A 246999-nucleotide genomic window follows, 5' to 3' on the forward strand; every position below is an offset into this window, starting at 1 on the left:
AGAATGCGCTCGCGTGCCAGCTGTCGTCGTCGGTAAGGCTGAGCGAGGGAGGTATGGAGCTTCGGGATACGGATGGGAAGGATTTCGCGAGAGGTGGGAGGGACGGTAGAGACAGTTTTCGGACCGGGTTTACAGAAGTAGCAGGCAGGCGTCGCAATTGAGTTTTCGTCAATGTGGCGGAGCAGCAAGCATCAAAGAGGCTAAGAGCGAAGAATTGGGTCGACGGGCAAGTAATAAGGAGGAAAGAATACGCCTGGCAGGGCTGGGGACTGGGAGGTGCGCGGGGTGGGAAGGGCTGCTTCTACTAAATAGGTAAGCCTGATAGGGTGACGGATGGTGATGCAACAACGTGGGTGACGGGGGATAGACAGAGAGCCTGACCAGATGCAGGTTCAGCTACCAAAACGCGCGTCCCGGTGCCGAGCTATGTGATCATAAGTCTGGGCGGCCGGGTGGGCTTGCAGCTTGGCCTATCGTGCTTGATTGATGGGGACCGATGCCTTCGATCCTGGGGCTGGACTGGGCCTTTACTTAGCACTCGGAGCTTTCTTGCCGTCCGTCTATGCTAGCACTGCTAGGTATCCGTTAGGGAGCCCGGTTTGCTTGGTTCTGCGTTGGGCAAGCCAGCAAAACAGGTGCGGCGCATGGTGTGAGGTAAGAAGGGCGCCTCCGCAATCTGGGGCCAATGACGTCAAACCGCCTAGCTCGGCACTGCAGTCCCCTTGGCTGTCCCGCTAAGATAACCTTATTACGTCGCTGGAAGCTTCCTTATCGGCTCTTATCGGCTTCTTATCGCTCTTCTGCCCCTCCATTCCGCTCGAGTGGCCCGGTCCCTTTCGCGGCGGCATTTTCTTCAATGGTGATCTGACCGTTCATCCCAACCTACCCACTGGACTTTTTTCTTTTTCTTTTGCCTTTTGCGACGGCGCAACCACGCCCCCTAAAGATGGCTCCCATCCCAATCACAATCATCACCGGCTTCCTCGGCTCTGGCAAGACGACGCTGATCCTCAACCTCCTCCCGCAGCTCAAGGCCCAGAACCCGGACTACAAGCTCGCCCTGCTCAAGAACGAATTCGGCGACCTGGCCGTCGACTCCCAGCTCGCGTCCTCCAACGCCATCTCGGGCGTCCAGGAGCTGCTCAACGGCTGCATCTGCTGCAACCTCGTCGGCCAGCTCAGCACCGCCCTCGAGGAGCTGCACGCCACCGTCCGCCCCGACCGCATCGTCGTCGAGACCTCGGGCTCCGCCTTCCCCGCCACCCTCGCCCTCGAGGTCAACCGCCTCGCCCGCGAGACCGGCAACTACGTCCTCGACGGCGTCATCAGCGTCATCGACACCGAGAACTGGAAGGGCTACGAGGACACGAGCTACACCGCGCGCATCCAGGCAAAGTACACCGACCTCATCGTCTTCAACAAGTGGGAGCTCTGCTCCGAGGACCGCTTCGACGAGGTCCTCGACCGCGTCGGCGACCTCGAGATCGAGATACCGTGGGTCAAGAGCCGCAAGGGCTGGGTCGGGGCCGACCTCGTCTTCGGCGTCGACGGCGGGCTGGCGCAGGGGCTGACGGAGGACGGCGCGGTGGCCAAGGACCACGACCACGAGCACAACGGGGAGAAGCACGCGCACGACCACCAGACAGAGGTCGAGGTGCTATCGGTGGAGCTGAAGGGCCCCAAGGGCGCCGCGGTCAACTCCGAGAAGCTGCAGGACCTGCTGCGCGCGGCGCCCAAGGAGGAGGTGTACCGCATCAAGGCTGTGCTGACGGCGTCGTCCACGGTGAGGGGCTCCGACGAGGACGATGCCGCTCCCACGCCGCCGCACCCGCAGGGGCGATACATCCTAAACTGGGCGTTTGGGAGGTGGACGTTTACGCCAATTTCCGAGGGCGGAGCCGAGCACGCTTCGAGCGAGGGCGCATTGCTGCGCATGACGATGATCCTGGGACGCTACGAGAGCGCAAAGTGGAAGAAGAAGCTGGAGAAGGGGTCTTTCTTGGAGGTTGAGGGAGGGGATGGTGAGCTGGCTGTTACAAAGATCTTATAAGGAATGACGTAGATGATAGACGATTACGAGACATGGCGCACAGAGGAGTATAGACATGAACATGGGAAGGGAGAGCAGAGATAGAGTCTCGAATGTAGACATTTGTGCGACAGGATCTGTGGTCAAATAGTAAAGACCGAAGACAAAAGAATTTTTTTACCTCAAATTTTTTGTTCCCAAATAAAACGGGTTCTTGTTCTGGGGGTATGTATAGTAATGCTGGGGAGGTTGATTCCTCAAACTGCAATGCGGGATGCGTACATGGGGCAAGGCACCAACCGAGCGCGAGTCGGCTTAACGCATCAAGTCACCATTCCACACTGACGAGATCTGGGAGTGATGTTTTACTGTATTTCTACGTTTTACAAGCGCCGGGTATCATGTATTTACACCTCTAGACTACAAAGTTCATCGTCTTGCCACCCCTAGCGACAATGACCCTCTTTGGAGACCTGATGTCAAGCGGGCCGCTCGAGAACTTGGCCTTGCCCTCATCAGACTTCAAAACCTCCGCCAACATCCAGTCCTTCAATGCATCACCCTCCAGATCAGACGGAGGGGAGGGAATCTCCGCGACACCACGCAGCTTGCCGTTAATCTGGATAGCTACGGGCTGCTTACGGGGTGTCAGCAGCGACTCGGTGTCGTCCTTCACGGGGAAAGACGACCGGAAGATAGAGCCAGCATCAGGGTAAAGAATGCTCCAGCATTCTTCCGCAAATGCGGGTGTGACAGGGGCTGTCAACCGCAGGAGTGTGGACAGTGCCTCTCTCTGGATCAGTGGGCTTGCAACCGTGTTGTCGAGCAGAGTCTTGGTCAGGCCCATAAGGTCCGAAATGACCCTATTCAAGGAGAATACCGTCTCGTAAGATTGTGTGACAGAGTCAATGGTCCCTTGGACAGCTCTCCAGGTTTGAATGTCCGCATCCCAGGTGGCCAGTTCACTAGCACTCAAAGATCCCAAGTTCTTTGAGCGCTCCTCGAGATACACCTTGACAGAGGTTCCTTCGACCTCAGTAATTGACTTTTGAATTTTCTCAGCATGGTCATGCAGCCTCTGGAGCCATCGTGTGACACCGCTGATCTTGCTCTCGTCCCAGTTCAGGACTTCGTCAACAGGCGCCTGGAAGAGCATGTGGGCTCGCGTGGAATCCGCGCCGTGCTTGGCGACAAACTGCGTCGGGTCAACTCCGTTGTACTTGGACTTGGACATCTTCTCATAGGACACATTCGCCGTCTCGCCTGTGGCGATCACCTTCGGGGTGGAGCGGTCCTTCAAGTCAACCTCGTCCGGCTTCAGGAACTTTCCAGTCTTCGGATCGGTGAAGGTCTCGCCGTGTACCATGCCCTGGGTGATCAGTCGGGAAAAAGGCTCGTGAACTGCGCCCTCCTCCGAAGCTGGGAAGAGAGGAGTTGTAGCCAGGAATTTGTAGAAGAATCTGGCATAGAGCAGATGCAAGATGGCGTGTTCAACGCCGCCAAGGTACAAGTCGACAGGCATCTGCTTTGCGGCCTCAACCGAGAAAGGCTCCTTGTCATTGTGAGGGTCCGTAAAGCGAGCATAGTACCAACTTGAGTCGACGAAAGTGTCCATGGTGTCAGTATCTCGCTTGGCCTCACCGCCACACTTGGGACAGCTGGTGTTAACCCAGTCATCGGCTCTTTCCAATGGGTTTCCGGGCTTTCCGTTCGCCCAGTGTTCATCAACTTGGGGCAGTTTGACCGGAAGCTGGTCGTCAGGAACAGGGACCGGGCCACAGGAGCCACAGTGAATAACCGGAATGGGGGTTCCCCAGTATCGCTGACGGCTGATGAGCCAATCTCTCAACCTCCATTTCTCAACGGGCTTCGCCAGTTCTGATGCCTCGAGGATGCCGACCAACATACGACCAGCCTCCTCGGATGACTTGCCCTTGAAAAGACCGCTATTCGCTGTCATGACTCCATGCTCAACAAACGGATCATTTACCATTGCGGACGTCGACTCATCCTCAGATGCCGCCAAAACGAACCTCACAGGTTCGTCGTAGTGATGCTCCTTCCAGAAAGCATTGTCTCGCAGATCATGGCCAGGCACGCCCATAACGGCTCCTTCACCATAGTCCCCGAGCACGTATGGCGCCACATAGACCGGGATAGATGCCTTCGTGGCATCGGGGGTCTGTTCGTGGTAGGCCAGCGGGTTGATAGCCCTGACGTGAGGAAGGAGGTAGCCAACCTTGGAGTCCTTCGGCAGTCCTGGAAGAGTATCCAGAAAAGCCTGCAACTCGGGGTCACCCTTGGCCAAAGAAGCGACCATCGGGTGAGTAGAAGCCAAGGCGACATATTGAACCCCAAATAGGGTGTCAGGTCTTGTGGTGAAGATCTCGATGCTGGCGTGGATGTCAGAACCCATGGCCAGGATGGGAAACTTGATAGTTGCGCCCGTCGACTTGCCCAGCCAGTTCTTTTGCTGAGCAAGAACTCTCTCAGGCCAAGCCTCGTCCTTGGCAAGGGTTTCCAGATCGTTTAACAAGGATTCTCTGAACTCGGAGATGCGGAAGAACCACTGCTTCAGCTTGCGTTTCTCAACCTTGGCGCCTGATCTCCAGGAACATCCGTTCGCATCCACTTGTTCGTTCGCAAGAACCGTCATGTCGACCGGGTCGTAGTTGACCTCGGCCTCGTCCTGGTAGGCGAGACCGCGGTCCAGCATCATCAGGAAGAGCTTCTGGGTGTGCTTGTAGAATTCGGGATCGCAGGTGGCGATTTCCTGCAAGACGTTAAGTCAGACTTGGAACCGAACGACGAATTTGATTAACAAACCCTTTCCCAGTTCCAAGTGCCGTTCATGATTTCCAGTTGCTCCTTCATCTTTGAAATATTGCTTTTGGTCCAAATGGCGGGGTCAATACCACGTTCAATGGCAGCGTTCTCCGCGGGAAGTCCAAAGGCATCCCAGCCCATGGGTAGCATGACCCTGGAGCCTTTCATTGTATGGTATCGGGAGAGAACATCGGCAATCGTGTAGACTCGGAAATGGCCCATGTGCAAGGTGCCTGAAGGGTACGGAAACATGGGCAGGACGTATTTGCTCGGCTTGCTAGAATCTGCATCGTCTGCGGCAGACTTCGACGTCTGCCACTGCTGGCGCCATTTCTTGTCCAGAGCAGGAAGGTCGACAAGACCTCGTCTCTGGGCGGCGGCAGCCAAGCATGGGCTCGCGAAGGGCTGCGGGTGTCGGTATGCCAAGGATGGTGAAGCTCGCGCAGTTTTTGCGAATGTCGCTACGGCCCGAGCAGGCCACACGCGGCCGATGTGTCTTGCGTGGATCAGTTGCATCGCGACGGTTGTGTCATGGCCAATTGACGACGTCGGTGTTGAAATGAGGTCGGCGAGGTTGTAGTCATCCGCCGCTGTCACGCTATCGTGGGGTTTGTGGAAGGGAAGGTGACCGCGTTTGCACCTGCAAGCCGAGCTCCATCAAAAACGGAGAGCTCTCGGAATGGCGCCCAGAATCCCTGCAGGGTCCTCTGCCACTAAAATTCCGGAGGGTAGGGCGGACCTGCAGGGGAACGTCATCTGTCCCTCGCACCCCTGGGACAAATCGTCTTGGGGTATCACACTGTTGGACCAGCCCATGCAGACGGACGAGATCGTACTTGGTGTTTGCCTGCAGGGCCCTGCCGTCTCTCGACCATGATAAGACCAGCTATGCGACTGGACATGACCACACGAGAAATTAGTTTCCCCCTTTTCTCACCATCTTTTGTTAATAAAGGGGGTTTTCTCCAAGGTGTAACAGCCAGGGACAGCCCAGCAACTAGCACGGAAGAACTAAAAACCGTTGGGGGCCGGCTTAGACACTGTGTACCGGCTTCACCGCCCTGCGGATGTGTCATCTGAAGTTGCGGTCACAGTATGCGCACCGATCTCCTTAAAGCGAACTGCCCCGCCATCGCTCAAATGTCTTTCAATATCTTCGTGGATACGCCTTTTGTGCTAAGGAATGACGACAGCGCAAACAGACCAATAAGGTAGCATTCAAGTCTATCCAGACCAGAGCGGCTTCCACCGTTGAGCTCGTCGCACCCCAGACATCTTTTTTGTCTCTCAGTTGCTGTCTCTACGCACGTCACTTGGTCTATCAGGTGTCTCGGGCAAATTCTCAGACTCACCCGCTGAGCACCCCGCCTTACCCCTCCACCGAGGTCTGATATCAACGGCACACAACCCCAGATTTTCAGCTGAGGGCTCTCTTCTCCGACGTAGGAGTCGCAGAAGGTCAGAAGTTCCAATTGACCACTTATCGCCTCAACAATATCGGAATACGCACAGCTACCACGCTCAATATGGACAAGATAACGGACAAGATCGCCGCCCTGCCGGCAGATGCCAACTACTTTTCCCTCGAGTTCTTCCCGCCCAAGACCGTCATGGGTTTCTCCAACCTCCGCGACCGTCTGGACAGAATGGAAAGGGCCCTGCGCCCTCTCTTCGTCAACGTGACCTGGGGCGCCGGCGGTTCAACCTCACAAAAGTCCCTTGAGCTGGCCGAGATCTGCCAGCGCGAGCTGGGTCTCACGACCTGCCTTCACCTGACGTGCACCAACATGAGCCGCAAGCTCATCGATAAGGCCCTTGAAGACGCAAAGGCACTCGGTATCCGCAACATTCTTGCCCTGCGAGGTGATCCCCCACGCAAGAGTGAGTACCGCACCGCCGAGGACTCCGATGTCGAGGACATGGACGACTTCGTCTGGGCCATCGACCTGGTCAAGTACATCAGGAAGAAGTACGGCGATTACTTCTGCATAGGAGTTGCCGCCTACCCCGAGGGCCACGCCGATGAGAGCCACCCCCTCGGCCAGAGCTTCGAGCACGACCTGCCCTACCTTGTCGACAAGGTCCAGGCCGGCGCCGACTTCATCATGACCCAGCTCTTCTTCGACATCAAGGCTTACGACAATTTTGAGAAGGTGCTTCGCGAGCACCCCAGCGGCGCCTTCAAGACCATTCCCCTCTTGCCCGGTCTCATGCCCATCCAGAGCTACCAGATGATCAAGCGCACCACCAAGCTCAGCCACGCCAAGGTCCCAGACGCCCTCATGGCCCGCCTCGACGCGGCCAAGGGCGACGACGAAAAGGTCAAGCGCGTCGGCGTCGACATTCTCAGCGAGCTCGTCGAGCAAGTCAAGGAGGTCAAGAGCAGGACCCCCGGCCCCAAGGGCTTCCACTTCTACACCCTCAACCTCGAAAAGGCCGTCTCCTTCATCCTCGAGAGGACGGGCCTCATCCCGGAGCACGCAGACGACGACAACGAGTCCGCCATCATCGACGACGCCGTCGTGCCCACCGTCCAGCTCAACGGCCTCAACCCCATGTCCGCCGTCCCCCGCGCCCTCTCCAACTCGAACCGCCGCGCCTCCTCCATCGGCTCCGACCCCCACAACCGCGTCATCGTCTCCTCGGCCTCAAATCCCGCCTATGAGACCACCGCCGCCTCCCTCTCCGCGGAGCCCGTAAACACCCGCGCCAACACCCTCGCCATCTCAGAAGGCGAGGGCGTCCTCGGCCGCGAGGCCACCTGGGACGACTTCCCCAACGGCCGCTGGGGTGACGCCCGCTCCCCGGCCTACGGCGAGATCGACGGCTACGGCGTCAGCCTGCACATGTCCGTGACCCAGGCCGTCGGCCTCTGGGGCACGCCCAAGACCGTCCAGGACATCAACAACCTCTTCATCCGCCACATCAAGGGCCAGCTCAGCGCCATCCCCTGGAGCGAGGAGGAGCTCCTCCCGGAGTCCAACATCATCCAGCAGGAGCTCCTCGAGCTCAACTCTCGCGGCTGGTGGACCGTCGCCTCCCAGCCCGCCGTGAACGGCATCCCCTCGCGCGACCCGACCTTCGGCTGGGGCCCGCAGCACGGCTTCGTCTTCCAAAAGTCCTTTGTCGAGTTCTTCCTCCCCTCGGCCGACTGGGCCGGCCTCGTCGCGCGCCTGAACGAGGTCAAGGACAAGTCCATCTGCTTCTACGCCGCCAACGCCGCCGGCGACTTCGTCTCGTCCGACTCGAGCGGCGGCCTCGTCCTTGAGGGCACCGAGACGAGCACCAACGCCGTTACGTGGGGCGTCTTCCCCGGCAAGGAGATCATCACGCCCACCATCATCGAGGAGGTCAGCTTCCGCGCCTGGGCCGAGGAGGCGTTCAAGATCTGGGGCGAGTGGGCCAAGGTCTACGGCAAGGGCAGCGAGAGCGAGGCCCTGTTGGAGAGAATACGCTCCGAGTACTGGTTGGTCAACATCATCCACCACGATTTTGTCGAGAGGGACGCACTGTGGAAGTTGCTCAGCGGTGAGAAGGAGATTTGAGTGTCTTTTAGGGTCAGAAGCAAATACCAGTAAAAAAGGAGGGGGGTCGGACGGGCGCACTCTGTAGACAGCAGCGAATTAAAGGGAGATACCCGTCATTACATTTTTCATATTGCATAGCAACATCACACGCATGAGGATGGCAGAAGTGTAAATCATGATGGCCTATTGCCATGGTATCTCAGTTTGTTGAATGCTTCCCACGTATCAAGCCTTGTGGGGAGATTGACTATCTGTCAATCGTGTCAATCATCTAATGTACATGTGTTTCCCGTCCTAGGGATACCTTCCCAACGCCAAGCTTCCCGAGATCCTGAGAGAGAAGGGAATTCATAAATCAAATCTAGAAGGCTCGAAAGCAAATCCGAATCCACCCGCCGTCCTTGGTTCTCCCTGTTACCCGCCATCCTAGATCTCACCATCGTTGTTGTCCATGTAATTGCTGCCAAAGAGACCCTGGTCGAAGCTGGCCATCTCGCTGACAACGAAGCTGGGCATGGCGTCCTGGGGCTCGGGGTTGAAGTAGAAGCTGTCGTCCGCCTGCTGGGAGAAGCTGTGCTGGGACGCGAAGACGTCAGTGGCAGGCTGAACGGCAGGCTGGGAGACGACCGGCTGCTTGAATGACTGCGCCATGAAAGCGGGCTTCGAGTTGACAGGAGCCGGGGCCTCGTAAGCCGGGGCGTTGTCAGGGGTGTTGACCTCGCTGTCAGAGGTGGTCAAGTCGACCGCAGCAACGTTGCTTATGTTGGTAGCAGCGGCAATGGTAGCGGCGCGGCTGGGGGTGTTGCTGCGGCGACTGGGAGTGGTCTTGCCGATGCGGCCGTCGAGGACGTGGTCGCGGACCCGCGACTTGGAGGGGGTGTCCTCGAAGGCGTTATAATCGACGTCGTCACCACCCTCGTCATCCTCCTCGTCACTCAACGGCTGGAGCTTGATGGGCTTGGCCTTCTTGACAGTCGAGCGGCCGCCACCGGAGGCAAGGCGCTTCGAAGGAGTGGCCTTGCGCGGGGTCGAAGCAGCGCTGGAGGGGCCGGCGCCAGAGAGGTTCAAGGCCGTGGCTGGGTTCCCGCCGCTGTTGGCGGTCTGCTTGAGAGACTCAGCATCCTTCTTGATGCCCCGGAACTGGAACTGAATGCCGTCGGCAGTCGACTCGCCGAAGAACTTGGCGATGTCTATTCAGGCATTAGCATCAGGACTCACAGGGTGGCGATGAAAGAACATGAACGAAGTCGACAGCAACCAAAAACACGTCTTACCCTTGGCATCTTTGGGAAGATCTGCTGGGATATGAATACAGTCCATTCCCGACGCGACTGCATCCTTGATGATCTTTGAGTGATTCTTGAGGGCGCGGAAACGGTGTTGAGCCGCGTACTCCGTCATGTCGGACCCAAAGTGCTCGGCGATATCTTCCAGACGTCAGAGACGCCAGACCACGAATGAAAAAGACAAGGAAACCAAGATAAAAATACAAGTAAGAAGAAGTCGAGAGGTCGCACTTACCCTTGTAGTTCCACTTCACCTCGGGGTGAGCAGCGACGATGGCGCGCAGCAGGCGAGCCTGAGCGTCGTAGGTCTTGAAGTTCGTCTTGGAAGTGACGGGAGCCATGTTGATGTCTTGTCTGATGCAGGGCAGTTGCTATGTCAGTCGCACTCTCCGCTAAAAATATTGAGGGTGGAGAAGGTTGGTGATGGACCGGCGGGTGGGCTGTGTTGAGAGGTGAGGTGAGGTAGTCGTGGTAGAGGTGGAGGAGAAAGGGAACGAGTAGAAGCTCTTAGGTAAGAGGAAGGGAAGGAGTACAGAGAAGGTGCGGTGGGCAAAAATTGTATGGGGAGAAGTTCTGCGTACTCACTGGTAGGATTAAGGAAAGAGTAGTCTCTTAAGTGAGAAGTTATAGTGCTTTTGGTAAATGACTGGTGCCTTGAGGTTGACTCGGTAAGGCTGCGATGGTTGAATAGGCGCTGGGTGTGCTGAGTGATGGTAAGCCTTTGTGTATTTGATGGATGTAGGTGTTGGAAGTTGGATTGGGGATGGAAGTTGAGGCTAGTAGGAGTCGTGTGAGGGAAGGTGCTCATGTAGAGGGCAGGAACTCGGCGATGAAGCTGGGCAAGGGAAGAGACAACGGTGGGTCGTGGCTCACGCAGGACGAGGACCACGACTGATCCGGACCAATAGACTTACCAAGATGGCGTTGAAACACGGTATTCAAGGAGAATGGTAGGAAAGAAAGACAAGCTTTAATGGATAAGATGTGTTGGGCTAGGTGAGGTTGTGTCAGTTCCAAAATCAGTTGATGATGATGGGTGTGTTTGGTTGTGAAGGAAGCAAAAGAGGAGAGAGTGAAGCCGAACTTATATCCCAAAGATAGGCAAGCAGAAGACTTCAGGGCAGGCGCTTTCGAACGTCTTATTTCGAGAACTGCAGGTACTGTGGTGTTGACGAGGGCGCTTGCTTGGCGATGCTTTATGCCTAGTACACGATCGGATCCTATGCTCGTCCGCGCCTCCCCATAGATCATGAGATGAGTCTCGTGTACAGAGAAGCTTGAGAAGATACACTACCCTCATCTCCGGATTTGTCTCCGAGCAGATGATGTTTGGGGCGGCCATAAAGCTTCCATACAAAGGAGATCATAGCAGCTACAGACTTGGGCAGAGTGTAATAGGATGTACAACAGAAGGAGACATGGCGCATCTTAAAGACATCGACCATAAGAGAAGTGCAAAGCAACTTACCTCTTAGCTCCCGATGGAACCTCAGTCTAATTTAGACCCGTCCCGACCACGTTGTTTAAGATGCCTCACGAGAGGACAAGCCCTCAGTCAAGACTCTTCGCAACTGTGCCTCAAATCGAACTTGAACTTGCGCTCACAACCAACTCTTTCACCAGACAAGGAATACCCACGGGGGTGGGTACGGGGATGAAGGCTGATCGAGTTGAACCGTCCAGTGGAGACCTCGACGTCGTCTGAGATATGACCGTTGGAAATGTCTCGATTTCGTCGCAAAAGGATCGTTAAAGCTCCTACAGGTCGTCGACAATTCGGGAAATTGCGTCGTCGGTCGAGTAAAGAAAGAGAAAGAGAGAGAGGCAGGGTATAGTGACAAATGAGCAGGTTGTGGGGCGTTGGCAGGTCAATGACAAGCGAGTATCATGAAAACGAAGTCCTTTTGCAACGAGCGGACTTTTGAGGTGTAAGCTGAGGACTTACAGCTCCAGGGTCTAGAGACTGCCAGATGGAGGTTGTCGACGATGGAGTGGTACGGCAGTCGGGTGGCCAACTTGGAAAATAGGAGGTTGGGAGGCTTGGGAAACTCATCAGCATTGGCGACCTTTGGTGAGCGGCAGATACCAAGATACCTGGGCAGCGACAGAGAAAAGAGCACAGCAAAGGAAAAAGAAAAGCCAATGCGAATTAGAAAAATCAGTTATGAAATTGGGTATCCAGACAGACCAACGGCAACCAATACGACAGTCGTTACGCCATGCGCGATGCCACACGCTCGCCCAGAAAGTGACGTGAGAGGTAGTCGCTAACGCGAGTTAACGGCCTGCACACATCTCCAGAGCAAACCAAGCTCACCTCTCTCATCAAAACCCCTGCATTCCCATAGCATTACAATTGGCCCCGGGCTCTTGGCCCCTGAAACTCCCTGTCTAATCCCTGTCTAAGCTACTTTCCATATCTTTTGCCATATGTCGCAGATTCTACACCGTATCGCGCGGATCATACATGTCGACGGAAACGAAACCATTTATACAGCCGAACGCAGAATTACGCATTTCAATTATCGGAGCTCCTTACCGTACGGCGACGACGTCCTCCGTGTGGGGGTGACGCGACCGCTAATGTGGTCGGGCAAAGGCGGCTTATAGACACCGGCAGGGTACTGAGGATAATTGCCCAGGGCATGCTCCTTGATCTCGCCCTTCTCGCCGTCACCGTACATGAGGTACTGGACACCGAGGAAAGAGTCGCAGCAGGCCTGGAACATGCCGCACAGCTTGAAGGCCCAGGGGATCTCGGTCGTCGAGGTGAAGAACCAGAACATCTTCATGGCGTCACCAATCAGCCAGCTCGCCAGCACGGAGAAGCGGAAGCCCTTGCAAGACTGCGAGCGCGCGTTCGCAAAGATCTGAGGGAGGGGCAGCGTCGCCTCGACCGAGAGACCAATGTAGCCGATCAAAACCGAGTAACTCTGGTAAATCGCCGGCACGGGAGAGAGCAGCAGTTCGCAGACGGTCAAGGCGATGAAGAAGTACAGCAGGAATTGCCAGTAGCTGCGATGTTGGTTAGTCGGAGCTCCGCGCAGCACTTGCGAGGCTGTGGACTCACGGCTTGGGCGACCTCCACTGCCAAAAGTGGTACGGTCTCGATGCGCCAAAGACGGGACCGTCGTTGACGTTTGCGAAAGGGGTCGCGGCCTCTCCACCCTTGGATGACGGGGGCAGACGGTGTTCCAGCGCAATCTTGAGCAAGATGACTTGCATACCAACCATCAGAATCGCCTGGACGAGGAGGGCGGTATCGAATCGTGACCCGGGCCAGTAGAAGATCCTGCGCAGCACCAGCATGTCAGCTTGGGTTCGGAGAAGACGGACTTGGACCCACGTACTTCAGCAGAGAGGCAACCAGCATGATCAACGGGATGTCCAGAGAGAAACCGGCGCTCGACTTGTTTCGGTGCATCGACAAGGCCTGGTCGCTATAGGAAAGGACCGGCGACATGATGAGGAAGATCGGGGCCAGGTAGCCCGTGAAGGACGTCACAAAGGACGTCAGCCAGTGCATCATCTTGGCGGTTTGTGACACGACAAGGTTGGATTAAAGATTCAGCAAAAGACAAACACCCGACCGATTCTAAAGAAAATGGCAAAAGAGAAAAGAGATGCAATGATGTCGGTCAAGGAAGGGCCGTCGCGTCGAGAAAAAAAGAAGGGGAGGAGCGGAGCGCAGCGCGGCGGGCGGGCGGGCGGTCGCAGAGTTGTCGAACCCGATCTTTTTGAATTGGGGATCCAGAACGGCGACTTTAGGGGAGCCAATCAGATGCGGGCCAAGACAAGTGCAGGTCGAGCTTCCCACCCAGAATTGCTTGTTTCCAGGTGCCAGTTGACGTCGCCTGGTCCCTCTTACGCTGTTTTAGGAGGGCAAGTGACAGGGTTGGTAGAAATAGTACCGCAGAATGGAGCGCACCAAGAGGTTCCTTAGCAGGTAAGGTAAGGTAGGTAAGGGGGCACGGCACGGGACTGTTGGGCACGGAGACGTGGGAGCATCCCGGAGACCCGAAACCTTGGGCGATCGCACAGCGCCAGATGCGCTACGACGCGGCCGGCACTTTCGCTGCTCGCCGTGCACCAGGGCGCTCTGAGCTCCACTGTATCCGTCCATGTCAACGTGACCAGGTGCTGACACCGCCAAAACCGTCGCTGCCCGGGCCAGCAAGTCAGTGAATGGCACGCTGGGCAAAATTGTGACGGGAGCTGCGTTCCAGTGTTGCGCTCGGTTCGGCCCCATCGGATGGAAATTTTGCGATGGCAGGCCCGGGCCCGGTAGTGCTAGTTCTGGTTAATGCAGCAAGGTCCAGCCAGCTAAAGTGCAGAAACAGGTAAAGATGGACAAGGTAGAGACAAGAGAGAGAGATACAGAGGAAAGCTAAGGCTGGCGACACGGGAGGTTTTGTTATCTTATTTTCGATTTTAATTTTGATCCTTCATCCATCACCCAAGCAAGATAACCTTTGGGGACACACTCATCCCTCATAAAAAAAAAGAACCAACCATGTCCCCACCAGCCACACTTGGTTGCCAAATTTGTTCCGACAACGGCGCACCTCAGGGCCACCAGCCACGATTCATGCGTCCAGTCCAGTGCCCCTCCGCCCGGCCCTGGGGATGCCTCACAGCGGGCCCAGCTGTCGCGGGACAAGACCACCAAACCTGGAGAGACTCAGTCAGGCTCCTCCTGCTCCTCGAGGTGAACACTCCTTGATCAGTGAGTCCTGCGAAAAAAAGAACCCCACCATGCACCTCCACCGCCACAAAAATGAAGAAGTGCCCCGCCATCCTCGACGCCGTTTTCACGCTACCTTATCGTCTATCTGGCGCCCCGCCAAAATTTTGATCACCCCGCCATGCCGCCGCCGAGAGAGTCACGCAGAATGCTGCAAAACTTATCTCTGTCGCCAACCCTCAATCCGGGCGAGAATTCCCCATTGATCGCTGGCCGCTCTCCGTGTGCAACCCCGACCTGGGCCAGAATGGAGTTCCTTACCCTCGTCGGCGCTGAGGCGTACACGCCCAAGCAGGCCGAAGAGCTCAAGACTCGCATCAACAAGCACGCCAAAGTCGCTAACAAGGTCGCCCACGTCGCCGGCATCTGGATGTACTACGTCCACCTCAAGAACAGCGACAACAACCTCATTGTTCAGCAGAAGCTGACCAAGTGGCTCGGTCTTCCTGACCAGACCACCGCCCAGATCGCTGCCAACACTGAGTCGTCAAAGACTTACTATGTTACCCCGCGGAACATCTCCCCCTGGTCCTCCAAGGGTACCAGCATCACTCATGTGTGCGGTCTCGCAGACCACATTGATCGCATCGAGCGCGGCAGAGCCATCACAATCACCTTTGAGCAGCCCGTCTCCGAGGACGACATCGCCTTCAAGGATGTCGTCTACGACCGCATGACTGAGACCATTGGCCTGTCTCGTCCCGACCTTTCCGCCATGTTCATCGAGGGCCAGAGATATCCCCTGGAAGTCGTCGATATCTTTGGCGGCGATGCTGACCCCGTCGACACCCTCAAGGCTTATAACAAGCAGTTCGGCCTGGCCATGGACGAGTCCGAGATTGAGTACCTCGTCGAGGTCTTTAAGCGTCTTGGCCGCAATCCCCACGATGTGGAGCTCTTCATGTTTGCCCAGGTCAACTCGGAGCACTGCCGCCACAAGCAGTTCAACGCCAACTGGACCATTGACCAGGTTCAGATGGGAGAGTCCCTCTTTGGCATGATCAGAAACACTCACAAGTCCAACCCCAAGTACACCGTCTCCGCCTACAGCGACAACGCTGCGGTCCTTGAGGGCGAGACCGCCAGCTTCTGGGCCCCTGACTACTCCACCGGAAGCTGGAAGCTCACCAAGGAGGTGGTGCACGTTCTGGTCAAGGTCGAGACTCACAACCATCCTACCGCCATCTCTCCTTTCCCTGGTGCTGCCACTGGTGCCGGAGGTGAGATTCGTGACGAGGGAGCCGTTGGTCGCGGTTCTGCCCCCAAGGCTGGCCTCTGCGGTTTCTGGGTCTCTGACCTGTTGATCCCTGACGAGAACGCCCCTTGGGAGGTTGACCTCGGCAAGCCCGCCCACTTCGCCAGCAGTCTCGACATCATGCTCGAGGCCCCTATCGGCAGCGCCCGCTTCAACAACGAGTTCGGAAGACCCTGCCTGCTTGGTTGCTTCCGCACTCTCCTTACCAACGTCGGCAAGGAGGACTCTCCCGAGTGGCGTGGCTACCACAAGCCCATCATGATCGCCGGAGGTGTCGGAACTGTCCGTCCTCAGCACGCTCTCAAGGAGCTCGGCGACGTTCACGATGGTGCCCACGCCATTGTTCTCGGTGGCCCCGCCATGCTCATTGGTCTCGGTGGAGGTGCCGCCTCATCAAGCGCCTCCAACGAGGATACCGCCGAGCTGGACTTCGCCAGTGTCCAGCGTGGCAACCCCGAGATGGAACGACGTGCCCAGATGGTCATCGACACCTGCGCCGCCCTTGGCGAGCAAAACCCTATTGCCATGATCCACGACGTCGGTGCTGGTGGTCTGTCCAACGCCCTCCCCGAGCTGGTCAAGGACGCCGGCTTCGGCGGCAAGTTCGAGCTTCGCCAGGTTCACAGCGCCGACAGCAGCATGAGCCCTCTTCAAATTTGGTGTAACGAGGCTCAGGAGCGTTACGTCCTTCTCGTCAACAAGGAGAACATTAACCGCTTCGTCAGCATTTGCCGTAGGTTGACACTTATATACATACAAAGCACTTTGAACTAATCGACTACAGGTCGTGAGCGCTGCCCCTTTTCCGACGTTGGAACCGTCGTCGCCAAGGACGCCGAGGGCAACGCGAAGCTTACTCTCAGCGACCGTGACTCCCCTGAGAACCCCATGCCCATCGACCTTCCCTTCAACGCTCTCTTCCCCCCTGGACGTCGCCTCGAGCGTGTTGTCGAGTCTCGCAGACTCGACTTGCCCACCTTCGACGCCGTCTCTGCCCTTACGGCAGCCATCAGCGGCACGGTCAATGACGCCGCCCTCATCACCACCGCCACTGAGCGCGTCTTCCGCATGCCCGCAGTCGGCTCCAAGTCCTTCCTCATCACCATCGGTGACAGGACAGTCGGCGGTCTCTCCGTCCGTGACCAGATGGTCGGCCCCTGGCAGACACCGGTCGCTGACTGCGCCGTCACCGCCACCTCCTTCCAGCTGGGTTCCAACACCCGCACTGGTGAGGTCATGGCCATGGGAGAGAAGCCCCAGCTGGCTCTCATCTCCCCTGCCGCGTCTGCTCGCATGGCTGTCGCGGAGAGCTTGCTCAACCTCGGCGCCGCCGACATCCTCGGCACCCTGGACCGCGTGAAGCTCTCTGCCAACTGGATGGCCGCCGTCAACCACCCCGGCGAGGGTGCCGGTCTCTACGAGGCCGTCAAGGCCATCGGCATGGAGCTCTGCCCCCAGCTCAAGATCTCCATCCCCGTCGGCAAGGACTCCACCTCCATGAAGGCGTCCTGGAAGGACCGCGAGTCCGGCGAGGCCAAGAGCGTGACTGCTCCCATGTCCGTTATCATCACAGCCGTCACTGTCGTCGAGGACGTCCGCAACACCTGGACGCCCCAGCTCCGTCGCGTTGAGGACGTCGGCGAGACGATCCTCCTGTACGTCGATCTCGCCGAGGGCAAGAAGGCGATGGGCGGCTCCGCCCTGGCGCAGTCACTTGGACAGCTTGGAAACGAGTCACCGGACGTTCGCAACGTGGATCTTATTACAGACTACTTTGACGCTCTCCAGCAGCTCCACAAGAGCGGCGTCGTCCTGGCCTACCACGACGTCTCCGATGGTGGTCTCATGACCACCATCGCCGAGATGATGTTCGCCGGCCGCTGTGGCGTCGACGTCATGCTCGACGGCATCTCCAAGTCCGGCTCCGCCTCCGACATCCTCGCCTCTCTCTTCCACGAGGAGCTCGGCGCCGTCTTCCAGGTCCGCAAGGAGGACGAGATCAACTTCAAGCGCTGCTTCGCCACCTGCGGTCCTCCCCCCGGCCTTATCCGCAAGTTCGGTGTCGTCAAGCGCAAGTCGGACCAGTCGCTCACGATTCGTTACGGAGGAGTCGCGCCTATCGTCAGCTTGGACCGCGCCCAGATGCAGCAGTGGTGGTCGAGGACGTCGTATGCCATGCAGAGGGAGAGAGACAACCCAGCGTGCGCAGACAGCGAGTACGCCACCGTCTCCGACTCGGCCGACCCGGGCCTGTCGTACAACCTCACCTTCGACCCCAAGGAGAACATCATGCCCCTGACGGCCACCCTCGGCAGCCTCGTCCGCAAGGCGCCCCGCGTCGCCATCCTCCGCGAGGTCGGCGTCAACAGCCACAAGGAGATGGCCTTCGCCTTCAAGGCGGCGGGCTTTGACCCCATCGACGTGCACATGTCGGACGTCCTCGCGGGCCGCTCGCTGGCGGACTTCGTCGGTGTCGCGGCAGGCGGCGGCTTCTCGTACGGCGACGTCTTCGGCGCCGGCGTGGGCTGGGCGCAGTCTATCCTCGAGCACAAGCACGCCCGCCAGGAGTTTGAGAACTTCTTCAGGCGCCCCGACACCTTCGCCCTCGGCGTCTGCAACGGCTGCCAGATGATCACCCGCCTCAAGGAGCTCATCCCAGGCACCGAGAACTGGCCCACGTTCGTCGAGAACGCCAGCAGGCAGTTCGAGGCGCGCTTCGCCATGGTCAAGGTCGACGAGTCCCGCGCCGCGAACCCCTCCGTCTTCCTCCACGGCATGGACGGCTCCTCCTTCCCCATCGCCGTCTCCCACGGCGAGGGCCGCGCCTCTTTCTCCTCTCCCAACGCCCTCGAGGACCTGGGCGCCGACGGCCTCGCGCCCCTCAGGTACGTCGACAACCGCCTCAACGTCGCGGGCGCGGAAAGCTACCCGTACAACCCGAACGGCAGCCCTGGCGGCGTGGCTGGCGTCAGGAGCAGGGACGGCAGGGTCTTCGCCCTCATGCCCCATCCCGAGCGGACCATCATGGCGGACGTCGGCAGCTACGTTCCCCCGGAGCAGGTTGAGGCCTGGGGCGAATTCGGTCCGTGGATCAGGATGTTCAAGAGCGCCAGACGCTGGGTGGGCTGATTTGGGACTGCCGCAGCAGCAGCAGCAGCAGCAGCAGCTTTCGGTCAGGGGGTAAAGGTGGTTGGGTGTGTGTGTGTGTCTGTGTGTGTGTGTGTGTATGTGAAGGGGATCAATGCCCTCTCCTTCCCCCTCTCATTCCCTCTCTCAAAAGAAAAATAGGGGGCCGGGAACACGCTCCCGGAATCGGGAAACGGAGAACGAGACACATGTCGCTGGGAACGAGAGCAAAAGGGTTTAGACTTTCGGGGGTGGTTCAAACGGAAAAGCAGAAAACATTTACTACATACTTCACACGAAGATTGGGAGGGAGGGAAGAAAGGGGGTGGGAAACGGGAACATGTCTATAGTTCATCTAGCATAAGTTTTTCTTTTGGGTTTTTGGGACCTTTCGTTGCTACTGCTCCGACTACTTTGTGTACGACGAACTTGTATCTCTCCAGTCAAAGAGTCTTGGGGGCCTGTTGGTTCCTTTGCTGTCCTCTTGCTGGGCCAACCATCTAGGCAGGCTCATGTGAACGAGGGGGAAAGGGAAAGACGTTTCCGGCGATCTCAGTCTCATTCGTCGATTCACAGGAGAAAGACTAATTACCAACTCAGGAGTCTCTTTCGATTGGGGTGAACGAGGGAAAGGGGGCAGGTACGCCCCCTCCCCCTTGCCCTGGGATGGATGAGAGGACGAACAAGAAGATTGTGTTCTGCAGAGAGAGGGCGCGGACTGGGCAGGGCATGGCTTCCTTCAACGAGGTTGAATGGGCTGCCTTCAAACCCCAAGGATGCGTGTCTTCTTCGAGTCGAGTCCTGTCTGTCTGTCCCAACGGGGGTTGGCTGTTGCTATCCATCTCAGCCATCCAAGTCCGCGTTGTCTCGGCCGTCATCCGCGTCTTCGTCGTCCTAGTCACCGCCCTCTCATCCTCGTGATATACGTCTGTGAAATCTCTGTCATATTAGCGACATGTTCCAGATCGAGAAGGTTGTTCTCTCGAACCCAGGTAGACCCAACGGGCGCCGACCAGGCGTTCACTTCAGGGGTGTCGAAAAACCTCTCTCCCCACCGTGGTGGCGATGAGGACTGACGTCCAACAGCATCAGAAGGTCCTTTTCTGTGGGCAGAAAACTTTCCCCGGCAGGCATCCAGACGGACAAGCCCAGCGCGAGGACCAACGACAGCCAGGTGCAATCTCAAAAAGATGGGCATGCTGCTGTTGCTGCTGCGCCCTCGAATTCGGCCCCCAAGTTTACGTACGACTTTGACACTGGCACTGGGTGAATTCCTTCGCGCCGGCAGCGCGCCCCGATCGAACAGCATGCCAGCCATTGTCGTTGGAGGGATTCAATCCACCCGATTCTCTTCTGCGCCGACGCCGCTGCGGGCGGGCCTTTCCTTACTCACTTCCTTCCTCACAGATCATCATCTCCTACCCGAAGGAAGGGATTTTGGCACTGACGCTTGTCAATTCGCTCCCGTCCTGCACGGATGGCAAGATGGCGTTCGCTCGGTGAGGGGGCGGTGGGGAGGAAAAGCCATCCGCCTCTCACCAGAAGCGCGCACTCGCACCCCACGGCTGTGGCGCCTGTCGAACGGGATGGAAACCTTCGCTCTTGGCTATTCACATCCAAGGCTTGCTGGAAGAAAAGGAAGAAAAGAAAAGGGGGGGGGGGAGGGTCTTTTCCCCCAACAGTAGTGGCATGCAGGTGAGCCATGTGTGCAGACGCGCGCCAGGAAAGAGCAAATGTACGCCTGCTGCACTCCCGCGGCGGCGAATAGCTCACCCCTTCCTTGTTTCGCTCCTCGCTCCATCTTCTGCGAGGCAGCCCATCAGGTTCGCAGAGACGCCACGATAACCCGCGAGCCTGCATTAGGGGTCTTTAACGGGTGGAGGATTACGCCGCTTGAGAGAGGAGCGGTTCGGCACAAGGCCAGTGTGTATGTATGTGTGTGCGTGGTATCAGCGGCGCTTCCTTTCAAAACCAGGTATGTCGTAGGGCCGCCACTTCTTCAGAGCCAGCGACAGGTCAGGGAAACGGCCTCCGCATGGCGGCTGTTTGATCGCGATTCGGGCCATGAATGTGTCCGCTTCGCTTGACGAAATTACCCTGTTGGCTGGCAAATCCGCAAAGGTGCGCACGTCTGTTGCAGGAGAGACTGGTGTGCGTCGATTCTACTCTGAGGATGGGGGTTGGTGGTGGCGGCGTCTTGGGCTTGACTTGGAGGGTGAGCCGGCCAAGACCATGAGTGGGTAGAGAGCATTACGGCTTTTCGAATGCGGCAGCGGCTCTCTCTAGGATGACGCCGCACCGGCTGTGACTAACTGTAGTCCCTTTAACCTCGCTTCTCTGTCGTGCAACATCTTGTCCAGGACTCTATGATGGCTTGGCTCATGCTGGAGTTCGCATCGGCAGGTTCATGTCGTTGGAACGTAGTCTTGTCGGGTCAACACTGCGGCTCCATTTCTGATCAAGCCGTCAACCAGTAGGATTGGTCGATGGCCGACACATCCTCGCTGACCAAAACCGCGCCCATGAGAATTGAGAGGAGTACGTTCGTGTTGGCAGGAGTATCATTTGCCATCTCTCACCGGCTCCCAACTTACATGTGGCGATCCGTTGGACGGGGACGCAGCAAGGACACTGCAGCCAGTTAGAGGGACTGAAAGCAGCAAAGTCTGAAGGGGGCTCCCCCATGGCAAATGGAACGGTGATCCGGGACTCCGCAAGCAATATGCGCAGTGCCGAGAGCCAACCTTGGCGATGAATCAAAAGTTTTCTGGCCAGTTCATCCCACAGCGCAACAACGTTGGGGACCCCAATCATCGGCCAGGGGATCCCAGTGACGACTTCGGGGATCGGGGGACGAAGCTTTGGCCAGACACTGCAATTTTCCTTTCCCTGACGCCGCCGCCGCCGCCGCCCTCGCGACCCCGAATACAGCAGCTTGATCCTCCAAGGATAAGCGCACAAATGTCAATAACGACGACTGCCGGGCACAAGGCGCCCAGGCCCAGGTTCAGGCCCAGGTTGCCTTTGCCTGGTGGTGCCATGTTATGAACCCCAACTTCCGGAGGATGAAAGCGAGAGTGGCACCCTCCCCCGCCCCTGGCAAGCGTCGCTCTCAGTGCCGCAGCAAGTTAGCCTTATGGATGGACGCTCGAAAATAAGAGATTGGTAATGGTAAAGCGACTGCCAACCCTAGACTCGAGTATGCCCGTGGAGGAGCACGCGAGGATGCGCAGCTCGTGCGGCGTAAACGGGTCTGTGGGAATGTCATCCATCCGTCTATCCCATCCATCCCACCACTCATCTCGTCCTCGTGGCGACGCGGGCGCCATTCCATGCCTGGGGAACAACGGGCCTGCGGTCTGGCCCCGAGCTGGGCCGCAAACCAGCAGTAAACTAGAGAGATACTAGAAAGGGCGACATCGTTCTCGGCATCTCCAGCGGCGCCGCCATGTCCAGCGGTCAGACGGTTTCCCGGTCTGCTGGGTCCCGGCTAGGACAAGCCACGACTAGTCAGATGCGCGGGGAGACTAATCGACGTCACGAACTGTGTAGTGAAGGTCGGCACCGGAAAGACGCAGTCGGTAACGGGACTCCCGACCTCTCTCGGGCGCCTCGCTGCTGAGGAGGGGGATTATGCGCCACTTCCGGCCTCATCGGGGCGAATCCAGGGTCTTTTTCGGCGGCTTTCTGACGCCGTGCACATGGCAGAAGTGCCCAGGCTAGGTATCTGGCAACCACAACAACAACAACGACACCCACGCTTCTCCAGTCAGTTGAATCGCCCGCTCGCAGTGCCGGGTACTTGGCAACAGGCCGTGACCACCTTGAACGAAAAATCCATGATCCGATACGGTATTAAGAGCCTAGCGTGGTGCGGCATCTCGAGTGGTGCGTGTGGGCTCCGCGGTGTGGTCCAGTGGTTGGATGGGTGGAATGGGCCAATCTTCCACGACTACAACCACATCCTCTCCTTCGGCCTGCATCAGTGTCAGCTTAGGTGCGCGCGGACATTGCTTCCAACCCCATGGTTCTGTCGGGCAAGCTAGCGGTCCGGTGCTGCGCTACCAGATAGCTGTCCTCCTGACGGCCGGTCCATATCCCACTACGGATACCTGCCCTTGGGCGGGGGACATCGGCCATGCCCAAGTTGCGAGCGGAGACAAGGCAAGCAGACTCTGAAAGTGCACTGTATGGAAGCGTTAGAGACTAATATTTGGCCGATCGCATGGTCGTGTCCGTCTATTCGTTTCCTCGGACTCTCGACGAGTTGGCTGGAATGTGGACGATTCCCGGTACAAGAGTGTAATAAGGTGTCCCGCAGGCTAGGACTAGGAGACCGGGCTCGTCTTGACAGGTACCCCCAGCCGAGCCGTTGGTGCTGAGAAGTCGTGGAAGCGCCGGAAACAAAAATCCCTTCAATCAGAGGCACGGAGCTAATTGCTGGGCTGGGTATGGTTCGAGCGTTGGTGGCCCACGTCATCCTCAAAAAGGGTGGACGACGGCTCCGAAGTCCAGGGCCCAGGGTATCATCGCGACCTTTAGCCAACCCGACGGGGGATCTGCTCTCCAGGATTTCGGTTGTCGATATTGGGGTTTGCGTGCAACACCGCGGCTATTCTTAGAGACTGTGCGCCGGGAGCGGGCGTGGCTCGATTTTTCTTCTCTTCCCCTCCCCTCGCTTTCTCACTGTGTCTGCAAGCCTTTGCCCGCACACGATGTGACGCCAACATATTTGACGCAACATCGCATCTCCCGCTCATATCTGAAAGTTGTTTCAAAGATATAGCTCGTTGGTCCATGACTCCTTGCTTTTTCCTTGATCATACCCGCAATCGCCGGCAGCTGACTTTTGCGTTGGGAGTCACCACTGCCAAGAGGCTTTTGGCTGCACACCATCAACACTCTTTCGCGATTAGGCGAGCATCCGAACGGTCCCAATACCATCGCAGAGGTGCTCGCAGACACCCTCCGGACCTGCAGCAAAACAAATTGTGATGCCAGGGACCGGAGACTGTCGACTGCACAGGTGCCGAGCTTGCACACACACGCATCCGCACAAACGCACAAACACACAAACACAAGCCGCGTGGACAGCTACGTCGAGTCGAACCTGCTCCCCACGCTCAATGGCCGCGGCAGGGTTCCTTGTCGTATACTGCGTGCTTATATCAATCTCTTCGATGCTAGTTCAGATGACAGACCTGTGACTTGACGGGTTGCCCGTAGAGCGATTAATCAAGTGGCCGGCTGTAACAGCGGCTTTGACGGAATTCTACGAAAAGTTGTGCAGGTCACAGGAAGGGCCGATGCTGCGTTTGTCTTCGGCGCTCACCGTCCAGTCGCCGGGAGGTCCTGGCAAGCTCGTCAAGCGTGTAAGCCCAGGCAGGCTGGCCAACGGAAGAGGATTCATATCGCACTGCTGCCGCCCAAGGGATGTTACTTGGGGGCCGATGAAAGTGGAAGGTCAATGGCCCAGTTCTTGGCTTCGTGCCCATCCCCTCCCCTCATACGATGTATACCACTAGCGACAATATGGCCTGAGCCGCGCCCGTCCTAGGTGCCAACGAGCTCCGCAAAAGCATGGCAATGTGGAGGACGAAGCAGCCGACCACCCCACAGCGCTAATGGCCTACCTCTGAGCTTGCGTGCGTTCCTCGTAAGTTCTGGTTCATGGACGAGGGCAGTTGACTAGCGTCCGATTCGACTGTGGGAGCCACTGAGAGCTTGATTCGCTTTCTGAAGCCTCTTTGGGCCTGCTGATCCAGTTGCTGAATTCCGCACTCTCACATTTCCTCCCTCAGTTGATTTGGCGAACCGGAATTGCTATACCAGTGGCTGGATAGATCTGTCTTTCATCCATATGCCGATGCTGTCTGAATAACCGTGCAGTGAATAATGACATCGCCCAGCAAGATCTGCTCCAGATGCGGCCCTGTACTTCAAAAGTTTAAAGCCACAGGTTTCCCGGGAAAAGTGGTTATGCACCGACACAACTTGCATGACGTTTGGCGAGGTTGATTGTCGCTTGCAAAGTCTGATGGCCATATTGCAGTTGATGAACCAGCAATCTACTTACCTCAAGCATCTTGCCAGCGCGGAAGCCCTCCATTCACCTTGAAAAGCGCGTTCCTCATTAGGGCATCTTGGTGATGTCAGAAGGGATTCTGGAATGACTCTCCGACTTCCCCCTATGTTGCTGTATCATCGCTCACGTCTGTTGCATCCATCGTCATTGGTTCCATCTTCCGCATTGGCCCTAGACATGACCCCGACAGGCGCTGTCTGAATAGCGACACGACACGATCTGCCCTTGACAAGGGCTACGAGCGTCCAATACCCATGGATGCTCGCGAGGGTATCCTCGGCAGGCTGACCATTCTTCCACCTTTTGAGTCCAGCCACATCCATTTTATAGAGGCTTACGCTATACTATGAAAATTCTGTTTATACTTTAATAGATACTTACTATATATTATAATATTATTTATAATAACTAAGAAAACTTTAATCTAAGTTTACAAAAGTATTATTAATAACTTTAATAGTTTATAAATAACTTATTATATAAAATTATATAAAAAGAAGAATATAGGTTTATTCTTCTTTTACTTATTAATTATTTTTAATAAGATTAATTTATTATATTTAAACTTATATTAACTAAAATACTAATTATAAGAATAACTAATAACTAAATAAGAGTAAAATATTATTCTATTTAGATAGTAAAAAAAAAAAAAAGTTTTAATAGTTTATTAATAATATTTTCCCTAACTTAATATTATAACTAAAAATAATTGTAAAAACTATTATAAATATTTTATTTTATAAATTACTATATATTTCTTATATTTATAGAATAGTAAATTAAATATAAAATATATCTATTTATAACTTTAGTAAATATATTAATAAATAAGAACTTTATAAGAAATTAATAGTAAAGAGCTCAAAGAGGATATTAATAAATTAGAGGAAATTTTATAATATAATGACTATATTAACGATATAAGTATAGTAATAGCTATAGTCCTTTTTAACTACTAAAAGTGGGAAGGGAGAAGTGAAGAGGGAAAGGGAGTAGTTATAAGGGTAGCCTATATACTAGCAGAGTTTCTAAAAAAGTACACTTTAATACACTATATCAATTCACAGTGAAGCAGGCTGACCATTGTTTCATCATCAATTAGTCGAGTAGACCAATGTGGAAAACTGGAATTGTTTATGCACATGCAGTGACACCACGGTTGCTTTCAACAAAAGTGCAAGACTAAGATCTGCCACCTGAAGTGATGATTGGCGTACCCGGTGGTGGTGATGAATCTCGATGGTTAGCAGCCGAAGTATCTTTTTATTCTGCTGCCTAACCGCGAGGTGGAGAAGAAAACGAGACAGGGTGACGGGAAGAATGGAGAAAGCTTCCCAAGAAATCGTTCAGCAAATGTCGAAGAATGCCATTGTAGGGGTCAGTGACCAGGGCCCGTTCGAACAGGGTTGGCCGCTGGACGGAGCGGAATGCCGAGTCTAACTTGATTGAAAGACCTTGTCGCCCATAATGCTCGCGAGGATGCGAATCCTTTGAAGCAGACAAAGTAGAGACCCAAAGATGCGACTGCTCTCCATCTATGAAGTTTCTTTACGAAGTCTTGGTTGTTCCGATATTGTGTGGTGGCTCATCGTCGAGCTAGAAACAGGCTGAATGCGATAATCTTGTCGGCAAAGTGACATCGACACTGCTGGGCGACCGTTGGCAGTAGACCAATTGCCATTCTCAACCAAACTGGATAGGCTGAAGCGCAAAGCCTATTCCCGCGGATGCTTGTAGGAATCGATGTTCGTTGTCAGTACGTATGATAGCACGCATGTCACTTCAAACCCTAGAAATTGGAAATGCCAGGATATTGCTCAGGAACTCGTCTTCTTTTGCCCGTTAGCAGCCAAAGAGAATCTTTGCCCGAGTAGCTGTTGTACTTATCCATGCCAATGAGGCTGCGGCGATGGATAGTGTGCTGTACTCGTAGACCACCAAGGCCCGAATCTCGTCAAGGTAGTTATGTCGCCTAAAAATAGCATGTCGTCCCGCTTGCGAGATCACAGGTGAAGGTGCGTGGTGGTGTTGTCGGTTATCAACAAGACGTCGTCTAAGCCAGTGGTTGCAAGCTCAATAGCTGTGATGGTTTAGCAACGCAGAAATTTCTCAAGAGCGTCGCATTCCGGGCCAGATTTCAACGTAAGTCATGCCTCTCGCGGACTACTCTGCTCATGCGAGACGGCGGGCATGAAACCTACCGAATCTTGACTCGGTCTGGTTAGAGACCCTGAAATGTGCAAGTCGTGCAGCTATGGGCGTCAGCATATGCAAACCTTCGGCATGGCTGTGGTTGGTAGATCAATCGGAGGACGAAGTAAGATAGCAACGCTGCCGAACCACAAAACGATGGGCAATGGAGCCAGTGTGAGAGCATGACAAGGCCAAAGAATAAGACGACCGACCAAACTCCCATTGCTTTCCCGGCCAGCTTCGGCATGGGTTCGGTGAATACCCTAAAGAGAACTGCCATCGTGAGCACCGTTACGTGCGTAACATGCTCAAGCCTCAGACGGCGGTCGAAAGATGGACCGCTCAAGGGGCAGACCGAACGATTGAATCGGGCTTCAGGCTCGAAAAGGAAGTCGGTCGGCCGCCACTCCTATATCAGATCGACCTGAATCCTGCAGCCAACCCTTGCGACGTGTGCGCGCACCGAACCTCTCCAAGTTCTAGAAGGGCGTGAAAGGATTGCCTGGTACTTGCTAGCGCGGCCCTTTTTGCTGTTGGTGCTGGCATAGCCCTTGCAGCGGCTGCTGTCACCCAAAAACTGCCATCCCATCTGTGCTGAGTGCCACAAAACGCCCAGACCAGCCAAGGCCTCTCAGAGTCCGACCCAGGTCGGAATCTATCTGTCAAACTTTTCTTTTCAAATCAGAAACCTCGGCTGGCATATCCGTAGGAACTTTGCAAAGTGTCGGCTGCGTGAAACACCTCGCTACCTGTCAAATCCTCTTGACGCGCCCCAGAACGTTCGGGCACGGGTTCGGATGGCTTATCCGCTGCAGAAAGAATCTTGCCAGCGAGCTGAATCATGGATGCTTGAGCGATTACTCAGGCGCTATCAAGTCTGATGGTGTGAACCAATCTTCCATGTCTGGCAAAATAAGGATCTTGCTAAGCCATCATTCTCGGAACCCAGCAGCAAGTCTCGAGGTGATATCAACGGCCCGCTGCATCGTTTTCTAAGTTGGGATATAGAAAACGGCAAGTTGTAAGAATCGTCACTGACTGTCTGATGTGGTGACCGTTCGAAACCGCCTGCGTTGAGCTTCTTTTCCTGCTCACGACAGGCCCAGCCACGGCCCAAGTCTAATTTGTCGATCTTGTTAAGGAGCCCCCTGTCTATATCTCAAATGGTTGAAGGACTTGTCCACAACACCGAAGACCCCTGAGCCGGTGCATCAATAAGAAATTAGTAGTCGTGAAGAACTGCCGCTCCATGTGGAAGCGCGCGTCGCTGTAGCTGGCAGTGACGCACGGAGTTGCTCCCACACTCCAGATTGTATCCGCAATGTGCCCAAATTGGCGACAGGATGTGACTGGCCTTGGAAGCTTGGACCCTCTGTCAGTTGTCACCGAATGTGATTTGCGCTGTGATTGCCAGTATCATGGACAATAGCGTCATTGCGCGCGTAATTCCTTTCACGGTCTCGTGATGCATACGGACGGTGTTACCAGGGCATTGAGTCGCATCGTTGGCGTGTTGTGGATTTCATTGCAGAATTATTCGCGGTTCCGGATTCTGGAACCTCGGCCTGAGCGAGTGTTGTGTCTTGGCTGCGGTCCAACTTTGCCAGCAACATAGGATCGTAACGCAATTTTCCCCCCTTCCGTTCCCAGCGAGCGGCCGCCAAGACGAGGAGGCGACATATGGAGGATCTGACGTGACCAAGAGATGGGTCAGACGTGCGGCAAAGCCGGTGTGTTTCCCTATCAATGGTATTCGGCCGGTGGGCGGGCGAGAGATATGATTCAGGAACTTCTGCGACTTTGTTGGGCGTGACAGGATGTTTCGCTAGCACGCCAAGGGCTTACAGCGAGCGGGCGGCGGGCGGGGATAGCGACTCGGGCACAAAAGCCTCTATGAGTGAAGATGAGCAGCTTGCATCTGGTGAAACCGCGAGGCATGACTCGTAGGGCCAACAGCTGGCGGGTGGCGTAACGACGGTGAGCGACCGAGGTTGCGAGGCGCCCATCTAAATCCCGAGAATCGGGAGTTTGACGAGATTCAGGGTAATATAAGGTGTGGTCTGGTCCATCTCCGGGACTTGTCACGGCATTTTACGAGGCGCTTGGGCGGCTTTTCGAGTGCCGAAGGGTGGAGCGGTCCATTGGCAGGCGGATGCTAGGCAAAAAGAGCGTCAAGCCGCGGCCGACCGAGTCCACAGCGGATCTCGCACTTGGATCTCGTGCGAGTGAGCCCCGGGCGCGGCTTGAAATCCGGTCTTGTCCGGCTTTAAGATATCGATGCCCTTGTCGATAGCCCAAAGTCCCCATGTTCATGGGTTTCGCGAGGATCACGTCGAGATTGAACCCGTTTAATCTGGAGCACTGATCAGGCGATGGGGCTGATCGCGCTCGCTCGTTTGCCGAGTTACGAAGGCGAAGTGGGTTTGGCAGTGCATAGGCATGCCCCGGGCCCTTTTTTGCAGTGCTCGTTGTAGCCGGCGGCCCCTGGGGCGGACAACGAGTGCGAGCCTGTGAGGGCGTGTTCGTTGGCGTCGTTGTTGGTGTGCGTTGACATTGAGACGGGGTGGAGTGTCCGATCAATGGGATTCCACAAGAGATCCATTCGGATGCGAGCTGAGACCCAGCCAGTCCCGGGTCCTCCTGTTTTCTCTGTCTTCCTGCTTGCTCGATTCGAGCGCATCGAGGTTTGCGCAAGTCCAGCCCGGTCTCTCGGTGACCATCTTGCTCATCCAAATGAACAGCGCGGGTGTGGTGCAAGAAAAATACATCCAAAGCTGTGCTGTCAGACCCATTGGAACGCACTTTGTCTTGGCAATTGGTTGATTGCCCGCAGGCTGAGCATGCGTACGTCTCTACGCCCAGGACATTCGGAGGGAAAGGAAGATGCGGCGGCGGTAATTCTCACCTTGGCTTGTGAGTGAGGGAAAATCACGGAATCGTGGGTCCATAGGCGATTCCAAATGGAGGTTGTGTGTCCTGAGGTGCAGGCAACCATTTCCAGTCCCTTGGGAATTGCAATCCGCTAGGATCACGCCGTTTCCTGCAGTGTCTTTCTCCCCGTTTGGTCCTAGCCCCCTCGCGAGGCGGTTCAACTGGAGGAGCCGGGGCAGTCAAGAACGAGAGGTCGAGGTGAGGGCGAGAGTTGATCCAGTCGAAAGCGAAGCTCGCGAGCAGGGGCCAGAGAATTGAGTTGGAAATTGGCGCAATGACAGGCGTTCATTCCGGGTGTTTTGTTACTCGGGAGCAGGTGCTGCGGTGCGTTGCGTTGCGGCTGATGGCAATTAATGCAACATAAGCGGGCCAGGTCATGCGTGTTAGTGTACCGTCTGATGTGCAGCTGCAATGTATGAAGAGGCACTATCGGTTGGTTCGAGGAGGGTCGCGTGTTGCCGGGTACAACGAGGGTGCTGGGAAGACAGAGGAGAAGGGAGGATAGACGGTAGCATTGTTGTCGAGAAAGATTTGCGCTGTCATGCAGTGCATCCGCCAGACCCTAACCGGACGCCCGTAATTGTTCAAAGATGTGCATCCTTGATCTAGGAAAAGCAGAATTGCCAAGGGGAGGTCTGAATAAGGTGTCTGTGTAGGCAGGTCGACATTGGATGAACATCCAAGCAAGGCAGGAATTGTCCGGGCAGGTCGTGTCTATCCAAAGTTGATTCGTCGAGGCAGGAGGTAGGTATCGACAGGCAGATGGCAGGTGGCAGGTACATTCCGCACGGCGAGGAAACCGCCTGCCCTCGCTACCGAGGCAAGTACCTAGGTACAAAGGTAAGAGTGCCCAGGCTGGCAGGCACAATATCGCAAAGCGCAGGCACGGAATATGGGCGGCATGCACGAAGAGGATGACACGGGAGACAATAGGAAGGAAACAACGATGGGCAGATAAGATTCTCACCTTGCCCACCTCGCTGCCCTTGGTTGATGACATGAAGACTGAAGAAATGACAACATGTACGATGTAGGTAGGTAGGTAGGTAGGTATCCGTACCTCGCCTCGAGGTAGGTAAGGTGAGCCAGGTTCAGCCAGGCAGGGTACATGTTCCTCGAGCGAGACGAGGTGGGATTGAAAAAGGGAAGGGCCGCCTGCTTTCCCGTAGTTCCTGCCCAAAAGGACCATCCTGGACAGAAATCCGGAATTCTGGAATTGGGACGGTGAATAGGAAGCCGTTGCCCACCCGGGTTCACAGACAAGGAGGGAAGGAAGGTGGACAGAAGCGGAGAGCGACTGCCAACCTTGCTACCTCCACTAGTAGTGTACTGTGTAAGGGTATCCGTACCTGCTGATGGGGGGTACCTGCCTCGCCTCGGTTGGTGGAAGGAAGGGGAAGCAGGCAGGAGGACCTGTGTTGTTCCAGGTTAGGTAGTAGATGGACTCAATGTATGGTACGCAGTAAGGTAAGGTAGGTAGCTTAGGTAGGTAGGTAGGAGGTCGGAGAGGGGAAAAGGGGAGGATAGCGGGCGGTCCCTGACGTCTTCTCTGCCACTCTCAACCGAGCCGAAGCCAAAAGTCACTGTGAGAAGTCACAGTCGCATTCATGGGGTGCATTGCGTGCAAGAGGTATCCGTATCAACAGCACCTCGAGTCTCAAGAGCAGCAGCAACAACCGCTGCGGGCTGCGCAACAGTTTCCGCCGGGTACGGACACGGCGGTTGGCGATGTGGAGGCAGAGACGCCCGGTACATTTGATTTACATTGCACCGCAACGGCAGTTAGAGACACTGGGCCTGGAGTCTCCTCTCTCTCTGCGACGCTGTGTTGGTCTCCGTAGTTGACTGAGTTGGTTGGCACTGGCCACGCTATGCACTGAGAGATCCATGACCAAGCCTGGAACCCTTCACAAGTGCCCGCTCATGGCGGATCCCGGTCGACTCATGGAGCACCCGACGCCTACCTGCGACCTTGTCAAGCTAAGGTTGTCCACATCAATTCACCCAGGGATGGATCAGAGGAACCTTTGGTGACCGACGACACCCACCGGTCATCATCACCACCACCACCACCACTACTACCACTACTACCACTACTACCACCACCTTACGCCGCACATATACGGGGGTTTGGTGGCTACGCCGCCTTCCAACAGCTACAGCCGAGGCGAACCACTTTGGCCGGGAAAGCTGGCACCATTCCTATTTCGCTGCTTCGCCTACACTCTGCATCCGCTGGGACTACCTTTGGCAATCTACAGAGGAGATACACGTGAAGGCGAAAGAGCGAGATGAACAACCGTCATCGGGGCCCCGGATGACCGCCCCGATGCTCCCAACCCAGATTCTCAAGCGGCACCGGCACCAGAACAGAACCAAACAGGGCCCTTGTGCTGCTATGGCCTGTCGTGCCAGCCACTTGCAGCGTTGAAGACCTGCTCAGAACGCGCAGGTTGCCCTAGATCCCACATCGGGACAAGTTATACCAAGCGGCAAGCAGCACGCAGCAGGCAAGTCGTGTAAATGCTGCTTCTAGCTCAGCATGTCTCGGGGCTACCAAATACTAGAGGCTGGAGATGGAGAGCACGGAGATAGGCTGAGCAGACATGCTGCGGCGCCGCGTTAACCCAAATGAGGCAATCGTTACGTTGACCGGTCATGAAGGACATCTCACCTCAGGCGCAGCTTAGCTAAGGTAGTTGACCTCACTCAAGCCACCTTGGTTCTTGGCCGGGCGCGCCAGTTCGCTAGGCCTCCTGGCCTGGGGTCTGGATGAGGCGAAGGCGAAGGAGACGAGAGACAGGGTGGTAACAATATGGCAAGGGAAGGGGGAAAAAAGGTGTTGGAGGTTGTGGCCGAAACCCCAGCTGACAATGCCCTTCGCGTAGCATCCACATGTCAATACTAAAGCACCGGGAAAAGCTCCCGGACGAGAGCCCTGTTCCCCGAGCCGCCAGTGGGAACGGAGACAGCAAAAGTGCGCGCGCTGCAGAGAAAGGAAATGGCAGTGTGGAATACCGCGAACTAGGGCCCCTGTCTGGGTTGCGTGGGTTGCGAATTGCGGGTTGGACATAGTCTGCGCTTTGCGCTCCATTGCCAAGCTTTTCGGGCTTTGGTTGAGCAGGGCTCCATCTGAGGTGAGGTGTGCGGACGGGGTTCGGTCTGAAGCCAGAGGAGGGACGACAGGTGGATGGATGCGCTCACACTAAGACTGCGAGGCCAGGCAGGTAGTTGAAGCAGATGCCGCAATGCAGGTAAGACTCAATGACATTGTGTTGGGAGTGAGGCATGCGAGTTGTTAACTAAGACGGAGCCTAAGCCGTCCGCCTGCTGTTACATTCCGTTGCCACATGCCAAATCTTGACAAGCCTTGCATTCCGACAAGACAAGGCAAGGCCAGCACGGGCAGCGTGCTTAAGGTTTGATGTCACCCTACAGGTCCCTTAGCATCAACCCGACTTGTTGAAATTTTTTCTGCCTTTTTTTTTTTTTCCCTCCTTCTCAGTGCCGTGAGCGACACTCTAACAAACTTCGCAAGTGCCTTATTAAGTACTGCCACTAAGGTGCTGACCTAAGGTCAGAAGGACAACACCTCGTCCGCAGGATGCACAGTGCTCAGGGGATGGAAGGCATCACATAGATTCGACCCATAGATCGGAGAGCCGCCTGCTCGCTTAACTTTTCCAAGTAAACTTTTTTTCAGATGCTCAAGGAAGCCCAGCTGTACGCAGTATTTCTACTATGTATGGGCAATTACGGGGTGGTGCCTCGTCTGAGTTGCAATCTACCTGGCGTGCCTTACTTTCCTGTGGCGTGGCTTCCATTGGTGTTATTTCACTCGCAACTGCAGTTGCAACAATCCGAACCTTCCTTGCAAGGTGCGGACAAAGTTGCCGACGTTCCTTCCAAGATCCGATACAGGTGGAAACTCAGGTAGGTAAGGTAAGATAGGCAAGGTAGGTAGGTATGTGATGTATACCCAGACAGACAGGGTACGTATTTGGACAACCTTTGCACGGCAACAGCTTTGGAGACTTCCACGGCTTAGTCTTGCCGCATCGAGCTCGCATCCTTTCCAATCTACAACAAGTCTACTTTCTTTTCCCACCTGACGCCCAGTCTCCATCTTCATGCCACATCTCCACGCCCCATTGCCTCTGTCCCATCTCGGATCCGATCCTCATCAACGGCAAACCATCGGCTGTCTCAGCGCGGAGATGGAGGGGCATTCCTTTCTGTCAAGCAAACGCCGCCGCACTGTTGGTGGACGTTGATGTCCTGGCAGGCGGCGCCATGAGGCAGCATTTTCCCTGCAAACCACTGCAAATTATCCAAAAACTGCACCGTCTTCCGGCTCTTCAATGCAACTCAACCCCGGCAGAACCACGGCGTCGACCGAGCCACTGCGACACTACACTGTGGATGGACTTTGCTCTCCCGAGGCCCAAGACAGTAATCAGAGAGCCCACAAACTTGCAACAATCGCACAATGAACCCGTCGCCTTGGTGCCAGAGCCGTCTGCTTCATATTTCCCGCCACTGGAACGGATGCCTCTCTTCCACGCTCAACCGTCGGCGGCAAAACTGTAAAAAGCCGCCTACGAAACACCGGTCCAAGGTTCTCCAAGAACACGTTTTTCGACATGGCGTGCTTCAGGAAACATAATGGACGGGCGGGCGAATCGGACGCGGGAGCACGGAAAGGGACCGACGGGCCAGCAAGATGGATGAGGAGCACCTCGTCCGTCTCCAGCCACGCGGATCATGGGATGGACCATAACGCTAATCGAGTGAGCGTCGGCGCGGACGCTAGCAGTTGTCGCTACGCACCACACGCAACCCACGACTTACACCACTGGCACTGTCTCTTTCTCTCTCTCCAGGACCACCTATGCCATCTTCCCTGGTTTAGCGTCTGCACCACTGCAGCCGACGGCTGACTGGTGGAGCGTCATTGAGCCCGAACCACACGTCTCGTTCTTTGATTGTTTAGTCTTGTCTTGTCTCGCAAGTCGATCTTCAGCCCAAGACTCTGAGAGGCTGCCAAACCCGCCGCCAAGACGAGCATTCTGCCGGCAGGCATTGGCCCTGGATTGAAGTTGATCCTGGTCATGATGCCACAGTGCTAGCCCGCCAGCCAGCCAGCTTCCTCCCTTTTTCTAGCGCTGCGCCAGAATCTGCGCCTCGGCCGCTCTCGTGAAATTGAACTTGCTCACCAGAGCGAAGAGAGCCATCCGACTCTCAGCCCTGTTCGCTGTATGGCTACAATTACGAGAGTCAAATCACCGTCTCTCTTTCGACCTCAGCACACATACCAAAGCCTAAGACCAATGCGGTCCTTTCCCAGCCCAGACACATCGGCAATCCTCGGTGCGGAACTCCATCTCTTGAGCCCTGTCGTATGCCTTATGCTGCGCTGCATTGCACTGCACTGCAATGTCTGCACCCCGATGCAAGTCGCTGCGTTGCCGGCTGCAGTCCACGACAGGTCCGGTCCAGATCTTCGCAGCCCTCCGTACCGTCACAGTGTACCCAGGGGAATGGGATCGACCTAATGAAGACATGCCGGACGCGTCTTATTAGCCTCTCCTATCGCTGCAGGGGACGGGCAACCTTGTCTCCTCAAGCCCACCAGGACGTTGCAAGAGCTACACTACTTTGGCCGCCTCCCAAGACAGGCAGGTAAGTACTTTTGCGCCACTGGCGCTCACGCCAAACGCCCGAGTACCTCTTCTCTGACATTGCTTCGTTGTTTGTCGACATCACTGACCACTCTCGTTTACAGGAAACGATACGATTCGACGAACGATTCGGAGACCGCAAGTCCCTTGTCGAAGCTCAAACTCTGGCCGCGGGGTCTCCATCTGAAAGTTCTTCGCCGGGATACTCCTACATGCAGCAGCCACACTCAGCGACAACACTGGTACGGGCAGCCATTGTATGGTGGAGGGAGTACCTCCCATGTCACTCTGAGATTGGCGTGACGGGATGTCCAGCGCGCAACCCCGCGCCGAGATCCACAACCTCTCTTGGAATGAACCAACAACCGGCGAACCGTTCTCGTTATTTCCTTTTCTCGCCCGGCACTCCGAGCCTATCTCGTTACGTCCAATTCGCCATCTGGGCTCACTCTCTGTGGATCACAGCAAGGGATTTCTGACCCTCATCATGCATCCTTCGAGCTCCAACAGCAAAAACAACGAGAAATGGCACGAAGCGTACCCTCATCGCTGCCGGGACTCTCTCTTCCTCGTGTTCTCGATGAGCCCTGGGCTTGGCACGTGGGCTCTGGATTGTTCCCAGGCATTGAGATAGGTCAGCAACGTCCAAGTCGAAGAGCTGCAACAGCAAACGCAGCGCCAACCAGCATCATCCTTTTACCTCAAAAACTATCTCATCTCTCATCCGACCTCTTCAGCACAAAGGATCGATGCCGTCATCTCGTTCCCCTTTGCAACGTCAACACCAAATATTGGCCTTTTTCAGAACCTGGACCATGCCTCACACGTTTTCGCCTCTCGCAGCCTCCCCGTCTTATCCTTCCCGTCCCCAAAAGTCCAAGGGTGCCCCAGCTCAATGAACCCCCCTACCAGCTCCATGCCATCCCTGACCAGCCCTCTCAGGGCGTCTACTATGTACCGGGAGCTCCTCCCTTCGCGGCTTCTCTTGTTCGCTCCCCATGCCACCCCTCTGCTGCATCTAATCCCCGTTACTCTGTTGGACCCCTGTCAGCATGCAACCAGGATTCCCTCATCGAGCATAACTAGACCCAGCTGCCCCATTTTACCATCGCTGTGCCTTATTACACTGCGACGCTGGCCAGAGGCCCTATCCGTCAGACTAATGCCTCGAGGGAATGCGAATTGTGCCTCCGAAATACGTAGAGGAGGTACGCGGTAACTCGTCTCTTCCCCCCCTCGCAACCGTCGACAAGGCCACTGGTACACGCCATGCCGTCGGTGCCGATGAGGCGCTAGGTCGGACTAGCTGCCTCCTCACCCCCTCGTCCTAACCAAGCAGGCGAGACGGCGGAGACGCAGTCGAGGGCCATGGAAGATGCACCGCACGTGTGTGCGCCTAGAACGAACGGTACTTCCTACCCGTCGTGTACACTTGCAGCACTCTATCGGTGCCCCTTCCGGCTCCCTTCCCCAATCTAACGAGCCAAGCCAATCCAGTCTGTTGGTCCTCATCCTTAGTGTCTCCTTTTGGCCCCTCGGTGTATCTCTCTCGCAGCTCGCTACCCTGAGTGTGGCCTAACGGGGGTAGCAGGCCAACTACCTTTTGGCCAAGTATACTTATGATGTGGATAGGATATGCGATCCATACTTGGAGGCGCTCTCCGCGCATGCCCTGCCTAGCTACCTTGCTCTTCCCGAGTCTCAAAAGCCACCCGTCTCCATCGTACCCTTCTCTCTCACACCTCTGACTCTCTCTCTCTTTCTTCGTTCCACTCTTCCTGTCTCTGTTTGTTGGCATAGCCAGGAAAGAAGGGAAGGAAACGAGTTACAGAACAGTGCGCCATAACGAAGCAAGCATCAAGTATAACGACAGCCCGTTCTCTCGTTCACACCTCGCTGATCGAACTGGCGGGTTCCGAAGTCGCCCTCTCTCAACTCACCCCCCGGCCGTGGCCTACGAACTTTAATATCAAAGCCGTCTGCAGCCCAGATCTGCTGAACAGCTGAGTCTTTCGACCAACTTCTCAAGCTTTCGTCCACATACTATCCTGCCGGTCAACGGTCCAAACCTTGACGACCTTGGGAACGACGACGATCGTAAGAGGTTCCAAGCCGGAAATGCTCAACGGCTACAACGTCAACTCGCATTTTCAATGGGTATTTTAACTCTGGAACCCCACCCCCGTTTGGCCGCCCCAGATTCTCCTCCCGGGCTGGTTAGCCCATCTTCATCATCTTACTCCTCCAGACCGTCTCCTCCTGCAGAGAAGCTTTGGAACGCCAAATTCGGACCAGTATCTCCTCCAATGTCGAACTATGAACAAAGCCCGGCCGCCGACATGGCAAACAAGAGCATGGCAGAGCTCTCGAGCCGCAGAGATTCATCACAAAGCGGTCCTCGCCTGTCACTACCCCCACTGAGCAGCATCCTCGGGCCTGCGGCCGGGCCGTTGCACTCTCCGTTGTCTGACAGGCCTACCGGGTATCCAGCTACATCTCCTCTGGATCGGCCGCGTCTCCCTCCATCTCATGGCGATCGTCCGTACGGGGGTTCCTACTTCCCACCGCAGTCTTCTCCGGCTATTTCTCAGCCGAGGAGCACTTATGACAACAGATACGATCATGACCGGCAGGCGCTACGAGGCTTGTCTCAATCTATCTCGGGGCCGGGGTCACCTCGTTACCGTGAGACGGAGCACATGCGTCAGGATTCCAGAAGCGACGTTGGGTTGGGAGGCAGGTGGTCGATACACCACGAAACAGGCAGGCACGAGTACTCTTTGGTGTCAAGAGAAGCATCTCAGCCACAGCTTCCGGGTCCCTACGACAGACCGTCGTACCAGTACCCTCCATCCAAGGACTCTGGGTCTTCTTACCGAGACCAACGACCTTCGTCGGGATCCGGCCCGATGCAGTCACAACCCCTTACAAGTGCCACGAACTCAGACGGAATCCCATCGAAGGATGGTCTTGGGCCCAAGATTTGGACCGGAACACACTTCTTGCCGCGCTTTGTGCGGGCTGCCGAAGTTCCAGGTGAAGGCTTATGTTTCTTCTACGACGACGGGAGCCACTGCAAGACCATCATCGACGGCGAGCAAGTCAACGCACACTGGGGCGTAACAAAGGCAGGGAAGCCAAGGAAGAGGCTCGCGATTGCGTGTGTTACGTGCAGAGAGAAGAAGATCAAGTGCGATCCCGACTTCCCTCGGTGCGTCCAGTGCGAGAAGTTTGGCCGGGTTTGCAAGTTCAAGAACGCGTAAGTGGTGAATCGCCGAGTCGCCTCAAGCGGGCGGTCCGTTTCTCTGCGTGCTTTGCTAATTGGAAGTATATCAGACCTCGAGGTGGCCACAACACGTCTCCATCGACAGCTGCGGCCGAGCCAGAAGATGTCCGGCGAATGGGAGGTTCTGCCAGTGAAATGCACCGGCCTGGTAGCAACTCCAGCGCCTCGGTCTCTCCCCGGACGACCTTGCGCCAGCCCAGTCCGGAGCCTCCAATGTCTCACAAGAGGATGAGGTTGGACTTTGATTCATACCCGTCCATGGCAAGCGAGCCGCCGTCGCTGAATCGCACCCCCGAGGCGCCCAGGGCGAGCCTCTCCTGGCAGCATCGCCAGCCTTATGAGCTTCCTCCCATCCAAGACCACCTGCTCAACCGAGCATGGCAATCAGATCCGTATGTGTCCGACCCTGAATCAATTAGCACCTTAATCTCCTCTTTTTTCGTACACACCGACAGCACCATGGCCCTTCGTTTTTTGCCCGAGACAGCGTTCAAATCCTGGGTGACCGGTAATGCTTATATCAAGTCTCCAGGAGACCTGATGCTCATCTATAGCATCCTCGCCGTCGGCGTAGCCTTGTCAGGAGGACCCAAGAACATCGCCAACGAATACGCCCAGATCGCCCACTACGCGCAGCACCGAGCTGCTTGCAGCCTTCAGCTCGCGCAGGCTCGTCTGCTTCTCGCGCTGTACTACCTGTCACTCTCTCGGCTGAACGACGCGAACGAGTTGATCAGTGGAGCCATATCAGCATCGATCGATCTGCAGCTAAACCTCGAACTTGAAAAGTCGAACGAAGCGGACCTGACAGACTTCCCTTATGGTTTGCAAAAAGATGGATATTCAGAGAGCCGAAGACGAACTTACTGGGCATGCTTCGTACTGGAACGACTCAGCGGCGTGTTTCCCAATCGGCTGAGCATTCTGAACGTCAAAGACATCTTTATCCGACTTCCATGCGACAACGAATTGTTCGAACGTCAGGCAAAATCCGACGCTTCCTTTTTCCCAGCAGCGATGGCTATGTCATCCAAAGCCGTCATTCGGCCATTGGGTATCTTGGCCTTCCTGGTACAGCTTGTGGCCATCTGGGGTGAGGCTATGTCTGAACTCTACAGGGCTGCCCAAAGCCAAGAAACAGACTACGACGCCGCGGGCTTCATTGACACCGTGATGGAGAAGTTGATCGGATGGCGCGAGTCCCTGCCCGAGTGCTTCACTTACAGTTCGGGCAATATGGCCCTGGCTACACAAGATGGCACTCTCAGCACATTCCTCACGATCCACCTGGTATATCTCCACGGGCTCATGAAGATCCATCGACACGTCCGGACAGAGCCGATCGCTGCCTCGGTACGGCTACAATACGGAACGCGCATCCATGAGGAAGCAACGCGGGTTCTGGACATCACGGGCATGTTGGAAGTGCTGCTCCAGGGCCGCCGAGCTCCCATCAGTGCGCCGCCTCCTTTCATGAGCTACGTCATCCTCGAGGCTACTGACGTCCTCACGGCGGAGGGGTCCTTGGCGGAAGTCTCGGTCCTTCTGGATCGGCTCGCGGTCGCAGGGGCGATTGTCGATGCTGCGGGAATGGTATGGGAAGAGGCTCGGGCCCATCAATCGGCCATGGAACAGAGGCTCGATGCACTACGTGCTCTGCGGGATCGTCAGCCCAGCGACGCGCCCCTCGCCGGTAGCAGGGTGTTTGATCACGACGAGAGCAAGGATAGCAAGCTGCCTGCGGGGAGGTGCTGGCAGATGGACGATCCAATGGACACAATATTTCCTCGAAGGATGGATCTCGTATACAATCGAAGCTGAAGCAGCTAGCCATGTCGGCACCAGACTCGTTTCTTTCTTTTTCTACATGCATTGCATTTACGGCGTCTGGGGACACGTGGATTTTTTACTTGCTTTTTTTGTACTGACGGCCTTAAACGCTCATATATGGCCTGCACGCTGAGATTATCACGAAGCAGTCATGTGGTGTTGCGCCCAGAATTTTGTTCATATTCAGTTTTGCTTCGCTAGACTCTTGTCTATGTATCATTATACCCTGTACATGAGAAAAGACGGATGAACAGGCCGGCCAATCAAGGGTTGGGGAGAGACAGCAAGAGGCAGAGGAGAGGGTGAGAAACGGGCAATTGTCACCTACTGCATTCGTAGATAGAGACAGCCCCAGGAGGAGCTAAACCAGGCAACACGAGATGAGAGAGAGACGAAGAATCATAGCATAGGGCGCGATGTGATGTAACTCACGCCACCAAAATCCAAATAAAATGAGGGAAAAATAAGCAGATCTTTCCGCCGCATCATCCATCATCCCTTGTGGCCGTGATATTGCAGAATGGAGGGATCGGTCTGCATGTCTCAGGTTGGCCGCATGATTGGCATGCGGGATGCGGCATACGACGGCAGCCTGCCCCCCTCCCCCCTTCGGCTCGGTTTCTCAACGGTGCGTTTAATTGACGCCGGTACGGATAGCCCTGCCAGACTGCGCATCCCGTAGGAACCGGAACATGCTTCTCTTCTTTCTTTCGGCCGGGCATGTTGCCACATCTGCGGCAACGTTTGTTGGTAGGACCAACAGGGGCCATGGAGCCCTGTATTTTCACTTCCATAGTATCAAGGATGAGTGCTGGAGGTTCCTCGTTGGATGAGACGAACCAACTGCAGTCAGATTCTAGCGCGAGTTTACATACATGCCACCACATACGGTGCTCACCTCACCCCTCGGCTCGTCGGACCGCTGTGGCGGACCAGTCACCAGCGCACACCGGTCGTGGAGTTTTTTTCTCGTCGGTGGGGGAGGGGAGGGGGGAGCTTTTTTGCAATCTCGCGGTGCTGCACGAAAACAGATACGGGATGCAATGTTGTCTCGGTAAATTCTCTAGGTGGGCTGGGGGGGGAGGGGGAGAGAAGGGACTTTTTGTTAGTCTGCGTTTGTTGTTTGTGTTTGCCGGTCCAGTCCAGTCTTTTCTCTTCATGTTTTTTTCTTCGTTCTTCTGCCCAATGACGGACACGCCCGTCCAACGCACCCCTCAAGGTTCAGACGGAGAGCCCTTGTCATCGGTAGCGGCGGGAATGACCTTAGGAAGGGGGGTAACTTGCAGTGTGTGGAATGGTGGGTTCCTTCTTTTCTTTTTCCCTCTCACTCTATGCTTTCTTTTTCCTTTGGCCGGTGTGGGTGGGTTGTTAATACCGGCCGTGATATCCCGCCCCTCCTCCGAAAGGGAAGAGGGGGGCCGCAATTGGGAGGGGGTAAAAGAGCCGCAAGATTTGTGTATGTCTTTTTATGAATTTGATATGATGTGCTTGCCTTGCCTGCCCCCATCCCCCCATGCCTCAACCGTCCGTCCTCACCCCTCTCTTTTCGCGCGTATGGCTAGTCATGTAAATCAAAGCCAGCGGCCCCCATACCATTGAGCATTTACTCTTTTCGTGACAGCGCCGTGGGTGCTAAACAGGTTCAGCCTAGTTTTGTGGAAAGCTGGAAAGGGAAGGTAGCGAGTAGTCCAACTAGCGCGCACAAAGGCCCGTTATCCGATCTAATCATGATCTGATGTCTCGCAACGGGTTGTGCTGTGGTGGCATGCTACGGGAATAAAATCACGAAAGTCGAGACACATATCTCGGTCAAGGCTCGAAAGTGCGATCGGCCCAATGGAAGCCAAGACTTTACGACGCTGCGGTGCCGTGGTCCGGGCCGTGGAGAACGGGTCGTCGTTTTTTCATTTTGCTTACTCGCGCGCGCGAATGTCTGACTTACTTCGCTTTTTTGCTCCGTTGATGATTTGCGCCTGCCTTGGGGCCGTAAAGCGTAACCCGCTTTTTGGGTTAGGTATGAGCGACGGGGGGGAGGGGGGCCTGTTTCGGTGACGGGGAATTGCGCGCTGCAACGAGGAATGGAGTTCGTGAGGCTCCTTTGGAATTCAGGGGGTTTGGGACAACAGAGCTGAGGTTGACGGACAGGACGACCACAATGCACCACCACTACCACCACCACTCGGGGCCGGCCGGTCATCCGTCCGATCCCCCCCAGGTTGTTGATTAATCTTTAAATCTGTCTGCGACTGGGATTTGCGGCCCCCCCTTTCCCTTGCTTCCTCTTCCACAGGAGCGGTGTTCATGGTTGGTTTTGGGAAGCAAAGTCCGAAGCCGTCCTCAGTCGGCTCCGAGTCGCCCGGTTGGGATGATAAGGCGCATGGCGGCGCTGCCCCTACCCAGACCCTTGACAAGCCGCTGACGGGTGTGGGAGATGGGACGGAATTCGGACATGGTACGGAGCGCGGGAGGGAGCGAGCGAGAGAAAGAAAGAGAAAAGGGCGTTCACGTGCAAATAGGTATGGACAAGTGCCGATTTGCTCGGGGGAGTGTTGCCGGTCGTGGGTTAATGTTCCCACCTAGCAGTGAACCTGGCCAGGGCGGGTGTTTGGCGCCAGTTAGGTGCGAGGGATTACCTAACATGACCTTGCGCGCGCGACCTGGAACCCACCAGCTCGGCGCCGGGCTCCGCACCGAGCCCCGAACGTCATAGGCTGCTGTGTCTCGTCTTCCGTGCCGGACGGCCCCTGGTGACTTCCGTCCATCGCCGCTGCCGTGTTTGATAGAACCACCTTGACTACCGCAAAGAAAAAATCAATTGCGAGGAGCCGAGTCCCAATATTCCGGCCTCGGTGGATGATGTTACCGGCGAGAGTAGTCTCGCGCCTGGCGCGGTGGCAGCCCACTACACACCTGCCACATTCGTTCCGGCGGGCGTACGCGGCCAAGTCCTCGTCAACCGCGAGACCCCCGCCGCCTCCGCCTCCATTCGAGACGGTCCCGACGTGTCCGTCGCCGATGTGCGGATGCGCCGAGACGCCGGCGATGCCCGAGGGCCTGCCGATCGACTTCAAGAGCCCGCTGAACGGCGTCGTGTCGGCGTACGCGGAGCAGGTGCTCGTCTGCACGGGCAAGGACGACTGGGTTTCGAGGATCGAGGAGGAGAACAGCGGGGATAACCTGGCTGCGGACCTGAAGGAGCTGTTTGGGCGTGGTGGGACGTATAGCGATGTGAGTTTTTGCTTCTTTTCTTCCCCCCAATGAGATGAGACAGCGATATGATTGAAAGTTTCCATAAGTGAGAAAAGACTGACGATAGCACAGCCGTGGCACAACATCTCCGTCCTCAACGCCTCCTTCCCCTCCTCCGTGCCGAAGCGGAGCGAGCTGCAGACGACGAGCGCGTACCTCCTCCCCAGCTTCAAGTACGTCCCCTTCCTGCCGCGCGTGAGCTTCGACAGCGTGCAGGCGCTCGCCAAGGGCTACCTGCTGCCGGAGAAGCTACACAAGATGCACGACGGCCTGTCGCCGATCCACCGCGACCGGCTCACGCGCAAGGAGGCGTACCGGTCGCTGCTGTACGGCGTGCGCGACGTCGAGGACGTGCTGGTGCTGGTGTGCGGGCACGGCGGGCGCGACATGCGGTGCGGCGTGATGGGCCCGGCGCTTAGGGACGAGTTTGAGAGGCAGCTTGAGGGGCTGGGAGTCGGTGTTGCTAGGGGCCCTGTTGAAGTGTATGAGGGTGAGACGGAGAGGATTGCGGCGCCGCCGGAGGGAGTGGATCAGAGGTTATCGGCGAGGGTTGGGCTGATTAGCCACATTGGAGGACACAAGTTTGCGGGGAACATTATTGTTTATATACCGCCGAAGATGAAGATGGAGGGTGGAGAGAAGCACCCCCTCGCCGGGATGGGCATTTGGTATGGGCGTGTTGAGCCGAAGCATGTCGAGGGGATCGTGAGGGAGACGGTTCTCGGAGGAAGGGTTGTTGCCGACATGTTCCGGGGCGGCATCGATCAGAACAGAAAGATTCTGAGGATCTGAAGACGGCGAGGGCACTGTAAGATTCTGTTGTATTATAGAGGAAACCACCACTCTAACGAGCGTGGACTAGACTTAGACCTGAACGGCTGTGTTAAGGAAAAGGGGCATCGGCATTGACATTCAACTACACTCAACAGCTTAGTACTTTGGACCGCCCCTAAAGCACAATGACCGTGCCTTCCAAAGGTAGGCATCAGAAAATGTATCTTACCAATGATTCATTAAGACGCGTAGAGTGAGATACTCGTCGTCGTTGTGGCGCTCACGTGACCCGTCCTTTGCTCTCACTTGATTGGCGGGTCCGCTCAACCTCGACTTTTCAAGTCGTGTATGTCACCATCGCCAACCTCGCCAACAAGCCCAAAACGCTATCATATCCCAGAGAACTATCGGTCTGTCATCTTTAGCTGCGAAATATTCATAGAAGGCGGATGATGGCTTTTGTCGCCAGCGCCGCCGCCCGGTCGGGCTTCACCCGGTCCTGGCACACTCACTCCCTCACTTCAATAACACGCCAAAAACCGACACTCATCTCACCATGCCAAATCCAACGCCTTTCACATCACTTCCACACTCAAAAACCCCGACCAACGCCCGTGACACCTCAACGCAAACTCCCACCCACCCGTCGCCTCAAATCCACAACAACCCGCAAACGCCTCCTTACCCCGCGCACTATCCCCCTCCTCCTCGCCCTCGCCGTCGCCGGCGTCGCATGGGACTCCCAATGGCTCTTCCCCGCCTCCGCGCCCTCCTCCGACTCGTCCGAGGCAACCATCCTCGCCAACGGCCGTAAATTCGTCCCTTTCACCGTCACCTCCAAAGACCCCGTGTCCCCGACATCCTTCATCCTGACCCTCAAACCGCCACACACCGGGCCAGCGCCGCTCTCATCGCTGTGGGACGTCTTCGACCTGTGGTGCGTCGAGGTAAAGCAGCCCCAGATCCAGGTCGCGCGCGAGTACACCCCGCTCCCGGGCGCAGCCGGCGACGACGCGCTGAGGCTGTACGTGCGGGCGCTGCGCGGCGGCGAGGTCTCGACGTACCTGTCCCGGCTGCTCCCCGGCGACTTGGTCGAGATCCGCGGGCCGCACGGGGAGTTTGACCTGCGCAGCCGGCTGGGCGAGGCCGGCGGCCGGGTGGTGTTTCTGGCGGGCGGGACGGGGGTGGCGAGCGCGTTGCAGGCTGCGCATGCTGTCCTGCCGCGCGGGGTGGATGTGACTATTTTCTGGGCCGTGAGGGGTCGTGAAGAGGTGCAGGGCGCGGCGCCGGCCAAGCAGAAGGGATCGAAGGCCTCGTCGTCTTGGGGATGGAATCCCTTTTCTGGGGGGAAGAGGGCGGGAGGGATCCAGGCCGAGGCCCTTTCTGCTGAGGTCGGCGATGCGTCTGCCGTGAGCAGAGAGTTACTCGCGTTGAAGGAGAGGTACGGCGATAAGCTTGATGTGAGGGTCGTGGTTGACCAAGAAGGGACGCGTGTGGGGGAGCTGGACCTCTCTGCAGCTTTGGCTCAAGCAGGGTCCAAGAAGCGCGAGGGGCCTCCACCGGTCTCGACGGAGGGATGCAAGTTCCATTCGCAGACTGCGCATCTGGGCATGGTTGACGGCGCGCCGAATGCCGGGAAGAGGTTCCTGTCCAAGGACGAGGACTGCGCCTGCGTCCCCAAGGAGGGAGCCGCGATCGGCAAGAACGTCTTTGTCATCTCTGGCCCAGAGGGTTTTGTGCAGGCGTACGCGGGGCCGAAGATCTGGCGCGACGGAGGACAGTTGCAAGGTCCTGTGGGCGGACTGCTGGGTGCGATGCAGAAGGGCAACCCAGACTTGTTGAAGGAGTGGATTGTCCTGAAGCTGTGATATCAAGGCGGCATTGTAAGATTCAAGCGAGCACATGTATCATAGTCTAGACCAGAGAAATTCAGGGCCCCTAAAATGGGATATTCAGTAACGCTGTCTAGTTTCTGGGCCGGTGATCCATCCAAACCGAAAGAAAATGCTGTACAAACTGAAGAGTATAAATCTCCCCGGCCTTCAACTCCGTTAAGTGATGCAAACGCAGCCTCCCTTTCTGGCCGCGGCTCGTGTCCCGTTCCAAACGCCGAAAGTGTTCCTATGATACAAAGAAAAAAAAGCCTTCGCCGACGCTCATGCTTTCTACGTGCTCTGCACCTTTCTATATGAGGGCGGCTTCATCGTCCTCCTAATCAGCTTGACCGCGTAGGGAGGGATGAGAGATATCGCCCCAATGGCGAGGACACGCCAGATAAATCCCCTGGGCCCTGTCAGCATGTGGCCAAACACAGACGGCACGGACAACTTACAAGGTGATGATGAATTGGAGGTCAAAGTACCCGCCGAGGAACGGCACGGACCCGACGTAGATCAGGAACGTGCCGACGATGGAGAGGATCATGAGAGGATGCCACGTAGTGATCTCAATGGCAACCATGATGAGTTCGTTGAGCACCAGAACGGTGTACGACACGGCCACCATCCTGGGGCCATCGACGGAGGTGAGAATCTGTGACAGGCCTTGGATGGTGCAACCTTGGTAGATGGACACGAGAACCCAGACGAAGAAAGTGCGGTAAGAGAGGGATCGTCCGGATGTAAGTTCCTTGTACAGTTCGGGGTACAGGTTTGCGAGATCCTCGTCGACGTCCTTATCCAGAACGAGGGACAGAACAGGGAACATGGTGTACAATGTGGCGTATCCCACGAGAAGCCAGTCCTGCAAAATGTCAGAAGATGTCCGATGTTGACTCCCGACAAACTTACCTTGTAAAGACCGTCTGGCTCGAACTTGATGGCGATGCTGTACATCGTTTGGCAGACAGCGATGATCAAACCACGGTGAATAACAAACTGAGCGAGCTTAGCACTCCGCTTGTAGCTGTTTCGTCCGTGCCAAACCAGCAACTTGGTCAGGTGGAAAAACTGGTCAATGGAGAAATCAGCAGCCAAACTGGCCTGACGACCCTCCTTGCCCACAATACCGACACCGACATCTGCCGCTTGAATCATGGAGACATCGTTGCCTCCATCTCCGATACAGCAAACTCGCTTCCTGGTGTACTCCTTGATCAGCTTCGCTACCTCGGCCTTTTGGGTCGGCGAGCAACGGCAAGCGACCACGGTGGGAAGCTGGACGGCGACAGAAACGAACTCGATTCTGAAGTGGGTAAGGAACAGGGCCAAACTCTCGCCGTCGATGAGAAGACATGAATCTGTCCTGCCGCGGAGGAAATCCAGGTGGTCTTGAGCGTTGTCCTTCTTCTTAAGCTTGGCGACCGTATAGATGTACTGCCCGCGAGCGACCAGCTTGGAGCTGACGGCAACGCAACGCGCGGTTTCAACCTTGTCACCTGTCAACATCCAGATCTTGATCCCGGCGTTTCTCAGCAGCTCCAGCGAAGGCTTGACGTCCTTTTGCAGCTTATCCTCGACACCGGTGACGCCGAGAAGCTCCAGGCCGCGCTCCAAATGATGAGAAACAACTCGCTGCATGCCTGCGTCGCGTCCAGTAATAGCCAAGGAAGCTGCCTGAAAGCTTGAGGAGAACTCCTGGTACTGCTCATAAGACAGGCGCTTGCGTCCAACGACAAGCGTGCGAAGACCTTCACGGGCCATGTTGGCGGTTTCCTCGTCAAGCCAATCGTTCTCGGCTACGATAGCGCTCATGACCGTATCGGCACCCTTTTGATAAAACCAGATTTCGCTGTCGGCCAGATTGGGAGGCGCGGCTTGAGCCTGTTCGTAGAACTGAACGATGATGCCCATGCGCTTCCCTTCAGATGTAAAGGGGAAGACGTCCAGAATGCGCACCCGCACAACTTCACGGCCAGTATCTGTCGACTCCAGAACCATACTCTTTCGGTCACGATAAGCCAGACGAAGACCAACAGACTCGGTCCATCGAACAATTGCAATCTCGTCAGGGGAGGACGCCTGATACGAGACGACTGTCTTGCCATCTTCCTCTTCTGTAGTCGGGGTGACGTTGTGACACAGAGCCAGTGCAAGAACAACGTCTCGCACACGGGAACCAATTTCTCTTCTTGTACGAGTAGCACCGACGTTTACCGAGCTGGACACCTGAGAGGAGGGCGTGACGAGAGCTGTGCGTGTCGAAGGATCGGTGGCAGGTTGGATGTGGAAAGCTTGCTTAACATAGGAGTTGACTTCGTCCATGGCTTCGTTGGCGTATGAAACAGTACCGACATGAATCTTCTTCATCTCCATTTCGTTTTGAGTCAAGGTTCCCGTCTTGTCACTGAGCAAGTACTCGATTCTGCCCAAGTCTTCGGGAATCGTACTCGTTCGGACAACAGCCCCAGGAATACCCGGATCTCGTTGGATGAACCAAGAGTACGCACTCTTGCCCATGTCGAGGTTGACACGTAGACTGATTGGTACGATGGTCGAAAAAAGAACCAAAAACCGCATGATCTTGATGTACCAGACGTTGCCCTCGGTATTCGAGAAACCCTCCAGAGCGACCAAAATAACGGATAGGGCCAGGGTCAGAGCACAGAGAATCTTTGTGAGAGAGTTGATCTCGTACTCCAAGAGACCAGTCTTGGATCGTGAGGGAGCTGTAGACAGGGCGGACCTTGTCTGAGGACCAGTGTACATGATGACCGCCAGAGTCGTCCCACTGGAGGCGATTACCGTGTTTGCCCAGGCTGTATTGTCGATCGATAGAGGTGCAGAAGTTCCTTCATCCCCATCGAGCGCTCCTTGTTGATTTTGAGCATCTCTTCTGGAAGACAAGAGCTCGACAGTGCCTATAAATTCGTTGACCTTTTTGTCGGGCTTGCCTCCGGTGACACGGAGGCGAACAAATTCTTCCGTTGATAGCGACTGGGACAGAGGTGATGCCAGCCGCAACTTCCAATCCGTTTCACCGTCGAGCTGATCAGTTCTGATGAATGTCTCGCCAGACGCATTGCCGCCACTCCCATCGTTCTTCTCTGCTTCCTTGCCCTTTGCGTCAGACGAATCCTTCGAATGCTCTTCGTCTGTATCAACCAACAAGGATTCCTCCTCCGCAATGGTCTCCATCACAGGGGCCGCGGTGGTAGATTCCGCACTGATGCATTTCAAAATGACCACATCGGCAGGGACTCGTTGACCTTTACCGAGTTTGAGAACATCGCCGACCTTGAGATCCCGAGACTTTCGGACGACTTCGCGCACAGATGACGACGGCGGAGGGAGGCCCCCATCTGCTTCTGCTCGCTCCTCCTCTTCCTGGATATCCGACAGTCTGTCCCGGCTGTTCACCGAGTTCTTGCCCCTCCTCATCGAATCCGACTTGAGTCTCTTGTGGGATCGGTGCGAAGCCATAACACGACCGGGCTCGTCAAAAGTGAGAATGGTGTATTCCTCCGCGTTCGCCTCGTTATCTCTACGTCGTCTCTCAATGTCGTCGTATGCCTCCTTGCCCATGGTGATCATCAACACAAACGCCAAAGGTGCAATATAAGTCGAAAGGTAGCCGATTCGCAACGCTGGAATTGCTTGCGACAGAGCTACCAGCAGAAAGTACATGTTGAAGAAGAAGGAGAATTCGTTGTAGAGAGTGACGGGCAGGAACGAGAGGGCCGTGTACTTGGCGTTCGATATCAGGTTCGGGGGAAATCTCGTCGACTGGGACGACCCTACGGCGACAAGGCGGGATGTCGATGGGTCGTCCTCGTCCTGGTCTTCGTCGTCGTTGTTGTTTGCCTCCTGCGCCCCTGAATTCGACATGAAGCTGGGCAATCGTAAACCCGACTTCAGACGTTCGAACTTATCCCCAGCAAACGAACGGCGCCTCGCAGGCGATCCGCCCGGCAGGAGAGGCGAGTCGTCATCGTCGGATCCTCTGCCATCCCTATATCGTGATGAGGAGCCCTCGGATTCGCCCAAAAGGGCTTCTCCATCGTCGCTGTCGTCGTCGCGGTTCTTGCCCAGCTCTCCATACCCTCTGGCCTTCTGCCCGGCCCGACGTGAGCCCCCCATACGTAGGTTTCGCAGTGCTATACGTGGCGATCGATGTTCAGTGGTCTGGCGGTCGCTGCGGATGAGTCCAGGGCTGCGGTGGGTAGTCGTAGTCGCAGGATCGAGCTCCTGGATGTCGAGATCGAGGTCTGAATCGGAATCATTCGCTGGGGAGCCTGGCGGGTCCGCGGAACGGTACGAAGTTGGAGAAGGCATCCCGCCCGCATTGGGAGAGTGTGTATGCAGTGGGCAACTCTTTAGGAAAATTCCGCGTAGGCGGAGGTGGTGATAAAGTTCGGTCGAGGGGGCGTGTACTGTTGCTTGGGGATCTGCATCGGATAGCTTCGGACGGGTCGGTATCTGGTAACGCGTGCGCGCAGCAATCTATGTCGTGTCAGGTCTGCAGTGATGGCCAGATCATGCAGTTTGGATCGCAGGGAAGATTTTGCGTAGAATGTGTAGATTGTTGAGTCGTGGTGTTTGGGACAAGTAAACCATTGGCGCCAGCTTTGCTAAGAGGCCGGATGGCTTGGATGATGTCGCCTGGAAAGGCTGAGCCAATCCAATTGGGTGGGAGTGCTATTCAGTGTGTCAATGCCACTGGCTGTAATGCGGCATCCCAGGGGGTGCTGTGGCGGGCCACTTTATGTGATGGAGGCAGCCGCGTGGCCTTGAGTGCCCAGGCTGGACGGGTCGGGTGCTTGTGCGGTAGGTAAGGTAGGTACCTAAGTCAGGTAGGCGCAACGTCAGGCGGGACGTGTTGAGTGTGGCGGTGGAAGAGCTGCACCGGGCCCTACATCAGAGCCAAGGACGATTAGCGGGAGGCTTCTCGCGCGCGGACACCGATAGCTCAGCTCCGAGGAACCCGTGTATGAAGGAAGATTCATATTACTAGGTTACGTGGTTAACCACTTGCTGTTGTGGATTGTTCTGCGATCTGTCCTCGTGGCGTTTCTTTTCTTTTTGAAGGGTGTATTCTACTAGTTCTGACACCGTTGGCTCACTGCTGAGCTGCATATGCATTTTATCTGGAAGGTCTTGGTTGGCTAACATAAATAAGTAGGACGGACACTGCCGCATAAAAGGCAAGCTGTTCTCTACGAGAGGATGCAACTTGCAGCACGTCACACTTGGAGTCAACTGGTACGCAGCTGACTATGTGGCGGGATACTCAAACTTTGGTTTCTATCTGGGCATGCTTATCATCAATTATTGTCCAGCCAAGTGAATACATACCGTAAGTAGGTACTGAACATGGCAACGGCACGGGCATCCCATGTTCCTGGGTACATCAAGGTGAGGTGTCTTACATAAGACGTTAGGTCCAGATTGGGGAAGCACCCGGAATATCTTCGGCCCCGTGTCGCAAGCAGTGCAGCTCATCGACGGAACCCAGCCTGTGCACCACCTCCAAACCTGGTCCGCCCCTATTCGGGCGCGGAATGACGGAATCGGCCAGGAATCCGGGCTTCTGACTGGACGACGCATTCCAGACTACTGACAGACTCCTCTCGAAATTTTTAGGGACCCTGTCGCAGCAACCCGCGGTCGCAGATGCTGTAGGATGACACTGAAGCAGCAAGGTACATGGGGGAAGTACCGCGCAGCACCGCACCTTCATCGTACCTGCCAGCTTGCACTTGCACTTGCACCTTCAGTCCGTCCATTAGACTTTCGTCCGTCCACCAAAACACCTTGACGCCCTAATTCTTCCTCCTACCTACCAAACCGTCAAGTTCAGCATGGAGTTTGTCCTTGTGTATTCTATCTAGACTTCTGTTTCTCTTGTACATGTACGTGGCCTCTCTTTCATGCCTCTATCTCGATTCCTTCCATCCCCTCCCACTTGTCGCGTCGTGCGACGCCAAACCCCCGGTGCCGTGCCGCGCATTTTTCTGGTGTGTCCAGTGCTGACAATCTCGACATAGCTGTTCCTCCAGCCTTTGAACTCGCCGCATCGCAAACTCGCATGACTCGAATCTAATTAGACCTCCATCATGACTGTTGAGACCGCGAACGCCTCGTGGCATCCGGCTTTCATGCCAAATGTTGCCAGTGGCGACGTATCCGCTGATGCCGCACCACCCTCAACCGCAAATCACGACACATCACCTCGGCCCGCTGCTGCCGAAAACCACCTCTCCGATGATACCGACCGTAGCCACGAATCACAGCAAACATTCTCTTTCGAGGACAAGCCTGCGGGAGGAAGCACTTCCTGGCTGGGCGCGGATGCTACTCAGGACGAATCTGACGATTGGCCCAACTTTGGTCAACCGGATACTCTCCCAGTCGAATCGAAGGAGAATAGTGAAGAAGCTCCAGCTACAACGGAGGTCCCAACTGAAGCTTCAGCTTGGCAACCCGGACCGATCCCTGTCACCCAGGAGGCCGCGACGCAACAGGATGTCCCCGCCGATGATGCCAAACCCGCCGGTCCCACGTTAGGTCACACCAGTAACGACTCCTTTACCCGAACGGTTGCCCACGAAGTTAATTGGGACGACGACCACGAGGAATGGACGCTTTCTCGAAGGGACACCGATCCGTTCAAGTTCATGCCGCCCAATGACAGAACAAACTCTTTTCCGCCGGTGCCGCCTGTCGGAGCTTCCACCTCCGCTCCTGGAGAGGAGCACCCTTTACCGTCAAATCAAGCTGAGGATCTGATGCACGAGATCGAGAACACACCGGACCATTATGACGCGGCTGGCGACGAGCAAACAAACAATGCTGCTTCTGCACTCGATTCAGGTTTTGGGAATGACACCGAGGATAATCAGCAGTACGTCGGTCGTGATGAAACCTTTACCGAAGAGGAGGGTCTCGGCTCGCGATACGAAGAGGGCGTTCCTTTGATTTCTCAAGTGGATACCAATGGCGATGCGCCACAGGCCGGGCAATCATTCACAGAGTTTGGCGACGACGAAGCCGCCGATGATGACTTCTTCAGCAAGGTTCAAGACACAAACGATGACGATTTCCCCGACTTTAGCGGCAAGCAACCCCTTGAACGCAAATCCACCATGCAAGTACTGGGTGCCCTGGACGACTCTACGCTTTCAAGAAAAGACACGTTGGACGACATGTTGGAAGAGGACGAGGATGAGGAAGCGTGGCAGGCCACCCAGCCGACGGAGACGTCAACCAGTACTGCACCGGAGCCCACACAAACCGAGACTACACAGCCCGAAGATGCTGAAGCCAAGCCCACGGAAGACTTGGCCGCGAAATGGGAGCAAGCCTTCGCAGGTGATGACGAGGATGACTTCTTACTCGACGATACGCTTGACGCGTCTGGCGAAAGCAAGTCTGTTGACCCCTCGGCGTTTTTCGGCAGCGACGACGAAGGCTTCCTCGAGGATGATGACGAGCAGCAGGCTGCCCCTGCTGCTCCGGCCGCTAACCAGGCGCAAACATCTGGCACCCAGGGACGCTACACACCTCAAACACCTGCCGCTGCTCCTCAAAGGAGTAGCTCTAATCCTTACGCTCCTGCACAGCCGGCATTGTCTGCTTATCAACCTCAGGCGGCTGCCTCGCCATTCATCCCAGCACCTTATGCCGTCCAGCGTACCCAGTCAGCCGCTCCTTATGCGGCGGAACAGCAGCTGAGACCCGAACCTTCCAAAGCCCAAAGCTTTGCTGCCCAGTCCAAGGGCGGCTACACATCGCCGTATGATCTGCCCATGCAGGTGGTTGTTCCTAAGAAACGGGCGAGCACTTCTCAAGCTCCGAGAAGTCCTGCGACGGGACCGGCCCCGGGCCCCCCTCCCAGGAGCTCAAGCATGCACGCGTCCACTCCTCCGCCCCCGAGAGCCGCTTCTTCCAGCGTCTCTCCGCCAGCCTCAAGTCATTCCGGCCAGCCTCCAGCGGGTGGGAAGCCTGCGCCGGTGCTGCGGAACAAGGACAGCTTTTTCGAAGATTTGCCAATGACTTCAAAGCCTAGATCTGCCTCTAGGCAAAGTCAGAGGGTTTCTTCACCAGCACAAACAGCTCCGCCTCCACCCCTTGGACCCCCAGCACAGACTCGGCTTGCACCATCACCGCTGTCGCCGCCGATGCTATCGCCCGATACCACTGACATGTCTTCTCGTTCTGCCTCTGGAGGTATCCCGAACCTCGTCTTGGGAGAGCGCCCGAACCCTTACGCGCCACAGCCAGCGCAACAGGCTCCCAGCATTCCCAACAATGCTCGATACTCTCCTGCACCTCCGGCAGTCCCCGCAGCCAATGGTCGCCCATCGTCTGCCAGCAGGTACTCTCCTGCGCCAACTGGCGCTAGGCCACCAGTGCCTTCTTTCCACTCAGCGTCTCCTACTGTGCTGCCACACTTGCCTAGAACGTCAAGTCCCTTGGCTCATTTTGAGGTTTCGCGTGAAGCTCCGAATACCAATGGAGACCACCTGGCCGATCGCAGGTCGAGTTATAGCCTCGAACCAAGAATCACAAGGGTTCCGTCACTCCCGGTCACCCGTGAGGTTGAAGAAGAGGACGACTCCAGACCTTCCCACTTGAGCCAACCCGGAGGCGGCATTCCTCCTGAGTCTAGGTATAGCCCGGCACCGCCCGCGGCAGCTAGACAGACGCCGCCGCCGCCCGCCTCGCAGGGACCTCCGATGCATTCGGCTCTGTCACCCCCGAAGAGGTCCAACTCCAACTACATGCCCCAGGCCGGATCGCATGAGTCGCCGCCGGACAACAGATTTGTTCCGCCACCACGATCTCACACGCAATCCCCAGGCTCTTCTCATGGGAGACCGAACTCTCAACCCGTTGCGCGTCCATCTTCCGTCCACAGCCCCACGTCTCCAAGGGCAACCAGATCGTTCCCGCAACCGCATGCGCCTGTCACCCGTCCGCGTGGACCTTCACAGAGTTTGAACATGGTCGCGCCGACGGATGGTCGTGAGCTTGATACCTTGCAGAGATGGAAGGGTGCTCCTATCATCTCTTGGGGTGTTGGTGGAACGATGGTTACCTCCTTCCCGAAGAATGTGCCTCGGTATGGTATCGGCCAGACGGCACCAATGATCATCCGCAGCCCCGGAGCGGTCCATGTCAAGCACATCAAGGATATTCAGCCTCTCGAGGAGAGATTTGCCAAGTTCCCGGGCCCTCTCAAAGGCAAATCAAAGAAGAAGGAGACAGTTACTTGGCTGACAGCTGGCATTGAATCGTTGGAGCGAGAGTTGCCGGACATCTCGTTCCAAACACAGCTGTCTCACGAACATAAGCGCGCGGTCGAAAGGGTGTTGCTTTGGAAGATTCTACGGGTGTTCGTCGAATTCGACGGTACTCTGGAAGGTGCTCCGGCGGTCGACAAGGCCGTACGAGATGTGCTTGCCCCCAGCCTCACTGTGGAGGAGGGCGAGCCCACACCCGGCTACGGTGCTGTTGTCAGCGCTGAAGCGCTCCAGGAATCGTCTGTCACTCAGATGAAGGCGGATGCGGTCGACGCGTCCACGATGGATCACATTCGCAAGCACCTTCTGGTCGGCGAGCGCGAGAAGGCCGTGTGGGCCGCAGTTGACAAGCGCCTCTGGGGTCACGCCATGTTAATATCCAACACTGTCTCCCCGGACCTGTATAAGCAGGTTGCGCAGGAATTCGTGCGCAAGGAGGTCAACTATCCCGGCCACAACAACGAGTCTGTTGCGGCGCTTTATAAGGTGCTGTCTGGCAATTTCGACGACTGCGTTGACGAGCTCGTTCCCGTGCATGCCCGGGCTGGGTTCCAATTGATGAATACCACTTCTGCCGCCGGCCCAGCCAAAGACGCAACGGAGGGGCTCGACAAATGGCGAGAGACCCTGGGATTGGTTCTGAGCAACAGGAGTACTGACGACGTCCGTGCATTGAACGCACTTGGCAATCTTCTGTCATCATACGGGCGCGCTGAGGCAGCGCACATTTGCTTCCTCTTCGGTAGGAAGGCAACCATTTTCGGAGGCCTGGATGACGGTACCTCAAACTTCGTCCTTGTTGGCGCCGATCATAAGACTCAGGGTGACCAGTTTGCCAAGGAGACCGAGGCGTTGCTGCTGAGTGAGGTCTACGAGTTTGGTTTATCGCTCTCTGGCACCTCACCTTTGTCGGCTGGCGTGCCACACTTGGCGGCCTACAAATTGCAGCACGCCATGACGCTGGCCGAGTATGGTCTGCGAGACAAGGCACTGCAATACTGCGAGGCCATTGCCGGGTTGATCACTGCTCAGACAAAGAGATCTCCCTACTACCACCCCATCTTGGAGACCGCAGTAGAGAACCTGAGGGCGAGACTCAAGCAGGCTCCTAAGGAAGAGTCTTCATCTTGGATTTCTAAGCCCAGTATGAACAAGGTCTCAGACTCAGTTTGGAGCCGTTTCAACAAGTTTGTCGCGGGTGATGAGAACGAAAACGCCGCAGCCGGTGGCTCCGCCGAGGGTGCTGAATCCGGACCGTTTGCTCGGATTGCGGGTGGCACGCCGACCATCAGCCGATCCCCCTCAGTGTCCAACTTCGAACCGCTGTATCAAGGTGCAACTCCAGGTTTCCAAGTCGGGTCCCCACCTTCAGCAGTCCCTATTCCCGCTACGAGGGCAGCATCTCGATATGCGCCAACTTCCGGAACGCCCGCTCTGTCCAGCTCTTACGAGCCTGGCTCCGGATACAGCCCTGCTCCTGCTTCGGTTGGACGTTCGTCAAATGAGCTGTCCCGTAGCCCCTATGAGCCGAACGCCGGATACATGCCCGCACCGGCATCTGTTGGCCGTTCATCGAACGAATTCTCGCGCAGTCCCTACGAAGCCGGTTCCTACATGCCTGCGCCCGCCTCGGCAGGTCGCCCTTCCAATGAGCTTTCTCGCAGCCCCTACGAGCCCCGAACTTCTATGGACTCGCAGCCCGGCAACGCAAACGGGGGCTACATGCCGCAGAGTCTCTCCGGCCCGTCCCTCGGATACACGCCCCCGACCTCTGCTCCGGCTCAGCCAGGAGCTGCACCGGTCTCCCCTCTGCAGCCGCCCGCTAACTCGCCGTATGAGCCTTATGGTGTTAGCCAGCCGTCCACGATCCCCTCGGTGGAGGTCGAGACGCAAACTGGCACCCAGGAGTCGAATGACTTGTCTGGTTCCGGCTACCAGCCACCTTCTTACGGATACGAGCCCCCATCGCTGGTCCCCAACGACGAGCCTCAGTCGCAAGGTCAAGATAGCACTGGCTCGGATGGTTACCAGCCTCCATCGTTCCAACCGTATGGCTACGAACCGCCCTCATACAACCCTGAGCCTGAGGCGGATGAAGAGTCCGAGGAGCCCAAGCGAAAGCCAAAGAGTTTCATGGATGACGATGATGATGATATCCCTGGTCTCAAGGCACTTAGGTCAACATCCGAGGAGAAGAGCAAGGCGGAGAAGGATAAGGAGAACGAGGAAATGTTCAAGAAGGCAGCTGAAGAAGATGGTAAGTTGGATAGTAATGAGGGTAATGAGTTTCTGCTGACATTATATCCAGCCAAGCGAGCAGCAGCCGCGCAGCAGCAGAAGAAGGGATGGGGCTTCAGCAGCTGGTTCGGCGGCAAGAAGGAAGCAATTCCTGATGCCGCACAGCCCAACAAGCCTATTAAAGCCAAGCTGGGTGAAGCCAACAACTTTGTGTATGATCCCGAGCTGAAGCGCTGGGTGAACAAGGCTGCAGGCGCAGACCAAGCGCAGGCCAAGACGGCGACACCGCCGCCACCGAAGGCCGGCCCTCGGTCTATGACGGGAACACCTCCCCCTCGTATTATGACTCCGCCCATGGGCCGAGCAAGCGCGCCTCCCGGTGGTCCACCAGTTCCAGATCTTGCGAAGACGCCCTCTATTGAGAGTCTTGGTGGTGGCCCGCCGGGACCTCGTCCGCCTGCAATGACGCGCTCGGTGTCGAACACAAGTGCGGCTGGAGGCCCTCTCAGTGGTCCTCCAAGCCGGCCCGCGACGAGCATGAGTAATGCTAGTAGCATTGACGACTTGCTCAGTGCCGCTGGCCCACGTAAACCCGGAGCCAAGAAGGCCAAGAAGGGTGGCCGTTACGTCGATGTTATGGCGAAGTAAGATGTTGTATAGGATTCACGATTTTCAGATTCACGATCGAAGAAAGCGCATGTGCCATGAACGGGTGATGCATGTTGTAACATAGACTTTCCAGTAACGGCATTGTAATAGTTGATTGGGCTTATTGCTCCGCGTATGTAGCGGTCAAATGCCCCTGTTTTTTGCTATGGTATGGGCGTTGGTCGAGAGAGGCCTCCTTTAGACAGACGACACGCAATATAGAGTCCGTCACGAATGCTGGCCTGAGCTTGAGTTGGTGTCCCTGTTCATTACCACAGTAACTTGTAGAATGGCGTTGTGAAGTGTTGAACACGAGTGAGTAGAAAACCGCGCAGCTCAGCCCCCCAATGACAGGCTTGGCAATGGATTGGGGACGCGGGGTAGTCTCGGCGCCAACTTGGACGATCAAGGAAGTTTTCCGGCGGTGAGTACTTGTAGCTGAGACGGAGAACGTTGTCCGTAGAACAACAACAGATCTTGGTATCAATAATACTACGTATGACAAGAGATTCTCGTGGGGGTACGCGTTGCGTCGTGAACGCCCTGGGCAGGGTTGGTAGTCTTTTAAAGTTGTATACCCACACGCATTGCTTGCAAAGCACGATCTTGATCTCAGTCTTCGTCCCCGGAAAGATCAAGAGAGTGTGACTAGAATGGCTTTCCCAACCAACACGGCGGATGCCGATGAGCATGCTATTTCAGCCAAAGCCCGTGTTGACAATATGGCTGAGCCGTACAGGGAAGCGAGTCAGAGCTCTGGACAGATGAGTTCGTTCGGTCTGACGGAGGACGAGCTTGCTCTTGAGAAGAAGCTCCGATGGAAGATCGACCTCATGATCATGCCGCTTATTGTGTGGACGTACCTGATGAACTATATTGACCGGTCAGTGGACCCGATATACTCTAGGGCGTTAGCTGACTTTTGGCAGGAACAACTACGCCGCAGCTCGTCTCCAAGGACTGGAGGCGGATCTGAATCTCACCGACACGCAGTGTAAGGGCTTCCATGAGCTCGTTTTGTTAATGCAGCTTACACGTCGTAACAGACCAGATTGGGCTTTCGGTGCTCTTCATCACCTATGTAAGTGCGGGCCCTTTCCCACGGACTTTATAATGACGGAATTGTGTCTCTAGGTCCTGGCCCAAGTTCCTTCCAACATGATGCTTAACCACATTGGAAAACCGGCGTACTACCTGGGCTTTTTTACCATTGCTTGGGGCCTCGTCTCGGCCCTCACAGCCTTAGTCCAAAACTTCGCCGGCATCATCGCCTGCAGATTGGTCCTGGGTCTCGTTGGTTAGTGCGAACCCTCACGCCTCGCTCACACCGGCTGACATTGAGAAAAGAAGCACCATTCTTCCCAGGGGTTAGTATCATCAGCTCCCCACCTCACGCCACCTACTCACACAGGCACAAGGTCATATTCTACCTCTCAAAGTGGTACACCAAAAAAGAACTTTCCCTCCGCATGGCTCTCTTCTACAACGGCTCCCTTATAGCCGGTGCCTTTGGCAATCTCATCGCCGCGGGGATCCTCAGAGGCCTCGACAAGGCGCACGGCATCTCCGCCTGGCGCTGGCTCTACATCCTCGAGGGCGTCGTCACCGTCGCGACAGGCATCCTCATCTGCCTCGTTCTCCCCGACTTCCCCGAGTCCTGGCGCGCGCTCTCCCCGGAGCTGAGGCGCGTGGCGACCAAGCGGCTGGCGGTCGACGCGGCCGAGTCGGACGTCGACAAGACCCGCGGGCCGCGGGCGCAGCTTGAGGGTTTCAAGATGGCGTTGAGAGACCCCAAGGTGTGGATTCTCACCGTCGCGTACCACGCCTTCGTCGGCGCGGGCGGGTTCCAGAACTTCTTCCCCAGTCTGACCCGGACGCTGGGTTTTGACGATACCGTCTCGCTGCTGCTTGTGGCGCCGCCGTACGTCTTTATGGCGTTTTACTGTGCCTTCCACTCGTGGTTGTCGGATCGGGTGCAGAACCGGTTCTGGTTCTTCATGTGTAAGTTGCGCCAGCTTTTCGTCGAGGTCTTTACACGTTGGGGAAGTTGAGTTACTGATCAAACGGCCGATGGTTTAGATCCTATCCCAATCGTGATTGCGGGCTGCGTCATCTTCATGACGACAACGGCCTTTGGGCCGCGGTACTTCTCGCTGTTCCTGCTCAACTTCGTCTTCACCATGAACGGCACGACGTACGCCTGGATGTCGACGTGCGTGCCCCGCCCGCCGGCGAAGCGCGCTGCGGCGCTGGGGTTCATGAACGCCGTCGGGAACGCGGCGTCCATCTGGACCTCGTACACGTATTTTGATGCGCAGGGGGATAGGTACCCTGTTGCGTTGGGTATTGTCATTGCGCTGCTGGGGGTGTCTGCGGTTGGTGCTGTGTGGCAGCGGTGGATTCTGGTGCGTGAGAATAAGCGGTTGGACAGGCTTGAGAATGAGGATGTGGTGGCGGGGGATAAGGAGATGCAGAGGTTGGGAGAGACGGCACATGTGGAGGGTGTTGATGTTGGTACGGCGACGCAGAGGCAGAAGGGGTTCCGATACTTTATATGAGCTGTGGGAGGGAAGGGCTTGAGGTTCGTTGATGAAAAGCCGATGCTGAATGGACCTCGAGGCAACAGCTCCCCCACAGGATAGCATAGATTCGGTTTCCGGGCAAGTAGAGGAGATGAATTGCCGTACATACCGTAGACTGAATAAGGAATTTGACTGACTCGTCTACCTATCAAAAGCATAGTACCTTCACGAAGTCTGGCATTGGCTGGTTGTAAGTAAGCATTCAGGAATCATCACCTTTGATCAGCACCCCCTAGCAAAGGTACCATACAACCACTGTAAGTTTATAAACGTGGTACTCCGTCAGTATACTGTCTCTATAGTCACAACTTAATTCTGAAGGAAATGCTCTTCTGTTTTAGAAACAACGGAGCGATAGAGATAGCGAGGGTCATAAATAAACAAGGCTTAGTTTGCAAGTTGAATTGACATCCTCAAGATTCAACTCGAGCTAACAGTTGTTGAGTGTACTATGCCGCCCTACATAAGGTGTCGTTACCGGGAAGATCCATTGAAGACAAGGGGTCTTGCTTGCTGCAGCGCACCGACCAGTGCTGTAATTAGTTTGCAGTCTAGCTCGCACCAGAACGACTCGACAAAAGTTTTCTCTCATACAAATTCTTTCGATTTCACCCAACTCACTGCTCTTCTTTTCTGTTCTTCAGAACACCTGTTTCTGGGAGCGGGTTCATCTAACCTGTGTTTATGAACCAGGTGACATATCAGCGAAGAATCTGTCATGTTTCAGCAAAAGGTCAATTCACAACCAAGCAACTACAAAGGTAAGGTATGTTTCCGGAACCACTTTCTGCGGTATGACAACCGCCGAATCCTGCTACCATTTTGAGTTTAGTCATGCAGTAACCCCTCAGCATAAGCCGGGTGTTTCCGTCACCCGTCATTATGGGACCTTTGCGGCTTGTCATCAGCGGGATGCAGGCCTCACTGCTCGGCATAGTCAGCCACGGTGTCAGCATTCATAAACGATGCCTTGGGTGGTTTTGTCACAGCGAGAATGGTGTAGGGGTAACATAGCGGCTTCCCATGCCGCTGCTCCGGGTTCGAGTCCCGGTTCTCGCACACTTTTTTGTACTTTTTTGTAGTTTCAGTAGTTCCAGAGCTCGACTTGCGACATCGATGGCTTTCAAGTGCTCATCAACACATCGTGAGATGTTTGTCTCGGAAGTTTGATCAATTCTACACACAGACCACTTGTTCTCGTCTACAGAACAACCTCAGCACTGCACAGCTGGCAGCGACTGGCTGTGTATATTTTCAATCATAATGAGTGAACTGCACCGGGAGCAAACATGAAGACCACTACATGGGAGGATCATCATTTGCTACGTCTCTTCTCATGGAAAGGATGTCGCATCTCGAAACGACCATGCCGACCCTTGTACTACGGACCTCCGACACGTCCATCACGTCGAGCACGATGAATCTCAACCGACTCCCGCGCGCCTGTTCGTCATCCAGATTTGACTTTGTGATAATGCTATCTTGTTGCTTTGTCTCGCAACTTAGTTTCCGTCCAGGCGAACGAGCTGCAAGGCCTCGCTAGGCCGGCAGACCCGGAAGCTTCCAATCATCCCAACTTTCAGAAGGCTATGTCATGCAACGCAGCCATACTGCCAATGACTTCTCGATGAGTACACTGCCTTATTGAGACACTTGGTGAGCGAGACGCGGAACCTTAGGGCTTAGCTATCGTATTCATCCGTAACACGAGCCAAACCTAGCAACTCGAGCAAATGCTGTCCATCGTGTTGTACTGCGGATGTCGAGATGTACGCAATCTCCATTGGCCTGGTCTTTCTCCACAAACCGAGCTCAGTGTGGTACATGGAAAGACTGAACTAGAGCATGTTCGAGAACATGTAAGCGTACGTGCGTCATCTTGCTGCTACAGGGTCAAAGCTCTTGCTTCGAACCGCGAAGCTCCAAGCTGTTGAGGCTCTGGCGAGATAGCAAATGAGTGACGGCCAAGATACCTTCAGACGAGCCTGGAACGGAAGCCTGTCACAGCGGCATATGCTTCCAGTTTGCTTCCGGGAGCTTGCTTCAGCGCGGCCAATCATCCTTGCTATGAAAATGAGAAAGAAGATAAGTAGGGGCTCTGCGCTGCTGTTCATACCGACAGTTAGTATCAACACCAGTTAAACACACTTCAACGGTAAATCGACACGTCACAACACTATGGCACCAGAAATCAAGAACGTCGCCATTGCCGGCGTAAGTCCTCCCTGTCCAGTACCCTCCTACCAACTAACAAGCCCAGGCTGCCGGTAACGTGGGCCCCCACGTTCTCAAAGCTCTCATGGACACCAACAAATTCAGCATCACCATCCTCACGCGCAAAGCCGGCTCTCACGAGTTCCCCTCCAGCTGCACCGTCAAAGAGGTAGACTACGAGTCCCTCGACTCCCTCACCGCCGCCCTCAAGGGCCAGGACGCGTTCGTCAACTGCACGAGCAACTTCGACCCCAAGGCCGCGACCCGCGTGGTAGACGCCGCCGTCGCCGCCGGCGTGTACCGCTACATCCCGCCCGACTTCGGCATCGACCCCAACAAGGCCCACGTCCCGGAGCTGCCCGTGTTCGGCATCAAGGCGCTGACGCGCAAGTATATGGAGGCCAAGGCGCAGGAGGTGGGCGACAAGTTCACGTGGACCATCATCGCCAATGGACCGTTCCTCGACTGGGGCATCCGGTCGACCTTCATGGGCTTCGACGTCAAGAAGAAGAAGATCACGTACTTCAACGACGGCGACAACGTGGTTCCCTACACGAACCTCCCCGACGTCGGAAAAGCTGTCCTCGGGTCGCTGACGAACCCCGACGACTCGGCCAATCGCATCATCTATGTGCATACGATCAACAAGTCTCAAAAGCAGCTTGCGCAGCTCGCGAAGGAGGCGATTGGCGGGGAGTGGGAGGAGATCAAGACGGATATGGACGCCGTCTATGCGCAGTGCATGGAGCAGATCAAGAAGGGCGTCATGACCCCTGACGTCTTGATCCCGCAGATTCCGTATGCTTGCACAAAGAAGCATTATGCCGCTCCATGGGAGAAGAGCGATAACGCAATGCTGGGTGTGAAGGAGTGGAGTGACGAGGAGGTGAAGACGCTGTTCAAGCAAATTGACAAGGAGTAGAATGGCAAATGCCTTAAAATCAGAATTACTGCTGAGACTGTATCAGAGACGCCACTGCAACTGCTTCGATTGTGTCGAACCATGCCATGCGTCCCCAGTTAGAAGTGAATCAGAGCAATGAGCATCTAATAAGTTGCCTTTTGGAACGCTTCATCGCCTGCGAGGCGTTTCCAGGCAACCGTGATCCCTGGGTGGTTAAAAAACAATCTGACCAAGTATCAGTAGCGGCACCTTCGCATGCTCATAAGGTTACGTACCATGGCACGGCCTCGATGGTATTCTGTTTGACCTGCAGATACTTGCCCCGGCCTAGCTTATGCACACAATTTCTTCTTGACTTCGTGATTGTACAACAGGGCTTGTATCAGCATCTGAATTCTATCTCCTTCATATAAAGTACATGCGAGAGCTTTTCATCAAGAGGGCCCATTCAGGATGCTTTCACTCATGTAGATGCTCTCATCGGAGTGGCATCGGCCACTCCGCGTTGGGTATGCCGTTCCAGACCTCCCCATAACAAATGCATCCAAGCCAGCCCATACCCCACCACGCTGATCATTTCTTTGCTCGTCCTGAGCGTAATATACACAGGTCCTCGGCGGTGGAGAACAGGAATCGAGGGTCACCGAACGAGAGTGAGATGGGTGGACGGAAAGGTGAGCTTCGGGGGGGCATGAGAAGCGTCAAATCGTCTAGTCCGTGCTGTCGAGGCGTGAATTCGTTTACTAAGACAGCAGTATGAAAAAAGAGCTTGCAAAGAGGAGTCGAGTTCGTTGGTGTCGTTTCCTGTCCTCGCCAGAGGACAAACAATTATCGGGTTCGATTAGGAGCGGAGCTTCGGGTTAGGCTCGGCGAACGCCCAGCCTGCCTCGTATCGAGTTTAGAAGGGGATGTTGGGGGTGCCCTGAGCACCAAGAGCCTCCTGCTGCTCCTGGAGCTCCTCGCCACCGGCCTCAATGGAGATACCGACACCAATCTTCGCTTGTTGCTGAGAGAGAGTTAGTACAGGCTCGTGAGTAGAAATACGCATTACATACCGCGAAGTGGTCAACATCGGCGGCCAGAGTCATCATGACAGGGGCAGCAATGCGCTTCTCCAACAAGCAGCTCAGCTTTCCCTTGGAGTCGACCTGGGCACGGAAAGTGGACATTCTGAAGTCGTACTTGGCGCCAATGGTGGTGACACCCTCCTTTTGGAATCCACCCATGACACCTCCAGCACCGGGGACGAGAGACAGAGACAGATCAACACCGGCCTGAACCTTGTCGGAAAGACGTCTCCAGTAAGAGGTGTTCAGAGCACCCTGAGCCTGGAGCTGAGCGGTGGCGATCCAGTCGGCGGACTTGTAGCGAGCGCAGTAGGAAGTAGCGGTTTCGGGTCCCTGGGTCATGGCTTGGCGCTGCCAGACGGTCTCGAGACCGAGGGCAAGCTTGGGGGTAACAGACTGAAGGTAGCTTCCAATAAAGATACCGGTCATGCCGCCCTCGAGGAAGGAGGGGTTGAGCATCTTGAGGGAGGCAGTAAAGTCGTCGCCTGTGTATTCGTTCTCGAACTGAAGCATCTCCTGGCCGGCGCCGGGAGCAGCCTGGAACTGGGCCCTCGACACCAGCTTATCAGACCATCGGTAGTTAAATCGGGTAGAAAGCTGTCCGTCGTTGTCCATGTTTCCTTGCAGGAAGACCTATATCTACGTCAGCGAACAGTTTTCGCGCATAATTGACATGGCGGGGTTTACCAACCTTGCTCGTTCCGTACAGCGCAGCAAAGGTGTACGGGTTCAGACGGTCGCCCATAGCAAACTGGTGAGAAACTTGGAACAGAGGCGACATGCTGAAGGCCTTGGTGAGGTCGGCGCGGAGGCCGGTGAACATATAGTTGCTGAGCAAGACATCGCGCTGGACCTCCTTCGTCAGGTTCTCGGTGGTGCCGGGGTTGGACAGGCCAAGCTTCGCTCTCCTTTCCGAGAAGGAGTTGATGGCATCTGAAAGAGTGTGGGCGACAGGGTTGTTCAGAAGAACATTCTGAATTTGTTGGAAGCTTGCGGCCATGGTTGCGAGAGTCGGCGCGGGCCTGCGTCGAACGAAACCGGGGAATTAAACAGACGGGAAAAGTCTTTAAAGGGAGGGAGAAGTGACCAAAGGGTCTCTGTATCGGGAGGGAAAATACAGATGCGACTGCCCGGGGGACCGATTGAAGCTCGCGCAATGGGCAGGCAGGGTCGATTTGGAGAAGTCGTCGACTCGGAAGCGGGAGTGTTGGATTGGCAGACTGGAGAATAAATTTCTTCCACGCTGGATTACATTACGCACCAGCTGGAGGTCTGGTCGAGCACGAGCCACGGTGCCACGTTGGATTCAACGGGACCACAGAGCTGAGCGCCACAGCCCGGTGGGGGCCTGCCAAAGAGCTCACCTTCAATTGAATCAGCATCACGTGATGCTAGTTACGTCAGGTGCAACAGGGCACTCGATCGGTCCGAAGCTTAACCGGCCCCAGATGTCGGGACTGCCGCCGAGAAGACCCTTGCCTGCATCCGGTACGTTCCCTTGGCCTTTCCCAAGCATTCAGCCCAGAAGGCCTCTTTCTTCGCCAGAGGTGTTAGTAGTCCAAGGACATCCTGCAACTTACCTAACCTTCCTCACCTGCAAAGGTGATTCCCAACCTCCATTGAGTCTTCAGACCAAACCATCGCAACTCTCCTGAGATATCTAGCAAAGCAGACCAACCACCAACGCTGTCTTTTCGAATCCCGGTTGGGCACCCGCCTGCACAGACCACAGAATTTCGGCGAAGGAGGGTCCTCGGCGGTCCAAGGGCTGGCGGCTTAATTCGGAACGGGGGGCAGCTCAGACAGCAGCGTCACTTTCACCGCGACCGCCATCACCGTCCACGAAACACCGACTTCTGCGCGATTTTGTCTTGTGAGATCGGCCCTTGACCTCACCTCGCCCATTTCGTACTCCTGGTCTGGTTCGGTTTCTTGAGGGCCGAAAATCGCCAGTACCAACCACGTCGCGACCCGGCACTGCATCATTGCATCGTCCCCGCTATTCCCCTCCGTAGCGGCCCCTCCATCCGGCGCAAAGGCGGTGCCGTGTATGCCTCTCGACCAACCCGCTCCCACCTCTTGTCCCTCGGCATAATCCTTAATTCGCTTGCCATCCCTCATAGGTGACCAACACATTCTCCGGAAAACTGATCCGTCAACATGGACACTTTGCTGTAAGCTCCTTCATTTTCTTTCGTTTTGCCCTAGGAGAACCCGCCCTCTAGCCTGTCCTCTCCTTGTCCTACTTCACAGCAGCAAGTGCTGTCTCAGCATTGAGATACAAACTTGAGGAGCTTTCCCCGAAGACTTCATCAAGAAGACTTCAAATACAGTCATGCTTTTGCATGGGACAAGTCAAAGGTTTCTCATTATAACCATTACAACAATACCAAATCCTACAGCCCATATGCTCAACCAGTCGCGGTCGAATGTGTTGCCCGGTTCGTCAAGACAAAGGCTCATTGACCGAACCACCCCGCAATATCTATGGCATCCTTCAACGGGTCTTTTGTAAACAAGACATTCTCCTCATACTTCGCGGAAGCTGATGCCAAGAGATTTACTGTTGTGACCAGTCTACATTGCTCCCCTCCTTCTTGGACCTGATTCTGAGTCCAGTAGCATGATACCTGCCTCCTTTACATACAATCATCTCAGCATCTTCATCTCCTGTGTGTTCTATGTACATCTTCCAAGCACTTCATCGTCACAGCGAAGAAAACCACCTCATATCATGGTCTTATCTCTCATAAGCTGACTGATCCCTCGGGGTGCTGCAAACCCTTTTCACGGTCGGTGCCGGAGTCAGCTGAAGAAAAAGTTATTGACATTTCATATTCTGATAGTACCGCCGAGATCGCGGCCAACGCGCCCAGATACCGTCGCAAGAGCTCAACATTCATCGACGGTATCCATGATGTTCCAGAGGACCAGGATATGGCTCCGGCCCAGCTGTACAGCACCATGTCTGGCCGGCTTTTCCACTCGGGCCGTATCGCTATTGTGATGGTGGGCCTTCCAGCTCGTGGAAAGACGTGAGTGCATCCATTGATCGGAAGAAACTTCAGCTAACATAAGCAGCCACATCTGTGTTTCTATGGCGCGTTACCTTGGCTGGTAAGTTTACTTTGGCGGGTCCTTTCGTACTTCTTGCTAAAGGAGCCTGTAGGCTGGGCGTGAAGACGCGCATCTTCCATCTGGGTGACTATCGCCGCGCAACCGTCGGCAAGGGTGGTATTGTTCCCGAGGACTACTTCTTCCCTGACGCATCTCCTCAATCTGTTATTCTCAGACAGAAGATCCTGAAGAAGTGTCGCGAAGATATTTACGCCTGGTTGAACCATGAGAACGGCCAAGTTGCCATCTACGACGCTGTGAACCCCACTGCTGCTGGTCGTCGTGCTTTGGCCAAGGAACTCGCGAAGCACGATGTGCAGGTAAGCTGTACAAGTCTTGCGTCAAGAAGTCCTGCTAATGCAAATAGACGCTCTTCATCGAGTCCTTCGTGGACGACGAGTCCATTCTTCGCGAGAATGCGCGTAACGTCAAAATATCTTCGCCCGATGTGCGTACTGCCCTTGTCTTTCCTCTGCGTCGCTAACCACCTCAGTTTGCTGGTATGGACCCCGATGAGGCAGCGAAACTCTACCTCCGTCGCATCGACATGAAGATACCCGTCTTCGAGACCATGAACGAGAAGGAACTGAACTACATCAAAATGATCAATGCGGGTCGCAAATTCTTCTACAATAACGTCTCTTTTAACTACCTCTCCCACCGCATCGTCTTCTACCTCACAAATCTTCACATAAAGTCTCGCACCACCTACTTCGTTCGGGCCGGTGTCACCAACGAGGAGGACTCCTACAAAGCTGACGCCTCCCTCTCCGAGGAAGGCATCGCCTATGCGGCCCGCATGTCTGAGATCCTCCTCAAGCACCGCGAGCAGGAACACGCCGCCCTCGTTGAGAAGGGTGGACCCTCCGTGCCCCTACGACCTCTCTCTGTCTGGACTTCCACACGCCGTCGCACCGTACAGACGGCCGACTATCTCAAGAACAAGGGTTTCAAAGTCCGCCAGCGCTCGCAAATGAGTCAGATCAACCCTGGCGTGTGCGAGAAGATGTCGGAGCGCGCGATCCGCCACATCTACCCCGAAGAAGTTGAGAAGCACGAGTTGGACCCTTACCACCACAGATACCCCCGCGCAGAGGTAATCTCTCACATGGACATGCATCTGATACTTAGACTAACAATCGCCAGTCGTACCACGACCTCGCCGTCCGCCTCGAGCCCATCATTCTCGAACTTGAGCGCGAGCAGTCCGACCTCCTTATCATCGCCCACGAATCCGTCCTGCGCGTGCTCTACGCCTACCTCATGCATTGCGCCACAATGGACATTCCCACGCTTAAGTTCCCCCGTGATGAAATCATTGAAATCATCCCCGCTGCCTACCAGAACGAAGCCAAGCGCATCCACATCCCCGGCATCGACCCCAAGATCACCCCTGCCTCGCCCGAGGACATCCGCATCCCCGTCCCCGGCAGCCTTCCCGCCAGCGGCAACATGTCGCCCGTACCGGGCCTCTCGTCCCCCCCCACCGAGGTTGTCGAGCGCCCCCCTGAGAAGGTCATCAACACGGCGGCGGAGATGGTTGCTGATCGGCAGAATGACGAGGACTAGATTGCATCATCAGTTGGATGGATTTACATTATGCGCAGGAGAGGTGTTTGATCGAGAGAAGCGGCTTTGTTGCTACTACAGTGGATGGACCGTCTCACGGTCTCGCTCTCGTCTAGCACAGGACACTGAAAGGAAACGGTTAGTATTACAAGTCACATCACCATTAGGTATAGGTCAGGCAGATAAATCTTCATGAATGACGACCCAGTCATCAGAGTATCATTATTTCCAACATCTCAGACCGTGCATGAGGCCTACAGAGTCCCTCATGTTTGTTCGTGGTATCCCAAGTTTTTGACAACGCAACCAACGCCTCCTTCTTCAGCCCACATTGCGCAATGCGCACATGTGTCTCATTCTGTCTTCCCATCTGTAGCCTATGAAACTCCTCGCTATTTTCAGGGCTGAATGCTCTGCATCGATCCTAAGTCCAAAAAAGACATCCAAAGTCATTGACCGCTCATGCGGCCGCCTGTCGCTCGCTCTGTCGTATCGTGCGTCTACATGACCGCGCATTCCCGCTCGGGTTCGCCATCCTTGTTCTTCCTCTTTTCCTTAGACTTGTCTCGCTTATGGTGATGCTTGTGATGGTGTTCGCCCGACTTTCTCTCCTTGTAATCTTTCGAGTCCTTAGATTCCTTGGAGCCTTGCCTGTCGGATTCCGCAATCGGCGTTGGTTCTGCGGCGACATCCTCGATAAACTGCTCTTCTGGAACATGGTCAGGCAAGGGGGCGCTAACAGACGTTGCCAGTGCGTTGCCATTTGCGGGCTCCCGGAGAGGCTCCTTGCTTGTCCGCATGAGCCCTCCAAGTCGAGTCATAGTAAGACTGATGCGCCCCTCGCCTGCTTGGCTTGTTGGTCTGCTCTTGTTGTTCTTCGCCGTGAAACGTGCAGCAGCGCGGGACAAGCGCTGCGCCGTTGTCTCCTCACCGTTTGGTGTGATTGCTGGCGACACGGCCTCAGGGGTAATGGCCGGCGTGCCCAAGGTAGAGTCAGTGAAAGTCACACTTCCGCGGCGAGAATCCTTGAAGCCCAGACCATACGGCTCATCGTCAAGACTCAGACGACTAGGCCTCTCAAGGTCTGATGAAAATCGAATGCTTGGTGCTTTCGGTGGTGAGATGGAGGTGTTCTCGAAATAGTCGCTCTTAGAGGAAGGAAATCCCGAGTTGATGCCCTCTTGCAGGTTTGGCGTTCCAGGCAAGTTGATGCTGACCTTGGACTCATTGTAAGAGGGCGGCTCCGTCTCGGTTTCCTCCGTTGAGGCAACTTCCACCATTGGCACGATCTGGTAAAATAGCAAATAAGGCATCTCGTCCTTCAGTGCTTGTCTAATGTCGTCGACATAGGTGACTCTGCTTTCGATATTCAAGTCGTCAAACTTGACCCATTGCGCTTCTTCATAATCGGGAGGAGGGTCGAGGTCGTGCCGTCTGTTGTCTGTGAGAAGCTTCGGCGCTACTCGTGCGAAGGAAATGTAGTGTCCGCTGTAAAGCGAGTCTCCCCGATGACAGACCACCGACTGGAGGACTAGCTTATACTCCATGCTGAAGCCATTAGGGTCCTCTTCGAGCTGCGTCTCGCCAGCAAGCATGAAGTGAGGCAGTCTCAGACTGTCTGGAATGTCGATGAAGGTATTTTGGCGCTGTGGTATCCCTGAGTTGGTCATCATGTACCGCTTCAGACAAATTCCGACGACAGGCCGTTGGCTGAAGTTCATTGCCACCTCCATGTCGTTCTTGGGCTCCTTGTTTCCAGCGGCATGCCAGGGGATCAGTCTGAAAAACTGCCAGGCAGGGATAGTCACAGCCTTGACCACAGTTGAGCTTGTCCGTCGCGCCTTCTCCAACATGCTTGGCGTGTCGGATTCCGGCTTTTCCTTCTCTTCTAGTACGACTCGCTGGATTACACTAGTTGAGCGGTGTCTTGGGGTGGGACGCGAAGAACCGCTGGGGGATTCTGGCACGCCATTTGGTGCCTGGGAAGCTGTCCAGCGACGTTCGAGAGCTGGCGACAGCTGCAGAGGAGAAGAACTCAAGACGTCTGCTGCCTCAAAGTCGGTGCTACCTTCTGGGGTCACCAGACGAATTGTGTTCTTGTTCGGTGTTGATTGTGCCAGCTCTTTCTTCTCTTCGTGGCTGTCCCTGAGCACATCCACCTGTGTATTGAAGTATTCCTCCAGACAATCTTCCAACCTAATGCCTTTTCCATCGGGATCGGGGGGCACAGCCAGGTTCAGTAAACGTTCGTAGACTAGTTTGTGGTCGTCCTTGTCGTTCTTTCCCTGGTGGAACAAGTCGACTTGTAGCTGTAATAGGGGGAGCTGAAGCGTTTCGGTAATGAAAGCAAAGGCTTCGGAGGTATCTTGTTGTTCGAGGAGCTTGGCGTCGCTCCAGCCGCAGTCGGCGAGAGCATCCTGAATGAGTTTTGTCTTCTACGGTTAGCAACAGTAAAGGGGGTTCAGGCGCAGAACCAGCTTACCATGTCTACGTGGATCATCTCTCCGCTCCTCAGCATGTTCACCCATAATCGCAGTAGTGTGACCAATCTGCGTCTTGGCTCGTCCGTAAAGTCGTTCTTCAGCATGCACTCGAAGGCGTCCAGCTTGGCAAACATTGCAAACAGCAGAGAGTCGAGGTAGCAAGTGACGTTGCCTCTGTTCTCTGCACCGACCATCTCGACCTGGGGGTTGTAGTGTGTGATCTTGCCAGCCATTGCCTTGCACTGCATTTTGATAAATTCGACGGTCTTGTTGACGTCTTGCTTGGCGTATTCGCTGTGCAAAGAATCGCGGATATGTTCTTCGGAGACGTCCGTAACGTTGCTGTCGGCAAGCTTGCTCTTGATATCTTCGACCTGTCGTCGCAATTAGGTCAAGGTGCTGTGGGTAAAATGCGACTTGGCGTACCTTTTGAGACTCCTTCTCCTTCAGCTCCTCGTCGGTTGGTAGTTGGGCGGTGTTGCTCTTGAAAAGGGATCTGAAGGCTTCGGCTGACAGCGGTCGGCTCTAGTGCGAGGGAACAGGTAATTAGCCTCCAGTCCTTCTCGACAGACGAAAACAGCATGTGAAGACACGATCATAGCGCCAGGGGTCGCAAACTCACCTTCTGTCCTGGCTCTGAGGACTTGCTCCTGCGATGGGCGCCATTCCTGTCCCGCAGGCTGAGAAACTTCTTGCCCTTCATGGTCGCGGGTTGTGTTGGTGGTGGTGCAAAGCGAATTAGGGGTGATTGAAGCCGAAGAGGCTACTCAACGAAAGCAGTCACCTCAGCGGTCAGGAACCATGATCAGGTCGAAATCGCACCCCCATCAGCCAGCAGTACGGGAGTGGAGAGCAATGGTTGAGAGTAAAGAATGTATGCCAGGAGGTATGGAGGGGCTCTGGCGCGTCTCGGCGGGGCAGATTTTCGCAGGTCGCAAAAGACGGGGCTGGATGATCAGGCCTGGACTTTTCCATCTGTCAGCGTATTTTGTACGAGCGACGGGACGCTGCTGCATGTGCTGCAAAAAGGGGAATTGCTGACTTGCAACGGTCGTATGTTGGTGTCAAACGTCGCTCCTTAGGTAGAAAGAGTATGCAGAACTAAAAGGCAGGTCGTAAAAATACTGAGAGAAAATGTCGATGTGGTGGTGTTGGTCGATACCGGGGGGACAGCTGAAGCAATTAAGGTAGCGAGCCCTTCACTCAACAGGCGCCGTAGTGTGCCAACCCGTTACAGCCAGCAGGCGATAGGGACAAGGAGGAGGATCCAGGGTCAGATGGTGGTTCGCGGATTTTGGCTCGAAAAATTCGGGGTCCAGGGTGGCCAGGTCTGGTAGGGCCGCAGGTGGCACCTTGCGGTGGAGATCGCCTAAAGGCCCAGGTACCGGCACGACAAAGCTTGGGCGCACCGGTACTTCCAACCACTAGAAACTGTCCTCCTGGGCACCTGGTGCTCCTTGCGGACTTGCCCGTCAGTTGACTCGGGAGCCTGCCCGGGCTGGGAGTGCCTTGGCCGACAGCCCGCGGCGGCAAGGCGGACTTTTCGCTGTTCGACCCGATGAACACAACCTGCTTCTACGTCCGTCAAGGAATGACCGTGACTCCGAACAGCTTACCAACACCAACACGTGTGTACCTGTTCGTTGATCTAGGTTACTAGTTTGCAAGCGACTTGGCGGACGCTGTGGGTGGATGCAATAGGCAGAAGAGAAGCCAGAATCTTCTGCCTGTCTCTCTGTCTCCCCGGGCTGCCGCGTTTCTTACATATGACCTCGCCTAAACCATGAATAAAGGTTGCCTGCCCCAACATCCAACATCCACGCGAGGTGTCATACGTAAGGCCTGTCCATCGTGGGAGCAACATCCGAAAAAGATCACGCCTCCCGAGTCCCTAAGATGAAAGTGGCAATTCATCCATCATATCAACCACAAGTCATTCGATCCCCTGTCCCAACTCTGGATAGCAGTCCGGACCCTTGGCGTGGCGGGGGAAAAGCACACCTTCGGCTGGACCAAAATCTCCTTAGGTCTCGCTCTTGTTTCGTGAGGCGTGTAAATGGCTGCAATGATACCCTCTGGCACACGTCTTGGCGCGTCCTTTACTTGCGCAGATCCGACCTCATGGCTCTGTGGCCCATGCTTCTAGTTTCAACAGCCCCCATGACCCATAACCCCGTCTGTGTTCTTGATTTGCAGAGAACAGACTTAGTCCAGCCTGGTTGAAAGAACAGACGAATTGCCAAAATAGAATAGCTCGCCTGCATCACCTCTCCCCTCACTCAGCCCAGCAGCAAGCCCCAGGAGGCTCAACTGTAATCCGCAACTCTAATCTACTACCCAGTGCCAGGGTATGCCACCACGGCCACGAAGCTCAACGTGTACAACGCGCCAGACTTGTCATTCAACGGGTTGCCCGTGGCCTAAAGTTCCGTGGCGCAATATGTCACTCACAAGCCCCCCGTGGTCGGTCGGTTAGACGTTGGATGTGACACTAAACTCGAACCCGACGAGAGATGCGCTCCGCGTAAACCGCATACGTTCGCATTCGTGTCCATCTAGGGTGTACAATCAGGCAACCTGCATGGTAGCGCGCCGCCTCCCATCATCGAGATGTACAATGCTCACCTTCCCTATCCCTTCGTCCCGTCTTTTCCCTTTTGCTGATCGTGCGTATGCGCGTCTTGAGAGCTTGCTCTGCATCCTCTGCCCACCTTGTCAGCTCGGTACGAGAAAGCCAAACACATCGCTTCCCAACTCTACAGCGCTTGATGACCCATGAGACTGGTGACTGTCAATTCAGCTGAGGGGCCGAATGATCGCTGCTACGTAATCCAGGGACGGCGTGAGCGACAAACATCCGCTCCTGCAGAAAGGATCTTCGGCGCCTCGCTAGAATCCGATGGGCGCTGAAAGGAAAGACGATGGACGACGGGCGGCGGCCTGATTGCAGATGACGACAGTACACCCTCTCCCACGAGGACTGAAGGCCCGAATGTCCGCCGCGCCCGGAAGCCCACTAGAGTCGGGTGCTGCTGGCCCTCCCGTCCGGTGATGTAACAAAGTCTCCTTCGGTGCGTTCGGTGTTAGTGCTGGCGAAGCAGGGATGCCTCACCGTCCAAGTGCGATAAGATAAGACCGGGAAGATCAAGCCACATCTTATCCGGGGTCGTCCCGCACTAAGCACTCCAGCCACACGTGGCACGGACCTGTCTTGAACATTTCGAGATTGAAATTTCCAGCATCGCGACATGCCCTCGTAGACGTGGTGAGGCTTGCGACAGTACACACGACAGACCATGGCCACACTACGGGAAAGCTCCCGCTTAGGTCGGGCCATTTACAGGCAGCGCTCGCCATGGCAATTGACGCCTCTCGTCGCCCAGCGATGCGCCGCCACCAGCGCTTCAAAGGCGGCTCCCGAACTGGCTGACCTTGAGCCCGCTTCGTCCATAGGTGTCCCAGGACCAGACGAGGCCGCCGCGAAGGCATACGATACGGCGAAGCGCATCTCCGAGAGGCCACAGCAGCTTCCCGGAAAGAGGCATGTCCCTGTTTCCGAAAGATCAGTGCACAAGCAGAGTACTGACATGCCATGAACAGATACCAATTCCACCCCCCAAAGTACGACCGCGGCCCGCTGCACCCCGTTCAATCACCACCCTCTACCGACCCCACGGCACGAGACTTCGTTCCCGGTCCCTTCAACCTTCCTCGTCTGCGCCAGACCTACGAGTCCACTGTCGCCTCCGACCTGTTGACAATGACCTACCTCCACAAGCCCCCGGGAACCCCAGACCGTCCGGAGCGCGAGCGACTACGTGAGTGGGACGACTCCTCGCCGTACAACATCAACCGTCCCCGCCGCGGTCCCAGAGGAGGAAGCAAGCTGGACCTTCTCGAGAAGAACGTCACCTGGCACAATATCCCCCAGATCAAGGCCGTCTCGCTGCATGCCTTCATGCCCGGTAGCAAGATGCCCCACGGCACGCTCAACGTCGCGCGGTCCGTTATCCAGTCCATCAGCGGCTCCTGCCCCGAGATCACTGAGGTCACAACCAACGTCGTCCAGTGGAAGATCCGCAAGGGCGACAAGGCCGGTGTCAAGACCACCATTTACGGAAACCAGGCCCTCGAGTTCCTCGACAAGCTCATCAACCTTGTCCTGCCCAAGATCAAGGACTGGCCCGGCGTCGAGGCCACCACTGGTGACGCCAACGGCAATCTCTCCCTCGGTCTGAAGCCTGATGACCTTGCGTGGTTCCCCGAGCTCCAAATCAACTATGACATGTACCCCGCCAGGGTGAGTTAATTCAGCTGCCTATAATGTATAACCTCCTCTTTTGCTGACGACACCTTGAAGCTCATTCCAGGCTGCCATATTCACATCCAAACGACTGCCACGTCAAACCGACAGGCTAGGCTGCTGCTCCAGGCCCTTGGTCTTCCGTTCCATGGAAAGTTCAGGGATTGAGCGGCGGTTGTGCAAGGGTGTGTCCAAATAAAACAAAAATGCACAATACCAAATTACTAGAAATCTTGTAAACGAACTGTACCAACAAAAAAGGTCACTCCCAAACACGTTGACGAAGTGTCATCTGGATGAAATTACTTCCATTTCGCAATCGTGAATCTCATTTACGAAGTAGTGATCATCTAAGCCCATTTTCCCATTTTTTTGGTCGTCCCGTACGTCAGAATCCCCTAAGTCGTACCGCCCCAAACGCCGTCCATGTAAGCCTATACCGAATTCTCTAATGTTATCTCTCTATGCCGTGATCTTGGCTCTAAGCCCGTCCATGACCTTGTCAATCTCATCCATGTTGACGGCTTCAACCTTTCCAGAAGAGTGAAGGCCCTTCTTGGCCAGCTCGTCCGTGAAAAGGTCCATGGCGGGCTGGTAATTCCTCACAGCGGAGCTGAGGGCGTAGAGTGCCTTCCTCCTCACGGCCTCCTTCTCGCCGTCCTTGGTAGCTATCGACACAAGAGTGGGGATACCAGCATCGCCCATGGCGAGCAGGCGCTCCTGACTGGGCTCGTTGTTCTGAACGGCGGTGCCAATGCACCAGGCGGCCATGCGGCGCATGTCGTGCTCGTCGTGGGTGAGGCAGCTGAGAAGAGGGGACCACAGAGCGAGGTTGGCCATGTTGTTGGCGTTGTCGAGGTTCTCGATGAGCTGCTCAAAGTTGTCAAAGGCGACAAGCTTGTTGTCGAGAGTCATCTCTGGGTCGGTCGAAGTGATAGCCTCCATGGAGGCCTTCATGAGGTCAGCGTCGCTGGGGCCGCCGCCGAAGAGGGCCGCGATAGCCTCGGGGTTGAGGTTGCTGGAGGGTGCACGGGCAGCCTGCTCGTTTTGGGCGGTTTCACCGTTTTGGCCGCCGGTCTCTTGGTTCTCAATACTCCATTTGAGGAGCTCGTTCAGGTTTCTGTCCATGATGCAAGTTGTGGTAGGCTGCTTGTGCTTGTGAATGTGTTGGTTTTAACAAATGCGTCAGATGCTTCGTAATAAGTTCTTGTGAGTTGTCGAGTTGAAATGGTTCTCGTAGGGGTATATGAGTTGATGTCGTTGAATCACATAAGATTCAAGAACGTTCATCGACTCTCACTGAGAATCTCATCAACACCTCAAAAAGTTCTCCATAACTCAGGGCCCTGGTCACTGCTCTGACTGGCTGCACTGACTGTTGCCCTTTTCTGGAACCTTCAAGAAGGTTTCTTATCTCAAAAAGGATTAGCGCAGATCGCACGTGAGAGCCCTGATCAGGGCCAGCTCAGTGCACGTTTATGCAGATTGGCGGTTGAAACTTGGGCAGAAAACACACGTTGACCGCAGCGTTCCGACCCATTGCCAACACTTCCTGCCCAAGATCGGATCATTAAGCATGCTGAGTTGGCATTTCCCGCCTGCCAGTCATAATTGAGGGTGTATCGTAACTCTGGAGTCCCCATTTCCGTGCCGTTGAGGGATGAGTGATGAGTTGCTGATGCTCTACGGTGGTTGGTGAAGAACCAAAAAAAGTTCCCTGCCCCACCATTGAGAATGTGGTGCCCCTCATTGCCGCTTTAAGAGATGAGGGAGCTTCCCTGAGCTAGCGGCGTGCGGCTTGCTGACAGCTGAGCAGTGAGCGATGAAGTCACTCGAGTTCGCAGCGAGAAGCAACTCTGTTGGTTACGTTGCATCCAATTGCGTTTCTAACGTCAGACTTGACTCCTTCAGCCTTGCATCTCGGCCAGACTCAATTCTTTGGTTCTCGCTTGCTCTGGTGTGCAATGCTCAAGTTGCGGCAACATACTGTTTATGCGTTCCCCCGTACACAGAACGAAGATGACAGGTTGCGATCTGGACTAAGTGCCCGATCAACGGAGACACCGCCCGGCAGCCCGAAGCTCAGCCACACTGGAAACGTATTGTGTTCCTCGCACCGTTTCTTGTTGGGGATCCCACACGAGGCTCGAAACGCAGCGCTGGATAGCTGCACATTCGCCTCAAAGGCGAGAGCGAGCTGGACATCAATCAGAATGCGATAGGGGGATGCGAGGCTGGTTGCCAGGCCACTGGCTTGCAGCCGGCTACCTTTGACCCCAGCCGTCGTTCCCGCAAAAGTTTCCCATACGCGGGTCTTCAATTTGGACCGTGAGAGCCGCGTTGACACCCCTGAGAGTACGGCCCTTGCAGATGGCAGGGCCGTCGGTGTCGGTGTCGGCGCCTATGTAGGTACCTAGATTGCGATGTGCTTCTTACCGTCTTTGCGCCGGGCATCCATCAATCCACGCAGAGGAAAGGAGAAGCAACTGTTCATGAGACCAAAATAGAAGATGGGAGATGCCTGCTTGGCGCCATCGCCCAAACTCTCTTCTTGCTGACGGGAGAGATGACGTACGACTCGGGCACCGGGAGACGGAAGGATGCTTTTCGTTCACATGTGGTTTGCTGGCCGCTGGCGCACATCCGCCCGCTGCGGCCGTCGTCGAGCATGAACCAAGCCGCGGCGGCGGCGGGCGGGAATCTTCTTGAGTCTCACGTGGGCATCGGGGAACAGGAACAAGAGCGGCCCCCGTTCCACAGTGAAAGAGCGAGCGAGCAAGTAGACGGGACGGTCACGGATCCGCGATGCTGTGCCGCGACCTTTCCACGGCTCCCTGGCAGGCCTCGCGCTGGCGAGATGGCCTTGGCCAAGCTGTTCCCATGCTCCCATGCTCCCATGCTCAGGCCTGGGTGAACCTTGCATTTTTTATCAGGCGGTAGCGTGCGTGAAGGCGGTCGGTGTGGGGAGGCCCTTGAAGATATTAGACACGCCACAGTCGCCGGGAGGCAACGGCACTGTAGATGGGTCGTGGCTTGGGCGGTCTCGATTGGCCCGTGGTGGTGGTTGTGGCCATGGAGGTGAGCGTGCGTGTGTGTCTGTCTCTTGTCCCTCTCTCACCGTCGGTTTCAAGCTGCCTGCCAGGTACGGATGGCGAGGGTGACGAATGCTCGTTGCCGCCAGCGGCGTAAATGCGCTGCCTGGGCGTCTAAGTCGCTACCTGGATAAGACGAAGGGCTATGATGGCTGTTGACAGCAAAGACCATCTCGGATAGGTAGAAGCGTGATCACGGGCAGCCCGAATAAAGAGAACTGTGCGGATAGAAAAGTGAAGGGTTCTGCGCGGTCAAAAAGAGGTGCAATACGACAGCAAATTCCAGGCCAAGTCTCGACCTCGAATATCACCGACTTCGTCTCGCCCTGCAGCAGCTTGCAGCGCGTCTTCTTCCTCCTCCCCCCAGCCACCAGCAATCCCAATCCCTCCAGCGGCCCAGGCCGGACGAAAAGGACACAACAGACCAGATACCTCGGACATTGCGGCTGGTCTCACCAAATTGAAAGGTACCATCGCAACTTAACTGTCCCCATCCAGCGGCGAATTGCTCCTGCCACCTGCCTTCGCTCCCGTACCCCACCACACTACTTGCCCAATCCAAGCACTGAGCAGCGAGAGCAGCAAGCACGGGCCTCATTTAGCCCTTAAAGCGGCAACCCAGTCCCCCGAGGGAACTGCAACTTTCTGCCACTTGTACAGTGTCGCCTTTTGCTCATCATTGCTGAGGTGTGCTGCACCTGCTTCCCGCCTGCCTGCCTCTACCCAGAAATCCACCTTTGCTTGCCCAGCAGCCCCCCATTCGCTCTCCCACAAGTCGGGTTAGTAGGTCTCCTTCTGACATCCACGCCAGCGCACGACCGCCAGCCAACGAGGCCTCAGCAGCACCGCTCCGCGCACCGCTACCGCTTCCACGTCCCAGGCCTTCGCTCTCACCGCACACCACTCACACTGTGCTGGCCATTCCCACTCTTCTCCTTCTTCCCCCCTCCTCCACCCAAAATCGACTACCTCTCATCTTCCCGTAACCTTTCCCACTTTCGACCTCACCACCCATCGACGTGCTCTCCCCAAGTTCTCTGCCATCCGCTCAGGACTTTGTCAGTTCCATCTCGCTCGCACGATTCCGGAATCGAGTGAGCTTTCCTTGTTACTATCTTCTACTCTATTTCCCCCGTCTTAACGACCACATAATTCACAATGGAAGGTACGTGACGCCATCTCCTTTGCCAACTCAATGGCCCTCCGAAACGATCGATGCCTTCGCCGCCGGCTCTCGTCGCGATGCTCGGCATCCCTCATCCTGCGTCTGCTTCCAGGACATAATCGCTGACTTGTTTCCGCATCACAGAGGAGGTTGCTGCCCTCGTTATCGACAATGGGTAAGCTGTCCCCGCCGTCTCACCGACCATTCCGCCTCATGGGTTTCGTTGGGATCTGGCCAACGTCAGCTCTCCTGATAAACCCATTGGCTCTCCATCCATCGATTTCATATCCATACCGATGAATTTGAATCTAACTAGAGCCTAGTTCGGGTATGTGCAAGGCCGGTTTCGCCGGTGACGATGCGCCCAGAGCTGTCTTCCGTAAGCCCCCCCATCCGCAGACCGCAGACCGCAACCCGCCTCTTCAGGGGGTACTCAGATTTGCGGTCATCAATCGGCGTGTGCTGTCGATGCTAACCACCACGTAGCCTCCATCGTCGGGCGCCCTCGCCACCATGGGTATGTCTGCTTCTCGCCCTCGCTGCGGTAATTTCCGCCCTCCGCGCCGCGATCTAACATGTGAATCAGTATCATGATTGGTATGGGCCAGAAGGACTCGTACGTCGGTGATGAGGCACAGTCGAAGCGTGGTATCCTGACGCTCCGCTACCCCATCGAGCACGGTGTCGTCACCAACTGGGACGACATGGAGAAGATTTGGCACCACACCTTCTACAACGAGCTCCGTGTCGCCCCCGAGGAGCACCCCGTCCTCTTGACTGAGGCCCCCATCAACCCCAAGTCCAACAGAGAGAAGATGACCCAGATCGTTTTCGAGACCTTCAACGCCCCCGCGTTCTACGTCTCTATCCAGGCCGTCCTGTCTCTGTACGCCTCCGGTCGTACCACCGGTATCGTCCTCGACTCCGGTGACGGTGTCACCCACGTTGTCCCCATCTACGAGGGTTTCGCTCTTCCCCAGGCCATTGCCCGTGTCGACATGGCTGGTCGTGACTTGACCGACTACCTCATGAAGATTCTCGCTGAGCGCGGTTACTCTTTCTCCACCACTGCCGAGCGTGAAATCGTTCGTGACATCAAGGAGAAGCTCTGCTACGTCGCCCTTGACTTCGAGCAGGAGCTCCAGACCGCTTCCCAGAGCTCCAGCTTGGAGAAGTCCTACGAGCTTCCTGACGGTCAGGTCATCACCATTGGCAACGAGCGTTTCCGTGCTCCTGAGGCTCTGTTCGCTCCTTCCGTCCTTGGTCTCGAGTCTGGTGGTATTCATGTTACCGTCTTCAACTCCATCATGAAGTCCGATGTCGACGTCCGTAAGGACCTGTACGGCAACATTGTCATGGTAGGTGCCACAAAACATCAGTCCCTGAAGTCGCAAGCTCACGAAGTCTCAGTCTGGTGGTACCACCATGTACCCTGGTCTCTCCGACCGCATGCAGAAGGAGATCACTTCTCTTGCTCCTTCTTCCATGAAGGTCAAGATCATCGCTCCCCCCGAGCGCAAGTACTCCGTCTGGATCGGTGGTTCCATTCTGGCTTCCCTTTCTACCTTCCAGCAGATGTGGATCTCCAAGCAGGAGTACGACGAGAGCGGTCCCTCCATTGTCCACCGCAAGTGCTTCTAAGGTACATAACAAACTGTCGAGAATCGCAAGGTACATGCTAATCATCACTAGCGAATTACTTCCCAAATCAATTCCTCACCCTTCCGAAAGCACATCGATCCCAAAGAGGTCACGAGCGGTGCAAGGTCTCCCCGGCGTTGCATGTATCGCAGTACGGTCTCATATTGGCGAAAAGTTGGTGACATGGTCAAGAAGTTTGGGTCGACCCTTCTCCCGAAAGATCTGGTCCTTGTTTTGTTGCAGGGTGCGCGTGGGCGCGTATAGGGGCGGACACGTTTACACCTGAGGTCGATCATACAATACACTTTGCTTACAGTTCCCTTTTGGTTCCCAATGATCGGTGTGCTTTGACCCACGTGATACATATTGCACTGGAGAATAGATGTGCTGGGTTGCAATTTGATATTGGCTCTAACCTACAGATTGCCGGTGGCAACCAGGCTGTTGGGTGGATGTGGGAAGCAATCGAAGGGTAGGGATGACGGAGACAAACACATCCTACGACTAGACGAGTCATTACGGGATTTCAAATAAAGCACTTGTGGTGCCTGTGGCATGTGCCATTGAATTGTCATTTACATTTTCGCATTTGTGAATTCTATGGTTTGACATCCATGCTCGGAGCGTTCGTCCGTTCTTCAATTGGCGGCTCTACCGCTTCAGCCTCCGGTTCGGCATCTCCGCTGTCAGTCTCTTCTGTTTCCGCCTTGTCTTCCTCCAGCTTGCGATACTTCCTCTTGCTCTTCTTCGCCGCACTAGCCGCCTTTTTACGTTTCATCTCACCCACAATTGCTGACCGGCTCTGGTCTCCATTCTGGAGGTCGTCGAGCTTCTGCGCCAGAAGCTCGCGGGCAATTTTGCGGTTCTGGGACCTGGATCGAGTGGCCTGGGACTTGACGACGATGCCGGTGGGTATGTGTTTGAGTTGTACGGCCGAGCTTGTCTTGTTCTGTATGGGGTGCGTTCGTCAGTTATGTGTCGTGCACCCTTGAACCGCCCGAATCATGGGTTCACAAGGAAGTTTTGCTTTTCATTATCAGACGTACAATTTTCTGTCCGCCCGGCCCGCTTCCCTTGAGGTAGGACTCCTCGATATCCGAGTCTGGAGGGGGCTTGGGCCGGGGTGGCATCTCGTGCTTCTTCAGCGCCGCGGCGGGGCATGCGCTGAAGCGTGCGACGAGAGCGGCCCTCGCGGCAGGGAAGCTTCTCCCGCCCCAGCTCCCGCCGCGCATGAAGACGCTCGAGCTGGCATTGCGCGCTGTGGAGAACACGGGGGCGAGGAGACGGGTCAGAGGTAGAGCGGGAGGCATCGTCTGCGCCGGGCCATTGTCTGTGGGTTGGGATGAGGTTTCGAGAAGCGTCGTTGCGCGAGGCGAGCGATACTAGGCTTGGCTCCGATGATGAGAGCTTCGACGTGCCAGCTGCCGGCCGGCTGCTTCCGCGTAATGGTGCACCCGAAGGGCAGTTGGCCAATCAGGGTGGTGTGTTATTCATTTCGAAAGAGTGGCGGATCGGCCTTCTGTAGAGTGGTCCCCGCTTTTGGTTCGCTGGCGGTGTGGGTTCCAGTGTGAGTGAGGCTGTCTTTTTTTTTTCTGATGCGGATCGGTCGGTCGGTGCGCTGAGTGTTTGTCGCGTGGGCCCGGTCCAAGGCCAATTTACTGATAAGATTTGGTGACCTCCCTCCCGCCGCGACCGATGTTCCGCTGAACCTCCTAAACCACCTACCGCACGCAATTCACGACTCAACACCACTTTGCTCGGTCCCACGGCGTCGAGACGGGTTTCTGTTCTTCTAGACTTGGGTGACTTGTTTTCTTCGAGGAACATTCGGCGCACACGCATTTGAGTTCTATACGACGCCACTGTCGAAAACCAACCATCCGAGCGCAAGACACGAAACGAAACCTTTGACGAGATCACCATGTCGGCCCTCCAGTCCTTCAGCAAGTGGCTGCACCTGAAGCAGTACCAGATTGAGGTCACCTTCAGCGTTTACATCTTCACGCCTCTTGAGAAGTTCATTTTCTGTACGTTTCTATAGTCTAACCCGTGCTTCGGCGTTCTACCCCCTTTTTGCCCCCAAGATCCATGGTGTCATTTCATACCGAACTATCCGGGTTGGCTAACCAAAGCTTCGCGCGCGACAAACAGACACCTTCCTCTTCCTCCTCAGCAGTCTGACCATCATCGCGACCATCTTGTACCTCCCCCAGCACATCGCCTTCATCCTGAACCGCGCGTGGTTCTACATGCACGGCGACCCGATCGATGCGGTCGTCGCCGCGGTGGAGGTCACCAAGGCCGCGGTCGAGAGTTTGATGTCCGAGTCGACTACGACGGCGGCGGCTGCGCTCGCCAAGGAGACGGTTGAGATTGTCAAGGAGCTGTAATCAGGCTTTTTGTTCCTTGCCCCCACGAGCAATCATGGCATGATGTCGACTACGGGAATGACGAAGTGATGGATGAGAAAGAGGGGAAGCAGAGTAATATTAGCGGCAGTGCTGAACGTCTGATGAAGAGCTCGAAGGGCGTGTTGGCGTGGGGCTAGCCGTGGCATGCGTGATACGTGTAGGCGTTTTTGGTTTTGGTTATGCGGACCAGTTGGACGACACTAATATAAAACTCGTACATGCGGCGACGCATGTTTAATCATACCCTCATATATAGATCTCAATGGAAAAGCCTACCCTTGCAAGGGAGTTGGATTCATTCGTTTGTTGGGCTTGGTGCGCTAAGGCTGGTGAAGCTGTATATCCTCAGGGAGCTATCTTCGCCCGCGATGGCCAGTTCGTGTCTGGCATCTGGACTTTTTGACGGGCGCCATGAGAGCTGGGCGACTGGTTTGGGAAGGCAAAATCTAAACAGAATTAGGTGGGTGATGTTGGGCATTCATAGGGGAAACTTACTGCGGTGCCAGTTGGAGTGTTGCAGTCGATTGGAAGCTCTCAGGGGCCAAGGTATAGATGGAAATCTTCCCTGACTCTGTGCCAACCGCAAGGATCAGTTCACCTCCGGGGCCTAGTCTGCCGAGGAAGTCGACAGCCGTGACGGGGCCGTCGAATGCGATGCTCGATGCGAGCGTAAACTCCGTCTTGCCACCATCTTGGGTTTTGCTAGCCCAAACATTGGCCTTCTTATCACGTCCTGCCGTGACAAACACTCTAGCATCTGTGGATGGAGCCCAGGCGGCGTCAAGAATCATACGGGTATGGCCTTTCGGATTTGTCTGGAGGAGCTCGTACTTGGAAGATTCTTGCTCGTCCGGTTGGAAGACAGCCCATTGCCTGTCACGTCCGACACTAAGAAGAAAGCGGTCGTCAGGGGAGAAACGAAGCCTAGTGGCTGTCAAAGTATGCGCAGCCAGCGGCGGCTTGACTTCTGTCCAGCGCTCCGTCTCAAAGATGCGGATGACGGCGTGGTTGAGCGAACTCGCTTTGCAGGCACTAGCAATCAGCTCGCCATCGTGGCTGGCCGCGAGACACGAGATTTCGTAGCCGTGGCCGTACAGCTTCTCCGTCTCGGGCCAGAGAGTGTGGCGAGAGAGCGACTCCTCAAAGGGCGGGTGGTCGATGTCGAGCATCGACTTGCGGACGATCGTGGCAGGGTCGATGGCGTCGCGGTCGTAATGGCTGTCAGCCTCAACCTCCACGTCGTCGTCGACCGCATTAATGGCCTTGTTGGAGAGGCCCAAGACAGGCATGTTCGCACCGTCGGGCATCGATTCCGTCACCGTCTGGATACCACCAAGAGTCTGCAGCATCTGTGCCACGGCGCGGGGCTCACTGAAAACACGCATGAGCTTCTCATCCGCGCCGGACACGAATTGGGAGCCGCCGAGAGTGTCGATGCAGTTGAGGTCGTAGCCGTGAATCTGCGGCCGGGACATCTCGTGCCATGAACGCCCGGCAGCGGCATCCCTCTTCCACCGCGCATGGAGGCGGGTCGTCTGGTCGGAGCTCGTGGACATGAGGTAGTCTCCATCCCGCGACCAAGCGATGCCCGTGATGTTCTTTGTATGGCCGGTGATGGCGACTGCGGGCTGCCACTCATCACGCTCTTCGCAGTACACCCAACGTCTCCAGCTGCCCGTGCGGCCGAGGCAGACAACAGACTTACCATCCGGACCCCAAAGACCCGTCCAGAAGCCGCCAATGCTGCCTGTCGCCGTCGTCGCACCCTTCTCTCTGCTGATCTCACCAAGACGAACCATGCTGACCCAGATGCCGGAGGTGGCATCGGCCTCCCACATGGCGAGGGAGTTGTCTGCGGAGACAGAGAGGAGTTGGAGCTTGGAGTCGCGGGTGAACCATCTTGCGCTGTAGATCCAGTCTTCGTGACCAAGAAGAAGAGCTTCGAAAGTAATGGAGAAATCTTTGCCGCCGGATTGTAGGCGGTGGGCTTTGTTGGATGGTGACCTGCCAGGGAGGTAGGCACCACTGGAAGGGTCTGAACCCTCCACTGCGAGGGAGGGAAGTTCTTTGCCCTGATGGAGGCGCCAGAGCCTGACGTACTTGTCCTGGCTTGCTGAGGCTAGCAGAATATCGCTGTTTGGTTCAGAGGTTTCCCATGTGAAATCCAAAGACCGCATCCAGCCCTCGTGGCCGGACAAAGTCGCCTGGAGTTGGAAGTTGATGGTGTCTTCGCCGCCGGTGGCCACGAAAATCTGGATGAAGGTCTTGGTCCCGGCAGCTGCTAGAACAAAGACGTCCTCAGCTTCATCCAAGGCCGTCAGCGCCAGGCATAACGGGAAATATCTCGGCGCGGACTTGATGGTCTGGCGGAGCTGTAGTTGGCCTGAGGTAAACGCCCAGATCTTTATGGTTGCATCAGCAGCCCCTGAAGCCAGGAAAACTTTCTTAGGCGTGCTTCTGGACTTCAAGATTGCTATGCAGTTTACAGGCGCAGTGTGCTCTTGTATCGTTTGAATGCATTCTCCTTGGTTGTTCTTGGGGTCCAGAGCCCAGATCTTCAGTGTTTGGTCATCGGAACCACTGATAATGAGCCTGCGGTCCTCGCCTTGTGCTTGAGGAAGGAACTTGACTGCTTTCACAACCTCTTTATGCCCACTCAGAAGGGTCGTGATACCCTCTGCATTTTCAGACTACTTCTTTATCAGTCAAGAGGCTCTCAGACAGAGGGACGATACAGCGTACAGAAGGCGCCCACAGGGCTATATTGGAGTCAGCACCGAAGGCGAGCAGGCCGCATGGACTCCAGTCAGCGGCAGCAGTCTGTCCATTCGCTCCCGTAGACAGGTACTCGATGGATGGTTGAATAGTAGCCATCTTGTCTGTCCCGCAGCGTTGTTGCGCAGGGCAGGCGAGTGAGTCTTTGGGTTGACCAAATACGACGTTGTGATTGGCTCACGAGCGAGAGTCAAGAGGTGAAGTTGAAATTTTCGTGGTGGGGGCGGGGGGGTTACGGCGGCGCCCTGAGCTTACAGCGCGCTACGCTACAGCGGCCTACCCAGAGCTGTTAGTGTGCCCAAGTGAGTGAGGGGTGGCAGCCGCCCGGTGGGTGGTGGCGCCGCCGCCGCACCGTTGGCTCCACTGACGCCGAGCAGCAGTCGAGGTCTACTGCCGCTGGACTGCCCTGTGCCTGCTCCTGTTCGGCCCCCGTCTGAAAAAACCCCTACCAAACCAACAACTGCACCCAGTTCATCCTTCGTACATCGTCCGTGCCTGAAGGACAAACAAACTCTATTGTGATTACATCTCATTTTCCTCATCTATTCTCCGACGTCGCCTGCGTGCCGGCATTTTTGACCGTCACATATTACCAAAGTCCGAGGAAGAAGAAATGGCGACCAACGCTGCAGATGCGGGGGAGGAGAAGAAGATCAGCCTGGTCGTGGAGTTCTCGTGCGTCCCTCTCTCATGCCCGTCCTTCCATAACGCTGTGCTCTTCCAGAAACCGTCTCTTCCTCGTGAACGTTTTTGCCTGAGACCTTGCCACGAGGATGACTCGGATACGGACCTCATCTGGAATCGCGCGTGCATGTTGCTCAGGTACGAATGCATCACTGACAAGCTCCCTGCAGCGGCGGCCTGGAGATGCTCTTCTCCGACGAGCGGCGTCACTCGCTCTCCATTCCGGCGGTGAACAAGGACGGCAAGCCCGCAAACATTGCCTTTCTGATTGACTATCTATGCGAGAACACCATGAAGGACACCAGGAAGGAGCTTTTCGTCCTCGATGGTCATCTGTACGTCCCAGAGTCTCATCACATCCCCGGGTCTCCATCCTTCAGCATCTCCTGCGTTCTCGCACATCATCTTCAACCTCATCGCTGTCTCTGAACTTCATATTCACACCCCAACGCCAGGGGGGAGCCATGCAAGATGCGCAGACGCATCGCCACTCCTTCCCGAATATCACCAAACCACATATCTCATGCCTCATGCGAATCGGGTGCAACGCTAACGCGGTCATTTTCTAGTCGGCCGGGCATCCTGGCTCTCATCAATGACGCAGATTGGGAGCTCGAGGGAGAGGAGGCGTATGAAGTTCGGAGCGGTGACAATATCCTGTTCGTCTCGACACTTCACGGAGGTTAGAGCAGGAGGGGGCGTGAGCGATGATCGGGCCAATGAAGTCCTTCAGAGCTCGATGTGAGGGGGCCCTGCAATCGCAACGGCCGTACGTCTGGGTCCCTGAGTGCTGCGGACTGGGGTTGACGACTGGGAACTGGGAAGTAGCAAGATGCATCCCCGGCCGCACGGCACGGACGATAGAACGACGTTGAAACCCAGACGCCCTCCCCGGTCTTTCTCCCTTCTTGCAGCCGCATCGCCATTCCATGGGGGGACTGCATACGTTAGTCTGCGGCCGTAACCGCCATCCCGGCGTCCCCAGTCTCCCGGCTGGCCCCGGCTCTCCCCCGGCAACTTGGCAACGGGGAGACGCAAGTCATGCTTCCGCCGTTGGTCTCGCTCCTCCTTTACAAATACACCACATCCCACGCCTTACTATCCCGTCATGTCGTCGCCGCCGCTGTTGCGATGAAACGTCCCCGGGAGTTAATCACCCTGGTCCCCCGCGGGCCTGCAAGTGCGCAACCGCAACCACCTTGCTTGCCGCCATGCCCTGCTGTCTCGTGGTCGCATCGTGGCCGCATCGTGGCGGCAGCTCTTCACCCCTCGTGTTCCCCTTGCTTCCCTCCCCTCGTCGTCCCGGTCGCCCCGGCCTTCCCTGATCGTCATCCCAGACAACAAAGGCCTCTTTCGCTTCGCAGGGCTGCTACCATGCATCGCCGGATTGCGATGCGCGGCGCGGCGCGGGATGGACATCCGGGAAGCCTGTCAAAGTCGCATGCCCGTCGCCCTACCCAAAGCGCTTCCCCTTGCTAGATTGTCCACGCTGGCAAGCCCTTCTGTTGAAAACCAAGTTCTGGGTGCTCTGCAGGGCGGTCGACAGCAGTTCGCAGCCAATGGGTTCACCTTGCGGCCGAGAGAGATGGATGGGAAGTGGGATCTCGGATCAGCGTCCGCCACGTCTTGTACATATGCACCTAAGTAGACGTACGTAAACCGTAACAGGAAATGAAGTGCCCTGCAGCGCCTCTTCTCGCATACTGCAAAGTGCACCCTTTCCGTTTCGTCAACCAAGCCTTTTGGTCTAAGCCCTCTCACCTGGGGATGCGTCTGTTGAGGCGGGCAAAAGGCTGCCACCCCAAATATCCGGGAGTCGAGGCGGTGAAGAAGGAGCCAGATGTGGGAGGACGTAACCCTGACGGGTGATCGATGGCTTGCATACGCGAACCGATTGAACGAGAAAGAGGCTTGCAGGCGCCCATTGGTGAATTGCGCAGATTGGACATGCACCTTTTTTGCGCTGTTGTCCTGCACCGCGCATCTTCCGTCCTTCCGCCGGGGCTGCAGGAAAAAGCAAATACGGCCAAAGGAGGGTCCCATCTGCGGCTTCGCCCAGTCAGCGAGCCGCGATGCCAGTGATTACCACCACCATCACCTGCACCGCCGCCATCCCGCCCGTGGGAGGAACGAACGAACGAAAGAGACGCGGGACGACGTTCTAGAAGACCAGATTTGGGTTGGGATACGCACGTATCTGTGTGACCCCCACATACATGGCAGGACATTTCTCGTAAGGATTGCTCGATATGAGCATTTTGTCGAGGCTGCAGGGCCTCCTTTCTTTGCTTTTTCCTGTTCCCCTCTCTCGCGTGAGTGTGTCTTGCAGGTTTGGTGAAGACAATAGCGAAGCGTTCCTGGGGCCCGGGGGTGGCTAATGTCGTGCGATGGGAGAAAATGTGGGACTGGGAGACAGATGGGGACGGATTTAGAAACCGTGTTTTCGTGCGTTCAACTGAGACTAGCTTGCTTCATGTTCGGTATGTCTTCTCGCAGGGTCGTAATCTTGGATGGTATCGACGGCAGGCTGGGTGCTGGGTTTGGTTGGTTGGTTGGGTTTCGGTCTGGCGTCGGTCTGGTGACCTTTCTGCTGGCCACCGGCGCGCTTCTCGGTGGTTCTTTGGGAGGTCAATGTCTGGGCGGCCGGGGTGCGTAGGCGGTTATGTCGTGTGTAACGTCGGGTCGTTTGTCTGAGACTTGGAATGTGAGCAGTCAGGTATCTTGGGTCAGGTGACTTCGGGAGGTTTGAGGCGAATTTGGATAACGGTGTAATTCAGTTTGTACGAGTCTGGAGGTGAGTCTAAGTCTATTATTTGATAGGCTTGATCCCAAAGACGTCATGTGATGAAACGGTCCTTTGAATCCTCTCGAGAGGCCCACGGCTGCGTTGTGTAATTGATAACTTCTTGAGGCTCACGCAACTGCCAGTCCGCTATCTTTTTTTTTTTCAGGCTCTCGACGTTAAGAATTACTTCGACGATCTTCTTGTCGCCTACGTTTCCAAGTACACCTGAACGTGCGCAAAGGTCTTCGAACCTGTGTGGCGTACATTGCTGATAGTCGTAATCTGAGAGACTCGCGCCCAAAGCTGGCCAATTGCTCTTAGCCCATCAACTTACAAGTTGGCTCACACGTAGAATGCACAGAATCACGCAGATAGAAATAGAACATGTGCTTTTCACTTGCCTCTCGCGTTCCAGAACCCTTAAACTTCAAGTGCCACATCAAACCGTAGTCGTGTCACGTAAGAGTCAATATCAACTCTGCTCTCACACATGACGATTCCACAAGTACAAACATAATATTACAGAGTAAACTTTTCTGTAAAGCCTGTTTCAAATCCCCACATTGCATTTCTAATAATAGCTCTCTGTTGCAAATGTCTTTCGCTGAAGTGCAATCTTTCCATTCCGTTTCAATGAGTGAAATCCTAAAACTGGTTAGTTGTATTTTATATAGTCTCGCGGCTCCTAAACGATTACTGCCTTCACAGTAGCTGCATAGTAATAACTAAAAATACATAAACGTAAGTCGTGGTCTTCTTTTCTTTTGACCTCAGAACGATTCTGCATATTGTTTAGCTACAAAACAGGCTTAGAGAAGAACAACCTTGTATCTGAAATGCTGAGCTGGCTAGCACTATGATGGCGCTCAAGTGAACTCCTTCTCTACTCATTTTGAAAGAAGCAACTACTTTGCAAGCGATATTAAAAAACATCATGGACATCTGTGTGGAGAAAGTGACTATCATTGAATGCTACATTTAAGCGTAACTGCACCAAATAAAATTCTCCATGAGTCCAAGACTATGATATGAATTTTACTCGCCAGAATGGCCAGTAAGCACGTATCAATTGACTGATGGAGATGCTCTGGTGTTGTATTAATACTACAAATTGAGTCTTTGTGACTAGTACCTCGAAATCCTAAGTCTATCTGTGCTGTTCATCCATTTCATAAAATTTCCATCGTAAATCGTCATTAGATATTATTTAGGACCACCCTGCTTAGATGCTGCCATAGCAGCCATCCTGGCCTTTCGTGCTGCTCTCCACCCTGGAGATTTGAGCCGCAGGACTGCAGTTTGTCAGCACCTTATGTAGGATATTTCGTTAATGCAACAAGACTTACCAATTACTGCCGAACCAACAAGCACAAGGTCCAGCAGAGCCAGACCAGTGAAACACCATCCGCTGCCCATCTTTGAAACAAGAGATGGGATCACGAGGGCTGCAATGGCAGCACCGGGATTGCGGAGCATGTTTCCGAGAGCGAAGGCGCCGGCAGCCTGTTGTTGGACACACTCGGTCAAAAAGGCTGTTGTGGCCACAAACACCCAGTTCATGCCGAAGCCAGCTGTAGTCGCACAACATCAGCCCCGAGATCATCGAGCAAACTTTGGGAGCTTTTTAGGGGGTACTTACTCAGGAATGTTGCGACAAGGACAGCGGCAGGATGGATTGACTTGTCGACAAGCCAGCCGTACATCAAACATCCACCGGCGCAGATCAGGACGCCCCAGATCTGATCTGACAATCTGTTTTCGGGGTCGACGTGATTGTCTGGGGATGCCTTCACGGCACGCGCACGTCTCCAGTCTGACACGCGACCACCGATGATAGAGCCAACAATCATGGCGACACCGACAGCCAGGAAACCTGCGCCGACGCCAGCAGTGGACCAGTTGTAACGGTCTGAAAGCTCGGTGGGGAGCTGCACGGCAATGGCGAAATACGTCGAGTACAGCATGGCTGTGTTGAATGTTACAATGCCAATGGGAGGGTAGGAGAATAGCTTCCAGTATCCGAGAAGAGTTGGCTTGGGTGGTGCTGGGCCCCTCTCTGACTCAGGGGCCAGAGGTGAGGACAATCTTGGAGGAAAGAAAACGACACTGGACTCGGTGTACAGCTTTCCGTTCCCCACCCTCGCCCTGAGAGTCTCTGGGAGCGAGAAAATAATGACAAGCCAGAGGACAAAGCCCGAGATTGCTGCGGAAAAACATTGTCAGTTAATGTTTGTCTGCTGTCAAGTTTGGTCGTACTCACCGAGGAAGCCAAAAATCCAGCGCCAAGAGGCGGTAGTGAGGGCACCTCCAAGCACAGGACCCAACACGGGGCCCAGTTGAGGGCCGATCAAAAAGACGGACATAGCTGTCGCACGTTTCTTTGGTTCAGTGACCTACGCAATCGGTTAGAATCATGAGGACAGAACGAAAATGAAAATGAGGTACTAACATCTGCAACTGTTCCAGCACCCATCGACACCACAGCGGCGGATCCAAAAGCCTGGACAATGCGCAAGAACACCAAAGCCCCATAGTTCGCCGGCACTACAGCAAGCAGAATGTTGGCAACAATGTAGATGGCGACGGAGATGATGTACAATGGCCTGCGACCCTTCCAGTCGGCAAAACTTGACCAGAAGAGGGGCTGATCCGGTTAGCCTACTGGGGTATGTCATCAACGGTTGAAGCACTTACACCGACGGCAAAAGTCAGCATGAAGACTGACACGGACACGTTGATGGCTGTTGCGCTGGCATTGAATTCATTCTCCAGCACAGGCAACGCTGGCAGATAGATGTTGCCTGCGAGGGGACCAAAGCAACCTGCGATGGTGACCACGGTCAAGATGAAGCGTTTGCGCCATGGGGAAAAGGCCGTGTATGCCGGAGATGCACCGGCCTTCTTCTCAGGGTCTGCTGCGATTTGGGCTTGAAGTTGAGGTTGTGGTTGAGAAGTTGGTGAAGGAGCAGGAGCAGCAGTAGAGGCAGGAGAAGGCTTGATGGGTGTTGTGGTCCCAGAACTTGTTGGGCTGGGGTCTGCCATGTTGTGTGTTCAGAGGGGAAGGAACAATAACAATCAGAGAATCAATAAGTGGGAAAAGATGATGGCTAAATCAAGAACAAATCCTAAAGTTCCGCCAAGTCTGAAAAGCGATGTGGAAAGAGGGTGAAATGAAGTGATGCTGGATGATCATGTTCCCCAGCGGGGGTAATCAGCGGTGAATTGACTTCATATGAAGGAGATCGCTCTCGCCGGCCCAAGAACTTGTAATTGGCATGGTGCGCGCAGATCGTCAGATGCAACCACAAACCCTGGACGAAATCCTTCCCACTGCCAATCAGCCGCCGAAGGAGTGCGGCAGTGTGCAGGTGCGTGGAGAAGCTCCGCCCAAAGTACCAGTACATTGCAGGCCGTATCTGCAACACCGCACCAACGCCCGTGCCTGTGTCAGTCAGTGCCTGCGCCTGTGCCTGTGCTTTCCATCATCCCAACCACAACCTACCTTAAGCCAAACCTCCTTGGGAAAGTCCATGGAAGCCTCATTCCAGCGAAAAGTGCCCGACGGCGACCGGGCCCTTGCTGTTGCCGCTCAAATTCGCCAAGAGGCCTATCGGTCGCCTGCCTGCTGCCCTGCAGACCGTCGCACAGCCCCTGGGAGACAGACTTATGTGCGTTAGGCCGGGCTTCCAACTTACACGGCGTGTCTGATGTGCAACTGTGCTCGCAAGCACGCCCAAAACACCAGCCAATCATCTGCAGCCTATTTTGACGAGACAGCAAAGCCACTCGTCTGTGTCCATTTCAAATTCTGGGCCTTTGCTCACCCAAACGTCAGCCCTAAGCGTAGGCTGCTGCTGAGTTGTTCTTGGTTGGTAGGGCTGAGAAGAAGAAAAGATAGGCACTCGTTTCGGCGAAGACGGTCTCATCTAAGTCCGTGAGTTTATCATCTCTACTACTTTCTTTTGTTCCCCAGGGTCTCCGCTCGGACCCGACTTATAAACTTATTAGCTTCGCGTTTCCGACTGCTGACTTACGAACTACAGACGTCAAGCCAGTCATCATGCTCTTTTTTCTTGCGGAATTGCTGTTCCTCGGGGCTGTGGTCCTCGGAGGCTTCTACTACTTCTTTCTCCTACCTCCAAAATACCCCCAGAATATTCCCGCCATCCCTTTTTGGGTTGCACTTATCCCATTTTTCAAGGATGTCGACCAGTCCGACATATTTCGGACATACATCGACAAGCCGCTACGGACTCACGGCGCGGTCAAGCTCTTCTTTGGCGCTCAGTGGAACATTCTGGTTCATCGTCCGTCTTATCTGACTGAGATCTTCAAGAACGAAGATTTGTATCAAAAGAGCGGCAACCAGAAGAAAATTCCTCACAGCGTGCTTGCAGACTTTTTGGGTAAGCATTCCCCCAGGCCACGCCGTCGCGCACACGTATGCTCACTACAATCAGGCGACAACATCATTTCTGCCCATGGAGAGACGTGGAAGAATTACCAATCAGTCATCAAGCCCGCTTTGCAACGAAATTTCGAAGTAGGCATCATCGCCAAGAACGCAGTCAGCCTGTGCCATCTCCTTCGCGATTCCCAAAAGCGGGCCGGCCGTGGGGGCTTCGCTGTGCAGGATCTCCTCCAGCGCTACTCGGTCGCGAATTGCTCGGAAGCCATCTTGCAGACCAATCTCGGTGTAGGTTTGATTGGCTCTAGTTCAAAGTCTGATGTTGCAGGGATATCGCTGACCGCAGTCTTCCATGTAGGCCCTTGATTCCCCAGATGCACCCATCAATCTCCTCCAGACGGCGGTGAAGAGAGAAATATTCAAGCCTGTTTTCATGAACTTTCCGATTCTGGATCATCCGAATCTCCAATGGCTGTTTCCCAGTCGCGCCAAGGCCCGTCAGGTTGTTGCCAAGTTCAAGAACGAGCTCAAAGGTTCTCTGGCCCACCAGAAACCGACAGGGGACGGTCTAGGCAGCCGAATGCTACGTGCATGGGAGTCTGGCATGTGGAACGAGAAACAGCTTCTCGATAACTTGACGGTGACGTTCGTGGCTGGTCAAGAGAATCCTCAGCTGTTGATGACTTCAACACTCTACGTGTTGGCCAAACACCCTGTCAGTATTGTCCTAGTGGGCGCCGCATCTCGCCCCCAAAAGCATGCGATCTGACTCAGATTACTGACCGGCATTGCAGGAGGCGCAAGAGGCGTTGCTACGCGAAATCCTTTCCAAGGATGCGACTCCATTATCAGATCTGAGCCAAGAAGACATGCCTCACCTCACCTCAGTCATTTACGAATGCCTTCGCCTTTTTCCACCAATCGGTCAGCTCATCAACCGCAGAGCCGCAGCTTCATGCCTGCTAGGCAGCGAGTTGGTTGTTCCTGAGGGTATGCATCCAAGTTCTCCTCGGCAGCCTGGAGCAGAAAATCTGACCACAAAACAGGAACATATCTTGGCTACCACTGTCGGTCAACGAACTGCGACCCCGTGGCATGGGGGCCGGATTGCGAGAAGTTCAGTCCTGCGCGGTGGGGAACGGCCTCGGAAGAGATCCACCAGAATTACCGTCGGCGACGGGCGAGGGGCGAATTCATCTCGTTCCATGGCGGGAAACGCGCATGTCTTGGCGAAAAGTTTGCCATGCTCGAGATGCGGATGACTCTTGTGCAACTTATCCGCGAGTTCCGCTGGTGTTTGGACCCGATGTGGGTGGAAAGAATGACACCCGTGAGTCCAGTTCCCTGAGCCCTCCTCCTCGATCGCTTGATTGCTCGGTCCCGATCCCCGCCCCCATGCGGTTGGTGATTTGGGTTCCGCTTATCTACGCATGCGGTTGAGCAAGTTTACAAGGGGATCGCTGACGAGTAATTGCAGGCAGGACCATTGTACCCCAGAGCTCTGAAGCTCGTGTTTACGGAGAGAGCGAGAGAAGACGAAAAAAGCGTGGAAAAGGCGTGAATCAGTAAACGTGATAATGGGCGATTTGCAACGGTCGGTTTCAGCATAGATTTGTTTAAATGAGTAGAATAATTTAGACTTCGTGTTCCCCAGAGAGCTTCCTTTCTCGCGGAAATAATTCTGTGACAGTGTCAGTGCTGCTGAGTAGCGGTACCTTGACTAAACTGACTAGAGGCTCGTCCGAACCCCACAGACGACGGGGACTAGGATTAAGCTTCTAAATTAATCGACAGGCATCTTGATATGTGGTTGGGGAACTGGATCCTTCCAAGGATCCGATTAAGCGGGTATCGGCCAATCAGAGTTGCCCAGATGTACAGATACGACAACTCGCACAACAGGACGGGCTATGTAACTCTGCTGGTCGCAGTTCAGTCGGACGCAGCAACGCGCCAAGTAAACCGCGCCATTTGTTGGTGCTGATGCTGCGGCATCCTGCTGAATCTCGTAAAGTCGAAATAAGAAAGTGCTTACTTGCCTTTGCCTGCACGCTCGGTCAAGAAGGGCTGTGGGAGAAAAAGCGCTTGGATGGCTCTGTTGGCAAGGCCGGACCACCGACGGAGCATCCCGGTCAAGACTCTTGACTGGCTTGTCCAGAAGAGAAACTTCGTACCGAAGGCGGGCTCGCGACCAGCTGGTCTAGGCGCTTGTCAGCTTAGCGCAAGGGTCAAAATGCCTGCATTTAAGGTAGTGGGGGCTTTGCTTGCAGTTGATCTTAATGGCGCAATTATCAATGCTTGAAGATGGAATCTTACACGCTTCACAGAGGAAGAACTTTGTTCTATTCGTAGGTTTGCCAAGAACTGCTGCAACAGTCCCTGTCCCCGTCTTTGGTCCTGGAATGTCGACCACGCCGAGCCTGCCCACACCAACGAGCCAATCGCAGCAATTCCATCCGCCTCGCTGTCGTTGCAACTTGCAAGTGCGATGGGGGCCGGTCACGATGCTGTCTGTACAGCCCAAGCCTGTACCTGTACCTGTACCTGTACCTGTACCAGTGCGATGGAGTTGTGTGACCCTGTCGCTGCACCTACCTACCTACCACCGGTGTCTGCGGTGGTCGATGAGGGCCCTTCCATGGCGAAATGCTCCTTCTACTCTCGATTGCTGGGGCCCAATTCTGCAAGCACCATGTTAGTCCCGCCTCCCAAGACCGAGCCCTGCTGCCGTGCATGTACTACGCAGGCGGCAAGCCTCCTCGCTCGCTTTCCAAGTTTGGCAAGGCCTCGACTCAGAACGCTCGGTCATCCCATATTTTCCTGCGTGTGGACTGACTTTGAGGCTTTGAGCTGCACTTCTCTGCTGAAGAAGCCCATTTCTTCGGGCATCATCGGTTCCTTCGACCTTTGCAAGATATTTTTGAATCCATTCTGCTGATGATAGCCTGCGGCACACCCTCTCCAACATCATCTTGATTTCACAGCCCGATCAAAAGTTCTGGAGCGGAGGAAAACACCACCGACATCGTGCCACCCGGGCCGCGTTCCGTCCTATCAAAACACACAAACAGAAAAGAGGGCTTCCAGCTTGGCCCAGTCCTCGCTATCATCTTCAAGTCTATAACAGTCCGATATCTCCAGCTTCCCTCGTCTCATATCCACATCACTCATCGCCCACTCATCAAACCTTAATACCTAATTCATCACTCTATAATACCTTCAGACGATCCATCTGCTCTCGTTGCCTTACCACAATGGAGTTCTCAAATGATGGAAATTCCATCTTTCACCGCTTCCAGGCCGCCTTCGTCCACGATGGACAGGGACAGCTGCTGTACTGCAGCGGGCCGCAAAAGGCCAGGGTCCAAGAGCATTGGGCCGCGATCGAGCACTGCCTTCCGAGCCGGGCGGCAACAGGCGAGGCACAATTTGGGTCTGCAGATCTCAGTGGCACTTTTGAGGGCCTGAGGTTGTATGAGATGCACAACGCCAAGTTCAACAACACGTCCGGGATCATCATCGACAGCTCATCCCAGCAATCCACACTCAGCACACAGTTCGAAGAGTTCTTTGCTCAACTACTCCTCGACCAAGCCGACTTTGCCATTCGCGACCCAGAACTCATGATCTCTGCTCGAAATGACTCCGTACCCATCACAGAAAAGGTTGTCGACCTCTTTGACAGTTTCTTGAGGTATCAAGGCAAAGACGACCAGTGGGAGGCTACCGGACGCGCCTACTTCTCAGACCGTGTACAGCACTTTACCTCGCAGCGGGCCCCCATCGAGCTCTGCCTCCCTGCCTTTCCTTGCAAATCCTCAAACACCAACAAAGTCCTCGGTAAGGCTCCCGACAGAGGAGAGCAGCTGGCCTTGGAGCGTCTTCATAGCTTTGTTGAGGAGATTGAGAGCATTTATCAGCCCGGTGCCAAGCTGTGGATTATCAGTGACGGTCACGTCTTCAGCGATTGCAGTGAGTCCCCTACTTATCTCAGTGTTGGCCCACTCTAACATTTACCAGTTGGCGTTGATGATGCCGATGTCGATACATATGGCGAGCAATTGAAGGAGATGAACCATGCCGTCGGTCTCCGCCGAGGAAACACCAGCCGCGTTGGTTTCAAGTCGCTTGTTGACCTTTTTGAGTTGAACGAGACTAAGACTCAGACCAAGCTCTCAGAGCTTGCTACCAAGATTGGGATTCCTTCGATTGCTCACCATGTTCAAACTGGCCACACGGTCGAAGCAGAGCTTTCGCGACAGATCTTGATGACTGGCTGCCAGCCTCAGGAATCAGCAGTGCGAGCCAAGATCAAGTCCCAGAATGCAGCCATCCTGGCCCTGTATCGTGGATTTTCCCGCTTCATGTTGGAAGACCTTGAGCTTCATCCCTTCACTCAGAAGATGACCCGGACGCAACAAAAGAAGCTGTCTACAAAGGTGGCGTTCGAGATGATTATGGTAAGCTGAGACTCGTCCAATGACAGGGTGCTCTACGGCTTTAGGTTCCCCAACATGGACACAAGCTAACGCTTAATTGCAGCGCAATCAGGCATATTCCAACCTCGTGGAACTTCTTTTCCCCAACTACGTTCGCCTTTCTATTCATGCGTAAGTATCCTTTATTTTGCAACGCTGTTTTTGCAACTAACCTTTCCTTAGTCACAATAATGCTGGACCCAAATTTGGCATTCAGCTCTTCGACCCTGCAGTTGTCAGAGTTGTGGAGGGTCTGTCGCCCGACGGGGTTCCGATGACCTCTCGTGATCTTCTTCACATTCCTACTCCCTGGCACAACTGTGTGGTAGAGATTGAGGGTAGCCCTTATCTCCTTGTTACCAAGGCAAGCATTCCAAAAAAGGCCATGGAAATGGGTGCAATGACTGGAGGTATCTCCAATGTCGGCGGTGCATCTTTCGTCTTGCGCCCGACAAGCAAGACGGCAGTGGCCGAGAAAGAAGAAAAGAAGGAAGCGTTGGTCGCCGCTCCCGAAAAGCCTTTTGGCATCACACGAAGAATGTCATTGAAGCCTGCCAATGGCCAAAAAAGCTTCGACTGGACCCGAAGGCTGGCGGCGCTTCCGATTCTCGGTTGGATTGGAGCTTTCTTTTATCACCGCTTTGTGGAGACGTTTGCTTAGACTGCTTACATGCTTTTCTGACTGCATCAACAAGCGTAGCGTTGGATTATGGGAGGACAACATATCAGGCGTTTCTAAACACTCTTTAAATCTTAATGACCAATTAGATAATTCTACCAAAGCTTTTCTGCTCATACATCTTCCCTGTCGTTTCCCAGTCTGACCGTTGTCGCTGGACATGTCACTGTACATATGCCTAGATCCCGGTGGTTCGGTTGAGCAAGTTCCATTTCCTAAAATGGCAATCGGGTTCTTACGATGGAAAACTTGCTCATATGGGCGCGCCAAGATTTTCAATTTCCACAGCAAACAACGAAAACGCACGGAACCAACTCAAGTCCACCGTCGTCGAATATTCTCCAACCGGATGTAACACAGCATCCGTTTGCACCCCGCAAAACATATTGTTGTCGCTCGAAGGATTCATTGAGCCGTTTACTTGCGCATGTAAGGGATGTCACTCGTCCTACATTGAACAATGGCTGCAAGGATAGCTCTGGGTCTCGACGCGTGGGAAGTATCGGGATAAGAAGTCCGCTGCTCCCACATGTTCTGCCAGACATATTGCGTCAACTCTGATATCCACGGACTCGAGTGTGCTTCAAGATGCGTCTACATGCTTCTTTTTCGAGCTTGTTGCTGACATGTCTCGCAACAATGACGCTGGCTCAAGATGAAAGCTCAGTGCAAGCATGTAAGTTCTCACGTTGCGGCTGTCCCTCCCCACAGCAAACCTGACAAGAAAAAGGCATCCCGCGTCCAACAACGACCACACCGGCATCTCCCCCACCGACGTCTCTCCCGCGAACTTTTGGCATGATCATTTCCCGCGCTTTTGAGATGTTAGACGTCTTTGGGCCCCTGGACGCCCTCGGCATGCTCGCGAGAATCCACCAGCTCAACCTCTACCTCATCGCCGAGACAATGGATCCGGTGACGGTCGAACCGGTCTCCGCGGCCATGAACGCCAAAAACTCAAGTTTCGTAAGTCTCGCTGTCCTTCTTGGCTGGAAATCATCCACCCCGCTCAAGCGGAACCTCGTCCTCCGAGGCCCAAACTCGACTTGGCGGAATCGTAAGACGTTGCTTGCTTACCACCTCAAAAAAATACACAGTTCCCCAAAATCCTCCCGACGCACACCTTCGCCACCGCCCCGACCGACATCGAGGTGCTGATGATCCCAGGCGGCCTCTGGACGCGCTCGCCCAACCTCAACTCCACCATCGCCTACGTGCGCGCCACGTACCCGAAGCTGCGGTACCTCGTCAGCATCTGCACGGGCGCCTCGATTGCCGCGCGCGCGGGGGTGCTCGACGGGCGCCGGGCGACGACAAACAAGGCCTCGTGGGCGAGCACGATCGCGTACGGCCCGAACGTCACCTGGGTCCCAAAGGCGCGGTGGGTTGTGGATGGGAACGTGTGGACGTCGTCAGGGATCAGCGCGGGGATTGATGCGACGCTGGCGTTTATACAGGATGTGTATGGGAGGGAGAATGCGACGTATATTGCGGATTTGATGGAGTATGAGTGGCATGAGGATTCGGGGTGGGATCCGTATGCGGAGAAGTTTAATGTTACGGGGAGTTGAGGGAATGTGAGTTGTGAGTTCTGAGGAGCGACTAGACAGTTGATCGTTACGAGTCACGGCCCGCATAATGACATGAACTGTTTCTGTTACAAAATATCTGTTTCTCTTCACTTATTGGTCTCCTCCAATAATACAGTATGACTGTAGTTGAATCAGGTGAGTGGTCTTCGTGATTCTCTATCATCATGTAAATGCACAGAGTACTCCATACAGATTTTGGTTGAGTAACCAAGCATTATAGATGACCTGCAGAATGCCCTCAGATGCTTTTGCGAAGAGGGAAGGTCGAAAGTAGCTGAGCAGAAAGAAGATCTATAATCTGCTTGAACAAATCAAACAACGGAGAGGTAGTTGATTTTGACTTTAGAGTTTGCGTCATTGAACATCAAAAGTCTGTTTCTCAGATCGCTTTGTACTGTGTGTCTGGAAGATGTGACTTGGCTTTAGAATAAGTGACAGAGTTAGATTACCCCCTGCCGGAGTAGCATTTGGAATTTTCAGTGCCGTAAGTCATCATGCATGACATGTTAATTTTTCTGACCGAAATGGACGAGCATGATCATTTTTCATTACTGACACGATTGCTGGAGACTTATCAGTTGAACACCTTGAGTGGTGAGTTATGATACCGGGTGGGTAGCTTGAGCTCCACAAGTCAAGTGCTACTGCAAAACATCAGTTTGACGTAGTAATATCTTACTGATGGAGGATCTGATGTGTTTTAGCGTTGTATCTCTCTGGGTGTAGATTCAACAACAACTCAACAACCCTTTTGCCTCTGTGTTATGAGTTAACCCTAACCCTTGTCAAAGACGCCGTCTGCACAACATCAAAACCTAACGAAATTTCGTTTAGAATGGATACGGCCTCAGTAGTCACACATGAATTAGAACAAAGCATGGCATCTTTGAATACGGTTCTCTCTAGAACGGAGGTTGGATCAACCTCCAACGTCGCCGTTTTGCCTTTTGACACTAGCGAAACTCAATCTGGGACGGAAAGCAACCACACCCCACACACCGAGGATCTCCATCGCGGGCCTTCCCGCTTGCAACCTTTAACAATGGACGTTTAGGAACTTGGGACGAAATATTTTTTTTTTCTTTCGCCTAACGCTGCATTTCTTGCATCCCCCCCGTTCCTCTCGACCGTAACCGTTACATTACCTCAGCATTGATTTTTATCCGAACCCGCTGCCGCGCGTTTCAGACTTGGCATGTGGCAAGTTGTCCTGCCATCCCGACTCTGACTCTCTAATATCCGGACCAACACCGGACGGGGTCCAAATATCGATGACGACGGTTGATGCGGATTTTTTCTTGGGCAGATTCGCATTCGATTCAGGCACTTTTCCCCCTTCGTATCTTGACAGTGGCCAGAGTAGGCTAGCATCTCGTTATCTTGTTTCTTTTCAGAGTCCCTTGCCGTTTTGCTTTTTGAGTCTTGTCAAGAACGCACGTGGAGAGGGGTTCCCATAACGTCGGCATCACCGACAAGGACCACAGGGCAATGCCAAATCCAAAATCCGAAACCCCAACGCCTAGGATGAACGGATGCTCTTCCCGCAATACACCCGCCACCATGTTCCTGCGCAAAGACTCCTTCAACCGCGGTGCTCTATTCCACACCGAGGCTGGCGGCCAATGACCGCGGCCCGGTCGCGTCATCCATCCTCCTCTGGCCCCCTCCCCTTCGTATCCCCCTCATCCAACAAGTCTCTGGCCTCAAAACAACACGACGCTCCTCCTGCTACAGTATGCATGCTGCATATACGTGCCTATCTTAAGGCAGGAACGATTGCTCTCCGGGTTAGAGAGGGGGCCAGACCGGGGCGCTGATGCCCAAGAGACCAGTCCTCATGATCAATATTTCGCGGTGACTCTCGGTGAGACACAGAGTGATAAACACAAATAGCCATCAGCGGCACCGGCAGCATTAGCATCAGGCTCCAACAGGCGCGTGGAGTTTCTCGCTCATGCATGTCCCATCCTCGCCCGCCTGCTCTCTCCCCTTCGTCTTCCTACGCTGCAGGGTTCAGTTCCGTGACGTCGCATTCGTGCGAAACCCGTGCAAATCACACACAGAAAAACCAGAGGGCACACCACATGGTCTGCGGCAGTTGCTAGTTACGTGCGTGGGGAACGGGGATTATTTTCTTTCGTTTGATTAATTGCCTTCGGGAATTAGAAGAGCCAAGAGCACACGGCACAGTAGCATCGAGGACGGGTAGAAAAATGTCTCTCTTTAATCCCCTTCTCTTCAGGCACACCGAGACAGCCTACCGTTCTAATTTGCACACACACACACACACACACACACACACACACCCGCGTCTAATCTCCTACTGCTACTACCCCAAAGATGCCCCCCGGAGGCGGGTAGGAAAAAAACAAACAAAAAGAAAATGGCCGGCCATGTACGTATGTACCTGACTAGGTATGTGGGGGTTCATCCAACATCCTGCAGCATCCAATACAAACAGGCTGGCCTTCCATTGCAGGACATGCAACACGCAGCAACACACCTCCCCCTCCCACCAGCACCCCTCCCCTGCGTTTTCGTTTGTTTTTCTTTCGTCTCCCGCGCAGGATGTGCAGAAAGGCACTCCCTTCTCCGCCAGCCTGGCTGGGCCCCCCTCTGGTCGCACTCACAGTCCGATGTGCACTCCCCCCTCCCCTTCACCACCATCACCAACGCTTCCAACCCCAGCCAGTCTGGATCAGGGACCAGGACCAGTTAGAAGCGCGGCTATCCTCAGCCACACAGCAGCCAATGCCATCATCATGCAATCTCCGACCTATGCCAACCAGCCTCTGGAGGAGATTTTCTCCTCTTGCCTGCGCAAAAAAAACACCAAAGTGCGGGAGTGTTGTGTCGTGCAGCCGCAGACCGCTTCTTTGCCACAACGCATTCAGGGCCCTTTTCCCGATGTAGTCGTAGTTTTTCGGCTTTGGTTCGGTAAGGCTTAGTCTGTGATGTGAGAGCAAGCGAGCAAGAAAGGCACCTCCATAGACTCTCCAAGGGCCAAGGCTATACCGTCACCAACGTGTCGTGTTGGCGTGAAGATGGCGGAGGGGGCCTCCGGATCGTCCCCAGCTACCCGGCGAACCGATATCACACAGGATTTGGGGCGAGACATACAGCTGGCCAGCGTAAAGACCTGCATTGCAGCCCAAGTATCGAATCCTCTTGTCCTGTTTGAGAAAGGTCTGTTCAAGCATCTTTTCAAATAGTAATCATGTATGTCTTTATGTGGTTGGTAGGTATCAATAATCCTTAATTCTCGTACGTACATGTCATGCGTCCGCCGCCGCAAGCAAGGGGTGCATGATCTCGGGATCCTTCCTATCGGTCCAATCGTTCGCACAACAAACGGGATATGACTGGGGAAGAGATAAAACAACAAACAGAAAATTTCAACGCTTGAACCAACTCCTCGAGTCCCCCTCGTGTTGCCACGCTGTCCGATCCCCGTTTCCTGGCGTCCGCCCGCCATGCATCTTTCCCAAGGGTATCTCTGTAGAGTCTAGTAACTCTGATGCGAATGCCCTCCCAGTACACCGTTGACCGTCAAATCACACTCATCCCGATCCCGTGGTTGTCTAATAACTCCCGTGATGCAATCCCCTCCATTTTCCTTTCTCAGTCGTGACCCGTAAAAATATGTCCACTCCGTATAAAAAACGTTTGTAAAAGAGAGAGAAAAAGGTATAGACAATGTTTTCAGTGGAAAGATTGTCAGAAAGAAAAGAATGATGAACCGCTCAACAGCCACGTTCTGCACCTTCGTACACTCTCCGATGATGAAAATACAACATTGACCGCAAAAGTAGATGATCAAAGGGAAAAAATAAGACGCGCGCCGCTCTCGAGGAGAGGGCAAAGAGGGAAAGGGTGAAGATATATGACGCCAAAGAAATAGACAGGAAACAGATATTCAGACAACCTCCCAGCCCAAAAATTACCAATAATGAAAATCACGCTTCTTTTCCGAAGCATGCCGTTGAGGAAATCTTCCCCGTCACCTAGATGCGCCTGTGGTCTTTTTTCTTTTCCGAATGTGGCAGGTTGTCTCGTTGCTTTTCTCATCTTTTGACTCCGTACCGTTCCCGTGGTATCTCCCTTGTTGAATCATTTCCGTTTATTCATTCGAGAAGCCGTGTTGCCGTGTGACGCTCCCGCCAGTGGGGGACTCAGTACATCGCGTGGGTGGATTGCGTGTACATGCGGTCGCGGTAGGCGGGAGGAAGACCGTCGTACCTGGGGCTGCTGGCGCTCGAGGACTGGTCCATGTCGGTGTCGTAAACGTCGTAGCCGTGCTGGTGGTGGTGCACGTATTGCTCCGGAGGAGGAAGGCGCTTGGAGCTGTATGCTGCCAGGCTGGTAGGGCCGGGAACCCGCTTGACGGGATAAGATGAAGGGGCGGTTCGGGACTTGGAAACGCGGTTGGCGTTGCTAACCCTGCGGTCCTTGCCGCGACCCTTGATACCCTTGTTGCTGTTCTTGTAGAGGTTGGCGAAGTACCAGTACATCTCTCGGTCCTCGTCAGAGAGGCCATCGATATCAGAGAGGGAAACGATCCAGTCGGTCAGCTCCATGAGCGTCTTCTCGTGATACTTGTTTTGGTGGTTCTGTTCATTGATTAGAAGCTGTTCCTGACATCTCCAAAGGATTGCATACCTTGAGGTTGCCTCTCTGTGTGAACATCTTGTTGCACTGGTCAAGCTTGCAAACGAAGGGCTTGGCATTGGTGTGGGTAGCCATGTGCGTCTGCAGGTTGCCGCGCTGAGCGAAAACCTTGCTGCACTGCTCGCAGCGGAAGGGCTTCTCGCCAGTGTGACGGCGCATGTGTGTCTTTTGGGAGTCAGCTAGTGTCGTTTGGTCGTACACGAAAGAGTCTCACCTTCAGGTTCCCGGGCTGCGAGAACGTGCGTCCGCATCGCGGCCAGTTGCATGCCTATGATGGATTAGGGTGAAGCGGATAGCTAGAGAGCAATGAGCACCTACGTAAGGCTTTTCTCCGGTGTGGGCGCGCTTGTGGGTATCGAGATGAGTGCTTTGGTAGAAACTCTTGCCACAGCCATCCACGTCGCAAATGTACTTCTTGGGCTTCGGCGCATCCGACGACTCTGTGGGAGTCTCGACCTGTGTCACAACCTGTTGAAAGTCAGAAAGTGTTGAAATTGTTCGACATTTCTGAGACGTACCTGAACTGTGGGTTGGGGTGCAGGCCGGGGACGAGGAGATCTGGGCTCAGGCTTGACAACCTTCTCGATCTCAGGCACGCCCTTCACGATGTCTTCCGAGTCGTTTCTCTTCTGGATCGCCTTCATGAGAGTGTCAATGGCAGTAGTGAAGTTGACCGTCTCGGCACTGGTGGGCTTGTTGTACTTGATGTCCTTGGTGTTGAGGGGGTGAGGTGTCTTCGGGTTGCTCAGTTTCGTCTCGCTCTTGGTTGAAGGGCTGCGGTGGCGGTCGTTCTGGGCCGAAGGGCTCTCCTGAGGGTAGGAGCTGGCGCGAGGAACCTCATGCTCAGGTGCCGCAATAGGCATCATCTGGCGCTCCTGCTGCGCGGGAAGTCGGAAAGGCATGTTCATGTTGGTAGGAGGGGAGTCGTATTGGGCGTAAGCGAAGTGGTTCTGAGTCGGGCACGGGTGTCCCATGTTAGGCATAGAGGCAACGCCGTAATGGTTTCCGACCATGTACTGAGGGGCCATGATGGCGCCGTTCATTGGGGCAGTCGTTGCCGCCCTCGCATCGTAGGGCACAAAGTTCGAATTATCCATCATAGCGTATTCGTTGGCAGCATGATGCTGCTGCCAACGGCCCCAAGCCTGGGGTGCGGCTGGTGATTCCGTGAGGGCCATTGGGATGAAGCCAGGCGGTTATGGCGTGGTGATATGGCACAGGATGTTTACTGATTTGCTGGTTGAGGTGATGGTGGACGGTGTCAAGTTGAATAATTCCTGGTCTGGGTCAAGAGAAGGATGAGGAGCAGACAAGGAGGGTGAGTCGGTGGAATATATCAAAAGGAAGGAGTGAATAGAGTAGAAAGATGATGACTCGAGAAATCAAGGGTCGTGATCTCGTGGGCTGGAGAAAGAAAGGAGGATGTATGTAGTTATAGACCTGGGAAGGCAGAAGGACGTATACACGCTCCGGAGGGGATGGGTTGATGTGCTGCTAGGGTCAGATTGTATTCCGAAGCCAATCGACTGGATTGGGTTCCCGGAGATCTTAGCACTAAATATACATGCATCGAAAGCGAGACCAGTAGGACCCAAAGAGTGGGCTGCTTGAGAAAAAGAATAGTTGACGGCCAGAACAAGAACATGGAGGTTTGGTGGAAATCGACCCCCACTACAACTAGCAAGACGGAGGACATCCAGAAAGCCGGGGTAGGGGGGAGACTGCATGGGCGCTGGGCGGGTCAAGGCCCTGTCGAGGTACTCGTAGACGAGCTCAAGTCCTTGTCGTCCAGGGTGGGCGAAAGACGGGAGGGGAGGGGAGGGGTAGGTCATGGTCTTGGGGGTGGGAGTGGTGTGAGAGGCGTCATGTCCATGCCTGCGACTAGTGTAAGGCAAGAGGTAGTGTGGGATGCACTCATGTCTCTGAGAGAGAGAGAGAGAGGCTAATAGACTGACTGCTCAAGTCCATAGATGGTGGAGGCGGCGGCGAACGGCGACTGGCGTTCCCAGAGGAGCTGAGGACGAAAACCCAATCACCAATCCGCCGTCCCAGCTTAGGTAGAAGGACGGTTCTCGGACTGATCGAACTGAGGGGAAAAGCAGTCGATCTGGCCACCTCGGGTTCTCAAGTAAAGGAATGAGACATTCTGTAAATATGGGCTGTACTGGAGAGAGCTGGCCACTTGGCTTAAGCTTGGATCAGGGGAACAGGGGACTGGTATTCGTGTTTGTACCTCGAACAGCGTCTACAGACGACGACAGTCGAGTTCTCGTGATTTCGATACCCGTCCGATCACTACGACGCGGGGGATGAGGATTGGCAGCCGGGTGGTGAGAGTTTGAAACAAGCATGTTCAGGATTTTTCAAATAAAGAGAGCCCTGTGCATCTCTGGTCGGTTCTGGAGTTTTGCTTGGTTGCCGTGGGCTCGAAGCCTCTTTGCTTATTCTTCTTCGAGGTGCACCATAGTGACATCCCACTTGGGTGAAGGCCAGATCTCGCCCAAATGGGGTGCCATGATTGCTTTTAGTCGCAGGCTAGGATCGCCGGGAGCTCTGATGTTGCAGCCGGACGGCAAAGCGAGGCAGGGGAAGGTAGCAGAGGGACTTTCTAAAGGCGTCAAGACAATGTGAGAAGAGATAGAGAGAGAGAGAGAGAGATATCGATCCTGATAGACACGCAATACCAAGAGGCTTTGGACGATGGAGAAATGCGCGCCACGCACCAGCCAGGGCTACCTGGCATTGAGATGGTCATCTGGATAGTGCCTAGGATGATGAAGAGTGATGGTGTCTTGGTGGTTTCCCGTACCTGACAGGACGCGAGGGCATCGTACAGCCAGTAAATCGAGCTGGGGCGGAGATAAGATGGTTGACAAGGCGTGTCTTCGTACGTAGGGCGGAGGTTAGGTCACGGGTGAGGTCGATCGGTGATGGCGATGACGGTGTTGATGCCCATGGCAATCCAGCAGAAGGCTGTGTTGGTCAGCCAGCAGGATGAGCTGCAAAGATGCTGGTCGGATAGCAAGCAGGAGTCTCCATGAGGTAAGGTTCGTAGAGGAAGACAAGGCAGCGCCGAGGTGAGGACTCGGCAGCAGTCTAACAACCTAACGCAACAGTTGGCCAAAGGCCAAGTTGAAGGCGTGAACATGGGTTGCCAGAGTGTCTCTTGTGTGCGCAGTAAAAATGTCTAGCAAAGTCAGACATGGACGACGGAGAAGCAGAGGACCAGGATATCACGGCAAGGGGTTCCCTGACCGCTGGGTTCTTAATTTTTGGTGCAGGCGGGCGGGACTGACGGCAGGGAGGGACTGGAAATCCCATTGGCACCCAAGAGAGGAAGGGGAGGGGTGTGGCAGGTAAAATGTCGATGGAGTTGAAGGTGATGGTGATGGGGTGGGAAGTGGTCGAGTGCGAGGTGCGAGGTGCGAGGTGCAAGGCACCGCAGGCGCAGACAGACGCAGACGCAGACGCAGCGGTACGTACCTGCTTGCCCAGAGGTGCACCCAGATGCAGTGGATACCCGCCTGCAGCTGCTGTGAGTGGGGAATGGGAAGATTTCTGGGTACGTACTCCACCCGGTAGACGAGGTCGAATCTAGATACGTACCGTCCTCAGGCACTGCGCAAGGAAGGGAAGCACGCGGGTGTCGTTGCACGCCCCTGAGGTGCCGGTGCCGGGTCGAGTTCTGCCCCAAGCTCCCGCCCAGCTCCAGTTCCAGGTCCTACGGTCCCCTACGGACGGACCTACCCACGGTACTTCCCATCTCATCCAGTTCTCATTGCACTTGCCTGGCGAACGTCTATCCTCACACCTTCATACCGACCTACCTACCTACTACCTGTGCAATATGCAGCAATGGCTATGTCGAAAGCCACACCCGGGAATCCTCTCGCAACCTTGACCACCAGTTCTCAATTTCAGGCGTTGCCAGCAGCAGAAGCAATACCAGCAGCAGCCGGCAGCAGCCAGACACATCCCGACGTCTCTTTCTGCGTTGCTGCAGTGCCAGTTCCTCGGGCTGGTCCCCAAGTCCCCCAGGTCCCTTGGGCAATCTTCCGTTTGCTCGTTGGCCCGTTCAAGGATGAAGTCGGAACCTCAAACCGTCAGCACTTATTTTCGTCCTAAAGAAATTGCACCACCCGCAGAATACACAAGCCGCACTTCCCAATCTGGCGTCTGCCGCTGTTTGCCTGCCAAACGACAAACACACTTCTTGTGTGTTTGTCACCATTTGGCATTGGGCCCTCCTGGCGCTGCCAACCAGGTGCAAGGAGCTACGCTCGCTGGTTGATCATCGCCATAGGCTGGCCATTAAGGCTCACCAGCCCTGCCTTCCGCCACTGCCTCGCCGCCTCGAAACCGAAAGCCTCAGTTCGGGACCGAGTTAAGGCACCATCTTGACTGACGATCGGTACCTTCGTCCACCTCAAGTCGCCTTCAACGGAAGCCCTCAACCGGCCAGGCCAGGGGTATACGCTGCCCCCTCCTGTTAAGCGCCTCGTATCACGCCCGCCTTCCGCCTCCCGCCTCATTTCCCAACTCCCGTCACCACCACGAGGCTGCGTGGCGTATTCCCCACTGCCCGTCAACCGTGCCCGTCAAACCCGTCTGTCACTGTCACCTCACCCTCGCACCCACCCCGGCGCCATTGGTGTTTGACAGCTCGCAACAATGCCCTTTTTGCCTGTCCGTTTTGGAGTCTCGACCTCTACCTCCTCAACCGAACTGTCACTATACCACCCTCCTACTTGGCATCACTACAAAGCCGGCCACCTACCCGGGGTCCCTTCCTGTCGTCCGTCCGTAAACCCCGGCAACAGCTCGGCAGAGAAGGGCACTGAGAGCGAATGATTCCATGCCCATTTCTTCGCCTTTCAACAACCTCAATAGACCCGTGCGGTTCTTGGAATATATAGCAGCCAGAGTTGGGGACCTCACATGGCATTCCGTCTCTTGGATGTCCGGCTGCACCTACGTTTACCACCACCAGTTAGCACTGCAAAGTCTCTTTTTCCTCGCCGGACGGACCAATGGATCGCTTACGGTTACGGTGTTGGCCGTCCAAGGCTGGATTCACCTTGCGCTACACGGGATCCACGGCGGGTGGGAACGGCGGCCGGAGTCGACTGATGGCACCTTGGAAAAGTCCTTCTGCATCAAAACCTCCGAGCTGCTGCAAAAACAGGGGGAAAAGAAGACAGAGTGCAGCCTGCAGCGCTTTCGCAACTCACATCGTAATCGGAATCCAGGGGTGTGCCGTCTCCGGTGGTCCCCGGTGGCCCCTCTCCTCCACCTGGCCTTGCGATCTGTCGGGGCCTCTGTTCGACCATGGATCTCAGATTGGCTCTGTTGTTTAGCTCCATAAGAATCGCAGCTTCGGTTGCCCGACGCTGCCCTTTACGTTGCAAAGAGGGAATAACAGTCTCCTACAAACTGCAAATATACGCGGTCTGATCCGGCCCATAGCTGCACGACGATAACAATGCAATCTGACTCCGCGCATCGGGTTTATCGTCGAAAATTTTCTCGACATTGGGTCAATGAATCCCATGGGACGTCGTCCCACCGTCATCAATGTGGGCAACTGCAGGCGAAATCAACGTCCCAATCGTCCTCTTTTCACATTATTTTCGCCTCGGCGATATTCCGAGGCGCACTTCGCCAATGTTTCAAACGGTGACAGTGTATGATTGTCAACGCCTTCATTCGCGGTTCGGTTTGGCATATGTATTGTGCGTGGCTATTATTCAGACACTATGGCTGGAATGGATTAATGTGCACGCAAGGGGTCTCGTTTACATGGCAGAGACCCATCGCCGGATGGCCACCCTACTGCCGCGCCATTGCGCGTTCCACCCTTCGGCCTTACTGCTATTGAGTTGCAGACAAATCAAGCTTGCTTACTGGCCTCCTGTGTCTGCAACTATCCGCGATGATCATTTCCTTTTACCAGGAATCTGATCTGCGACAAGTTAAGCAAGTACAGCTCCAAGTTGTCTGGTTGTTGGCAACGTAACCATATCGTCAACTGGGTAGGACTTTCTCAGCTCACAACACCACACCAGTACTCGAGAACAGCTCGTTACAGGCAATACATAACGACTTGACCAGATATGACGGGTTATGCAGCCTATGCAGATATATTCAGGGTGTGATCGGCGATACTAATCACACTGGTTCGCGGTTACCCCTCAGGAATGATTCCACACCTGTTGGCGGTACCACAGCAAAAGCAAGCAACGCAAAGACATGGCATTCACGAGCAACACCACTTTGCCATGCTTAAACCGTTATGGACTTGTGGACGTTTAAACTTTTTGAGTTACGGAGCCGCATACCTCTTCTCGCCGACTCGAAGCTGCGCACTCTCATTCAACGTCGAGTTCGAGCATGCTTGCCGTCCGCTTTGCTTCCCATTATGTTGCCCACAACTGTTCCGAAGCTATGGATCGTTGTCCCTAACAGGACACCCGCTACTATTCGGCATTTCCATATCGGGAGGTATCGATCACGGGCAACGCTAATGGACTGGATCATCTGGTTTCCATCACTGGCCTGCATAGTCAGCGAGCGCTATCCGTCGCAGAACTGCTCTGCTGAAAAATGCCCGTGTATCATCACTCACATGCATTTTGGTCACATATCATATTGTTCACAGTCCAATCGACCTTGGGAAGACTTCCGCGGTCTTGGCGGGCATATTTTTGCTGCACTACAACCTCCGTACCCAGTCTTCAATCTCAAACACTCCATCTTCCTGGAAACTACCCTCGCAAGCCTCGTACGCCATATTATAATCAGTCGCCGCAAGAATTGATACTCGGATTGGCCCACCAGGGTTGCTGCGTCTTACGAAACGCATACGAATGTAATGCTCTAGACGGTGTTGTCAATCCAGGCGTACAGTCTTCTTGGTGCGGGAAAACCACTGAACGGCCGGAATGGGTTCAGCCACGGCCAATGCGACTCCCAGTTGGTGGCTGAAAAAGCGACAGAATCAACTAACATGATTGGAGCGCGCGATTCCAAATGACTCCTACTGGTGTTAGCAGGCTCCTTAATCGCTTGTTCGGCCTATGACAAGCAACGACGTCGCCTCTGCCGCATCCAGCCGGCCCGGCAACCTGGGCTGGAGAAGGTGACAGACCAAGAGCAGGGAAATCCAGTCCCTAAGGCATGTCGAGTTCGAAATTTACGAAGGATACATTTGGCACATAATGCTGGCAGCCTACGCTCATCCGTAACAATCCGCCAGTCGGCAACGTTTCGACATGCTCAGCATCAGGGTACCACGGACCTCACGTCTTGTTGATGAGGAATTAGTTCTCCACTAACTCCAGGGACCCACGGATTACTGAACAGCACTGCAGGACGCTATGAATTGAATGGCTCGTGTGTCATCTACGCCAACCTGAAGAAAGTGACAGACTACAGAGTACGGAGGCCAGCGAATTTCGATCGGGTCCCCCGAAAAAAAGCCAACCCCGGTCAGTCTGCCAGGAGTTGGGCTTCGAGTCGATCAGGCTTTTTTCAAGGAGATGGATTAGATGACAGCCATCCCTTCTGTTTGGGGTCAAAGCAGCAGGCTGGGGCTGCGTTCCATCAAACCAGCGGCCTTTGATGACAGACTGAAGGCTGCCTCACGCCTCGACCCCAAATCCAGTGTGCTCGTGGCTACATTCCAACTTAGTGGCTGCGAGACCCCGGACGAGCTCATCGCGATTCATGCTGTCGGGAAAGGGGCGCTGTTCAATCTGGGCCACGGCAGGCGCGTCAACAGCGCAAGCTAACAAGCATCACGACGAGCTGAAGTGGCCCAGACAGCACGCCAGCCAGAACTGGTTTAGCCAGGCTGCAGGCGTGCACTCCCGTGATCCGTGCACACGTCCCAGAACTGCGGTTGAAGGGCGATCCCCCGGGTTGAATTTATTTATGCTATTGGGTGCCGCTCCATGTCAAACGGAATCAGGCACCGTCTCCGAGAGGGAGGAAAGCAGTGTGGCAGCCAGCAAGGGACCGCCGGAGGTGACAACTTGGAACCAACCCGCGGGCGAGATCAGGATGACGGACTTTGAACAGATTTCATTCGAGCGCATACTGCAAGACTGCCGTCACCACCACCACTACCAAGCTCACCCTCGCCAAGGCAGGTCGTTTCCAGCTTCCCGATGGTTACTGGGCAATGAGCCACGGGAGGCGGGAATCCGTTGACACTAAAGGCGGGAGCGTCATCCCGCACTAGGCGGTTGTATACCACCACCGGCCCGGTCGGAGTACACGGACGAACAGCACCACGTCAAAATGTCGCCGCTGAGGCGCCATTTCGGACCAACTAGCGGACGGCACATCCAACTGAAGAGCTAAATTGACGACAAGGAATTGGAGACCAGCCATTTTTGCAAGCCAAGCTGGTGCTCAGAGTGGCCGAGACAGCCTTCCGCCAATGACAAGGCAAATTTAATTCTGCAGTCGGGTGTAGGATGTTTCAATGCCTGCTTCAGTCTTTCTTCGCTTCTGCTGCCTAGCCGGAAACTCAAGCAGGCGTTCTACCCCTGAGGAGGAGATGATATTGATGTCAATGGGACGTCGTCATCTCTCATTCACTTATTGGTGACCATCAAAAACCAGGGCACGATGCACAATCGGCAAATGACGGCTACCACTACCAATGGTTTTGCCAGGGCACACCAATCACCAACAGCTCTTACGAATAGCTCATATCCACAAACAAGAACCCCTTTTCTCTGAACCCACCTCACTCATGTCCTACGAGCGCGGTGCGATTACGGGCTTGGTGCGGCACAGGCTCTCAAACCAAGGACGCCGGATGGTGGCTCAGTTTAGCGGTATTGCTACTTGGATTCCAACGGGACCGCAGAGAAATTAAACTTCAACCAAGAGTTTAAACTTCTGGTTCGCATCGCTGCCAATCTAAGAATGCCATCGGCAGAAAAGCATCGTGGCCCTAACAACGAGCCGTCCCGAAACGAGTGGCGACAGCCTCAGCGACGACACACGTCTAACGAGGTACCAAGGCCGACGCCAAAGCCAAACGTGGAAGCCCTGTGTGCCTGGCCAGTTCTGCCAAATGGAATGATTCCATGCTTCCGAAAAGCTTATCAAACCGGCTTCCATGCGCTGTCAATGTCTGCAATCAGTCCTGTCATCTCCCAGCCGAAGAAAATCTTTTTTTTTTTCGGCTGTCACACCTACTGCCTGCTGCTGCTGCTGCTGCTGCTGCTGCAAGTACAGGACAGGGGCAGTCTCGCAAGAGTGACGGAGGAGCCTACGGGCGTAACTTTTGTAACCGGTCGACTTCAAGCTCGTACTCGCGGCCATGACCACAATCGTCCATCTTCTCCAGAATTATTTCATCATTCCAAGGCACATGGATGATGGATCCTCATCCACTCTACTGGGCCTGGATTCATTCCAATGGCCTTTATCGCGGGGCCCTTTTGGGCCAGCAGCGCTTCCATGTTCTGTCTGACGGGTAAATCTGGGGCCACTGAACAATGGTCATTCCAGAAATCAGCCCAGGTAAAACAACCAGAAGCTGGAACTTTCCCAACTGGAACGAAACGGCGCACCTAATCCGTACGTATCCTTTGTTCAGCCTTACAACGATTGAGTCGCGACCGTCAGACCCCGACATCTACTGTCCAACCGACGACCGACCGGCAACCTTACAGCAGCACAGTGACGACGGTCACATGGGACCCTGCCACGGTCTGTGATACCCAAATACGTCACGTTGGATTGCGATGGGAATGCTCGAAATGGGGCATTTTCCCCCGGTTGCCGCGCGGCAACTTGGTTCCACGAACACGACAAAGCTGAAGAGGCCCCGATCCAACTCTTCGCCCGCTTTCCGATCGCTCACGGCCTCCGCCTATTCTCTCATCGGCAATCGCGCTGGCCCCTTTGTGCGCTTCTAAGATCACTGTGGATGCCTCTGCGTCTCTGTGGAATCATTGCAAATTTTCAACCTTTGCCATCACATCTCAACTTTTTGGAGCATTATGTATTTCCCAAGTTGACTACCTAACTTGGTTGGGGGAAGCGCGGTCACGTCGCAAGGGTGACAGAATGGGCTTGTTAGGCACCGGGGAAGCAGGGTGCTCGACCCGCTAACCAGGACATGGCCCCTTCGGCTTTCGCAGGCAACGTGGTTGTCCTCACTGCAAGAGAGTCAGCGTGACCTGGTAAGTTCAGTAAACAGCCAAGAGGCGCGTCATTACTGACCTAGACCAAGCCTCCCCTTCTTCAGTTGACACTTGCAAGGCTCCTCACTGGCGAGGTCCTCCTTACTTTCGCAAGTACAACTCGGCCTGGTCTGTCGTCACTTATCACTTGCCGGCCTGAGCTTCAGGCGATAAGTATCGAACCCACCCAGAAACACTCTCCAGCAACGAACTTCCCCGAGGCCATGCGATTGCTGGCGAGCAGATCTGATAATGAGGAGACTGGAGTTGTCGACCGATCGAGATGGGCAAACCAACCTCAACAAGCCATTTCCCATGGCGCCTGCATCTCATGACATCCGTTTATTTCAGGCTGCTTGAAACATGGCAATACCGGCACTGCCTCCCGGGCATACCTTCTCGGCCGTTGGGACAGACGGCAACCTCCGTTTTTTGACGCCCAGCATTATATTAGCTGACATTTTGCAAGAACGTCCCTAGCAAATATTCCGATGAATGACAGCTGGGCTAGCAAGCTGGAGAAGACGCGCCTATTGATTGAGGTAAAGAGGCAGCGCGCTGGGCATCGACTGGGACTTGCTCAGGGTCCAGGGGCTTGAGACGGGCCTCTGTGGGCACTGGGCTGACCTGATCCGGGTGCATCCGCACGTACCGAGACTCGCCCATTCCTTAGCCACGACTGCAAGGGGCGCATTAGGGCTTAACTTGGCCACTCAGTCATTCGCAGACGATACCATCCTTTCTTCTTCCAACCTCTCCGCAGATCGATGGTAGCAGTCCCGGTGGACAGGGAGGGGCTGAGGCAGATCACGGGAGTCTCGACTCAAGTGCCTTGACTTGAGGTCTAAGCCATAAAGGATACGCCAGAGGCTTGCTCTCGTCAAAACACCCAGTCCTGTGGCGGCTTTCCTCGCCCACTTGCGGTCAGCTGCTTCGAGGTTGCGAGTCCCAGGGGAGCGGCAACCCACACCGGCTCTTTTCTTCTCTGCTTGGTGAGATCGTGGCACCGAGGATCTGAATTGAGGCTTCGAACTGGCCGGGTTGCCAGATGCACCCAATGGGAACAGGACTGGACCTGGTCGGAGCTTCCACATTACTACGGATAGATCTGATCGACGTCTTAATCGCTTTATGGTATTGCGCTTGATGTCGCCGCGAAAGCCGCGCAACCTGTGTCCGGGCGACATTTACTTCAGTCGAATGTCGGGCATGATCACGATATCGTCCACGGGCATTAGCACCGCTCACAGGCATCGTCGCCGTCTTGCGGCCGGCCATCCGCGAGTGGACAAAACGCCCGACTCATGTTCATTTTCACGAAGCCGTGGATGAGAAGTGATGTGTAGTTTTGTTGAGAGAGGGCGTGAGACACGGAGGTGAGGGTATCCCTGACAGAGTATCGAGCGGTGTCTGAGCATCCACCAAGGCATCTGACATATGAGATCTTTCTGTTCTCTCTGTTCCCCATATGCGACTGTCTTGCTGAAAGGTGAGCGCAAAGTCAGTGGGAGGTCCGGAGGTCTCGTCCGATGTGTTAGCCGCTGTCGATTGCCCGATAACGAAGGGATGACCTTGTATCGAGTGGTCCCCCGGATCAAATTGACGACATGGACGGGCCTTGGACGACATCTGCGGTGGTTAGGTCCTTGGGGAGGTGGACCAGCCTCGCCCAGTCGCGCAGATGGGAATGTTTCATTCCCAAGCACGACGATGGGATATCTCAACCCGCCTCCTCTCGCACGTCGCACCCCACCCGGCAGGCAGTGTGATCTACGCACTTTTCCTAACCGAGACCAAGCTGGATCGCTGGGCCAGCTGCGCAGCATGGGTTGAACGCTGCAAGTACCAGGGCCAATTCCGAAATCCCAGGCAGAGCGTCCAGGCACCCCGGTCATCTCTGGACGTCCTAAAGGCCAGTGAGAGCGCCCGTCCCACCTCAGATCTCGACTCTGATGCTCCAGCCCACAAGGATGCCGCCTGTGGCATGCTGCAGTGGAGCCGGGCCGGGTCCTTTATGACTTTGGTCTTTGTTTTTTATTTCTTTCCTCGCTTTGTGTGCAGGAGAGAATGTGATATGTGACGAGAAGGCTGAGATCTGCCCTTACCAACATATGCAGCATTTTTCGCAAGCTCTTCCATTTTGATCGCGGCCCAATTTCCCAAAACAGCTATCCTCCTCCGAGCCACTCGATTTATGGGATTTCGGGGCCACAAAGCCCACGGACGCATCCCGTGCAATATCGAAATCTGACAGGTCACGGAAACGCGATCAACCGGCATGGACAGTCGATCATGTCGTGAGGTCCTTCGGAGGCACATCTCACGTCCTTCTGACTCCGAAACCCGCCCGGAGGTGGAGAGAGCGGCTTTCCCCCCTCAGGCTATAGCCAGGCCAAGGAGCAAATATGGCCCAGGGGCGGACGAGTTCCCAAACCACAGCGCATCCGGCGGCCGACCACGGGGCCGATTGGCAACAATCTTTGCGACGCCAAACGGACTTCTTTCTCGATAGTCTCAAATCGTCGACTTGGACCGACGGCCACACGCAGTGCGCTCTCGGACACTGACAAGTCAGAATTTGCTCGCAATAGGCTTCGCGTCCTGCGTCGTAAACCCATGGTAACGGCACCTCCATACTGGACCATCGCGTCCGATCACTCTCCTGCGATCACATCTTGCCCATCAGTCATCTCATCACCCACGTCCTCGGTTCCCCACCGCTCGACCCTCCGTCATCAGAGGGAGATCGCGATTGTAAGGCAGCCCATATGCAGATGAGGAATGACAATGCGACAATCTGATGCGCCCGAGACGCTGCAGAAAGCTCCAGCTAGGCAGGCCAAAGCGAGGAAACTAGGAAGCCTCTTTCATTTTTTCCCTCACGCTACCCTTTTTGACGATGTCATCGCGAACGGTCCCGCTAATTGACAGGCTTCTTTGGCGAGTCTCTTTTCTTTCCCTCGAATTGAACCCCGGCCGAGCGCCTAAACTCTGTCATAAACGAGCACGGCAGTACGTTATCCTGACAACGTCTTGGGTCCCTTCGTTGTTTTTTCTTCTATCCCCTCTCCAGGCGGTCTGTGTTGCATGGGAACAGACACAGACAGGGCCAGGAAGGGGGAACATGACTCCTGATCATCTGGAAGAGGGCCGTTACAGATTCGTTCGTCGCGACGTTCGGGTTCCCTCCCGCGAAAAGCTTCTGTCGCACAATCACATTTTCTTTCGCGCGCGGGGGGCGAGTGCGAGGGTGGAGTTAGACGATCCGCTAGGTAGCGACGTTGTTGTTTTCGCTGGGAGCCAGCCCGCCGCCCGCTTTCCCGTCCTCGTGGCAATTCCAACGATTGCGGACACTTTTTTTTTCCTCCTTTGTGTCTTCTGGGACAGGCTGCGATGTGTGTGGGACGCCGGGACTCGGGACTCGGAGTTGTCGCCGTTGCAAGCCATTGGCTACAGCCCTGGATCAACCATATCAGATGACTCACTTTGTTCTGCGTCAATGGGCCTCCGACTTTGGAAACCCCCCAACGGCGGCGCAGCGCATGAGGACGGCTGCTGAATCTCTACTGGATTGCGCTGCTAAACTGGCAACTATCAAGTACGCCGTTGATCAGTAGTCGGGAGACGGAATGGGGACTCGGAGTAGGGGTGATGCTTGTTCGGCGCCGCCCAGGTCGACGTCGAACGTCCGGCGTGGAGCCATATTGAGTTGCCCCCTACGGAGTAAGCGGCAGTTTTGCCACGCTAGAGGCTGGACCCTTATGACGGCTTTGCGTGATTTGTTCTGGAGCCGAGCGTGGTGGGCAAGGGAGAAGGGAGCTCAGCGATCTGCGCAACCGTCATTGTATCGTGAATGGCTGGCTGGCAAGATTGAAGCTCCCACTAGGCGTTCCAAGCCGTCCTGCGATGCCGTTGCTCGAGCATTCCTGCCGTCCCCCAAGCTTGGACACGCACGCGGAGCAAGAAGTACATGAGGGGGAGGAGGATCCAAAAAGTGAGGAGTCTCGGAGTCAGGTGGTCAAGGTAAGGACGTTGGGGATAGCTGCGCACATGTTGTCCTTGCCTGTCTACCTTGGGTTAGGACGGTCTCGCCCCTCACATCTCACCTTTTTTTGCGCAAAGCAAAGCCTCGTCCAAGTCTCTTCGTAGGTGGCGCCCCCGCGGAGCTTCGGATCCGCGCCGTTGAACATGCCAACAACTGTTGATGCCCCGCGCCCTTCTTCTTTTTTCCTCTCTTCCTCAGAGACCGTGTTGCAGGTTCTTTGGCCGTTCCTTCTTTCTTGAATGTGTCTCTCTACTGGGTACATGTCTTTACTGCTGAACATGTCTCTCTTGCCATGTCTCGAGAGGCGGCCACACGGACAGACAGGCCTAACGGGGACACAAGTCGCGGGGATAACTGGAACGAGAATGGAGGAAATGAGTGCTTGTGTAGCTTTTCCTGCGTGGTCGCGCGTGTCTGAGATCGGGAGAGGAATGCTTGGGTAGCAGATCGGACTTTGGGGATTCTTACGGCTGGCTGGCGATTGATATCGCGCCGAGCTACAATTTGGACACACACTTTGTATCTGCACCACACTCCCCTCCCCTCTCTCCCCTTCTCTCTACCTTCTCTTCATCGCTACTGGTCCAACGGTCTCGCGCTTCGCGAAACATGACGATGAAGATGTCGTTTCTACCGCTCAGAATGACGAGGTTTACGGGCCCCGACGTGGCCAGTCTTGAGTCGGACGACACCCCGACCCGGGAGAATCACGACCAACCGTGACCCAGCCAGCCAGACAGCCAGCCCCCCCAGATCTTGTGAAATGTGACAGATTCTGCCGGCTCCTGCTGCTCGCTCCTCACGCGGCGTGACTTTGACAGTTTTCGTGAGATCCTGCACTTACCCCTCCTTTCAACGCATCACTGCAGGAAGATGCCGAGAAGAGCAACAGGATCGTGATTGCTTGACTGGCCCATTTTCTTTTCCGCCTTGTTCGTGTAACCAAGAGGGGACCCTGCCTGCCTTTTAGGGGGCCATAGTGTGTCTGGACTCTCGCTGGGTCCGCATCTCTGGAAGCTTCCGATTCGAAGGAGCAACCCTTCGAGGAAGATGCATTTGCGCATTGAGATGAGAAGGCGGGAGGTGCGTTGATGCATTCCCGGACGGTCATGTAATGCGCCTTTCCGCGGTGGGAGGTTTGGGAAGGGTTGCGCCGATGCGGTTTCCCGTCCGATGGGAGGGACCGTTGGGGGTGGAGGTGTCTTCTGTCTTCCTCTGGGTCTCGTGTCCTTCACACCACTCCGATCACTCACGGGGACATCGTGGGCGCCGGGGAGAGGCCGGGAGGGGACGCGGTGAAAGGGTGTGCTCCTGTCTGAGTGACAAGTGAGATGGGGTGATTTTGCACGGCATTGGGCGATATAGCAGATTAGGTTTTGCGTGTGAGTGGCATCTTTGGGCTGGCTACGTGGACGTGGGCTTGGCTGGTTGGGTGTATCTCAGACGGATCATGATATCCGTCGGTCTCGGCGGCCGAGGTGATGTTTCTGCTGCGAGGAGAGGACCATGTTTCGCACGGGGGGCTTCGAGGGGTGTGCGGGTTTGCGTGTGTGTCTTTCTGGTGAATCTCTTGTCTCGGAGTGGACACTGAAAAGGGTGCGCCCGCTGCTGAGCTGTGAGCGTGGGATGTACTGGATGGGCAGATCTGTGTCATTGGGTTTTACAGTGGTCTTCTTTTCCTTCGTGGACGAGCTCTGAATTTTGACTGGTGAGTTGTTTTTTGTGGTAGTGGAGTTGGGAGAAAGGGTGATCGTGATTCGATGTTGATATACCTCTTCACCACCCCCTGATTTCGAGGTTATGCGTGTTGACAGCTGGCGGGTGACGGGATATACCGCAATATCTGGGATAGATTGCGGTCAAAATGAAGCGTGATAGAAGGGCCGAGAGTTGGAAAGTACTTCGCAAGCCTCGGCTGTTATTTCTCTGCATTCTGTGGCGGTGGCCATGCTGCTACATGCTGCTCATCGTCGAGGGTGTCAGTCATGTTTCGTCGAGAGGGCCGAGGAGATACAAAGGGTCCTCTGGATCGAAAAATAGAAGGATATGAAACGGGGGACGCTCGGGGGATTTGATTATATTAAGGACTCGGCCGTGTTTCTCCGTTGTTTCTTGGGGTTCTTGGTCGTCGCTTGGGAGAGATCCTTCTCGCCTCACTGAGTTGCAAACGGGTAATGCCGCTGTTTATATTACTAGGTTGCGTCAAGGAAATGAGAGATCTTGCATCATTAAGCGCACTTTTGTTCTTTAATCTGATGACGAAGAAACCAAGACTTTGAGGCGGTTTCTTCGCTTCATCTTGCCTTGTTTCGACCTCACATCATGGCGGCTTCAGGGGGTCTCTATTTCCCCAAGGAAGTGAAGCTTCAGTGGAATGTGTCACTCATATCGCATTGAGTCAATGCTTGGCGAGCTTTTGAGAATATCGTTGAAGAACCTGGTACGCTTTGAAAGTCGGTGTGATTGACAGTCAACTATAGCAGCGTTGGGTTGCTGGGTGTTGAAGCTGCACCAGGCGGTCTATCCACGACACTGGACCACTTTGATACGTATAGCTACAATGGACTTATAAAATCATGAAAGATGTTTACTCTTTGATCGAAAGCTAAACACGAAACTGGACGTGGTTGATCTGATGTTCATCCTTTCGTTCCTCTAGTCCATCATCGAGATATTTCTCATGGCCTAAACTCATAAGTGTGAGATCGTGCATCAGCTGTGGTCCTAGAGTGTATTTGAACCGTGGCTTGCTTTGTTTTCCGCAACTGTGAGAGCTATATTTGTTGTCGATTGGGCGCATAATTCATTGCCGACGAGTTTCACTGAGTATCGTACTGCGAATGCTTGAGAATTTGATGGACAATGCATTTTACATTTCGTTACTGCAGTCATATAATCAAGTTGGGAAGCCTCAAGGGAATGTGAGAAGAGCACATCCTGTGGCTAGCCTTTGACCGTTACTATCCATATGGACATGGTGATCGCCTCAACTCTTCCACCTCAAAGCTACGGCAGGGAGCTTTGACCTGGTATGCTGGAAGCTCGCATCAGCGTGGCGTATTGTCTGGAGCAGGTAGCAGACCACGTTGCTTGATAAGTTTACTATCGGCGGGCTCAAAAATTTGGTTGCACATGAGTTGAAGTGATGAATGATTCCAACTAACTCGGCTCTCCTCAGAAACTCCTTTGAGAAATGAGCCGTCTTTGATTCCCCAACCGCGTCGCTGTTTTTCCTGCATCATGAGCAGCATCTCTTGGTTTGATGCTAGCACCGTGGAAAGACCGGCTTGATTCAAACCCTAAATCACGGTTTGGAATCATATGTTGAAGCATTGCGAGCTTCATACATGATCGAGAACGCCATCATTTTTCACAGCCGACCTTTGGCATACGAGTCAACATCATCAAGACCAGTTTCAGACGTTGAGTGAATAGCCTTTGATTAATCGCTATCATTATAATTACTCTGCCCAGTGAGGCAAGTAGAACTTGACGTTCTCATACACAAGGAACGTAACCCATGTAGCTGGCATCACCCTAACAACACCCGGCATCAGGCCTCGATAGAAGCCCCTGAATCCCTCCTCCTGCCATATCCTCCTCACGACGCCTCTGATTCCGCGTCCGAACCGCTCATCGGCATCATAATTCTGCAGTCTGCTGCGCAGGACTTGGTAGGGGTAGGTAACAGCACCGGCCACAAGCTTCGATACTGTCGAGATGACAACGGTCGCCTCGTTGCTCAGCCGGCCCCCGTTGTCACCCTTCTGCCTCCGACCAGCAAAGTACATTCTCTTCGCAGGCTCGTACACAGCAAACTGCACAGCGCCATGCGATACACCGATCAAGCTCACTCCGAGTCCTCGGTAGAATCCTCTAAGCCCTTCGGTCATATACAGTTGGCGCGCCCCAGACCACATGTTCGAGTACGCGCCCACAGCAGTGCGATCAGATGATACCATGCGTGTCTTGAGCACCCATATAGGGTTCGTCAGGACTTGGGTGAGGGCGCCGGCGAGGGCGGATGAGAGGAAGAAGTCCTGCGTTGAGAGCACCTCTTTCGTCAGACTTCGCGAGTCTGCGCCTGAGCCGTGCGAGGTCGCAAGCGGCCCAGCTTTCCAGTACGCAATGGCGCGCTCAACGCGGTTCTTGAAGAAGAAGAACGCTGACCAGCTTGAGGCGTTACCGATGAGATTAGGCGTTAGCCCGCGATAAAGGGATGCGATGGGGCGCGGGTTCTGGGTGAGACTGCGGATGAGGGAAATTGTGGTCAGGCTGGTCGAGGTTCCGGCAGTGCTTCTGTGGACTGCGAATTCAGTCAGTCTTCTGTGGTTTCAACTTCCACAAAAGGGGTTTACTTACTTTGCATCCGAGTCTTGACAATATCAAGCGGATGGACCGTCAACGTCGCGACCGAGCCGGCTGAGAGCCCGGCGATGGACTCGGCGAGCGCGGGTGAGAGGCCCGCATGTTTGCTGTCTGACATAGAAACGAGCACTTCCGTCACATTTCAATTTTCAGATGTAAATGTGCCTCGTGCACTCAGTCGACGTCGGCTCTCGAGGTGGAAGTCAGAGATGGTAGCTTAGAGTGAGTGAAGCTTTAGTGTGGCTGACAGCAGCTTACAAAAAATTGCTACGTCATTTTTAGCTCGCAAAATTGCTGCTCCGCCACGATAATTGGAGCTCTAGCCACAACCGACTTCTTCAACGGCTCATCGTGACGAGGGAAGCAGACGTCAGTGACTCTAGCTGTCACGGCAGTGTCGATGGGTGCATGTTCCAGTTTGGGCCGATCTCTTACATTCGGAAGGATTAGAAATTACAGGCGCACACCGGACATCAATTGCGCATTACCCAATACAACGTTTTCGGCGTTGAGGGCGTACGCAGAATAGCTCATCTACGGAGCGTTTCCTTTCTGCCCAACTGATCTGTTTTTCACGTTGACCTGCTTTTGAGCCTGCCCATCCTGTATCTTTGCTCTGTTGGACTGAAGTGCAGTCGACTCCTAGATCGAGTCCTCCTGGGTCTTCGACTTAGGGTCGATCGACGGGCTCCAACTCTAGATTTCTGTTCGAAAGTTCACTCCCAATGCATTGGGCCCAATCCACGGTACGGGGAAACGTCTGGGTCGTCAGAGAGGTTTCATTCGATTACATATCTAGTTGTACAGTTCGTCGAGGCCGTGGCCTTCTCCTCCCAAGCCTTCCAAGCCTGGTATCCATGATTTCATCCCTGAAATACCGGCTTGCCTGAAGGTATTCTCCGAAAGCCTTGTATAGTACATAAAGTCGACGTCGAGCCGCATGTCATTTAAGAGAGGGGGGACAGGAGGCTGCTAAGGTTTAGCTTTCAAGTCAACGACAGATATCGTGAAAACATAGCATACCGAATGAAAGGCGGGCGAGGCTCGCTGCGGGTGTAGCCTGTTGGAAAGTCAGTTTCAAGTCGATGGTTATCTATCGTTCGACATGTCGTTCGTACCGAGGTAGAGGATCAAGGGAAGGTAGCCACTACAGTTCTGTCAGTAATTTGGTCAAAAGTCATGGAAATGTGATGAAAACATACTAGTGAATGGCGACGCGGGAGATCTCAATGATCTTGCCAATGCGCTCCTGTAGAATCGATGATGAGTTTCTGTTTGATGCGACGGCATGCAAGCTGCGGGGCGCTGTAGTACCTTGGACTCTTCGGAGAGGGCGAACATATTGACGGAGGTATCAGACTTGGACGTGTGAAGTTTTGGTCTATCCGGTCAAGTCTCGTGCTCGACGGGGGTATTCGCCTGTATACGCGGGGTCTCGTCGTCGTGCGTTCGGACGGGCGATGGTGGATGCGCTGGACTGGACCTGAACTTTTTCTCAGCTGCCTCACCGGAAAATTCGCGACTCCAGTGGGGCCGGAACAACCACGCAAGCTTTCTTATCGGACCTTGCAGCGCGATAAGGTACGTACCTTTTCGCAGCTCGACCGCGTCCATGTCGAGGCCAAAATTTCCAGGCTGGAGGTTGGACAATCGCTGTCATTTCGCCCAAACACGCCTCTACCCAAGCATTTCATCTCCCTTACCTTTGTATTCTTGATCGCACTAGGAGTGCCAGAAATCCAAAATGGCGCAAAACAGGCATTGGTGCGTCTCAATCCAAGCGCATGGAGGAGTAAACTAACCATCCGGTTGTGTAGGGAACAGGACAAAGATGCGACCATCTACATCGGAAACATCGACGAGCGCGCGAGCCCGGCGATGGTTTACGAGATAATGCTCCAGATGGGCCCCATTCACAACATCCACATGCCCCGCGATCGCGTCACCCAGAATCATCAAGGTTTCGGTTTCGTCGAGTTTCGCACCCCCGGAGACGCAGAGTACGCCGCGAACGTGATGAACGGTATCAAGCTATATGGCAAATCGCTGCGCGTCAACAAAGCCAGTGCCGATAAGCAAAAGCAGGCAGAAGTTGGCGCCGAGCTTTTCGTTGGTAACTTGGATCCTATGGTCGACGAAAAGATTCTGTACGACACGTTCTCGCGCTTTGGACCGCTGGTCAGCCTGCCGAAGGTTGCCAGGGAAGACAGTGGCAACTCCAAGGGTTTCGGTTTTATTTCGTACGCCGACTTCGAGAGCTCCGATGCAGCTATAGCAAACTTGCACGGACAATACATTGCCAGCAAGGAAGTCTCGGTTCAATATGCATTCAAGAAGGACGGAAAGGGCGAGAGGCATGGTGATGCAGCGGAGCGTGAACTGGCTGCACAGGCGAAGAAGAGGAACATCGTGCCCGAGATCCAGGCAGTACCGCCAGCTTTCTTGATGAACGGGAATGGCCCTCCTGCAGGCGCCGTACCCGTTGCGCCCGCCGGTTTCGACCCCTCGAACGGTCTACCAGTTCCCGTACCTAATCCGGGAGCCCCTGCCGGATTCGCTCCCCCTCGAGGACCTGCGCAGTACAATGCGGTGCCGCCGCCGCACAATATGGGAGGACCCGGGGCCGGTCGCGGTCACGTCCTCCCGCCTCCTCCGTCCGGTCTGCCAGCACGTCCGCCCCAAGGCCAGGGTGGTTACACCAACCCTGCCGACTTCCACCCCGGCGCCCCCGGGTTCCGTCCTCCTAGCGGCGGTCCTCCGCCCCAAGGGTTCGCTGCGCCTCCGCCTAACTTTCCCGTCCCTCCTCCGGGCCAGACTGGAACTCCTCCCGCTCCTGCGGGTTTTATGCCGCCTCCGGGCTTCAACCCGCCCGGTTTCCCAAGGCGATGAATGGCTCAGGGATGTTGATCGCTTTTACCAGTATCGAGTTGCCCTCAATGGGACATCACAGTAATGCAAAGCAGGCGTTAAGGAAAGGAACATTATGGGAGTTGGTCATAAACAGGTCGAGAACATTGCAATGGTCTGTCGTCACTTCAAATGGACGGGGTCGCCATTGCTAACAGTCGTATAGATACCTCTGGGGCCATCGTAAATATTATCACGCATTGAAGTAAACAACTGGTGTCGATAGTCCATCAGTCACCGAGAACGTGTTTCTCGCTGTCTTGGCTGTTGAGTAGGCTTGACTGAGAAGTTAGTCTTTGTCAAACTTGATGCAGTGACAAACTACTTAATGAAGACAGCTACGTTTGTCTGCATGGGCATGCATGCATATCCGTCGCATTTCGGGGCTCAGCGGCGCGTGATGGTAATGCATCTTGGCCTTCGAAACGTCACTACCCCGCATTGCCAGGTCAATAACTAGTATTAATTCCCCTGTTTGCTAGGCTCATTGCAAAGGGGTCTGACTAAAAGTAATGCATTTCCAGTCAAATCACGACGTTCAATGTTGTCCCTTGATGGAGTCGTGGACCGTTCTCCTCTTTGCCCGGGGGCCACCGCCTCTTGTAATCGAGATAAGCTCGTCGGAGCCTCCCGATATCCCTTGCATGCATCAGCGTTTCCAGGTCACTAGCGCCCTGTTGCTAGGCACATCCCCCGCCTAAGTGGCTTAAACCAGGCCTGTCACGAGTGCTATATGAGTGCGGGGTTCCCCGGCTTAACACTGCTGCAGCGGCTGAACGACCACCTTCACACCCTCTTTGATCTCATCCAAACCTATCTTCTTTTAACACTCATCAATATTCACCATGGATTCTCAAGTCAAGTATTTGCTTTCCCTTAAGGCTGTCCGCGATCGGTCCAAGATTGTGGGAGAGGCCGCCAAGTCTGGCAAGCTGAGCCACTTTGAGGTTCGGGAAGATAAGCTGGATGAGGTTGTTGACTTCGTTGCTTCTGTGATCAAGGTAAGGGGTAGATGATTCTCTCATTCTTGTCTCCAACTAACAAGTCATCTTGCAGCGTGATTATGGACCAGACAAGTTTGACACAATCCCTCCTCACGGGCGCTGGCAACATTTCGAAGTCGGAAATGTGCCCCGCGTCGTCAACATCATGGAGGAGTGGAAGAAGGAGGGGTGTGACAAGACTGAAGTGACCCGCCGCCTCATCGACCTCTTCTTTGTCTCTGTGCTTTTGGACGCTGGTGCAGGCGACCATTGGAGATACACAGAACCCGGAACCGATCAGGTCTATGAGCGTAGTGAGGGAATCGCTGTAGCCAGTCTGCATATGTTCAAGTCCTTGTCTTACACCTCAGGATCTATTCCGATAGTCGATGGTAAGCACTCATATATTTGATACTTCTCGCTCGCAAGACAGAGCTTACATATCCTGAACAGGCAAGGGGCTGGAGAAGCTCCAGACCGATGAGCTTGCAAAAGGCTTCCAAGTGTCTGACAGCAACCCCATGTTGGGAGTCGACTCTCGTGCGGCACTTCTCAGGAGCTTGGGAGGGTCATTGCTTGCTCACCCAGATGTCTTTGGAGCTGAAGGCCGCCCGGGTAACCTGGTTGGTAAGTTTTGTATTCTCAAAGCTTGTATGTGTGACCTTACTAATTGGACTTTAGACTGCTTGATCAAGTCAGCCGGTGACTCTGCCAAGCTCGATGTTCTATTCCTCTGGGATACCCTCCAAGCTCTTCTTATTCCCTGCTGGCCTAAAGATCGCACAACAATCAACGGCACACCAATTGGCGACGCATGGCCTTTGAGCACCCTCAAGAACACGTCCGGCAGCTCTGACCCTTCAGACGGAATTCAACCCTTCCACAAGCTCACCCAGTGGCTTACGTACTCCCTGATGGTTCCCTTTCAGAGAGTCTTGGGCTTGGAGTGGACCAACGCGGACTCTCTAACGGCTCTACCAGAATACCGCAATGGCGGTCTGTTCGTCGATCTCGGCGTGCTTGTCCTGAAGAAGGACACGCTCGACCGCGGACTGAAGGCATCGGGTGAAGAGCTGCCCATGTTCGATGCGGGAGATGATGTTATTGTGGAGTGGAGAGCCATGACGCTGGTGCTGATTGACAAGCTGTACGGCAAGATCCAACCACGCATGGGTGATGGTGTTCAGCTGAGCATGGCGCAACTCCTGGAGGCTGGTACGTGGAAGTCCGGGCGTGAGGTTGCGGCGCAGCGGAGGCCGAAGACGAAGTCGAGTCCCATCATTATCAAGAGTGATGGCACTGTATTTTGATAGTATAACGCAGTCCTCAGTGGTAGTCGAGAAATCAGAAACAGGCCACGGATGCCGGCGACATCTCTTGTTGTCCAACGTCTGCTTCAGATCTAAAGGTGGATGATACCTTTGTCTGCGGCTTTTAATGGAGGTCTCTCATAACAGTGACTTACGGTAGAATCCATACGTACTCGTGTTGCGTATTGTTTCCTCACCTCTGGGGTTTCACGGAGTTTTGCGTGAGCGCGTCTTTGTGCGTTGCATTAACAAAGCACGATGTTCAAGACTATCGTGTACTAGTCAAATAATCATAACTTCCTGATCCACCCAACCCGAAAACATCCCAACGTAGTCTCTCATACTAGCTGAAGACACCGTGGCAAGACCAAATCTGCGGTAAACGTTTCGCTTCCCAGGAATTGCCTGAAGGGCTAAAGCGTATGTTGAGCCAAAAGGAAGGCCGAAAACAGCACCCAGTATGAGGAGAAGTCTGGGAGATTTCACCCAACTTTTGTTGCTTCTCGCGTCTTTGTGGTCATCTTCATCCTTTTCATCCCCCCTCTCGTCTTCCCCATCGTCTTCCCCATCATCTTCCCCGTTATCTTCCCCATCATCTCCCTCGTCGCTATCCATATTTTCATCGTCTTCGCAATAATCATCTCCTTCCAATTCGTCATCTTCTTCCTCAAAGTCTACACACTCCTCAATCTCGCTATCTTCCTCGTCTGCGGAATTATCTTTTTCATTCCCGCCGTCATATTCTTCATCTTCCCCGTCATCTTCGTTTATGCCAAAGCCGTGGCCTTCTTCGAGGTAGTCAGCATCAGCCCAACAGGGATGGTCGACATGCAGTCTATTCAGGACACTCCAGTCTGCTCCAGCAGAACCCTCGGCTGATTTCAAATACGTCTCCTTGGTAAATGGATTTGAACCTTTTCTAATTCGGGTCTCACAGGTAAGTCCACGAATAAACATGCTTCCCTCCTTGACTCGTCCATACATATCGGCTCCCGTTGTCGATGTAGCAATAGAGATCACTTCCGCATGTGAAAGTAGTGAAGAATTCATGGCAGAATCTGGGAACACAACAGCAGAAGGGAGAGATGCCCATGACCAACTCGGCCCGAGGTACTGTTCAGATGCGTAGTAGGGTGCCTTTTCGGCACGCTTCCATAACAAAGCGTAAGGCATATCATTCTTCCAGAGACCAGCGTGATACTGGTCCGGCAAGGGAGGTTTCAGTCGATGTGCGATTCCTGAAAGTGCTGGTAATCGATCCGTGATGTAGCTTAGCTCGCACATTGAGTATCTTTTGATTGTGGCTCTCCACCACGAATAGTATTCTCTGGAATTGATTTCGGGTTGTCGCGTCATTGAGGGGGGGTGTAATGGTCTTCTTGAAGATAGGCTGTGGGGGATAACATCCTTCCGAAGAGACATTTCGTACCGTATACCTTGTCGGCACTCCAGGTACATCTGTTCTGATCCAAAGCTGAGCGTGCGACGGGATAGTAGACTTTCTTGGAAGATCCAACCGCGGTTTCGCAGAATAGAACTGCGCTCAGGGACATTGGGGTAGACCAGGTCGTGATTCCAGGTCACTCCGGGATAATACAGCATCGGAGACCCCTTAGTATTGCCAAACTCATCGCGATATTGTAGCCTTACTTCGTAATCGGGGTCTCCAAGCAAGGCTCTTTTTCGGAAAAGACCGGCTTGAGAGCCTTTGCTAGTGAGGCATGCTATGTTCAAAACGGCGCTCTGGTAAGTCGAGGCCATGCGGGGACATTCCTTCTCCCAATCATGGGCATCATCTTGTATGATGCACAAAGAATCGATCCATAAGTATTGATATCCTAGTGTATGAGTCGTGATTATGGCGTCCCGGAATGTTGCTGGAAGATCTGAGACTTCAATGCCATCCTGAGTGCGGCGGTGAAAATTCGCGGTGACTGTTAAAGCATTGTCATCCCCCCAACGGTGACTCAATGTTACATACTCGTATTGCCCACCAGTTGTTGTCGGAAGTAGCCGGATTCTGCTTGCATCCTCCTCGATCTTCACAAGCCGTGTAGGCATTTCGAGCTGGCTGACAACACTTCCATGTCTTCTCGCGCACAAGTTATCCTGCTCGTCACATTGTGAAATCCATTGCTTCGGTATCTCCAGATTTGGTATCGCGTAACATTTTCTAGCCCCGTATCCTCCAGTGAGAAATTGAGAGTTATTCGCTGTAACTGACTTTAATACTCAAAACTTTTCAGTCATTTTCAGACAAACTGGAAACTTACCTTCGTCACCTCCAAGAAGGAGCTGGGGGCACAACACGTGGTTGTCACGAGTGCGGTAACTGATAGAGCTGTAGTCAAAGTTGTTCGAAAGTATCCCATGGCTGTAAGAGGATTCCTCCTCGAGTTCATCGGCATATGTTCCAGTGGCCAAAGTCCACGGAGCTTTGATAGTGGGCCAGATAGCCAACTCCCTTGCACCTAACGAGAGCTCCAATCGGACATCTGTCTCGTCCAGGGTTTCAAGCAAAGTTGATGGTGACTCTTGGCGTTTTGCGTGCAACGAACTGTTTCTGAAGACCTGGCAAAGTTGGCAGCCGTTTAACGCCGACTGCTTGAGGTCTCTCCACGTGGGTTGGTGGGATATTAGGGGCTCAAGATTGCCACCTCGGCCTGAGGATAATGGACGTAGAAATGTCTCCTCAAAAACAAGGCAAAGTTTGCAAAGTCTAGAGTCAGTCTCGCGAGGCAATACACCGGAGACTGGGATGTAAGACACCCTATGCCAATCGTTCAGAAAGTTGGTTCGTTTGATTGTTGGATCCCACGCATGCTCTGTTTGGGTTCCGCAGGCTGAGGGGGTAGGCTGGTAGGCTCGGCCGGTTTTGGACTATGTTTCTGCCCAAATCAGAATCGTGATTAGCCTGATAAGACACTCGGTTTGGACTTGTTAAAAATACCTGGGGCATGCGGAGAGGGTTCACGGTGAAGTCCATCGTCATTCGAACGTGGGCCGCCAAAAGAGAAGGGAGACAAGCGGCGGATGTCGAAAGTCGCGTCACAGAAGGCAGCAATGTGGCAGGTAAGCGTTGAAGAGGCACCGAGGCTCCCTGTCTATGTAGGTAGGTAGTCAATAAACTGATGCATGCACGTGGCGTGTCCAATCATCTTTGGGCTTAGAATCCAAGTTTGCTGACACGGCAGTGCCAAATTGAGACCGGATTCAGGTGATACAAACTCATCGATGGCGGTTGGATGTCAGCTAACGACTTCGACCACGCTCTGGTTCCGACCAAGAGTCCAACGTTCAGCTGTTCACGCTATTTAGCCCAGTATGAAGTCCATCACAGCTTCAATGACAAACCAAACAAGACGAACCCTTTGTACAAATATGAGCGCAAGAACCAGGCCCGCAAAAGTCAGAGATGAATAACCAGGATACATCATCACTGTCCCAGGCTTCTATTGTACAGGTGATTATATACAATGAGTTTACAAGTTTTCTTTGTCGTACATTCGCTATGACGAGGATTGCTTCTCGTCAGTCTCCGTTTTGTTTTCCTCCGCGTCGACGTCCTTAAGATCAAGAACGTTCCTTTCCTTCGACTCGTTACCATTCAGCTCCTCGTGCGGGTGCCTCCTCCACTCCTTCAAATATCCAAACGCCTCGTCGTACGTCATGACTTCATCCTTGCCGAAGACATGAACCGGCAAATCTTTCTCAATGTTGTCCTTCTCCTGGCGATATCGACGACCCTCATCACTGAACTTCTTCAGATTCCCTTTGAACATCTTGTACCACTCAGTGTCCCGGTGCTCGTCTCCCTTTTCCAGAGCTTTTCTTCGCCTGTCTTTCAGGCGCCTGTAAAGCTTCTGGGCCTGTGCCACGTCCATTTCATCGAGGGAGTACTCTAGTTGCCAATCCAGCCTCTCAGATTTGGAGACCGGACGTTCCACCACTTTTCCGTTGACGGTGTTCCGCACTGTCAAGTGCATACCCAAAAGCTCATCGTCCGCATCCTCCTGTTCTTCAGGTCCACGCCCGACAGTCTCTTGGCTTGAATGTTCTGGGCTTGTCAAGGGGTTGCTTGGAGCGTCGATCTCTTCCGCTCTCGTAGTCAAACCGCTGTCTTTGGTCTTTGATTTGGCTACAAGCTCCGAGAGAATCAGTCCAAAGTTTGAAAGCTTAGAGTCGTCCGAGACCCCATCTTCGTCGGCTGCTTGAATATCGTCGTAGTCAGGCTTCTCATCTACGCTTAGGGCGAGGCGAAGAATGAGCTCCTTAAGACTTGTGTCGCGAGACCGGCGTGCGGCTGAATCCTGCTCCTCGACGGCGGCAGCAGGCTCAACGTCTTGCAGCAGCTCCGTCTCAGCGGCCTGCGCATTTGCCTGCGCAGTCTCCGTGAGCTCATCGGTTGTGGTCGCCTTGTCTGACACACTCATTTCGCCTGCCGCATCGATTTCGACTGCCAATGACCCGCTCTCGACGTTCGTGGATTTGGTTTGCCTAACATCCTTGGCGCTGCGGACCAGAACTCCGAGTAAGGCATCGACGTAAGTATCCGCTTCTTGGGGAGATCTTGCCTCTAACAACCCGCTCTGCTGAAGAGCATCGCGAATGGCTTCGCGCACGTGGTCGACACCCAAGGCATCATCCTCGATAGCTGCATCCACCTTCTCCTGCATTTCTTCCCAGAATTCCTGGGTCTGCAGCTGTTGACTCCTAGTTCCGTCCACAACAGCCTCGACTTCTTCCTCAGCCGCCTCCAATTCTGAATCTACGTCTTCAGCTTCCAGTTGCTCACGCTCTCCCTCCTGGACGAGTCCAAGAATCTCCTTCTCGTACTCGGCAATCGCTGCGTGTTGAGTTGTCTGGATCTTCTCGATTTGTTCATGCGTAACAGGCTTTGCGAAGATGTACATGAGTGGAGGGTTGGTCGGCCGAGTCTCGATGTGAAGGCGGATTGAACGTCCAGGGAAACGCTTGGTGGCACGGTCTAGCACCTTATTGAGCAGGTGAAGACTAAGCTTAAACTCCAGATCTCCGAGTTGTTTGTCCTCTGTACCGTGAAGAGCCAAGTCCATCTCCTCTAAGCTGATGTATTGGAAACCGAAGATGCGCTGAGTGTTGTGGTATGCCACAAAGATACCGTCCATTCGGCCCATCCGCACTTGCAGAGAGTATTTGAGCATCGTTGACCTAATCATGTCGTAGTATTCGCGTTCAAAGGATTCCCAGTTGCCGAATCGATTCCGAAGTTCGTAACCCAGACCCTTCTGGTATCCCGTGGCATCCATCCGAATGGAGATAACAGACCTAGTTTTCAAGTCGAACATGCCGGTGCCAGGCAAGCGTGAATCATAGGCGTCCAGTTGTGAGCGCATGAGAAAGTCTCCGAAAGTGGTGAAGTGAAAGGCTTCTTCAGCATTCCGCTCCTCTTCCGTAATCTGATCCGAGTTCTTCTTTCTATACCTCTCAAACTCGTCACGTGGTAGCGTTAGAAGTTTCTCCATAGACTTTCCTAGCATGCTAAGGATGCTAGCAAAATCGAATTCCTTGTCCGCGTCGATGGAGTAGACCCCATCGCGGAGATGCAGGAATGTGGCGGCTGGCGATCGCATAATTTGGGTAAAGTTGGAATTCTCGGCTCTGAAGGTCTGGCTCAAGGTCGATGCATTGATCGGCCGCCACGCAGAAAGCAGAAAGTGAAAGTGTGATAGCATCGCTGTCATGCTCGAGGTAGATCCGCAGTACCTCTTCTCCAGCTTTGAAGCAAGTCCAAACAAAGTCTGGTCTTTTGAAGAAGTGACATATTTCTTCAGCGCATTGAAGTCAAATTCGTTGATCGGCATGATGTTTGCCAGGTAGGGGTCGAAGTTGTACACTCGAGAGTGCGGATCTTGCAACTGGTAAACCCCAGGATTGAACAGGGCTCTATCAAGACCATATGACAACTTTGGTACTTCAGGCATGTCCTGCTCCACCGGTTGCAGGGCCAGCTCGTTTGCATGGACTCTTTCGACATTCAAGGGTCGCTTGGATTTCCCTTTCTTTTTAGGATCGGCCGACTTAGTGTTTCCGTCGTCGGGTGTCTTCGATGTTGGGGAACTGGTAAAAGAGCTAGATGCCGACGCATCGGCAGCCGCAAGAGCAAAGCGACCGGCCAACGATGTCAATTGCACCGCCTTTCTCTCCCCAGCTGCCTTTTGCTCCGACATTCCCTGCGATTTGGTTGAACTCTTCGGTGCCTTTGAGCCTTTTCGTGGTTTCATTTGCGCATCTGATTCTCCAACCTCTTTTGAGCCGGCGGGCTGAGGCGAAGATGCTGTTTCGCTCGGTCGTTTCGTCAAGCTCTCGAGAGGGATCTGCTGGTTGCCCAGAACATCTTTCAGAACGTTCAAAGTGCCCTTGACCGTGGCAATCTTGGCCTTCAGCTTTTTTGTCTGTCGCACTAGCGACGCATCATAGAGAATAGGCTTCTCCCCCTTCCCGGTCGTGTCGGAGTCTTCGGGGGAATTTGTCGCCTCTCTGTGCAGGCCAGCCATCCTATTGTTGATCGAACGATAGCTTCTTTCGAGGCTCTGTAAAGATTTATAGACATCCATAATAACTTCAGGAGTCGGCTCGCCCGTGGAGACCTGCGGGGTTTGATCCGAAGTCCCTGTCTTCTTCGTTGGAGTGATTCGGCGGGGAGTCATCGGGCGGCGAGGTCCCTTGGATTTCTTCTTTGGCTTCTGCAGTTTCTCGTCGGTCGAGTCGGCCGTTGCGGCTTCGGAAGCAGCTGGTGCCTGGGCATCGTCTGAGTACGTTCGGCCACCAGCAAGGGTGGCGTTCGTGAGGAAGGGAGGTCGAACTCTACATGACGATGCTGTAGATGGTTTGCAGGACACGCAAACATGCGATACCCTGAGGCTTTGAATACGCAGACGGTTCGCACGGAACATTGCGTGGATTGTCGACGAATTCCCTGGGGCGCATTGGGAGCTGTGCAAGAGGGTGGGCTTGTAATCGGTCTTGAATTTTTTTTTTTTTTGTTGGTTCTACGGCGCGCAATGATTGACGCGACCGGGTCCACCTGCCGGGACGACCTTAATTGCCATGCTGATCCCTGTACGTACTGCATAGTATCTATGATCCGTCCGAAACGACCTCACCTCTTTGGCGCCTGCGAGCAACACTGGACGGGAATTTTTACTTGGAATTCGATTAACGACATTTTTTGTAACGGGATCAAATGAGTGATATCAGCCCAGTAGCCGCCCGTTTCGCTCGGAAGCGATACATGTGGGGGGTATTATGCGTTCCCAAACAACCACCAACTCACGTCAAACCAAATACCGTTCCAGACGCCAGATCCTATGCCCTCTACAAACGAAGCTCAACCGAAGCTTATTCCTTGCCTGTCAACGCGTAAGATGCATACTCTGTCGCCGTCTGTCGTGCTGCCTCGGCATCTGCAAACATTGCCTGTACCTCAAAAGAGTCGGCTAACATGCCATCTGCAACACTCATCCACAGCAAGTTCCCACTACGCTTGGCCTGCGTGGAAGCTGCCTTCGCGCTCTTGAGAGCCTGTTCTCCCACCACGTTGTCGAATAGCCTGTACCGCATGATGCTCAGGGCTATCGCCAAGCAATGTGTGTTCCCCGTAACCTTTGAGCCATTCAGCGAGTTTGTGATACTCGTCTTGATCTGGTGCATTGACGGAGGAGGATTGGTCTGAGCTGTTGCTTGAACAAGATTGAAAGCAGTCCGGATGTCTGGGTCCTGGTGCTCGATACAGTGCCCCCTCAGCTTGTCCAAGAGTTCGGTTGAAGTCATTGAATCGCGATATGCGGGATCTTGGAGAATCCAAAGACGGTTCAGACCAGCGAGAATGCACAGCTCCATGTAAGCTGGTTTCTTGCCGCTGGAATTACCAAAACCCGCCAGTAGGTCCAGCCGTTCGTCCTCAAATAGAATGAGAGCGGTCTCAAGGTCGCCCGTGCCTTGATGGTAGACTCCTGAAAGGTATAGCGAGAAGATGTTGAAAATGTCGTTGACAGCTGGCGTAATCGCTTGCTGGAGCTGAGCCACACACTGCTCGACTTTAGACCATTGGCTATGAGTGGCAAAGTACAGCCCGGTCAGAGCTTGCAGATAGCAGAACATCTCAGTCCTCCACTTGGCCTGCTCGATAGACCCCTGCAGGGACGAGCCAGACAACTTTGGCACCACTTCTTTGTTCCCTTCGATCGAATTAGCACACAGTCCAATTTGAACCACATTTAGACTCACACTTCGCCAATACTTCAAACCCCTCCTTCCAGAACTCGTGACTTCTCCTAGATTCTGGACCAGGTCTATACATACCGGCAAGGCCACTAAAGGTATAACTGCATGGCATTAGCACTGCGCCTATGCAAACAGCTCTGGGAAACTTACGTCAAAACGACAATTTCAAGTCTATTCATGAACGTCATCACCACGTAATCGTGTCTCGATGACCCTGCTCTGAGAATAGCGCTCGTGTCGTCACTCAGGATGGCGGCTGGTGCCGATTGTTTGTTGATTGGTATCAGAATCTCAGGATTGAGGTCGCTCCATGTCGAAGAACCCATGTTGTCATCCAACTTCGCTTGAAGAGACTTCAGCTTGTGTATCAAGATATCCGGCGTCTTTTGGTGCATGCTGCAGGCTAGATCGAGAAGCAATGTCAAAATTTCTAGCTGCGGGATGCGAACAACCGGGTCGAATTGATACTTGGATACCTGAGCAAGGCAGGTTTGCACACGCTCAATCGTATCAAACCGTATCACCCGAAGCAGTGCGAGACCTTCGAGGAGAGAGGCAAACACTACCATTGCGCTATCGTGACGCTCAATTGCCATTATTGCAAGAGAGCGAAGATTTTCCAGCAATGGGGCATCAGGAGGTGTACCAGCATGCACATGGAATGTAGCCTTCAGCAAGCGGAAGGCATAGACCCAATGATGGTGCTTGAAACTGTTCCATGAGTCAGCATGTTCACGTTCTCACTATGGCAGAAGCGACGCACGTCTGAGAGTCGGAGATGTTTCTGTCAATGGCAATGAAGGCCGCCTTTTGGTTTCGTTGAAAAAGTACCTTTAGCAGCAGGTATTGCATGCAGTACTTCAGGTCAGCGTATCTATGCTAGGGGTATGTCAGTATGGTGATCAGCACGGCGGGGCTGTATGGAACCAACCTTCTCGCAAATAGTAATACCCTTGCTGAGCGCCGTCTCGGCCTCTTGCAAGTTCTCAGTCTCCTCGCAGAGAATGGAGGCATATCTCAACCGTGCCCGGGCCTCTTGTCTCGGCGATAGACGGTTGCTCTGGAAAGCCGCCTCAAGGCAGGCAAGTCCGGTAGTGATCAGCTTCTGGTATTCGCGCACCTGCTCCTCCGCCAACGACGCAGCGACCTTTTGGACGCCGCGGTGAGCTTTCTCGAAGCATTCCTCGGCAACGTGTATGAGGATCGCGGTGGTATCGTAAGATCTCGCTTTTGTGGACAGTGCCGGGGAACCCCGCGATGACACCGCCGGAGAATTCATAGACGATATGGCAGGCGACTTCCTCGCCAGACTGGGGGACCTGGCAGGTTGGACGACGGGAGAGTTCGCGTGGTTGGGCTCTGGACTCGGTTGTACTTGCGAGGGTTCCGCGAAGGCTTGATTTAGAACGGGGACACTCTGGTTGTGACCCATTGATGGCGGAGAGAACTGGGCATACTGCGTCGCCTGCGGTTGTACGTGCTGCGGCTGTTGCTGAACCTGATGACGAGGCTGCGGCTGGACCGGTTGCTGAAAGTGTTGCTGGTATTGGGCTTGATGTTGCGGCTGTTGCGGCGTGTGCGGCTGGTACTCGGCGAAGGTCGGCGCTGTTGGGGTCGGCACGGATGATGTGACGAGGGCGGGCGATCGCACTGCTTGAGTATTCTGGGGAGGAAAAGCAGCGTGAGGTACGTGGGGAGACACAAAGGGGGAGTTCATCACATTGCTGTGGGCAAAGGACTGTTGGCTTTGATGTTGGGGATAGTGCTGCTGCGGCTGCGGCTGGTGCGGTTGCTGCTGCTGCTGCGGGAAGATGCCGCCGTAGGCAGGAGGATAGTGGCCGTAGCCGTTTGGCTGCATGTTCATCGGCGCGGGCGCGGGAGGTACGATAGGAGAAGGAACGGGCGATTGATGGAAGTTGCCATGGGAAGGTTGCGCCTGTCCGAGATTGCCATAGGAGGCATTCTGGAAGGTTTGGTTCTGGCCGTTAGGGTTGCCATTGCCGTACGGATCGTGGTATGTCTGAGGTAGGTGCTGCTGGCCATTAAAGGCTTGCCCCGAAGGCAAGGAGCCCCGGTAGGTCATCTTTGGGACTGCATAGGGAGCGCAGGCGCAGACGTCGCTACAAATCGTCTCGATGGCCGCCTTGTTGAATCGACTGCGACAAGAACTGGGCTGAGTTGCGACGCGGTTGCTGTCCAATAGCCGCACCTGCAGGTCGCGAGGCTCACGTCAGGAACCACTGCGGGAGATGCCCAAAAGCCCCTGCACGCCTTACATAATTACACGTGCATGGGAAGGGGATCCATTTAGACGAGACTAGTCGGGTCATCGACCGATGCACGGGACACCGAACCCATGACATTAGAGGTGGCTTTGGGTTGGTCCCGTCTCGAATGGCTGGAACATATTGTTGCCAGAACCTACGCAGTACCTGTCTTCTTTTCATTCGACGGTTGTCATTTTCGTGGAAGCGGGCGAGAAGTCCGTAACTGAGACTGATGGTCTTGAACCCACCGCCTCGAGTGGCCGAGAAGAGAACACTAGGAGTGCTCGCCTCCTGAAGATACGTAGTCGGCCAAGAATGAGTTAAATGTTCGACTCAACAGCCCACTCTAATTGGGTGGCTAGCCTGTGCCTCGGCTCAACTCGAGCTGCCTCTGTATTTTGGGCTGCTCAACCGCTAGTTTTTCTTGTCCACGCTCTCGGGACTCGTACATATGCTCGCATAGGACCGAATTCCTCCTCTGCAGGACGGGCGATCGGTGAACCCGGTGCCGATCTACCTCATTGGAACGAGCCTCGGTGCTGCACCGAAAGAGACAAGTCGTCCGGTTGCCTTTCTGCCGCCGTGGTGTTTGTCCCAGCGGTAGCAAACAAGCTACGGGGCATTTTGGGGGCCCCTTGGGGGATCCACCGTCATGACTTGTGTCTCTGTCCTCCATTTTCACATGGCCATATATAATTTTGACGTGATAGCCCTCCACTTCGTCCCGTTTTCTGAGGAAAGGTTGCATTTTGATCACTCTGTGACTTTTTGAGCGCTTGTCTTACCTGACCCCAACTCTTCAAAAACAACCTAGAGGCGCCACTCCCGCACCGTTCCTTCTCAAGCCAATCTGTCTCGAGCGTCACTCTCCCGAAATCTCCGAATCATGGAGTGGCTAGGTCGAGCCAGGATCAACTTCACACACTCGCCGGCACCTTTGTCGCTGAAGGAGAAGGATGGCTCCAAGACTGATATACTCAAGGTCTGCGAAAAGGTCATACCGCCATGCCAGATGAACCCGCTTCTGTTCAATGGCCACGTGCAGACGATGTGGACGGCGACCAAGCAACACGGCCCCCCTATCTACTACAAGCGCCATGTGTTCGACGCCGACTCCAAGGCTGTTGAGGGTACATTTGCGGTTGACTTTGTGACGAAGCCTTTCGAGGAGACGGACGAGACTCTCCCGCCCCGAACGGTCTACTTCAAGGATGATGAGCTCGCGGCGCTGCCTTCAGACGACGAGAGGCCGCAGCTGGTCGTGCTTCACGGTCTTTCCGGTGGATCTCATGAGATCTACCTACGACATGCGATTGCACCGCTTGTCGAGTCTGGAGAATGGGACATCTGCGTTGTCAACTCACGAGGTTGCGCCAAGAGCAAGTTCACCAGCGGCACGTTGTACAACGCAAGGGCAACTTGGGATTTCAAACAGGTCGGTTGCTCGTGAGGATTTTCGAGTGAGAAGTGACTAACACGATGTTGAAATCAGACGGTCAAGTGGTTGAGAGAAAAGTTCCCCAATCGGCCCCTGTTTGGTTTGGGCTTCTCCCTTGGCGCAAACATGTTGACAAACGTGAGTGGGAGCTGTTACTGTGTGTATATCTCATACTGATTTTGATAGTACTGCGGTGAGGAGGGTACCAACTGTCTGTTGACGGCTGCTATCGTTTGCTCCAACCCCTTCAACTTGGAGGTCGCCAATAAGGCACTGAAGAGAACACTCATTGGAAGGGAGGTTTACCAGAGAGTTATGGGCCGTAAGTTCTCCATATTTTGGTTTACACAACTCAACATCCAACTAACACATGGATGCAGAGAGCATGAAGCAACTCATCAACGGCCACAGAGAGGCGATGGAAAAATACACCAAGCTAGATCTCGAGCGTCTCAACAACGTCACGTATCTCGATGAATTCGACCGAGAAGTCCAGTATGTGTCAAAACTTAGTGAAAAGCCAACTCTTTACTGACTGCCACAGGTGCATCAGCTGGGGTTACCCAACGGAGTCAGCATACTACAGAGATGCCTCGTCTTGCGATGCCGTCTTGGCCATCAGGGTTCCCTTCCTCGCTCTTCACGCCAAGGACGATCCAGTAAGTGTTCTCGTCATGCGCCAAAAGATGGTTTCATGCTAACAGACCCGACAGATTGCAGTGGAAGAGGCTATTCCTTACGAAGAGTTCCAAAAGAACCCCTACACGGTTCTGTGCACGACCTCTCTGGGCGGCCACCTTTGCTGGTTTGAGCCGGGTGGTGGAAGATGGCACGCCAAGCCGGTCACAAACTTCTTCAACCACATGGCTTTCAACGTGGATCATAACGCATTGCCTCCCAAGACGAACGGAATTCCCGTCACGAATGGCAGCGCAGAGTACCACTTTGATGCGGCAAAACACAGAATGGAGATCAAGGTCCGGGAGTAGTAAGATTGGATAGAATGTCAAAACAGTGTATAGATTTAGCCACTTCCCTTTCTTTTAGACGTGTCTGGAGATTATACAGAGCTATAGACAGGGAATAAGACAAATAGATGGACTCGCCATAAAGATAGATGTACATCACCAGTTGGCCACCCGACGTGATGAAGAATGCCCTAGGTAATGCATTAAGCTGATGCGGAAGGGCAAGATCCGCCGTGGTATCTGCTCTGAACGCCACCAAAACTCGCAAAAGGGTTGAAAGTCCCCTGCCGCACATCCCAGCCCAGTCTGTTCTTTTTGTTTTCGGCACTCCTGAACGCCACCCATGATGCAAAATAAGACCGATACTAATGTAGAGGCAAGTTGTCCGACGGATGCATTTATGCGAACGACACGCTCTTCTTCTTCTTGGGCTTGGTGGCCTTGGACCCGGCGACGGCGATGTCGTTGATGTTGTTGTCGTTCTCGGTGTTGGCATTGCGCTTGCGCTTCTTGCGCAGGGACTCCTTGGTGTCCTCCAGCTTCGACTTCTTTTCCGCCTCCTTCTTCTCGGCCTCTACCCTGCGGGCTTCGCGGATCTCCTCCATCTGTCTCGCCTTCATCATCTTGGACTCGATCTGACCCTCCTTCTCGGCCTGGACCATGGCGAGAATGGTGTTCATGCTCTCCTGTTCGCCTTTCGTTAGCAAATGTTGTACACCGATGTCATCGCGCCACAAGGTGCCTTACCCTGTCATCGACAAAGACCTTGCCCTTCTTCTTGCCCTTCGGCTTCTGCACACCCGCGGGGACAATCGTGTTGAGCTTGGGAATGTCGAGCTCCTTCTCCGTGTAGACCTTCTTCTTGCGCTTCTTCAGGAGGGCCTCAAGGCCAGACTTCTTGCTACCCTTCAGCGGCTTCGTCCCCTTCGGGGTGTCCTTCGATTTCCTAACGATGCCATCGGGAGGGCCGCTCCTGGAGGCTTCCTTGGAATTTTTGATACCGGAACCCCTCTGGGCGTGCTTGTTCTTGATCGTCTTCGTCTTGTTTGGCGGCATAGTGACGGGTTTGTGGGCGACGCAGGGACTGGTTCGGTGTAGAAGGGTGTTGAATTGAACTGGTCGCGCGACACGAGAAGCTGGAGGGACCGAGACGCAAGATTCTAGAATTTTTTCTGTCTGCGCAGAGCGATAAGCTCACCGCGACAGGTGCGATAAGCTTGAGTGGGTCCGCTCCCCGCCATCCGACTTCAGCGCTCCAACACTGTTAAGTCCAGCGCAGCGCGCCTGCATGAGCCATGAATGGGCAAGACTCCCGTCAACTTCTGTCTGAGAGCTCTACGTTCCTGTGTCATTGAGAAGGAGCCATCTCACTTCTATTTCCTCACAATTAACACCGGGAATTGAATATCGAGCCACATGTGAGATTTAAAAAGAAGCTTCGGTCATATTGACTCGGCCCTCCGACTTGGACCACAGCTTCAGGGTCCATGGCCAGGATCAGGACTCAGTCCTGGGTCCCAATGCGCCTTTTGCGTAACAGCGCTGTGACACCCCTGCCGAAATTTTTAGGTTGCTGCCGTTATCGCACTCACCCAAATCTCTCATCTCTTTCGTGACTAACAACCCTCTCCTCCGACGAACATCTCACACGGGACCAGAACCTCTACAGCCCGAATCCTGAGCCATTGGCTCTCGAGCTTAATCCGCACATATCCTACGCTTGGTTGCATCATTTGGGCGCTCCCAATTGACAGGATGTCGCAGCCCGTCAAGAGGTTTCCCGGCCACTTGGCTCAGTTTGTGCGGTGCTACTCGGTCTCCGCTGAGAGCATTCCGGCGGCAAAGAAGAAGTACATCCCGACGGAGGGCACATATCCCCAGGGCTTCCAGGCTTCTGGTATCTTGGTTGGAGTCAAGCCTTCAAACAAGACGAAGCCTGACCTCGCTCTTCTGAGCTCAGACCGTCCCTGTGCTGCGGCGGCTGTCTTCACCAAGAACAAGTTCCAGGCCGCCCCGGTGACCTTCAGCAGGGACTTGTTGAAGAAGAAGGCCAACAAGGGCATCCGAAGTGTTCTCATCAACTCAGGATGTGCCAACGCCGTCACTGGCAAGGGAGGTCTTGAGGATGCCTCCCTCATGGCCCACGCCGCTGACAAGGCCGTTGGTGGTGCTGGCGATGCCTCGTCGACCATTGTCATGAGCACTGGCGTTATCGGCCAGAGGTTGCCTATCGCAAAGATTGTCGACAACGTCCCGACTGCCCAGGGAGCTCTGGGCTCTTCACACAAGCATTGGCTCAGCTTCGCTACCGCCATCTGCACTACCGACACCTTCCCGAAACTCATGTCCAAGACCTTCACCCTGCCCTCTTCGCCTGGCGTCGAGTACCGTATTGCCGGAACCACCAAGGGCGCCGGTATGATCCACCCCAACATGGCTACCCTTCTGGGTGTTGTCGCCACGGACGCTCCCATCTCTCCTGCCGTCATGCCTTCCGTCCTCAAGCACGCCGTCGACCGCTCCTTCAACAGCATCACCATTGATGGAGACACCTCGACCAACGACACCATGGCCCTTCTCGCCAACGGCGCTGCCGGCGGCAAGGAGATCACCTCTCAGGATTCCCCCGACTACGCCGCCTTCAAGGAGGTTCTGACCGATTTCTCCATCGACCTGGCCAAGCTCATCGTTCGTGACGGTGAGGGCGCTACCAAGTTCGTCACCATCCGCGTCGTCGAGTCTGCCAGTGAGGAGGCTGCCAGGAAGATTGCCAGCACCATCGCCAGATCCCCCCTCGTCAAGACTGCTCTCTACGGCCGTGACGCCAACTGGGGCCGCATTCTGTGTGCGACTGGTTACTCTCTGGTTTCCGAGCCTGGTCAGGCTGTCATTGATGTCCCCGAGGTCGTTCCTGAGAAGACCAACGTCTCTTTCATCCCCACCGATGGTAGCGCTGAGCTGAAGCTGCTGGTCAACGGCGAGCCCGAGATGGTTGATGAGGCCAGAGCCTCTGAGATTCTGGAGCTTGAGGACTTGGAGATCCTTGTCAGACTTGGCACTGGTAACAAGGAGGCTACGTACTGGACTTGCGACTACAGCCACGAGTACATTACTATCAACGGCGACTACCGCACATAGAAAGGCGTTATATAAATAAACCGGGCGGTAGATAGATGGTAGAATCCATGCGCCATCAAAAAGTTAGACCAAATCATGCAGTATGATGGTTTTTTGTTGATTTAGAAGAATACAGCGAAGTTTCAATTTCATAAACTACCTATAAAGGTCAACAAGCATGAGTTCATCCGACGGATGTTGGTTCGGGACGTTGGATCGGGATTGAAATCCGAAAGAGTATCCCACCGGAAATCCAATGGTGCCAGAAGCCGCACCGAGGCACCGGAGTGGACTATGGAGGCTCCCATTGGAGACGCGGCACAGCCGGCGCCTCCCCGCATGGTTGATGCGCCAGAGTGGTGCCACAGCGGCTCTGAGAGTTTAGAGGTAACCGGGCGCCGAGCCACGGCGTTCGTCAGTAATCTTAGACTTGGAGACGGGATTGAGCATGATAGAGGGCAATGAGCTGCGGTCTGCTCACTGATCAAGAATGAAGATGAAACTCTCATTGGTAACATATGTTAACATGTGCTACTTTGACGAACGGGCACACTAACATGAATTGACAGATTGAATAGGTGTCTTGAGAGCCAAGATGCAGGCAATTGCAGACAGATCTGGCGGCATCCACCGCTGAGGGGCCACTCTCAGACGCGGAGGCGGAGGTCAAGACAGTTACCCCAGGATCCCCACATTTTGGAGTCCCTGTAGCTCCAGAATCAACCTCGGCTCCGGGTCGTCCTAACATCCATCTACCGTACGATGCATACTAAACGATTCCCGTTCAAAAGGGAGGTTGCGCCCATCATTTTCCCATATCAATTCTCTGTACTCCTGGCCTCCACAACCAATCCTGATAAACCACCCTGAGAAAGTTTCGTTCCATCTACATCGGTTTATCTGTCTCCCAGTGTCGCAAAGATGACGTCCAGAGTTCCAGCCATTGTATGTGCTTGCTGCGGGGAGAGAGCTCGGTCTCGCTAAGGTAGCTAACCAGCTCGCCACCAGGTCCTGGATCGCCTCAGCGACCGCGCCAAGGAGGCGCTCGACGCCGTCGCGAAGTTCGTCGAGGAGGAATGCATTCCGTAAGCACAATTGCACCTCCATAACGACTCAGGCCTATCCTTCGCGATGCTGACACGCCGGTGAACACAGTGCCGACCCCGTACTAGAAGCTCAGATCGGCCAGGGCGACGCGAGATGGGACCACCACCCGCCCATCGTCGACGACCTCAAGGTCAAGGCCAAGAAGCTCGGCCTGTGGAACATGTTCCTGCCCAAGGGCCACTACAAGGAGTCTCCCGGCTTCACGAACCTCGAGTATGGTCTGATGGCTGAGTGGCTCGGCAAGTCGAGGGTCGCTTCCGAGGCTGTCAACTGCGCGGCGCCCGATACCGGCAACATGGAGGTGCTGGCCAAGTACGGCAACGAGGAACAGAAGAAGAGGTGGCTGAAGCCCCTGATGGACGGAGAGATTCGCTCTGCGTTCTTGATGACGGAGCCTGATGTCGCGTCGTCGGATGCTACCAACATCCAGCTTAGCATGCGTAAGGAGGGCAACGAATACGTCCTCAACGGCTCGGTAAGTTTTGAAGATGCTCGCAAGCGAAGGAGTGGAGTGCAGTGCTGACAATACCAGAAATGGTGGTCTAGCGGTGCCGGCGATCCTAGATGCTCAATCTACATCGTCATGGGCAAGAGCGATCCCAACAACAAGGACACCTACAAGCAGCAGTCCGTTATTTTGGTCCCTGCGGAAACCAAGGGCATTACCATCCACCGCATGCTGAACGTCTACGGCTACGATGATGCCCCTCACGGCCATGGCCACATTAGCTTCAAGGATGTTCGCGTGCCCGCTACCAACCTCGTCCTCGGCGAGGGTCGTGGCTTTGAGATCATCCAGGGCAGACTTGGACCCGGCCGTATTCACCATGCCATGCGCACCATTGGAGCTGTAAGTTCAGAAGAAAGCGACACCTGCAATTGTTGACTGACATATCCTCCTAGGCCGAGCGCGCCCTCGAATGGATGCTGATGCGCATCAACGACCCGACCAAGACCCCCTTCGGCAAGCAGCTTAGGGAACACGGCGTCATTCTGGAGTGGGTAGCCAAGTCGCGCATCGAAATCGACGCCGCGCGCCTGGTTGTCCTCAACGCAGCCATTAAGATGGACGACCACGGCCCGAAGAAGGCCCTCAAGGAAATTGCCGAAGCCAAGGTCCTCGTCCCGCAGACAGCACTGACGGTCATCGACCGTGCCATCCAGGCCTTCGGTGCGGCCGGCGTCTGCCAGGACACGCCCCTCGCCGGCTCCTGGGCCAACATCAGGACGCTCCGTCTCGCTGACGGTCCCGACGAGGTGCATCTCCAGCAGATGGGCCGCAACGAGAACAAGCGGGGCAAGGAGGTTACGGAAAAGATCCAGTGGCAGAAGCAGAAGTCTGACCAATTGCTGGCGCAATACAAGACCCAGAGGTTCCAGCCCGGAGCCAACATCAACCGCTCCAAGTTGTAATATAGGTTGCTAGCCCCTGCTTTTACCATGTAGTTTGAATCGCATATTGTGTACAACAAACAGGTACCACTGGAAATGGAACGCATGTAGATCCTTTGGCCGTTGGCCCGCCGTTCCTGTGAGTCACTTGCAGTCGATCCCATTGTCTGGCCATGCATACTCTGGGGATGCTTATCATGAACCATGCGGCATTAAGCTCCGAGGCCGGTCACCTTGGAGATGTCCTCCCAACAGTTCGAGACCAGCGCATGCCAGGAGCACTGACTGGTTGCGATGTACACACAGATGCAACCCTTCCCGGGATGCTTGACTCTTTTCGCATCTCCACTAGCAGGAGATGGAGGAGGGGTCAAGGCAACTCCACAGAGGGACGAGATGCAATGCACAACACAACACCGAACGAACACCTCAGGCTGTGATCGAGAACAAGTCGAGTCGGATCCGGGTAGCAACGCGCGCCGGGAGGGCCCAGGGGGGGTGACGGGGTTACCTGGGAAGCCCGCTAGAACCGGCGAAAAACCTGACAGCGCACCATCACACGGACAACTGACCTTGGGCATCCTTCCGCAGAAGGCCTGACAACGCTAAGAACTTCCCTCCCCCTTCCCGGCAAGCCCAATGAGACCCGCATGCCGTAGGTGCCCACCCAGCAAAACTCCTTCCACTTCAACCCCCTGAACCCCTGTCCACCACGACCGGCGACACACCAGCGCGACCGTTTCGTTTCCCTGGTTGCCCCGTCAACTGCCCGAAAATTCGTTTACTTCTACAGCCCAGCAACTACTCCACGGGCCAGGCGTGCATCTTTTTCACATCCATTCACGAACGTCATAAACACTCCACGGCAGACCTGGTGCGCAGCGCATAACCACTCGCATTCAAATACAAAGCCTTTCTTCCCATTCTGCATTGGCCCCGATTTCCCATCCACACCCCAAGCAAATCCACATCTCCCTACGTACGGTCTTGCGCCTCTTTCAAGCTCTACCTGCCACACACAAATCAATCGCATCGCATCGCCAATACCACCTACAATTCTGCAACTTGCCGCACCGCGCATACATCAACCTTCTAGAAAATCAACAGACGGTCTATCAGCAGCCATGTCTCCCAACGTTCTTACCGAGAAGTCCACCAACACGCCCGTTGTCGCTAAGACCGACTCGGCCACCAAGGAGGTCAAGAGCATGGAGTACCACCGCCAGGTCCTGCAGGACAAGATGGCTCAGGAGAAGTAGGACAGCCCTCGACATCAACAACACCAGACTGCAGTGCTGACCACTGCGACAACAGCTCCAAGGACTACATCTCCCCTTCTGACAACATCATGAGCCCCTGCACCGCCAAGCTCAACGCCCTCCGCAACAAGCAGGTTGGCAAGTAAGTCGCTCTTCTTCTTCACCAAGCATTCGATTCAGCAGCGATGCTAATCGCTTCATCACAGGGTCAAGCCCAAGTCTCTCTTCGCCCAGGCTTCCGCCAAGAAGGTTGGTGGCAGCAACCTCTTCAGCTCCAAAACCGCCTCACCCAAGGAGAACGCCTTCTGAAGTCGACTCGTCGCATCTTCTTTACCAAAGTACAAAAGCTTTTGATGATGGGATGGGTTCTCTCGGGTTGTTTTCACGGTTCTTTCTAGCGGGTTATTGAACCTGCAGCCTCTTGAGGGGCATGGGGCATCGGCGTTCAACGGGGGTACCACTGTCTTGCTTTAGGATAAAGGGACTGTACCATGACATGACACGAAACGATATCAGCTTTTTCTTTCTTTCTCTGTCTCTCCTCTAGTTTTCATAATGGCTAGAATTCTGGGAGGGACTGTATTCATCGGCTGGCCATATGCAGCTTCGCCTGGGCAGGAAATACAACTCCTCACGCACTAAACCACTTCGTCCCATTCGTATGCTCTTGTGTCGTGTTGTCTACGCCTTCCAAGCGCTCACAATGTAAACCACATCCTCGTCCGCCACAGCATGTCCCAAACCCACCCTCTGCGGCACATGTCTCGCACTCGCGCCCCAGACCAGCGCATACTTGAAGGTTTCCTTGAGCGTCCGGTGGATACGATCGCACACGTCCTCGATGGTGCTGTTGCTGCGCACAATCAGCGCCTCGCCGAAGTCGGGCTCGATGCCCTTGCGCTTCGTGTAGATGCGGATGAGCTTGAGCTCCTGCCAGCAGCGGTCGACGACGTCCTGGATGCCGAGGTCGAGCTCGCAACTCATGACGACCGTGTGGGGCTCGCGCGCGAGCTTGTCGAGGAAGTCGAGCGAGACGCTATCGATCTTGTTGTAGACGTACAGGCACTTGATGTACTTGCGGTGATCCTTCATGATGACGTCGATGAGGTCGTCGACGGTGGCGTTCTCATCGCGCACGAGGACCTCGCAGTTGAGGATCTTGTAGTCGCGCAGGATATTGAAGATCATCTTCTCGTCCATGGCCTTTGGAGGCGATTGGAAGGTGATTTTCATGCCGCCGGCCTTCTTTGCTTTGAGGTAGATGTTACTGCGGCGGGTTAGCTTGGAAGAAGTTTGTGAAGGGGGGAGTCTTACGGAGGTTCTCTGTTCAGACGGATGCCGACGGCTTCCAGTTCGGCCTCGAGCAGGGCCCTTTGCTCCGCCTTCTTGGTCGCATCCAAGACCATGAGAATCATGTCGCTGGTCTTGGCCGCGGAGATGACCTGTCTTCCTCTACCCTTGCCCTCGGCGGCACCCTCGATGATACCGGGCAGATCGAGCAGCTGGATCTCGGCGCCGCCGTACTCGAGAACACCGGGAATGGCTGTGAGTGTTGTGAAGGCATAAGATGCGACTTCGGACCTCGTCTTGGTGACCTTGGATAAGAATGTGGATTTTCCGACGGAGGGAAAGCCGACGAGGGCTATTCTTGCATCACCGCTTTTGCTGACGTCGAAGCCGGCGCCGCCACCACCGCCTGAACCTGGACCGGGTTCCAGAAGCTGTGCTCTTAGACGTGCGAGTTTACTGTCCACTGTTAGTGGTGTAGTTTCGGAAGGTTTTCGAGGCAACTTACCCCTTGAGAAGACCCAGATGATATTCTGAAAGGGGGTGGTTAATGGTTTTCAGACAATGCGACGTTCATCACAAACATACCAGTGGCCTTGTTCTCTAGAAAATGTCAGTAAATGTCTTTGTTGAATAATGCACAACACCTGGTTCGTCTTTTCAGCACTTTCAGCCCATCCGAGAACCATCCCGCAGTGCCTCGAACGACACTACTCGACCATAGGTTGCTCGGATGGAGATGAAAATTTGCGACAAAATGAACCCCGTCATTCGGTGAGAGTGCGCTTACTCTGCGTCTTCCTCATCTCATCCTCAATCCTGATCCCTCATCGTCAGTTATGCTGCTCATACTGATTCGCCGGGAGGGGCCATACTCCTTGATCTTTTCCGTGATGTTGACCATCTTGGCGGCTTATCTGTTCAGAGTCTAACGACTCCGAAACCCCCGTCTAAAATGATTCAAAGATGGCACGAAGAGAGCGTCTACGCCGGGTCGATGAAGGCTTCACAGATTCCAAGGTGGGGCAGCCACACTCCAAGGCGTGGGAAGACGATGGCCGTGGCAGAATTTACCGCGGGGCTGCTTCCACCGGCATGGGTCCCACTCACCGCCCTTAACCACAGCTACTGCGCCACACATTGAAGAACGCGGTGAGGCTTACCTAATGCGTCGCGCGGCGAACCTAGAAATTCGTCTTGCGACAACATTCTCTCGACGTTTTGTTCATCACAAACCGCGATTCCACGAGTTCGAGGATACGAAAACGCAATCATGTCAGACGAAGAAGTCGCTGTCGCCAGAACCCAAGATGTCGATGCGCCCGAGGCACAAGAAACGGCGCTGACGACGACCAACACCGAGGTCGCTGCGCCGGCAGAGAGGAAAGTAAAGAAGATTATCCGCAAGAAGAAGCGCCCGGCGCGTCCGCAGGTTGACCCGTCCTTCATCACCTCCGAGCCCCCGCCGCAAACCGGAACGATCTTCAACATCTGGTACAACAAGTGGTCCGGCGGTGACCGCGAGGACAAGTACCTGTCCAAGACGCACGCAAAGGGACGCTGTAATGTTGCCAAAGACAGCGGCTACACGAGGGCCGACAAGGTCACGGGGAGCTACTTCTGTCTCTTCTTCGCAAGGGGAATCTGTCCTAAGGGCCAGGACTGCGAATACTTGCACCGGCTGCCGGGTATCCACGACCTGTTCAACCCGAACGTGGACTGCTTTGGGCGAGACAAGCACTCCGACTACAGAGACGACATGGGCGGTGTTGGTAGCTTCATGAGGCAGAACCGAACCATTTATGTGGGAAGGATACATGTTACGGATGATATCGAAGAAATCGTGGCGCGTCATTTTGCAGAATGGGGGCAAATTGAGCGAAGTATGTTTACTAACCCCCTTTTCTTCTCTGAGCTACTGCTAACATTTATATAGTTCGTGTGCTTAATACACGCGGAGTCGCTTTCATCACATACACCAACGAGGCAAATGCGCAATTTGCCAAGGAGGCAATGGCACATCAGTCGTTGGACCACGAAGAGATTCTCAACGTCCGCTGGGCGACAGCCGACCCGAACCCCATGGCCCAGGCGCGCGAGGCGAGGCGAATCGAGGAGCAAGCCGCCGAGGCCATCCGCAGGGCACTGCCAGCGGAGTTCGTCGCAGAGATTGAGGGCAAAGACCCGGAAGCCAGGAAAAGGAGAAAGATTGAGAGCAGCTACGGGCTCGAGGGCTACGAGGCGCCGGACGAGGTTCACTTCGCGCGTGGCGCGAATGCTGTGAACCCCGTCGGGCGGGAGGGCTTCGAGGTAGAATACCAGGAGCGGCCTATGCTCGAGAATGGCGATGCGGCGAACCAGGCACAGTACGCCCTGCCTGCGCCGCAGGAGCAGTCCATCTTGTCTGGTGGCATCTTCTCTAGCAGCACCTTGGCAGCCTTAAACACCGCCAAGGTAGCCGTGGCATCGAAGCCGAAACCCGCCGCGTCTGCGGGACCGTTAGTCGCGTACGACAGCGACGACGATGATGAGTGAGCATGGTGGGAACCAGAGGCATTGTACAATAATTGACAAAAGCGATCATGATACCCGTTGATAATGGAACATCGAGGGACACAGGCTTGCGACCTGAAAGAATTCAGCTGTTGAATATTCGTGAATACAGAACTTCGTGTCTGCCTATCCATAAATCCATGACGGGCATCGTCTGCCCGGCTCGCTCTACTGGTGTCTCCCACTCCCTCTCGATAGCGGCAGTGATGATCTGTTGGACCTGTCCACTAGCAAGGACCTTCTGTGCCTGGTATGGCCCGAACATGCTCGCTCTCACGGCCGCCGACACCAGAGCCTTGATGTGGCCCATCATGAAGACATACGCCGTCTGATGCAGGGTGAGCCCCACCAAGTTGCAGATGGCCCCGAAAAGGGGCGCTAGATGCGCAAACACCAATGGCGGGTCGTCAGACTCATCGGCGCTCGGTCTGGACGACGCAGACTTTAACATGGCCGCGTACGGCTGTAATGTCTCGACTACATCACGGGGCAGAGACGAGGCGAAGGAGCGTTCCCAAATGGACAGCAGCGCGCGGCCTTGCGCTATGGAGGCGCGGCGGCCGACGGTGCAGATGATTGCTGCGTCGAGAAAGTCGTCCAGCTCCGCGACCGCAGAGGGATCGCGGTGCGCTGCGAGGACGAAGGGGAGCGTCGTCGAGGCGTAAGCCGAAATGGATTCTGGAAGGAAGATGTTGAAGGAGGAGCGGCCTCGGGTGTGCGCTAAGTAGGACTCGAGACCGCTGCTGAAGGCGAATGAGCCTAGTGGAAGAGCCGAGTCTGACAGAAGAAGGTGATAGTGATTTGATGTTGTGAGTGAGGCTTTGAGTATGTTAGTTGTGAGAACTGCTTGAGATGTTGTGAGACCGAGGACTGACATGATGGTTTCGGGAGACTTCTCGACGGTAATGAGTGATCCTCATTCTGCCCACTGAGACTCTTCAACTTCCCCCTCGCCGCGGCCAGACGCGCTTCCAACTCCAGCACCTCCTTCTCAGCATCGGCAATAGACTCGTCTTGCGCCATTGGAGACGACTCAGGAGGTGGCATGGAAAGTGTTGGAGTTGATAAGCTTTTGATAGCGCCAAGGGCCCCTGCAGACTTGGGGTCAGCGGCATCGGCGGGGTCTCTCAGTGAGCGCAACCCCCACTGAATGGAACCCGCCTCAGGAGATCGGGACGCGCTGATGGACGTTGCAGGGGTTGCGCTTCGGCGTCTGCTCTCGTCCCACTTCGCCGTTCAACTTGTCTACCTTCGGGGACTGATGGAGTAAAAAGGCCTTTCGACATTGTGAGCATTGTGGGTGAGAGCTATCGTACGATTCTCACCAATCATATTTTGGGAATCTCACTTCTTTCCTCCTCGACGATTCGCGGTTCTCTCTCAGAGCTCTGTGCTATCGACTGCGCGCACCTCGATTCACACGAATTCTTCGGCTCATTATCGGATTAGAGGAGCTCGTCACCGACGTCATCACCCTCTCCTCTCCGCAGCCCGCCCCGGCCGCAATGCGCACAAGATGAAGTCGCACGACCAGATGAAGAGCGCCGAGGCCAATGACGCCGCGTGGGAAGCTACCCGGGGCGCCGTCGTTGGCGCGGCAAGATGGGGCATCGGCGCTGCGGTGTTGGGTGCAGCTGCATGGAAGTTCTCGCCATTGTATAAAGGTCTCACTATCCAGTTCAAATGGTAATGCGTCACGCGACACTGATGATGCCACTCGGAAACGGACTAACGTGGGTGGCAGCTACATACAGATGTCCGCCATGGTGTTAGGAAGTATGCTGGAAGCGGATCACAGGTTACGAGAGTATGAGGCCAGGATCAGAATGCAGAGGCGTCTGATGAGGGACAGGGCCAAGTGGGAGAGGTTTGAGCAGGAGTTTCTCGAGAACCCTGAGGAAAAGAAGTAAGCGGCCTCACAGTCGAGGCCCTGGGCCATCTATGGATATCAAGAGATGTTCTAAGATGCTTTCATTTTACTGTACAACACCGGATATTGAATCCATGGCTTTTACTGTCAAGTATCGCGGACATAAATCCCCAAACGCCAAATCATGCAAGTCATTAGTTCCTGCCTGCGCAGGTTTGCTGATTATCCGTTTCATTTTGACGGCGCCTCAAACTTCTTGGGGTCCATGTTGATCTTGCACAGCCTCGCCACGCAGCCGCTCAGCTGCAGCAGCGTCTGTACTCCTTCCAAGATCTTCATATGCGTAAAACCAATCTCCTTGATGAATTCCAGCTTCGAATGCTCGCTCAGAGTGGGGATGGTCTTGGTGACCTTGAACATGGTGCTGATAATGTCGTGGCTCGAGTATCCCAGATCCCAAAGCTCCCTCAAACTGTCCAAAGCCGAGTCGACATTACCCTCGTAGCAAGCCTTGAGCATGGCCTGCACCTTGATCGGGTGCGGCGAGTCCACGACCTTGAAGACGTTGTCACCAGACACGAAGCCGAAACCGGCAAAGGTTGATTGCAGGTTGTTGATGGCCTGTCGCATGTCGCCTTCGGCGCTGAAGACGAGCGCAGCGAGGCCGTCATCGCTATACTCGACCTTTTCAGCCTCGATGATTTGCAGCAAACGCTTGACGACCTGCTCGTCGGTGAGGCGGGCGTAACGCAAGATTGCGCAACGAGACTGGAGAGGTTCGATGATTTTGTTGGACTGGTTACAGGCGAAGGCGAAGCGGGTTGTGTTGGAATAGATCTCCATTGTGCGGCGAAGGGCTTGCTGCGCGCCCGATGTCATGCTGTCGGCTTCGTCAAGGATGACAAGCTTATGGCGGCCTTGGGGAAGAGTGACCTTCTTTTGGGCGAAACCCTTAATGCGGTTACGGACAACGTCGATACCTACGGAAACATGTCAGCGGTCGCATCTGTAGAGCACCAAACCAATCGTACCTCTTTCATCAGAAGCGTTCAGCTCCAGGACTGCCTCCTTGTATGAGTCTCCCAGCAGCTGTCTTGCCAGACAGAGTACACTTGTCGTCTTTCCAATACCAGGCATACCCGAGATGATGACGTGCGGCATGTTTCCTTCCTTCGCAATGATTTTGAGGCGATCGATCGTTTCGGTGTTTCCGACAACATCATCAAGAAAAACGGGACGGTACTTCTCGACCCTGAGAAACGCATCAGTATGTGGCCTCATTGCCATCGACAATGGATTCCTACCAAGGAAGCTCATAGTTGGGGGCGCCGTTTGACGCTGCGGTCAGAGCCTTCTTGGCCGCAGAAGTTGAGGATTCGCCGACCTCCTCGGGCTTGGTGATCGTCTTTTGTGCAGGCATGGTTGCTAGGCCCGATGGTTGTCGTGAAGGTGCGCAATTGGAGGAGCTTGGAGTTGTGCTGGTGGTGGCAGAAGCACTTTACGCGATGCTCTGGGAAAAGACGCGTCGGGACCCGCGCTAAGCTTGACAGGCTCCACTAAAAAGTACGCGGTACCTACCTACAGCACCATCTTACCGAAGCCTTCTCTCATTATTTCTCCATCCTCAATAGGTAATTCAAGGCATCGTTCATTTTATCTCGTCTATGATCTATAATGGGACGGGACAAAGGCATTCATTACTTGGCGCAAAAACATGACAGCGTTTTTATTGGTATCTAATCATCATCCTCATCGGCCTTCTTCTTGCCCTTCCTACTTTTCGCTCCGCCCTTAAAGTGCTTCTTGCCAGAGGACAAGCGCACGTCCTTGGGGTCAACACCATTTTCCAGAGCAATCATAGCACGAGCTTTCCTACCACTCAGGTGCTTCTGGCCCTGCTCGGTGTACTTGTGGCTGAATGGCATCTTAAGGTGGCCAGCACCGCTGCCGCCTGCTCCGAAGAAACCCTTGTCAATCTGCTTGGACTTGGGGCCGGCAGGGAGCACTGCCAGATCAGAGGGTGCTATCGAGATGTCGTCGCCGACGAGCGACATGGTGTCGAGAGATGCCGCCAGCGCCGCACGACGCTTCTCCGGAAGATGGGCGGCGTCGTAGAGCTCGTTGTTGAATTCTGGGCCGTCGACGGTATTCGGCGGTGGCTCGCAGTACAACAGCTTGCCGTTCACGTAATCCTTGAGGATATATCTGGAAGCTCTTGACTCATCAGGCTGACCCAGACCTGATGTTTGGAAACCTCTGGCCTTAGCGTAAGAAGCAAGCAGCTCCTGTGCAGTGGGAATTCCAGTGCCACCCTCCTCAATTGCGCGGGTCTTGATGGTGATTCCGTAAACAGCCTCGAGGAATGGCTTGGGAATTCTCCTAGTGACGAGGCCTGCGGGGCCGGTGAACTCGCGCAGTTGATCAATAGGCAGGACACCGTTGCAAACGAGGTCGGCCTTGGTGCTTGCAAAGTTAGGGAAAACAAGACCAGGGCAATCGCACAACACAACATTGTCGCTGAGGTGGATGGTCTGGAAGTGCTTTGTCTTTCCTGGTGTTGAGGAGACAGACACCTTCTTAGCGCCGATGAGGGCGTTGATGGTGGAGGACTTTCCGACGTTGGGGTATCCAACAAGACCAATCTGCATCTTGTGGCCAGGGTCTAGATTTTGGCAATTAGCTTCTCTGTTGATATTGGAGGCACTTGCGTAAACATACCGGCATTCTCAGGGGCATGGCTCAGGAAGATATCTTCCAGCTCCTCGACCGTCAGGATCCTTGTGTCCTCATCTTCGAGCTCGACTTGTTCTTGTGTAGTCTCAGCACCGGCCTCAGCACATGTCTCAGCACCGCCTTCCTCTCCGTCATCGCTCTCTGACTCTTCCTCGTCAGCTTGAGCTTTCGTCGCCGCAGGCTTGGCTTGAGAGCTGCTGCCGGCTTCGGGCTCATCCTCCTCCTCCTCTTCGTCGCTTTCCATCGACTCCTGAAGTTCCTTGGCCAGGAATGCAGAGAAGAATCTGTAAGCAATACCGTTCTCCTTCAGGTACTTGGCCCACGTCTTTCGTTGGGTGAGCGTCAACATATCCGCCTTGTTGATGAGGAGGAGGTTCTCCTTCTTCGTGTCGATCTCCTTCACATATTGTTCCAAGTCCTCGGATCTGAACATCAGTGGGTTTCGCGCATCGACAATCTGAACCACAAGATCCGAACGCTCAATAACACGCCAAAGCTGCCTCCAAACCTCGAGGTTCCGCTCGAACGGTGTCATCAGCAGATCATTGTTCTCCTGCAACTCAGCAAGACCTCTGCGCCAGTTCAAGAAACTATCCCTCTCTGCTCTGTCCAGCTCTTCAGGTGTAGTGGACGCATCCCACTTCGGTCTTCTCGGTACGGTCAGTCGTCCCTTGTGAGCCTTCTGCTTGGCAATCACACCCCGCTCCTCGGCTCCGGAAAGCAAATAGGGGTTCTTCTGGTCGGTGTGTATAATCTTGATGTTGTTCATCTTCTCGGCGGTGAAGTCCGTTCCAGCCAACTCTGCTGTCGCAAGGAATTCGTCGAGAGCGCCTTGCTCCGTGACCGATCGCATCTTGACCCATGCTGCCTCTTGTCGCTCGTTCGTGAGGTACTATTACACTGTCAACACTGCTATAAGTGCGCGATGGTTGTGGGCTATCCTTTTACCTCTTCTCCGGTGGCATGGTTCACTCGCGTGATGGATGAGCCCTTCTTTCTGTCCGTGCCACGACCCTTGCCGAAGCGGTCGTTCATGAGGGCATTGCCCAAACCGGACGTCTTCTTCGACTTGGCGAGCACCATTATTGCGGTGTTTCTCGAGTAATAGTCCAATGAAAAAAAATAGGATTTGCTCAAGAGAGCGAGTTGAATATGAGTAATAATAGAAAGTGGGAGCCCGTCGCAACCGGTCAGAAGAGAATGCAATGCCCCGCTGATTAATGGCGTAGGTCGCGGGGCAAAAAAGTCCCCCGCTGCAAGTAAAAACCCTTTTCGGCCGCTTGGACTCTTATCGATAGAACGATAACACACGATAAGCGCAGAAAAAAGCCATCCCACCAAGGGACTTTTTCTTTCGAAGCCCAACCAGGTGCGCATGCGATCGAGGGGTACGTCCGTTCGTCCCACACATTCAATCTTTGAGCCCGGAAACCCGACATCACCAGATTGTTTTTTGCCACGAAGTATCAACATCAGCAAATATGGCGAAGGGAAAGTGGATGTGAGTTTTTGTGTGTTTTCTGAAGATATGCGCCTCGGACTGACTTTCCCCTTCACAGCGACAAAAAGAGTGCGCAGCATTTCACCCTCGTCCACCGTCCCCAAAATGACCCGCTCATCCACGACGAAAATGCGCCGTCCATGGTTCTCAACCCTGTCGCCCAGCGCGGTGGTGACAAGGGCAAACACCTGAGCGATCTTGCATCCGACCTTGGGTCCGATGCCGCTAGCATTCGAGACAATGAGGGCGAGGCCGCAGAGTATGGAATCTACTACGACGACACCGAGTACGACTACATGCAGCATATGCGCGACCTCAACCAGGGTGGCGGCGAGGCCGTCTGGGTTGAGGGCTCAGCCACAGCGAACAAGGGCAAGGGAAAGCAACCGCAATCTCTCGAGGACGCTTTGCGCCAGATGGATCTCGAGCATAGGAGCGAGGCCATCCTCGACGAGTCCGTCCTTCCGTCAAAGAACCTCTCGCGCATGAACTACCAATCTCAGCAAAACATACCCGATGCGATTGCCGGATTCCAACCTGATATGGATCCTCGGTTGCGTGAAGTTCTGGAGGCACTGGAGGACGAGGCGTTCGTGGATGATGAGGATGATGACATTTTCCAGCAACTGGCCAAGGACAATGAGGAGATCGACGAATATGAGTTCGAGGAGCAATACGACTATGACGACGATGACGGCTGGGAATCAGATGCAACGGCGAAGCCAAACAAGGAGTATAAGGAGGACGGCGTGCCTGAGCTGGTTCCTGTTGCTGCAGTCGAGGGAGAGGCACTGCCAGAGCATCAGAACGAAGACTGGCTCGAAGACTTCAAGAAGTTCAAGAAGGATCAAAAGGAGGGCAAGCCCCAAGCCAAGGCTGCTCCATCTGAGTTACAGTCCTCCATCTGGACAACGACAACGATGGGCGGCCGTAAGAAGAAGAGAAAGGGTGCCCTCACGAACCCTTCTACCTACTCCATGACCTCATCATCGATGGTCAGGACAGAACAGCTCACACTTCTGGATGCTAGGTTCGACAGGATCGAGGAGGAGTACACAAGTGAGATGGGCGGCGACGACATGGCTTCAGTCTCAGAAATGTCAACGGTGTCCAGTGTCACGGGTCCCACCAGAGGTGACTTTGATAGTATCATGGATGATTTCCTTGGCAGCTACACCAAGCCTGGAAAGAGGACAAACAAGAAGAACAAGGCACAGAGTGGACTCGAGCAGCTGGACGAGATTAGAAGGGGCCTTGGCCCAGCTCGTCTGCGTGGAAAGGCACACGTTAGCGGACGGGGTTGAAGTCTGAATATCTTAGGCATTCAGCGCCATCTAGATGCTGAAACCGAGATACCCTTCATTTCATGTCAGAATAATCTGCATGTGATGATTCTGTAATGAGCAAACGACACCAAAATAGATTCCTCTTTCGATCACCTCGACTCACTGTACCCACTGAGCTGTCGTAAAATATGTGAATGTCGTTAGCTCCCTCTCATTAAACTTGACCTTGGAAGTCGCTTGAGCAGTGAATTGGATCGTTTATTCGCCGTCGCAAATTCCAAAGCGCCTTCCTGAACGGGCGTGTGTTTAAGCATTAAAGACACCCCGCCTCTAAATATTTATGGGTCTGTATAGACGCCAATTGGCTAAGCGCGCCAAACACGCGGCAAACGCTGGCCAGCTCCATCCCAGTTCTCCACCCTCACACCAGCTGCTTCGCTGCTTCCATTTTGAAGCCCAGCCGCGACTTCGACATGACGTCGGTCTCCTTTCCTCCAAGCAGACCCGACAGAACTTCATCGCCGTTCGGAGCATCATCATCAGGAGGCTTTGGAGGAAAGCCTTTTGAGCATCATTACGGTTCCGGCCTCGATGGGGCTGGCGCCGGCGGTGGGAAGCGGTCGAAACGCAACCACAAGACTCAACCTGTCGAAATGACGACCCTCTCAACGAAGCGAAAGGGCGTCAATCCCTTCGGCGACGGCGCGAGCTCAGACGACAATCGCAGGCGAAAAAACACAAAGACGAGCACACCCGGCGATTGGAAGAAGAAGACCGCGCAGGCGGCAGGCGCGAGGTCGAATGGCGCGACGAGAGGCGCGAAAGGCTTTGGTACATCACAGTCGCGTGGTGGCTTCGGCTCTCAAAATACTGACTCCCACAAAGGCGCGGACTCTACCGACTACGAGACCGACGATGCGAACGGCGGCACTGGCGGCGATGGCACACCGTACTCGGAGCGGATCTTTGCTCAGCTGAAGAAGGATGGAATCGCGCCGCCAAAATGGCCTGCCGATCCGGGAAACACGAAGCAAAAGGCCGCGATGGCCAAGTTCAGGGAAGACTACAAGACCTACCGCGATCGTGCTAGGACATCGTTGATGCGCGCGGGCTTGATTGACGATCCCGACAAACCCAAGCGATTAGAGGACGCGATCGACTTCAAAGGCATTTGCGACGCCATGTGCCCCGACTTCGAGAAAATCACGCGCATTACCGAGTTCGACGTACAATTCCCCGAGAAGAACTCAGCCACGACGTTTGCTGTCACTTCAAAGATGGTGAAAAAGCTTGCTCGATCCGCGGCTGGACAGGAAGCTCCACTACCGATGGACGTCAGATCTACGGCGGCATTGAGGAAAACCTTGGACTACTTGATTGACGACCTACTACAAACAGACGACAACCTTCCTGTGTTGCATGGTTTTCTATGGGACAGGACGCGTGCCATTCGGCGCGACTTCATCTTCCACTCCACAATGGCTCCGGCAGAAATGAAGGACCAAGTTTACTGTCTCGAGACGATTGCCAGATTCCACGTCACATCGCTTCACTTGCTCTCTCAGGAAGGCTTCAGGCCTGAAGACTTTTCAGAACAACAAGAAATCGAACAACTGGGCAAGGCTTTGCTCTCGTTGATGTTCGCATACGACGACTGCAAACCGCACGGCGTGATTTGCGAAAACGAACCCGAGTTCAGGGCCTATCACTTGCTTTTCAGCGCGAACAAGCCAAACATCCTGGATGACGTTCAGAAGGAATGGGGTGACTCGCGGTTTTGGGCAGATTCGGACGAGATCAGGACAGCTGTGTCTCTTGTGGAAAGCTTGCAGAGTTCTGCAGATTTCCACGGGCCTCTCGGCTCTGCACCGTCTATGGCAGTATCGGCTGCGCACCGGACCTATTTCAAGATTGTCGAAAGCCGCCAAGTATCCTACACGATGGCATGTTTCGCAGAAATTCATCTGGGCCAATTACGTCGTTCGGCACTTCGATCTTTGAAGAAGGCGTATACCCGACCTAGGCACGGAGCGAAAGACATCACGCCTTCAGCACTTAATCGATTCCTCAACTTTGACACGGAGGCTCAGGCTGTCGAGTTTGCCGAACAACACGGATTGACCTTTGTGGATGGGGAATCACCTTCTGGCGAGCTGGTCCAGTACCTAGACACCTCGAGCCGCCTGACCTGGCCTAGAATCCAGCACAGCTTTTCCCGGAACCTGGTAGAACGAAAGCGAGGATCACGCAGCCTTCCGGAAGTCATACACAGCACTATACCAGACGAATCATCGCCCGCAGAACAATCACCTTTTGCCTCGACCAACAATGGTCTGTTTGTCAGCGATGCATCTAAACCTGCTCCAAAACCCGTTCAGCCCGTGGCCAACGGCAACGGGGTGTTCAAGTCTCCCTTTTCAGCTACGTCAGGAGCCACCCCGACCAATCCAGCAGGAGCGTCACCATTCGACAAAGGTAAAGAACACTCTTACCATCACTTCAACCTTCATCACTATGTGTCATTTAATGCCCTTCTCGAAATCGCCCCCGCTTTACTCTCAGCAAATCAACTCCGTCAAAACCGCGAACTGCTTGTATTCTGTGGACAGTACAACATTATCATAGAATCTTAGAAGCCAAAATATTGGCCTAGTAACCTTAACATCATACGCACATCGACCAACCCACGCAAACCCAGGCGTTTTGGGCCGCCAAAACGTCCAGATCGTCGCGTTCGAGACAAGCGGGGGCATACCCATGAACGAGAGGAACACAAGCTAACTTCAAATTTCACAGCAACCAACGGCTTCCAAGGGAATGACGCGCCATCAAACCCCTTTAACCCATTCTCTGCGCAGAACCCACCAGCGCCATCAATAGAAGCGCCTGCTCCGAATTCTTTCGCTGCGAAGTCGAGTCCGTTTGCCCAGCCCAGTCCAGCGCCTGGAACTTCAACCTTCGGCGGCAGTCCGTTCGCGCCACCAGCGCAACCGAATGGAGCCTCCAAACCTTCTGCACCCGCCTTTCCTTCGTTTGCGTCTCCTGGATTTGGGCCAAGCGCTCAGCAAAAGACGCAGGAAGCCGGCCAGACCGCCTTACCGAAGCCAACGGCACCATCGACAGACACTTCTTCGCCAGCAATCACTGTGACGCCACCGACACCACAGTTTTCTCTGGGAGGTGCGTCCGGTGGCTCAAAGCCTCCGAGCCCTTTCGCTCGAGCCGCAGCTGGAGCACCATCTGCAGCATCTCCCTTCTCTGGCATCTCACTCCAACCGCCTGTGAACCCAGCGGAATCGACACAACCCCCTTTGCCTACTCAAAGCGCGCCAGCTCCTACACAGCCTCCGATTGAGCAGCCAAAGCCAACCCCCGCGCAAAGCCCGTTCAGCGGCCTCACATCTGCAACACCACAGCTACCCAAAGTACCCTCTCCCGCGCCGCCACCAGGTCAGTCTCCATTGCCGACGTTCAACTTCCAGCCAAGCGATACGCCACCCACTCCTAAACAAGTACCGGCACCTCAAGCAAGCCCTTTCCCAGCGGCCCCTGCTACGACTTCTACTCCGGCCCCGGATTTCACCCCTGCACCTCTTCCCAAACCACCAGTGGCTGCCCCGTTGCCGAAGCAAGATGTTATGGGCGACTTTGCAAAATGGTTCGTGAAAGGCGACAATGGCTTGATCCATGAGTTCGAAAAGTTCATGGTCGAGCAAATTGTTTCAGATGCCTTTGAAAAGTACCATCGCGAAGAAGAGGAGAGGATACGGAAGGAAGAGGAGGAGAAAGCGCTCGCGGAGGCTCGAGAGTTCCGTGTTCGCACCCTCTCAGTCAGATACTTTTACCAGTGGAAGAAGATTGCCCGAAATCTTCGTCTGAGCAAAATTCGTAGGCATGAGCGAGAGGAGATGAGGAGGATACAGAAGGAAATGCGAGAGGAGGAGATGAAGAAAAGGAAGAAGGCCGCCCGTGTCGCTGAAGCGCGGAGGAAATTGGTGGAGCAGCATGGCGTTGATCCAGTCGAGGAACTCAGAGAGATCCTGCAACTTAAGAAAGACGACCCGCCAGAAGACCTCCAGGCCGAAGCAGAGGCCCTTTTCGCAACCGGTATCTTCTCTGGCGTTACAGATGAGCGTGCCGCAATCGCCGAAGTCATCCAAGCTCCTTCCATCAACGACACATTCAAGACACCGCCGCCACCGGCCAGAACCACTTCGACAAACAGTCTCTCCAAGTCGGTCTCGGCCAAGCCGGGCGGCGCAAAGACACAGGCTATTCGTGCGGAATTCGGCAGCAGTGTAGACTTCCGCAGGTCTTTGCCTCCGATGTCGGCTCACTCAGCGTCGTCACGCTATACACCGTCCGAAGCATCACCGAAGCGCGTCAGCAAGGTGTCTGATCGTTGGCGGCTGAAGGCTATGGGCCTCGTGACGATGCCCAACGGGTCTGCTCTCCCGGAAGCAATCGCTGACGAAATGCGGTACAACGGCAAACGCTACAGTGGCCTCGGCTCCTTCGGTCTAGATAGAGACACCACCGAGCGGAGGAGGAGCGTGTCGGCAGACCTCGACAAAGCGGCCGAGGCTCGTCGGCGCTTCTCGCAGTCTCTTAACAGCAGCAGCGCCGCCGCCGAGCAAAGCAACGGGAACTCCCAGCTTAGTAAGAGGAAGAGGCCCACCGACAGCGCGGCTTCGCCATCACAGGACGCCCGCGCCAAGAAGCGCCCGTCCAGCAACGCCGAAGTGGAGAGGATCATCCGGGAGGCGAGGGAGAACCTTGAATCGCTGAGGAGTTCGAGGGTGGATCTCGACGAAGGGACGGAATGGTTCAGGGAACAGAACGATATAATGCAGGCGGAGGAAGCGAGCAGGGCTAGCTCGCCGTGGCCTAAGGGGCGGAACTGATGAGCAAGGAGGCGGGGATTGCATAAGCAAAGGCGTTGAGCGGCTTTTCTCTCTCGGGAACGGAGTGTGTGCGAATGTAAATGATTGGGTTCCTAAAACTGTTTCCTTTATTTTCTGTTTTCCAGGTAAAAATCACGGGCATACAATACCCTTAGAAGAGACTGGTTTGGATCGTCCTTCAGTATATGTCCTCATGCATTACGTGTTTGTCTATGTGATTGACTGTATGTGCAGATAAATAAGGGCCCCCGCTTTCCACGCCTGAAGACACCCGTTTTCCAATGCTCCTCGCTCACCATATAAAAAAAGACGAAAACGTTCAAACCACGCAGAAAGACCATTTTGTTACCTCTTCTTGCCTCCCGGCGGCGGCGGAAAAGAAGTCTGAATCTTCTGGCTCTCGACCGGGCTGCCCCCGAGCGAGGTGACCCTCTTGGGCATCGGCCTCGCCCTGTCCTTGACGACGATCCCGATGGTCCTCGCGGGCTCCGTGGCGGGGAGGGAGTCTATCGTCGGGATCTGGTGGTGCCTCTGCGGCGCGGGCCAGCCGCCCTGGCTCATCAGCGGGCTGGCGGTGTTCCCCGACGTCGGGGAGGAGTACGTCGTCTGCGACTGCGGGGCGAATGTCGCGGCGTAGCCTGTCGACGGAGAGGTGAAGCCGTGTTCTGAGGGGATGTAGGGGCGCAGGGGGATGAGGGGCGCCGTGGATGTTGTCGAGGTCGGGGTGTAGTCTTCCGGCGAGGCGTTGTGGCGCGGGGAGTGGGATTTCAGGGGCATGATGGGGAGGGAGGTCTTGATCGTTGTTAGGGGGAGGGCGTCTTTGTGTTTCTTGTCGGTGAGGTTTGTCGGGCTTGGGGAGCGGTAGGAGAACATCGTGCTCGGGGCCCAGGGGTCCTGAGGTGTGGTATGCGGCGAGTAGGCTTGCTGCTGCTGCTGTTGTTGGAGCTGCATGCGGGCCTTCTCGCTCTGCATCTCTTCCTCCTCGACGGGGAAGAAGTTTGGCGTCTTGGGGGTGAGGTGCGTCTGGCATCGGAAGGAGAGGGATGAGACGGGGCGGTGACCCTTGGCTCTGCGGGACAGCTCGGGGTTGATCCCTCGGCGGGCCCTGCGTTTGCGGTACTGGATGAAGACGCATCCCGCGATGAGGAGGAGCAACACGACGGCGCCCACGACGATGCCGATGATCGTTGTCATGGGGATGCTCGCGCCGTCTTTCTTGTCGGCAGCGGTTGCATCCTTGGGGTCGACAACGGTGATGACGCCTTTTGTGAAGACGGTCTGGTTGAGGCCGATGAGTGTCCCCGGGTCTGGTCTCTGTTGGCAGCCTGCGCCGAGGGCTACAAGATCTAGAGGGTGTTAGAGAGATGAAAACGGAGATATAGTATAGGGAGTCGGATTACAATTCGCAAGGTAGTAGTGCTCACCACCTGCCCTGACGCAGGAGAGACATTTGTCGTAGGCGGAGCCGAGTATGGCGCCGCCGTCTGCATCGCAGTATGAGTACTGCCCGGACGACGGGTCCAGATCGCCGTCTGTGAGGGCGGCCTCGAGAGCACCGCAGGCCGTGGAGGTCATGCAGGGACCACCGCCGGTGTCGGTGGCGTTTGGGTACCCGAACACGCAGTAGTCAAACGAGTATCTCATATTATCTTGTCATGAGTTAGCGTCTGATCTCACCATGTAAACGACGACAATAGCTATTGACTTACACAAGAACCAGGCTTGGTCATTCTCGCCGCCCTTGACATAGTTGCTGTCCTGCAGACAGCTCACGCACTGCTGGAACTTGCGGCCTGCGTTCTCTGTCTGGTATTTGCTGTCATCGCAGGTGATGTCCTTGTTCCTGGTGTTTGACGAGTTGGGGTCCGAGTAGTCGAGGTCGTTGGAGTCGAGGCAGAAGGAGGCGCAGGGCGAGTCGGGCGTGACCTGCAAACCTGCGACGTACCTCGGCAGGAGGGATGTGAGGAGGACGAGGGTGGTGGTGCGGACAGCCATTGTTGATGTGCGTTTTCCGGGATTCGGACGAAACGAGTGTCGGTGAAGAGGACGTGAGATACAAGACTTCCAGCGCCTTGCACAGATTACAATTGAATAAGGTGAGGCAAAGGGAAGAGGGTATCTCAATGTGACATTTAGGTAACGAACCTGCCTGTACGCCCGCAAAACAAAGACACGCGCAAAAACGGAATAAGCTCAGAGTAGAGAATCACGAGAGAGGGAAGCTTCAGTAGGATGAGGCTTGGGACCTGGGAACGGTGATATAAGTTCTTGCCGTCCATGTTGATCAGACATGGGCAGCTGCAGGAACGTGTGGATGGTAAGGTGACGGTCTGGAGTCGCCCGCAGGACGCAGCCGGACGGAGCCAATGGGCAAGATTCCGAATGTACGGGGAGGCGGATGGCTTCATCGACGCAGGCCTGCTTTGAGATGAGCATAGTTGGGACTGGGCCATGGTCCTGCCGCCCGGCTGCGAGACCTGGAGTGGGTTAGTATTCGGTTCATCGACAGAGGGTGTGGTGATGTCGTCGAGAAGGAGCCAATGAGCCTGCGGGCTGAGGTCCCAGAGGAGAGGAAAGTGCTAATGACCCCGGACTTCGGTCCTCAAGCAGCACAGCAAACGCCGCCCGCCAGAGAGCCGACGATGTTTGCTGGAAGCTCGCCTGACGAACGGCGCACATCACCAACACAAGCGCCAGCGGCACCGTTCCTGGCACTTGCAGGACGAGCCAACGACGTGCGCCGTTGCAACCTCTCAGGCACGCCTAGCAGCGGGCACTTGCCAACCGACGACCAACTAGCTCTCCCGCAGGCGCCAGATGGGGTAGCGCGGCATTCGATAGTGTCCTTTCTCTGCAGCGTTTCTCGCGGGTTGCGTGCCTGTGCCTGGCGCAAGAATGCTCGGCAGTGTGCGTGTGAGTGATCACGGTCGCCGGCGGCTGCGAGATGCGCACGACTGCGATGAGGTGACGGGGCCTGCGTCCTTCTCCCCCCGTGGTGGCCAATCGCAGACGAGCGTTTGGAGATGACTGTGGTTGGACGCAGGTGACAGTCAGCCCTTTTCGATCTAGCCCGGGCGCTTACCGATCACAGAGAATGGAACCCGAACACCGCTGATCCTCGGAACATTTCTCTGTCTTTGGGCCCCATCCATGATGGATGTCGGTGCTCTGCCCTTTAAAGCACCCCACTTAAAGCCGCGAGCTCGGTTCAACTTCACGCTCAGCTTCACTCAACGTGCTCTGATCAGCTCTTGAGTGTGTTCGATGTTCAGTGTGGTGTTGGTTCATTCGGTCCACTGCGGGCCCCAAGTGGGGGCATAGTCGTCCGCAGCACAGTCGCGACGATCACTCAGTCAATGCTCCCTTTTCTTCCCGGATTCCCGCCTACCTTCTTTTCCTTAACTGAACACTGCCTGTCGTTCAAGCGCCCCCAAAACATCGAATTGTCAATGCATAGTCGTTCGGCATCACAGCCCGGGCCCTGTCTTATCCCTCTTATCCCTCCCCCCTTCCTCTTCACCCTTTTACTTGACTTTAGCTATTAGGGGGTGGGACCATGTCGCCAACCGCCAACCCCAGGGTTCCCTGCCTCTCATTACAAAGTTCGATGCGAACCAGAGCAGCTGTCCCCTTTCGGCAGGTTGGCATGGCGGCCAGTTACTGAGCTGCGTCGAACCTTTTCTTTTTCGCAACTCAAAGCTTGTCCTGACTTTGCTTCGCCGCCGAGTCGGAGCTGACGGTGTGCTCACTGAAAGACGTCCGTCCCATTCGCCGCATCAACCGCAAACTCTACAGTCGAGGCATCCAATTGCCGTCCGGTTCGCGCAACGGTCGCTTACCAAATGGTGTGTTCACGGTCTGCGGCTGGTTCCGAATTGTGTGTATGTATGATATGTTCTTTGTCATTTGTCTCGTGAAAACGACCGGTTGGGCCTTCATCGCCTATATGATGCAGAGTCCTCCAAACGCCCGCACAAGAAATGTAAAAAAACGAATGTCCTGTGTGCCCCCGAATCATGTATGAAGTCTCTTTTAGACTTTCCTTTGTAAAACCCGCACAAATATGTGTGTCCAAAACGCTGGGTGCTCGCTGAGATCCTTCCTCCCCCAAGAAGAGAAATAAGTAAGGATACACAACTGAGATGATGCTGTGAGTGTGTAACACAAAAAATATGATTACAGATATTATTTCCTCTTTCGTCTTTTCGTTTCGTTTCGTTTCTTTTTACCTTTCTCTCTCTCTGTCTCGCTCAGCTGATGATTACATCTCTGCCGGTGACGGAGTACTGCGTCTGGTAGAGACACCTCCCCTGCGCGCAGTCGCCATGGAAGAGCATCTGCCCTCCCCCGGCAACGCTCGTCGCGCCTCCGGGGGCTGTGAGGTTGAAGTCGCCCGTCTTGAGCAGCATCCGGCTCGGCCGCACGTAGGGGCCTTTGATGTCGCGGCTCGTCGCGTAGTTGACGTTGTAGTTGTCCGAGTTAAAACAAAAACTGCTGAAGAAGAGGATGTACAGCCCGTCGTCGGTGCGCACCAGGTCCGGCGCCTCCACCAGCGGGCCGTCCGCCGCCGTCCGGTCGAGGATCTGCACCGGATCGCCAACTTTGCTGTACCCGTCCGCCTCGACCTCCTGCAGCATGATGGGCGTCCCGACGAGCGGCTCCACGCCGTTGTTGCAGTCGCCGCCGTTGCCCACGTTGTTGCCGTCCACCTTGTACACGACGTACCGCTTCTTGGTCGACTCGTCGTAGAAGCCCGCGGCGTCGATGGCGCCGCCCTGGTCGAACGGGCACACCCACGGCTCCTTGGTCGGGACGTACGGCCCCGTGATGGCGTCTGAGATGCCCACGCCGATGCAGTGCCTGCCGCCGCCGTCGACGACCTCGCCCGAGTAGTACATGATGTACGACCCGTTGTCGAGCCGTCTGACGTCCGGCGCCCAGGTGTTCTTGCCCGTCGTCCAGCCGCCGTCCGGGAGCGCCTCGATGTCGAGCCACTCCCAGGAGCCCGAGATCTCGGCGGCCTTGGCGACCTGGATCTGCTTGTCGTTGTTGCTGGTCGCGAAGGAGTACCAGTTGCCGTCGCCGGCCTGGATCAGCGCCGGGTCCGGGAAGTCACGGTTGAGTCTGGGCTCAATGACCTTGTCTTGTCTGCCGACAATGTAGAGCGCGTCGATCTTTGAGGGTGCGCTCAGGGCTGGTTGTAAGCCGGCCAAGCACCACAGGCCGGCGGCCAATAGTGATGATGTTGAAAGCATTGTTCTCTCGGTCTGAGGGTATATATAATAAACAAAGAAACGATACAATTATATAAGGTATCTCTCTCGTAAAAAACGGGACAAAGTGTAAACAAAAAAAGAACAGCAACAGCCAGGTGATGCGCTCGTGGAGCTAAACAAAGTTGCAGTCTGAGCAGAAAAAGAGACCTTGGGATGCTGATGTATATGTGATGAGAGGAGGAGTGTCTGTGTCGTGGGTGGTCTTGGGTCTCTCTTGGGTATTCGCTTTCGTTCTGTCTTTCTCTCAAGGAATTGGACGGTGGTCTATTACTTAGCTTTGCCAACACCGAGTACACATTACTGCGAAGCAAGTGCTGCCGTCATGAATGTCATAGCGAACTGTATTCGAGAAGCAGAGAGAAAAAAAATAAGAGCTGTCCGGTCTCGAGGTGCGTGCGAGCGAGGTCATACTTGTACTCGAACGAAAAGGACGAGATGTGGGAGAGAGCAGCAGCTGCTGCGCCAGCTCCAAGCTCCAGCTACATCCCGAGACGAGAACGGTATTGAGAGCAGGAATGACATGCCTCCTTAGACCTTACTACATTCACTCACACACCTACGAGGTACACGCTCCAAGTACACCACACCACACACCTTTACTACGACGACAAGCAAGAACCGACAGCCACACACACACACACACCTCCACCCGCATTTGCAGTGGTAATCTCACATTCCCGATCCGCATTGCCCAGAGACTTGGGAGCTGGCCCTAGGTGGGTTTGTTCCATTCACGTCAAAGCAGATGCTTGAAACAGGTGGGCCGGGGGTGAGAAGGGTGAGTGAGTGCGTGGCAGCGTCTTGCTCGACCGGATACCCGACGGGAACTGCACGAACCAGCAGAGAGGAAAAAAAAAAAAAAAAAAAAAAAAAAAAAGGAGCTAGAGCCTCTCCGGTGCTGCTGCTCACACCTTACAGCTGCTTCTCTTCTCGCCTTGCTTCCGAACTTGCTTCCGCTGCTTCCAAGGTCAAAAATCGCCTTGCATTTCCGCCCAGGTTATGCTGCTTAAAATTGCTCTTCCTAGGGCTGGGCGCGCGTCAGATGTGTGGTCAGATAGCAAATCCTCTTTAGGCTTCAGCCCATAAAACTGCAGCTGCTAGGCTAGCAGATCAATAGCAGCAAGACATGACAGACGGACAAGAAAAAAAAGCCCCTCGGGAGGATTACACGCATCCGGCAGTCGGCTGCTAGGCCCTATGTGCTGGCTGCCATGTGGGCTGGCTACGTTAGGGGGGAAGGGGGTCAGAGAGAAAAGTTGGTCGTCATGGAGGCTCTTGGGTTGGTCTGGAACCGGGATGTCGGTGGTGACGGGGGTCGACGGGGGATCGCCAACTGGCGGTGTCGGCCCCGCTGATCGGGCATGGGCGAAGCAGGGCAACTGGGCACGAGGGATTGAGGCGCGACTGGCAAATCCGTGATCCTGGAGAGGGGCTGTGAAAGCGCAACCCAAGGTCCCAAGGTCTCAAGGTCACTCACTCACTCACTCACTCACCTCCCCTCCCCGGTGCCCCTCCCACCCAACGTGGCAACGACACCAGAGACACGCATCACTAGGAGAGAAGAAAAAGGCGGGGTGACGTGCTGCCATCTCAGGGGTGGGCATTGAGGATCCGCTAAAGTAATTATACCCAGTTACGGCGTGGTTCTTGGTTGCATTATCCCAATTCCATGAGGCATCAAGGAGGGCGGGTGGCAGTTGTCCTTGTTTCCGTGACTGGCCAGCGCATGTGGCCTGAGACATGCTTGGTGACAATGCTTCCCTGTCTTTGGTGTCCTCTCAGGGAAAGCGCCTTCGGACGATGGACGGAACACGTATATTGTCGCTGTTTATGACTGAGATTCCCAAACAGAAATCGTTCGGATGAGATCCACGCTGGCTCGGACCCGACTGAGCTGCTGTCTGAAAACCCGCCGGGGTCCTGCTGGGACTACGTAAGTCCGCCAACAAGGGTTTCCGTGTTTCCGTTTCAACCGCCTAAAACATCGATTCGTGACATTTTGCGCTGCCATGTGCTTCTCGTCTCATTCTCGACCGGTCGAGAACTTTTTTTGGTTTGAACTGATCAAGCAGCTGTAGTCGCCACTTTTTTTTTTCATATAGGACCTATCTACTCCTATCCAGCCAGTCCGTACTATGTTCAACGGGAGAGAGAAAATGATGAGAAACCAAACGCCACTTGCCAAAGCCAATTTTATGGTACAACAGCCAACCGCCGACCATTGTTCAACAAACACTTGGTATCGAGCCAATCGAGGTAAGATGCAGCGCAACAATAGCTTACTCGCTGTCGTCATCGTCGTCAGCTTCGCCTGACTTGGCAGCCTTCTTCGCGGCCTTGGCTGCCTTCTTCTCAGCCTTTCTGCGCTTGCGCTCGGCACGCTCGTCGGGAGTTTCACCCTCGTGCTTCTTGCGCTTCTTGCCGTCCTCTTCGTTGTTGGCAGGGGTGACGACAGTGCTGGTAGAGACGGTCTCGACCACCTTCTGGGGAGTGGCCGGCGCAGCCGATGCAGCCGCCGCCGCATCACCGGCAGGAGCGCTGAAGTCCTTGTACTCAGACACCCACTTGGCGGGGGTGGCCTCGTTCGGGCGTCCGAACTTGTCCAGCTTGCCGTCCGCCTTCATCTTCTTCTTCTCCGATGCAAGAGGGCCAAGTCCCCATCTTCTGGGGTAAAGGTCACGCTCCATGATGCATCGCTTGACCTTGGCGACAACGCCGTGATCTGGTCTCGGGTCAGTTGTGGATCGTCAATGTACAGTGACGGAGGAGGACAAACCGCATGTTGACATCTCGACGGTGGACATCTGGGCAATACCGATGGCAATAGCCTCACCCTTGGTGGTCATGAGGACGACCTCATCGTGGACCTCAATGGCGGACTCTGTGCAGGGTGTCAGTATGTCACTGTATCCTGGTAACGTTGTTATGAAGCTTAACTCACCGTATCGCAACAAACCGGGAAGCATAAGCTTAGCACCGTAGCAGACAGCGTTGACCTGGAAGTACGTCAGTATCGGATGCAGCTGTTTTCGTGCGCCAATCGGTCCAAGACATAATCCACAAAGTCGCATCGGCCGTGAGGGGCAGTTGGGTTGCAATGAACGGGAATAACTTACAGCACTGTCCTTGACAACAATACGCTTGTAGCCAGTGAGGAGAGTCTCCAGGGGAGAGATGACCTTACGCAGGTAAGACTCATCCCTGGTGTTGTCCATCATCCACTGAGCGTCAAGCACGTCGTGCAGAGTGACCATGCCCTGGGACTCGTCCATGGCACCACTGCGCACTCTGCGGAGCTCCTGCATGTGGCCACCAACACCCAACAGAAGTCCCTATTTCATGTAAGCAATCAGAACAAGGCTGAATGATCTTCTTAACGTTACGTACAAGGTGGACACAGAGGGTACGGATGTAAGTACCGGCCTCGCAGGAAACCCAGAAGACACCGAGATGACGATCCTAAAATCGCGGTCAGCAATATTTCTAAGACAGGAGTGGATCTACTCACATTGTCGAACTCGATCAGCTTGGTCTCGTAGATGGTACGGATACGCAGCTGACGCTTGACGGCAGAGATCAAAGGAGGGCGCTGGAAGAGGGCACCAGTCAAAGCTAGATCACGAGTCAGACAATGATGTCGGCAGTTGCGGTGAGGTTGGATTGAACATACTCTCGAGAGCGCGAGCAAACTGGGCCTGACCGCCAGGCAGCTTGTCGTGGAGGCGGATGACGGCAACATACTCCTTACCGGCACCCTGCTGGGACTTGACGAGTCTGGTGGCGCGGTCGACGCTGCAAAGAGAAAATTTCGTCAGTCGCAATTCCTCAAGGATGCGGTTCGTCGGAATTGGAAGGTTGCTACTAACCAAACAATCAAACATCCTGAGAAAGTTAGCAAAACACGTTCGAGACGTCAATGTGGGACGAGTCGCTACTCACCAGTGACCTTGGGATCAAGGGTACCGCTGTGACCAGTCTTCTCAACGCTGTGCAAAAATGAGTTAGCAATGCCTTCTTCATCCCAACCATAAGTTTGGCAAAAGCCAAGCTTGCGGCTCCCCGAAATCGTTCGATCGTTCCTTTCGTTGACAAGCTGACGGCAATGGCAGTTCCCGCGAATTGTGACGACACCTCCCAGGGCAATCCATAACGGTCGGGTCCCAGCACAGCCTTCCGCGAAAACTCCTCAAGTCGGCATGCAAATCGAAATGACGCTGTGCCTTGTTCTCACAGCCTCGCGATGATGCAGCCTGAACAGACATGTCGTGACGTTGAAATTATGTTCCACGTTGTACCAATCCTTGTCTGTGTTTCGCAAAAGCCTGGCCGTACACGTGCGCGCCACGTCGTGAACATGTGCCCGTATAGCCATCGCGGTCCGCTTAAGAGGATGCCATTGCCGTCGATTCGTCTTCGATTTCGGGGAGCGAATCGCATACGATGCATCGCGATCGTGCGAGCTAGAGAATGGAATGGGATTGCATACCGGAGCATACGCTTGACCCAAGCGACGACCTCGTGAGAGGAGGGCTACGCGCATATCAGCACACGTGGTCATCAATTCAATTATTAGCAATGATAACATACGTTAGAGGGCTTGTCCAGGTTGATAACACCGGAGGAGATGTACGACTTGATGTCTCTCTTCAGAGGGCTGCATCCGGCCGGAATGGGAGTGAAGTGACCCGTCCGGACGAGAACTGCAGGACCGGTCAGCCATGTGTTCGTTCTATACGAGACATTCGCTCCGTATCCAGAGGGAAAGGAAACTTGCGCTTGTCGTAGTTCTTGAGCAACAGAGGCCAGCTGCTGGTGTCCAACTGGGGGACAGCAGCCTGAGGCTTGATGGCGAACTCCTCCTCCTCGGAGGCCTTAACAATTTCCATAGCCATCTTGTCCGACTTTATCCCGAAACGACAGGAGGTTTCAATGGGGAGGGAAGGTGTCGGTCGGGTGTTGGGCGTTTGCGGTGGGAAGGAAGTCGCGAACGTCCAAGAGGAAGGTCTCGTGGTGTTGGGAGGACTGGCTTGAAGCTTCCCAATCCAAATTTTTTTTCCTGCTGTGGGGTGCGAGCTGCCAAAAAATCCATTCCGCTCCACTTTGTGGCGTCGGACAGCCATTGAGTGGATTTCATTGGCCAGCCCGCTCGACTAGCCACAGGACCCAAGACGCGACTCGGTTCCGTCCCGCCTTTTGAGCATGGACTTCTCAAACTCGAAGGAAAACATCGTCATGCGGAACGAACAACGGTCCGTAACTGGAGACAATGGAACCCTTGCGGTCACAGAGCGCTTACATGGGAATCTTTGGGATGTACTTTGTATTCATGTTCACATTGTCTTCGCCTCGTCTCTGCGTCTCATGAGCAGTACTGAAGACTCATGAGACTCATTCGGTATCGTGCAACTCCAAACTCCCGCTAATAACACCCAGATCCGCCTAGAGGCAAAGGCCTCAAGTCAACTATTTACAGCTTCTCATCATCCTTCGCAAGAACCGCGACCATTTAGATGTATCCTCGCCTGAGGTCATCTTCTGTCATGCCGTGATACGCAGCCGGGTTGTGCTCCGCATACATAGGGTGTGCCGGGTGCTGAAGCACAGGCGGGCTGGGATGCCTCTGTCTTGCGTCCCATTGATGGTCAACCTCTCTCAACTCATACGACTCAGATCGTCCCTTTCCTTTGTGAGAATCATCCCAATCTTGCTGAGAATCATCAGTGCCACCCAGAGCAATGCCGATTTCCTGCTGTTGGCCCTGAGGTTGCGCCTCGTGTGCTGGCCACTGCATGTTCGGTGCCTCAGTCCCGCTGACCGGACTGTTGTATTGCGAAGAGTAAGGGGAGAAGTATCTTGGGAAGTTCTTCTCGCCTTGTGGGCTGAGTGGAGACTCGTCCCAGTAGCGATGCGGTCTCGTGGTGCTCGGCGTGTCGTCCCAGCTTCGCAGAGGACGTTGACTGAGCGGGGTGCCGTTGAGTCCGGCGACGTTGAGTGGTGAGAGTGGTGACGGCCAGCCGTTGGCGGGACCCTTTTGCTTCATTTCGAGCTTCTTCAAGAAAGCCCTTCTCCTCCTCTTCCCGTTCCAAACAATGCAGAAACCGGTCAAAGCGAGAATGAGGACAACGCCTCCAATTGCGATGCCGACCTTGCCGCCCAAGGAGATGGGGCCGCTGTTGTAGTTTGGCACGTATGTGTTTGTTGGTGTCGGGTCAGTGACATTCACTGAAGTCTTTGAGAAGGGAGAACCCTCGACAGAGACGATCTGTCCAGGGTCAGGCTTCTGCTGACATCCGGCATCCAGGATGGTCATGACTAGAAGCCAATTAGTCAAAGAACCGTAGTGTTCTGGGAATCAAGACATACAATTAGTCAAGTAATGGTTGTCGCCGGCGCGGAGACAGGCTGTGCAGCCAGACAGCTGATTGTGATCCCAGTTGTCACAGTAGTCAAACTCGGTGCCGTTAGAGGCAAGGTCATTGTATTTGATGGCATCTTGGAAAGGCTCGCAAGCGGTTCTGTTTGAAGAGTTACTAGGTAGGACGAACAATGCCATCGCACGCTGACATACCTCGTGAGACATGGGCTGGACCCGACGTTGGGGTTTTCTGGATACCCGAAAATGCAGTATGAGACAGCGTATCGGAGGTTGTCTGATAATGTTAGTCATGGTTTAGCCAGTGAGGACCGAAGTATTCAACATACAAAGGAGCCATTGTACGTCAGTCTGAGATGCGGTTGAGTAGTCGCTCGTCAACTCGCAGGAAACACACTGCTGGTATACAGAGCCGGCAGCGCTGACAGAGTAATCCGACTCTTTGCAGACAACGTCATCCTTCGTGGTCGCATCCAGCACGTTGCCGCAGAGTGTCTGGCAAGGTGAACCCTTGGCCACGTGGAGAGCCGTCGCATGGCGCAACCAGAGGCTGAGCGCCGCAGCGCCCGTCGCAAACCTCATCGTGGAGAATTATGAGTGGTAAAAAAGTGCGGGAAGACTTCGAATACTGCTCCCGACCGGCAAAATCGCAATCGGAAATCGCTCGAATTATGTACTGGACGGCCGCGCACGGAAATACCGGTTTGCAGTCGATTCAATCGCTGAGGGGCAAAGTCGCCAGTGTTACATGCCTGCGGGAGTGTGATGGGGAGTCTGGTTCGTTGCGCAAGAGCTTATGGACGGCGATGCCAAGCGATGAAGGGGAAAGTCGCAAATTGACGCCGTCAGGAGGATATCACGATGTGACGACTCGCGATGTTTACCACCGGGCAATGCGAGACGACGCTTCATATGTGTTTCGGTGTTTGCGAGAGAGAAGATGGGCACGCTGTGATTGTGACGAGAGACGCAGCCATCTGCATCTCCATCACCTCGTTGGTTCTTCCGGAGCGTGTGATTGGGGTCCAGAAGAATTGGGGTGGCACGGCGAACTGTGTGCACTTCCCGCCCTCCCATCCGCAGCTCTCCTCACTCCGAGGTGAGGAGGTCGGTCCACACGACCACAAGTCCGGGCCGTTCCAACAGATACACAATACGAATGGAGCCTGGTGAGCAGATGCATCTGCCTGAGAAACTGGCGAGCTGGACGGGCTGGAGAAGCCCGTTGGCCGTTGACCCAGGTCTGCGATCCCACACCGCTGTGGGCTTGGCTGGCAAACATTGGCATTGGGAGGGTGAGATCTGCTCTCGTCGCTGGCTCTCGTAGCGCCCTGAAGTCCCCTGGTGGAAGGTGGCGTGCAGTGTAGTTGGCAGTCCCCAGCCACTTAGCATGCAATGATCCCGGCAGGCGACCGAGCTAGAGCTGCAAGAATCCCTGTCACGATTCACACTTCAGCAACCTCATCCGGTGCGGGCAGCCATCTCCGATTGTTGATTGGACATCTCATGAGCTTGAATTCTCACGGAAGAGGCCCGTTGGACGGCCTAGCGCCCTGAGAGGAGGAGAAGCATGGCGTTCCTGGTTTCCCGCACTGGTCAGAATGCCATCCGAAATTCAATAACCCACCATCCTTCACACCAACACACGGTGTTGAAGGTTCCCCGAAGACCGCCAACAACCACAAAGGAACAACACGACCATCAAGAGTTATGCGTGTTGGGCCGACGAACAGCACGCTCCAAGGCAGTCCGACATGATCATCGTCTCATTCACTTCCCAATCGGTCGACTTGCCCGATCCTCGGTTCATTAACGCGCCAATGAAGCCGAAAGAGGTTTGTTTCTCCTCGCATATTGCCGCAAGCGCGTTCGAACAGTCAGTTAGCCCGCGTTGTCTTCCTTTCCCCAGATCATGACATCTATCGATTGAAAGACGACAATCCAGAGAAATGAGGTCACGTGCTGGTATCCTCGTCTCGATTCTCAATGCCCTGGTTCTAATGGACTGTTGTAGCACATATCTGTGGAGACTGGAGAACGACAGCGTATTTTATACCCAGCAAAGATTGTGCTCAATTTTGAAAATGCGGCTGCTATTCCGCATGGTGTAAGTAAGTACAGGGTAGAAGAAAACCATTTCTTCTGATGAGAAACCTTACTCCAGATCCTACTTCATCCTTCATGTCATTGACAGTGACTCCTTAAGCCATTCATTCATTAAATGCATTTGGTATCCTTGCTTTCACCTGAAAGCCTTTCCGCCTCCTAACGAGGTTCCATACTCCCGCTAAACTAAATAATCAATCATAAAGGGGTATGAGCCAGAATGTGAGTTCAATGTATCTAAGTTGCGATGGCCCGAGGTGCATCTGGGGTTGGGGTCGTGCCAACGCTTCTATCGGCGCAAGTCAAATCTGTAAGTTCGGCAGGCATTTCCGGAACAAGTGTTCGGCCATCGGCCCCGGCATCAGTGTCGCGGATTGCAACCATTGCCTTTGGAGTTTTCGGCTCGAACATGGGGGTAGATGGAGATCGGCTCGAGATAGAGATCGTCTCGACAGTCTCAGCGAGAGAGCTTACATCGCTTGGGTTGTCGGACTTGGTAGCCGAAAACTTGGGGTCGTCGGCTACGTTGCTTGTGGGTGTGATGTTGGTGTGTTCACCGGTGGTGGTAACTGCTGGAGAGGACATCGACCTTCCAGTGTTTGAATCTGGGGACACTCTGTGTCCCGAGATTGAGGAAGGGTCTGGTGCGGAACCAACAGAGTGTCGTCCATGGACAGGACACGTTGTGCAGACCACTGTCTCAATCCTCGCGAAGTTTGGCTCTGAGGCAGGAGAGTCCGGGGGAGGTTGAGAACCGATCGAGTCTTTCCTGTCGCGCTCAATGCGGCTCAGCTCTTCTGGTGCCTGCCCTTGAGGCAACGATGGGTCATGGGGAGACATCTTTGGCGGAGAGAAGTTGCCTAAAGGTTTGCGACCTCTGCTAGCAGCCCGAGAAGCAGGGCGTGGCGCAGCATGATCCCCTGCTACCGAGCCTCTCGAAGAAGGGCGGACCTCACTGAAAGATCCGGCCCTTGCATGATGATTCATACGAGACATTGGTCGCTGAGGGAGTGCTTTGTCCGGGGGCGGGGCGGCTGCGCGTTTAAGGTGCTCGTCGCTCAGAATGCTCGGGCTGGCACCGATCAAAATCGACGAGAGGTTCTCGCTGGGGCGGCTTCGGCTGCAGTTGCGAGATTTTGGTGAAGAGGGCCTGTCGGGCTGAGGAGTTCCAGTTTGTTCAGGCACGCCCCGACTTCTTGACTCCGCTCGATGAGAGATGGACTCAAGTTGTTGCGAGATGGCATTCGCATTTTCTCGAAATGCTAGAGCAGAGTCAGATCGCTCGTGGTTTCGTGATCTACTAGCATTGCGAGACTTTGGAGAAGATGGGCGAGCCGGGAAGGGTTCTTGCGAAGGTGTGGGCGTGTGGCCAGCTCTTCCAGTCAAGATGTCGCCCGATCGCGACTTGCTGGGGTTGCGTACTCTTCCGCCTTGCGATGGTGTGCCCCTTCTGTCAACCTCTTTTCTGGCGCTGCCAGCAGTGGCCACCGTACGCATCGAGGTCGACGAGTGTGTGCGAGGAGGTGGCGGCGGCGTCGCATGGAACAACGGAAAGTGGAAACTCATCGTTCTCGTATCATCTGGTTCGGCTACAGCGCTCCGGGGCTCTGATTCCTGTGACTCCATCGGCGTCTTGAGGAGGCTATCCGAAGGCCGCCAGAAGTAGCGTGGCTCCAAAGGCGAGTTGTCCTCAAAGGGAGTGATGGGAGTGAAAGGCATGTGAGTGATGGAAACACTTCCGCCGTAGATTCTCTTGTCGGACTTTCTAGTGGGATAGCCACTCAATGGGGCTCCGCTGTGCGGATACGGCGTGCTGTCTTCAGGAGGGCGCGGATTCGATGTGACGGTGCTAGTGGAGCGCACAGAATTTTCCGACTGTACTGACTGAACCGAGTTCACAGAATGAACCGAGTGGGTGGAACGACCGCTCAGAGGTACAGGACTAGAAGCTTGCCACGCTTGAAAAGGCGGTGATTGCGGGATGACGAGCTTGGGTCGCATCGCCATGGGCGTCGGGCTTGGGGCCGTTGGAGTGGGAATTCCAGGGCTTTCGCCGCCCGGAGAATGAGATTCGGAAGCCGGGGGTATCTTGATCTTTTGCGGTACCCTGACCTGTCTAGGAGAGGATGATGACGGCTTCTGGGTCGAAGCCTGAGGTTTCTTCGATGATTCCTGCGATTGATGTGACCGATGTGACCTTTGAGAGCTCTTGGATCTCTGTGAACCTTGAGATCTCTGGGAACTCTGAGACCTATGAGAGCGTTGCGACGTCTGAGAGTTCTGCGACTTTGTAGAGGATACTGAAGCTGCAGAGGATTTGGAAGGCGGGGAAGTAGGTTGAGTCGGGGTGTGCGTAGAGTAGCCTTGCTGTGAACCACCCCCCTGAGACGAGGTGCTAGGTGTCCTTGCGGAAGTTGACGACTCAGGCTCGTTCGACTTTTGCAATTCGGAGCGAACAGCCGATGGCCTTTCGGGTTGAGGGCGGTACACCAGTTTAGCGTAGGGAGGGTTGGTAGTGTCGATGACCAGGAGTTCCTTCTCGCCGCGGCCCAGAAGGCCGTAGACCTTGACCTCACCGTCCTGAATGCCAACAACAGCACTCGTGCCGGCGTAGACCGCATCATCCTCGGTACCAGTTCTGTTACAGAAGACAATAATGATCTCCTCCTCGTTCTCTGCACGGATGAGAGGCTCTAAACGAGTGACCCAATAGGTCAAAGTGTCCATGTCGGGTTCATTGGGCATCCGACTGAACAGACGACCGTCTTCGCGAGTCATCCAGGCCATGGACACAACAACCAAGTTGGATTCATATTCCAGGATATGGAATGCGAACTCAAAGGCATGCCACGGTGCTTGGAACTTATACGGGCTGTGCGATATTAGTACGGTGACTTTCGCCGATAACAATCAAACTCACTTCAGATCCATGCCTTCGAAAGATGTTAGTCAACGTTGCGCAGAAAAGGGGGCGTGGTAAGACTAACAGATGCCAATGGAGGTGTTTCCCAGACCGGGAATCCAGCCCTCATAAAATCCCTTTCCGCCCTCAAGAGCCCAAGTCTCGTCGGTGTAGTAGAGGAAGTTCTTCCTGTAGTTCGCGATCGTCTCGCCATCGCCGTTGACCACAATGGCCGAGTTGTAGTACTCGGGACCGGTTGGCCATTGGCTAGACACATCCACCTTCTCTGGGTAGCCTACAACAACATTGCAATTGTACTTGAGGGCAGTCGTGCGGGCCCAAAGAGAAGTAATCCCAGAGCCCGATGGTTCCAGATACGGCGAGATCTGCTGCAGAGACTTGAAGTTGTATCCTGCCGTCTGTCAGTGCATCGCCCAATGCCACATCCTCCAAAGCCCTAAAATGAACCCTCCAAATTGCGCGCGCAGGAATCAAGGCCGCGGGCGTCCCATTGTATGTCTAAATGACTTACCTGAGAAAGCCAGCTCAGGCAGAACGAGAAGATCAAGGTCGTCCGTATTATTCGCTTTGCTCAGAACCGAGTCGGCACGGTTGAGGTTGTTGTCGATGTCACCCACTTGGGGGGCGAACTGAAGGCAACCTATCCTCATATTGATGTGATGTTGAGGGCAGGACCCGGTGCTCCGTCTCCAATGACCCTCGACCGGTCGCAAGTCTCACCGCGAGTAAAGTTAGGAGGCGGGTTGGTGTTACAGAGACATCAAAAGATGCGGCGACTTTCGCGATGACGGACGAGGTGGAGAGGAATGGTGAGACGGGTTTGAGAGAGAAGAAAGGCTAGCGCGAGCTAATCTATGAAATCTCGTGGGCAAAGACGGTATATGGAGGGCGGGGTGGACATGGACACGAGCTGAATGCGTGTGGGCAGGGAAGATAAGGTGTCGGTACCTATGTTCACAGTGTTGCAACAGAAGCGACGGCAAGCACGGGGGAGCACGGGGCAGGGAACCGCGATGGCTGGCTCGTTTTCCAGTGCGAGTGCCTGCCTCTCCGGTCTCCTGAACTCCCAGCCAGTTGTTGGTGCGTGTTGGTGGTGATGAAGCCTAACCAACAGGATTGCGACGTTTACCGCTGTCAGCCTGCAAGACCAGGGGTCCTTCTTGGAGGAGCCAGTCGGTAGCTGCAGCCACTCGTCACCTCCATTCCCATCTGGCCGCCCGCAAGAAGCACAGACCACTGGCGCATCCTTATGCTTCACTAAAATTCTTCCAGGGCTGGCACTTGCAGCGACCTGCTGTTGCCCATCGCACCGTGTGCAGGCGCAAGGCACGCAGCGACTCTCCAACACACCTTGCTGTCGGGTCAAGTACCCAACCATCACGATCTCTCTCTCCAGTCCCATTCATCCACAGCCTGAAGCGGCCAAACGACGCGGAAGAGACTCGTCCTCCTCTTCCGCCGCCAGCACTCCCAGTGTCGCTTTGTCCACCTTGTCGGGAAATTGCCAAGTCTCTACGTTGCCAAGGCTATACCCAGTTCCGCCCGCAATGTTCATTCCCCTCCGCTGGACGAATGAGAACTTGCATGGACGGTGTCAACCCCCTATTGTCCCTACACTGTGAACCAACTGCATGAAAGGATGGGTCAGGCTGGCATGGAAGCGACACGACACGCTTTCGCCATTTGTCCAGCGTCGGGCGTCTTCCCTCCCAGCCCAAAATCAACAGGGCGCGCATCGTCACCCACTATGCGGCAGAATCATGTCTTCCTTGCAGTCCTGCCGCCATCACCGTTGGATTGGGATCATGACGGGTCACTTTTTGGTCCAAGGCTGAGTGAAGATGGAGGCGATGACGGAGGAGGGGGACACAACGTCTTCAGCCGTTCTAACCAGTCTCCCGGTGCCTCCATGACGTCCCAGGCCAATGGGTGGAACAGCAGGAAGAGAGGGTCACACAGCTGGCCGCGGACACGCACATGGAGGAAAAGACCCGATCGTGTTGGCCGTAATTTACGGGTTGGCGAGGGTGGCAGACGAGGCAGCCGCGGAGCAGAAGCCGGAGTGTGAATGATCTGCGGGCGGTGATTGCGAATGCACGAGAATGGCCTGTTTCCTGCGGGTTGACCAGCCAGCAGGACATGTCTGCAAAGCGACATAGTCACGCTTCTGGCGCATTTTTTCTACTGACCACAATACCCAGGGCCTGTCGCACTCGGCTCCCATGCCCGACTGCAAGTCACTTGAGGGGTTAATCATGCTGATCGAGCTCTGCGACAAGAACCGTTGGACGACAGCCGATTCCGACTCTACGGTTCTGATGGAGACCTACAAGCCATTCGCCCAATACCCGACTAGTCATCTGCTCTGTCCAGTTGTGGCAGGAAGCGCAGCGTCAAGTTCCAACACACCTCCTTTTGAGCCCGCCAGCGCGTAGTTCCGCCAATCGATGCTACCCTCATCCGCCCTCCCAAAGGACCGGGCAGATGATTGCCCACTTCGCATAGTCCGAGGACCAATACGTGCCCGGGTTCTCCTCGACTGCCCCGGACCGAGTGATCTGTTTGCCTCGCCGGGAGCCACGAAATCATGTCGAGAACCAACAGAGGGATAGAATGAGACAAATGAGCGCTACAGACGCCCGAGGACCATCATTTGTTGGCAGAAAAGCGCAGTCATCCGATCAGAAGACGGGTGTGTTGGAGCATGGGGTTTCTTCAAGCCTTCTTTGTTCTATTGCCTTCACCGCTAAACAATACAGGGAAATACACCCACAGAACGCGCGGTAAGCAACTGCAACGACTATTGGACACAATTCGGACGGTACATAACAGCGCCCGCCTGTTTCTTATTCAACCAGGTTCATCGGAACAGCCATTCAGCACAGTTCCGACACCGTGGACTGGCACTTCGCCAGTCTTCTAAGCGAATCGCGGCAAGTCCTTCGTGGGACTGGGGCCGTTATTTCCCAGCAAGACTCCAGTGCTGACATTGTTGAAGCCGAAGAAGGCATGCTTGTGTTGGTCTTGGCTGTATCTGGTCAGCTCTGATTACTGATAGTACAACAACACGACTTACTTCACCAGGGTCATGACTGCCTCATCCGTTTCCTCGTTTTGGCCCCAGGAGACTGTCCACCCCTTGGCACCCTCTTGACACGCACGACCGTAGAAGCTTTTCGTGGAAGCGCCGTCTTGCTGGACAACCGGGATCTGAAGCGAACAGTACTCGCTTGGCGCATCCCCACCTTCGATCGAGAAAGAGAGAACGACCGTTTCCTGGGGCGTCCCCGACTTGACCAGGTCTGTACACCGGCTTAGCAAATTTGACACAGGCTCTCAAGATCATGTGACTTACATCTTACGACATTGACAAGTTGCCACTCTGAGGCGCTCGCCAAGCTGTCATGATTGTCTCTCGTTGAGATCTCATGCTCGGTGGGAACAGGAATTGGGTGGAAGTAAACCTTGGAGTGCTGAGCTTCAGCTTCGACGCCGTTGACCAGAAATTCGTCCTTGTAGGAGAACCACGAAATGAGACTCTTCTCGACATTGATGACCGACAAGGTGACGAATCCGAGATCGTTCCAGCCGCCATTGACGTTGTACTCAGCCGCCTCGGGACACTTGGCTAGCGAGAAGCCTGTCTGGTACGCAGGCCGCTTGTCGGCCTTGATTGTGAAGCTGCAGTGCTTGGGCTCCGTGGCGGCAAACTCAGTCAAGGAGAAACTGTATTCACAGCTGCTCTGGTCCTCGGCACACGCACGGCGGAAGTGCAGCATGCTCCAGTCTCCGGCCCCCAAGTCCTGAACAGGTTCAATAGGGGCAGCAGGCAAGGCCAGGGCCTGAACAGCGAGGCCAGCAAGGAGGAGACCGGTTCTGAATACCATTTTGTCGAGCTAATGCTGATTTTCGGGCGTATTCAAGATTGATGCTGGCTGGTGACAGGCTCCAACTCCTCGATCAAAGTCGCGAACAGCATCTCTTATACGATTCCATCCGACGGGTACGAGAAGATGCCGAGCTGGATACTGACAGAAGCTTCGAGTGAGGAACACGTGGTTGTCTGGAGCTTGTGAATCGCAAACCATCTAGAAGAGCCCGTAATTTCCTCAGGAGTCGGTTTGCGAAAGCGTTCAAGTGTATGAAAGTGCGACACAAACGGCCCCGCCTCGTGGTGCTGGTGAGAGCGCACGGGAGCGAAGGATAGTCGCACGCTTGCCAAACAGACCGAAACTAGACCGTTTGTACATGCCGAACTTGAGCTTGGGTTTGTCTCTCATGTTATCAGAAGAGATGGTTCTCCTGTTTGAATCGGAAGCCACTGGTTTCTCATAAAGTATTGCAACATGACAATCGAGACTCGAAGCTGTTGTGCTGGCTGACGTGGGCTACAGAGCTACCTGAGATCGTTTAAGTCGTTGGAACACATGCGTCAGCCTCACAGAGCTTGGACATAAAGCAACATCACTTCACAGTAGAATCATGTGATATTTCCTGTGCCATGGAAAGGACGATGGTCAAAGCTGGTCAGAACAACGGGTAGCATGTACACGAAGCAGTGCTTGCACCGAGAGGTCTTAGGAACACAACTGACAAAAGCCATAGCAATCTAGATAGGGTGGAAACACCATAAGTCCAATCGAATGACATCACCCTCAAATTGTGGATATCGGAAATAGGGGACTTTATCTACAACAACAGAGGACCACCAGACGGCGGTCTCGGCGAAACTGAAGTGGTTGTTGATTGAAAGCAATGGCAATGATCCAAGTCAAAGATTATTCGCCACTTACCATAAAAAAATCCTCGTCTCATCTTACCGGCGCATTTATGACGGCTACCTCTTCCAAAAACCATTTAGTAAATCATGCAAGGACCCGGCAATAGAGATAGTCTCTTGTAGCCGGCGTCGTACAGACAGCGGTGACAAGGACCGGACTTGGACTTGGGAGCCGTGCTAGAGAACGGACGCAGTATTGAGCTTCCACTATGGGCAGTATGATTCTGTCGAACCGATGTTAATCACACGGCAGGAAGGAGCCCGGATCCTGGGGCCGTCACATTGTGACACTCGCGAGTGATGGCTTTGTGCGACCACACCAACAATGTGTGAGGCTTCAGTAAGATTTAGGTGAAGGATGAAAGGGACGGAAAACAGCAAAGGACTGGGAACAGCGGTGAAGGGAAGGGGACAGTAAAATAATAAGACGAATGAACAGACTGTGGAACAAAAGACCAAACAACAACTTTTGAGGTTCTGGGAAAGCGCTCCTCTTATCAAAACACAGAACAACACAATATTGCAGGCTCCACACGACACACAAATTTGAGGATCGGGATGCGACGCAAACCAAACCAAACTTCCAGACACCCAAACATCCTCCATCAACAGCGAAGCGAACAACAAACGCCCATCGAAACTTTTTGAGAAGAAAACCGCCCCAACCTCTCCGCCGTGGTGCCCGTGCAAAGGGCGGGAAGAAACCCCCTCCTTCCAAGGTGTGATGGCGGATGGGGGGAGGGGTTGGCTCATGCAGCCACTATCACATCTACTGCTATTCACGGAAATTGGGGCACGCACACATGCAAGTGATGACAACGGGTTGGGCGGCAGAGGCAAATGAGAACGAGCCAGGTGTGGGTGTCCGGATCCGCCCGCGTTGGACTGGTCAGAGTCTTGCAGGTTGAAATCTACGAAGCAGGTGTGCATTTGCTCCTTCGGAGCGGCAGCGGCAGAAGACCTTGATTATGAGGCTTTCCTGCGATGTTGTTGGTGTCGGTCGGACCGGTCGTCCAGTTGGTCGATAGACGCGTTGGGCTCAGGCTTAGTTGAAGCATTAAGGCCTTAGTCTTTCGGGCTTTTCATCAGCGAAGACGAAACTACAACACAGAAAAGTCATGATTGTTGTCGAAGCTGGATTTGAACGCTGGCGCTCTCCAGATGATTGAAGATGAGGGGTATCCTCAAAGCCAAGTCTCGTAGTCATGACGCATCCTCCTCAGGACCCGCAAACCGCAACGAGTGCCCACTTCGGCGAGAGCAAAAGAGGAGAAAATTCTTTCCATTTACACTTCTGTAAACAGCCTGACCAACTCTCTCCGAGACCTAGTCTCGTGGCGAGCTTGGCCGTAGCTTAGGTGGCCTGATTTTCCCCGGCCCCCGTTGCTTGAGCTGTCAAGAAGGCGGGAAGGCGTCCGCTCAATGGCTGAAGTGAACCCTTGGCCCCGTCCAACGGTGGGGCAGGGTCGCATGGCCGGCCGGCGCCTGCGAGAACCACTCATTACCCGTCCTCCCCGTTTCAACCTCCCGTGTGTCTTGCCCTCTTCAACCACTCAGCTTACTCTGTTCCCTCCACATCCTGGCCGGTCTATCTTTGTTTTGGCGCCGGTGTTCATGTTTCCCTGGCTCTCATTCGTCGGGCCTGATGAAGGAACGCGATTACACCACGCCAGGGTTCTTCCCACGCGCGATCTTATTGGACTCACCTATAGTTTGACTGCTATTCTCAGCTCGTGGGAGAGAAAATCCCCCGCCTGGCGGCGATCTGGAGAAAGCAAGACTGCACGTCGTGGGCACCTTACCATATTCGGACTGCGAACATTGAGACTCTGCGGTGGCCGAGACCCAAAGAAAACGCACGCAGAGCTACACCACGCAGTCTCAAAAATAGATCTAGCTAGCCATCTGGGTTGAGGGAAAATATGCTTGCAATTACAGAGCCGCCTGCCTGTCTTGCATGGGATCTCCGTCCCGCGATGCTCCCCGCTCAACCCGGTAGTATTATATCTGCAATGACTGCCCTCGAAGCCGGGCCTTCAAGTGTATGAGGAAGAAAATCGGGCTTTGGTCATCAAACACCATCTGATCTCTATCCAAGTCGAATCTTTCGGGATAGAATCATCGAGGAGCTGGCGACTCTGGAGTTCCATACGTGAGAAGAACTGGGACTATGCCATGCTAATAACACCATCTCGGCCTCTTCCACTTCAACCTCCTCCTCCGCTTCCTTCCACCACGCCATCCCCATAGCTGCTTCGACCGATCTGGAATTGGGAAAGCATGGCGTCCTCTTCCCTTCTACGGCATCTGTTCACCGTCTTTTCGCTTATTGCCACCGTCACCTCGCTCGAGGTCACACCCGGCTCAGACTGTGCGGCCTTGTGCCTAGGCGGACCGAATGGCACCACTGTCGACACCTCGAGCTCCGGAACGAACTCGTCCGATATCGTATGCGAGAACTCCGAGTATCATACGACCGGCACCGGCATCAAGTTCAAGAACTGCATCTCCTGCCTGGAGGAGAGCCAGGCGACTAAAGGGGCAGAGAACGATGCAGCGTGGTTCTTGTGTAAGTTATCACACTTACAACAGGATCTTAGTCCTGGCGGTGCTAACTGTTCATCAAAGACAATGTCCGATACGCAGTAGACGTCTGTTTGTACGGCTTTCCGGAAGCCATCTCCACAGTCAACTCTCCCTGCCTCATCAGCAGTGCTTGTTCACCTCTCAAGACTGCCCTGACGTCTGCGCTTACGAATCCGGACCCCGCCGACCCTTACGAGTACTGCACGGCAGACGGTAACAAGTTCACTTCCAGCTATTGGCCTTGTGCCAAGTGTCTGCAATCAAGTGATAGCCAAAGTTACCTGTCCAACTGTAAGCCATTCATCTATACCTGTATGCCCAGTGTGCTGACCCATGTATCAGTTCTCATCGCACTCAAGGCTGGCTGTGATCAAAAGCCTGCGGACGGTAATCTTGTTGCCATTTCCGGCGAGCTTTTCTCAGACAAGGCGATCAACATCAGTGTCACAAACACAACACTGCCCGGAGACGGGGGTGCTTCCTCAACCACCATGACCCTCGGCACTATCGTCGGCATTGCCGTTGGCGGCGGGCTCCTGTTCATCGGCGCAGTTTGCCTCTTCATCGTATACTGCCGCAAACAACGGAGGCAGAAAGAGCAAATAACGGACCCGAGCATGCCTCTCCAGCCACCCCAGAGCGGCGGAAGCTCATACACAGCCATCAACAAAAGCCCATACATACCGATCGTCGACCACAAGAAGTCGTCTTCGATAAGATCGTACAACTACGAGCTCCAGGAGAAGCAGAACTTCTCCAACAACGCCGAATACTACGACAAGCTCGAGCAAGAAGGCCACCACCACACTGCGCGGGATCCCACCCATTATAACTTCGACCCTCACTCCGGCCACCACGGCCTGGGCAGCGCCCTGCCCACCCACCCAGCCTACATCCCGCGCGCCATGAGTCGCCAGTCTCACCGCACAGCAACACCCACACCTCCAGCCGTCCGCAAGACCAACGTACCCGACTCATACGCGCTGCAGACGTACCTCAACGCCGCCGAAGAAACGGCCATGCCGTCCCTGAGACACCCCCCTGCAGCCGTCTCGCGGTCGCCGTCACCGGCGCATTCGCACGAATCACGGAGCTCCCAAGCAACGAGGCCGCTCGCCAACCCCGTGCCGCCGCCGCCGCCGCCTCCACAGAGCCAGCCGCGCAAGAGCCCGTCCAAGATCCCCTCGCTCGTCCTCCCGTCGGTACCACGCATCCGCGTGCCGAAGAAGTACTCGCCGCCACAAATCACCGTCCAGGATGCGACGCCAGTGGCGGATAAAGGCGAGACGGGCGAGATGCATATATCACAGCCCATTGCCTACCACGAGGAGCGGTTCCAGGACAGGCCGTTGGCCGGGCGCCCCGTGATTTCCCACGTGGCGCCGGCGAGAGAGGACCCCCAGGACTACGAGGGTGATATGCCCATACGGAGTGGCAAGAGCACATTATACGGGTGATTATTCCATTAGATGTGTTAGTGACGACGTCATGACACTGGTTCGCAAGTGATGATTTTGGGTACTGGAGTTCACGGTTGGGAAGGCTATTTGAATTTTGAGCGCGGATTGGGGGGCGTCATAGGATCAAACTGACAAGACACCGTCGACTGAATACAATATTATTCGTAATGCAAACTCCGAGGAATGCTCTGCAATGTATGCAAAAAAATGTGGTATCTGACACATCTATCGTACAGCGCGCTGTTATACCGCCACTCAATCACCCAGACGGCGTCCAGGGCCTCTCGTCCTCCACGAGTCGGGAAGGGGTCCGTTGCCCAGAGAGGCGCCGGTGCTGCTGCCCGAGGACTGGCCTCCAGCGGGGGCGCGACCACTGTTGTTCACAGCGGTGCCATAGTCGTGGCGGTAGAAGCGCGGTGTGGTAACCAGCCTGGACAGGAACGCGGGAGCGGGGATCAGGTTGCGGCCGCCGCTGAACTCGGGCCAGATGCGGGAGAGGAAGTCGTACAGGTGGGCAGCCAGGAAGCCCATGAGCTGGAGCATGAAGTTGTAATAGCCGCCAGGGAAGAGGAGGGAGACGAGCATCATGCAAAAGGGCGTCAGCTGGGCGGGGATGGTGACGAAGTAGAAGTTGGCCTTCATCCCGCGCTGGTCCTGCGTGACGGTGCGGCACATGGCGAGAATCAAAGCCGGCAGGAAGGCTCCTCCGCCCATGAGGTAGGTGCAGAGCGCCTGTGTGCGATATTAGCGCTTTGTTTTCTACGGCGAGCGATTTCATCTTCATTTGATGATGGAAATGGTGTCATGATGAACGGAACGACAGATGAAAACAAAAAAACCCAGGGTATTGGGTGATAAAATGTAGGGCGCTAAGAAAACCACTCGAGCAGCATTGAACGCTACCCGAGCCATCCCTAGACATCCCACCATGCCCACGCCACGAGTACAGTCCTAAAGCGAATTGAGGTGGACTGTACCGCGCCGTGAGGGTAATCTCCCTCTGTTCCAGGAACCGCTACAGCTGTGGGAATCCACTGTGCGGGCAGATATAAGAGGTGTAGAAGACTTTTCTTCTCTTCGCGACTGCTTCTTTCGCGGATGTGATACATGGGAGGAACTTTCCACACAATGATGGACGTGTTGGGCAAGGACAGGCTGCCGTGGCAGCAAGGCAGTGACGACAAGTGACTTACCGTGATGACAGTGCACACAAACATGAGGTACCAGACGACATCCTCGCGCCTGGGGAAGCGGGGGTTGCCGACCTCGAGGGCGGTCAGGTAGGTGTAGAGGAAATACGTGTCAAACAGCAGGCCGAGCTGGGGACCCGTGAGCAGGAAGTTGGTGCCCAGGCGCCAGATCTGCGGCGGGATCTTGAACAGGTAGTCCGGCATGAAGATGAACCAGTACGGGCTCACGAAGCCTAGGACGACAGATACAGAAGTGACAAAGGCGGCTGTCGCAAGGGTTCTGAGGGGGCTCAAGTCAGCATCGTGAAGGTGAGAGGTGGTGATGAGATGAGGTGAGGATGAAGAGAAGAGCTTACCTTGCGATGGGCGGCGCCTGCCAGTAGGCATCCAGCATCTCCGACATCTTGTCTCAGTACACGACCCCAAAAGTAAAGGGTTAATGTGTGTTTTCCAATGCGAATGGTGAAATAAGCAGGAAAGTGAGGTTTCGATGAGTTGCGGGATAGCAAGGTTGCAGATGGCAGGCAGTGCAGAAGTAGAGGAACCCTCTTTTTTTCTATCTGCAGGTGGTGTGGAAGAGGACCAATCAGAGACACCAGGCTGTGGCGCTGATGTGTTGGTTCATCGTTTGTGAACCCGTGTCCTCTGGAGGAAGGGATTTATTAAGCTGGAAAGACAAAGAAGCGCCCTCAGCCTCGGGCTTTTCAACTCGTTTTTCTGCCGCTGGGGCTCGGTGGTGGGGCACGCCCAAGCGGTGAAAACCGCCCTGAATGGTGGGCGACGCGCGCCGGGACATTCGTGCTGAGAACGTCGGGTGGTGAAGGTCGCTGACAGTTACCGCGTTGCAATTGGCCAATGCCCCCCACGTCGACCGCCACCATTAGTGTACTGAGAGCTCCGACGGCGGCGTTTGAAGATTAGTGACTCAGGAAAAAAAGAGCTGAAATATTCTTGGAAAATCCACGACGTCTCCAAGAACATCTCCTCTCCGCGAACCAATCCGAGAGTATTCCTCCAAAACACCCTGCAAAATGTCGTCGACCTCCCACCCTCCCAGATGGGCCGCTCTCGCTCGCGACACGAACGAGACCAAGATCCAGCTTGCCATCAACCTGGATGGCGGGGCATTCCCACCCGATACCGACTCGAGACTCACCGCGGCCCTCGGTGACGGCCACGCTTCCCAGTCCAGCAAGTCCCAGACCATCAGCGTCAACACGGGCATCGGCTTCCTCGACCACATGCTCCATGCCCTCTCCAAGCACGCTGGCTGGAGTCTGGCCCTGATCTGCAAGGGCGACCTGCACAGTCCGTCACCTCCCTCTCCGTTTCCTCGCCCACCATCGTGAACATCCCCTCGCTTACATGGCACTTGCGCAAACAGTCGATGACCACCACACCGCCGAAGACGTCTGCATAGCCCTCGGATACGCCTTCGCCAACGCCCTTGGCAGTGCGACCGGCCTCGCCCGCTTCGGCTTCGCATACGCTCCCCTCGACGAGGCCCTCTCTCGCGCCGTCATCGACCTCTCGAACCGTCCCTACAGCGTCGTCGACCTCGGATTGAAGAGGGAAAAGATTGGTGACCTCAGCTGCGAGATGATTCCCCACTGCCTGCAGAGCTTCGCCCAGGGCGCCAGAGTCACCCTGCACGTCCACTGCCTGCACGGAGAGAACGACCACCACCGTGCCGAGAGCGCCTTCAAGGCTCTGGCCGTGGCTGTCAAGATGTCGACGAGCCGTGTTGCTGGTAAGGAGGGTGAGGTTCCTAGCACCAAGGGAACTCTGAGCGCATAAACGCGGGTGACGTCAAAAATAAGTAAAAAGACTAAAAGTAAAAATGGGCAATGCGGTGAAAATGTTGTCGGATTTATTAGAGATACTCTGACTTGGTATGATACCCCGGAACACCATGCTACCCAGTATACAAATTACCAGTACAATATGTACAATGCCTGAATTCTGTTCCCACGCACACCAAAACTCCAAACAAAACGGGCGAGGACATTGCCGCCCCTGTGCAGTTATCCGTCATTCTATCTTCAAGGTCTCATGTTCTCCTTATTCAGGCCTGCCAAGGCGCGCCTCTTCTCAGCCTTTCTTTGTTCAATTCGTGCAATGGCCGCGGCTCGCCGCTCTGGTGGCAGGGTGCTCTTTGACGTGTTTGCTGCCATGGTGCTAGCATCGGCTTCAGGCATGCCAAGTCGAGCAAATCGGTCTTGAAGCAGGTCGATGGGCGGGTCGTTCTCTTTGGATGCAAACCTATGCCGGGGCGCGGGTGTGGTGCCTGAGGGAACTTCGCTTGAGCTGACGATTCGCTCGTTGATTTCGGATCCGAGGTATGCTCTGTTGCGAGGGGACCTGGGAATGAATGGCCGCCATCTAGGCTTGTCCAATGTGACCTTGCCGGAGAGGATTTCGGATTTGGGACGCGCCTGGACAAGGTCTTCCTCTCCCGATGAGTAAGAGCCGGCATCCTCATGGTACTTGTCTCGAAGATTGTGAGACTTGGACTGATTGAGCTTCCTGCCTAGGGATTCCACAATTTCGAGACTCCGCCGCTTGGAGCTCGTGTCATTCGACGTGCGACGAATCGGCACGGGGGCAACATCGAAACGGTTTTTGTCATGGTTGCGATGCCCTCTCTCTTTCTCGACAGTCTCTCGCTCAGGCAATGAGCTGACGGACGTCTTGGGCCTGTGTCCATCGACAGTCCCTGCCGCCTTGAGCGTCTTCACTTCCTTCTTCAGGTCGTTGATCTTGTCGGTGGCTTTCTCGAGGATGCGTCTCGTATCCTCTTGCGCAGCTTCAGCGTCCTTTCTGTAGGCATCAAAGTCTGCTTTGATTCGGCGCAACTCTTCATCTTTTTGGCGTGATTCTTCCCGCAACTCTTCCAGCTCTTCCAACTCGGCAGATGAAGCTGTCTTGGTCTTATTTGGGAGAGACTGTTGCTCGGCCAAACGCTTGTTCTCCTCGGCCAACTTGTTCGCTCGCTGCTCGGCAAACAGCAGGTCGGACTTGAGTTTCTCGATTTCCTCCTTCATCTGGTTGTTCTCCTTAACCTGAGACCTGGCTTTCCTCAACTCACGCTGCGTCTCCATAAGGGTCCTCTGCGTCCGTGGAGAGGCTGTCTGTCGTCTGCGCGTATGGGGGTCTCCGTCATCGTCGCGACCCTCCAGCAGAGCCGCTAGCTCCTTGACCTGGGTCCTGTACTCGACAGCAACAGCAGTCTGCTTCGCCAGGTCCTTCATAAGCTGAGGATTGTCTCTTTCTTCACCGCTGACGCGCTTCGCAGCTATTTGCGCCGCCATCTCGGCAATCTTCTGCTCCATCTGAGCCACCCTGTCCTGCTCCTCCTTGAGCTTCACATTCAGGTCGATAGCCTCGGCGTCTTTAAGCTTGGCGTAGGACTTGGCCAGCTGCTTGTATTTGAGCAGTTTCTCCATCTCGGCTTTAGCGTCCTGGTGATACTGCTCGAATTCCGACTTCCAGTACTTTCCTGACCGCGAATGAGGCTCATTAAGATCAATCGTCATGTCATGCGTGCATTGGTCCTCGTCGGCCTCCTCCCATTCGTCTTCTGCATCGTCGTTCCTCACTGGTTGAGGTTGAGGACGCGTCTGCTGGGGTTGCTGCGTCTCCCGCGAGCTGCTGAGCGCCTTCCCTTTGCGGGAGTTCTCCATTGCCTCGGTCAGCTTCGTCCGCTTGCTTGCCGAGTCGCCTGCGCTATCGAAGCTGCTGGGGAACTTTCCAGGCTTGTCGTCCGTATCTTTTCCCTTGCCTTTCTTGAGTCCGCCTTTGTCCAAAACATCGTGTCCAAACGAGACGCGTTTTCGTCGAGAGGTACCGGTGCCGGGAGTGAGCAAAATGCCCTGTGGCTGCTTCACCGGTGTACGCGACTCGGTTTCGGAGTCGTCCACGTTCCTGTTACGCGACATGCCGGCGGCACGGTGGTCGCGATCGTCGTCTCGGGCAGGAGTGCCAAATATTGCGCTTTTCAATGCTCGGGCGGCGAAGACGGGCGCTGGCGTGTCTGGTTGCTCGATCTGGGTGGTGTCATCTGCTGCCATGTTAGTCTGACCTGGCATATCGTGTGTCTGGTGTTGGTGTTGGTGATATGTACCTCCTCCGCCTGCTTGTGCTCTGTTTCCTCCAGACGCGCCCTCCAATCCTCGCCTAAGTACCCAGCCCAGCATCCTTGCTTTCGTGGGGAATGAATGATGTCCGCAATGAAGGTTGAAAGCGCGGAGGAATTGGTTCACTTGCTGGCCGTGGCGTGTAGCAAGTCCGCAATGCTCGCCCAAAGCGATCGCATTACCTGCGCTGGCGTGTTGGAGGGTTTTTAATTAGTTTGTAGTTGGTGATCTGACCGCGGCGAACGGATGTGGTTCCATGTCGAATTTGGTTGTTTACTTTGTTACCGCATGTGGATGGCGCGTCCGTGGTTCGTCGCTTCCTCCGCCTGCCCCATACAGTTCGCGTACGGTGCCATCACGGTGCCTAGCGTTCTTCGCCCCTCGCTAGCGTTTCTGTCCAGACCTCTGGCTCCCAATCCCCACTGGAAGGACCCCTGAGGCCATGGGCGTCATCAGTGAGGGGCACCAGCTGTCGCTGTCAACCCCCACTTGACGTACGCCTAAACAGCCGTACTGTGACAGCGCATCAAGCAAGGCGAATAGCGGTCGATGCCTGGTGGCGCTTCAACCCGGTCAGCTGAAATTCGTTTGCCTTTTTTCCTTTTTAGACTCTCATCAACACATACTTTTGAACCAGATTACCACGATATTGCAGAAAAACATGGCTTACCCTTAACGGATTATCACGGCTTATGCTGTGGTGATTTGTCAAGCCTTTTCTCGTCGTTACGATATGGCGTCGAAATCATCCGGGGTGTGGAACAAGCCCGTCAACCTACCGACTAAGAAAAAAGATGACTCAAGCTTCCCGGGACTCAAACCCAGGAGTCCCGAGAGAACCAGAAAAACCGAATATGAGGAGCTCCAGCAGAACGAACTCATCGTTCTGGAATCCATGTACGGGGAGGACTTCGTGAAGCATGCAGAAACGCAGAGTGCTTGGAAGGTAAAGACGTCATCGTCGATAGCGACTCACCGGCGCAAAAGCAGTGCTGATACCTCACTAGAAATCAGAACCTGCGTTCGACGTTCGCATCAGGGCTTCTTCAGATGAAGACTTCGCTGTCACACTGAGCGTCGTAATGACAGCCACGTATCCTAAAAGCCCACCACTGTTGACTTTAAAAGATACCGGCGACCTTCGTGAGGTCGTGCTGTTCAAACTTCAGAAGTACCTCGAGATACAGCCGAGGGTCTTCGCCACTGAGGAGCAGGAGATGGTAGATCGTATTGTTGAAGGACTGAGAGACATCTTGGAAGACGCCGCGCAAGCCAAGGCGAAAGGTCGTGAGTTGCCCTCACTTGAAGAAGAGAGGGCCACTCACGAAGCATTCCTTGCCAAACTAGCGCAGGAACAGAAAGAAGAGGAGGAGCGGAAGAAAGAGGAAGAGAGCAAGGAGGAAGAGAGAGTACTTGGTGGCCTGCTGCAAGTTGAACTTAAGCGCCAGAAAGAGAAGGCCAAGGAGTCACGCAAGAAGAAAAACCCCAACGGGATGTCGCCGCTTAGCACCATGGGCGGGATAAACGGTACCGAGAGCGGGCGCATCGTCTTCGATCGTCCCTGTCAGACTACAGACAAGACTGGAAATATCATCTCATTCCAGGCTGTCTTCGGAAAGTCTGAGGTCGCAAAAGGTCCCCTTTCTTCCGTCTATTCTGTCTGGCCCATCGTTCCCAGTGGCCAAGAATGCCCCAACTTGGCCCTGAAGGAGACGACTTTGCGTCCTGCCACAAAGGACATTGCTGTTTTCAAGAAGCAGGTCCAGTCCCTAGAGAACCAGCTTGAGACGCTGAAACAGGTTCGCCATCGAAACTTGCTTGAGGTTCTGGACTTCAGAGTGGAGCAGGAGAAGAACAACGCAGAGAAGTCTTCGTCGCATCTCTGGACCGTCAGCGTCCTTACCCCTAGCGCTGAAAAGGGGTCTCTAGCCGAGTTGCTGGATCTTGCTGATCGTCTAGACACCAGTAAGGTGCGCGCTTGGACGAGGGACCTCTTGGATGCCTTAAACTTCCTCCACAACAAGTCGCTCGTTCATCAAGATATCCATCCAGGGAATATCCTGCTTTTCAGAGAGCAAACTGGGGAGGTGGTGCCAAAGTTGTCTGATGCAAGCTATCAGAGAGAATTGCACAATATCTCTTCGAAAGGACAGGCACCTCCCGGCCTAAGCTCTGCCAAGTCTGCCTACTGGCTGCCGCCCGAGATTGCAACCCTGTCAAAGCCGCATTATACAGCGAAGACGGACATCTGGGACTTTGGCCTCGTCTTCCTGCAGATGATCTTTGGGCTTGACGTCCCCCAGAAGTATCGATCGCCGACTGATGTTTTCGATTCCCTATCTCTTTCGAAACCATTGCACGAGTTGGTCACAAAACTCTTCAAGATGGACCCTAAGAAGAGACCTCGCGCTTTCGAGCTCGGCTCAAGCGAGTTTCTTGCCACAGACGCGCCGGTAGTGGTGGAAGACAACACTGCCATCATGTCGAGCTACCATTCCCTCGGCTCTTTGTCACCTATGCCACCGAGGCTCAGGCGCGAGTCAACGAACAGAGGAATCTTAACGAACAGGGGAACCACCTCATCACGTTACCGGGAAGATTTTGATGAGGAAGGACGACTAGGAAAGGGAGGCTTCGGCGAGGTTGTTAAGGCTCGGAAAAAGCTTGACGGACAGATTTACGCTATCAAAAAGGTCAGTCAGCGTTCGCAAGCCAGTCTCACAGAAATCCTGAAAGAGGTTCGACTTCTATCTCAGCTGAGCCACCCAGCCGTGGTTCGTTACTATAATACTTGGGTTGAGGAGATTGCGGACCAGTCGGATACCGAGGGTGACACCTCCACAGAGGACGCAACGGAGGACTCCAAAGACACCATTTCCCAGAGCCCAGCGATTCACTTCGCTACGAGTACTGGAGGACTGGACTTCATGTCGTCGAGCCACCCACAAATTGAGTTCGGCTATGACGATTCTGAAGAGGAAGAAGACGACGACGATGAGGAGGATGAAGACGATTCAGAGGAAGACAGTGAATCTGAGGAAGAGGACAGCAACCGAGCTGTCGGGCATGTCCGAGCGCATGCTAGAGCCAGATCTCAGCGGCCCTTCAGAACCATCCTCTACATTTCTATGGAGTACTGTGAGAAACGAGTGAGTTCTGTCTTCACATCTAACATGTTTTTCGCTGACCACGGGTAGACACTTCGCGATTTGATCACCCGAAAGCTGTATCAAAATTCCCCTGAGATATGGCGCTTATTCCGACAAATACTCGAAGGCCTTGCTCATATTCATGGTCTTAGCATTGTTCATCGAGATCTGAAACCTGAAAATGTCTTCATCGCCCATAGCAGCGATGGGACGGATAATGTCAAGATTGGAGACTTTGGTCTGGCCACGAGCGGCCAATTCGCTGTTGACAGAAGCCTTCCAAATGCCATGGAATCGGACGACATCACCAGAAGCATCGGTACAACATCGTATGCGGCTCCGGAGGTGCGGTCTGGTTCACAAGGAATGTACAGTTCCAAGGTCGATGTAAGAGCTCTTGGCCAGGTTTCAACTGGAGATGCTAACCAGTACGTAGATGTACTCGCTTGGAATTATCTTCTTCGAAATGTGCTACCAACCTATGCTAGGCATGCAGAGAGCCATGGTGATCGAGCAGCTTCGTCAATCACCCCTGGTGCTTCCATCAGACTTCAGACCAGCCGACAAGATACAAACCGAGATCGTCACTTCTCTATTAACACACAACCCAAAGGAACGTCCTTCCAGCGCTGAGCTACTGCAGAGCGGAAAATTGCCTGTCCAGATGGAAAGCGAAACCATCAGGCGCACTCTCGCCGGTCTTGCGGATCCTAGCTCGCCGTACTACAAAAAGATGCTGTCGACCTTGTTTGCGCGACCAGTGGAGCAGGCGAAAGACTATGCGTGGGACATGAACGAGACGAGTCCCGGCGAGACGGACTTGGTGAACCTAAGTACCGTCAAGGCAACACTGATAGACATCTTTCGTCGGCACGGGGCACTTGAGTGCCAACGGAACTGCCTGTACCCTCGCTCCTCCCACTACAACGACTCAAACGCCGTGAAGCTGCTGGATGCGAACGGAATGGTGCTCCAGCTGCCATTTGATCTTACCATGGGTCATGCAAGAATGCTGGCAAAGGCCAGCGGAAGCGCGAGTGTGCAGAGAATATTCACCTTCGGCAACGTCTTCCGCGATAGAAACGACACGGGCCAGCCTCTGATGCTTGGCGAGGTCGACTTTGACATCGTCACAACTGATACCCTGGACCTGGCCCTCAAAGAAGCGGAGGTCATCAAGGTTCTTGACGAGATCATTGCCGTTTTTCCGTCCTTGTCGTCAAGCCAGATGTGCTTCCATCTGGGACACTCGGATCTGTTGCAGTTGATCTTTGACCACTGCCGTGTAGATCCCGTATCGCGGAGAGCTGCTGCTGACATTCTCAGTAACCTGAACATTCACAGCCAAACTTGGCAGAAGATCAGGGTACAATTACGGTCTCCCATTGTTGGCTTGTCGGCTACGAGCGTCGATGAGTTGCAACGCTTCGACTTCAGAGGTATGTCAATCCTTCACAGAACACGGATGAAGCTAATTCGGTTTAGACACCCCCTCAAAGGCGTTTTCCAAGTTGAAGTCAATTTTTGAGGGGACAGACATGTATCGAAGAGCGTCATCAACTCTGGCTCATCTGAAAGAGGTCTCGGAATATGCCAAGCGACTCGGAGTCGCAAGCAAGATTTATGTCACCCCTCTTAACAGTCTCAAGGAAAGCTTCTACACGGGAGGAATTATGTTTTCCTGCGTCTACGACAAGAAAGTCAAAGACGTATTTGCCGCCGGTGGCCGGTATGACAGTCTTATCAGAGAGAAACGGCCCAGAATCGGTAGCCATTACGAAGAACGGCACGCCGTGGGCTTCAACCTCAACTGGGAGAAGCTATCTAGGGTGCCCAAGACGAGCGGCAAAGCGTTCCTCAAGAAGACGGAGGAAGATACCAATAATATCTTCCACAACGCTCGAAGAGTAGGCCAAAGCAGCGAGCATTTTTCTCATCAGGTTGCTAACTTCTTCTCAGTGTGATGCGCTTGTCGCCAGTTTTGACGCTGCGATCCTGCGATCCATGGGAATAGAAATCCTGCAGACGCTCTGGGCGAACGGCATCAGCGCGGAGCTCGCCAAAGACGCGCGATCACCGGAAGACCTGCTGGCCCGCAACCGCGACGAGGGCTACTGCTGGATCGTCATCATCAAGCAGGACGCCATCGTAAAGGTCAAGACGATGGACAAGAGGGACACGCCGGACGTCGATCTGCCGATCGCGCAGCTGCTGTCGTGGCTGCGGGGCGAGATGCGCGAGCGCGACTCCAAGGCGGTGGTCAAGATGCGCGGCGTGCAGCAGCAATCCGAGTCGACGCCGGTCATCGAGCACGAGCAGGATGTGCGGGTGATGGTGGCGGGGACGCGGAGCAAGAAGTTCAACCGGAGGACGGTGGTGGAGCAGGCGCAGTTCAGCGCGGCGAGCCTGGTGCACTCGTTCCTGGACGGGCCCATCTTGGCCGTGGAGACGACGGATCAGGTCATGGACATGATTAGGGAGACGTGCCTGTCCGACGCGGAGAGCTGGAGGAAGCTGGAGCACAGCGTGACGACGGCGGAGAAGAAGTACGTGCGGGAGATCCACGCCGAGATGGTCAAGTCGAAGGCGGCGTGGGAGACGAGGAATGCCAGCCGGCATTCGTTCATCTACAACTTCAGGACGGGGAACTGCATCTACTATGACCTTGGGGCATGATCAAAGGTTTTAGGGCTATCGTGGATTTGGATGAGGAGGATAATTGTCGCAGTTGACACGAAATGAAAAACAATATTTGGCGTTGTCGCAGGATTATTGGCAGATTGCATGCTTCAAGTGCGTCATGTCATACAGCAGGGCAGCAGCATCGTGAGTTTGCGGCGACGCACCACACCTGCAGAACAAACGCAGGGGTGGTTTGAAGTCAGCCTCTGTGGGCTGCATGGGTGGGCGGCAGGCACTAGGACGGAAGCCTCTTTGGATCGAGTCTTTCGGCTCCTTCTGGCTCGAGGGCGCTGTTTGCTCAGACGCTTTGTCGTTGGAGGCTGGCTTCATGCATTAAGCAAACTTCCAAGCGCAGGCACCGAAACCCCAGACTGGCAGCCGCAGTGTCAGATCTTAGTAGCGGCAGAGGCGGCAGCCATAAGAGTTGCTGCGGGAGCTTGTTGCCTTGAGAGAAGGCAGTTGAGTTCCGGGCGAGTAGGGAAGATTCCAGTCGAAGGAAGCGCTGAGGAGAGGGTTTGCGAGATGGGGCTTTGCGTGCCTTCGACGGGCTTGGGTATCCTTGCAGCTCGAGGGAGTGCAGTCAGCGACGTTGGTTTGGAGGCATCAAGGTGTCTGGCTGGCTGAGGACGTAGGTAAGCAAAAAAAACAAAAAACTGATTCATATGCAGTGGTACTTGTTGAAGAAAGAATTTTCCCAGCGACCGGAAGGCGAGGACAAAGAGGTGCCTGACCAGTCCGCACTATTTGAAAGTCTAGGCCCCTTTCAGGATTCCATCATGTTCGAGTTGGACGGTCATGTAAGCAACCCCTGTGAGGACGGCATGATGGCAAACTTGAAAGTACTGGTGGCGGCGCCTGCAGACCAACAAGTGAGTGCTGCTTTCCGTATTAGCAAGCCAGGCCCAAGAAGATGTGCTGGACGGCTGACCCTGGCAGGCCATGTTGCAGTGTGGATTGGCGCGAGGGTGAGGTGACTGTGACTTCCAACCAACCCCGATCGGAGGCAGCGACAGCAAGGACAGGCGGCGCCCTGCGCTGGCCACGGATCCGAGACACTGCGTGACCACCCCCTTCACATCGTTGGCGGTTTGGCGGGCGGGTTGGGCCCTGCCATTGTGGAGGGACTTGGGCGGGAGACTGGTGCCCTGGCGTTTTGTCTCGTCCCCATTGTCCTCGTTCGCTTTCCGGTCGACGGCGCCCGTGGATCTTCGCTGCTGGATGCACCTGGAACCTTGATAAACCGCGACAATCTCCCGTCACCTCTTTTCTCTCTCGTTCCTACCCTGATCTTCCCCGTTCTTGCCCTTTCTGACTGCAACTCGGATTCTGTTTCATCTACAAGCACGTTTCCCCCACCTCTCACCTTCCTCTCTTCCTCTCCCGACTTCAACCCTTCCATCTTCCACGGGGTTGCTCGCAACCGCCACTTACCGCCTCCCCGGTCCCTCGCCTTATCTTATCACCTTCGCGCCGAGTCAGTCCATACAAGACGAGTCATCCCTCCCTCCTCCGTCCCTCCTCGACGTTAGGGTCCCTGCGCTTCGATCACGCCTCTTGCGAGAATCAACGGCTGACTTGACCACCGTCATCTCCCCAAGGGTGCTTCAGTGCCACCGCGACGACTTCTGCCGCTTGTAGTCACCGCCGCTTACGACGAAACACTCCGCTGCTACCCATTCTTCTCCAACAGACCCCGCCTCGTCCACAACCAACAGCCCACCATGGCGCAGAAGCGACTGATGAGCGAGCTGCAAACACTGCAGAAGGAGAAATGGGTGCACATTGATGTCGACGACCGCAATGTCTTGATGTGGAAGATCGGCCTCATGGTCGTTAACCCCGACAGTGCCTTTAATGGGGCTTATCTTAGAGTGAGTCGACTTCTAACATGCCTGCCTACAAGGGCATATCGACTAAACGCTTGAGTCCAGGCGGAGATGACCTTCCCACGCGACTACCCGATCCAGCCGCCGACCTTCCGCTTCCTCACCCGCTGGATCTGCCATCCCAACATCTACCCCGACGGCAAGCTGTGCATCTCCATTCTGCATACTCCCGGCGAGGACGAACAGTCCGGCGAGCTCGCCTGCGAGAGGTGGACCCCTCTGCAAGGTGTTGAGTCTGTGCTGCGTTCAGTACTGCTATTGCTGGACGACCCCGAGATCAACTCGCCTGCCAACGTCGATGCTGGCGTCATGTACCGTGACAAGCGCGAGGAGTATCAGAAAAGGGCCCGCGAGACCGTCGAAAAGTCCAAGAAGGATATCCCGGCAGGCGTGAAGTTCCCTACCACAGCGGACTTGGAGCCTGTTCCTCAGAAGCCGTTGGACGATGACGCATTCTGGAACGAGACAGACGACGAGGGCGACTTTGACTTGGGAGGCAGCGACAGTGATATGGATATGGATGACTTCAACGACGATGACGAGGATGACGACGAAGACGAGAAGCCTCAAAAGCCTTGAGCCAAGCCCGGCTCACAGCTGAAAATTACTACTCATACGACTTCATCTCACCGACTCAACGTTCTATTTAAGCATAGCGGAGTTGTGCACTGGGCTGGCTCTCTCTACTTTACTCTTTTTTTTTCCCCCTCTCACAACCTTATACGCATGATGGATGATGCATAGCGACGGCCCCAGGCGTTTTGCCGGCTGTCTTGCCCGGCCTGTTTAGGTGATCAGAACGGAGTCTCGTTTCCTGGGTTCTGGCATCATTGGATTTTACTGGGGAGGGTGTTTCGCAGCAGGGATGGAATTGCACATTTGGCTCTACGGCGAGGGAACAGCGACTAGATTTTGGCGGCGGTCGTCGAGTGAGGCACCACAAAAAAGGTATCACATAAGCCAATGAATCAAGCATTGTTTGCCGCATGCTCCGACAAAGCCTAGGGCTGAAAATATCTGATCATATTGAGTGCTGTTTGTAAGGCCTGAAGAGTTTGCCGGGCGTTTGGAGGGGCTTACGGATACCCTCACAAGCGTCTGGGTCGCGCGAGTGACGCAATGTCGAATTTACGCTTGTGACTGCCGGTGCCACCCTTCCGCGGCCAGTGCATCCCCGCAGGGTTGTGAGCGCCAGCAGCAATGGAGGGGGCCGACAGGGACGGAAAGCCGCGCTTGCCCTCCGACAGGGTGGACAATCAGAGCACCAGAAGGGCATGGTGGTACGGACGCCTGCCCCGCTAACATCGTTTACTCGTCGTCGTATGTCTTGTCAGATTCCAGACCAACTGAACATGTTCTTGAAATAGAAATAGAGGTAAGGTAAGCTATGCACCCCGGCCTGTAGCATGCTACTGTAGAATATCTCAACTTCAGACCCGAACTGTCCTTGAATCGTAGATTTTCAGTGATCCGAGTCGTAGACAGCGTAATTAGTTGCCTCTTCACTGAAGACGGGACGTCACGTCGTCAAGTGGGGGGCTAATAGTGGATACGTCTCTGGAACCGCACTGTGAGCCGCCGCAACGAGTGGAAGCTCACCAAGCCTTCCCAGTCGAGTCTCGGTGCAGCTTCCACCAAACACAGCTCAGGCGTCCCGAAAAGACGATACGGGACGGGACGACTGAACCCTCCAGCTATCATAGCTGCCTTCCGTCTACTACTTGTTCTCTTCGTAGCCCCCGCACCTTTGTCAAACGGAGCCCAGACAGCTCGAACCTGCCTGTCGGTGCATCACTGTTGCAGGTGTTTCTTGCCCGTTTGACCTCACCTCAGTAGCCGCTCTAAACTCGTAGCTTCGCCCGCCAGGCTTCTCGTAGCCCCAGCTCTTCCACCTCCCGACGACATGCGCATGTCTCGAACATACCTAGACCAACGACTCTAACCGACGAAGTCGCTCAATTCGATACGATAGCTATAATTTTCCTGCGGGACGAGCCGACAAGATGGCGGGGCAGCCATCAGAGGCAGATATTGCTACATTCTGCGAATGGACAGCCTTAGTAGCTGAGGGAACGGGCATAATTCTCGATCATGATCGTGCTATGGCGACGGTGGCCTTGAAGGTGCGTTGCCGAACCTGTTTATATGGCTTCGAGTCCACTGACACATCACATAGTCCGGCAGAAGCGTAGACCAACTCGTCGAGGAGTATTACAATGGCCCCGAAGCGGTATGTGTTTCTGAATAACGAGGGAACGTTCGAGCTAACAAGGGCATAGTTTCGTAAGAAGTACACGTGGGATGACACTGCGTTCGGTGCCGACCGAGACGGGGCTGCCAATAACACTGGCATAGGCACGTTAAATGCTTCCCTCTCACATGGGCATGGTGGCTGACTTCGTAGCGTAGCCTTCAACATCGAAGCGCCCGACAGTGCCGTTATACAAGGCGTTGCGCCAGCTCTCGACAACTTTTACGGCCAATCTGCCGGGGCCCCCTCACGACCGCCATCGAGAACAAACAATCGATCGCCGCTTGGTAGGATGATAGACTGGACGGCCGGGGATGCTTCCGGTACTTCCCTCCGTGCCTTGGGGAGCCAGAGCTGACGTGCGCACAGGCGCGCCGACGAGCGCGGCTCAAGAAGACGAAGACCTCCAGGCAGCTATTCGGAATTCTGCCATTGAGTCAGGTCTCACGCCGCAGGAAGCCGGCGTAACCAACACCGGCGCCAATGCAGCTTATTTCGGACCTGCTAACCGTGCTGACTACGACTCCAACAGCTGGGCTATGGTTCCTACCGGAGTGGATTCGTCGGAATCTAAGAGTAATGACGATTCCGCGCCTTCACTTAGGAAGAGAGAGCAGGGTGCCCCCGCCTTTCTTGTTCAGCAGCCGCATTCGCGTACCGAACAACACCGGTTGGGCTCCATTCTGACGATTCTTCACGAGATTCCTCTAGTTCGAAATGCTCTCCTATCAGCTGGCGAGCAGGCGGCGTCATATGGCTACAACAGCGAGTGGTGGAAAGGTCAACCTATATACAAACCCCATGTACTGGCCGCCATGGAAAGGGACGAACTCCAGTGGGGTGATGACGCAAAACCGGACTTTCACGAGGAGATCCATCGCCTCATGGCCTTCTTAGATCAAACGGAGAGAAGTTACGGATCCGTCGAGGCGATGGCCTACCTCGTGCCCGCATCTTCCTATCCTCTTGAGAGGCAGTTTTTTGACAGCTTGCACGATCACACAGATCCTGAGGTCATAAAGCCACTAACCCATTCGGCCCACACAATCTACACGATGACGCTCGAGAACTACCAAGAGCCTTCAAGATTCTCCTACCTTAGCTTCGAGCTTCAGAAAGATCAATATGAGAAGACCAAGACGTTGTACGAAGCTTTGGATTGGGTCGTATGGAACGACGCATGTACGTGGACCGAAATCACACCAGAGACTAAAATGGTCTATCTCGACGACATTGGTGAAGTTATGATCATGGCCATCGACGGAACGGAGCCTCCCGAGTCAATGGATATCCCCGAGGTCTGGTACCCCGAGCGCTACCTTGCTGGTCGGAAAGAGGAGGCGAGGGTGATCCAGGAGCACATCGCGTGGGTCTTTAACCGTCTCTACAAGGCAGGCTCGATGGAGTATGAGGCCACCAATTGGGTGGACAATGACACTTACAAGGTGTACGACGTCAAGGAGATGTTGGAGAAGACTATCAAGGAGTATGAGGGGCAGGTTCAATATCTCGACGGACTTGGACGTTTCCGAGAGCTGCAAAAGCTTGCCGATGACGAGAAGCAGTCTGTCCGGCCGGAGGATGTGCCCTGCGTCAAGACGGCGGAAGAAGAGGAACTGTCGAAAACCGCAGAACAAATGGTCAAGAGGTGCCGTCAACTTCTGTCCGAACAAGAGGCGAAGCTCGCCAGTAAGTCAAGTTTCGCTGACATGAATGAATCAATGCTAACCTCGCCCAAGAGCTCAAGTGGGAGCGAGAGCGGCTCACGGAGAGACAACGATCTCTGGGCAAGCTACTCACAGACCCTAACCACCCGGGGCTATCAAAGCCGTTCATTGGCAAGAAGTACCTCCTCAGAGGTGTGTCCACTGGCAAAGATGTGACATATGTTTGCAAGAGGGAGGAGCCAAGCCTCATTGAGCTTGATGAAAATTCTGGTCCAGTAGATCAGTGGTGGCGGCTGTCCTATACTACAGGCGACGCTCAGCCTGCAAAAGCAGAGGTGAGGCTCATGTCTTCAGGTATCGACCCAAATTCTAACCTTTAACAGAGAGTGTCCTATGAGTTGGTGATGCGACAAATGTTCCAAGAAACACGCAGGCCAATGTTTGTGTACGCCACGGAAGACGCTATCAACCAAACTCCTGTGCCTCTCTCGGACGCCCTCCAGCGCTTCGTTCGTGCTGAGAACAAGAACTTCCGCCAAGAGCTGAGCCGGGAAACAACAGATGGAGCCGCAGAAGCGAGGGACGTAAACGCAAACACATCTCGGGTGTCGCCTGCGAAGAGACAGTATCGGTCTGGTAGCGTGGACTCGATGGATACTAACCGTGCTTCCTTGGGAGGCAGCGACACGAATTCCAGAGACGGAGACTTCGAGTTGGACCATGATGTTTTCGGTGCCGGGGATGGCGCAGGAGACATCGCCATGCCAGACCTTTCACACAGCCAGATTATCGACAACAGTAAGAGTCTTGCCGAGGTCATGTACTCAGGCGGAGCCCCGGCAGCAGGAACCTCCGACATACTATCGGTACCGCAGCTTACAGAAAGCTCTAACGAAGCTTCAGCCAGCGGTGACGTGGATGTTAGTCGCACAGTCACGCCAGATTTCGAGGATCAGCCCAAGGGACCTGAGATGCAGGAGCGAAGCAGCAATGGGGGCGGATCACCTTTTATGGCAAGACGTTCGATACACTTTGGGTCACCACCGCCCTACGACCCCAGAGACGAGCAAAAGACGATTAAGATTATGGATATGGAAATGCCTGATGAGCATCAGTAGCGAAAGACTAGAGCATCAGAGGAACACGACTATGGATAGGAACAGGATATAGCGGCATGGCATTCGCATCATGGCGGGTCGCCGAAAGGCACACAGCAGCATTGGCTATACGGTCTGCTGCGCAGCGCAATAACTTATTCCATTGTACATGATAATTGCGGCAGTGCAATACCAATTGTTTGATACCCCAATAAGTGCATGGCCCAGGGGCAGTGTTGGCGATGGCTCAACCTTACGCCTGGCCTTTGACGCATATCGTCGTAGAAGGTTCTCGAAGGTTCTATATGCAGCTATCAGGTATCCCTGTATCCGCCAGGACCGGGGCCTGTCTAGTGCGGCGCACGAGCCACGGCTTGAGCTTGACTCCGCTATTCCCGCCCAGCAAACACCCCGCCATTCGTCATTGTCTGTTGTCTGCCAACTTCTTCCCTGCCTGACAGTTGAATGCTCTTCAATGTCGGCAGCTTGACAGCTCTGCGAACGAGTCAAACCTGCGTGAGAACGGCGTAAAATGGGTTGATGTAGACTTGAAATCCCAGGCGTAAGTCAATCATCAGGTGCAAATGGAAAGCGATACAGGCCTAAACGGCAACTTGGACGCAAAATGCAGAAATGCCCCGCCAGCCTTCTGTGCACTTCCATCAAATCAGCCCAGTGAGATCACCCGATTCGACGCCCCGCCAGGTTTTAGTCGCACGGGGACGGTGGCCATGGCTCCCTGGGCTTCTGAAGGAGACCGAACCTTCCACAACCACGCCCTGTTTCTTCCATTAAGAACGGCCGGGGGCCTCTTCAGCCAGTTGGGCTCTTCCCGCCCCAGTCTTCTTGACCTTACAGAGTAAGGACCTACGTAGTGACCTTGCCGTAGTATTTCTGAGCCTGCATACATACATATCACGCAGTTTCCCAGACCTGCTCTGCGCCAGCATCCAACCATTCTTTTCGATTCCTCCTCTTCACTACTACTTTTCTCAAACGTTTGCTTTTCTTGCATACGTCAACTGCAGACAACAACCCCACGAAGGGTTCACACAAACATAAAGCCAGCCTTGCTACACAAGCAAGCAATCGTTCGATCAATCGATCGCTTCGAGACGATACTTTTTTTTTATCGCAGCTACATATATCCACAACCTACCTTCGAATTGACTGGTCGATCGCGAGACACACAGCCTCGTCTTCACCATGGTGAAAGAAACCAAGCTCTACGACCAACTGGGCGTCAAGCCCACCGCAACTCAAGATGAAATCAAGAAGGGCTATCGGTAAGTGACTTTTGCCCCTCGCCTTCTCCCACTTTTTCCCCATCACCGCCCAACCTCAGTCCAACCTCACGAACAAGAGAAGCTAACCACCTCACGTGCAACAGCAAAGCCGCTCTGAAGTGGCACCCTGACAAGAACAAGGACAACCCGGAAGCCGCCGAGAAGTTCAAGGAGTGCTCCCAAGCATACGAGATTCTCTCCGACCCCGAGAAGCGTAAAACATACGACGACTACGGTCTCGAGTTCCTCCTCCGTGGCGGCGGTGCCCCGCCTCCAGATGCCGGCGGCGCGAACCCCTTCGCCGGTGCTGGTGGCATGCCCGGCGGATTCAACTTTGGAGGCATGCCCCAGGGCGGCGGCGGCGGCGCTCGCTCATTCCACTTCAGCACAGGCGACGGCGGCAGCAGTGGATTCCGCTTCAGCAATGCAGATGATATCTTTGCGGATTTCATGCGGTCTAACACTGGTGGCGCTGGCGGCGGTGCCGGAAACATGGATGACTTTGCCGACATTTTTACGGCATTTGGCGGCGGAGGCATGCCGAGGTCCTCTGGCGGAAGGTCCACGCGCATGAGGAGCACTGGCGGCGGCTTTGACGCACCCAGGCCGAGGGAAGCTACCCCCGAAGTTACGACGGTTGAGAGGCCTTTGCCGCTCACGCTTGAGGAGCTTTTCCGCGGCGTAACGAAGAAGATGAAGATCAAGCGCAAGACATTCGATGACCAGGGCAAGAGGACGACCACAGATCAGGTGCTTGAGGTGCCCATCAAGCCGGGTCTGAAGAAGGGCAGCAAGATCAAGTTCAAGGGTGTCGGTGACCAAGAAGAGGGCGGTCAACAGGACTTGCACTTCATCTTGGAGGAGGTAAGTCGCACATCCCCATGATCAGATGAGAAGAAATCAGTGACTAACAAGCGAATAGAAAGCTCACCCGCTCTTTGTCCGCGAGGATAACGACCTGGTGCACACCGTTGAGCTGGATCTCAAGGAGGCGCTGACAGGCTGGAAGCGTACCGTCACAACCATCGACGGCAAGCAGCTCAACATCGACAAGAACGGCCCGACGCAGCCTGGCAGCTTCGACAAGTACCCCGGCCTTGGCATGCCCATCTCCAAGAAGCCCGGCACGAGGGGCGACTTCATTATCAAGTACAATGTCAAGTTCCCCACGAGCCTTACGCCCCAACAGAAGCAGAAGTTGAGGGAGATTTTGTAAGCGTGTGTTACGGCATGGATAGAGATGTGAAGCGTGCGTGAATGAGCGGCTTGGCGCCGCGATGAGGGGATGAATTGGGGACGACGGGATGTTTATCATGACCTGGAGTTTTGGGCGTATTGAGCTTCGGCACGGTGGGCCTTTTGAGCATTTCGCGTAGGCTATTGCGGATTGGTCTCTTATCAAACGAATGCCTACGGATGAGTACATAGATACTAGGTAATTCTGAGATTGAAAAGGAATTATATGCATTCATGTTAAAGTGCTTGTAACGAGTGATATGCACGATCATAACTCTGTGTCATTGCCTCCATGTACAAAGTGAATGCTTTTCAGATGCTGCGAAGCTGCATCGCAACTGACTCCGAAACGAAAAGTCACAACTCAGCGAATGCATCATCGTCCAACCTCTCTTAATCAGCGAACATCCGGAGCGAACTGTCCTACTGCATGGAAAGCTACCCCAGTCTACGAAGTGCCACCAGAGAGCCGGTCCCGGGATGTCCCCTCCATCTCGGCCGACGGACTGTCATTGAGTGTAAGTGGGACCGAACCTTCCCTACATGTGTCCGTAGCGCTATGTATGTAAAATAATGGAGTGATGAAGCCTGCCCAACGTCTTGTAACGGATGACTTGGTCGGGTGTAGCGTCCTGTATAAGTACGTTGACGGAAACAGACGATGCCCCCGCTGGAGAAGAGGGACGACATGATTGGGACGCTGAAGAAAAGCAGGCCGGCAGCGAGTACAAACACGCCGTCCAGGCACGTTTTTCTTATTTGGCTTCTTCACCTCCTATGCACGTTGTGCTGTTTTACCCGGTTTCCCCGTCACTTTTTCGGCGTAACTTTGTGCTTACTGGCCTTTTTCTTGGGACGTGGGGAAGGGAGGGCTGCACCTGGTGCTCGGGGTGAAGGTTTGCGGGCGGGTGCGGGTTGCGGGTGCGGCGCCGCACTACCTATCAGGGGAGGGGTTATCGGGATTGGTTCCTGTGCCCCGAGGCTGATACCTCTGCCATGGTTGCATTTACATGTCGATGTGGAAGAGGGATTTAATTCTTTCTGGTTATTAGTGACTTGCATGAGATAGGTACAGCAGCCGACGGCTCGAGGTCGTCCGTTGCCGTGCAGAGCCACATGGCATGAGCGAGGTGAGCCGACGAGAGGCCGGAGGAGGACGGCGCCTCGCGGTTGGCTATGACGACACTTCACATGGGCCTGGAGTGTTTTGGCGGATGGAGGGGTAGTTTGGCGACACTACTTTGCCCGTGGGGAGGGGTAATTGGGGTGGGGCGATGCCTGCGGTTCTTTGACAAGCCCAGACTCGGGAAGGTCCTCCGCGAAGAGAAGAAAGGCGCGGTGGTGTTGCGGCTTATGTGGTGCTGGAATTCCATGGGCCTGCTCTTGCTGGAATTCGATTGGGAGAGCAGGCCCATGGAATTCCATCCGGGCTTGCTTGGGTTTCCCGGGAGAATTGTCCGCGTTGGCTTTTTATTTATTATTCCCTCGTTCCCCGTCATCTTCCTAGTGTGTCTACCTTAGTTCTAGAACCCCATCTTTTATTCCCCGACTCAGCGTCTCCTTTAACATTGCTACTTTCCATCGAGCATTGATCCTAGACCTTGCAAGGTAAGCTTTGGTAGAGACCGCAGCTCTCGAACCCCGCTCTCGTCGACTGACAACAGATCTAACCAGACAAGACCCGTAAATACCGCCCAACATGCCTCAGGTAAGCAGAATATCTCTTCCCTTTCCTTGACGGGCAAAAGTGGGAATCTCATGCCTTGCAGATCACAGCCCTCCTCTTCGACTGCGACAACACGCTCGTCCTCTCGGAGGAGCTCGCCTTCGAGGCGTGCGCGGACCTCATCAACGAGATCTGCAGCAGCCGCAACATCGAGCAGCGCTTCACGGGGGAGTCGCTCATTGTCGAGTTCGTCGGCCAGAACTTCCGCGGCATGATGCTCGGCCTGCAGAAGCGCTACGGCTTCGAGATGACCGACGACGAGCTCGAGACGTACGTCCGCCGCGAGGAGGACGCCGTCATCGCCAAGCTCAAGGCCTCGCTGAAGCCATGCCCCGGCGTCGACGAGCAGCTGGAGAAGCTGCAGAAGGGAGGCAAGTACAAGCTCAGCGTCGTCTCGTCGTCGGCGAAGCGCAGGGTGTGGGCGTCCGTGGTCAAGGTCGGACAGGACAAGTACTTTTCCGAGGAGGAGACCTTCAGCGCGGCGACGTCGCTGCCGAAGCCCACGAGCAAGCCCGACCCGGCCATCTACCTGTGGGCCATGGAGAAGCTGGGCAAGAAGCCGGAGGAGTGCGTCGCGATTGAGGACTCCAAGAGCGGCACGCTCAGCGGCACCCGCGCCGGCATCAAGGTCATTGGGTATGTCGGGCCGTACCCGGAGGAGAGGAAGGCCGAGATGGAGAAGGTGCTGCGGGATGCTGGGGCGGTTGTCATCATGCAGGAGTGGAGTGAGTTCCCTGATGTCCTGGCCAAGATTGAGAGTGGGAGTGTTTGACTAGCCGGCGGTGAGAAGGCTTCTCTGTGAGAGGGTCGTTTCCTTTGTGGTTGCCCCAGCGGCATTCTGGCCGGAGCATCTCGGTGAGGCACCTACGCCTACATAGAGGTAGAATTTCGCTTTAGACGAATTCATCTCCTATCCATGAGGAAGCTGTTCACGCTTTGCAGAGTGGCCCTGTTGGCATTGGCTTCGGGGTACGCGGTCATGATTGTTCCCAGCCTGACGCGGATCATGTCCTTGTTGAAGAACGTTTTGGAGTCTGCCGCGCGGTAGTTGCCCTCCTGATCGAAACACCAACAGTAGGCGGCCAGTGCCGCACCGATCGCCAGGTCCTTGCCCGTCTCGCACGCGAACACGATGCTGCCGTCCCGGTTCTCGCCAAAGAAGCGCGATACGAAGGCGCAGATGTCGGGGAGCGCCTGGCGCAAGTTCCGGCTGGCAACCTTGTGCTTCCCCAGGCCGACCTGCATATACATCGGGGATTTCACCCACGTCTCGCGCTGTGTCACGTCTTGTGTGAGTGCGACCCTGCACACGGCCGCTGCGTCCTCGGGTGAATCAGAATCATCGTCCAGGGGGAGGGGGCACACGGAGATTTTAGGGGCCACCTCTTTCGGGGCCGTGGTCTTGACGGTCTGCTTGCTCCTGGCGACGATGTCCGTGACGAGAGCCGGCAGGTCCGCCTCGGGCGCCGAGAGGAGCGTGTCCGCGTTGGACCAGAAGACGTCCGCGGTGAGACCGAGGGCCCAGTTCTCTGTGTCGTCGCCGGCGCCCTGAATGTAGCCCGCCTCGGAGAGCTCCGTGCCGGCGACGCGGCGGGAGGAGGTGAGGCAGATGACGGGGTGGTGGTCGTCAAAGACCGTGGACGTTTCCGAGAGGGACGTTTCCTGGGTGATCCAGAAGGGGCGGAGAGGCTTAGAGATGTGGGCTCTAGCAGTGGACAAGTCGAGGTTTAGGGCTTTGAGGGAGACGAGGAAGGAGGGGAGGAGGGCGGCGATTTGGGAGTGTTCCGAGGCCGAGACGACGTTGGGAGGGGTGTGAAGGAGGGATGATTTGGGATGTTCCGGGAAGAGGGCCATGTTGAGGACGGTGCACCATACTGGGATGGTTTTGCTGAGAGCGTCGGGCATTCCTGGGGTTGTCAGTGAGAATGGAAGCAAATAAGGATGGAATCTTACTTTTGCCGCGGCGGGTTGAGTCTACGATGATGCAGCTGGTGATGTTAGTTTTCGTACTCGCGTATCATGTAAGTGCAGCGCAAAGCCTCACCCGTCATGTTTTCCTATGACCTCAAGCAAGTGCAGATTCAACCTCCGCGTACTAAACTTCCAGGCGTTGGTGTGGCCGTCGGTACTCTTGAAATAGGCGCTTGCCGCCTTCTCCTCGGGCCGAACATACCAGCTTCCGCATCGTTCATTAGCAACAAGGGGGCGGTTGTAGCATGTCGCGACCTCCTTCACGAACTCCGCATCTTGCTTGCAGGAGCGCAGGCGGTTCGCGATGGACAGGTTGGACCGCTTGAGGTCCGTGAGGATATGCGAGAAGTTGTGGTTGGCGGTCGTCGGGAAGATGATGTCCGACAGGGCCGGTGACGTCGTCTGGGCCATGGCTTTGTGCAGGTTGCAGGGGTTTGTGATGGCTGTAGATGAGGAATGTTGTGCGTGGCGAGGGGACCTCTGGTGTTGAAGCTTCACGGAAATTTCATGTGTGGCAGTGTCGTGAGATAGATGCACTGTGTTAATGTGGGGTTTCTATGGCAAATACAGTGCACTCAGCACTGTCGACGCAAAGTTTCCAGCGATTCCGAACGCAAGTCCATAGTGAATTGAAAAAAAACTGAACATGGAATCTCGTGAGTTCATTCAATTGACTAATGAGGGATGATGGTCAGGGGTGAGAAACAAGTGCGATGTCGCCTTAGACATCCAAGAAGCCTCCTGGTCTGTGCAAAAATTCCGGCGTATTCAGCCGCAAGCTAGGGCATATTACTGGCATGCATCAGATGTTTGTCGTTCAAGAAGATTCCGAACGATTGCGCCAGAGCTGCCAGTCATCGTAGACGGCCCGTAGACGGACATAATCGGGAATGCCGGGCGGTCGAAAAGCATATCGTAAGGCTCAACCCGGCAGCACATATTGACAACGCGCAATCACGGTGGCTATGTCGCGGAAGCCAAGCAGCGGGACGACGTTCGCAGGCAGCCGGATTGTATGGAGATTTCTTTTATCGCAGCAGCGGGAGGGACGTTGGGCGGCAAGACTTACGCCATTGTATCCACCGCGACTCTATTTCTGCGCAGGGAACTCAGTGCGCACCCAATGACTGCTGACGTTGGTGTCAACCGAGTGCCAATGTGCGTAAGGCTTGCCGCGATGGATGCACCCTGGGATCTGTGAGTTTGTAGACCTAGGCACGAAGTAAGCTGATGGAGAAGAACTGAAGTGAGATGCCCGGATCTCGCATCCATCCGTTTCGGGGGTTGTCTTTTTTTTCTTCTGGCCGCCTCTTCTCCCTCAGGTCCCTCGTACGAGACAACAGCGTTTGTGTCCAGGCAACACGAGACTGGGTGTTTCCAGTTTGCGGGGGAGGGAGTGAGGTCGATGTCGTATCTGCCAGCCGGGCGCCAGCGGACGACGCCCGGTCCATTTGCTGACGCTGTCGCTGTTGGTCGACCGACGACTGGTTGAGGTGCGGTGACTGGCTCTGCCGCGGCCGCCCAAGGAAAAACGGAGGTTCCATTGTAGCCCCGCCGCTGCAGGTTGTCATCATTGACGATCTTCCCCCTTGCCTCGCCTCCGCGCATCACCCCAGAAACCAGAAAGGAAAGCCTCGACAGTGCGGCAAGGCACAGCAGGAAAATCAGGTAATCAAGGCTTGGAAACGGCGGCGACGGTTGCTACGGGCGAGAAACGGCGGCCGCAATAGTGGAAGTACCAAGTATTCTTTTTCGTTCAATCCTTTCAACCTAACATCGAGCGTCTTACCGACGGTACCTGTTCCCGCCGCCGTAGGGCCAAAGGCAAAAAATAGGACGAAAGAGAAGTCGAACTGCCCTGTTCCTCGACTGAACTATCTGCTCGGGAGGCGTGGCTTGCAGGGGTCTGATGCTCAGCTGCTCGCGGCTCGAGGGCTGGGATTCGCTGCCTATGTAGCAGTGGCGCAGTGAAACCCAGCGCTTCAGTGGCTTGGTTCAACCGAAGTCGCAGCCTGTCCGCGTTGCCGTCTGCGCTGCGCTGCGCTCTGCTGCGTGGACAGCGCCCCGATCCCGTGGCAGCCGTCCCATAATTCCGCGTGCTGGGCTGCATTTACGCAGCACTAGCGAAAGAGAGCCTCCCTGGAATCAACAAGAAAGACTCAACTCATGATGACGGGACACTGCAACGTAAAACACGCTGGACACTTACTGGTCGGGAGGAGCTCCATGGGCCCACCCCACTGCCGGCGGCCACACTGCACCCAGTGCACTCAGGTCCACTAACACTGCGAGAGGTAACGAGTCGTTGCCCACTGAATCCACGTCTCGTCACTGCCGCAGTTCAACGCCCAGTCCAGCCGGGGCTGTTTCGTTTTAAACAAGAGAAAAAGGCAGACGCGTCCCCGACGACCACAGTCCCAGAAGTTGCTGCTGCGCCTGATTGACTTTTCTCTCTTCCACCGTGTCCCCATCCTTCTGAACCTTTCTCTCCCGTTCAACATCACCATCGTCGCCGATAGCATCGTCACCCTCTTTGGTCCCAGATTCACTCATTTGAGAGCGGCCACTGCATCATTAAAACGGTCCTCATCTCCCACCTGATTGGCCACCCCACCTGGTCCTGCAAACTTGGGTCGTCTCGCCAAACCCGTTGCCGAGCCGGATTGAGTTTGATCTTTATTTAGTATTAAAAAAACAGCAGGGGAGCTGAAGCCCGATAGCTGCTCACAACCTCCCCCAACCCACCACCTCCAGGCTTCCCCTTTCGAACGAACCGATCAACAAACGCAGGTTGTTCAACACTGCGAGATCAACCGAACACCTATACCGAACCGACCGACCGAACGACGACAATGTTCGGAAACCTCGACTTCGACCCCGAGTACGTCCCCGGCGTCAAGCTGGGCCTGCACATCTTCCAGTTCATCCTGTCCTTCGTCATCTGGGGCTTGGAAATTGCTGTTTTCAGAGCCGACAATGCAAAGATCGTAGGCAACAATGGCTGGACTTTTGGAGTGGTCAGTAATCACCCGGATGATGCGACGGGCTACATGTCGAAGCGTGGATGCTGACAATTTTGCGACACAGTGCTTCCTCTCTATTCCTGCGTGGATATACCTAATCATGGCGCCCCGTTGGCCGAGAACCCGAAAGCTTGCGAACCCCTACGCCATGGTCATCGTTGATGCCGTCTTCACCATCATCTGGCTGTCCGCTTTCGCCAGTCAGGCTGCCTACAACACCGCCAACCAGTGCGGTGATGCTTGCAACCTCAGCAAGGCCATTGTCGGTCTTGGCGTTTTCGTGACGTAAGTTTCTGCGACGCATGCTTGCCAGTCCTGTTGCTAACGGCAATCCCAGCCTCTTGTTCGGCGTCAGCACCTTCGTTAGTCTCTACACCCTCAAGCACTACCAGTTCCACGGTAGTCTTCCGGGCTACGACAAGCAGAAGATCGCCGGCGACAACATCGACCCCGATAAGGCTGCTTTCTCTATGGCCCCTCACGACGAGGAGGCTTACGCCCCTGTCAACATGGACGACCACGCCGACGACCATCCCACCACCGGCGCCGGTAGCAACTTTGGCAGCTACGGTGACCGCTACGGAAGCAACTCCGCCTACGGAGGTGTCAACTACGGCCCCGAGGACGACGACCCGAACCGCTACGGCTCTCTCCCCTCGCGCCAGAACGCCGCCATGTTTGACAGCGAGACCGAGTACCACTCCCAGCAACCGCACCCGCACCCTACCGCCTCGCCTGCAAATGACCCTTACTCCTCGTCTACTATCCAGCCCTACACTGCCGCGCCCGCCTACGATGACGACAGGCCCGCTCAGTTCCCTGCTGGTAACTACGACCGCACCATGAGGTAAACGTCTCCCCAGTGGGGAACGAGTTGAGTTGAGACACAGCGGCAGGGCCACGGCCTGCCAAATTGTTCGGGGACCGAGTCCCGTGTTCACATAGACAGCTTGGGTTTTTCTTTTGGCTTCGGCTTAGGGGGTGTTGTTGGCGTCCCATTGTAACGGTATTCACACAGAAGATACCAGGCATGAACTAGGTAGACATCAATTTGATGGCATGACGATACATTTGGAAATGGTCCTTTTCGTGTACCAAGTGAAGTGATATTTGCAGGTTTTTGTTTTGGTGAAAACGCCGTAACTCCAGGGAATATCTTCCAGGCTTCCCCGCCATGCTACAACCCCTTTAGACGCATTCTTTTCCGATTAAGCCTTTCCGTGAAATCTCCTCAGCCTACGAGCGATATCCGCCGAGGTCTGCTGCATCGGGTTCAGCTTCCGGTCCCTCGCCATGGCCTCCGCGTTGTCGCCGTGCTTCGCAATCAACCTCTCCAACCACTCCTTCTCCTGCTGGCTCATGTGCCTCGGCTTCTTCAGCTCTCCCCTCGACGCCTCCTTCTCCAGCAGACGAATGACCTCCGGACGGCTCTCGTCGTCGATGCCGCCCCACTCTTCAGTTTCCTCCTCCTCCTCCTCCTCGTCAGAGTCCGCCTCGATGTCGTTCAGCGGGTCGTTGAGCGGGTTCGCGCGGCTGGACTTGGAGTAGTGTATCCTGACGATCTTGCCGTTCTCGTCGCGCTCGACGCGCGCCTCGTCGACGACGGCCTGCTCCATCGGGGCGATGTCGAAGGGGCTCGGCGCCGGCTTGGCGGACTTGAGGCGCTCGACCTGGGAGAGCGTCTTCTCGACGCCGCCTGTCGGGTTGCGCAGGCGGGCTGTGAGGCCTAGGCGGCGGTAGTTTTGCGTGAGGGTCTCCTTCTTGTTCCTGGAAGAGGCATGTTTCGTTAGCTATGCATGCGCGGGCTAGGAGAAGAATCGGGGGGACGAACCAGTTCTTTGCGATGATGTCGTTGCCGAGAGGGTTGAGAAGTTTCTTGGGCCTGTTGGGCTGCCTGGTCTTTTGGCCGGCTCGGCGCTTCTTCTTCTGGAGGTCTCGGCCCATTTTGTTAGAGGTTGTGCGACGGGTGCGGTGTGATGATGGGTTTACGGGTTGGAGGCGATGGCGATTGGCATTGAGGTTTTGGCTTGGGAGTTGGCCTTGAATTTTTCGAGGTTCTTATCTTATCGATGACGCACTAGTCCTGTTGTGGACTAGCTTATGGTGGTACACCGAGACTGACCGAGCATAGCTCGGTGAGCAGCTTACAACCCCAGCGCACTCTTCTAAAACATGTAGAAAAGGCATGGACGAATCGTAGAGAATGATGTTTCTTCAAAAGCTTGTATTGATACCGAGGCATAGCAGCACTTCATACAAGTTTGCTTCACTTTGCACATGAGGCTACCCTTCTATGGTGCCGATTTCAGAACCGCATGTCATCGTCACACAACTTACACTACTCCATCACTAGGCTTCAGTTTAGAATTTTCCCTCTCTGGAGTTACGTATCTGATATAGAAGCGTATGCGTTAAGTGCATATAGGTTGAGCTTTTACATAAAATACGTAATTCCAGAGGGGGTATAGTAAAAACGTTTGAATTATCGACAATCTATAAACAGCATCAAATGGCAGCTTGGATGGACCTCCTCGTATCCCACCACTTCCCGACCATGTCCGCGTAAAAGTGCTGGTACGGCCCCGCGTCCTCTTCCATCTCGATCCTCCCCTCGTCAAAGTGCCACGGCTTGTCCTTGCCGATGAAGTGCAGTATCTTGTGCTCGTCGCGGTACCGCAGCGCCGCGGGGATGTAGAAGCGGTACACCTTGTGCATCTCCATGTTGTACGTGAAGCTCAGCCGGTACCAGTTCCTCTCCGCCTCGCCCTCTTTTGCTTCCTTCCCCGGCCCACCCTTGGACTTCTTCAGCAGCAGCGTCGACGGGTGGTTGCGCGTGCCATCGCCAAAAAAGACGTTGAGCAGACCCTGGTCGCCGCCGTCGAAGGAATCAACGTGCGTCGCGAAGGCCGTGAGCTCGGCGAAGGTGGCCATGTCCGGACGAAGGAGCATGACACCGCTGTTGAAGCAGTCGGGGAACCCGATCTCTGGGGCGGCGGCGAAGGGGATGTCGAGCGGCAGGGAGAAGAGGTGGTCGAGGTTGGACATGACGAGAGTGTCGGCGTCGAGGTAGAGGACGCGGCTGAACTGCGTCAGGGACCACAGCTGGACCTTGGTCATGGTGGCGTGCAGGTCGGGCCGGCCGATGAGGGAGAGGTTGTCCTTTGTGAGGGCCGTGACGGTGGTGACGGGGATGACGAGGTCGAAGACGGATTGGAGCTGGGAGATTGCTTTGGTGGACATTGTGGAGGGGGTTACGAGGACGCAGAGGGGGAGGGGGGTTGATGTTTTTCGGAGGGACTGGGCGAGGACGGCGGCGGCTTGTGGTGGTTAGTTTGGGGACGATGGGAGGGGAGTTGGGATAAGCGTACCGACGACGTAGCCATCGTTTGTTACCAGCTTTGGTGTGTTAGTCACTGGATGTCTATGAGAGAGGGGTGTGATGCTTACCGTGCAGTACGCGGTGTCGTATGAAGGGATCTGGAGGCTTCCCATGATGCTGGACTAAGTGTTGGTATTATCTATGCTCTGATAACAATAAGACTAAAACAGTGGTCTAAAGATGCTGTTCTCTGACGACCAATATCTGGATCTTTGGAAACAAGCAGCTGGGGCAAGCTATATAGATAGCTTCGAGACACAAACAAGCTCAAAGCATGTCCCTCTATCTCACCACTCAACGTCAGGGGTACCTCGAATACCCTACCGGCTCTAAGCCCAGTTCAGGATCATCAATCTAGGTATGATGCTGCATCAACCCCGTCAGATGTTTGGAACGGTGGGGTGTAAGCCATGTGTGCCCGCTAGCTCCTCTACAGGTCTGCCAGCAACACAAGTTACTGCATAGTATGCAGCCTCCAGACCATCTACCACATGCCATGGTGTACTTTCGAGCTATGTTCCTGGGGTTAGAAGACTTGATTGCAAACGAGGCATTCCATGTCTCTGCCGTACACCACTCAGCACGGGATGTCAAATAGTCGCCCATGCCGCACGTCGGCCGCCAGCAAGGAACCAACCAGAGTTCTCTAAGCCGCAGCTCTCGCCCAAGCGTGAGGAGATAAGTTTGAAACCTTGCTTCGGTCGTCCCCAGAGATCTACGCGCGCCCTGCTGCCCAGGAGGCACGATGGTAGTTTCCAGATAGGGGGGCGTTGTCAAAAGGACCCCAGGGTTGGACATTGACAATTGTCGGCGTCGTGATTGGATGAGATCGCCGAGTCACAAAATCAAACAATAAACGATGCCCCTCGGGAAACGTTGTCGCCCCGTCCGGACTATTCCTTGGTAGGGCCCTCCTTGTCTTCATTTAGATGTAGACGCGCGGGGTCGAGTGTTAGAGAGCAGACTGCAGATGAAGCTTTACTTTGCTTGGGCCGGCCGTCGAAACTTTGGGGGTTCGGCACGGATGGTTCGGTGTCGAAACGATGCTGGCGGGGGTCGCGGTCAAGTCTTTGCGCATGTAGAGATGGGATGATTGCGCAGCCTCCACCTCGAGGGAACAGTAAATCGGAACCGATACTTTGGGTTCCTGATGTCCAAGCTTCTTGTTGGATAGGGCATGGTGTCAGGCAGCCTTACGGCGCCTGTCAAAGGATCAAGTGCATAGCGGATGGGTGATTATCTGTGCCGTGCCCAGGAGATGTGAGGTTGACAGGAACGATGCGACGGCAAGCCACCGTCGTCACTGGCGTGAACCCTTTCACGAGCCGTGAACGGCATCTGTTGTAAGTGCCTTGATCAGAGGCTTGCTCGTCGATTGGGGATGGTCCAGGGGCCAAGCCACACGAGTGAAAGTTGCTCGCAGGCTGGGCAACTTTCTTTCGTATCTGCTGGCCCGCTAGGCTCAATGAGGAGAAAGAAAGTCAATTGAACGTTGAGACGGGCGAGACGGGCGGTTTTTGGGGTAATGTAACCCCTCAATCAGGGAGACGGGTTGTTAGACGGGCAGAGCTCTGTAGGGCGCGAGCAGGAAAACCGCCTGTCCGGTTTCTGGGTAATTCGACATCCATCTTGGTGGCAGTTGATCTCTTGGTCTAGATCCATGTTAGCCATCGCGTCTTGGTCAAGCTAGCCGGTTTGTATGGGGATGCTGTTATCTAACCGCCATATCTAAACACCAGATGTTGAGACTGGGTTTAAGGGTGTTCTATCGAGGACCCGAGGTACCTCGGGCGGCAGATCTCCCCGAGACCGTTTGCGAGGTAGACTTTTGGTTGGCATGCAGCTTGCTCCGCGGGTGCCTATGCCGAGATTATGTGTGAGACTGGCGGCCGTTGACGATCACGTGAGGGCACTTATATGCTCCGAGTGCCAGGATCGTACTGGTTCTTCACCGGTAATACTATCAAGGTGTACTAGATAGTATTCTTGGCCTTCGAGTATTAGTCCTTCTATTTGTGGATATGTGAGTGACTTGCTGGCCCTATTATTTGAAGTTTGGCGGAGAATAGCAGGTTCGTTCTTTCTGCAGAGTCCTTAGCCTGTGGACGCACCCTAACTGTCTTTCGATATTGCAGACAGCTTCGGAGAGCCAATTCACAGTTGGGAGAACATGACAATCCAAGTTACGTGGAGTCCTCTTGATCATCATTTAAATTTTATTGAACCGCAAAGCAGATGGTATATAAATCCCTATGCACATATCCACAAATCATCACTCATCATAAAACCCACTTACACCAGCTTCCACACACCGTCGTTGATCTCAATCTTGATATCACGGTTCTCGTCTATGCTCTTCCTGCCGGCGTGCAGAATGGCAGTGGTAGCAATGGTGTTCTTGAGAGTGGGCAGACCCTTGGCGTCCAGGTCCTTGGGCTTCAGCTGGCCAGAGTTGACTTGCCTGCAGCCGTCGACGAACTTCTCGAGGGAGATGTATCCGTAGCCGGTTTGGCCGTTGAAGTTGCCGTCCTCGTCGGGGGCGTAGCGCATGTAGAAGGGGTTGTACCACATCAGCTGGCCAGCGGAATCCTCAGCGACGTCGTAACCTCTCTTGGCCTGGTCGACACGGATCTCGCCGTTCGCGGCGAGGTAGTGGAAGTACTGGTTCGAGTGAACACCGGCGCGCTGCGGTGCGGTCCAGCTGGCGGTGTAGACACCAGTAGCCTTCTTGCTGGGGTCGCCCTTCTTTTCCCAGTGAACGAGAACGGAGATGGTGTCCTCGGTGGCAGGGTCGCAGCCGAGATCGGTGGCAATGCCCTTAGAGCCAGAGGCAGAGACCTTGACGGGAATGAAGCCTTGCTGGGTGACCATGGACTCGCAAATGTCGACGTGGTGGCTGTTGAGGTAGTAGGAGATGTCGGAGTCAACTCCGGCCCAGGCCTTGAAAGTCTCGAGTTGAGACTTGGGCTGAGACATGTAAGAGTAGAAGTAGTTAAAGTCACCGAGCTTCTGGGCCTTGAAGCGGGCGTCGGAGTAAGCGGGGTCGAAACGCTTGTGGTGCTCGATAAAGACGTAGACGCCCTTCTTCTCGGCGGCCTCGATGAGAGCCTGGTGGTGCTCGAGCTCCTTGACAGCGGGCTTGGTGAGCAGGACGTGGATGCCGCGCTCGATGGCGTAGAGGGCGATAGGGTAGTGAGTGGTATCGGGTGTGAAGATGGTGATGGCGTCACCGGGCTTCAGGGCGTCAATGGCGGTCTTGTAGGAGTCGGGGTCCTTCTTGTCGTTGGCAGGGAATGAGTCGAAGGAGGTATCGAGGCCGTTGTAGACCTGGGTGATGTTCTTGTTGAGATGCTCCCCTGCGTCTGGTTAATGACTGACGGCTGTGGTCTTTGTGGATTTGACGTACTGATGGCAGGGAACTTGGTTCCGTTGACGCCGACCATGCCCAGCTGGTTGACCTTGCCTCGCCTCCTCAGGTCGAAGAGAGTGAGACCGACAACACCAACCTTCTTGTCGGAGCCAGAGGCACCGCCGCCGACGAAGCCGGTGGTGTACTCGCCGGTACCGACCTGGAAAACGTCAGCTTTAGGTGCTTCGGATGGCCAGAATCATAGCACGTACCATCAATACGTTGAGGGGCTCCATTTTGATCGTTTGTGAGGTTTCAATGGCTAGAAGCGTTGTGTGAGGAGGGGAGGGAAGTTTGGGGATGGGGAAGACGAGATTCTAAAGCTGGAGAGCAAGCGCGCGGGCTGCGGTCTATTTAAGGGAACTATTTCCTAGGCCAAGCACAGCGTGAGCTCGGGCGATCCACGAAGGAAAAAGTACGCGACAGACGTGACAATGGGCAGCGGCAGGCGGGCCAGGGATGTTTTGGATGAAGCTCGCCCCAAAGCCTCCAGTCTCCAGCCGTCTTCAAGGGTAGCTCCCGTCTGGTAAGGACGAGGTAGCTCCTCCACGTCAAGGACCCGGAAAAATTGTGGGACAGGAGGGGAAAAGACAATTGGAGGGATTTATCTGCCCCGCACGCCGCCGTGCGCCAGCTTCCCAGTCCCCGAATGCTCTGATACCTTTCCGTGAGATTTCCGTAGAGTATCCGTAGGTAATTGACGTTTGTCTCGGCGCTGCGTAGTTGTGCAGATGTGGCCTGGAAGACACATAGTGGTATGTAAAGCACTGGAGGATGCCAGGGCGTTGCATTCATTCTTCGTCACCAGTGACGAAAAAGTCAGGCATACGACCAGGCGCAACGCTGGACCAGTGGATGTATTCGATGGTAGCTGGGAAACGCATTGTAGCTAATAACTGGGGACTTGGTGCCGCTCCCGAATGGTCAATACCGAGCACGCCCGAAGTCGTCGCATCGTACCCAGGCGCCGGTTCACGGAGCCCCCAGTAGCTGGCGCATGGAGGTTCACGCCAAGGCCATGCCCAGTTCGCCAACTCGTGGCATGGCTCGGAATATCTCGAACCTGTATCTGCGAAATCTTTTTCTTGTGTGCAATTGGTACCCTTGGAAATGACATCCCACAAAGGTCTGCAGCGCGCTTCTTTGCGGCGAGGCGCTGAAGATGATGAGACTTGGAGGGGCAGAAAAGAAGGAGGGGTGAGGGGAAGGAGGAGGGGGAGGGGCTTCTCCAACTCTGCAGTGGGGCTGAAATGGGGCTCGGATTCCCTGCTCTCAAGCTACGCAGTGGCTGGAACCAATGGAGAATTATGCCGGTTTTACTCATTGAGGCGAGTGAGAAAAAGAACTGTGTCCTGTTGGAGCAATTCACGCCGGTAATGCCCTCGGCCATGTTTGCTTTGAGCCAAAGCCTTCAGAACATCAACACAGAGATCCTCAATGGCCGAAGAGAAATACTCTCGGTATTAGCAGTAACAAGCAATTTCTTGGAACAATTCGGGAGCGAGCCCTCGTTTGAAGTTATACCAATTCGCAATTGATAAAAGTCAGCAGATGGGAAAAGTGAAGCCCGTATCCAGAGAAAAAGGTAGCTCATTCGGAGCCCAAATGTTGCAGCGGTCACGGTTGCTATGGCCAATTCCCCGCCCCCACGTACAGCCTCCACCCCGTTTGCCCCGCAATGCCCCGTGACATGGATGCCCGCTGTCGTGGAACGGTGTCCCTCGAACGTCTTCCGGAGTGCGCTAAAACGCGAAGTTGGCCAAGGATATGTGTCTTTCACTGTGAAATATGTGTAGGACAGGCACCTAGTAAACAGGGCATCGGGCTCAGGACGGTTGAAGACGGCAGAGTCAGTTGATGCTGCCTTTCTGCGATTGACCGCTGCAAAGTTGTTGATCAACTGTCTCGAGTGTTTGTGAGCCAATGTTACTTCTACAATGGTCTTCTATATTTGTTAGTCAGTAGAAGAAACATCTCATACTTTTTCATTGCAATTAATAGCGCTTTTTCGGCTAAAAGTGTCCATTCGCAGGTTTCCGTGCGTGAGGTTGTGTTTCAGTACCTGGAGGCTTCACTGACAATCCTCGGGGCCTCACATACACACCTAGTCCAGTACCTGAGGTGCTATGAGCGTCAAGAACCGGTACAGAAGGCCAAAGTACCTGCAAATTTTGGTGTTCCGGGAAGATAATACAGGACAGTTCCTTCAAGTCGCTAAGAGAATACTTGGTGCAAATGTCGTCTGCGGATATCTTCCCGTCAGGACAGGTCCAGGCTTGTCATGGCTAGCTTGATGCCCCTCGTGCCCCTCCATTCCTGCTCTCCAACCCCCGGACTAATGCGCCAGACCCCACTTGCCTTGCCAGAAAATCAAGCGTTGCTCTCATTGGCGGAATATCTTCCTCGCAATTTCTCCGTCCAATAAGAGCGTCGCCATTTTCCAGCACGTCCGACCTCTCCTCCAACAGCAGACCACTCACCACCGCGATTCTGTCCGACTTCGACACCTTTCCAGTGGAACAGCACTCGTCCAAAATCTCAAGCAGTCCCCAGACCATGCGCCGCAGTGTATTCTACTTGCTCAACCATTCTGACTTTGCACACCGGCCACCAGCCATCAACGTCACTGAGCCGGTCTGCAACCCGGCCCAGTCAGTTGCGGCACAGAAACGTGGATCAAGGGGACTCGCTCTGCTTGCTTCTCTGTCCATTGTCAGCTTAACGCATGTTTTGCTGACCGCAGAAGTGTATTGATCAACTGTATCTCTTATTGCTTTGGTGGCTCGGCAGCCCTGCAACTCACCGCAGCGAAGTCGGGTTCCGCGTCAATCAACTCGCGGGTGGTTTCTCATTAATAGATCAAGACCTGTGACGAACAAAAATTTCCAGTCATGCACCTCAGGCGAGCAACACCGAGACGCGGCAGCCAATGGCCGGGAGATGGCCAGGCACCTCCGTCTTGCAGCTTGCATGTCCCACTCCACGCTAATGTCCAGGCCGGGCCCGACAAGCCTTGCGATGCGTGGCAATACGGCTTCTCTTCCAATGGCAACCTCGTCTTCATTTACCGTTTCCCCTCGCTTCCAACGCAGAATCTCTGAATGGACCATCAGCCCGGACTTTCGACGGGCTGCCTCAACGCAGATCTCGCCGCGCCGACCGGGAAACATCTGCCTCTATTGGCGCAAAACACATCGATGCGCGGTGCAGAATCTGAATCTATCTTTTCCAGCAGATCCCACGGCCAACACAGGGCCACAGATACAGCTAGATGCATCGTCGCTACCGTCTATTACCGGGGCCCACGGACCATGGACGTGGGTATCTGGCCTTAGCTTGGGCCAGCCCGGGGCATTTGAGGGGATCGAGGGAAGTCCCTTGTTGTCTCGGATGCTGCTCGTCTTGTGACGGCTTTCCTCCAAGACCAAGAAGCCCCCGCGATTTACGACATCCTTAGGGAATTCCCCGGATGTCACAGCGTCAAGTGTTGGCCAGTGCCATTGGCTTTGTGCAGTAGGGAAATAGAAGGCACTTTGAAAGCTAACATGAGTCTGCCGGTTTCCGTCTCGACAATCTGCCATGTTACACCCAAGGCCGGGGTACATCTGCGTTGTCCGAAGCCCTTTGGGTCGCTTAGATGCTGACTACAATCCCGATGTTCAACATCACAATTCGGGAACATCAACGCTTCGGCGATGGATTTCCAGACTGCCTCTCCACCCCCAATCTCCATCTTTCTTAGCGTCCTGCTCCTCAAGTTTCCGATCCACGTCCCCCCCCTCCCCCAACCGGGGTGCAAGGGAGCACCCATCCCAGGATGGCCGGCCCCGTAGTACATGCTGTTAGCTCCTCCGGTCTTAGCCTCGACTCAACACGATGTTCGATAGTTCGGGCCAATGTCCACACGAGCAGTCCCTCGCGACACGTCAAATATTTATTTCCAGACTTATCCCACCCCACGCAGGCAGACGCCTGCAAGCCTATTAGCTCATGACAAACCTTCCTCGTCGCCTCTTTTTCTCCTCTCGTATAAATATACCTTCCACCTCCTCCCACTGCTTCCCCCGTCCCTTCACCCCTCATTACCCCTCCAAGTTTGTCCTGCCTGCCCTCCAGTCCCGGCCAGTCTCTCACCACCTCTCTTTTCTTCACACATACTCTCAGCCCATCATGACTGCTTCCAATGGAAACGCCGCCCGCCGCGGCCTCCCCGTCGGCATCTACGCCCCCACCATGACCTTCTTCAACCCCGAGACGGAAGATATCGATATCCCTACCATCAAGAAACACGCTGAGCGTCTGGCCAAGGCCGGTCTCGCCGGTCTGGTTGTTATGGGCTCCAACGGCGAGGCTGTCCACTGCACACGAGAGGAGAAGGTTGCCGTCACAAAGGCCACCCGTGAGGCTCTCGACGCCGCCGGCTTCCAGAACGTCCCCGTCCTGATCGGTGCCACCGAGAGCAGTGTTCGCGGCACTATTGAGCTCTCCAAGGCCTGTGCTGAGGCTGGTGCCGAGGCCTCCCTCATCCTCCCCCCTTCATACTACCGCGCCCAGGTCGACGAGACCACCATCTACGACTACTTCGTCGCCGTCGCCGACCAGAGCCCTATCCCTCTCGTCCTCTACAACTACCCCGGCGCCGTCTCCGGCATCGACATGGACAGCGACCTCCTCATCAAGCTCGCCCAGCACCCCAACATCATCGGCACCAAGTTCACGTGCGGTAACACTGGCAAGCTCACCCGTGTGGCACTTGCTACCGACGCCAAGACTCCCTGGTCTGAGGGCTCTGGCTACATGGCCTTTGGTGGCATGTGCGACTTCACTGCCCAGACCCTTGCCAGCGGCGGCAGCGGCATCATTGCCGGCGGTGCCAACGTCATGCCCAAGGTCTGTGTCAAGGTGTGGAACCTGTACGCCGAGGGCAAGCGTGACGAGGCCATTGAGCTCCAGAAGAAGCTCTCCCGTGGCGATTGGTTCCTGACCAAGGCTGCTATTGCCGGCACCAAGGGCGCCATCCAGAGCTACTTTGGCTACGGTGGATACCCTAGACGTCCTCTTAGACGCCTCGAGCAGGCCAGGACTACCTCAATTGAGGAGGGCATCCGTGAGGTCATGGAGATTGAGAAGTCCCTTTAAACGATGGACTCTCTCAATGTTCTCATGATAATTTACACAAAAAAAACACAAGTGCGGGTGACCAGTTCCGGCATGGCAGGTTGGTGGGGCATAGTGACCACCGATCACGGCCGTGGTGGTCCGGGCTACGATCTCGGGTCAATACCCGGGACGATGATACCCCGAGGTCGTGGTAGCCCCGTACCAGAGTTCGCTCAAAAAATAAACCGTTTGGGTTGGCATTTTGTCGATAGTTTGAACAGGGAGTTACGCTGGGATATTTACGATTGGGATGATGGGTTTTGCATTCACCGGGCCTGTGCAGGTCAGGCTAGCGGTGCACCTGATGATTAGCATCCAACGGACTCGTTAATAGATTTATGAAATCATGATTTTAATGTTTCCGTGCCGAAAAGTGATTTTGAGGTCATGGTGCTTCGGCTGTGCTCATGATTGAGTCTCGATTTAGAGTAAACGACATCAAAGGACGAAGCTCTGTTTAATGCAGCTGTTCAGATTTCCAAGTCCTAAGAGCAAATTTAACGTCATCAATCATTCATTCATCGCATGCTGTCTAGTGTCTATAAACCTCGCCCAGCTGTATTCTGCTCCTACCACGGGTGAGACTCAAAGCCTCGTGATAATGCGCGTCTAACATTTGTATTTCCTGGGGTCCAGGGTGGAAATGTCGGAGCTGATCGCCTTACCATCCAGTATGTACTCCGACATCAGCTTGCCCGTCGCAGGCCCGTTCTGTATTCCCCAGCAGGTGTGTCCAGACGCGACCCATATCCCAGGAACCGACGTCGGGCCTACAAGCGGTCCATAATCGACTTGAGGCAGGTAGCACGCCTGCTTGGCCTTGATCGGGGCGGCGCCCAGCGCGGGGCTGAAGGTGGCGATGTAGGATATGATGTCGTCGCAGTTGGCCTCGTCGACCTGGACCTTGTCCGCGGTGTCGGGGAGCGGGACGTTCTTGTCCGGTTCGCCTGTTGCACTCCTCCGTCAGTCATTTGTCCAGATGTGTAATAGGAAGACCCGAAGAAACTCACCACAAGCGTAAACCTCACCAAAGGGTCGCGCGTAGATCTCCGGGTCGACAACCCTCTTGTGCCTCCTCTTCTGGCCCTTGCTCGCCCGGTGCTCCGGCACGAAATCCGCGGGAAGCTCGATGCTCGTGAACACGGCGTACGGGCTGACGTCGGCGTTGTAGACTACGCTGTGCGCTCGCAGCCCCGTGACCTTGCACCCGGGGACCAGCCGCCCCGTCCACGGCCCCGCGGAGACAACCACGTCCGTCACGTCCTTAATCGTCTTCGTCTCGCCGGACTCGCGGTCCAGGTACTCCACGCTGTGCAGTCCGCCGCCCGGTGAGTGGATCTTCTTCATCTGCGCCATAGTCCGCACCTCGACGCCCTTCTCCTGCGCCAGCGCCGCGATGGAGGTCGTGAAGTGGAAGGGATGCACCTGCGCCGTCTCCGTGGCGCCGGGGGAGCCCATCTCTGCGTACGACGTCACGGCCCCGCGGTCGATCCAGTCCAGGTCGCGGGGAAGTACCGACTCCTCGAGCAGCGCCTCGGCCTTCTCGTCCTGCTTGGGCAGCTTCTCCCAGTCCTTCTCCTGCGCCTCGTCATTCGCGCCGGCCGCGAGCACCCCCGGCTTGAGGGCCGCGGTCGCCTGTCTGATCTTCTCGAGCTTCGTCTTGGATATGCGCGCCTCGAAGCTGCCACACTGCACGCGCCGGTAGCCCCATCGCTTCTCGCCGCCGTGCTCCTCGGCTAGCTCCTTGTGGAGGCGGTAGGATAACGGCACAAGGCAGGAAGGGTAGGCCCAGAGGGCGAGCAGGCCGCCTGCCTTGCCCGAGGCGCCGGCGGCGACGGAGGACGCCTCGAGGACGGTGATGCGGTGGAGGGCGGGGTTGTATTTCGGGTGGCGGGTGAGGAAGTAGGCTGTTGTGGAACCGATGATGCCGCCACCTGCGGACGGTGCTTAGCTTCAGGGGCGCATGAGGGAAAGGAGAGAGGTGGTGGGAGACGTACCGACGATGACGATGTTGCGCTTTGCTTGGGGGTCCATTGTTGGAGGTTGAGGGAGGTTCAAAGCCTCTTGCAGGAGTTTGGCGCGTTGCTGCAGGGCGGACTTTTTTGATTTGGATTTGGCCGTTGACGGAGGCTTCTTGACGGGGGATGTCATTTCGGTGTCGTCACCGCGGGGCCGGGTGAGCTGCGGGCTCGGTGGTGTGGTGCTGTGCTGAGGCGGGGTAGATTTCCGTTATCGATAAAGCAGCAGCGGGGTGCAGCTGTTGACCAGGGCGGAATTAACAATTACCAGTCGAGACGGGAACAAGCTGCGGGATTGAGAGCGACCTGGATTCTCGTCCTCGGGTCAGTAATTGGCCCGAGACCATTGGCTGAGGTGACTGCAAGATGGGGAAGCAAGCCGTCCAGATCTGGAAATCACCTCGGCGGGAGTTTGTTGGGCGCAAGTCATATCGGGGCAGGTGCTTTATTGATCCGCAGCTCTACGTCCAATGAGAAGGTCGGCGCCGAGGAGGATTGAGCTTAGTCCAATGGGATGTGGGCGGCGATCCAATGGAGCAGGATGCCGTGCACCTTCGGTCTAGTTGCCTCTAGTTGGAGTCATCGGCCGGGACGGAAGACCCGGAGCTGGGAGGTTCTGTTCGTGACTACGCCGAAGAGAGGAATTGAAGAGCATCGAGGACCCGGTCCAGATCCAGACTGAACGCAACGGACTCGGCGACCGGGACAACGCATTGGGCCGATCGGATCCACTCTCACATGACAGATTTGCCGGCGTGTGAGGTCTTTGGGAGTGAAGTTTGTTGATTCTATCATATCGCACAATGTCTATTGAGGATGTGGCGCAACATTGCAGGTGTGAGTAATGAATAGCAGCACGGTTTGGCCATCACTTGCTGCAATTAGTAATCCGGAACACCCAGAAACCAAAGCTGCGACGTATCCGTACTGTCGACGTCCGGGGCAGGCTGGCGCGAAGTTCGAACAAAAAGCTCGGGTCAGGGGTTCCGTACCGAGGTCGATGAAGAGCGACAGGACCCTCCCGCCTCAATCGCAACGGCGGGGCCCCACTCCTGACCGAGACCCCGTCACAGGCGACAGCAGCCCTGGCCAGTCAGTGTCGTGTTGTACTTGTTGGGCCCCTCCAACTGTGTAAATAGTTTAGCGGCCAACGAACGCTGAAGGCGATGGAATGCAAATAGAAGTCCAGGGTTCCATCACAGACACAGCGGCAGTGCAAGGCGTGCACGCCCCGTGCGTCCGGGCCCCATTGGAAACCGGATTGAAACTTCGTCCCGGCAGGACGAACATCCAACACAAATGTATACAAGTACTACCGTTGCTCACCTACCGATGCATTTCATCGTCACGCGTGGCATGTTTCGTCGCATTACTACACATACGTTCCCGACTTCTCCCTCCCTTAAACACGCTTTTCCTCCGCAGCTTAACCTCCCGCCTTCTTCCAACCTCGCAAACAAACTAATCCCAACCTCTGTACCACACGTGTGTTTTCCCGCCCTGCCGCAATCCACTGCGGAACCGGCGCTGTAGTGTGCATACTGACGACATTCCGATAGCGGGGTAATTTCTTTCTTGCGAAAAAACAACACAACCACAGCATCAAAACATTCGCGACAATGGCTTCCGCGACCAAGTTCTACGACTTCAAGCCGCTTGACAGTACGTCACGTAACCTCTCCCACGCGCGCGCTCCCCCTGACATTGCCACGTACCTGCATCCCACCCCAATCATGCATTGCTGACCACATCTCCCACCCCAACAGAGCGCGGCCAGGAGGTCCCCCTCGCCGATTACAAGGGCAAGGTCGTCCTCGTCGTCAACACGGCCTCCAAGTGCGGCTTCACCCCGCAGTACGCCGGCCTCGAGAAGCTGTGGAAGGACATCAAGGAGAAGCACGGCGATGACTTCGTCATTCTCGGCTTCCCCTGCAACCAGTTCGGCGGCCAGGAGCCCGGCTCCGACGACGACATCCAGAACTTCTGCCAGGTCAACTACGGCGTCTCCTTCCCCATCATGCAGAAGACCGACGTCAACGGCGACAACGCGAACCCCCTGTTCCAGTGGCTCAAGGAGGAGAAGCCCGGCATCATGGGCCTCAAGCGCATCAAGTGGAACTTTGAGAAGTTCCTCATCGGTCGTGATGGCCAGGTCAAGGGCCGCTGGGCGAGCACCACCAAGCCCGAGAGCCTTGAGAAGCCCATCCTCGAGGAGCTGGAGAAGAAATAAGTGCGAGCGTGAGGGAGTGACCAAATTGATACCTTGTGTGAGAGAAGACGAGCTGTAATGATGCGGTGTGATAGCTTGCTCTGAGGAGAATCTGATATGAATCAATAGAATTATTGCCTAATCCGCTTACGACGTGATGCATGTTCACCCCGTAGCACAAAATACTACGCAACGCGCTGCCCACGATAACATCCACCTGAAGTCGCGAATGATGACACGTTCAATCAAACATGTGACGCTGACGACATGCCTGGCACGTGCTTGATGAAACTTGTTCCCGTTGTTGTTTCTGTTGTGCCTGGAACTGACTCTTCAGGGTCCTGGGACGTGCTCTGCATGCTCTTTAGACTTCCGGTGACATGCTGCTATGTGCGGTTGAACAAACGAAAGAAACTTTTCAATAAGCCACGCGTCATGTCTCTAGGGACTTTTCCATGTCCTTCTCACCTAACCAATTCTCTAGACTGCCAGTATCTAATTGAAGGCAATGACAACTCAGATGGGATGTTTTCAGAGGCTACAAACAAATGAAGTTTCCCATGTCACCACTTAGCTCACATGTGGGTGGAATCATGACACGCATGGGCCGCAGATGCGAGCGGCAACTCCATAACCCAGGTTGGAATAAATAACCCAGAGAGGGCGGGTCACAGTTATGCCATAACGCCAATCGTAATTTGGGCAGAAGTTGGGCTCCATGGCACGGAAGCTTGGTTGCAACTGAAGTTAGTTCACCGGTTCTAGTATGCGGGTTGACTTTGCTCAGACGTACTCTGACGATGGGCAATCAAGGAATACACAGCAGCGAAGCTGGCAAATACTCTTCCGATAACTCTGGAGAAGGACATCTTGATTATGAGACCGTGTTTTGCGGATTTTGAGAGCTGTGGACTCAGGCTACAACCCCGTTCAGCCCCATCTTCCGAGTCGTAGCACATACTACAGCAAGAGCGTTCAACAACAGTTGGTTGTTGCAGGCTTCAGCTTCTTCTCCCGCATAGACTTTTATTCTCTTCTGCAAATCGTACAGGAAGACATTTCGTCAAGATGCCTGCGTCTAATGATCCTCGTTGAGATCAGTCGCAGCGCTGAAGGGAGGCCTGCGTCGTCATTGACGTGGCAATTCATATTAAGCCATGCTCTCCTCTAATTACTTCGAAGCTTAGAGAATCGAGAGGTTGTTTCTGACTTTTCGGCACGTATCGCTCAAGCTCATCTACACTCAAAACTAATACTTATCCCGTCTTTACCACATCAATACCTATCCTGACGTGCCCGTTTTTCAACCTCTCTCTTCGTTTATTCGACTGTATTCTTGGATAGGGTCCTCGCAATGACCCCGGCTTTAGATGCACACTCCTAACATGCGCCCTTCATACCCATGTTCTGAGTTGGTCTTTGGGAGAAGACGACACTCAATCTTGCGCGAGAAATAAGCTACAGACGCAGTTTTAATGTGTTTTATATCCAGTGATGCTTTGCAGCTTTAAGTCTGACACCCATTGCAACCAAGGGTGTACCTAATGGCGCGCATAAAAACGAGATCGTCCGCTCTCGAGAGAACGAAACAGCACATAATATCAGCATTCGGAGACATTGTGTCGTTTCATTTAAGACCTGACTTCATGGATGGAGCATGTGAAACTTTACGTCTCTCCTTCGACATTCAAGCGGACTGACTGCGTGTTCCCTTCAAGTTATTCATCTTGGGAATACTATTGTTATAGTAGAGACTTCGGACACAGACGACTTCAAGCTGTACACCCCTTGTTTGGAACTACCTCTCTGTCTAGGCTTCAGTGTTTGCACCTATATGCGGCTTTCTTCAGCGCAAGAATGCAAAACTATGTTTTCAGAGACGAGCACTCAAGAAGGCTGCAATATTCGGCCAATAATACGTTTATGCTTATGGGCAATGCTCACTGATCGGCAAAGACCTTGGTTGAGTGCTCACTTCATTGGCACCTTCATTATAAAGGAGATAAAAGGATTTCATTCTCTGAAGTAGACCAAATTGAACCACATTCTTTCCACGAGAGAGCATCAAATCCCACGCATAGCAGTCTATACAGAAATCGCGGGCACGCATGTATCCCATTACGCAAGGACCGTTTCTGTATACTACAGCAATACCTCAAAGGCAGAAGAAATGCTGTACAGCACGAGATGCCTGGAGAACCATAAGATGGGGTCAGATTACTTTTCTGCCAAGAAGAGGAACTGCATGGTCGGTATGTCTTCTCGTCGAAGCCAAATCCAGGCCGTCCTCACCTATGATTCCAATGATCCGAGACCTCGTCGTCTTGAATGATGTCTTGCATAAAACTTGAGAAACTCGCCCGTAGTTCAGATTCTGAAGATTAAGACTTCAAGAGATTCAATATACGCGCAAGTTTTATGCCCGAAGCTTCAGGCCAGACTCTTTGTTCTAAAACATGACCAAGAGTCTCCTACATTAGGCTTCGTGCTCCAGGAAAATCAACGTCAGCGCGAAGGAATGAGCTCTTTCTCAAGGTTGATTGCAGTGAGGGCACTGTCGTAAGCCACGATCTCGAAGCATACGCTTCGCGTCCGCCACGTATTCTACGATGAAGTATCAACGGCGGGCTTATAGCACATGATGTTTTACCACAACCACAAGTTTCCAGGAACACTAAGGTATCGTGTAGCTTGCTTCCTGATGAAGGCTGCAGGATCTGACTCTGAACACACTTGTTGGAAACAGAAGAACCGACGGCGAGCCAAGGGTTGAATCCTTGGAGTGAAGCTGGAAAAAGCCTTGTCTTAGATAAGAGAGAAGACATACTACATTTGTAGATGACACTCCTATCAATAAGGGACTTGCGACAGTCTTGAGCTGTAGACTTAATCATTTTGATTAAAGGTACTTAATGACACTTAAAGACACTTAAACACGGACATGGAATGGAACGTAAGCCGAGCAGACAATGCTACCTACGCGACTACTCTATGCTCTAGCTTACAGTTCGCGTAACTGCTAGATACAGTGTCACTCAAAAGTATGCAAGAGAGCCTCCCATCGACAAAAGAGACCAGATCATGTTCAATGTATCAATATGTTGTCCACCATTCGTGTCTTTTTCTCAGTATTCAGCCCATATGAAATGATGCCATCAATCCATGCAATTAAACATGGTATAGTGCTGGATATATCTATCTTAAGACACTTTACCTGCCATTCATTCCGTCCTACAGAAACACCCGAGGAGTTGATCTTTGCATAAAGTCATTTCGACCTTGTACATAACGTTATGTGCTTTATGTAGACACGGTAATAAACATGGCAAGCTGTGGCCTTGATAAAAGGCCAGCAAACTGCTTTCATCAGCAGCAACCCAGAATGGATCGATGCCACACTTCACTTTCTCCTTCTATTTAGGATGTGCTGTTTCTCGTCTCTACCCTGCATCGTCTCAAGTCACGAACTCGGAGGGTCATCCAAAGCTCCTCCGCGTTTTCTCGTTCAGCATACCTATCATCTCATGCTTATCTGTACAATGATACCCTATGGACAAAAGAACTCGAAATACATTTTCAGACAAGCACGGTGACACCCATGGGTGCCGGAACGGCAGTGATGGCATTATTTGTAACGACCATAGTCCCCGACCTCCCGTCCGGTTGTCCCGGATGGTCCCAGAGCGTCTTGGAATCATTCACTTCCTCCGTCTGCTACTGAACATAACCTCTTGGGTTGTGGAATTATAAGCACAGCAAAGAGCTCTCTGCAGCCCCTGCGGCTTTATCGGAATCTTTTGCATAGTGCTGATCTTGAGCCGGAGTCGTTTTATTGCTTGGATATCCTGGCTAACATGAAGCAAGCGCAAGGTGTTGAGAAGTATTAAAAGATCGGAGCTCTCTTCAGCCCTAGAACGGTCGAATTACCAACTTTCGCTGGGTCCAGATGTCATCCTGCGATCGTACAAAAAGCTCACAACACCTTCCCGGACAGTACAATAGAGCCACGTGTTTACTCTTCAGAATTCTCACTCTCGTTTGGAGGGTATATCCGGCGCCATATTAATTATACATCTTGATATACTCGCATGACAAGCAGAAATGGTAACTACTAGAGACAGGCAGCTCAGCTTTCGTCAGAAGTGGAAACAGGAAGATCGTACCTTCATGCCTGGCTCTGAAGACTTCATAGCTAAGCCGATAATTGTAAGAAAGCATACCAACGCGCCATTGCCGAAGATACCCGGTGACTGTTGATCTCTCTTGGTATATATATACCTAGTGAGCCCACACGAGGAACTTATTCGGCAGTCTATAGGATAGAAACAAGCTGTATATGAGACAGCTGTAGTATATGAGGAGTCGTCTACGAGATTCAGAAACAGCAGACAGTGCGCTCGGCTCTGGTTTGGGTCTTCGAATCTTACAACTGTGTCACAAATTTCTTGAAGTCATCTTTGATTAATAACTCAAGCATGACAAGGGAATCTGCCGTGAGCGAGCTACAAAGACCCTCTGGGATAGGAAGTATTGGGAGTAATACATGGGAAAGGAAGGCGCTCGAGGGAGAGGCAGATGCTTCTCGCCCCAGAATTCTCAACGAACACGATGCCGAACGTACCCAAGGCGCTGGTTGATAATATCTGGCTATTTTGCTTGCGCCATGACAATAAGTTTCTTGCGATATTATGGGTTACATGAGCACCTGAAAGACAATCATTTAAACAGTCTTCACTTCAGGTATCCCTTGTGCCGAGGAAGCTGATCCGGCGCCGTATCGATCGCAATGAGGCATGGACCACTGTACATTCACACCATGAATGGTCGTTGCGGGACTCCATCAGAAGGCAGGAGTAGTGAGGGTCTGCGTCTCACGAGAGCTTAGAACGAAACCTTGACAACAGCCTCGGAGTAAAGCCCGACTTCGTCCAGTTCAGGGGAAAAACATGGTCGTGTGGGATATCACGAAAGGCTGGAGGATTCCTGAAGGGATACGAGGTGTTGTGACAGCTACAATACTGCTCGCAAAGACCAATCTCTTGTCGTATCCATAGCTCGGCCAGACTTACGCAACACTTTCATAAATCAAATGTATAATCTCATGTTTCCATTCACAGTGTAATCCAAACTTCCAACCAACAGCTAGTTGGCCCATACTAGCTAACAAACTACCGACGTCCAAGTCTAACGCAGTACCACCACATGGCCAAGACGAGGCACGATATTACCCGCATGCTCAGCACCAACAGACCGAGACATCGCAACACGAAGAAGAGCCGCACTCGCGGTCCACCAGCACGCAGCATCACGAGACACACCATCGATATACGATTAACACCAACGACTGGCACAGCTTCCACCCAAAGGGTATGACAAGGCCACCTAGGCCGTCACACAGAAAGCGCAACCCACGACCCAAAAAACAATAAGGACCGAAAAAGTGATGTGAGACTGCCGCCATGTGACTCCGGTGTGAGAATCGCCGCCCCCCACGGCGTCCGTCCGCCGTGACACTGCGCCGCCGCCGCCGCATCTCATCTCATCTCAGCACGTCAAGAAAACACGTCCCTTTCTCTCCACCAGGCATCGAAATGTCTCACCCTCATGGCGTGTAGCAACGGCGTGAACACATCAGAAAACCCACTTGCAACTCAAGACTTTCGCTAGAGCAGGCAACTACCGAAGCCCTGGAGCGATCAAGTAATGAAAACCAAGGTGGCCGGTGCTCTGTACCACGTCGACCCAAGCTTTTTTGCCTCTCGGCCTGCGTCTTCGAGGCAACGAGGGTTGAAAAGCCTCACGGACGGACCCCCGAGCAGAACTTTTGCAGAGCAGGGAGGCCATTCAGATAAACAAGAGGGCCTGCTAGTTTGTATAACGCCATAGAAAAAGAGAATGGCGAAGACGCAATTTTTCCTCGTATTTTCCCTCGCGATATCTTGCAAAGGAAAAAAAGTCTGAAGAGAACCCACAGATGGTCATAGCCGCCGACTTGGCTTCCATACAGATGGGGGTCACCAGCAGACGGCGGGCCTTCGCGCGCAGAAGGGGCTTGGCCCGCAACCGTGCTTTTCTGTTTTTCCTTCTTCATTTCTCTTCAAGCATGTAGTCCTCGTGAGAAGTGACGGGGCCAGCCAAGACCTGCTTGCCTTGCACGGCAGCGACCGCAGATGCCGCTCGCTTCATTTACGACCGTGCCCACCCCGTTCATGAGCATGAAGAAGAGGAAATGCGATCCTGCGTCGCAGTGTGACGCACCGCCCCACGGCGAGCGCCGGGAGAAGTGGCTTCGCAGGTCTAGACATCGAGATGTTGGCCAAGTAGTGAGTCTTCCACTTAGAAGAGGAGGATAATGGGAAGAAGGTGTGGCGATGGCCTCTTGCAATCGTTCAAAGTCGTCCGATGTCGCAGATCAACGATACCGTAGACCTCATACGATGGGCCTCGACCGCGTCACAAGTCGAGAATCTCGCCCTGTTGAGCACTGCTGGAGTAGTAGATCTCGACGGTCAACGGCCACAGAGGGAAGGATCAGGACCCTTCGATATCGTTCATTGGGTCACTGGTCCACACGCGCCGAGTAGGGTTGCATACATCCTCCTGACAGCGTTGAGTTCGGTTCTGCAAGGCAGCCAAGCAAGATGGTGAATGAATGATGCGCAATGGACGAAGAGCAAAATCCATTGCTTGCTTGCTTCACCGGAAGGAACGCGAGAGCCCATTCACGTCAGGAGGTCCTGTGGCTCTTGACGAACCGCTCAACAAAGTGTTCCATCCGTGTGCGAGCAGGTACATGATGTGCGTCCCCTGCTTCTGCTTGACCCCCCTGTGCCGATGCGGGCCTGCGGCAGCCGGCTGGGAACTTTTGTGGAAGCCAAGCGGGGGTCAGGCCTCACTCAAGAACACCCCCCCGCAAGCCCAGTCCAACGCCGAATCGGGCAAAGAGCTCGAGCAGTGGATGCTGGACCTGGCATCCTGTGCCTGACGTACCCGAGCTTTTGTTGCTAGGCGTGGGACGAAAACTGCAGCGTCAACCAGGCTCTGTCTCTGGCGTCAAAGGTTCCTCGTGAGAGGAAACACTCATTCTCGGGGATATTTCCCTCATAGATGAACAATCCCAGCCACGATCTTCATTTCAGGACGGTTGAAACGCCACGATGAGGGGCAGTACTCGCAGAGCGTCAAGGGGCATCGGATTGGAAAGCAACGACCAGTTGAACCCCTAATCTGAACGAAGCCGAGGCGGCAATTCGCCAAGAACGGGATTCGAGATAGCGTGCCGGCTAGCCTCACGTCCAAGATGAGAGGCTGCTTGGGAAAGGGTTGTGTGCAACGGATGTTGGAAAGGCAATGCGGGGAAACGGTTATGGAACCGCATGAGGACTCGTCCGGCCCCTTCATCATCGAGGCCGAGTCCCATGTGGAATCACAGTTATGTGAAAGTGCCGCCAATCGACTGTGAGCGCCTGCGGAGAAAGAAGCTCGTGACATTGGCATTAGCAAATTAGAGGTTCATCTTTAGTCATGGCGTCTTGTCAAATTCCTTTCTGTCGGTATCGTAGGTAAGGTTAAAGCTGGGGATGAAGCTGTGGCCACGGGACGCACCCGAGTTTGCGGGGAAAGGTGAGAGTCGATAAAAGGCACGCGACGACGGTGAAGTAACCGTTGGCTAGATCAAAGTGGCGTCTCGCTAGTTGAGCCTGTCATGAGAGAAGATGCAGATGCATGAAGACTGGATAACCTTCCTGTGAATGAAGGGAGAAAAGACGCATTTAGCGAACTAGATCCTCTCGGTCACCTGTGTTAGAGTACGTGTAAGTCTCTGAGTTGGAAGACGAAGCGCCAATCAGGCTGGGGTTCTGAGGTTGATACTAGACTGATGTAAGCTCTATCAGCAAGCGAACCAGACCGAACGTAATTGTCATAGCTGACAATTCTGATTGTTGCCTTAACACCAGGCCACAGTTTACAGAGCAGCAATAGATATTGTACGGCTCGGTGTGGACTTTCTGGTGCCGCAGGAAGTCGGATAGATGGGTGTATCCGAACGAATGGTCAGACGCAACAGGTCCGAGTAGCGCCACCAGTGAGATCGGGAATGAAGGCGGGCTACCGGTCTAGAACTGGAGTCGATCAGAGCTAATCCTCCACTCAAACGTGTGGAGGACCCTTTATGAAGTCTACTCCACTTCGCAGTCTCAACTCGACCCCATTGGACACGATCATAGGCGCCTGTCATTCGTTAGGTCCAGAGCACGCTTGTCTGTGTTGAGATCGTGATTGCAACGTTGCAACGCCAATGAGATAGCGGCAAATCTAACTTGAACCAAGTCCTGAGGCGAGACGATTTGCTACGATGTGATAAATAAAGCCAACCGAGCGACGATCACAGCTTCGGAACAAGTTGGTGGGAGAAGGGCTTGTGAGTGACGAAAGCCGTGATTCTCTTTGCGATCTCCGTTACCCATCCGCGGGGCATGAAGGCCCCTGATGTCAAGGATGCCAACAGGCGATGGGGCCGTGCCTGCACCTAACGTCGAAGCGAGCTTGCCAGCAAACCACCAGTGTCAGGGCGGCAGCAAATTTCCGAGCAGGGACAATGGCAGGTATCTGACCTCGGGCAGAGCCAGTCGGTGAAAAAGGCTGTGAACATCGACGTCCAAGTGCCTAGCGAGCTCGTGGGCAGGGATTGATATTAGGCCAGGAATCCCGGCCAAAGCGTGCTGTCAACAGGCCTCCCAGCGGCGCGCGGGATGATGGGATGGCACAGGTCATCATCAGCAGTTTGTGAAGGTGTTGTTGATGTGTTCGATGACGGTCGTGGCGCTTTGCGGCCACCTGAACAAGGGGGGGTCCGATGTGCACCATGACCTGACGTGAGGTAGCCTGAGAGAGGTAGCCTGAGAGAGGAACCATGGTTTCGCACTCTAGTTCTGCATGTCGCTGTCCTGCGTGGATTCCTGCCATCCTTGTGGTGGTGAACGCTGCGTGAAGGGCTAGGCTGAGCGGGGAGAATTGGGGGTCACCTCCGCTCACCTCACCAGGCATTTAGCGCTGGATCGGAGGGCAGGTTTTGGGGTTGCGAAGTGGCGGTGGGCTCACACAAGACAGATCATGTTCGGTTCTGTGCTATGATGTATGTCCTTTAGTGATTGGCAGGAACACAGCGGGCGTCGTAAGTCATCCGTCAGGCTACGTAGTCTCCCCAGAGACCTGTTCTCAGAGACACTTGGTGAAGGCTCTCGTTGCATCGTGTGAGAGGCCGCAACGAAAGATGGTGTTGACAGTCATAACTATCCGCCGCCTCCAATCAGACCATCGAAGTGTGATAGGGTTCAAATGGCACCAGGGGTGCTGTGTCTTGTGGTGGGAAGGGGGTGTTGGGGGCGTCTGTTTGTGGTCTGCGGATAGCCGCCTCTGAGGTCTAGGGCGACAAACAGATGTGCTAGCCATTAAAGGTCGTGGAAAGATTGCTGGCTCGGAGTAGATGGGAGCAGATGACAACATCGCATCAACCTCATTTGACCTCCTTTGACTGGTTGGCTGTTCTGGCCGGAGCAGTTCGCGCGTTAGGTGACGGTTGACGGATGGCTGGAGGCGGGCACTTGGCCACGGCAAAATCGACTTTAACTCGTCAACGGGAATGGGCCGGTGAACGCGCTAACGGTTGAGGACTTTTTGCATCGAGTGAGGCTTAGACCCCCCTTGCCGTGAAATGGCGTTTTGAGGACTTCCATGCATGCTTCCTCGGCCGTTCTAGCGCCCCGAATTGCTCTCATCGCGCTAGGCAAGAGTTGTATTGCTCTTGGATGTGCCCAACAACCTGCGATAAGTATGCTACTAGCGGCTTGTGATTTGGTCCTTTGACGACGTCGCTATCTTGGGGGTTCACCGCAGCAGCGCAGTATGGACCGGGGCTCATCAAGACACGAACCCAACTATGACGATATTTGGTTCAGAGCTGCCAATTTGGTCGATTCTCGTCGCTCTCGGGATGCTGATATGTCTTCTGTGCAGATCCGGCAGCTGCGCATGTTCCGCATTGCAGCTGGAGTCGGGTCTTCCGGTGATTTGTCCTTCCCAAAATCGCCCAGCCTTGCGGTAGTTGAACAAGCCGGCATTGTCAGATCGTAAGGGGCTAGTTCTCCGTTCTCAGCTTTCAGGAGAAGATTGATTTCTGCTGTATTTAGAAGGATTGGGCTGTCGAGACAATATGTTTCGTGGCAACCTGAGTACGCCGAGGCTCGCTGTCTAGGGTCGAGCAGCATCGTCATGAGTCGCGTGCTCAACCGTGAGCTTTGGTAGGGTCGCGGTTGTGGATATTGTCCGAGACCCTTGGCCGTCGAAACCGTGGATTGGCTTAAAGAGGCAATTGAGGCTTTCCTGACAAGGGCTGTGTTTGTGAAGAAGCATCGCGGACGCCGAATTTTCTGTTTTTCCCGGCCCCGAAGAAAGAAGTTTTCAAGCCCCTGGCCAGGCGAAGCCCTATCATTGCAGGGCGGTCTCCGGAGGTTCTGGGGACCTGGCAGTTTCGTGCAGAAAGCCCAGGTCGCTGATCAAGTCGGCGGCAAGGGGGGTCATGGAACCTGAGATGCAGTCGGTCGGGTCCGACGTGTAGTGCCTCGGAGGAGAGATTTGAGGGTATCAAAATAGCAGAAATGGAGAAGGGGGCACCCGATGCCACCAAAAGGGGAAAGCATGTGATGACAGGAGACGGCCGACAATGGGAGGAGAGTTGGGGCAAC

The 246999-nt window shown here is 54.7% G+C and overlaps 73 protein-coding genes across 73 annotated transcripts; 39 read left to right on the plus strand and 34 right to left on the minus strand.

Annotated features, from left to right (window-relative positions):
* Positions 1 to 946: 946 nt before the first annotated feature.
* yjiA (P-loop guanosine triphosphatase YjiA) lies at positions 947 to 2050 on the plus strand (the record flags this gene model as incomplete). The annotated part of the gene is made up of 1 exon (XM_032033991.1): positions 947 to 2050. One exon carries the CDS (start codon positions 947 to 949, stop codon positions 2048 to 2050), a length of 1104 nt encoding a protein of 367 aa, XP_031886836.1.
* A 394-nt stretch (positions 2051 to 2444) lies between these two features.
* CGGC5_v003476 (Leucine--tRNA ligase) lies at positions 2445 to 5371 on the minus strand (the record flags this gene model as incomplete). The annotated part of the gene is made up of 2 exons (XM_032033990.1): positions 2445 to 4802; positions 4856 to 5371. 2 exons carry the CDS (start codon positions 5369 to 5371, stop codon positions 2445 to 2447), a joined length of 2874 nt encoding a protein of 957 aa, XP_031886831.1.
* Positions 5372 to 6381: 1010 nt separating this feature from the next.
* met11 (Methylenetetrahydrofolate reductase 2) lies at positions 6382 to 8400 on the plus strand (the record flags this gene model as incomplete). The annotated part of the gene is made up of 1 exon (XM_032033989.1): positions 6382 to 8400. One exon carries the CDS (start codon positions 6382 to 6384, stop codon positions 8398 to 8400), a length of 2019 nt encoding a protein of 672 aa, XP_031886830.1.
* A 408-nt stretch (positions 8401 to 8808) lies between these two features.
* Positions 8809 to 10009, minus strand: CGGC5_v003478 (uncharacterized protein; the record flags this gene model as incomplete). Its single annotated transcript, XM_032033988.1, has 3 exons — positions 8809 to 9572; positions 9657 to 9809; positions 9904 to 10009. The coding sequence occupies 3 exons, from the start codon at positions 10007 to 10009 to the stop codon at positions 8809 to 8811; spliced, it is 1023 nt and encodes a 340-aa protein (XP_031886834.1).
* A 252-nt stretch (positions 10010 to 10261) lies between these two features.
* On the minus strand, positions 10262 to 13197 carry PQLC1 (PQ-loop repeat-containing protein 1; the record flags this gene model as incomplete). The annotated part of the gene is made up of 8 exons (XM_066151129.1): positions 10262 to 10371; positions 10583 to 10660; positions 11137 to 11162; positions 11614 to 11624; positions 11685 to 11707; positions 12208 to 12683; positions 12739 to 12960; positions 13019 to 13197. The coding sequence occupies 8 exons, from the start codon at positions 13195 to 13197 to the stop codon at positions 10262 to 10264; spliced, it is 1125 nt and encodes a 374-aa protein (XP_066009523.1).
* Positions 13198 to 14659: 1462 nt separating this feature from the next.
* ADE6 (Phosphoribosylformylglycinamidine synthase) lies at positions 14660 to 18796 on the plus strand (the record flags this gene model as incomplete). The annotated part of the gene is made up of 2 exons (XM_032033984.1): positions 14660 to 16400; positions 16452 to 18796. 2 exons carry the CDS (start codon positions 14660 to 14662, stop codon positions 18794 to 18796), a joined length of 4086 nt encoding a protein of 1361 aa, XP_031887003.1.
* Positions 18797 to 38595: 19799 nt separating this feature from the next.
* On the plus strand, positions 38596 to 40793 carry CGGC5_v003481 (putative transcriptional regulatory protein; the record flags this gene model as incomplete). The annotated part of the gene is made up of 4 exons (XM_066151130.1): positions 38596 to 38945; positions 39023 to 39205; positions 39297 to 39364; positions 39505 to 40793. 4 exons carry the CDS (start codon positions 38596 to 38598, stop codon positions 40791 to 40793), a joined length of 1890 nt encoding a protein of 629 aa, XP_066009596.1.
* Positions 40794 to 45277: 4484 nt separating this feature from the next.
* CYC2 (Cytochrome c mitochondrial import factor CYC2) lies at positions 45278 to 46693 on the plus strand (the record flags this gene model as incomplete). Its single annotated transcript, XM_032033980.2, has 1 exon — positions 45278 to 46693. One exon carries the CDS (start codon positions 45278 to 45280, stop codon positions 46691 to 46693), a length of 1416 nt encoding a protein of 471 aa, XP_031887010.2.
* Positions 46694 to 46990: 297 nt separating this feature from the next.
* Positions 46991 to 51037, minus strand: NEO1 (putative phospholipid-transporting ATPase NEO1; the record flags this gene model as incomplete). Its single annotated transcript, XM_032033979.1, has 3 exons — positions 46991 to 47108; positions 47158 to 47567; positions 47615 to 51037. 3 exons carry the CDS (start codon positions 51035 to 51037, stop codon positions 46991 to 46993), a joined length of 3951 nt encoding a protein of 1316 aa, XP_031887011.1.
* A 1781-nt stretch (positions 51038 to 52818) lies between these two features.
* Positions 52819 to 58893, plus strand: sec16 (COPII coat assembly protein sec16; the record flags this gene model as incomplete). The annotated part of the gene is made up of 2 exons (XM_032033978.1): positions 52819 to 58264; positions 58316 to 58893. 2 exons carry the CDS (start codon positions 52819 to 52821, stop codon positions 58891 to 58893), a joined length of 6024 nt encoding a protein of 2007 aa, XP_031887004.1.
* Positions 58894 to 59546: 653 nt separating this feature from the next.
* On the plus strand, positions 59547 to 61451 carry CGGC5_v003485 (putative transporter; the record flags this gene model as incomplete). The annotated part of the gene is made up of 7 exons (XM_032033977.2): positions 59547 to 59776; positions 59823 to 59887; positions 59940 to 59974; positions 60028 to 60190; positions 60241 to 60260; positions 60312 to 60894; positions 60973 to 61451. The coding sequence occupies 7 exons, from the start codon at positions 59547 to 59549 to the stop codon at positions 61449 to 61451; spliced, it is 1575 nt and encodes a 524-aa protein (XP_031887005.2).
* Positions 61452 to 63653: 2202 nt separating this feature from the next.
* Positions 63654 to 64611, plus strand: PLR_Lp1 (Bifunctional pinoresinol-lariciresinol reductase; the record flags this gene model as incomplete). The annotated part of the gene is made up of 2 exons (XM_032033976.1): positions 63654 to 63689; positions 63736 to 64611. The coding sequence occupies 2 exons, from the start codon at positions 63654 to 63656 to the stop codon at positions 64609 to 64611; spliced, it is 912 nt and encodes a 303-aa protein (XP_031887006.1).
* Positions 64612 to 65491: 880 nt separating this feature from the next.
* On the minus strand, positions 65492 to 66660 carry tom40 (Mitochondrial import receptor subunit tom40; the record flags this gene model as incomplete). Its single annotated transcript, XM_032033975.1, has 3 exons — positions 65492 to 65599; positions 65649 to 66293; positions 66352 to 66660. The coding sequence occupies 3 exons, from the start codon at positions 66658 to 66660 to the stop codon at positions 65492 to 65494; spliced, it is 1062 nt and encodes a 353-aa protein (XP_031887007.1).
* Positions 66661 to 67820: 1160 nt separating this feature from the next.
* CGGC5_v003488 (putative 6-phosphofructo-2-kinase/fructose-2,6-bisphosphatase) lies at positions 67821 to 70346 on the plus strand (the record flags this gene model as incomplete). The annotated part of the gene is made up of 7 exons (XM_032033973.1): positions 67821 to 67834; positions 68507 to 68695; positions 68742 to 68777; positions 68830 to 69097; positions 69145 to 69225; positions 69271 to 69873; positions 69924 to 70346. The coding sequence occupies 7 exons, from the start codon at positions 67821 to 67823 to the stop codon at positions 70344 to 70346; spliced, it is 1614 nt and encodes a 537-aa protein (XP_031886883.1).
* A 500-nt stretch (positions 70347 to 70846) lies between these two features.
* CGGC5_v003489 (uncharacterized protein) lies at positions 70847 to 73532 on the minus strand (the record flags this gene model as incomplete). Its single annotated transcript, XM_032033972.1, has 4 exons — positions 70847 to 72778; positions 72829 to 73203; positions 73256 to 73354; positions 73452 to 73532. 4 exons carry the CDS (start codon positions 73530 to 73532, stop codon positions 70847 to 70849), a joined length of 2487 nt encoding a protein of 828 aa, XP_031886882.1.
* Positions 73533 to 76125: 2593 nt separating this feature from the next.
* Positions 76126 to 77300, plus strand: CGGC5_v003490 (54S ribosomal protein L7; the record flags this gene model as incomplete). The annotated part of the gene is made up of 3 exons (XM_066151131.1): positions 76126 to 76395; positions 76452 to 77129; positions 77190 to 77300. 3 exons carry the CDS (start codon positions 76126 to 76128, stop codon positions 77298 to 77300), a joined length of 1059 nt encoding a protein of 352 aa, XP_066009448.1.
* Positions 77301 to 77594: 294 nt separating this feature from the next.
* FES1 (Hsp70 nucleotide exchange factor FES1) lies at positions 77595 to 78260 on the minus strand (the record flags this gene model as incomplete). The annotated part of the gene is made up of 1 exon (XM_032033970.1): positions 77595 to 78260. One exon carries the CDS (start codon positions 78258 to 78260, stop codon positions 77595 to 77597), a length of 666 nt encoding a protein of 221 aa, XP_031886876.1.
* A 1944-nt stretch (positions 78261 to 80204) lies between these two features.
* CGGC5_v003492 (uncharacterized protein) lies at positions 80205 to 81210 on the plus strand (the record flags this gene model as incomplete). The annotated part of the gene is made up of 3 exons (XM_066151132.1): positions 80205 to 80220; positions 80511 to 80691; positions 81036 to 81210. 3 exons carry the CDS (start codon positions 80205 to 80207, stop codon positions 81208 to 81210), a joined length of 372 nt encoding a protein of 123 aa, XP_066009450.1.
* Positions 81211 to 81382: 172 nt separating this feature from the next.
* Positions 81383 to 83294, plus strand: act (actin; the record flags this gene model as incomplete). Its single annotated transcript, XM_066151133.1, has 8 exons — positions 81383 to 81389; positions 81534 to 81564; positions 81713 to 81768; positions 81876 to 81906; positions 81976 to 82747; positions 82800 to 82984; positions 83022 to 83031; positions 83082 to 83294. 8 exons carry the CDS (start codon positions 81383 to 81385, stop codon positions 83292 to 83294), a joined length of 1305 nt encoding a protein of 434 aa, XP_066009449.1.
* A 334-nt stretch (positions 83295 to 83628) lies between these two features.
* CGGC5_v003494 (putative peptide chain release factor-like protein) lies at positions 83629 to 84340 on the minus strand (the record flags this gene model as incomplete). The annotated part of the gene is made up of 2 exons (XM_032033968.1): positions 83629 to 83979; positions 84077 to 84340. The coding sequence occupies 2 exons, from the start codon at positions 84338 to 84340 to the stop codon at positions 83629 to 83631; spliced, it is 615 nt and encodes a 204-aa protein (XP_031886874.1).
* A 611-nt stretch (positions 84341 to 84951) lies between these two features.
* CGGC5_v003495 (uncharacterized protein) lies at positions 84952 to 85420 on the plus strand (the record flags this gene model as incomplete). The annotated part of the gene is made up of 2 exons (XM_032033967.1): positions 84952 to 85057; positions 85182 to 85420. The coding sequence occupies 2 exons, from the start codon at positions 84952 to 84954 to the stop codon at positions 85418 to 85420; spliced, it is 345 nt and encodes a 114-aa protein (XP_031886881.1).
* Positions 85421 to 85736: 316 nt separating this feature from the next.
* ELP2 (Elongator complex protein 2) lies at positions 85737 to 88315 on the minus strand (the record flags this gene model as incomplete). Its single annotated transcript, XM_032033966.1, has 3 exons — positions 85737 to 85887; positions 85937 to 88131; positions 88184 to 88315. The coding sequence occupies 3 exons, from the start codon at positions 88313 to 88315 to the stop codon at positions 85737 to 85739; spliced, it is 2478 nt and encodes an 825-aa protein (XP_031886880.1).
* A 514-nt stretch (positions 88316 to 88829) lies between these two features.
* URM1 (Ubiquitin-related modifier 1) lies at positions 88830 to 89587 on the plus strand (the record flags this gene model as incomplete). Its single annotated transcript, XM_032033965.1, has 3 exons — positions 88830 to 88891; positions 89071 to 89235; positions 89470 to 89587. The coding sequence occupies 3 exons, from the start codon at positions 88830 to 88832 to the stop codon at positions 89585 to 89587; spliced, it is 345 nt and encodes a 114-aa protein (XP_031886879.1).
* Positions 89588 to 92888: 3301 nt separating this feature from the next.
* Positions 92889 to 94727, minus strand: DTR1-1 (Multidrug transporter DTR1; the record flags this gene model as incomplete). The annotated part of the gene is made up of 6 exons (XM_032033964.1): positions 92889 to 92977; positions 93032 to 93256; positions 93325 to 93888; positions 93946 to 94078; positions 94135 to 94329; positions 94380 to 94727. 6 exons carry the CDS (start codon positions 94725 to 94727, stop codon positions 92889 to 92891), a joined length of 1554 nt encoding a protein of 517 aa, XP_031886878.1.
* A 1018-nt stretch (positions 94728 to 95745) lies between these two features.
* DIT2 (Cytochrome P450-DIT2) lies at positions 95746 to 97654 on the plus strand (the record flags this gene model as incomplete). Its single annotated transcript, XM_032033962.1, has 6 exons — positions 95746 to 96091; positions 96146 to 96381; positions 96452 to 96808; positions 96888 to 97083; positions 97140 to 97423; positions 97571 to 97654. The coding sequence occupies 6 exons, from the start codon at positions 95746 to 95748 to the stop codon at positions 97652 to 97654; spliced, it is 1503 nt and encodes a 500-aa protein (XP_031886991.1).
* Positions 97655 to 99347: 1693 nt separating this feature from the next.
* DIT1-4 (Spore wall maturation protein DIT1) lies at positions 99348 to 101232 on the plus strand (the record flags this gene model as incomplete). Its single annotated transcript, XM_032033961.1, has 4 exons — positions 99348 to 100065; positions 100114 to 100553; positions 100636 to 100703; positions 100755 to 101232. The coding sequence occupies 4 exons, from the start codon at positions 99348 to 99350 to the stop codon at positions 101230 to 101232; spliced, it is 1704 nt and encodes a 567-aa protein (XP_031886992.1).
* A 657-nt stretch (positions 101233 to 101889) lies between these two features.
* Positions 101890 to 103139, plus strand: inhA-2 (Isonitrile hydratase; the record flags this gene model as incomplete). The annotated part of the gene is made up of 5 exons (XM_032033960.2): positions 101890 to 101926; positions 101981 to 102216; positions 102348 to 102787; positions 102958 to 102977; positions 103063 to 103139. The coding sequence occupies 5 exons, from the start codon at positions 101890 to 101892 to the stop codon at positions 103137 to 103139; spliced, it is 810 nt and encodes a 269-aa protein (XP_031886952.2).
* A 3875-nt stretch (positions 103140 to 107014) lies between these two features.
* AZF1-1 (Asparagine-rich zinc finger protein AZF1) lies at positions 107015 to 108688 on the minus strand (the record flags this gene model as incomplete). The annotated part of the gene is made up of 5 exons (XM_032033958.1): positions 107015 to 107452; positions 107502 to 107675; positions 107725 to 107778; positions 107829 to 107978; positions 108029 to 108688. 5 exons carry the CDS (start codon positions 108686 to 108688, stop codon positions 107015 to 107017), a joined length of 1476 nt encoding a protein of 491 aa, XP_031886950.1.
* A 3595-nt stretch (positions 108689 to 112283) lies between these two features.
* CGGC5_v003503 (uncharacterized protein) lies at positions 112284 to 112840 on the minus strand (the record flags this gene model as incomplete). Its single annotated transcript, XM_066151134.1, has 3 exons — positions 112284 to 112481; positions 112554 to 112577; positions 112742 to 112840. 3 exons carry the CDS (start codon positions 112838 to 112840, stop codon positions 112284 to 112286), a joined length of 321 nt encoding a protein of 106 aa, XP_066009379.1.
* A 12381-nt stretch (positions 112841 to 125221) lies between these two features.
* On the minus strand, positions 125222 to 126246 carry FLX1 (Mitochondrial FAD carrier protein FLX1; the record flags this gene model as incomplete). The annotated part of the gene is made up of 2 exons (XM_032033956.1): positions 125222 to 126066; positions 126123 to 126246. 2 exons carry the CDS (start codon positions 126244 to 126246, stop codon positions 125222 to 125224), a joined length of 969 nt encoding a protein of 322 aa, XP_031886956.1.
* Positions 126247 to 127872: 1626 nt separating this feature from the next.
* Positions 127873 to 129017, plus strand: sap-49 (Splicing factor 3B subunit 4; the record flags this gene model as incomplete). The annotated part of the gene is made up of 2 exons (XM_032033954.1): positions 127873 to 127892; positions 127946 to 129017. 2 exons carry the CDS (start codon positions 127873 to 127875, stop codon positions 129015 to 129017), a joined length of 1092 nt encoding a protein of 363 aa, XP_031886954.1.
* An 863-nt stretch (positions 129018 to 129880) lies between these two features.
* Positions 129881 to 132207, plus strand: urg3 (the record flags this gene model as incomplete). The annotated part of the gene is made up of 5 exons (XM_066151135.1): positions 129881 to 130036; positions 130092 to 130410; positions 130472 to 130645; positions 130700 to 131233; positions 131759 to 132207. The coding sequence occupies 5 exons, from the start codon at positions 129881 to 129883 to the stop codon at positions 132205 to 132207; spliced, it is 1632 nt and encodes a 543-aa protein (XP_066009344.1).
* Positions 132208 to 133222: 1015 nt separating this feature from the next.
* CGGC5_v003507 (uncharacterized protein) lies at positions 133223 to 134314 on the minus strand (the record flags this gene model as incomplete). Its single annotated transcript, XM_066151136.1, has 4 exons — positions 133223 to 133262; positions 133310 to 133541; positions 133602 to 133899; positions 134279 to 134314. The coding sequence occupies 4 exons, from the start codon at positions 134312 to 134314 to the stop codon at positions 133223 to 133225; spliced, it is 606 nt and encodes a 201-aa protein (XP_066009377.1).
* A 523-nt stretch (positions 134315 to 134837) lies between these two features.
* Positions 134838 to 137864, minus strand: CGGC5_v003508 (mRNA degradation protein pet127; the record flags this gene model as incomplete). The annotated part of the gene is made up of 1 exon (XM_032033949.2): positions 134838 to 137864. One exon carries the CDS (start codon positions 137862 to 137864, stop codon positions 134838 to 134840), a length of 3027 nt encoding a protein of 1008 aa, XP_031886866.2.
* An 844-nt stretch (positions 137865 to 138708) lies between these two features.
* On the minus strand, positions 138709 to 141676 carry CGGC5_v003509 (MAU2 chromatid cohesion factor-like protein; the record flags this gene model as incomplete). The annotated part of the gene is made up of 5 exons (XM_032033948.1): positions 138709 to 139547; positions 139597 to 139694; positions 139744 to 140304; positions 140357 to 140472; positions 140525 to 141676. The coding sequence occupies 5 exons, from the start codon at positions 141674 to 141676 to the stop codon at positions 138709 to 138711; spliced, it is 2766 nt and encodes a 921-aa protein (XP_031886985.1).
* A 1070-nt stretch (positions 141677 to 142746) lies between these two features.
* Positions 142747 to 144287, plus strand: CGGC5_v003510 (putative esterase; the record flags this gene model as incomplete). Its single annotated transcript, XM_032033947.1, has 6 exons — positions 142747 to 143295; positions 143353 to 143436; positions 143485 to 143620; positions 143679 to 143793; positions 143843 to 143957; positions 144012 to 144287. The coding sequence occupies 6 exons, from the start codon at positions 142747 to 142749 to the stop codon at positions 144285 to 144287; spliced, it is 1275 nt and encodes a 424-aa protein (XP_031886984.1).
* A 377-nt stretch (positions 144288 to 144664) lies between these two features.
* LOC1 (60S ribosomal subunit assembly/export protein LOC1) lies at positions 144665 to 145322 on the minus strand (the record flags this gene model as incomplete). Its single annotated transcript, XM_032033946.1, has 2 exons — positions 144665 to 144952; positions 145014 to 145322. The coding sequence occupies 2 exons, from the start codon at positions 145320 to 145322 to the stop codon at positions 144665 to 144667; spliced, it is 597 nt and encodes a 198-aa protein (XP_031886935.1).
* Positions 145323 to 146021: 699 nt separating this feature from the next.
* On the plus strand, positions 146022 to 147404 carry CGGC5_v003512 (Arginine biosynthesis bifunctional protein ArgJ; the record flags this gene model as incomplete). The annotated part of the gene is made up of 1 exon (XM_032033945.1): positions 146022 to 147404. The coding sequence occupies one exon, from the start codon at positions 146022 to 146024 to the stop codon at positions 147402 to 147404; it is 1383 nt and encodes a 460-aa protein (XP_031886986.1).
* Positions 147405 to 148304: 900 nt separating this feature from the next.
* On the plus strand, positions 148305 to 149903 carry CGGC5_v003513 (Acyl-CoA dehydrogenase family member 11; the record flags this gene model as incomplete). Its single annotated transcript, XM_032033944.1, has 5 exons — positions 148305 to 148328; positions 148392 to 148468; positions 148539 to 148965; positions 149023 to 149340; positions 149394 to 149903. 5 exons carry the CDS (start codon positions 148305 to 148307, stop codon positions 149901 to 149903), a joined length of 1356 nt encoding a protein of 451 aa, XP_031886924.1.
* A 1103-nt stretch (positions 149904 to 151006) lies between these two features.
* CGGC5_v003514 (uncharacterized protein) lies at positions 151007 to 151450 on the plus strand (the record flags this gene model as incomplete). Its single annotated transcript, XM_032033943.1, has 3 exons — positions 151007 to 151137; positions 151197 to 151283; positions 151348 to 151450. 3 exons carry the CDS (start codon positions 151007 to 151009, stop codon positions 151448 to 151450), a joined length of 321 nt encoding a protein of 106 aa, XP_031886987.1.
* A 372-nt stretch (positions 151451 to 151822) lies between these two features.
* On the minus strand, positions 151823 to 153332 carry RBG2 (Ribosome-interacting GTPase 2; the record flags this gene model as incomplete). The annotated part of the gene is made up of 6 exons (XM_032033942.1): positions 151823 to 152408; positions 152456 to 152887; positions 152937 to 152961; positions 153017 to 153031; positions 153219 to 153247; positions 153304 to 153332. The coding sequence occupies 6 exons, from the start codon at positions 153330 to 153332 to the stop codon at positions 151823 to 151825; spliced, it is 1116 nt and encodes a 371-aa protein (XP_031886989.1).
* A 369-nt stretch (positions 153333 to 153701) lies between these two features.
* Positions 153702 to 154963, plus strand: CWC2 (Pre-mRNA-splicing factor CWC2; the record flags this gene model as incomplete). The annotated part of the gene is made up of 2 exons (XM_032033941.1): positions 153702 to 154311; positions 154365 to 154963. The coding sequence occupies 2 exons, from the start codon at positions 153702 to 153704 to the stop codon at positions 154961 to 154963; spliced, it is 1209 nt and encodes a 402-aa protein (XP_031886988.1).
* Positions 154964 to 155066: 103 nt separating this feature from the next.
* CGGC5_v003517 (putative urease accessory protein UreF-like) lies at positions 155067 to 156004 on the minus strand (the record flags this gene model as incomplete). Its single annotated transcript, XM_032033939.1, has 2 exons — positions 155067 to 155800; positions 155857 to 156004. The coding sequence occupies 2 exons, from the start codon at positions 156002 to 156004 to the stop codon at positions 155067 to 155069; spliced, it is 882 nt and encodes a 293-aa protein (XP_031887047.1).
* A 493-nt stretch (positions 156005 to 156497) lies between these two features.
* Positions 156498 to 156891, plus strand: CGGC5_v003518 (uncharacterized protein; the record flags this gene model as incomplete). The annotated part of the gene is made up of 2 exons (XM_032033938.1): positions 156498 to 156667; positions 156726 to 156891. The coding sequence occupies 2 exons, from the start codon at positions 156498 to 156500 to the stop codon at positions 156889 to 156891; spliced, it is 336 nt and encodes a 111-aa protein (XP_031887048.1).
* A 191-nt stretch (positions 156892 to 157082) lies between these two features.
* On the minus strand, positions 157083 to 158271 carry rfc4 (Replication factor C subunit 4; the record flags this gene model as incomplete). The annotated part of the gene is made up of 3 exons (XM_032033937.1): positions 157083 to 157831; positions 157883 to 158103; positions 158156 to 158271. The coding sequence occupies 3 exons, from the start codon at positions 158269 to 158271 to the stop codon at positions 157083 to 157085; spliced, it is 1086 nt and encodes a 361-aa protein (XP_031887049.1).
* A 316-nt stretch (positions 158272 to 158587) lies between these two features.
* lsg1 (Large subunit GTPase 1) lies at positions 158588 to 160667 on the minus strand (the record flags this gene model as incomplete). Its single annotated transcript, XM_032033936.1, has 3 exons — positions 158588 to 159513; positions 159570 to 160476; positions 160533 to 160667. The coding sequence occupies 3 exons, from the start codon at positions 160665 to 160667 to the stop codon at positions 158588 to 158590; spliced, it is 1968 nt and encodes a 655-aa protein (XP_031887050.1).
* Positions 160668 to 161065: 398 nt separating this feature from the next.
* On the plus strand, positions 161066 to 162389 carry ltv1 (the record flags this gene model as incomplete). The annotated part of the gene is made up of 2 exons (XM_032033935.1): positions 161066 to 161085; positions 161144 to 162389. The coding sequence occupies 2 exons, from the start codon at positions 161066 to 161068 to the stop codon at positions 162387 to 162389; spliced, it is 1266 nt and encodes a 421-aa protein (XP_031887051.1).
* Positions 162390 to 162844: 455 nt separating this feature from the next.
* CGGC5_v003522 (SAC3 family protein 1) lies at positions 162845 to 167275 on the plus strand (the record flags this gene model as incomplete). Its single annotated transcript, XM_032033934.1, has 3 exons — positions 162845 to 163202; positions 163257 to 164846; positions 165168 to 167275. 3 exons carry the CDS (start codon positions 162845 to 162847, stop codon positions 167273 to 167275), a joined length of 4056 nt encoding a protein of 1351 aa, XP_031887052.1.
* Positions 167276 to 167620: 345 nt separating this feature from the next.
* CGGC5_v003523 (uncharacterized protein) lies at positions 167621 to 169270 on the minus strand (the record flags this gene model as incomplete). The annotated part of the gene is made up of 3 exons (XM_032033933.1): positions 167621 to 168621; positions 168676 to 168924; positions 168985 to 169270. The coding sequence occupies 3 exons, from the start codon at positions 169268 to 169270 to the stop codon at positions 167621 to 167623; spliced, it is 1536 nt and encodes a 511-aa protein (XP_031887053.1).
* Positions 169271 to 171525: 2255 nt separating this feature from the next.
* Positions 171526 to 172530, minus strand: abnC (putative arabinan endo-1,5-alpha-L-arabinosidase C; the record flags this gene model as incomplete). The annotated part of the gene is made up of 1 exon (XM_032033932.1): positions 171526 to 172530. One exon carries the CDS (start codon positions 172528 to 172530, stop codon positions 171526 to 171528), a length of 1005 nt encoding a protein of 334 aa, XP_031887054.1.
* Positions 172531 to 174830: 2300 nt separating this feature from the next.
* cbf5 (H/ACA ribonucleoprotein complex subunit cbf5) lies at positions 174831 to 177443 on the minus strand (the record flags this gene model as incomplete). The annotated part of the gene is made up of 12 exons (XM_066151137.1): positions 174831 to 175273; positions 175328 to 175432; positions 175493 to 175547; positions 175668 to 175883; positions 175939 to 176010; positions 176060 to 176163; positions 176222 to 176343; positions 176418 to 176433; positions 176491 to 176537; positions 177038 to 177081; positions 177139 to 177251; positions 177287 to 177443. The coding sequence occupies 12 exons, from the start codon at positions 177441 to 177443 to the stop codon at positions 174831 to 174833; spliced, it is 1494 nt and encodes a 497-aa protein (XP_066009563.1).
* Positions 177444 to 178057: 614 nt separating this feature from the next.
* CGGC5_v003526 (uncharacterized protein) lies at positions 178058 to 179506 on the minus strand (the record flags this gene model as incomplete). Its single annotated transcript, XM_032033930.1, has 4 exons — positions 178058 to 178863; positions 178915 to 179066; positions 179120 to 179201; positions 179254 to 179506. 4 exons carry the CDS (start codon positions 179504 to 179506, stop codon positions 178058 to 178060), a joined length of 1293 nt encoding a protein of 430 aa, XP_031887056.1.
* A 1172-nt stretch (positions 179507 to 180678) lies between these two features.
* On the plus strand, positions 180679 to 181035 carry CGGC5_v003527 (uncharacterized protein; the record flags this gene model as incomplete). The annotated part of the gene is made up of 2 exons (XM_066151138.1): positions 180679 to 180800; positions 180939 to 181035. 2 exons carry the CDS (start codon positions 180679 to 180681, stop codon positions 181033 to 181035), a joined length of 219 nt encoding a protein of 72 aa, XP_066009564.1.
* A 232-nt stretch (positions 181036 to 181267) lies between these two features.
* Positions 181268 to 184603, minus strand: nta1 (Protein N-terminal amidase; the record flags this gene model as incomplete). Its single annotated transcript, XM_066151139.1, has 5 exons — positions 181268 to 182988; positions 183256 to 183902; positions 183951 to 183963; positions 184018 to 184344; positions 184465 to 184603. 5 exons carry the CDS (start codon positions 184601 to 184603, stop codon positions 181268 to 181270), a joined length of 2847 nt encoding a protein of 948 aa, XP_066009565.1.
* A 2269-nt stretch (positions 184604 to 186872) lies between these two features.
* Positions 186873 to 187840, minus strand: CGGC5_v003529 (uncharacterized protein; the record flags this gene model as incomplete). The annotated part of the gene is made up of 3 exons (XM_032033926.1): positions 186873 to 186981; positions 187030 to 187255; positions 187309 to 187840. 3 exons carry the CDS (start codon positions 187838 to 187840, stop codon positions 186873 to 186875), a joined length of 867 nt encoding a protein of 288 aa, XP_031886922.1.
* A 3173-nt stretch (positions 187841 to 191013) lies between these two features.
* Positions 191014 to 192776, plus strand: CGGC5_v003530 (uncharacterized protein; the record flags this gene model as incomplete). Its single annotated transcript, XM_032033925.1, has 3 exons — positions 191014 to 191302; positions 191362 to 191610; positions 191662 to 192776. The coding sequence occupies 3 exons, from the start codon at positions 191014 to 191016 to the stop codon at positions 192774 to 192776; spliced, it is 1653 nt and encodes a 550-aa protein (XP_031886921.1).
* A 258-nt stretch (positions 192777 to 193034) lies between these two features.
* Positions 193035 to 194372, minus strand: Derl2-0 (Derlin-2; the record flags this gene model as incomplete). The annotated part of the gene is made up of 3 exons (XM_032033924.1): positions 193035 to 193511; positions 193973 to 194249; positions 194326 to 194372. The coding sequence occupies 3 exons, from the start codon at positions 194370 to 194372 to the stop codon at positions 193035 to 193037; spliced, it is 801 nt and encodes a 266-aa protein (XP_031886920.1).
* A 628-nt stretch (positions 194373 to 195000) lies between these two features.
* Positions 195001 to 195766, plus strand: CGGC5_v003532 (Imidazoleglycerol-phosphate dehydratase; the record flags this gene model as incomplete). Its single annotated transcript, XM_032033923.1, has 2 exons — positions 195001 to 195277; positions 195354 to 195766. The coding sequence occupies 2 exons, from the start codon at positions 195001 to 195003 to the stop codon at positions 195764 to 195766; spliced, it is 690 nt and encodes a 229-aa protein (XP_031886919.1).
* Positions 195767 to 196011: 245 nt separating this feature from the next.
* CGGC5_v003533 (uncharacterized protein) lies at positions 196012 to 198165 on the minus strand (the record flags this gene model as incomplete). The annotated part of the gene is made up of 2 exons (XM_032033922.1): positions 196012 to 198029; positions 198093 to 198165. The coding sequence occupies 2 exons, from the start codon at positions 198163 to 198165 to the stop codon at positions 196012 to 196014; spliced, it is 2091 nt and encodes a 696-aa protein (XP_031886918.1).
* A 673-nt stretch (positions 198166 to 198838) lies between these two features.
* GCN2 (eIF-2-alpha kinase GCN2) lies at positions 198839 to 203930 on the plus strand (the record flags this gene model as incomplete). The annotated part of the gene is made up of 6 exons (XM_032033921.1): positions 198839 to 199051; positions 199113 to 201254; positions 201303 to 201641; positions 201691 to 202693; positions 202740 to 203161; positions 203214 to 203930. 6 exons carry the CDS (start codon positions 198839 to 198841, stop codon positions 203928 to 203930), a joined length of 4836 nt encoding a protein of 1611 aa, XP_031886917.1.
* A 782-nt stretch (positions 203931 to 204712) lies between these two features.
* CGGC5_v003535 (uncharacterized protein) lies at positions 204713 to 205574 on the plus strand (the record flags this gene model as incomplete). Its single annotated transcript, XM_066151140.1, has 4 exons — positions 204713 to 204805; positions 204873 to 204901; positions 204940 to 205410; positions 205535 to 205574. The coding sequence occupies 4 exons, from the start codon at positions 204713 to 204715 to the stop codon at positions 205572 to 205574; spliced, it is 633 nt and encodes a 210-aa protein (XP_066009426.1).
* Positions 205575 to 205657: 83 nt separating this feature from the next.
* On the plus strand, positions 205658 to 206401 carry CDC34 (Ubiquitin-conjugating enzyme E2-34 kDa; the record flags this gene model as incomplete). Its single annotated transcript, XM_032033920.1, has 2 exons — positions 205658 to 205807; positions 205868 to 206401. The coding sequence occupies 2 exons, from the start codon at positions 205658 to 205660 to the stop codon at positions 206399 to 206401; spliced, it is 684 nt and encodes a 227-aa protein (XP_031886916.1).
* Positions 206402 to 207825: 1424 nt separating this feature from the next.
* Positions 207826 to 210858, plus strand: CGGC5_v003537 (uncharacterized protein; the record flags this gene model as incomplete). Its single annotated transcript, XM_066151141.1, has 7 exons — positions 207826 to 207945; positions 207999 to 208052; positions 208102 to 208181; positions 208227 to 208396; positions 208443 to 209762; positions 209813 to 210075; positions 210124 to 210858. The coding sequence occupies 7 exons, from the start codon at positions 207826 to 207828 to the stop codon at positions 210856 to 210858; spliced, it is 2742 nt and encodes a 913-aa protein (XP_066009425.1).
* Positions 210859 to 212043: 1185 nt separating this feature from the next.
* Positions 212044 to 215046, plus strand: psi1 (the record flags this gene model as incomplete). The annotated part of the gene is made up of 5 exons (XM_032033916.1): positions 212044 to 212123; positions 212228 to 212987; positions 213046 to 213335; positions 214914 to 214967; positions 215034 to 215046. The coding sequence occupies 5 exons, from the start codon at positions 212044 to 212046 to the stop codon at positions 215044 to 215046; spliced, it is 1197 nt and encodes a 398-aa protein (XP_031887034.1).
* A 12-nt stretch (positions 215047 to 215058) lies between these two features.
* CGGC5_v003539 (Phosphorylated carbohydrates phosphatase) lies at positions 215059 to 215857 on the plus strand (the record flags this gene model as incomplete). Its single annotated transcript, XM_032033915.1, has 2 exons — positions 215059 to 215067; positions 215129 to 215857. The coding sequence occupies 2 exons, from the start codon at positions 215059 to 215061 to the stop codon at positions 215855 to 215857; spliced, it is 738 nt and encodes a 245-aa protein (XP_031887035.1).
* A 131-nt stretch (positions 215858 to 215988) lies between these two features.
* Positions 215989 to 217467, minus strand: CGGC5_v003540 (Uncharacterized protein; the record flags this gene model as incomplete). Its single annotated transcript, XM_032033914.1, has 3 exons — positions 215989 to 216992; positions 217039 to 217073; positions 217130 to 217467. 3 exons carry the CDS (start codon positions 217465 to 217467, stop codon positions 215989 to 215991), a joined length of 1377 nt encoding a protein of 458 aa, XP_031887032.1.
* A 2441-nt stretch (positions 217468 to 219908) lies between these two features.
* CGGC5_v003541 (uncharacterized protein) lies at positions 219909 to 220930 on the plus strand (the record flags this gene model as incomplete). The annotated part of the gene is made up of 3 exons (XM_032033913.1): positions 219909 to 220073; positions 220144 to 220364; positions 220417 to 220930. The coding sequence occupies 3 exons, from the start codon at positions 219909 to 219911 to the stop codon at positions 220928 to 220930; spliced, it is 900 nt and encodes a 299-aa protein (XP_031887033.1).
* Positions 220931 to 221287: 357 nt separating this feature from the next.
* NOP16 (Nucleolar protein 16) lies at positions 221288 to 222023 on the minus strand (the record flags this gene model as incomplete). The annotated part of the gene is made up of 2 exons (XM_032033912.1): positions 221288 to 221846; positions 221911 to 222023. The coding sequence occupies 2 exons, from the start codon at positions 222021 to 222023 to the stop codon at positions 221288 to 221290; spliced, it is 672 nt and encodes a 223-aa protein (XP_031887030.1).
* A 561-nt stretch (positions 222024 to 222584) lies between these two features.
* Positions 222585 to 223571, minus strand: GYG1 (Glycogenin-1; the record flags this gene model as incomplete). Its single annotated transcript, XM_032033911.1, has 3 exons — positions 222585 to 223396; positions 223448 to 223475; positions 223527 to 223571. The coding sequence occupies 3 exons, from the start codon at positions 223569 to 223571 to the stop codon at positions 222585 to 222587; spliced, it is 885 nt and encodes a 294-aa protein (XP_031887031.1).
* Positions 223572 to 225750: 2179 nt separating this feature from the next.
* On the minus strand, positions 225751 to 227103 carry CGGC5_v003544 (scyllo-inositol 2-dehydrogenase; the record flags this gene model as incomplete). Its single annotated transcript, XM_032033910.1, has 3 exons — positions 225751 to 226814; positions 226865 to 227027; positions 227080 to 227103. 3 exons carry the CDS (start codon positions 227101 to 227103, stop codon positions 225751 to 225753), a joined length of 1251 nt encoding a protein of 416 aa, XP_031887028.1.
* A 3934-nt stretch (positions 227104 to 231037) lies between these two features.
* Positions 231038 to 232006, plus strand: lga1 (L-threo-3-deoxy-hexylosonate aldolase; the record flags this gene model as incomplete). The annotated part of the gene is made up of 1 exon (XM_032033909.1): positions 231038 to 232006. The coding sequence occupies one exon, from the start codon at positions 231038 to 231040 to the stop codon at positions 232004 to 232006; it is 969 nt and encodes a 322-aa protein (XP_031887029.1).
* Positions 232007 to 232636: 630 nt separating this feature from the next.
* On the minus strand, positions 232637 to 234178 carry TDA3 (putative oxidoreductase TDA3; the record flags this gene model as incomplete). The annotated part of the gene is made up of 3 exons (XM_032033908.1): positions 232637 to 232974; positions 233038 to 233961; positions 234025 to 234178. 3 exons carry the CDS (start codon positions 234176 to 234178, stop codon positions 232637 to 232639), a joined length of 1416 nt encoding a protein of 471 aa, XP_031887026.1.
* Positions 234179 to 235377: 1199 nt separating this feature from the next.
* gpx1 (Glutathione peroxidase-like peroxiredoxin gpx1) lies at positions 235378 to 236275 on the plus strand (the record flags this gene model as incomplete). Its single annotated transcript, XM_032033907.1, has 3 exons — positions 235378 to 235530; positions 235605 to 235707; positions 235812 to 236275. The coding sequence occupies 3 exons, from the start codon at positions 235378 to 235380 to the stop codon at positions 236273 to 236275; spliced, it is 720 nt and encodes a 239-aa protein (XP_031887027.1).
* Between the last annotated feature and the right edge of the window lie 10724 nt (positions 236276 to 246999).

This window comes from Colletotrichum fructicola (genome assembly GCF_000319635.2).
Source record: "Colletotrichum fructicola Nara gc5 chromosome Unknown KSG_Nara_v1_contig02, whole genome shotgun sequence".
Classification (NCBI taxonomy): domain Eukaryota; kingdom Fungi; phylum Ascomycota; class Sordariomycetes; order Glomerellales; family Glomerellaceae; genus Colletotrichum; species Colletotrichum fructicola.